The 288,358-nt window shown below is 39.5% G+C and overlaps 2 protein-coding genes across 3 annotated transcripts in view; both read left to right on the top strand.

The window, feature by feature from the left end:
- The window catches only part of LOC127432107 (neuropilin and tolloid-like protein 1), a 182,068-nt gene extending 181,114 nt beyond the window's left edge, over positions 1 to 954 (top strand). Inside the window, exon 11 of the mRNA XM_051682920.1 lies at positions 136 to 954. The gene's annotated coding sequence lies outside the window, so the exon portion shown is untranslated. The remainder of the gene's footprint in view (positions 1 to 135) is intronic.
- A 68,065-nt stretch (positions 955 to 69,019) lies between these two features.
- On the top strand, positions 69,020 to 274,839 carry LOC127432102 (semaphorin-5A-like). 2 transcript variants are annotated; one of them, XR_007895695.1, is made up of 23 exons: positions 69,020 to 69,718; positions 127,932 to 128,159; positions 139,919 to 140,018; positions 148,241 to 148,286; positions 166,478 to 166,540; positions 169,078 to 169,176; positions 172,451 to 172,664; positions 174,651 to 174,936; positions 175,696 to 175,831; positions 185,443 to 185,647; positions 190,905 to 191,112; positions 194,504 to 194,621; positions 198,149 to 198,330; positions 199,088 to 199,231; positions 208,972 to 209,119; positions 221,563 to 221,788; positions 235,011 to 235,220; positions 250,863 to 251,033; positions 253,638 to 253,793; positions 254,952 to 254,996; positions 267,427 to 267,638; positions 271,353 to 271,529; positions 273,398 to 273,529. XR_007895695.1 is itself a non-coding variant. In XM_051682907.1 (22 exons), exons 2-22 carry the CDS (start codon positions 128,003 to 128,005, stop codon positions 273,515 to 273,517), a joined length of 3,246 nt encoding a protein of 1,081 aa, XP_051538867.1. In that variant the 5' UTR covers positions 69,022 to 69,718; positions 127,932 to 128,002; the 3' UTR covers positions 273,518 to 274,839. The 2 variants fall into 2 exon arrangements, 1 of the variants encoding a protein (XP_051538867.1); XM_051682907.1 differs by lacking the exon at positions 271,353 to 271,529 and having other exon boundaries at positions 69,022 to 69,718; positions 273,398 to 274,839.
- The last annotated feature ends 13,519 nt before the right edge of the window (positions 274,840 to 288,358 follow it).

Here is a 288,358-nt window from a genome sequence, read left to right as displayed (position 1 = left end):
AATTTCAGTGGCTAGTTAATGCAGCCTATTCTTTTAAATCTTAATTTGCTGTTACAATGAGCCTATTTATTGTGGAAGCAATGTATGCCAATTTCGATTTGAAGTTTACCTAATAATTTGTTCTTTTCTTTACAGTCTGTTACATCATACACACCACACCCAAGATTGACATCTTATGAGACCACCTTGTGGAAACAGCCTCAAACTACAATGTTTTCAGTTCTGCATTTTTGTCCATTTTTAGCCAATTTGATGGGCAATATATTTGCACCATCTTCTATGGTCTGAAAGTAGATCAAACTATCAAGCTCTTGGGGACTATTCATTTACAGACACTGTACTGAAACTGAATTTTCAAACTGATGTACATTTTTCATTCAGTGGAATTTGAATCCGACATGTTTTTTTTTTTCTCTGATTTGACTTCCAAGACTGTATTGTAATGCTCAGATTATTTTTCAATACAAATTGTAATGTCCTGAGTAAGTATTTGTACTTTGCAAAATGCATAGCTGAAGACCTTTAAAAAATTCTAAGATCATAAAATGCGATACTTGACCAACTGATAAACAGGTGTAGTTTGTATTCCTCCTCATCCAGGGGTGATTGTACTGTGATTAGTTCTCTAATCCTGTAACTTTTAGTTAGAGATGTTGAGATATCTGACTACTATCTCAGAAGATTAAACAAAAACGTGTTCTCCTTTTAAACACCATCAGTAAATGAAACCCAAAGTCAGCTGGTCTTGCCTATGCATACAGCAAAGTGTGCTCATAATATTTTTAACATCAAGTTACTAATTAATAAGAAAGGGGTGGAGCACATGTCAGTATTTTCTGCCACATACAATCTGACAAACCAAGTAATTTGACAAAAAGTATTTAGTTCATAATACATTTGCTTGATGCTGGACAGTGTGTTTTAAATAAAGTGTAACCTGATTATTCAGCTGGACTCCCTGAAATGTTGTTGTGTGTGATTGAAACATATTAAAATAGATTAGTTGACATGTTAGAAGTAATGTTTTGAAAGAAAAAAAATATGTACAATTTTATTTTACCTTGTCAAAACCTTTTAAGTTCCCCTTCTGTCACTCACTCGTCGTTGTTTCAATGTAGTGACACTAGGGGTCGCCCTTAGGAGCCCCAAACACATCTTTGAGAAAAGGCCAATGAGACTTTGCATGCCACTCCCCTGGACATACGGGTATAAAAGGAGCTGGCTCGCAACCACTCATTCAGATTTTTTCTTCAGAGCTGAGCGGTTGTGTGTCAGCGAGCTGAATTCCACTGCTGGTCCATTCACCTCAGTTAGAAGCGTACGCTGTTGGATATATGGCGCATTCCAGCGGCTTTCTCTCCTTCTGCATGCTTAGTGCAGACTACGCCCCTGGGCGCTTCGACAGCGCTACTAAGAGAGTATATATCTCTGCAAAGTGTATATTTTCCTCTATTAGAGCAGCACATCGATGTGAACGTCTTTTTAAAGACGCGTCTTTTCCGACACTCTCGTCGCATGTCGCAACTCGCCCACCATCTCCTACTCTGGAGTCAGCAGCGGCTGAGGTCGCTGCGGGCCACTCATATCCCGGGCAGCCTCAACGCCACAGCAGATGCACTGTCACGGCAGGCGACACTCAGCGGAGAGTGGAGACTCCACACCCAGGTGGTCCAGCTGATTTGGAGTAGACCTGTTCGCTTCCCCGGGATCCCCCCTCGGAACAGATGCGCTGGCACACAGCTGGCCCCAGGGGTTGTGCAAATTTGCATTCCCCCCAGTGAGCCTACTTGCACAGACCCTGTGCAAGGTCAGGCAGGATGAGGAACAGGTCACCCTCGTGGCGCCGTACTGGCCCACTCAGACTTGGTTCTCGGATCTCACGCTCCTCACGACAGCCCCTCCCTGGCAGATGCCCGTGAGGAAGGACCTCCTCTCTCAGGGATCGGGCATCATCTGGCAACCACACCCAGACCTCTGGAACCTCCACGTCTGGCCCTTGGATGGGACGTGGAAGACCTAAGTGGCCTACCACCAGCAGTGGTAGACATGATCACTCAGGCCAGGGCTCCCTCTACGAGGCAGCTTTATGCCCTGAAGTAGTGTTTGTTCGCGAGTTGGTGTTCTTCCTGAGGTGAAGACCCCCAGAGATGTGCAGTCAGGCCAGTGCTTTCCTTCCTGCAGGAGAGGCTGGAGGGGTGGCTGTCCCCCTCCACCCTGAAGGTGTATGTGGCACCTAGCGGCACACCATGACGCAGTGGATGGTAAGTCCATAGGGAAGCACAACCTGATCATCAGCTTCCTGAGAGGTGCCCGGAGGCTGAATCCTCCTAGGCCATGCCTCTTTCCCTCATGGTACCTCTCCGTGGTCCTCCTGGGCCTTCGGAGAGCCCCGTTTGAGCCACTAGAGTCAGTCAAGCTGAAAGCCCTCTCTTTGAAGACAGCCCTCCTGATTGCGCTCACCTCCATCAAGAGGGTTGGGGACCTGCAGGCGTTCTCTGTCAGCGATACCTGCCTGGAGTTCAGTCCGGTAGACTCTCACCTGGTCCTGAGACCCCGGCTGGGCTATGTGCCCAAGGTTACCACGACCCCCTTCAGGGATCAGGTGGTGAGCCTGCAAGCACTGCCCCAAGAGGAGGCAGACTCAGCCCTGTCGTTGCTGTGTCCGGTGCGTGCTTTGTGCATCTACTTGGATCGCACGCAGAGCTTTAGACACTCTGAGCAGCTTTTTGTCTGCTTCGGTGGACAGCATAAAGGGAACACTGTCTCCAAACAGAGGCTTGCCCACTGGATCGTGGATGCCATCGCTCTGGCATACCAAGCCCAGGCAGTGCTGACCCCTTTGGGAATGCGAGCACACTCTACAAGGAGTCTGGCATTCTTGTGGGCAATAGCCAATGGCGCCTCAAGCAGCGGGTTGGGTAACACCCAATACCTTTGCGAGATTTTACAATCTCCGGGTTGAGCCGGTTTCGTCCCGTGTTTTGTCAGGTATGAACAGGTAAGTTTGGTAATATGGAACAGCTGGCCAGGTGTATCGCTTGCGTATAGTGCCTTTCCCCTCCGTGAGGCAAAGATGTGCACTTCTTTTCCCATGCGAGTTCATGAACCGTGAACCCTGGATGTCCTTCCTCCCTAGCCCTGGGGCTCGCAAATTCGGTGGAGGAATTTGCAGCTGGATCCACTACGGGTACTAATATGCCCTGTACTGGGATAGGTGCTCCACAGGTGCTGGTTACTCTGGTAACACCCTGTGATGTATTTTCTGCGGTACGGTCTCCCTGTCGGCAGACCCGCGTCTCCCTTGGGTGGAGCCCTCTCTGCCCCCGGTTGCTGTGTTTGTAGAGCTCCTCCCCTTCCAGGCAGGACCTACCACCGTGCCTCTTCCATGTGCAGCTGGTGAGCCCACGTGACGTATTGCCACGTTACCTCCCCTCCGGGCAGGATGTGGTCTCAGCGGGGTCTTTTTCCCCCTGAAAGAATAGGAAAGGAAAAGAACACCTTCCCCGGTGCTTGTAATAGCGATGGCCCCAGCCAAATCTAATACTCTGTGGAGAGAAAACATAGAGAGAAAAGACCGCAGCTGGTGTGGCCTGCTCCCATGCTAGTTACGTCGCTTCCCCCCCTCTGGGATGTGGGGAACTACATGATGTCTTGTGGGGCATTGGGGGAGGTTACGTACGGACTGATGCACCTGCTATTACACACGCAGCAGCTTGCTTTCACCTGCATCGTGAGGTGTGTCCCTCTTGCCACAATGTGGTACTATCCACTGAAATGGCCGGGACCTTGTCTCGGCTCCTCAGCACAAAATCTGAATTAGTGGTTGTGAGCCAGCTCCTTTTATACCCGTATATCTGGGGGAGTGGCATGCAAATTCCACTCGCCAATTCTCATTGGCCTTTTCTCAAAGATTAGAGGTGTTTGGGGCTCCCAAGGGCGACCCCTAGTGTCACTACATCGACACAACATCTCGTTCCCTCCATCAGGGAATGGAGGTTACAACAGTAACCGAGACGTTCTATTTATAGTTGTCACATTCATTATGGAGGACCAGGACTGCCAAAATACTAAATAAATAAATATCTCTTTTAAAAAAAATGAAAAATAAAATAAAAAGTATAGATATAAATAAATGTTAAAATCTGAAATACTGTAAATGAGTATTTATACTTTTATTTCCTTATTTATGCATTATTGTCTTTTTTCCATATTAATGTATTTCCACATTTATTTATTTCCTCATTTATTTATTTCTACATGTATTTATTTATACATGTATTTATTTATACATGTGTATATGTCCATATCAATTTATTTCCAAATTGATGTATTTCCACATTTATTTATTTATCCATTTATTTATTTCCACATTTATTTATTTCTACATTTCTGTGTCGGTATGGTAATGAGGTGCTTCCCACTTCAGGCACAGCAATCGAGCTTGTCATGCCAGAGTCAGAGCCACCCCTGCTTCAATATCACAGTGTGATTGACGTTCGGACCACTGATGGGGCGCCCCAAACACAATGTTAAATTTTTGTCTTTTAATTTTTCTTGTTCTTAAGTAATTTTAAAATGGACTTTTTTTTTATTTTCTTTGTCATTTCTAAAGCACTTAGAATGACAACTAATGTGCTAAATTAGATTTGATAAGCAGCCACATTTACTATAGTAACATGAATTGGTGTGACTTTGCAATAATGCCTACAAATTTTTTTTTAAATGTGCCTATTGTGTAGATAAACTGATGACTGTATAGAACATTCAGTGAAGCTAAGCATGTATCAGTTATGTCTGTATATACACTACCGGTCAAAAGTTTTGAAACACTTACTCATTCTTTATTATAATTTTTTTCTCACATTTTAGAATAATAGTAAAGTCATCAAAACCATGGTATAACATAAATGGATCTATGGGAATTATGTTGTGACTAAACAAAATCCAAAATAAATAAAAAAATGTGTTATATTTTAGCATCTTCAAAGTAGTCACCCTTTGCCTAGAATTTGCAGACATGTACTCTTGACATTTTCTCTCCCAACGCTGGGATGCTTTTTAAACAGTACTGAAGGAGTTCCTATCAATGTTTCTTTATTATTTGGTCCAAGTCATCAATTTCAAAAATGTTTTTTTTATTTTATTTTTTTTTTATTACATTTTAGTTTTATAATGAAATAAATTAATATGGTGGCACAATTATATATTTGTCTACAAAACTAATTTCAAACATTTAAGCATACGCCTTCAGATCAAAATATTTTTAAGATCATGAGAAACATTTCAGTCAAGTGTTTCAAAACTTTTGACAGGTAGTGTATACAGTATATAGAGTTTAAACAAACTCTATTTAAACCAGAGGCCTTGCCTTTTTGACACACACACACACATACACACACAGTTATGATGTACAGAAAACAGAACACACTGAGCTCAAAATTACTGTCCAAATGTTGTTGTAATTTTTGATAATACAAGTATATCTGTACCTACAATGTATGAGAGGTTGTATTGTGTTTCACTGTGTAATGTACGGTATTTAGAAGACAGGTGCATGCATGAGATCTGTTTGAATGAGAGATGCTCTTTATTAATTAGTAGCCCATCCTTCAGTATCCAAGAGGAGTATCTTGAAAAATGCAAATATGCGTTATAATTGTTAAGCATTTAAATTGTCACACTCAGTTCTGCCTCCTGTCACCTTATCCAATAAAAAATGAAAGGGCAACCCTCTGTAACTTCGTGCCATGTAAAATGCCCTGAACGGTGTGTTGCCACAGGTGCGGATCTGAGTGGGTGCATTGCGCATCTTGTTTAATATCAACTGTGCGCAACTTTACAGCGTGCAATCCTGTGTAAATATATTGATGATCTTTCTCATCATCGTGCATTTACATGATGATTTCTTTGACTGTATTATATGGAAAGCAATCATAGACAATACACACTTGCTGTAGGCCTACAAATTACAGAATTGTGGGCATTGAGTGGATTTCTTCAACACCAATGGACATGTACTGCAGAGTGGAAGGAGAGTAGACCGAAGGAGAGAAGTTTGGTTAGAAATAGGTTAATAACGTGTTGATCTGACAGTGATAAGGACGAGCATTTGGTCTGTCAGATGAAAACAACAACTGTAGTTTTGTTAGCTGTGTTCATATTGTGACATTGGACTTGGTAGCTGTGTTAGCCAGGATATTTTGCTGCACTTCTGTGACAATTAAGGTAAATATTTGACTATTATTGAATATATTAGGGCAATCCAGCTGAAGTTTCAGGCATTTGACACTTTTTGACTTTGAGTTGCTAATTTGTGGGCTGGATTCAGCATTTATTTGAGATAAGGCCCATTACCTAGCAGGACAAACATTCATCTGTCAGAAGAAAACAACAACTGTTTGTTAGCTGTGTTCCAAGCAAGTGTCAATCACTTCTCTCCTCTTTTTCCACCAGCGTTTCTAGTGCTAAAATGGATTATTACTAGAATAAAATCAGGAACATTTCAGATTCACATAATCTATTTTCAACTTTCTCATCTCTTCTCTATTCTCCTCCACCACATCCTACTTCTTCTCTGACTGCTGATGACTTTGCCACATTTTTTACTGACAAATTAGCAGGCATCAGCAGCCAGTTCTCTACACCTAACACCTACAGCCACTCTCTTCCAACATCCCATCCTCTGTTTTCCTCTTTCTCCCCTCCCCCCGAGACTGAGGTCTCCAAAGTGCTTCTTTTTAACAGTACTACCACCTGTCTACTTGACCCTATCCCCTCACATCTTAAGCTTAATTGTCATGTATTCCCTGTTTTTGTCTAGACTTTTATGTTGAAATTCTTGTTTAGTTCCCCGTTCTTGTTTCCTGTGTTAGTTTCGTAGTCCTTTGTAGTTTTATTTCATGATTGGTTCACCCTGATTGTTTCCCCAGGTGTTCCTTGTTTTCCCTTGTGTATTTAAGCCCTTGTTTCCCCTGGTTAGTAGTCATGTTCTGTACCTGGGTCCCCTTTTTTTGTTTTCATTTTATTCTGAGCTACCTTGTTCATCTTTTGTTAACATTAAAAGCCGCATATAGATCCTCTATTCTCGCCTGCCTCGTTACACTAATGATCTTGAATGTATAGGTTTAAACATGATTCTATCACCTCAGATGTCACACTTAGTCATTTATCAACCACGAGAAGGTATTATGTCAATGTGATTTTAAGAAAGAAGTCATTGTTAGGGGTGATTTTTACTTATACTGGGAAGACAAGTCTTCAAGGAAAAAGCTTAAGCAAATTACTGATGGATTTAATCTGTCTCAAATGGTTAAAGGCTCAACACGAATAACAAACAGCACCAGTACCCAGATTTACCTAGCATTTAGTAATAGACCCGAAAGAATTACAAAGTCACATAATATGATAACTGTGCTGTCAGGCCATAATATGGTGCTCATATCTAGAAAATTAACTTAAGTTAATGCAAACCACAGGAAGGGTCTGTGTCGAGGTTAAATTAAGTGATTTACTACACATGCTGGTAATAAATAATTCTATGGCATCCCAAAAAATAAGCAAGAGGATTTAAAAGTAGCCATAAAAAACATAAACTGGGAAGATGTACTATCTGAAAATGATCTAAAAATAGTAAGTCAAACCTTTACAGAAAAAATTACTACTTACAATCAGTGAATTTTCAAACAAGATGAAATGTAAGAAAAAGAAACAGTCTCTCCCCTGGGTGAACGATAATATAAAAAAAATGAATGAAGGAACAGGACAATGTTTTTAAAATAGCAACAAAATCAAAGAAGTCCCATGATAGGAATACATTTGTAATGTTAAGAAATATCATGGTTACTTGTGTAACCTCCATTCCCTGATGGAGGGAATGAGACATTGTGTCGATGTAGTGACACTAGGAGTCACTCTTGGGAGCCCGAAACACCTCTGGTCTTTGATAAAAGGCCAATGAAAATTGGTGAGTGGTATTTGCATGCCACTCCCCCGGACATACAGGTATAAAAGGAGCTGGTATGCAACCACTCATTCAAGTTTTATGCTGAGGAGCCGAGACAAGGTCCGGCCATTTCAGCAGGTAGTTCAGCGTTGTGGCAGGAGGGACACAACGTCTCATTCCCTCCATCAGGAAACGGAGGTTACGCAAGTAACCAGGACGTTCCCTGTCTGTCACTCACTCGACATTGTGTCGATGTAGTGACACTAGGGGTCCCTATACAAAATGCTGCAACTGGCTGAACTGTGTTACGTGAACTGGCGGTGTGTGACGGGCAGACCACTGTGTGCCTCGTAGCCAGCGCACCAGGCCGACACGTAACCTCCCCCAACATAGTTATGAGTGTCGAATGGCCCTTTGGGGACAAGTCGACTACCCAAAAGATAGAGACAGGCTAAACCAGTCGTGGCCTCTTTTCCCCTTCTTTTTTTCCACTCCCTAAAAAACAAGGGGGATTATCCGACTGGGCCACCAGGTCTAGTCGGGGGCTGTCCCTCCCAAGGGGAGGACACCACGGAGACCACACCTCACCCAAAGAGAGTGGGGGATATTTAAGTGGAAAATATGTCACATGGCCTTTCCGACCATGTGGACAGTCTCATGGCAGATCCTACCCAATGGGGGAGGAGTTGCTACAAACATGGAGACTGTGGCAGAGGGGGCTCTGCCCAAGGAAGATGCAGTTTGCCAACAGGGAAACAAATTAGCGGAAGATATACATCGCATGGGGTTACCTTACAGGGAACCACGTGCGGAGCACCTACCCCAGAACAGGGCTCTTAGTTAGCACGTGTACTGGGCCGGCAGTGAGTCTCTCCGAAAACTCGACTGCCACAGGGCTCGGAGGAAGTCAACCAGGGAACATAGTTTGTGAACACTACTGGGAATTAATGGTGCATGTCTTCAGCTCAGAGGAGGTGAAAGGCACTATGTGCAAACGATACACCTGGCTGGCAATCCTGGGCTTATCCACTTGTATTATGTGCCACTACCTGGGTTCCACCCGGAGGTTGTAGAACTTGCAAAATTATTGGGTGTTGCCCAGCCTGCTGCTCTGCAAATGTCTGTTAGAGAGGCACCCCTGGTCAGGGTCCAGGAGGCCGCCACACCCCTGGTAGAATGGGCTCGTAGAACTACCGGAGGTGGCATGTCAAGGGCGTGATATGTCATAGCTATGGCGTCAATGAGCCAGTGGGTGATCCTCTGCTTGGAGACAGTGCTTCCTTTCCGCTGGGCACCATAGCAGACAAAGAGCTGCTCAGAGATCCTAAAGCTCTGTGTGTGATCCAAATAGATGCGTAAAGCGCGCACCGGACACAGCAACGACAGGGCTGGGTCTGCTTCCTCCTGGGGCGGCACTCACAGGTTCACCACCTGGTCCCTAAAAGGGGTCGTGGGCACCTTCGGCACATAGCCCGGTCGGGGTCTAAGGATCACATGAGAGTAGCCCAGACCGAACTCCAGGCAGAATTTGCTGACAGAGAACGCTTGCAGGTCTCCTACCCTCTTGATGGAAGTGAGTGCATTCAGGAGGACAGTCTTCAAGGAGAGTGCAAATGCTCAAAGGGGGCTCTCTGTAGACCCTGAAGAACTACAGAGAGGTCCCATGAGGCAACGAGGTGCTGTCTGGAGGGATTCAGCCTCCTGGTGCCTCTCAGGAACCTGATGATCAGGTCGTGCTTCCCTAAGGACTTACTGTCCACTGTGTCGTGGTGTGCTGCTATAGCAGCTACATACACCTTCAAGGTGGAAGAGGACAGCCACCCTTCCAACCTCTCCTGCAGGAAGGAAAGCACCGATCTGACTGCGCATCTCCAGGGGTCTTCCCGTCGGGGAGAACACCACTTAGCGAAGAGACGCCACTTAAAGGCATACAGGCGCCTCGTAGAGGGGGCCCTAGCCTGAGTGATCATGTCTACCACCATGTCTGGGTGGGCCAGTAGGGTGCTACCAGGATGACCTGCTCCTCGTCCTCCCTGACCTTGCACAGAGTCTGTGCAAGTAGGCTCAATGGGGGAAACGCGTATTTGCATAGGCCAGGAGGCCAGTTGTGTGCCAGCGTGTCTATGCCGAGGGGTGCCTCGGTCAGGGTGTACCAGAGCGGGTAGTGGGAGGATTCTTGGGAGGCGAACAGGTCTACCTGTGCTGACTCCAAATCAGCTGGACCACCTGAGGGTGGAGTCTCCACTCTCCCCTGAGGGTAACCTGCCATGACAGCGCGTCCACTGTAGTGTTGAGGTCACCCGAGATGTGAGTGGCTCGCAGCAACTTGAAGTGCTGCTGACTCCAGAGGAGGAGACAGCGGGCAAGTTGTGACTTACAACAAGAACACAGACCGCCTTGGCGGTTGACATATGTTACCATTGCCGTGTTGTCTTTCCGAACTAACACGTGCTTGCCCTGGATCAATGGCCGGAACCTCCGCAGGGCGAGCAGAATTGCCAACAATTCAAGGCAGTCCTTAAGCCGGCGGCTGCGTGCCCATTGCAAACAGCACCCAGCCCGTTTTGGAGGCATCTGTCGTGACCACGACGTGCCTGGAGACTTGCTCTAGGGGAACGCCTGCCTGTAGAAACGAGAGGTCGGTCCAAGGGCTGAAAAGACGGTGACAGACCGGCGTGATGACCATGCAATTTGTCCCGTGGCGCCATGCCCATCTCAGGACTGGAGTCTGAAGCCAGTGCTGAAGCGGTCGCATATGCATCAACCCGAGCAGGGTGGCCACCGCTGAGGATGCCATGTGCCCCAGGAGCCTCTGAAAGTGTTTCAGTGGAACCGCTGTTTTCTGTTTGAACGCCTTCAAACAGGCCAGCACTGACTGTGTGCGCTCGTTCATGAGGCGTGCTGTCAAAGAGACTGAGTCCAACTCCAAACCAAGGAAAGAGATGCTCTGAACTGGGAGGAGCTTGCTCATTTCCCAGTTGACCCAAAGCCCTAGTTGGCTGAGGTGTGAGAGTACCAAGTCCCTGTGTGCACACAACATGTCCCGAGAGTGAGCTAGGATTAGCCAATCATCGAGATAGTTGAGAATGCGAATGCCCACTTCCCTTAACGGGGCAAGGGCTGCCTCTGCGACCTTCATGAAGACGTGAGGGGACAAGGACAGGCCGAAAGGGAGGACCTTGTCCTGATACTCCTGACCCTCGAATGCAAACCACAGGAAGGGTCTGTGTCGAGGTAGAATCGAGACGTGGAAGTACGCGTCCTTCATGTCTACCGCCGTGAACCAATCTTGATGCCGGATGCTCGCCAGAATGTGTTTTTGCGTCAGCATCTTGAACGGGAGTCTGTGTAAAGCCCAATTCAGTACTCGCAGGTCCAAGATTGGCCGCAACCCACCGCCTTTTTTCAGTACGATGAAGTAGGGGCTGTAAAACCCCTTCTTCATCTCAGCCGGAGGGACAGGTTCTATTGCACCCTTCCGTAGGAGGGTAGCAATCTCCGCGTTCAAGATAGCAGTGTTTTCATCCTTCACCAAGGTGAAGTGGATACCGCTGAACCTGGGCAGACGCCTGGCGAACCGAATCATGTAGCCGAGTCGGACGGTACAGACCAGCCATCGCAACGGATTGGAAAGTGCAAGCCACGCATCCAAGTTCCGTGCAAGGGGGAACAAAGGGACAATGTCGTCGGACTTACCGGCAGGTGGGGCCTCGCGGCAGGACAGAGCTCGAGGTGCCACACCATGTCGTGGCCGTGCTGAGTCTAGGGACATCGAAGCACTTACCTGGCTCCTTGTGACAACCCCCGGAACAGCCTGGGACAGGGGAGGAAGAGGCCTGTCCTTGTAACCCCTGGAGACCCACAGCTGGGCGTGCAGGGGCAGGGAGACCGCCGCTGGAGCGCCAATCCTGCAAGGAAAAACCTGTGGACGGTGGTCGTGACGACGACCGTGCACATTGGGCAGAGGCGGCTTGTCCAGCAGCTTGGGAGGTCTGCGGGGGGATATCCGACGGAGGCGATCCCATTGGAGTCCCCAAATCGTCCCCAGTGCTAGCCGCACTGGCCTCAAACCCGTAGGTAGAAGGACCGAGGTGGGGAGCCGCTGGGGTAGGGTCGTGACCACAACTTTCCATGGTCATGTTCTCGCAGTGAGAACATGAACCATCCACAAATGCTGCCTCCATGTGGGTTGCACCCAGACACGAAAGACAGCGATCTTGACCGTCTGAATTTGAGAGGTAATGACCGCAACCAGGAATAACACACAATCGGAAAGGCATCTTTAAAAAGACACATCTTTAAAAAGACGTTCCGTGTGTGCCGCTCTTTTAGAGAAATATACTCTTTCAGAAAAATACACTCTTTTTCTGCCGAAGCGCCCAGGGGTGTTCTCTGCAGTGCACCAGTGCAGAGGAGGGAGAAGCTGCTGAAATGCGCCGTCAGATCCAGCAGAGGTGAATGAACAGTCGTGAGAATTCAGATCAATGAAAATGACCGTTTGGCTCCAAAGAGAATATCTGAATGAGTGGTTGCATACCAGCTCCTTTTATACCCGTATGTCCGGGGAAGTGGCATGCAGATACCACTCGCCAATTTTCATTGGCCTTTTATCAAAGACCAGAGGTGTTTCAGGCTCCCAAGTGTGACCCCCCCAGTGTCACTACATCGACACAATGTTGAGTGAGTGACAGATAGGGAACAAGGTAATAAGAGTACTAAGAAAAGCAAAGGCGGACTTTGTCATCACAATCATTGAAAAATCTCATAGTAATTCAAAAACTATATGGAGTCAGATTAAAAAACTGACTGGTCAAAATAATATTATAACTAAGCCAATTGAATTAAAGATTAGTGACACAATCTTACAGAGTCCGACTGATGTGGCACAGGCCCTCAATCACTATTTTGTTGAGTCAGTGGCTACTATAGCCCAAAGTTTCACAGTACAACAAAGTAATGCATGTATTGTCAATAATAGTGTGACAACACTAGTACTAAGACCAGTAACTGAGACAGAGGTTGAAAAAGTAGTTGTATCTCTCAAGTCTTCAAGGGCCAAGGATGTCTATGGCATGGACACATTCATGCTGAAAGAGATCAACTCCTCAATAGTTAATTCATTACTGCACATTATTAATATCTCATTGAGTCAAGGGAGATTCCCTAATTCATGGAAGCCTGCGGTTGTGGCTCCTATATTTAAAGGCGGCTACCTTCTTCTGATCTCCTATTACAGGCCCATTAGTATCTTGCCCATAGTACCAAAGGTATTTGAAAAACTGATTGTCAAATAAATCACTGATCATCTTAACAATAGCTCCTTTCCATTACATCCAATGCAATTTGGATATAGGGCAAATCACTCGACAGAAAGGGTCAATAATAAGGTAAAATTCAGTTTGGCAAATTTCAGGTATATTAGAAACTCTTTATCAAGTGAGGCAGCAAAGATATACTTTCACTCGATGATTCTTTCCCACATCACCTGTTGTTTGATAAGTTGGTCTTATACACATTCTATAGTCTTAAAACCACTGAAATCATTACACAAACAAGCACTTACAATTCTAGATAAGAAACCAATTAGTTTTCATCACTGTCACATTTTAAATAAGTACAATCTGTTTAGCTAGGAAAATCTCATAAAGTACAACATTTTTTGTTTAGTTTATAAGATTATGCATGGTATAGCTCCTCCTCTTCTGGCTGGCTTTATCAATTTTAAATCTATAGTAAACAGAGCAACTAGAGATGCAGTTAGGGGGAACTGTACAATCACACGTTGGAAAACTTCATTTAGTCAGGCTTTTTTTTTCCTTCAGAGCATCACATCAGTGGAATTCAATACCACAATCAATTAGAGAATCCCCATCTTATTATTCATTCAAGAACAATTTCATGAAATGGCTCCTTGATAATCAAAAATGTCGACCTACAGGAACTGTTCGGCCCTTCAGTTGCTCTAAAGACGCTGGACAACAACCAACTCTTCAGACCAAAGGGGGGAATGTTGGGCCTCATGAACTCAGATAAGAGACAAAAGCAGGCCTACATATAGTCATAAAGCCAGACTGCAGCCTGTAGGAACACTAAGCTTTGCTTCCAGCGACAGTTCATGCCACGTCTAGTTGAAGCCCTGCTGCTCCCAGGTGTAGCCTCATTGCCCAAGGAAGTAATGTATGTACCTGAACTTTGGCCATACAATCTTCATCTTGCTGGATGAGCTGAAATTTCTCTGTGTTCCACCGAGTACGCTAACGTATCCGAAGGAGACCGCTGAGAAATCCATGTTTCACCCATTTGCCTGCAGAAGTGAAGAAGATATCTCTTCCTTCTTCAACTGAGTTGACTTCGCTGATATCTCCACCAACCCGCCGAGAATCAGCCACCATACCGCCCGATGACAGAGTGAGGAAACGGCCTCCCGTCATCACCCGAGTTTTGAGGAACCGAGTCGGAGTCAAACGATGGACAAACACACATTCTACCCGCATCCCCACATGACTCAAGTAAGAGGTTTATGTCTGGGCAGAGATAGATTATTATAGTATGTTATTCTTGTGTATCAAGGTTATTTCTTATACAGTTTACAATACAATTCCGCTCATTGCTGCTAATAATACACAAGGTATTAATATAATTTACTGTTACCATGAATGAGATTTGCTGTGTTGCCTTCTCTCCCACGATTGCTAAAACCAGCTTCTGGCATTACCCTGTTCTCTCTCTCTCTCATACTAACCGCACACACACACGACCCTCCACAAACATACCTGCACACACATTTGGCAAACAGATAACTTGCCGGTAGAGCCCAGCTTTGTCCCTAAGTTATCGTACCAGCGGAGACAAACGTTAAATGGGCAGACGCCATTAACCAGTATCTCTGCCCACATTTGTGGCCACATTCTCTGGCTGGAAACATTGTGTGACTCTCCATGAGAGCCACATCCACCATTTTGTGCACTCCTCTCCTTACACACACACACACACACACATACACACATTCACATACACACACACCTCATGTAGTATAGGCTTATCTGTTACCATATCTAATCAGTTACTGTTTAATTTGTAGTTGGAACTTTATTGACTGCATTGTATTGATTATCAATTGATATTACTGCATCAATAAACTTTGTTATACTTTAAAGAGAAGAGTTTTAGTATTGTTCTGCATGCACCTGTGCCAAGGGCTGGCAGGGGATGTCGGTGCTCAGATTCAAGCCTTCATTGTTTACCTTTTGAATGTCAATGTTCTCCAGATGTCGACTTTCCTAAGAGAACAATCCTGTATTGAGACTGCTATACTGTCTGGTTATTATTCCCTGATTCCAGGGTGGTGCCCCAGCAATATCAATTCTTATTAATATTCTATTGATTTTGAAAATTGATAGTTATCTTTGATGATTGGTGATTTGAAGGATTAATAAGCTAATGTTGATTCTAATCAATGTTCTATTGATTTTAATAATTAATGGTTGTCTTTGATAATTAATATTCTGTTGATTTTGATCATTGATAGTTGTCTTTGATGATTGTTGATTTGAAGGATTAATAAGCTAATGCTGATTCTAATCAATGTTCTACTAATTGTAATAATTAATAGTTATCTTTGATAATTATTAATTATTGCTAATAACCAAACCACTCCTGAACGAAGCGCCTGTAGGATATTAGATGCAGAAGAATTGAACAATTGCTAGCAATATGACTTGAATCTAGAAAAACCCAACCTTTTAATCCTGGAATTCCTCAATGTCATAAATTAAAGGACTAGGCACCAATAAGCCTAGTGGAGGCCTGCCTTTGGACAATAAAATGGTCAAAGAGACTGAAACGGCATGATTTAAAGCAAAAAAGGTCATTTGTCAGAGAGGCCCCTCAGCATGACCTTCTGAACTTCCACACAGAGTTAAAACAAGCTTCCCTTGTGAGATCCTCCTGAATTACAATGAACAAACCAAGCCAATTCTATGACTCTTTATTCTGGATGATAATTAGTCATGAGATCCTCATTTTGCAAACAGCAGCTAAAAGGGAATGAATGAACATTTCACATAAAGTCCCAGTACTTGTGATTTAACCCTCTAAAATGTACAGAATGCATTTGGACCCAAATATATATACCATACCTAGCTTTGCTAGATAATTCTGAAAATGACTTTATGACCTGTGATAACTTTTATAACTGACAAATTAATGATTATAGCCGATGTACCTTTTAAAATATGTGTAGTGATTTGTAATCACTTCTAACTAACAAATCGATGATTATATTCTTTAATCTTGTATTATTCAACCAGTATGATTTGTAATCAGGGATTTTCATGTTTGTTACTTGCATGTATAATATTTATGAAAGTATGTCATATTTAGTATGTAAACACTTGCTTGTTTACGTAGAGAATGCTAATGACAACAAATGTCATGTCTCTTGCACTGTTTTCAAGATATAAAAGTTCATGATTAAACATGCACTATTGTTGAGCGGGAAGTGTAAGAATCCTCCACACAAAGGATTGTAAATCAACTTTGAAAAGGACAGACCAGTTGACCATGTGTCTCTGAAAAGCCACTTCTGATTGGCTCAGGACACCTTTGGGGTGTGGTCAATTTCAGTTCAAATGTTTCCAAAACAGGAAGAACTCTCTCTTAGAACTCGTCTCTTGGAACTGGCTCAGTGGTTCTCTTCTCTTGGTCGGCTCTCTTGCTTTTCACTCCTCCATGCCATGTAGAGTCCAAGGAACCTTGGGACCCGAAGTCCCGAGGAAGCCTTTCAATCTCTGCTCTACGGTTCACACACCCAACGGGAGTCACAAGTCTTCCTTGCGGAAGGCCTCACTTCAAAGCCCACCTCATCAGGTTCTTAAGGCTTTGTCTACAGACTCCATAAAGTTCATTTTCTCTGTATTGATCATTTATTTCACTTTCTGTCACTACTCACCAACCTGTTTCATGTTGTATGTGTTAGATTAGTTTTATGTTTAGGATAGCAATAAAGTTTGTTTGTATTCAAAGATAATTTGACTGTGGTATATTTTGATAAATAACCTCATCCCTGTTTTTAAAAGATTTCGCTTCAAAGCTATACCTAAATATGTGATATTATTTTCAATAAGCCATGAGAATAATATTACACCAATAAGTGAATTAATCATAATTCCCTTATTAAAGCTAATTCCTTACAATAGAAATTGTGAGTGGATACAACGAGACTTTGTATTACAATTTTAATGGTGGAGAATTTTATTCAGACAAATAATCTAGTTATTTGTCATTTATCTTGCTTATAATGGTTGTCGAACACGACTAATTCTATTATAAATTTCCTTACATAATAATGATGTAGAATAAGGACAGTATAAACTAATTCCTAGATCACACATACTGTTTCATACATGCCCAACATTAATGGTGCCTGGTATGAGGCATCCTATATGGCAGTTTTGTCACAGTGTGTATGCATAAGAATCCAAAGTAATAACTTGAATAATTAGTTCAAAGTTTGGTTCTGTTTGACGATTGACTTCTCTCACGACTTGCCAAGCATAAGCCAGTGTGGTGTGAAAGTGCTCTTAGAGTGGATTAGGGGTTGGTAAATTTACGATAGTCTGCTCCAAGCCTGCTGTTGTTGTTATTTAACTCCTAACGCTTTCGCCTAGATGTTACAGAGAGTTGTCAGGTCACATAATTAACGTCCATCAAGGAGAGGTCGTAATGAAATTCGCACATTGCATAACAGTTACCCGTAAGCCACAGGTCAAAGCCCCTCACCTGTGCGTTCATGTCCGCATTATAGTGTAGGGCTTTACTGGTTGTTTAGATCAGTGTTACTATCAGAAATAATTAATAATTATTTCTCTAGTTATTAATATTTAAATTAATTAATTGAATCTAACTCATTAAAACCTCATGTGGGGCTCCAGTAAATGTAGTGCGCTACGTTTAGGAGCGGGTTTGGTTATTAGCAATAATTAATAATTATCAAAGACAATTATTAATTATTAAAATCAATAGAACATTGATGAAAATCAATGTTAGCTTTTTCTAATTCTTTAAATCAACAATTATCAAAGATAATCATTAATTGTTAACATCGATGAAACATTAATTAAAATCAACACTAGCTTATTGATCATTCAAATTCAACAATCATCAAAGATAATTATCAATTATCAAAAATCAACAGAATATTAATAAGGATTAACATTGACGGGGCACCACCCTGGAATCAGGGACTAATAACCAGATAGTATAACAGTCTCAGTATTTTTGCAAAACAAACCAAAACACTTCTCTTTGTAATATAAACAAAGTTTATTTATGCAGTAATATCAATTAATAATTAATACAATGCAGTCAATAAACTTCCAGCTTCCAACTACAAACTAAACAGTGATATGATTTGATATGGAAATCAAAATAATCCTATAACACATGAGGGTGTGTGTTTGTGTGAGAGCGAGTGTGTGTGTGTGTGTGTGTGTGTGTGTGTGTGTGTGTGTGTGTGTGTGTGTGTGTGTGTGTGTAAGGAGGGATGCGCACAAAATGGCGGACGTGACTCTCGTGGAGAGTATGTCACACGAGACTTCCGGCCAGGGAATATGGCCGCAAATGTGGGCGGAGAGAAACCAGTCAATGGCGTCTACCAGTTACTGCGTGTATCCTCTTGTACGATAGCTTAGGGACAAAGCTGAGCTTTATCACGAAGCTACCTACGAGCCAAAAATGTGTGCCAGAATGTTTGTGAGGGGTCGCGTGTGTGTGTGTGTGTGTGTGTGTGTGTGTGTGTGTGTGTGTGGTTAGTAAGAGAGAGAGAGAGAGAATTAAGTGACGGCCCCAAAGCTGATTTCGCGATCGTGGGAGAGAAAGCAGCTGTTAGTTTATCACTCAGAGACGCAATGGATGGCTCGTAAACAGTCCCGCGTTCTTTGATTCTTTAATGTATAAACTCAGTTTGCCGGTCTCACCCGCGATGGTGGAAACGCACAATAGTCCAATGAGGTTGGACCACAATACAGCAAATCAAATTCATGATAATTAATACCCTGAGTATTAATAATGAGCGGACATGACAGTCCGTAAACTGTACAAGCAAAAAACCTTGGTACACAAGAATAACACACTATAATATTCTATCTCTGCCCAGATGTAAACCTCGCATGAGGATGCAGGTGGAATGTGTGTCGTCCGTCCTTTAACTCAGACTCGGTTCCTCGAGGCTTGGGTGATGACGGGAGGCCGTTTCCTCGCTCTGTCAGCGGGCGGTACGGCTGCTGAATCTCGGCGGGCTGGCGGAGAAATCAGAAACGTCGACTTGATTGAAGATGGAAGAGAAATCTCTTCCATCTTTAATCTCTTCACTTCTGCAGGCAAACGGATGAAGATGCGGATTGCTCGGCGGTCTCCTTCGGATCCGTTAGAGTGTTCGGTTGAACACAGAGTAATCTCAACTCGTCCAGTGAGATGGAGATTGTATGGCCACAGTTTCAAGTCGTTGAAACGACGTTGGAAGACGTTACTTCCTTGTGCCACGAGACTGCACCTGAGAGCAGCGATGAGCTGCGTCTATACATGGCGAGTAAAGTTGCTGGAAGCAAATCCCGGAAGCATTTCAAAGGTATTTCTACTCCTGATGATGTCATGGTTGAGGTGCGTTCTGTCGTGTGCCTCATCCAATAGGAGTTGAGAGTTCGATCCATTGGTGAACAAAGGCTTTATGGGATTTGTAGTCTGTTTTGGACTCCCTTTGTTTGATTTTGGCGTGATTTTTATGAGTATAATTTTGACTTATGTGGGGGCCTGAGTTAGGTTTTACGACTGTGTTAGGCCTGCCTTTGTCTTCTATCTGACTACATGAGGCCCAACAATAGCAACTGTCGCAAGCATTTTTATTGCCCCAGTAAAATGAGTCGCAGTTGCCCCACGTGGCAGGAGCTGAAGCTCCTTAGAGGCCAGATGACCCAGCACTGCAAGATCTGGTCGCTGCTGTCCTCCAACTCTACGTAGAGGAGAGATAACTTCAACGGCTACAGTGTTAGTCATTGTGATGAAGCATTGCAGGAACTAGTTGATTATGTCACCAACCCAGTCGGGAAGCCAGAGCGCACAATACTGGACCTTGTGGGCCAAACTTCCCTTCTTCATCACCGCAGAACCCAACTGCAAACCGCAGAGCACCAGGCCCAGCTCACCCAGCTTCAGAACAGCTACCAAGCAGTGCAGAGAGAAAATCTCAGCCTGCACCAAGAAGTTAGGTGCACCCAAGCTGAGAGAGTCCAGCCACAGGAAGATAATGCCTGGATGCAGGAGGTAAATGAAACACTGTGCAGGCAGCTCAAAGCTGCCCAGCTAAGAGCAGAGTCAGATCAGGTAAGTGCAGCTGCTGAGCTGGCCACCCAGGAAATGCACAGCACAACATCTGACATAGAAGAGGGCTCCCTCTTTAGCACAACCAGTAGAAATGTGCCCCTAGGAAACCCAGGGACACACACTGGGAGCCAAGCTGCCCCTAGTGGTACAGTCTCTGACCTCGTCCTCCTAGATGCCTTTCAAGCTCCTCCAGCGGCCCGCTGGTTGGATGCAGGTGAAGTAGGAAAATTACTTCCAAGCCCAGAATGGTGTAAGCGGCTCGAGGGCCCCATTAGCCAGGGAGCTGTATGCAACACGGGGCCCACCCCCACATGTCGACAGGACTCCATCCCCACCACGAATCGGAAGAAGTCGTCCTCATCATAATTGTGATCTGAGTGACTATGGTGCTTCAGATGACACGGACGACCCACGGTCATACCGACACCAAGGCTTACGCACTCGACAACTCGAGTCCCTTGCAAGGGACATAGAGCGCTTTGACCCAAGTAGTCAAGATTTAAAATGAGTCACGGTTCAAATGGTAACCCAAACAAGAAGGTGAGTGGAAAGACAAGGTTTCAAACCCCTCTAGAGGACAAGGTTTGAGATGAGAAATGGAGGGTATAATCAGAATATGCCTGATGGAGGTAGTAATGCAGCTTGATGTGCTCCGTCGTTCACCGGGGCCACCGAACTCCTCAAAGGACTAGATTATGTACCCCCTCCTGTTAACGCCAAAGTTTACTTTGTAGGTTGGGAAAGGGGAACTGGGGAGGACAAGTTGCTCCCCAAAACAGTCACTCCTAACACACCACACCCTCCTTTTCTGACCTTCTTGGGCGATCTGTACCGTATGGGCAATGCCCAATGCATATACACATCAGTAGTGGTAGGGGGGTGCATCAGCTTCCACGCACTACTCGACATTGGTTCCAAAATAAGTCTGATGGGTTCCAGCACCTTCGCAGATGTGGCTAGATCAATGCTATCCCTTGGAAAGCCGTTACCAATCGAGGCCTGCAACATAAGCATCACAAGCTACATGCAAGATAGGTCGTCTATCACAAAACGCTCATGGACTGACATTACCTTTCAAGGGATAACACTGGTACACCCCATTTACATACACTATATTGCCAAAAGTATTCGCTCATCTGCCTTTAGACGCATATGAACTTAAGTGACATCCCATTCTTAATCCATAGGGTTTAATATGACGTCGGCCCACCCTTTGCAGCTATAACAGCTTCAACTCTTCTGGGAAGGCTTTCCACAAAGTTTAGGAGTGTGTTTATGGGAATTTTTGACCATTCTTCCAGAAGCACATTTGTGAGGTCAGACACTGATGTTGGACGAGAAGGCCTGGCTCACAGTCTTCGCTCTAATTCATCCCAAAGGTGCTCTATCGGGTTGAGGTCAGGACTCTGTGCAGGCCAGTCAAGTTCTTCCACACCAAACTCGCTCATCCATGTCTTTATGGACCTTGCTTTGTGCACTGGTGCGCAGTCATGTTGGAACAGGAAGGGGCCATCCCCAAACTGTTCCCACAAAGTTGGGAGCATGGAATTGTCCAAAATCTCTTGGTATGCTGAAGCATTCAGAGTTCCTTTCACTGGAACTAAGGGGCCAAGCCCAGCTCCTGAAAAACAACCCCACACCATAATCCCCCCTCAACCAAACTTCACAGTTGGCACAATGCAGTCACACAAGTACCGTTCTCCTGGCAACCGCCAAACCCAGACTCGTCCGTCAGATTGCCAGATGGAGAAGCGTGATTCGTCACTCCAGAGAACGCGTCTCCACTGCTCTAGAGTCCAGTGGCAGTGTGCTTTACACTACTGCATCCGACGCTTTGCATTGCACTTGGTGATGTATGGCTTGGGTGCAGCTGCTCGGCCATGGAAACCCATTCCATGAAGCTCTCTACGCACTGTTCTTGAGCTAATCTGAAGGCCACATGAACTTTGGAGGTCTGTAGCGATTGACTCTGCAGAAAGTTGGCGACCTCTGCGCACTATGCGCCTCAGCATCCGCTGACCCCGCTCTGTCATTTTACGTGGCCTACCACTTCGTGGCTGAGTTGCTGTCATTCCCAATCGCTTCCACTTTGTTATAATACCACTGACAGTTGACTGTGGAATATTTAGTAGCGAGGAAATTTCACGACTGGACTTGTTGCACAGGTGGCATCCTATCACAGTACCACGCTGGAATTCACTGAGCTCCTGAGAGCGGCCCATTCTTTCACAAATGTTTGTAGAAGCAGTCTGCATGCCTAGGTGCTTCATTTTATACACCTGTGGCCATGGAAGTGATGGGAACACCTGAATTCAATTATTTGGATGGGTGAGCGAATACTTTTGGCAATATAGTGTATGTCCCATTAATACAGAACCACTGTTAATTGGCCAGGATGTACTGGGCTGACTGGCTCCGCTCATTGAATGCCATCAGTTTGACACATAGAGGCCACTTGGTCCAGAAAACAGTTTGCCATCTTCAGATGGACAAGTCGCCATCATCCAGGAGTCCAGAGGACCTCTACCAATGATCATGCCTCTTCCAGAGTCTGACCCTGGCTCTGATCCTTCTATGCCACCTGTGAGCCTATATCCACAGGTTGATAGTCAAAACTAATTTCATGACAACAAGTTTTTCCTTTGTTCACTGAAGAACACAAACTTAACCATGTACAGCCCCACATAGCGGGAGGCATGCACATCAACAGTATAGTGACACCAGAAGCACTTGTAACGATCTGGTCAGAAAAGACTGCTATGAGCAGAACCTATATGATGACTTGTTTCGACACAGTCTCTGTTCTTCACACCACGAAGTCACCGCATCCTTTCGGCAGGGTCACCACAAAGTCTCCTCAAAGCGACTGGGGTATGCGCCCTTTCCGTATGGATTGGGAAAAGGCAGGTCATGCATTTTATGAGTGTAGTCCCTCAACTCCAAACCCCATTCTTTGTGGGGGCGGACCTTCTGGTCAGACTAGGTGCTCAGCTGGACAGGTTCTGTGGTCCCAAGCCCGAAAGGCATTCTCTGGCAATTGAGGTATAACACATGATATCCAGCCAGACCATTCCCCAGGCATGCCAGGTTACTAGAGAGGTAGATATGACTATCCCCATGCAAACAGCAGGCATTCACATCCGCCTGGTGAGCTCTAAAGGACAGAAGATACCTGGCCCACAGGCATTCTTCCAACCCTTTCCCCATTTCTGGGAAGTCAATCTGACCGTCTGTGTCATGCCCCTGCTTGAGTTAAGCCACCAATCAACCTACTTATTGGTTCAGAACCTGATGCATGTCCCGATTCAGGTGACGGTGTGGTGACCGCAAGGGAAGTTGGTCAATAATTTGTTTCATGATTTCGAACTGACACTGCCAGTGTTAGGAGAATTACCTCCATCACTAGCCAGGGACGACAGTCTGGACGGTGTCCTGTCCACTTACCCAACCAAAATGATCATGGTGGCCCGCCACGAAGTTCTATAAGGCAAACCAATCTGCAGCGCTACCCTGGGCACCAGAGGTGACATGGTCATATACTCTCTTGTGACTCAACCCGGAGACACTACCCCTGGTGATGACAGAACCTGTTCCTCACCAGAGGAACCCTATGTTGGCTTTGAGATCAATGAGCAGCTTTCCAAAGCAGATGCTTTAACAACAGAGGATCAGAGAAATGCGATTCGGAAACTCTCTCATGATTTCCAGCCTATCTTCTCGAGAGATTCCGATGACTGTGGGGTCACCAACCTCCACACCATTCGCATTCCCACTGATCCAAATGCGCCACCCATATTTGTACACCAGTACAAAATCCCCCTGGCTGCCTATAAGTCGATCCAAGGGATCCTTGACAAGCTTTTGCAAAAGCAAATAATTCGGGAATGCAACTCAACCTACAACTCGCCTATCTGGCCAGGGTTAAAGCCGACCGGCAAGTGCCATCTCACTGTTGACTGTCGCCCTCTGAATAAGCAGGTACCACTTTCCCACTGGCCCATGATCAATTTGGACCAAGAACTGGCCAAGGTCAAAGGGGCCCGCTTCTTCTCTACTGTGGATGTGGCCAACGGCTTCTGGACAATGAGAGTCGACCCAGCTGACCAGTACAAGCTGGCTTTCTCTTTTGATAACTGCCAGTACACCTGGAACCATTGTCCATTTGTATATTCGAACTCCCCAGCAGAGTTCAATATCTTCCTCCATAAGGCCATGAGTGACGCTGCTGCCCACGGTAACCTCATCTACGTGGACAACATTCTCATGAGGAACCAGACCTTTGAGGAACACTTGACCAAGATCCGACATATACTTAACCAACTCTCCACCGCTGGCGCCAAACTTGCACTAGCAAAGGGCCAGTGGTGCCACACCAAGGTTGAGTATGTGGGTCTAACAGTGAGTGCAGATGTCATCAAACCCCAAGATGGGAGAGTTTGAGCCATCCACGACATCAAAGCTCCGACAGGTCTGTCAGAACTCAGAAGCTTCCTAGGTATCTGCAACTACTCCTGACAGTTCATCGAGGACTATGTAGAGATAGCCAGGCCCCTCACGGAACTACTCCGTAAAGACAAAACATTCGAGTGGGGAGAACCCCAGGAACAGTCTTTCTGCCAGATGAAAGACAAGCTCAGCTCTGCGCCCTGTCTGGCCTACCCAGATAAGGATAAAGAGTTCCATCTCGAGGCAAACTTCTCGTCCCACTGTCTCAGTGCCACTCTGACACAGAAGCAAGACACAGACAAATGTGTCATCGCCTACACGAGCCGACCTCAGTGTTGTTGAGATGAAGATCTCTGACTGCAAGAAGGCCCTCCTGGCCACTGTATGGGCTGTGGAACACTTCCGTAGCTACATTGGGGGTCAGAAGACAGTCATTGAGACTTGCTACCAAACTGTCACATTCCTGAACAGCCAACAGCTGAGGGAGGGGTGGGTATCCAACAGCCGCATTGCCACTTGAATGATGGCACTGAAAGACTAATACATTGAGGTCAAGTACACCCAGAACCTGACTCCAGTCAGGCTTCCTAAGCAACCAATTGGCCCGGTTGCTAGGGTGGGTAGAGTCACGTTGCGTTAACCTCCTCGTGGTCACCATAATGTGGTTCTCGCTCTCGGTGGGGCACGTGGTGAGTCTGTGCGTGGATGCCATGGAGAATAGCGTGAACCCTCCACGCACGTTAGGTCTCCGCGGTAATGCGCTCAACAAGCCTTGTGATAAGATGCATGGATTGACGGTCTTAGATGTGGAGGCAACTGAGATTTGTCCTCTGCCACCCGGATTGAGGCGAGTCACTACGCCACCACGAGGACTTAGAGCGCATTGGGAATTGAGCATTCCAAATTGGGGAGAAAAGGGGAGAGAAAAAAAAGTATGCTCAGAACAATAAAATACTTGTCACCACCGCAGAGATTGCAGCAGTGCTCATCATGCTCCAGCAATCTGCCAAGTTGACTGTTGAGCAACTGATGATCTGTTTTACTCAAACTATGCTCATCATAGTTTTATCTCTCACTTTCCCACATTGAAAGAAAATGGCAAATAACGCGAGAAACAAGGAAGTCAAGCACTCGAAACTCTTTCTGGCTTGCGGCAGACTTGTGACCAACTTGGGAATGACAGTGTACTGGAAAAAGTTCAAAGGTCATTCCGAAACCTCTGGTCCTGACAAAGACGGTGATGACAAAGCCGACTGCCTAGACAAGCTAGGCGCAGAACAGGGCACGGCCTGGGAGTTCTGAGACGAGTGGCTTCCAATTACCCAAAACTGTGCAGTAAATGCAATCAACTGTCAGCAGGAAAAAGAAAGACGAGAAGACCTGCAGACCTGCCCACAGACTCTGCACCTGGGACGGAGACCCAACAGTGCAGATCTGATCACCATGCAGGAGCAAGACCTGGCCATCCAAACAGTCCGGCAGTGGTAGCAAACCCTGCAACACAAGGGGCCTCTCAAACCCCACCGTGTGTCGGAGATACATGCTCTCCTTCGTGACCAGCCATGTCTTAAACTGGAGAAAGGATTGTTGGTCTATACCCAAACCAACCTGGGACCAGCTCGCTGGGTTGGCCCAACCAATCATAATGGGGTGATGCTAGCCCACACTCACGACTCTGTTGAAGGCCACTGGGGTTACAAGGCCACCCTCTAGACCCTCCAGCAAGTCACTTGGCCATCAATGGCCTGCAACAACCTTTCCTATGTCAAAGGATGCCTGGTCACCTTTGCATGGGCCCAGAAGAACTTGGAAGCCAGCGTCAAGGGATCCAAAGTGTACTATGACAGGAAAGCATCTCACCGTGAGTACCAAGTAGGTGACAAGGTACTCTATTTCAGGTTAACCAAACCGGCGGGAATCTTTCAAAAGTTCCTACCAAGTTGGTCAGGACCCTTTGAGTGCACCTCATCAGGGTCTCAAAACCAATACAAACATCGGCATACAAATGGGTCCATTCGAATCAGATTAAGCTCTTCAAGCCATTTTCACTCCAAAGGGGAGAAGACGCACCACAGTAGCACCATAAGGATAGCTGCATGCCTCAACCCATCCTGTCGGCATGCTCTAACTCCTAGCACCACTCCATTTTCATACAGAAATCCAACAGAGACTCCTCCTCCAACAAGAACAATTACAGGGCCTGGGTAAAACCCTTCAGGGTACTATAGTCACTGTAAATTTGCACTCTGCCCTTTTCAATAACACTTTGCATGCTTTAGGGACTTTGTCAGAGGTTGTCAGAGAAGACATAACTTATGTGCGTATCATTAGAGATCTACTGCAGGACCTCATCAGGGAAATTAGCTCCTCAGTCAACAGTCTGAGTGGTGGAAGGATTCCAGCTTACCTGGTCTCTCTAGACCTTGTCGAACAAATCCTTAGATCTGCTACTACCTCCATTGTGCAATCTTCACAGATAAACCTGGCATATAGTCTTGGCAGTGCAATTCCAATCTATGTAAATCCTCAGAACCTCGGAATAGGATTCATCCTAAATCTAACCATCATAGAAAGGCAGAATATATACCGACTAAAGTTTGTATTGAATGTTGGTTTTCGGAGAGGTAACACACACATTCACCTCAAAACACCGTCAACACTCGCCTACCACAATGAGGACACCTTGCTCTACCTTATCCCTAACCTAAGCATGTGTAACAAGACAAAGAACATTCATTGGATTTGTCCAAGCAACCGCTTTGTTAGAGAGGCGACTAACTACCTCTGTGGCCTAAGAGCTGAATCCCCTGAACAAAAGTGCCAAGATAGCATGTCTGTCAAAGATGAAGGAACAAAGACAAAGGTAGAGTGAGCAAGCAATCACTGGCTCATTAACACACAAGCCACCGAAGTTCTAATGTCATACGACCACCATGATACAGCCACTAAACTAATGCTACCAGACGGTGTTCTTAACGGTTCCCCAAGGAGCCACCATGCATATTGACAATATTGTCCTCCATCATCTCAGCATCGACAAATATGACACGGAAATTTATATTATGGACGCATTTAAAGGTCACAACCTCACCATCGATGACACCCTTCAACAGTAACTTCAGGCTGAAGGGATGAAATTAGTGAAGTTCAGTCTCAAACCGACTGGCTTGACCACTATATTTCCTAGTCACATAAGCAGATCATCATCTTATCATGAACACCTATCAGTATAGTCGCCCTCAGGCTCATCCTTAGTGGTTGGATCATCATGGCAAGTATTACACACACCATGTACAGGTACATTCAAAACCTACAGGCCAGACTGAACTCCCTTCTTCTCGTACAGCCACATTTTAAACACCAGTCTGAGCCCATGCCGCAGGTTAATCCCAATCATTTCCAAGGATAAGCCTTTTAATCTCTAACCCTCCTTTCCTTTCCTCTAACGTTTTGGTCCTAGTATCCATTGTCAGGTTCTACTATGATTTTGTGTTATGAACAAAGAACAGCAAAGGACTGTGTTATGGTTAATGATGTGCCTACCTATAACTTGGAATGTTTGTCTTTATGTGTGATGAATGTAGTTTTAGACTTAGCTAGAATTTCTATGCCCAGATGTGCTTCAGTCTCTGCCCAGACGATAAAGCCTCTGTGAACTCTATGAACTATATGGACTGTGCAACCATTTTCTTTTCTATCATTAAGACATGGATGGCATAACCCACAGGTTACTGTGAACCTGCAAGAACTGTTCGGCCCTTCAGTTGCTCTAAAGATGTTGGACAACAACCAACTCTTCAGACCAAAGAGGGGAATGTTGGGCCTCATGTACTCAGATAGGAGACAAAAGCAGGCCTACATACAGTTATAAAGCCTGACTGCGGCCTGTAGGAACACTAAAAGCCTGATAACACAAACGGCACCAAAATCAAACAAAGGGAGTCCAAAACATACTACAGATCCCATAAAGCCTTGCTCGCTTTACACCTAGATGTGAAATTCTGAAGGATCAAACTCTCAATTCCTGTTGGATGAAATGCATGACAGAACTCGTCCCTCAACCATGACATCATCCAGCATATAAATCCTTGGAGATCCTTCTAAGCTTTGCTTCCAGTTGCAGCACTGCTGCTCCCAGGTGTAGCCTCATTGCCCAAGGAATACAATCTCCATCTCGCTGGATGAACTGAGATTTCTCTGTGTGCCACCGAGCATGCTAACGGCTCTGAAGGAGACCGCTGAGCAATCCGCGTCTCACCCATTTGCCTGCAGAAGTGAAGAAAGAAGATTTCTCTTCTTTTTTTTTTTTTTTTTTCCTTTTCTTCCAATTTGGAATGCCCAATTCCCAATGTGCATCTTATCACGTGGCTTGTTGAGCGCGTTGCCACAGAGACATAGCACGTGTGGAGGCTTCACGCCATTCACCGCGGCAACCATGCTCAACTCACCACATGCTCCACTGAGAACGAACCACATTATAGCGACCACGAGGAGGTTACCCCATATGATTCTACCCTAACTAGTGAACTAGCGAACTCCAGGGGTGGTAGCCAGCGTCTTTACCACTGAGCTACCCAGGCCCCCCAATTTCTCTTCCTTCTTCAACCGAGTCGACTTTGCTGATATCTCCACCAACCTGCCGAGAATCAGCCGCCGTACCGCCCGCCAACAGGGCGAGGAAATGGCCTCCCGTCATCACCCAAGCTTTGAGGAACCGAGTCGGATTCAAACGACGGACGAACACACATTCTACCCACATCCCCATGTGACTCAAGTAAGAGGAAGAGATAAATTATTATAGTGTGTTATTCTTGTGTATCAAGGTTATTGCTTGTACAGTTTACGGACTGCCGAGTCCACTCATTGCTGCTAATAATACTCAAGGTATGAATGTAATTTACTGTTACCATGAATGAGATTTGCTGTGTTGTTGACCAACCATGTTGGGCTGTTTGTGCATTTCTGCCATCGATGGTGAGATCGGCACACTGAGTTTATCCATTAAAAAACCAATGACTGCGGTGGACGGATTATGAACCGTTCACTGCATTTCTGAGTGACAAAACTAATGGTTGCCTTCTCTCCCATGATTGCTAAAACCGGCTTTGGTGCCGTTACCCAGTTCTCTCTCTCTCATATTAACTGCACACGCACACAGTGTAAATCATTCATTCAATACAGATAATTCATTTCCTGTCTGACTTTCTCTACTACAGGTACATTTTACAATTTCTTGATGCACGTACACACCTATCTGTGCATTTCATTTGGTCAACCACGAGATGTCACTGTGGCCTCTAAGCTTCACTCTGGAGCACTCGGAGCTCGATCGCTGTGCCTGAAGTGGAAAGTACGCCCCCTCATTACCATATGGACACAGAAATATAGAAATAAATAAATGTAGAATTAAATGAATTTGGAAATATATAAATTCGGAAATGAATAAATATGGACATATATACATTTATAAATAAATAAATGTAGAAATAAATACATGTAAAAATAAATCAATGTAGAAAAAATAATGAGGAAATAAATTCATGTGGAAATACATTAATATGGAAAAAATAAATACAATAATACATAAATAAGGAAATAAAAGTATAAATATTTATGTCAGATTTTTATATTTATGTATACATTAGTATTTATTCATTTCTTTAAAGATATTTTTATTTATTTATCCACAATCTGGATTAATCAAACTTGGATTTGTAATGCTTGTATTTTGTTGTTTTGACTATCCCATGGTTATGTAGCATAATCTGTGAAGGAAATTAAATATCAACTAAACTTTCAGACATGGTGGTGCTACTGAGCATCTTGTGTATTTGTGGTATTAAACTCATTGATTTCTGAAAAAAAGTTCAAGCATAGAATTAATTTAGAAAAATTCTAAATTATTTTTTTCAAATACTAATTGTAATACTGGTTAATAAAGGTGTTTGATTCCAAATGATCTGTGTGTTTTTCTCTATGTCTTGGAATTGCCTGAAAGTGTAGATTAAGTATCCAATGCAAAGTAAATTCATATATATTTATATTTATATAATTTAAATTTATATAATTTAAAGTGATACTGTCATCTGTATGTTTTGTTGAAAATAAGTAAAAGCAAGATTCTCAAAAGAATGCTTGCTTTGATTACCAAATGAGAAAATACCCATGGACGGGACTGCTAAGTAACAAATGTTTGATGTCCAACAAGTTTAACCTTGGATTCAAGTCATTAGTATAGTAACTTTACTTAAAGACCTTGTTCAGAGAAGCACCATTTTCACTTTTTGACAGGAACGAAAACAAGGCTGTGAGGGATAGACTTACAGTCTCTGCAATGGCATCCGTTGCATGTAAAAAGATGTAAAAAGCTTGTAATCACATCGAATTGTCCACAACTCATGTTATCTGGAGTTTTTTGTCTACTGCAATTTCTTGGAAAGATATTTTTCGATGTTTTGTCAGCGGAACAATCCAAAAAACATTTTAAACAACTGTACGTCTATTCTTCAGCCTCATACTGTCATTCCTGTCAAAAATCAAAGATAGTGCTGCTGTGAAAAAGATCTATGGTATGCACTGTATCAAGCTGTATAAAGGTTTTTGGTCACATCTTATTTTTACAACTCTGTTTTTTTTTGTCTTCTGAAATGTTTGGAATTATGTTTTTCTGATCGTTTGGATGTTCTACACCAATTTAAACAGTATACAACCCATTGAAAAAACTGGAAGTGTATCCCTCACAGCCTCATTTTCATTCCCATCAAAATTAAAGGGATAGTTCAACCAAAAATGAAAATTCTGTCATCATTCACTCACCCTCATGCCATCCTGGATGTGTGTGACTTTCTTTCTTCTGCAAAACGCAAACAAAGATTTTTAAAAGAATATCTCAGCTCTGTAGATCATCATAATGCAAGTGAATGGTGACCAGAACTTTATGGAAGAAGGACCCGAAAGCACATAAAGGCAGCATAAAATTAATCCATATAACTCCGGTGGTTTAATCCAAGAACAGACAAATATGTAACTCCTTTTTCAATGTACATCTTGCCATTGCAGACATTATACTTCCTAGCACTTGATGCATGTAATAATGATTGCCAAGGAGACTGCTGAAGTCAAGATTTATAGTGAAAAAGAAGTTATATTTTGGTCTGTTCTAACAGAAAAAAGGATTTGATTGCTGCAGAAGGCATGGATTACTTTTATGCTGCCTTCATGTGGTTTTTGGAGCTTCAAAGTTTTGGTCACCATTTACTTGGTGAACATCAGGGATGACATGAGGGTGAGTAAATGATGAAAGAATTTTCATTTTTTGTTGAACTATTCCTTAAAGGTGCACTCAGTAAATTTGGTCTTTGTGTCATCTTGGACTTACACTGACACCTAGCGGCTTGGATGCAGCATAATTTAAAATCAATAGTTTTCAGTTTCAGATGCCATTGTAGACATTTAGGATTCACAGTCAGCCATGAATACTTTAATCAGTGAGTGAAAGTGTCAAATAACAGGAAGGTGACTGAGATTAAGCGAGTAGTATTCATGTGGTCATGTGATTCTAAAATGGCAACCCCCATGTGAGGCCCCTCTCCATGTAGAATAAAACAGCTTTTATAAGGTTACTGATATGACTAGAGTCTTCATTTTCATGTGAGTGGTCATGATTTCCTACATATATTGCAAAATTACAATTTATGTCTTTAGGAGTTAAACTTTTTTAATGAGGGAAAAATTATTGAGGGCACCTTTAAATCTTTTGATATGGCGCTACTCTGAATAATATCTATTGTGCCCGTTAGGTGGCGTTTTATAATGTTTGTGTACACCTTGAAAAATATGATCGTCCCATACAAATACAGCTGGAGGTACAGCAACTTTAAGGCTGGAACGTTGATTTAAAAAATGGCTTCGAAGCATATATATACAATTTTAATTGTATATCTGAGATAAACATAAACTACATTTAAATAACCTCAGTAAAATCATAATTTACTTGATGAAGCAAAGGACTTTTAATATGAAGGGTTTCTCCCATCATGCCACGGAACTACAGACGCCTTTCAAGACAACAGAAGAACTATAACAAAACCCATCCGTTTGCTTATGGAAAAACACAGCAACGGAGCTTTTCTCGGAAGCATTTGAGACTTTTAAGTATTTACGTTTACTAAAAGAGCAGGCATACTAGGCCAACAACCAAACAGTGACGCCGAGTTTTTCGAAAAATTATACCTAGCGCTCCCTGTTTTTATTTTTTGAAGGTGAATGTATTTTCTTACCCGTTAGCGAAGCTACTTCCTCTGCTGTCTATGAGGAACAGATGTGATAGTTCTCTAAACTGGATTATAACGATACTTAAATCGCTTTTAAAAGGTAAAGTCTGTTTTAAAGACACCAATGACTGTTTTGTTAAAATTGTTATGTATTTAAATTATGAAAACAAAATAAGGAGTGTATTTAAAGGGATAATTGTTTTCAGGAGCACTGTAATGTTTATATAAATAAACCAAGCGTGTGGTTGTGCTGGAGTTTGTTTTCAGTATTCTGTTGCAATGTTGTAAGAAAGTTACCCAACCCTGAATATTACAGTTTATTGTAAATAAACCAATTGTAGTCGGTTTTCAATGTTTATGATGGGAATATAAGAACTGGTTTTAAGATTAATCAGTTGACATTATGAGTGACTATTCATGTGTGGGTTGTATGCTGCCTGTAATCTGTAATGTGTCAGTCAAGATTGCATAAATGTAAGTGACATTTCCTTTTGCTAATTTATTGGATTTTTTTTTTTATTTTTTTATTTTTTATTTTTTTTGACAGCTTGGAAGCTGATTATGATAATTGATACCAACTGGTGAGAAGCATGGAGCTGTACTGGTACATGTAAGTTATAGGGAGGGTGCTTTCTTAATACTTTTGGTGGTTTATGTAATAACAGTTGTGTTAGGTTGCCTAATTTTTGTTTCAACATTGAATCAGTTATCTTGTGAAATGGTCTTACCATGAATATGTGCAACACTACAAAATTCTAAGGATTGTATTTGCTGAAGATCTTCCACTATCTTTGTGCAATGTGTAGAAAACGTAACAATGTAATCAGAGTAACTTTTGTCTGCCATGCATCTTTAAAAGAGACGAGTTGAACTTCATCTTCATTTTGTTTTAGAGTCGTCATAATATTTATTATGATTAAGATCTTCTTCTACATCTGCTGGTACCGCTCAAGGCAAAGACAGCTCGCTGCATACCTCAGCAATCCCCGCAGTGCACAGATAGTCATTGTAGGCGGAAGAGCATACTTGCACCAGATCTGTGAAAGGCAAAATGTAAGTAAACTACAGGTGCCATCCATTTAAATGCTGTACACTTTTGTTTCAGGGTGTGGCCATAATGGCTTTATGTCATTAGCTGCTGATATTATCACTTTTTTAAAAGCATGAAATACTTTAGTTTCATGTGTAATACAGTGTGATAGATTCTCTTAAATTTAGTCTACAGTTAGTCGTATGAAAACAAGATTATATGTGAATTTTATGGTAGTTTATTTTTATTTTTTTTCTCTGTATGTCAGAATGTCAAAGGTGAATACATTATGTTGTGGATGTGGAAGTTCACAGAAAATATATAATTAATGATAGATAAATCTCTTTTCTTCTGCTGTTAAGTTGTGATAAAGCACTAAAATTTGTTCAGATCAAATCTGGAAAACTATCACACCTCAATCAGTCTAGATGCAGATAGAATGTTTTAAAATGTATGCTGGTTTGTCTTATTCTGTTTTTCTCCTTTTTAATGTTAATTAGTTGATATTTCATTAAATATAGACAAACGTGTCAATGACGTGATGCTCTTTTATATATATATATATATATATATATATATATATATATATATATATATAAAATTATCTTCCCTGAGGTCCACTTGTAATGCTAGTAAAGCTTGGCTTTTAGCTCTCTGGCACTTTAAGGCTTCAGTGTAAATGCCCACTGTTATAGTTGGCTAACATTGTGCAGCCCTTCCAAAACTGTCAAAAAGTCATGACACATGAAATATTCATGAAATAAATTGTTAACTTACGGTTTTGTGGTCTAATAGTGAAAACATGGCACACATCTGCAGATACGCATCAAAATGATCAAAGACGGCCATCTAGTGCATGTTTACAAAAGACCAACAATTAAAAATAGCACAGAAGGGTGCAAAAACAGTCCATGATGCCTTTAAAACAGCGCAACAGCAAACAGCAAGATGAAAAAGAATGGCAGTCTCCTTTTTAGAATTATAACTTGACATGTGTCTTTTAAAAGCGGCGCAAGATGCATGATAACAGTGAAAGCCATTCGTCTAGTCCATGTGTATGTAGAAAGCACTTAAATCCAGATAGGCACATGAATGTGTCTTGTTTAAAGGGTGTTGCACACCGGATGCGTCTGGCACATTTTATATATATATATAGTTTTATTAGTTTCCCTGAGGTCCACTGATAATGTTAGTAAAGTTTGTTTGCACCAAAACAGTCATAATTTAGTAATATATGATCCATTTTCAGTTTGAGTAGCCTACATGTTCTAGGTTGAGATGTCTGTGTCATTTACTTACACAGGTCAGAAACCATTTCAAAACAGTTTTGGTACACTTCCACTTTTACTGTTTTACAACACCATTTTTTACCTTGGTGCTGTGTCTTTTTTTAGACTCTTTTTAGAAAAATTTCAATCTCTGAGCTCAGAGCGACAACACAGATCTGTTTGACCAATCTAAGAGCAGGAGTATGGGTCTCAGTTCCGTGTGATTTGCACAGGCCTCTAAGTGTGTGAGTTCTTCTGTTTAAGAGAATCGTTGCACTTGTTGGTGCACAGCACTTGTCAAATCTAACTGGTGCCTGTGAAGAAGCCTTAAGGAGCCAGGAGAAGCAGACTAGATGGAACAAAAGTGGGGCCCAGAGCGATGGGCTGTGACAGTGCTCACAACATACTTTTAAGGAATGTTATTGTGTTTTTTTAGCAGTTTGACTAAAGCATATTCACTAGTACAGTCAGGCTATTGTGTCTTTATTATATTTTCTCTTTAGGAGTCTGAAGTGTTCAATGCATTCTGTCTTCAGCTATAGACTGTTGTTGAAGACTATATTAAGGAAAGGAGTTTTGCCATTCAAACAGTTTCTGTTTCAAAATGTTGTGGTGTACTGGATAAAAATAGACTAACATATGTTTTAAATATAGCGTTAATGTTTTCCATTCAAATCATAACTAATATACTGTGTAATATTTTTTTTTTTTCTTTTTCAACTATATTTTTATAGGCTATGTTCTAGATTATGTGAGAACTTCACTGCAGTTGTTGTTTTTTTACTTATGAAGTGCAGAGAACAATATATTTTTAGAAACTCAGACTGCCTCTAACCATCTACACAGGAAATGTCCCCAATTTAACAACAAACAGTTCAAACAGATGATAAACTTTTGGGTAGCTTGCATGATCTCATTTCAGTCGTTGTTTATCTTCTGTACAGTAGTTTTATTATGTGGTTTGCTTTATGAAGTCATTTGATAGATTGATTTTAAATGTGGTGACAGGGTTACAGATTGGGAATCTGTTTTATGCAAAACAAACCTCTTTTTTAGGAGTACTCTAAACAATAAATTACATTTTAAAATGTTCATGGGAGTTAGCAAATGCTATGATGAGTCAAACAATGAAAATAACTATTAAGATCTAACCCATAAGAGGAATCTGTCTTGAAGCAAATTTTATTATTAGTCACATTCTCTTACAAAGCAGCATATGAACTTAAAAGACAATAAAGAAGTGCCAAAAAAAGGAGATGTGTGAGTTTACCAGTCAATAAGACAATTCGGTCTTGTAAATAGTAAGCACATATGCCCAGGCAAAGCATTGCACAATTCTGGCATACACAAGCTCTGGTTACACTGCCACATGTATTTAAAGTTTTCTTTAACAGAAGTAAACCTCAGGTGCTTCCTGTTGGTTTTCAGTGACCTATTTATGCTGGTGAAAATATGTTTGATTCATTCTGATTGTAAGTGTTTAACTACTGTTGCTTTGCTTTACAGACATCAATCTGGCCCAGTTGGTATGGCGTTCAGGATGACGGTTCAGTGGGCGAACCCTCTGCCTCTCTACCACCATCCTCCTCGTTGTCTCATCTGGACATGCCACCTCCATATGAGGATGTGTCTGGAGGTAAGACTGATTCACCATGATGAAACCCATGTCTACACTGGGAAGAGAATAGCTTATTTTAGGATTATTAAGAAACTGATAATCAAAACATTTTCTGGACCAGTTCAATGGGTATATAAACCAGGATGAAATAAATATAATCTGATGTAGTTTAATGCCAACTATAAATAAACCATGTGTAGGTTAATTTCCTTAAAGTGTAAACACTTAATGGTGCTATCAAAACATTGTTCTGATTTTTTTGAGCATCCCAACCTGCCTGACAAAACAAAATTTACTCAATCAATGCCATCAGTTTGGGGCAGGACTATCTGTTTGTTCAACGAATGGAAGACAGAGTGAGCATTCGTGAAAGCTGTTTTAATCACAGGCTTCTGCTTTAAGAAGGCATTTTTATTTGTTTGCTATGTAGGCATGAATTAGTTTTTGTTCAGGGGAGTGTTTTACAAAAAGTATAACTATAAACCATAACTATAACTAAAAACTATAAACTACAACGTTGGTATTGGTCTAATTTTCTAGTTGCACATGATTTGTGTATGAAGAATGGGTTTAGTGAAATTTTAACCTGTTTTTTAACTCTCCATATGCCAAATTTAAACCCAGTTTTGTTTTAGGCTACATGTAGACCATGGCACACTTAAAATCAGCTCTGAAAGTACTTTTCCAAATGATGGCTTGCAGCATAGTGGGAATGTAAATGATTAAACGTTTGTTGAACTATGAGCTTGTGCACTAACATTTCTATGAGTTGCGCGAAGTGTCCTGATCTAAGGGGGAGAGATTGGAACTGCACTCGGCTGATGCACACACTGTTGTGGGGACACTTATCCTTCGAGCGCACGATAATCGAATATTCGAATAGTCGAATGATCGTTCTAATAATCATTAGATTAATCGATTATCAAAATAATCGTTAGTTGCAGCCCTACCAAGAACACATTTGTGCGACAGAAAACAGATAAGTTGACTTGTCAAACAGTAAAGACTTTGTGTCTGTTCTATTCACATTGCCTCTCTAGTGAAAGTGGAGTCTTATGTTTTTACTCAGTCTGCTGTATGCTCTGTAAATGGTTAACCGGGACAATTGTTTGACAAGAGGGAACAACAGTTGGAGAGTGGGCCTGCAGACATCAAGCCATCCCAAATTAAACCAGTGTCTCTGAATTGGCAGGTTTAGTAACTGGCATACTGGGAAGGACATTTATGCACACAAGCTGCCAGATATTGACATTAGGAAGTAGAAAAGACTGATTTGGCAATCGGAGCTCTGTGTGTTGGGTTTACTTCAAGTCAGCTGTCTGTGGTGAAACTGATTGTTCATTCAGCAATAGAAAAGGAAGTTGGCAGCAAACGGCACATTCAGACTCGAATTGCTGTTCTTTTGTATCATATTTTATCACATTAGTTTGGAGAGGTGTTCTCATTGCACTCGAGATTAATTGCTCCGCCCAAATTGCTTCATCACGTACACCTGGATGGGAATCTTTGGGCCCTTTAAAGTTGGGGTATCGGACTGCTCCAAGGTGGGCTGTGTGTTCTATGTTAAACCTTTTCTTTGTTGTTTTCTTTTGTGCATTCACAACATCTCCACAGCACATTACATTTTCTTACACTACTTTACTGATTTTACTGACAATGACGTCCGACATTCTTTTGTTTTGTTAAATACTTACATTTTTGTTAATGAATCCTTGTTTAATTTTGTACTCGTATGTCCCTCTTTTTTGTTGCGTCCCTTGAGCTACGGGTCGTAGCAAAATGGGGGCTCGTCTTTTTGAATTTGCAGGGATGTTATTTTTCCATATAAATACAGATTTCTGTATTTTCTGACATTGGTGGGATGACCTGTGTAAATTGCATACATCCGAGTTGACTATTAAACTGCTAAAAAAACTAAAATTGCCAATCAGAATTGAGTAATTACAATGGCTCGTATATTGTGTGGCCAAATGTGAAATATTTATTTCAGAAAAATAGTTGCTTATAGGATTTAGCCTCCATCCTGATGTTGACTTATGACTTAAAACAGATTTAACATTTTATTATTAACATTAGAGACTTTGTGTCACTGGTGTTGCGGCCTTCCTTCTTTTTTGTCCTTGCCTGATCACATGCCTGAATTTGCTTAGTTAAGCATTCGTGCTTATTGTTTTTCGATTTGGCGTCCTTTGGTTTGTTTAGTTAACTATGTTAATTAACTTTTTGTCCTCCTGTAATACTTTGAAATGTTTCTTAAAACAATCCTCTACAAGAAAGCACCAGCTCAAACAATTCCCTTGTTTGAGTTTCTTGGAGCCACAGAATAAACTTAGCATTGATTTAATTGTTTACTTAGTTTTCTTTCTTACTTTCGTCATTCAGAACAGCTGATTGAGGCCCTGTAGTACAGTCAGTAGGGAAAAAAGTGTGCCCTTGACCTTCAAATTGCTGCAGACTTCATGGAAAGTGGAATTATGTTTCACCTAGAACAGTGGCCTATTACCAGCCTAAATTAGCGTGATTCTACAGTTCTGTTGGCAATCTTTGAACTGCATGAGCACAATGTGTTTTCAGCCTTTGCTTTATACAAATCAAGCTTTGCTTTTATTTGATTTCACGCCACTTCACTTGAGAGGAAAAACATGTTTTCGTTGAAGTTCTTGGTAGCTTTACTTTCCCGAAGCAACCTACACAACAAGTGCCAAAGAACTGCACATATTCCCTAAGTGGCAATCACCAAAACAAGAAGATGAGACAAAAGTCAAGTGCTAAAGTGATGATGAAGACATGGAGGATGCTACAACATGTGCAAGTATAACGTCTATACCTTTGGACTTCCTTTGACACAGTTGAGTGAAAGATAAAATCTCTAGAGCAGGATGTGGTATTTGTGGTATGACCTTCAGTGAGCATTGATGACAACATCCGCCACATCATTCAGCATTTCCACCATTTCTTGATATTTGATGTATACCTACAGTGGAAACCCCCCTTTTCTCAGAATCCCCTTCCGTTTTTGTAGTTCATGTCCTCTGTACATGCTGAAACAGTCAACTGTTCCATGAAAATGTTTGGCTGTGCTTGCTTTTGTTTGCTGTTAAAGCCAAAATTGGGCATTGGTCCATGTGGCAGATCATTTGCAGTGGCCTGCAGGATGAAAACAGGAAGTTATGTAATTTTATAAGAATGACCTTGTTACTTTCAATGCATATTGCATTGTTGGGTGATTTCAAGGTATGATTTGTGCAGAGTTTGCAGCTAGCATGTGTTACCTCAGCATTCAAAAATTAATACATTGTAATAAAGCAGTAAGCCATGAGATACTGTGCATTACAGTGATTTTACCATGGGTAAGGTGTGTAAAACCTGAGTAGCTTATTGCTTTTATAAAACTGTGGCAACAGCACCGTGATAAAAGACACCAGATGTTCAATGAACCGTTAAATGTGTTATTAATAATTAGCAGAATAAACAATTCTTCTAGGAAATAGTATAGTTCATTATCTTTAGACTTTTTGTGGTTGCCAAGCAATGTAGCAACTTGGCACATTATTATAGAATGTGTGGTCACAATTATTATTTTATGATTACTTTACAACAGCTTCAAACATGGCTCATCCAATCAGAATTGATAGTTTAGAGTCAGAACTACTACACTGCTCAAAAAAATTTAGGGAACACGTAATCATCACAGTATAACAACAAGTCAGTTAAACTTCAGGGATATCAATCTGCCCAGTTAGGAAGCCTAAGCGATTGTGAATCAGTGTCACCTGTTTTGGTGCAAATGAAAGTGACAACAGGTGCACTAGAGAGGCAAAAGCAAGACAAACCCCAAAAATGGAATGGTTTTGCAGGTGGTGGCCACAGACAATTGCACTCTCCTTATCCTTCCTCACTGATTCTTCTCTAGTTTTGCATTTTGCTAGTGTCCTTGTCACTACTGGTAGCATGAGGCGGTACCTGCAGCCCATTCAGGTTGCACAGGTAGTCCAGCTCCTCCGGGATGGCACATCCATTCGTGCCGTCGCAAGAAGGTTTGCAGTGTCTCCCAGTACAGTCTCAAGAGCATGGAGGAGATACCAAGAGACCAGCCGTTACACAAGGAGAGCTGGACAGGGCTGTAGAAGGGCATCAACCCAACAGCAGGACCGGTATCTGCTCCTTTGTGTGGGGAGGAACAGGAGGAGCACTGCCAGAGCCCTACAAAATGACATCCAGCGGGCTACTGGTGTGCATGTTTCTGAGCAAACTGTCAGAAACAGACTCCATGAGGGTGGCATGAGGGCCCGACATCCTCTAGTGGGACCTGTGCTCACAGCCCAGCACCGTGCAGCTCAATTGGCATTCGCCAGAGAACACCATAATTGGCAGGTCCGCCATTGGCGCACCGTTCACTTTACAGATGAGAGCAGGTTCACACTGAGCACATGTGACAGACGTGAAAGTGTCTGGAGACGCTGTGATGAATGTTATGCTGCCTGCAACATCATCCAGCATGACCGGTTTGGCGGTGGGTCAGAGATGGTCTGGGGAGGCTTATCCTTGGAGGGTCGCACAGACCTCCATGTACTAGCCAACGGTACCCTGACTGCTGTTATGTACCGGGATGAAATCCTCAGACCCATCGTCAGACCTTATGCTGGTGCAGTGGGCCCTGGGTTCCTCCTGGTGCAAGACAAAGCCCGGCCTCATGTGGCCAGAGTGTGTAGGCAGTTCCTGGATGACGAAGGCATTGATGCCATTGACTGGCCCTCACGTTCCCCAGACCTGAATCCAATTGAGAACCTTTGGGACGTTGTGTATCGGTGCAGCCCAGTAGTGCCACAGACTGTCCAGGAGCTTTCTAATGCCCTGATCCAGGTCTGGGAGGAGATCCCCCAGGACACCATCTGCCATCTCATCAGGAGCATGCCCAGACGTTGTTGGGAGTGCATACAGGCACGTGGGGGCCATACACACTACTGAGTCACATTATGAGTTGCCGTAATGAAATTCACACAAGTTGGAACAGCCTGTGATTTCAATTGTTTACTTTGATTTTTGGTGTGAGTTAGAATCCAGCCCTCAGTCGGTTGGTCATTTTGGTTTCCATTGACCATTGTTATGTCATTTTGTTCTCAGCGAATTACACAATGTACAGTAAAGATTTTGATCTTCAATATGTTTCGTTCATCAAGATCCGATCTGTGATTTAAGTGTTGCCTTAATTTATTTGAGCAGTATATTTTTATCATCATTGTTTTTCAGTGGGTTTTGTTGTAACTTCAAAACTTTTTGCATAATCATTGCAATTTGATCTTCTTTTTGTTTTATGCAGCAAATGACCTGAAGCCTCCACCATACAGTGAGTACGCTGAAAATGATGACACCGATGTAGCTCTTAGTATCACCATCCCAGACGCCAATGATTCCAGTGCAATCAGCGATGCCCCTCCTCCTTACACGCCCAGTGCCACCTCTCCAGACAATCAGCAAGTGGACAGCCACAGCCAATCGCAATCAGAGGGAAGGTCAAGTTAGACTTTTCACCAGTGTAAAAACACAACAAGGGCTAAGCAACAGCTTTAGCCCCCAATGTTTTTTTTTTTTTTCTTCTTCTTCCATCTGGACTTAATTTCTTCTCAAACCACTTGAAATTATCAGCAAATTATACAAAGGTTAAACATTGCTGGTGGTTTTACAAGGATCTTTCTTACTGATTCTCTTATGAAATGAGAGAATTTGGATAGTGCACAATATGCAGTATAAAGAATCAGACTGGCCTGATGTCATCTTCTGGCAGAGTGAAGCACTGCTCTGCCCACGCTGGTTTACCCGGGGCTTTCAGTTCACCCATGCCTTATGCTCATTTCTTTCAGCACCGACAGGGCTTAGCCAAATGACAGACACCACTTATCCAGTCATTTCAGTAGTTTAATATATGAAAAATTTCGAGGAGTCCTGGGGAATAGAGGGATGTTCATCCAAAAATTTGCATTCTGTCATAATTTACTCATTTTGTTCAAACCCTTATGACTTTCTTCTGTGGAACACAAAAGGAGCCTCAGTTACCATTCACTTACATTGCATCTTTTTCCATACAATGGAAGTGAATATTGACTGAGTCATTCTGCCTAACATCTCTTTTTGTGTTTCTCAGAAGAAAGTCATACAGGAACAACATGAGGGTGAGTAAATGAGGACAGAATTTTCATTTTTGTGAACTATTTCTTGAATGCCATGAGCTTCAGCACAGTGTAAAGGAAGTTATATCATGTATATATATAGGCTAGTGGGTTGATTAGTGCCAAGTGGTAAGTGTGTTCTGCTTAGACAACATTGTTGACACATTTCTTCCTTTTCTTTCTGAAGTCCCAAAGGGAGAGGTTAAAGTATAGAGGTCTAGCCTCAGGTTTATTTATAATCTCAGTTTATATGTGATGACAATAAAAAATAAATAAATAAATAAGCCCTCTGAAACACTTTTAATGTGTTGTAATTGCCTTAATTCTGTTGGAGAGTGTCCAATATTCATGAATCAGCCAGAGCCAGTGTGGATAGTGTGGTTAATGGTTATGACTTGTGTAAATGTGCAGCAGTCCTAATCTGTGTTGTATCGCTAATCAAGTTAACTGTAATACACTGATGCATTCAAGATCACAGTGCCCTTATTAACAATCTCCGCTAACTGAAATAGAATTTTCCTGTGTGTGTTAGTATGCGTGCGTGTTAAGGCATACGTTAAGTGTGTGATCAATTCAAACTGAACTTCCTGGTAAAAATGTTGATGTGCTTTGGTTAGCACATGAAATAATATCTGTGCAATTGTCAATATACTGTATCAGGTTCACATAATGGGATCAATAATTTTGTTTTGTATAAAAAAAAAAAAGTCCACATGAACGGATGTGATCTAAGTGTGCTTTTAGAATATATGTGTATAGTTCAGTTTTCCCCCTGGTCACCCCAGTCCTTCCCACCTTCACTTTATAATTTCATTTAATCATAATTTTATTTAACTTGCTAATCTTGCAACATGTACGTATTATCTCATTTAAACTGATGTACTGTATATGCTATTTTTGTATTTATGGAAAAACCCTTTGAATCTCTTTCAAAAATAAAGATGGTTGAAATATGTGTATTGTTTGACAACAATTAACTCAACAGAATTTTTTACTTCATTGTTTGCGATGACAATGATTTACACCTGTGACCTCAAATAAAGCAACATGTTTTTGTGCTTACGATGTTATAGGATGAAGTCATCAAACATGGGCTATAATGTCCAAAATGTCCATACAGCTCACTGCACAGTACATACTGTTTACTTCCTACTACTGAAAAAAAGATATATACATTTACTGAGTACTTTATTAGAAACACCTGTACACCTACTTATTCATGTGATTATCTAAACAGCCAATCGTGTGGCAGCAGCGCAATGCATAACATCAAGCAGATACAGGTCAGGAGCTTCAGTTAATGTTCACATCAACCATCAGAACTGGGGGAAAAAAATGATCTCAGTGATTTTGACTGTGGCATGATTGTTGGTCCAGACAGGCTGGTTTGAGTATTTCTATAACTGCTGATCTCCTGGGATTTTCATGCACAACAGTCTAGAGTTTACTCAGAATGGTGTAAAAAATAAAAAAAACATACAGTGACCGGCAGTTCTGCAGCCGGAAATGCCTTGTTGATGAGAGAGGTCAACGGAGAATGGCCAGACAAGTTTGAACTGACAGAAAGGCTGGGGTAACTCTGATAACCTCTGCATTCAATTGTAGTAAGCAGAATATCTCAGAATGCACAACACGTCAAACCTGAGGCGGATGTGCTACAACAGCAGAAGACCACGTCTGACACTTTATTAGGACCATAGTGTTCATAATAAAGTGCTCAGTGAGTGTAGATGCTGTGTGCAAAATGGTACGCAATATGCAACACTAAATGTATATTTTTTGTCACATGGCCTTATCACATGCATGTTTAAAGGAATATTCCGGGTTCAATACAAGTTGAGGTCATTCGACAGCATTTGTGGCATAATATATATATATATATATATATATATATATATATATATATATATATAATTTGTGCTGCCTGGTGTAAATGTCGAGAACAAAGTGTTAAAAATCATGGCAGATACTGTTTATGGTTCATTTGTTGTTAAATACATTTTCTTGAAATGGAAGGTCAAGTACATTAGTCTGTAAACCAGTGTAGAATGGTATTTGGAATACTACACATGTAGTATGTCATTTAGGTATTCCAGGCAAATATGCATACTATGCACATTATATACACTATACTTATGAAATAGAGTATGCTATTCCAAACATAACTATAGTTGGAGTTTAGCCGCTGCTTTCTCTGACACCACAAGGGGGCAGTAGTACATTAAGGTTGAAGCCTGTCACACTGTTTTCTTTTGTTCTTTGTAACTTTAGAAGTTGGTTTTCTGCTTTGTGCTTTTAACAGCCTGCTGTGTATTACATATTTTCATATTAATAACCCTGCAGAGCCAATGCCCCCTATGCTTTGTTCTCTCATGAGTGGGATGATATAATCTCAGTCAAATCAGAAGGGTGGGTGGCTCTTGGCATTCATTGCAGCTTATGACTGAAGAATGCGGCTTTGCTCTGCATGATATTTTAAAATATTTGTACTATGATAGATCTATCACTGCAGTACATGTAAATCAAACTCTGCTGGAATACCCTTTTTAGCATTTCGGCCCTAGATGTAGTCTGTATAAAGAATTTCTCCTGACTTTTTCAACCACTTGCAAACACAACATAAAACATTTTTTGGGGGTGACGTGGTCTTTTGCTGTTGTAGTCCATCTGCCTCAAGGTTTAATGTGTTGTGCATTCTGAGATGCTATTCTGCTCACTACAATTGAATGCAGAGGTTATCAGAGTTACCATAGCCTTTCTGTCAGTTCGAACTTGTCTGGCCATTCTCCGTTGACCTCTCTCATCAACAAGGCATTTCCGGCTGCAGAACTGCCGGTCACTGGATGTGTTTTTTTTTTTTTTTTTGTTTTTTGTTTTTTGTTTTTTACACCATTCTGAGTAAACTCTAGACTGTTGTGCATGAAAATCCCAGGAGATCAGCAGTTATAGAAATACTCAAACCAGCCTGTCTGGCATCAACGATCATGCCACAGTCAAAATCACTGAGATCAAATTCCTGTGAAATATTTCTCCAAGATTTTACTTAGTGTTTATAATCAGAAATTTCAGTACTTTATTTTAAATGTTTGATTTTGAGCAGTCAAAATACAGTATGTTGGGCTAGTTTTATTGTGGTTTTACGTATACTGTATGTCTAATGATAAAGTGAGCACATGTATTTCTGGTAATTGCATTGGTTATGCATTTACAATTACAGACCCTGAGGTTTTTTAACTTTGAACCAGAACACATTGCAGCCACAGGTAAGGATTGTTATCAGTCTTTCCAGAATAAGAAATGTAGAAAAAAGACAAGTTTCTTTGTTAATAAAGTTAACAACATTACATTTAAACTTAATGTTTCTTAAATTCTCAACAGGACTTTCCTCAGACATTAAATTTATTATAACTGTAATGTTTAATGTGCACATTCTCTTCCAGAGCCCACAAGCTACAGCGCAGACAGACTTTTTCCAGGGGTAAGTGACATTGTTTTTGTCCACCCTGTAGGCACACTGGAGGTGTTGCCCTGAGCTTGTTAGTCACGTGCATCTGTGTGAGAAACAAATAAAAACATACAACCCCAATTCTAAAAAAGATGTACAATAACTTCAAATCAGATGACTGCAACATGCTCCAAAAAGGTTGAGACGGGGCAATTTAGGACAATAACAATTTGATGAGTTGAAATCACAAGCTGATGTGAAACAGGAGATGTTAAACAGGTGAGGCAATCGTGTCATAGTATATAGGGAGCCTCCAAAAACAGCCTAGTTCTTCAAGAGGATCATTCGAGACTTGTCAATTTGTCAACAGATGCTTCAGCAAATAATCCAGCACTTTGAAAACAATGTTCCCCAAAGACAAATTGGAAGGATTTGGGGCATTTCACCCTCTACAGTGCACAATAAAGTTAAAAGATTCAAGGAATCTGGTCAAATCTCAGTGTGTAAAGGGCAAGACAAAACCATTTCTGAATGCATGTAATCTTTGATTCCTCAGACATCACTGTTTTAAAAATCTGCATTAATCTGTAGTGGATATCATGAAAATGGGATTGGGATAACTTTAGTAAACCTTTGTTAGTCAACACCACTCGCCGCTGCATCCATAGATAAAAGTTAAGACTTTACTATGCAAAGCAGAAGCCCTACATCAACACTGTCCAGAAGTGCTGCCGACTTCTCTGGGCTCTGTCTCATTTTAGATGGAAAGTAGAACAGTGGAACTGTGAGTCCACATTTCAAAATGTTTTTGAAAAACAAAGCCATTGTGTTATCCGGACCAAAGAGGAAAAGGACCATCTAAGCTGTTATTAGCGTCAGGTCCAAAATCCAGTGTCTGTATGGGCCAGGGGTGTGTCAGTGCCCATGGCATGAGTAACTCGCACATCTATGAGAACACCATGAATGCAGACAGATATGTACAAATTTTGGAGCAACATATACTGCCATCCAGCACCGTCTTTTCCAGGGACGTTCCTGCATTTTCCAGCAGGACAACTTCAAACCACATACTGCCCGGATTTCAAGTGCATGGCTGTGTAAGCAGAGAGTGTGGGTGCTAGATTGGCCTACCTGCAGTCCTGACCTGTCTCCAATTGAGAATGTGTGGCGCATTATGAAGCACACCAAACGGCAACGAAGACCCTGTACAATTGTGCAGCTAAAGACCTACATAATGGATGAAAGGGGGAAAATTCCACTTTATAAACTTAACAAACTTGTGTCTTCAGTGTCCAAATGCTTAATAAGTGTTATTAGAAAAAATGGTGATGTTTCACAGTGGTAAACACTCAACTGCCCCAACTTGTTTTGGATCATGTTGCAATCATCTGATTTGGAATTACTGTACAGTTTAAAAAAAAAACAATGAAATTCACAAGGAAATACATCATATAATGTGTAGTTGTAGTGCTGTCAATATAGCAAAGGGTGAATATAATTTACAAATCACTTCTTTTTGTTTTTATTAGCATTTTTCATACTATCCCAACTTTTTCGGAAATGGGGTTGTACATTGGACATAAGAAATTAGTCAGCAAATGTCAATACTCCAAGAACACTGGAGTTGAAAAAGCTTCCTCACATACACACTGACTGATTTTCACACACTGAAAATTTTAATTGACACTCACAACCTATTTTACTTGCATTTACAGGTGAAATAGGATATTTAACAAGTTACAAGTGTAGGGCGGGACTTGATTTTATCCATTGGGAATTGATTGTATTTTGCAAAGTGGTGACAGGTGATCTGACAAGTATTTTTTGAAAAATAAGAGATCCTGGTGACATCAGGCAATAAAGGAAAGTAGAGGCGGAGAATGTTATTACACTTTGATGATGGATTAGGAATTATTGCATCTCATTAAAAACTTAATAGAACGAGATGGCGAAAGCATAAGAAATCGTACGAGTTGATGTTATTACAAGTTTTTCTAAGTTTAACCCCTAATCCAAACCAAAACCTAACCTTAAATGTAACCCCTTACCCCTAAACAGATCCATGATTTAAATAGGAAAATAACTTTTGTGTACCACAGAATTTTGTATTGTATTTATTTTGTATTGTATCGATTTGGAATTATGTTTGTTGCTTTGTTGGTCTCTGTGGGAATAAAAGCAATAAAAGTGTCTCAGAGCTCATGCAACTCGATCACATTAAACCTGTGTCCAATTTTGAGAACAACTGTCCATGAGCACCAGAACATGGCTGATATGGCTGCACGCCTAAGTTGGCCAAGGTAGCACATCCATCCTTGTTAATGTGTGGAGCACTGTAAGCCCTGTGTGGCAGTTATGCTTATGAATGCAGGAAGTTGTGGTGTCACATTTTAGACAGGAGCATCAGTTAGGCTGTATTAGTTGTGCCAGTGATGGTGAATGATCTGATGTCACAGCTCGTCCTGTGTATTTGGCTTTAGCACTGCCATCTTTATATGTCAGAACGTGATGTGTGCGTGCTCACCCACTGCATAACCTGTCATTTAACCACAGTTTATGCATAACAGCATAATCATAAAAATAAGATATGATCTTATCATTGATTTCGTTGAAGAGAAATACCCCCACCTTCCTTTATGCCATCATCATTAGCATGCAAAGAAAAAGCTGCTTTGTCTTAATGTTTTTGTTGCTGTGCAGCTACATCCTTCAAGAGATTCTCTGTAGTTTTTAATTATAAATCATTCCAAGCAAGATGTGCTGTGGGCGAGCACTCCGTTTATGAAGACCCCTAGGTTTACGAAGAGAGAGGGGGAATTTTTCAGGCTTAATATTTTGATGCAATAAATCTGGTGCTACATTGTGTTTCAAGCAGAAAGAGACATAGTGTCATTACCATCAACGATTCTTTTATTGATAACAAAATAACTTATAGAGGAGATTTGTTATAGGATTACAGGCATGGACTCAGTGGTTGTACAGTACTTACTGAAGCAGCCCAGACTCTGCTCTTTGTACAGTAAATATGAAAAGCTTTGTGCCAAAGATGCTCCAAAACTGCTGGCTCACTGTTGTCTTTCGCCTCCTGCCTGCCAAGTTTAATTCATACTTATACACAATTAGTCTTTTTTAATCATACTTTCAAAACAGGACAACAAAGTCATTCAAGGTCAGGGGCATCAACTCCCTGCTGTGCAGTGTGAATGTATTAGACACTTTTTTTAAAAAGTGAACTTATTAGACACTTCATGGAAGAGGCAGTATTTGCCTGCTGCAGTGATTTATAGTCATGTGTTGAGTCAATATTTTATGGGGAAGGCTTTCCAAATGGACAATTTTCACCTCAGCAGGAGAATTTCTAACTTCTGACAGGGATAATGATGACATCACACTCTTTTGAATTATCTCTCCCAATAAGTTGCTCCATAGACTCTTCTCATGTTTGCTATTTCAGATGCAGGACGTAAAACCACAAATGCAACACAGATCTTATGAGTCAGTTGTTATGACTCAACAGTGACTGTCAAATATGGAATGACTTTCGGAGTAATAAATGAAAAGAAAGATGGACAAATAAACTCTAATCTGCAACACATTATTTACTTGTTTGTTGGCTGGTTGGTTGGTTTTTATTTTTGACGTTTATTTATGGAGAAAGCTGGATACACGCTCTAACCTGCAGCACACTAAATACTTGTTTGTTTGTTGGTTGATGGTTTTTTGTAATTTTTATTTATTTATTTTGGAGAAAGCTGGACATAAGCTCTAACCTGCCACACACTATATACTTGTTTGTTTGTTGGTTGATTGGTTTGCATTTTTTGTTTTGTTTTGTTTTTTACTTTGTTTTGTGGAGAAAGCTGGCCACATAAGCTCTAAGCTGTGGCACACATCTTAGGCTTTATCAGTTGATTTGTTTCAAATGATTGTAAACATTTTAGGGCTGCTTGGCACTTGAGCTCATAACTGTGTGTGAATGTGCGTGTCTATCTTTGTGTCTGCGAATGTGTGTCATGTTAATCCATTGTGTGGCTCATGAACACAGCTTCAGATAATCAGTTTCTTGTTACCGCCAGAAAATCCTTTGTTCCACCACATTAATTGAACAAGATTTCCATTTTAATTGAACTGCAATACCCATCTGCCTGTACTTAAAGGTGCCAGGTGTGAGAAGCTAAAAGCTCATTCTCAGAGTATGGCAGAGGTTGTGCAGTCAGATGGACTCCCATTAGCCATGTTGAGAAGAAATTGTTATGGCTAGTACTGTTTCTTTGGAGAATTCAGTTTCTGCCTCCAGGCTGTATATATGGTCTGCTCCATTGCAAAAAACATCTGTGAAATGGGTGTTATCCCAGTTCATTTAAACACACTCTTCTTCTTCGACTGAGCTATTAGAAGTGTTTGATCCGCCCCTTGGGATTTATGCTGAGGAGAGAAAGCTATAATGATACTGTACTCCAATGCAAGTGAATGCTATGTATATACATACATACATACAAACATTTACATTTAAACATATACATATAGTGACAAAGAAAAAACAAAAAACAAATCAATTAAAACAATATGATATAACAGATAAAAAAAAGAAATACAATAGTGCAATAATGTTGTTAGAATATTTTATATACAGATATACAGTTATGTGCAGGTGATTTAATGTATTGAAGAAGAGGTAGGATATGTTAAAGAATATAATTTTGTGGTGTATTTTGTTTTTTGGCATATTCTGAAAACTCCTTTTGTGTCCCATGGCAAACAAAAATAAAAATTAAATGATTAAACAATTACAGAGTTTTTATTCATTTTAACATTTTAAAGTTTAGTATTGGTTAAAGTGATATAATCCTTTAAAATGTTTTATAGGGCAGCAGAAATCACACAGAACTGAATGAAACTGTTAAAATGTCATATTATAATGTCAACTGTGTTAAATATAATGGCATTTAACTAATCTCACTGATTATAAATTAATTCTATGAATTATTCAATATTAATCAGTTCAAACAGTCACAAACATTTGTACGTTTCTATAGGTGTTAATACGTAAAATGATGACATTTACATGTTGTCAATACGTCAGTATTGTATGTTTCGGTGTCTATGCAAACGTAAGAGAATGTACGTTTGCTAGAACCAAATTTTACGTAAGAGTACATATGGATTCTCATGAGATCATGTTGGTACTCATACCTAAAATGCTTGACACTGAACTTATTCGTTTTCGGAATTATAACTTCCTGTTCACTGGTTTTAGTAATAGGATAAAAAACGTATGAGGATGCTCTGTTTTTGGCTGGCAGACTCACATGCTGAGTTCTCTTAGCTGTCTGTGCTCTGCAAGAGTGTTTGAGAAATGCATAATTTTTCCTATTATTAATGGCTAAGGGCAATGAAAATCTGTCCTGGCTTTTCCAGTAATCGCTCTCAGCGGTCAGCAGCTCCCATTGTTTCTCTCATTATCTTTAATACTTCAGTCCCCTTTAGAGCTTTTGCTTTGCACCAGTGATGTTCTCTACAGGTGTTTCTCACATTACATGTCTTGTGATTAAAAATTACGTTGTGCTCATAAGTTTATATACCTCTTTCAGAATCTCAGGAGGCAACACACAAATTTTACAAACCAATGGGATGGTATGTAAACTTTTGAACTGGATAATTTGTGTAGTTTCAGTTATAATTTTGTCTTTTTTTTTTTTTTTTTTTTTTTTTTTTTAGTACTGCTCTGAAGAAACTGCAGATATGTCTATTCCACAGTTTCTTCAGAGCAGTACTAGATAAAATTAAAAAAACTGAAAGTGGTATGTGAATCTATGGGAAAAGCGGTGTGTCAACTGTTTAAGATAAACTTGAATAGCACAAAGGAACAATTTTGTTCTATGCTGTAACCATTATTTCCAATGTGACTCCTTTTCATAATATCCATTATAACTGTCAGCTTTCTTAATGTCACTTGCAAAACAAAGGCTTCAAATGAGTGGTCTACGAAAATGAGAATGTGACATCAACCCCCATAAAAACAAATGAGACTGTAGCCTGTTGTCATTTTGAAAGATGCTGTTTTTGCTCTTGAAGTCATTGTGGCATGGCTGATAGAAATTAAGTAATAATGTGGTTCTGTTCATTCAACAGCATGCAGAAAATGAGAGCAAATATGTGCGAGTGAAGGAAAGAAAAATGGACTCCAAAGATTATGTAGGCGTTTAATTAAAATTTCTGATGGAGTTAGAAAAGGTCCTGAGAAACAAGTCAGGTTCGACTAGCAACTGCAGAAGAGTCCTTCATTAATGTGAAGGCCAAATAATGGCCAAAACTTTCTTTAAAAATTTTTTTTTTCTTGATTCTGTTTATCCCTGTATCGCAAAAGAACATTATGACTTAACCGTTAACAAAAAAACTGAACTCGAAACAATGCTCTCTCAAATCTTAGAGAAAACCAAACAAAAGCGGAAAGATGGAAAGTTTTCTCTTTTGAAAATCACTTTGTGGAACAGATTTGTGTTGCATGAAAAGGCAACATTATCACTCTTATCTCTCTCACTGGAGTGAGACAATATGCTTCATTCCATTACAAGCTAAATTCAATCCCATGCTTCACAGCAGACAGGCACAGGGCACAGGAAAGAATTGCGGTGTGGCTTGCAGTGTTGACACAAATCCTCCAATCCTAGATATTAGTCATGATTTGGGAAAACCTGTTCTTTCACCTGAAACCGATCTCAGCAGTAGCAGTGCTAGACGTAATGTTGCTTTAGTTTTTCTCCTAGTAATTGTAATAGCAGTGTGAATGTTTCTGTACCAAAATATATATTCATATATACACTCAGTTATAACTTTATTAGGAACACCTGTACACCTACTTATTCATGTAATAATCTAATCAGCCAATCATGTGGCAGCAGTGCAATGCATAAAATCATGCAGATACGGGTTTTAATGTTCATGTCAACCATCAGAATGGGGAAAAAATTTGATCTCACTGAATTCGACTGTGACATGATTGTTGGTGCAAGATGGGCTGCTTTGAGTATTCCTGTAACTGCTGATCACCTGGGATTTTCATGCACAACAGTCTCTAGAGCAGCAGTATTCAATTAAAGTTTCAAGAGGTCCGGTCTCTACATTTCCTTCCCAGCAAAGGTCCGGACAATAGCTTACATGGTGTCAGTTGTCAGTATACTGTAGCTATGAAATGACATAAGGAATGCTTAAACAATTTTATGAAATAATTATTATAAATTTACAAGCTGGCAGCAATAGTACTTTGTAAATGAAAAAATAAAAAATTATGAAGTCAAAACAGTCTCTTCAAAATTAGGCAAGGATTATGATATTGGGATCCCAGAAACAAAGCCAAAGTAGTGGGGTTTGGGGAATATTCTACCAAACAATTAAAATATTTCAATTAGTTCATCAACCGAGTGCACTTTGAAATGAATATTAAAAGATAAAATCAACTGTTTGTTTTTAAGCTGAATGACAGCAGTCCAGTATTTGCGTTTGAATATTTTTAGATACCTAAGGGGCATAGCAGGCCTTGAGACTAAAGAAAGATACATTATGGGGGTTCAGGGGTACCCCCCGAAAGAAAATGTGGAAAAATGTAAAAGTCTGAATGGAACGTTTTTATATTTTCCTTAAAGTGAAAATCTATGCAATCTATGCCATAGATGATAACATCTTTGATTAATTTTCACAAAAATAATTTGTTTGTGAAAGACTTTAAACATGCTGATCATAATAAAGGCAATTTTAGCCAGAAAAAAAAAAGGAAATTGTTTAAACGTGCTCTGGAAGCACATTGTCCTGTCACAAACCTGGTTTTGCTGAACGGTCGGATTCATTTCAGACACATGAAGTTCACGTTGCTTCATTCTTGTTTTCTGCAGTGTGTTTTAGCGAAAGATGACAGTATCTATATTGCTGCTCACTGTATTTTTCTGCTACGGCCTAATGCACACGATTGGATAGGACACAGACTCGTCACGAGAATAATTTGCATCAATGCACGTGATTGGATAGGCCTGGCTGTGTCTCATTTCAAAGGCAGCATCCTCCGGAGGTAGCATTTGTCGGCCGCATACGTCATCGAGGCCATCTGGTTTCAGAAAAGCGAGTAGGACACTCCGAATGCAGCTTTCGAATGCGACCTTCTTTCATGGGAATTCGGAGGATGCATGAGGCGTATCCTTCGTGGGCACTCACAACCTACAATTCTTTGCTTCAACGGAAATTAACCTCAGTAGATGGGTGCAGAGTATATAATATGTATAATTATTGTAATATATAATTAAAATAAAGTATTAAAGACTTAAAGTACACCTGTAAATCTATTTTTATTTCTCTATATATCATTATAACTCTCCTAAAATTTACCTCATACATTCCCTACTTTGTTCCCTTGTCACTTAAAGTGCTCGCATTTGTTAAAGAGTGGCGTGCTGTTATAGCAACCATGTTACGTTCCGTTTCCGTTTGTCCTACGAAGGCCGTCTCATTTAAACTAGGCTTGTTTAAAGGAGGATGCTCGGTATACTGCAGCCTTCAAAGGCCTGCTTAGCACACAGCCTTCGAAATGAGACACAGCTAGAGAGAGGCTGCGCTGCACATGGTAAACTGCGCCCAGTCGATCATGTTTGAAAGTGGTCTGAAATTTATTTAATGACTTTGATATAATTAAGTTTGGTGCTGTTCGGTCTGTATTGACCCTTTGCTGGGTCCGGACATGTACGCCATTTGAGCATGACTGCACTAGAGTTTACTCCGAATGGTGCCAAAAAAAAAAAAAAAGCATCCAGTGAGCGGCAGTTTTGCCGACAGAAATGCCTTGTTGATGAGAGAGGTCAACAGAGAATAGAAGGGCTGGTTCGAGAAACAGATGACAGAAAGAAAGGCTACGGTAACTCATATAACCACTCTGTACAATTGTAGTGAGCAGAACAGCATCTCAGAATGTACAACACATCGAGCCTTGAGGCAGATGGGCTACAATAGCAGAAGACCACATCGGGTTCCTAATAAATTGCTCAGTGAGTGTATATATGAATTTAAAGGAATAGTTAATCTGTCATAATTTACTTACCGTCATATTGTTCCAGAGCCAAATGATCATGTTTCTTATGTAGAACACAAAAAGAGGTATTTTTAAGTGAATATCTCTGTCGGTCTTTTCAATACAATGGCAGTTGATAGTGACTTTAAAGCTTAAAATGGACCCAAAAGTATCATAAAAATAGTGCATGAAACTTGTACGTCATATTCCAAGTCTTTTGAAGAAATACGGTAGGTTTTGTTTAAAAATAACCAAATAAGTTTGTCATTTTTTTAGTGAAGTTCTTGACGTAAATGAAGTAAATGAGACTCGTAGAGGCTACCAAGGTTTACCAAATGTTCTGGTATCCTGACATTGATCTCATTCTGCCAAGTTACTAACAAGTGACATGTCCCGTTAGACATTTTGGCATCAATTCAAAATGTGTTTACCTTTTTCTGTGGTGCTACTGATAGTGTGTTGCGTCAAGCAGCCTCAGAGACATGGGTTTTTTGTCCCATGGAAACCAGGAAGTAATCACGTTCACCTAATCAATGCTAAGCATGATTCAGAGGTTGTATTTTCCTTCTAAGACTTAACTACATTTTTACTCCATTGACCATGCTGAAAAGACCATCTTAACCAGCATGCAATTCCCATGCTGGTCTAGGCTGGTATATGCTGGTTTGGTGCTGGTTTAGTTGGTTGTACAGCATAGCCATGCTTTTCACCAGCTAAACCTTGCTGTTGAAGCTTGTTGATCAGCATGGTCTTTCTGATGAAGCTGATTAAGCTAGTCTAAAATCCTGGTGGGGACACCAGCACACCAACATCCCATGCTGGGGGACCAGAACCCAAAATACAGCATAAGCTGGTGACTAGCAATACTGGTCTTTTCAGCAGGGGATGGTTAGGTTTCGGGTTGGGGTTTGGCTTAGGGCACATGGTTAATAAAATATGTATTCCTATTGACTGTATTACATCATTTACAACTAAAAACAACTCACTTTTGATGCCACTCTGTCATCATTTCATCCGGAAACTGGAGCTTACATTTGCACATATGTTCAACAACACTTCCATCTTCAGCCACTGGGGGCAGTGGTTTGAATTTCAGTAAGCACAGACTGATTTCAGCTGAAGAACTTTTAACCTATTGTCGCTGCATTCACTGTGTGTTCACAGTGGTTTGCATGGCAGTGATGCTTGTGTCTGGAATATGTCAGATTATGAAAGTGAAAAGCATTGTTTGACTTCAATATACCTGCCATTATTGTTCATCCTAATGTAAAGGTGTCCTTTCGGTTTGTCTGTCTGAGGCTCAGATTTTACTGAAATGTCAGAAACCCTTGTCTGTATATTCTATCACTCCTCTTTTGCTATTTCACTGCACCACACAAAATTACGCTCAATGCTGAGACTGACTCGCCATATCTTGTGAGCAATCCAATTTCCAGAAAGTAAGTAGACCATATAAGCAATTATAATGATCTCTCTGGCCTAACAAAGGGTTGTATATCATTAATTTTTACATAGTGTTGGATTCTCCTCTGTTTCTTGTATTTAAAGAACAATTATTCCAATTTGCTTTTCTGCTATGGTCTTAGGACGCTAGAAGCCTTATGATTTTATGTTGTTGGTATTTCAGTGTACTCAAATTAGAGACAAATCAGAACACACTCAGTCAATATTATGACAAGCTCCAACAAGCGAATGTTAATTGTGATGCAGACACTGACAGATTAGTAGTGGCAACAATCTGCCCTCTTGTCTCAGCAAAGTTTGCCTTTTCTTCTCAGAGAGCAACTCATGACAAACTAAACTTTTAACCACCCCAAGTCTGCTCCTGTTGCCTGACCTCTGCCATTCACAGTAAATAATTAAAATTAATTAACTTGTCTGGTGTGCTAAAACCAATTACCCCAGTGTAAACTTGCTTGTCAACAAAGTGTTTTCATGTGCAGGTTTTTGGACAGCTTGTTAAGATGCAGTGGCCTCTGCTGGGGAGTGAGAGATGATGGATGTTTACCTGTGCTGATGGTGGGCGAGTCTCAATTTGAAGTTCAAATTAATTGTAACATTTCGGTTAGCGAAGACTGCAACAGTATGATCAAAGACACTGAAATGATCATTATGAATGTGTTGGTTTAGGAAGGAGTCACTGAGGGTATCTGGAAATTAATTGTAAGGTAAGTTAAAGAAAAAGTCTTCACTGAATATAACAATTTACATGCTGTTGAACAAAAAAATATTGAAGTTTCTTCAACTATGCACAAACTTTCTTAAATCACACTTTTAAACAAGTTTAGTCAATTTGTCCACTAACAACATCCAACATGCATCACAAGAGAATTTTGGTAACACTTTACAATAAGCTATCCATTAACACTGGTAAATGCTTTAGGTAACATGAACTAACAATGTGCAATAATTATTTAATTTCTTGGTTAATGTTAATTTATAATTTTACTATTGCTCCTTTTTAGTGTTAGTGCATAATACACTGACTAATGTTAACTTGTACATCTTTTAATGTTAAAAATATTTAAGCAATATGGTACGAGAGGCCATGCTATTGTGAATATTGGCTATTGGAATACAGCTGAAAAGCACTGTAATGCACTACACAAAGTGAAGTGCATGCAACCCCTTCAGCCGTGACTATATTCAAAGTGCCTTGAGTGCCTTGTTGCCTTTATAAAACGGTTACCACATAATAAAATATTAAGGACACAAATGTTCATTAAAACATATTGTTTTTTATTTAAATCATTAAATACCATCCTTCCGCTAGAAGAAATAGTCCCTGACAGTAAAGAGTAAACAGAACGTTCTGTGAAGAGGTCAAAGCTGTGTTTTTTTATGAATAAAGCACAGCTGTTGACCAGTCAACATTGAGGACCAGAACTACCTGTTTTATAAATGAGTATACAGTATATTAACCAAGATCAATAAATGCTGTAAAAGTATTTTTCTTTAAAGTATTGGTCTATTGTGTAAAAAACAACAACAACAACAACAACAACAACAACAAAAAACATATACAACTTTATTGTAAAGTATTACCATAATTTTTGTCATTTTTCTGAAATGGCATAAACATCACCACAGTGTAATTTCCACCACATCTCAAATTATGCACACTGGTGGCCAAAAATTTGGAATAATGTACAGATTTTGCTCTTATGGACAGAAATTGGTACTTTTATTCACCAAAGTGTCATTCAGCTGATCTGTATAGTCACTAATTAATAATATGAAAAATTACTATTACAATTTGAAAAAAAAATTTTTTACTTAAACTACTTCAAAGAGTTCTCATCAAAAAATCCTCCACGTGCAGCAATGACAGCTTTGCAGATGCTTGGCATTCTAGCGATCAGTTTGTCCAGATACTCAGATGACATTTCACCCCACACTTCCTGTAGCACTTGCCATAGATGTGGCTGTCTTGTCGGGCACTTCTCACACACCTTACAGTCTAGCTGATCCCACAAAAGCTCAATGGGGTTAAGATCCATAACGCTCTTTTCCAATTATCTGTTGTCCAATGTCTGTTTCTTTGCCCACTCTAACTGTGTGTTTTTGTTTTTCTGTTTCAAAAGTGGCTTTTTCTTTGCAATTCTTCCCATAAGGCCTGCACCCCTGAGCCTTCTCTTTACTGGTGTACATGAAACTGGTGTTGAGCGGGTAGAATTCAATGAAGCTGTCAGCTGAGGTCATGTGAGGTGTCTATTTCTCAAACTAGAGATTCTGATGTACTTATCCTCTTGTTTAGTTGTACATCTGGCCTTCCACATCTCTTTCTGTCCTTGTTAGAGCCAGTTGTCCTTTGTCTTTGAAGACTGTAGTGTACACCTTTGTATTAAATCATTTTTTATTTTTATTTATTTTATTTTTTTTGGCCTTCATCCCTCAAAACAATGATTGACTGACAGGTTTCTAGAGAAATCTGTTTCTTTTTTGCCATTTTTGACCTAATATTGACCTTAAGACATGCCAGTCTATTGCATACTGTGGCAACTCAAAAACAAACACAAAGACAATGTTAAGCTTCATTTAACGAACCAAATAGCTTTCAGCTGTGTTTGATATAATGGCAAGTGATTTTCTAGTACCAGATTAGCAATTTAGCATGATTACTCAAGGATAAGGTGTTGGAGTGATGGCTGCTGGAAATGGGGCCTGTCTTGATTTGATAAAAAATTGACTTTTTTCAAATAGTGATGGTGCTGTTATTACATCAGTAATGTCCTGACTATACTTTGTGATCAGTTGAATGCTACTTTGGTGAATTAAAGTACCAATTTCCTTCCGAAACAGCTAAATCTGTACATTATTCCAAACTTCTGGCCGTCAGTGTATTATGTTTGATAGTGTTCTGTGGTTGAAATGATAGTGACGGGAATTACATTTTAACCTGTTCCCACTGCCCCCATCACAACAACATTCTGCAGTCAATATGGCCAATTTATATATATATATATATATATATATATATTAGTAAGTAGTCTAACTAAAGAGATTCAAATCTGCTTCCACGCTGAAACAGAGAGAGACTGGTTATACGCTTGTTATTATATTCACAGTTCACACATATCTTTGACGAGGCAGCTTTCTTCAGTTTCGGATACTTCACTGTTGGTTCAACTGCGTGTTCATGTGTATCGGTCCCTCTTTTGTATGTGTCTATTAAATTGTTTGACAGTCATTTTATTGTTTGTGCTGCATTTAACAATGTTACACAAGAACATTATGCCCTGTGTTTTATACCGTTTATAAAGCAGCATATTACATTCGACATTGTGTGACTTGAGGTAAGGGTTAAAGTTATTTCCTCATCCCCAATAACAGGATACAGAGCAATATTTGTTTATTATCCTACTTTGTCTAATTCTGCTGACTTTATGACTGATCCTCAATATCAATCTTGTCTTACTGTGAATTAAGTCAAATTTCCCTCTTGAAAGAAGAATAACACGAAACCCACATAGGTTTTAAAACACCGTTATTTTACTTGATAAGCTTGATAACACTGTGCAAACAGTGTATGGTCATTCTATGACTATCATATAAGTCATATAATGCAAGTTATAACTACTTACCTAAACATCTGGACTTGTGTATAACGGAACATCTCCTTATGGTTCAACACACGTCTACAAACAACATAGAAGGGCAGTGACAACCAGCGTGCCCTCATCCACTTTCATTAATTTCTTTCTTGTTTTATTCAGGTTCCAGGGATTTTGTAGATCAGTGGTTAGATGGATTGATCAGATGTCTGCATTTTTTCACTTTTCTTGGTGCAAAGGGCAAAATGGCATGTTTACCTATTTAAACGAATATCAGATGCTAAAACTACATAGAATTATAGTCCTTACCAGGAATATACTTTAACGTCTGTTGTTGTTTATGCTTGAGGACTTGCTATTGGCTGTTGTCATTTAATAATTAATGAGGTACATATGTGCAGGTTTTGGGGACTGTTATTGGGGTGTATAGTTATGTTTTAAATTTAATTTAATGTTAATTTTTTCGTTTTATGCTATGACTTTTTTACCATGGGTGAGATTAGTGTTTCATTGAGTTAGATGTGATGCTGTTTGATGAATTAACGTATTATACAATACTTTTAGGACTTCTAAATCAGTTGATTCAATAAATATGTATCAAAGAAGTGCTCCTACTGCAACACACTGGCGATACCTGCTGCTGGTAATATCATGACTTGACCAGTGTGATGTACGCCAGTGGCGATATTAGGGGCCACCCCTGAAATCTCATTGGCCACCCTGTGGCCACCCCAGAACTGATTGGTAGTTCATCATGTTCATCAACACAAGAACGAAGAACCAATAGAAACACTTGTCAATCAAAGATGACATCTCAGGTCATTTGTTGATTTAGAGCCACACTGACCCAGGGTCAGTTTTATATTTCTGACCATTATAGTAGTGGTGGGACTGAAGCTGTGTGAGCTGATCTTTGATCAGTGGGGCGAGGGGCAGGCCGCGGGCGCAGCGGGCGCCAGGTCTGGAGTATAATGGTCATTCAGAAGCACGAAGCTGATACGAGCTAGCGTCTACCTCCAACTTCCAATGAGTTGACGACGTCGATTTGTGGTAAAAAAGAAAGCTGTTATTTGAGAGGTATGTTCATCTAATCTAACATTTAATTTATCCCGAATTTCCATGTGAAAACATTTTTTCATTGTTACAGTAGCTAGGTTAAAGAGTAAGCTAGACCCTACACCACATTCAGCATTTTATCTTTATATTGACATAAAATATGAAATGCCATGTTTTCTGATTTAATGACGGAGGTGTGTAAAGCGTTTTACAGATGTATATGTTCAATAGCTAAAGTTACATATATGGCTAACCTGTGTGTGAAATGGAAGGGTTTGTGCTGTGACTGTACTTTAAATCTTTACATGAGTTATTTATGAGCTCTTTATGTGTATTATTGGTCAGTCAGACCAATAAAATCTTCAAAGTTTTTATACCTTATTTGACATTTTAAATATGCAGAAGCAGGGCAAATTGCACTTAAATGCCGCAAAGGATTTGACTAACTATTTTATTTGGTAATATTCAAAGTAATTGAAGCTATCAGAACATGTGGAAAATAAACCTGAGTAGACACTGTAAATAGAGTTTTGCTTTTTACTGTATTCAGAGCTCAATCTGCAGTTTTGGGGTTTCCAGACAGACACCTATAAGCCCTCATAGCCAATTTCACACACTGATTTGTACCCAATTTAACAATATTTCTGCTGGACAGTGCAGTTATAGCTAATAAACGAATGCATAATTGATTGAATGATTGACTGAATTGCGCCTCAATCAGTTATCACCTGTACTTGTATCTTTTTATGATTATACATTATATCTGATGTTATACGCAGATTAATTCTCTACAATGAGAATAGCTCTTAAAATTGTGGAACTGACTTTTCCTAAACAATTACTGATTTAAAAATGGATGTTATGTTAAAATAACCAGAGATTCCCAGAAACTGTAATAGGTTGAAATAGAACAGGAATAGAAAACTGTCAAATGTCAAAACAACAGTCTGATATTGAATACAAACAATTCAGTGAATGCTAACATGAGTTCAAGAATACATTTATTCTACATGTGTAGATGTTGAAGCAAAGCAATGCGATATTTACACATTTTGATCATGTGCCATTCATAAAGTTTCTCCCGGTATTGCCACCCCACACTAGGTCTGTGCCCCATCTTGGCCACCCCAGTAAAAATGTCCTGGATACGCCACTGATGTACGCTTAGAAGCAGTGGGTTGAAACAGATTGCTAATAAAAGTTTTAGAGCTTTATGAAGTGTTTCCTGACTGCCATCACACAAGTTTGCTGAAGCCTGACCTTTTGATTGCTTGATCGAGACATCAGTTTGATCATTATTTTCTATCAAGAATGGGAAAGCACCTAGTAATCACTTCTTTTCAGTCAATTCCAGTGCTATACTACTATTAATGCCTGCGCCAGAAGTACGCATATGTCAGCTGAAATTCCTTTGAGGTGTAGGCAAAAAGTGGGGGGCCCCCGCGCCTCTGATTGACAGCATTCCAACACTCACCTTTGTTGTTGCAACAAATGCCTTTCTTAGAAACAAGTATATTTGGTGATCTTACATGGATTCTTTTAACAGTTTCCATCATAAAATACAGTAAGAAAGGGTAACCGTGACGAGTCAGAGGCAGACACAGAGTGAAGATCCATGTGCAGAGTTTAATAGCAATAGTAGTTAAACAGGCAGAGGTCAAAACCAGGTAAGCAGTCCAAACAAAGTAAACAAATCAAAGATGGTAAACAAAGGGGTAATCCAAGGGACTGGCAATAATCAACACAGGTAGGCAGTAGATAAAGATAACGCTCAGAAATGCAAGTCAACAGGTGAATTGGCAAGACTTCACAGTGAAGTGAATTTTGAGCGGGGATTATATACACAGGGAGTTGATGAATGAATGGTAATCAGGTGTGAGAGTCAATGGCGGGAAGAAGGGGATTCTGGGAAATGTAGTCCAGTTATGGGTTAATACTCAGGGGAAGGAGATATTGTGTGAACAGATCAGGAGGATGTGACAGTAACAGGTACATACAATGGCAAAGGACAGCATGCTAGCATTAGCTTAGCTCCATGTCAGTAGAGTGTAAACAGTACAAATTAAACATAACATACTGCATTTGTCTTGCTTTCAATTATCATTGAGTGGTTATAACAGCTTCTTTTACTGATCTCATGTGGATCCCATTCATACAATAATGCAGAAAGCATAATATTTATAGAATGTGCAGCCAATAGCAAATAACACGCTCATTGACAGATGCAGAATTCTTCAAGTACAAAGACATCAAACCAACAAAAATGCCAGTGATTGCTTGAAAAATATAGCCAAACCATATATTTTCATAATCGTCTATTTATTCACGACACATTTCATCTGTCTAAATGTTATTATTACGATTTACACAGAGTTTTTCCTACTATGGTAAGGGATGAGGACACCTGTCATGTGATCTCTGATGTGATAACCTCTTCTTCTACAGTCCATATATGGATCATATCTGGAGCTTTCCACCTTATTTTGCAACACGGAAATAAGCAGCAGCTGCATTTCTGGCGAATGTGGCAAAGTTCCGCTGGCATTGACCGTAGTGTAAATAACTAGAAGGTTATAATACCAGAATCTAGTGATATGGGCTTATAAACTATCACACAACCACAGGATGTACAGCAGAATTATGTGCCAATGTCAGATAATTTTCTAACATCAGCATTTATAGTAAAAGAGTTAGTAAATCATTCACTTGTTGCTGTGTTGTTGTGTTGAAGAGATGGTAATAAAATCTGCTTATTTCATTACCGAGATCATAATGATGCAGTCTTTCTTGTCTCCATGTAAACCTCCGTTCATATGTGCATAACCTCCGATGATGCCTTTATTTATTTCCAAAGGCGATGTTTCATAAGCCATTCTGAATGTGAGATCTGCGTGTCTGTTTACTATGCACCGCTAAGAGAATGCTTTCTGACAAGAACGAAGAGAATAATGCATTTATTATTTTGTCAAGATGAAACAAGATGCAGTTTTGGTGCAAAGAAAGTTGAAGCAGCATTTTCCTGGCAGATTTCTCCTCTCTGCTGGTTGTGCAAAGTTTATGGAGGCTTGTCAGACAGCGCAGAGGACTGTCCTGTCAGTGCTTGATTTCATTCATCCTGCCTGTGCAACTGCGTGTGATAAAATGATGGCAAAATGCGATAAATGGTAAAACTATATGCGCATAAAATCAACGAGTTTATGAAAATCATAATTAATGATAATAATATGTCAACATGTATTGCCAGCCTGTAATATAAAGCAGCATAATGTAGTATATTTGTATAGCTAAAATAGCTGGAAGTGGCTTATACCGGAAGTGTTCCACATTCAAGGTTGATAATGGCAGCGCCCGTGTTTCACTGAAAAACAAGGTGGATAGTGACCTCTGTCTTCCTGATTTAATAGAAAACACACTATTTGAGAAGATTAGAGTGCTGTAGTGCTTCAGATTGCATAAATTGTTAGAAAATTGACATGAATTACGTTTCTGTCAAAAGAAAAATGAAGTAAACTTCCATCATGATTTCTACAGTTTTGCACACTTTTGGACTAAAGGATCTACTGGAGTTTGTTTAGTGAAGCCATCAAATGACAAGTATACTGGACCTTACATAATTGTATTATTTATTTATTTATTTTTTTTAAGAATTATTTCATTATATGGGATGTATGATACAAATGTTTTGATGTTTACTCTTTACATAAATTATGTAATTATGTTTGTTATAACATATTGATCATGACACAGCTTTCGGTCATCAAAGCATGAGATTTAGAGCTTTCAAACGATGTGTTGGTCTTAAAGATTATATAATAAATTACCATTTAATCATGTAGTTAATTTAAGCACTCAGGTGGGTCTGTAGAGACCCACCAGAGGTTAACGGAACCACTGTTGGAATAAAATGGCAGACTATTTTATCTTGCTTTGGCTAATTTAATAGCTACATAGTTAAAGAAACACCATGTCTTCTCTAAAATATGTTAGTTTGCCTTTATTTAATTAGTTTGTTTAACCCATAATTGTTTAATATGCCAAATATAGAATGCAGAAAGCAGTTTTGTACACATAACTCTGACTTCCTAAGTTGTCATTATCTTAAAGTGCATAGTGCACAAGTGAGTGACCTATAATTCCCATAATGGCAAGCTTTAGTCAGTCTGGGTTTGAGGTGAGAAGGTTGTGACTGTGGACTGTGATATTATAACATTTACTGAAAGGCCTCAGTGTGCCATGGAGCAGCATGGAAGTTCCCCTGAAACATGAGATCTCCACATCTCCCAGCCTCTACATGGGGGAAAAATAGCAACTTATTGAAACAGAAATTCAGTTAATCTATTATATTGCCTCTTCTGCCTGCAGTGTTCCTCTATGTAACCTATTGATCATTTGTTTTATGGCCCACAGTGAGGTAAACATAATTTAATCATTGTTAATATCCTCAGAAATATGAGTCTCCAGTTTATTTCTGTGTGCAATATCCATACATTCAAAAACAGATTTTTAAAGGTGCATTTTTTTTTTTTTCTCATTAAAAAGTTTTACTCCATAAAAATTATTTTTTGGTGTAAGAAACAGATCAATATTTAAATCCTTTTTTTTTTTTTTTTTTTTTTTTACTATCAATCTCCACTTTCACTTTCAAATTTTTTCTTCTTTTGTTTTTGGCGATTCGTATTCTTCATGCATATCGCCACCTACTGGGCAGGGAGGAGATTTTGTGGTAAAACTGACTTAACTATTGATCTGTTTCTCTACCCACACCTATCATATCCCTTCTGTAGACATTGATTTCACCACTGGAGTCTTATTGATTACTTTATGCTGCGTTTAGGTGCATTTTGGAGCTTCAAAATGTTGGTTCCCATTGACTTACATTGTGAGGACCTACAGAAATATTCATCTAAAAATCTTTGTGTTCAGCAGAAGAAAGAAAGTCATACACATCTGGTATGGCATGAGGGTGAGTAAATGATGAGATTATTTTCAATTTTGGCTGAACTATCGCTTTAAATAGATGATATTCATTCCATGTACCTAAACTCATTTTAAAGCTGAAGGTGAACTTGACTCGGTGTTTCTCAAATTACATCTCTGGGACATAACTTCCCAGTCATACTCTTAAAATAAGAAATGGTTCTTATCCTATCCATCATGTTTGAAACTGGTTGGACAATGACAAATTCAGTCTCCATACTTGCCAAAACGAAAAACAAAGAGGAGAGTAGGGTGCTATAGATAGAAAAGACAGAGAGGAAGAGAAAAAGAGAGAAACAGATCCCCAAGTACATTTCATTATATCTCTTCATCCATTTTGTCCTTTGAGCTTGAAACCCACTCTATCAAGAACTCTCTCCTCATACAGGGGTCAATGGTTCTAATACAGCCAGCTCACTTCCAACCTGCGTGCAAGAGAAAAGCCTGGAAAATCACCTAGCTGAGGGACCATTCACTACGCCCCAGTGAGCCACGTTCAGGTGGAAAGAGGTGAATGATGTCTGATGGACTTCATAGTTGGGCTGCCTGACATCCTCCTTCATGGTACCCTGCGTGGCCCCAGGGACCCCTGTCAGTTATGATGGACTCACTGCTGATGTAGTTGTTTAGCTGTATGCTTCCTTTTTGTTTTAATGCTCCCATTGAAGGACATACTTTGCAAACGGTTCTTTGGAGATGGATGGAGGGTTTGGTAGCACAAAGCTAGTAGAAATAGTCCTGTTAAAAAAGTGTGTACCAGCTAGGGCAAGGTGGCTGACATTTTATGCTCCACGTCCATAAGAATAGTTTATAACTCTTCTCAATACATGTTCACAGCATAAATTAAAAAAAAAAAAAAGGACCAGGTGAAGGGGTCTTAACTTTGGCAGACAGTTGCCTGGCAACTTAGTCATTCGACTGTCTTCAAAGCTTTTAACAGGAGTATGAAATTATGTATTGTTAAACACAGTTGTTTAGGAATACAGGATTCTCTTTGATTTTTGAGTTCTCAAAACCCTCTATATCCTTTTTATGGGTGCAATAAAAGCAGATCATCACACATAGCCTTCTGTCTGACAAAGATTTTATTACCCTATGCTTCTGGCTTATGAAGTCAGCAAGTAAGATTGTCGCAGGATTAAAGTTTTAATCCACATTTGAATCTGATAACAACTTTATTCTCCTTGTGTTCCAAGATCACTGCAATAAATGTAAAGATTTTATTGACACTCATTTGAACTCTGGTTTTTGAGTTGTCACAATATGGCATTCATGTAATTTAATACTCTACTTTCATGTAGGCAGTTGCACATAATTTTGGAACAGCCATTCTTTTTTAACTCTTTCCTCGGCTGCAAATTTCTATTACAAGTAAGGCTTTATATTATACACAAGTATTTTCTGGTATTGAAAAACCAAAGCAATTGCATTACAGTGATTAAAATAAGATCTATTACTCTTTATAGTAAATAATAAAACTGATGAAGAAAAGTCTTTTGAAATGTTAATATCTGGATTTACATTTCAAATGTAAAGATCGCTTTTCAGGGTGGAAATTTATTAGAATACTTATGTTGATGTGGTATATTTATATAATGTACAATGTAGACTAACACAAGAGGATTACCCACTTATTACCTGTATGTGTGAGGCATTGATAGGTTCCACTTAATCACCAGTTTTTTATGCCAAAGTTACAACACAAATTAAAAAGATCCTTCAGAGAAAAAGATGCATTTAGGGTAGTAAAATAAAGATCTAATATGGTATTCTTTTTTATCACCATAGTTTTTTATCAACTATTCAAAATACTTTTTATTTCTCCTGTTAACTAATTCAAGCAATAACCTACATTATATTAAACTTGCTTTAACTGTTTTATTCATCCTCTAAGTTTTTTTTTCTTTTTTTTTTTTTGCCACAGATGAATTGTATGTAAAATTATTACTGATGCTAAATACAGATAAGATGACACTTAACATTAAATTGTATGAGCTATACAAATTACTTGCGATAATATAACACAACACATATTTTTGTTGTATTACTCAGTAATACCATATGTAATAATAATGTAATATGGGCACTGTTATTTAAATATAGCCACATGGTATCTTGAGTCAATGAGAATTTCACCAACGAGTCTATGGGCATTCACACCGAAAGTGATCTCGCGCTAAAAAGGTAGACGCAGCGCAACGAATAGAACAGGACTATGTGTCTATAGACGCGTTTTCAAAAGTTTACGTTCTTTTTAACCTGACACGGCGTCTAAAAACACGGCGCTTCTGCGCGAGACGCAGCGCAACGGTCAAAGACGTCCGTTTAGGGCATTTTTGCATAGGACAACAACTGAAAAACAGCGCAGAGGAACGCCAAACGCGTTCGGTGTGAACGGCCCCTTACATGTGTGGCAAACTTTCCGGGTTAAAAACAAAAATATTAAACGCATCCTTTTCATTCATACCCATTTAATTAAAACTATGCTCGTGTAAGATAGCGACGGGACAAATTAGAGCGCCCTCATTATAATCAACAAAGCAGTCCACACGCTTGCTTGTGTTGCGGACAGCTTCATTGATTACAACTGGAGCGCTCCAGTCTTGTAGCGTCGCGTCGCTAGCAGCGTAGACACGGGGGCGCTGGCAGCGCCTTTCACATTCAGTCAATCTCTGACCGGAGAGCTTCACACAAACTGCCCGAGTCTTTTCCTGCCCAGTGAGTTGGTCTTCGCGGGTCTTGTCTGCGTCACTGGGAAAGTAGTGGAAGTCATTGTTAAGAGTGGGTCGCTGTTTCAATAGTCTCTCCCAGTGCGGGTCCAGCAGACTCCAGAGGGACGTTGATTTCATACAGAAACCTGCGCTCATCCGGACTAATTCCACTGCCGTTGCGGACTGTCGAGAGATTGGGATTACTACACGCGTACCATTCCTGTTACATATTTCATACAGCTCATTGACTGACTCTTCGGATCTTATCTAGATGAACAGGAATACTGTGGGACTTCTTTTGGTAAGTTACCCCTTTTATATGCTTTTCTCGTTTACGCGACACTTGGCAATGTAAACACGAGAAAATGTTCAAATAAGCAAGGAAGAAAATTATTTTCCAATAATAATAATAAAAAAAAATCTTTTGCTTGTTACGTGATGCACTGTAGCTAGAAATAACCGACAATAAATTATATTTAATTTTATTTGTAATATGTGTATTTATATTCTTTGTTAATGTATACATTTGCAAGAACAAATATATAGACTATTTGCCCACGTTGAATTTTCAAGCATAATTTCTGCTCAGCAAAGGCATTTAAATACCCCAACTCTGTTTAAGTATGTATTTAGTTTTTCCTTCATAAGTCGAAATCAATTTTATTTTTGACATCTGATTTTTACGTCTGTTTTGCGGAACTTTTAATAATGATAATGAAAGCCTGTTTACCGCATGGTGGTGCTGCATCAGAGTGCATTTACAGTCTGTCACTGACATTTGACAGCACACTAAAACAGTTTCATGTCTTTCTTCAGTATCAGTAAATGTTGCATTTGATATGCTTAAGAGTATACATTTTATTTTGATGCGGGTTTAAAAACTAACCTCCTCAAGAGAAATTATAGGGCCTTTTTTTTTTTTTCAGCCCTTATTTTTATTAATTTGCTATATGAATGCAGTTGAAACGTATTCCATTATTTGTTGAAACGGTGCATTGAAATATATATGTTTTGTTATTATTATTTAAATAGCCACCATGAACTATAGACCACAGATCAAGTTCATTAATTTTACCAATGACCCTGTACAATATAAACTTTTTTTTACATTTGATTTTCCAGCATTGTGACCTTTGCAATTTGTCCAAACTTTGTTACCACACTGCTGATATCATCAAACATATCCAATATCTCATTTAATGCAAAAGAATGTGTCAGATCATTAGGTATAATAGCATCAACCCTGGACATTCATTCAAATATTCACTGAAACGCATGCAACAATTGTAAAATATGATATATTTTAGTCATTTGCTGTATGTAACAGAGGGGAAATTTATCAGAAAAAGGAAATGACCATTTAAAGTAGTTTGGACAGCAAATGCATTTGCTTAATGACTCTGAACACTTTTGGCATTCCTGAAAACAATAGCTCACCTGTAGAGCTGTGTATTTCGGAAGGGGTTCATACAGATCACTCCAGACGGTAACATTAGGCATTTTATCCATGCATAAAAAACACAATGTTCAACTGAATATAGAGTATTATGACATTCAGGTACTGGAAGTTTTCCAAGTTCCTTTCAGTCAGAGGGAATCATAGATTTTCTTTCTTTAGTTGCTTAAAGGTATTTGCACATCTAGCAGAGAATGCTTTTTTAAGACTAAGCTGTGTATATAGTGCACGTGTATAACATATAACCAGCAGGCTTCTGAAAAATATGTGACCCTGGTCCAGATGGTTAAATTACTTTTAGATCATAGCAGTGCAAGTCCTCCGAGTTCATTCCTCTGCAACAGCGCGGTCGTTAAAGCCCCAAAGGACAAAGCAACTTGAGAATGAAAAAAAAAAAGTGCTGAATTCTGAAAGAGTTGATGATACCCTTAGGCAGTGAGAATGGTTCAAATTACAGCGCAGATTCAACACTGAATCTCAATGGATGTGTAGAAACAATCCCATGCAAAAAAAAAAAAAAAAAAAAAAAAACAAGCCTCTGGGTAACTGATTTTACCCATAAACTCCATCTTTAATTTTGTCGACATGAGAGTGGGAGATCATTGAATTTAAAGTTGTCATTTACACCGATATATTCCAACACTGTTCCATGAAATAACAAGCAACCATTGCTCCATGCATTGAAAACCACATTCATTTTTGAATGCCCTGTGGTTGCTTTAGTAATATGAAGACATACAGGGGAATACCGTTGTATCTTCACTTGTAACCCAAGTTCAGTTTGTTTGCTTCAATTTTAAGCAGTCACTGGCCTACATGTGTTACCAATGCATCACCAGTCACTGTAAAGTTTTTAGTAAGCTTTCACTATAATTACGTATACAACTTTTAATGGTAAAATACAGTACATTAGTATATTTATAAATTAACATTATCCAAGTTTAATAAAAGCTGTAAAGTATTATTCATTGTTAGTATTCAGCTATTGTTTATTTAGGCAAGTTTATTTATACAGTATAGCACATTTCATACACAATGGCAATTCAAAGTGCTTCACTTAAAAATGATAAAGAAAATACATGATATATATATATAAATGTAAAGCCAATTAAGAACAAGAAATGAGAAAAAGTACTATATTTGGCTTTCCTGTCCCTCTTGTCTAAATATAGACTCAGCTTGCCATATCTCCTTTTGGGGGTGGTGCCACAGTACTAATCAGAAAACAGTTATGACAGTCTAGAGAGGAGAATGGGGCACTGGCTGTTGCTTTATGACCCTTGTAGTGTATGTCAGGCTTGAGGAACAGCTGGTCTGAAGAGCGAGGCTATTGATGCGCTAACTTATTCAAGTGTGTGAGGTACTATCTACCACATTCGTTTGGGACTAGAGGGTTTCTGTGGCTACATAACACACAACCTTGATGGCAGATTAGAGATGTCCATCAGACAACAATAGAAGTCACAGAGGATTGAGTGTAACATGAGATACAATTGTCACCCATAAAGGTTTATTGACGTTGCCAGAGCTACTGATAGATAACCATGATGTGCAAAAACATGAGCTATTGTATCAGGACATGGTATTACATCTGCCGGGCTTTCAGCTGTTCAGAGAGGATTGCATCGTGGATTTAACGGGGAAAACAAGAGGCGGTGGAACATGCTTTTACATCAGTGAAAGTTGGTGTACAGATGTAACAACGTTAAAGAGGATGTGCTGTCCTAATTTGGAAGCGCTCTTTATTAACTGTAAGCTGTTCTACTCGCCGCGGGAGTTTTCCTCGCTTATTCTGGTGAGTGTGTATATCGCGCCAAACACGTGTGTGAACACAGGGCTGCAACAGCTGACTGATCAAATCACAGACACAGAACAACAATACCTGGACTCAGTTATTATTATTCTTGGGGATTTTAACAAAGCAAATCTCACACGTGAACAGCCCAAATACAAACAGCACATTACATGCCCCACCAGAGACAGGAACATACTGGATCATTGCTACACAACGATAAAGAATGCATATCGCTCTGTCCCTAGAGCAGCTTTGGGACTCTCTGATCACTGTCTGGTTCATCTTCTTCCAACCTACAGGCAAAAATTAAAATCAACCAAGCCAGTAGTAAGGACTGTAAAGAGATGGACCAATGAAGCAGAGCAGGAACTACAATCCTGCTTCGATTGCAGGGATTGGAGTGTTTTTGAGGCTGCAGACACCAATCTGGACGAGCTCACAGATACTGTTACATCATATATCAGTTTCTGTGAGGATATGTGCATTCCTACTTGGACTTATTTAAAGTTCAACAACAACAAACCGTGGTTTACAGCAGAGCTCAGGCAGCTTCGTCAGGCCAAAGAGGGTGCTTACAGGGGTGGGGATAAAGTCTTGTACAATCAGGCCAGGAACACACTGAACAAGGAAATCAGAGTGGTTAAAAGAAGATACTCTGATGACCCTGCATCAGTCTGGAGTGGCATGAAACAACTCACAAATTACAGGACTCCTACCCCAAACCCTGTGGTGGACCAACAACTGGCTGATGACCTGAATGTGTTCTACTGCAGATTTGAAAGGCCCAATCTCACACCCCACACCCACTCTGACCTTCACTTTCTGACGGACAGGCAGCAGCTTGTGAGACAGGGGAAACACACTTCCAGCACCTGTACAATCAGCACTGGTGCCCCCCAGGGATGTGTGCTCTCCCCACTTCTTCTCCCTCTACACCAATGACTGCATCACCAAGAACCCCTCTGTCAAGCTCCTGTCACCACTGTCCTTGGCCTCATCCGAGATGACGATGAGTCTGCATACAGAAGGGAGGTTGAATAGCTGGCTATCTGGTGAAGTCAAAACAACCTTGAGCTGAACATGCTCAAAACGGTTGAGATGATTGTGGACTTTAGGAGGAACACCCCAACACTGACCCCCCTCACCATTCTAAACAGCACTGTGGCAGCAGTGGAGTCATTCAGGTTCCTGGGCACTACCATCTCACAGGACCTGAAGTGGGAGACACACATTGACTTCATTGTGAAAAAGGCCCAGCAGAGGTTGTACTTCCTTCGCCAGCTGAGGAAGTTCAACCTGCCACAGGCGCTGCTGATACAGTTCTACTCAGCCGTCATTGAGTCTGTCCTCTGCACTTCAATAACTGTCTGATTTGGTTCAGCTACGAAATCAGACATCAGAAGACTACAAAGGACAGTTCAGATTGCTGAGAGGATTATTGGTTACCCCCTGCCCCCCTTTCAAGAATTATACACTTCCAGAGCGAGGAAAAAGGCTGGAAATTTTTTTTTTAACTGTTGCCTTCTGGCCGACGCTTCAGAGCTCTGAGCACCAGAACCGTCAGGCACAGGAACAGTTTTTTCCTCAGGCTGTCCATCTCATGATCAGTTAAATTGCCCCATTGAGCATTAACTATACGCAATACACAGTTTAGTCTTTTTTATATTTATCCAACACATCCAACCTCTTCTGCCATTTCATTCCTCTGAAAAGAAACAAAAAACAAACATAAACAAAACAAAAACCATTTGCAATGTACATAACAGACTGTATTTGCACTGTACATAACAAATAACAGGTTGTATTAGATTTGCACTACGTATGTGTGTGTATGTATGTATGTGTGTGTCTGTGTGTGTATGTACGTATGTGTATAATTATTTTGTATTTTTTGTTATTATCTGTGTCTTGCTGCTGTTTTTGTATTGTTTTTGTATTGTTGTACACTGGAAGCTCCTGTCACCAAGACAAATTCCTTGTATGTGTAAGCATACTTGGCAATAAAGCTGATTCTGATTCTGATACACTCTGTCTACACCGGACATGTCAAAAGCTTATCTTTCCCATTCTTATCAATGACTCTGTCTACACTGGAAGCGACTGTTGTGGTGTATAGCCGCGACAGTAAACAGATGGCCCATTCTATTGCTGACGCACTGCAGAGCTACTCCAGCCACTTTATTACTCGAGGTCACAACTGATTGTTCCATGCTGTTTGCACGTCATTTAGAATGTTCACTTCAATGTTTCAGTGTAGACCACCTCAAGCCATTGCATTGCATGGCGTCACATCAACAGACGCATTCGGTTGGGTTTAACCTTAGAAACTGACTCTGGGAGAAAATTTTGCTCATTTTAGCACCACACAGTGGACATTTCACCTCGGAACTATGTTATATAATTTTGCAAATTATTATTTAAGTCTGATCTTTGAACAGTGTGTGTGGCACATTTCAGAATGGATTGTTTTGTGAACCTGTCGCAATGTAATCCAGGCTTTGCTTAGACTGTTGAAAGGAGTTAAAATTATATTGGAAACGGCAGCCAGCTTTTTTCAAGCTGGGTTTTTGGCACACAAAAAACCTCACTAACATTATAAATGGACATTAGGAAAAAAATTATAAGATATAAAAAAAGGTATGATTTGATCCCTTTAAAAGCTTTCTATAGTATTGTCCTGGCCACCACACCAGTGTGAATGTACAGTCTGAGAGAATACTTTATATTCATGCTTAAACACTTCGATCCTCAGTGTTGCCAGATTGGAGCTGGACTAGAGCAATAGGGACTGTGCTTTGAACTGCCTCTGTTCTGCAGGTGGAGGCCAATGCTTTCCAAAGGAATTGTGTGTGTATGTGTGTGTGTGTGTGTGTTTGGTTCTCTTTAATATTCTGTGCTTCAGCCGAATCAAAGATATGTCCACATGTCAGTGTGGATTAGCACCATCTCTCCATGCTGACTTATATGTTTACTTAGTTCTAAAACCGCAAAACCTCATTAGCCTTCTTTCACAGTCATTTAAACCACAATACTGATATTTTCCCCTGACTCACTGAATATAAAACTTCACTGACAAATCCCCATGGCCTCTGTGTATCCTCTGTTCTTGTTAAACCTTGTCTCTTTTTGCAAATTTAAATAAGGGCTAATAGAGGTTCAGATTATAACCCTGTCAGAGCTTCATGCCATATTTAAGCAAGAATTGAAGAGTTTATCCACCTTATTTTGCAACCTGGAAGTAAGCAGCGGCTGCATTTCCAGTTAATGTGACCAAGTTTAGCTGGAATTGACCGCTGTGTAAATAACTAGAAGGTTATAATACCAGAATTTAGTGATATGGGTTTATGAACTTTCACACAACCACAGGATGTACAGCAGAATTATGTGCCAATGTCAGATAATTTTCTAACATCAGCATTTATAGTCAAAGAGTAAGTAAATCATTCACTTGTTGCTGTGTTGCTGTATTGAAGAGATGGTAATAAAATCTGTTTCTTTCTTTACAGAGATCGTGATGTTGTAGTCTTTCTTGTCTGCTTGTAAACCTCCGTTCATATGAGCATAACCTCCGATGATGCCTTTATTTACTTCCAAAGGCGATTGTTTCATAAGCCATTCTAAATGTGAGATTTGCATGTCTGTTTACTATGCACCCATAAGAAAGTAAGAATGCTCTCTGACAATTGTGCGTTTATTATTTTGCCAATATGAAACAAGATGCAGTTTTGGTGCAAAGAAAGTTGAAGCAGCATTTTCCTGGCAGATTTCTCCTCTCTGCTGGTTGTGTAAAGTATGTGGAGGCTTGTCAGACAGCGCAGAGGACTGTCCTGTCAGTGCTTGATTTCATTCATTCTGCCTGTGCAACTGTGTGTGATAAAATTATGACAAAATGCGATAAAAGGTAAAACTAAATGCACACAAAACCAATGAGTTTATGAAAATTGTAATTAATGATAATAATATGTCACCATTTATTGCCAGCCTGTGATATAAAGCAGTGGCCGGAAGTGGTCCACACTCAATGTTGATAATGGCGGCGCCCTAGTTTCACTGAAAAATAAGGTGGATACAGTATTTTAAACACTGGACTTAAACACTGGAGAGTGAGAGAACCATGGAGGTATAAGAAAACAACATTTGGAGATATTTTTCTTTTCTAGTTTATTAATGTCATGCCACACTAGCAGAGGTTCCTTGGTCTGAATCATGGGCTGTCAGTGTTCGTGAAAATGCTTTCCCATAGTTTCTAGGCTCAGTTTAACTGTCTCATAATTTTTTATGTGAGTGAATGCCATTATAGTATCAGTGAAAGGGTCATGTGATGAGCGAGTCATCTACTGGATTTCTGCATATGTTTCAGAGTTTTCCAGTCAGGGGGGATTATAGGACACTAAATTGCTCTGAATATTCCTGAAGACCTTTAATCAAATCACTGACTTGTAAAAGAGGATGGCTGTTGTTGACATTCATTTTAAAAATGTATGGACAGATTTATTTTTGTGGTACATTTATGTGAGGCTATTGAGGAATAGTTGTACCACCACTATTAGGACCTTGTACTTGATGTATGAATTTTATATATGTGGTCTGTTGAACTATGGCATAATGAATTTAATGGGGTTATAAATGAATAGCCAGCCAGATTAGGGTAGTTCATCCTTTCTAATATAAACATCAGCCATTGTTTTCAGTTTTGAATGAGGTAATAATAAAACAGAAAAATGTTATGCTAAATGATAAGTGGTAATTTAAAAATGTGTGTTACATGGATATATTGTCCATGTTAATAAACTGGCTGATATTTGCATATTTTGAGATTGTCTGCATTTGCTAGCTTGGCTTAACAGATGTGTTGGAACCCCCATTATGACAGATCAAAAATCTACCAATAGCATAGTCAATGGATAATGTGGATTTTATTTTTTATTTTTTTATTTTACCATTATTATTAATTTTGAGGATTTTAATATTGTGTAAAATTAATTTTCTTTTAATATTATTGATTACAGTTGAAGTCATAAGTTTACATACACCTTAGCCAAATATATGTAAACTCAGTTTTTCACAAGTCCTGACATTTAATCGTAGAAAACATTGCCTGTCTTAGGTCAGTTAGGATCACTACTTTATTTTAAGAATGTGAAATGCCAGGATAATAGTAGAGAGAATTATTTATTTCAGCTTTTATTTCTTTCATCACATTCCCAGTGGGTCAGAAGTTTACATACACTATGTTAGTATTTGGTAGCATTGCTTTTAAATTGTTTAACTTGGGCAAACGTTTTGGGTAGCCTTCCACAAGCTTCTCACAATAAGTTGCTGGAATTTTGGCCCATTCCTCCAGACAGAACTGGTGTAACTGAGTCTGGGTTTTTAGGCCTCCTTGCTCGCACATGCTTTTTCAGTTCAGCCCACAAATTTTCTATCAGATTGAGGTCAGGGCTTTGTGATGTCCACTCTAATAGCTTGACTTTGTTGTCCTTAAGCCATTTTGCCACAACTTTGGAGGTATGCTTGGGGTCATTGTCCATTTGGAAGATCCATTTGTGACCGAGCTTTAACTTCATGGCTGAGATGTTGCTTCAATATATCCACATGATGCCACCTATTTTGTGAAGTGCATCAGTCCCTCCTGTAGCAAAGCACACCCACAACATGATGCTGCCACCCCCATACTTCACAGTTGGGATGGTGTTCTTTGGCTTGCAAGCCTCACCCTTATTCCTCCAAGCATAATGATGGTTATTATGGCCAAAAAGCAGCCTTTCAGGTTATGTCGATATAGGACTCGTTTTACTGTGGATATAGATACATGTCTACCTGTTTCCTCCAGCATCTTCACAAGGTCCTTTGCTGTTGTTCTGGGATTGATTTGCACTTTTTGCACCAAACTACGTTCATCTCTAGGAGACAGAATGCGTCTCCTTCCTGTGCGGTATGATGACTGCGTGTTCCCATGGTGTTTATACTTATGTACTATTGTTTGTACAGATGAATGTGGTATCTTCAGGCGTTTGGAAATCACTCCCAAATTGTTTGGATGAACCAGACTTGTGAAGGTCCACAATTTTTTTCTGAGGTCTTGGCTGATTTCTTTTGATTTTTCCATGATGTCAAACAAAGAGGCACTGAGTTTGAAGGTAGGCTTTAAAATACATCCACAGATACACCTCCAACTGACTCCAATTAGCCAATTAGCCTATCAGAAGCTAATTTGCTAATTGCCTAAAGGCTTGACATAATTTTCTGGAATTTTCAAGCGCTTAAAGGCACAGTTAACTTAGTGAATGTAAACTTCTGACCACTGGAATTGTGATATAGTAAATTAAAAGTGAAACAATCTGTCTGTAAACAATTGTTGGAAAAATTACTTGTGTAATGCAAAAAGTAGATGTCCTAAACGACTTGCCAAAACGTCATGGTTACTGGTGTAACCTCCGTTCCCTGATGGAGGGAACGAGACGTTGGTGTCGATGTAGTGACACTAGGGGTCACTCTTGGGAGCCCGAGACACCTCTGGTCTTTGATAAAAGGCCAATGAAAATTGGCGAGTGGTATTTGCATGCCACTCCCCCGAACATACGGGTATAAAAGGAGCTGGTATGCAACCACTCATTCAGGTTTTACGCTGAGGAGCCGATATAAGGTCCGGCCATTTCAGCGGGTAGTTCAGCGTTGTGGCAGGAGGGACCAACGTCTCGTTCCCTCCATCAGGGAACGGAGGTTACACCAGTAACCATGACGTTCCCTATCTGTCACTCACTCGACGTTGGTGTCGATGTAGTGACACTAGGGGTCCCTATACAAAACGCCACAAGGCTGAACTGTGTTACGTGAACTGGCGGTGTGTGGTGGGCAGACTTGCTGTGTGCCTCATAGCCAGCGCACCAGGTCGACACGTAACCTCCCCCAACACAGTTATGAGTGTCGAACGGCCCTACTTGGGGACAAGTCGACTACCCAAAGATAGAGACGGGCTTAACCCAGTCGTGGCCTCTAGTCGGGGGGTGTCCCTCCCAAGGGGAGGACACTGCGGAGACCACACCTCGCCCCAAGAGGGGGGGATATTTAAGTGGAAGAATACATCACATGGTCTTTCCAACCATGTGGAGAGCCTTCAAGGTAGATCCTGCCCAATGGGGGAGGAGGTACTACAACATGGAGACTGGGGCAGAGGGGCTCTGCCCAAGGAAGATGCCGTTTGCCAGCAGGGAAATGAGCTAGCGGAAGATATAGATCGCATGGGGTTAGCCTTACAGGGAACCGCCACATGCGGAGCACCTACCCCAGCACCGGGCTCTTAGATAGCACGTGTACTGGGCCGGCAGTGAGTCTCTCCGAAGACTCGACTGCCACAGGGCTCGGAGGAAATCAACCAGGGAACAACTTTTGTGAACACTACTGGGAATTAACAGCGCATGTCTTCAGCTCAAAAGGAGGTGGGAGGCGCTATGTGCAAGCGATACACCCGGCCGGCTATCCCGGGCTTATCCGCTTGTGTTGCGTGCCACTACCTGGGACGAAACCGGTTCCACCCGGAGGTTGTAGAACCTTGCAAAGGTGTTGGGTGTTGCCCAGCCCACTGCTCTACAAATGTCTGTTAGAGAGGCACCTCTGGCCAGAGCCCAAGAAGCCACTACACCCCTGGTAGAATGGGCCCGTAGCCCTACCAGGGGCGGCATGTCTTGGGCGAGATATGCCATAGATATGGCATCAACAAGCCAGTGGGCGATCCTCTGCTTGGAGACAGCGCTTCCTTTCCGCTGTGCACCGAAGCAGACAAAGAGCTGCTCAGAGAGTCTAAAGCTCTGCGTGCGATCCAAATAGATGCGCAAAGCACGCACCGGACACAGCAACGCCAGGGCTGGGTCTGCCTCCTCCTGGGGCAGCGCTTGCAGGTTCACCACCTGGTCCCTAAAAGGAGTGGTGGGAACCTTGGGCACATAGCCCGGTCGGGGTCTCAGGATCACGTGAGAATAACCCGGACCGAACTCTAGGCACGTTTCGCTGATAGAGAACGCTTGCAGGTCACCTACCCTCTTGATGGAAGTGAGCGCAGTCAGGAGGGCAGTCTTCAGGGAGAGTGCCTTCAGCTCGACTGACTGCAAAGGCTCAAAGGGGGCTCTCTGTAGGCCCTGAAGAACTACGGAGAGGTCCCATGAGGGAACGAAGAGCGGTCTGGAGGGATTCAGCCTCCTAGCGCCTCTTAGGAACCTGATGATCAGATCGTGCTTCCCTAAGGACTTACCCTCAACTGCGTCGTGGTGTGCTGCTATGGCAGCAACGTACACCTTCAAGGTGGAAGGGGACAGCCTCCCTTCCAACCTCTCCTGCAGGAAGGAAAGCACTGATCCGACTGCGCATCTCTGGGGGTCTTCGTGTCGAGAAGAACACCACTTAGCGAACAGAGACCACTTCAAGGCATACAGGCGCCTCGTAGAGGGGGCCCTAGCCTGAGTGATCGTGTCTACCACCGCGGGTGGTAGGCCACCCAGGTCTTCCACGTCCCGTCCAGGGGCCAGACATGGAGATTCCAGAGGTCTGGGCGCGGGTGCCAGAGGGTGCCCCGTCCCTGAGAAAGAAGGTCCTTCCTCAGGGGAATTTGCCAGGGGGGAGCTGTCGCGAGGAGCGTGAGGTCCGAGAACCATGTCTGGGTGGGCCAGTAGGGCGCTACCAGGATGACCTGCTCTTCGTCCTCCCTGACCTTGCACAGTGTCTGTGCAAGTAGGCTCACTGGGGGAAATGTGTATTTGCGAATGCCAGGGGGCCAGCTGTGTGCCAATGCGTCTATGCCGAGAGGAGCCTCGGTGAGGGCGTACCAGAGCGGGCAGTGGGAGGATTCTTGGGAGGCGAACAGGTCCACCTGAGCCCGACCGAATCGACTCCAAATCAGCTGGACCACCTGGGGGTGGAGTCTCCACTCTCCCCTGCGGGGAACCTGCCGTGACAGCGCGTCCGCTGTAACGTAGAGGTTGCCCGGGATATGAGTGGCTCGCAGCGACTTGAGGTGCTGCTGACTCCGGAGGAGGAGACGGCGGGCGAGTTGTGACATACAGCGGGAGCGCAGACCGCCTTGGCGGTTGACATATGCTACCACTGCCGTGCTGTCTGTCCGAACTAGCACGTGCTTGCCCTGGATCAACGGCCGGAACCTCCGCAGGGCGAGCAGAATTGCCAGTAACTTGAGGCAGTTGATGTGCCAACGCAGCCGCGGACCCGTCCAGAGGCCGGTGGCTGCGTGCCCGTTGCAAACAGCGCCCCAGCCCGTCTTGGAGGCGTCTGTCGTGACCACGATGCACCTGGAGACCAGTTCTAGAGGAACACCTGCTCGTAGAAACGAGAGGTCGGTCCAAGGGCTGAAAAGACGGTGACAGACCAGTGTAATGGCCACGCGGTGTGTCCCGTGGCGCCATGCCCGTCTCGGGACTCGAGTCTGGAGCCAGTGCTGAAGCGGCCTCATATGCATCAACCCGAGCGGGGTGGCCACCGCCGAGGATGCCATATGCCCCAGGAGCCTCTGAAAAGTTTCAGTGGAACTGCTGTTTTCTGTTTGAACGCCTTCAAACAGGCCAGCACCGACTGGGCGCGCTCGTTCGTAAGGCGCGCCATCAGAGAGACTGAGTCCAACTCCAAACCGAGAAAAGAGATGCTCTGAACCGGGAGGAGCTTGCTCTTTTCCCAGTTGACCCGAAGCCCTAGTCGGCTGAGGTGCGAGAGCACCAGGTCCCTGTGTGCGCATAACACGTCTCGAGAGTGAGCTAAGATTAGCCAGTCGTCGAGATAATTGAGAATGCGAATGCCTACCTCCCTTAACGGGGCAAGGGCAGCCTCTGCGATCTTCGTAAAGATGCGAGGAGACAGGGACAGGCCGAAAGGGAGGACTTTGTACTGATACGCCCGACCCTCGAACGCGAACCGCAGGAAGGGTCTGTGTCGAGGAAGGATCGAGACGTGAAAGTACGCGTCCTTCAGGTCTACCGCCGCGAACGAATCCTGATGCCGGACGCTCGCTAAAATGCGTCTTTGCATCAGCATCTTGAACGGGAGTCTGTGTAAAGCCCGGTTCAGTACTCGCAGGTCCAAGATTGGCCGCAACCCACCGCCTTTCTTCGGTACGATGAAGTAGGGGCTGTAAAACACTTTCTTCACCTCGGCTGGAGGGACAGGTTCTATCGCGCCCTTTTGTAGGAGGGTAGCGATTTCCGCGCGCAGAGTAACAGCGTTTTCGCCCTTGACGAAGGTGAAGTGAGTACCGCTGAACCTGGGCGGGCGCCTGGCGAACTGAATCGCGTAGCCGAGTCGGACGGTCCGGATCAACCACCGCGACGGATTGGGAAGTGCAAGCCATGCGTCCAAATTCCGTGCGAGGGGAACCAAGGGGACAACGTCGTCGGACGTACCGGCAGGTGGGGCCTCGCGGCGGGGTGGAGCGCGAGGTGCCACAGTACGTCGTGGCCGTGCTGAGTCTAGGGACATCGAAGCACTTACCTGGCTCCTTGTGACCACCCCCGGAACAGCCTGGGACGGGGGAGGAAGAGGCCTGTCCTCGCGACCCGTGGAGGCTGTCACATCGGGGGTGGATTTGTGCCACAGCTGGGCGCTCAGGTGCGAAAAGGGCACCGCTGGAGCGCCAATCCTGCAAGATAAAGCCCGTGGACGGTAGTCGTGGTGACGACCGTACACAACGGGTATGTGACCCAGGGAGGAAGGAAGCCGCTCTTTTGTTGAACTGTTGGGTACCGCAGCCACTTGGGCGTACGGCGAAATCAAACGAAAAGGCAACAAAAGATTTTCCACCCGGCCCTCCACCGGGGGATGGAGTGGTCTTTCTACCAGCTCCAGGTGAGTGGGTTCCCTCGTCCCTGGGTTGTCCGTCTCAGGGGCGCCTCGAAGACCTCCGTGGGTTCTTCGGTGCCGGCTGAGAGACGGGTGGCGTCGGCTTCCTGCGGTGGGCTCCACGCCGGGGCCGGGCCGGAGGGGCGGGCTGCGGCGGAGCCGGTGCAGTCACCGCAGGGGGACGCCCTTGGCGACGAGCAGACGGGGTGCGGGGTCTTGAGCCGCGCCGGGGCAGGATGTGCCGGATTGCCTCCGTCTGCTGCTTTACCGTCGAGAACTGCTGGGCAAAGTCCTCAACGATGTCGCCAAATAGGCCCGCCTGGGAAATGGGGGCAGCAATGAACCGTGTCTTGTCGGCCTCGCCCATCTCGACCAGGTTGAGCCACAGGTGGCGCTCCTGGACCACTAGTGTGGCCATCGTCCGCCCAAGAGACCGCGCTGTGACCTTCGTCGCCCGGAGGGCGAGGTCGGTCGCCGAGCGCAGTTCCTGCATCAAATCTGGGGCGGAACTACCCTCGTGCAGTTCTTTCAGTGCCTTGGCTTGGTGGACCTGCAGGAGAGCCATGGCGTGCAGGGCAGAGGCGGCTTGTCCAGCAGCGCTGTAGGCCTTGGCCGTCAGGGACGACGTGAGCCTACAGGGCTTGGAGGGGAGCTTAGGGCGTCCACGCCAGGTGGCGGCGCTCTGCGGGCATAAGTGCACTGCGAGCGCCTTATCCACCGGGGGAATCGCCGTATAGCCCCTGGCCGCCCCGACATCGAGGGTAGTGAGAGCGGGGGAACTGCGGAGCCGGGTTCGGGCAGTAAAAGGTGCCTCCCACGACTTCGTCAGCTCCTCATGCACCTCCGGGAAGAATGGCACTGGAGCGGGGCGCGGCCAGTCTGAGCGGCGCCGCGAGCCCAGAAACCAATCATCAAGCCGCGAGGGTTCAGGGGAGAGCGGAGGGTTCCACTCTAGCCCGACGCTCGCGGCCGCCTGGGAAAGCATGTCCGTCATTTCGGCGTCGGCCTGTAACTGGGCGACCGTCCCCGAAGGGGGAAGCCCAGCTGAGGCTTCTGCGTCCGACTGGACAAGCCCGCTCTCCGACGCTGCGCTCGAAAGCTCATCATCTTCGCGGGCCTCGAACGAGAAGCCAGACTCGCCGTGCGACGAGCCGGCGAACTCATCCGGAAGCCCGATTGGGGCAGACGAGTGTGCTGGGGAATGGGAGGTCCGCGGGGGGAACCCGGCGGAGGCGATCCCATTGAGGTCCCCAAATCGCCCCCAGCGCCAGCCGCGCTGACCTCAAACCCGTAGGTAGGAGGACCAAGGCGGGGAGCCGCTGGGGTGGCTTGCTTTCTTACAAAAGCAAGCCGCGACCGCAACGTTGCCATGGTCATGTTCTCGCAGTGAGAACATGAGCCATTCATAAACGCTGCCTCCGTGTGGGTCGCGCCCAGACACGAAAGACAGCGATCATGACCATCCGAAGTTGAGAGAAATCGACCGCAACCAGGAATAACACACGAACGGAAAGGCATCTTTAAAAAGACGCGTCTTTAAAAAGACGTTCCGTGTGTGCGCTCTTTTAGAGAAATATATACTCTTTTAGAGGGGAAAAATGCTCTTTCAGAAAATATACTCTCTAGTTTTTCTGCCGAAGCGCCCAGGGGCGTTCTCTGCAGTGCACCAGTGCAGAGGAGGGAGAAGCCGCTGAAATGCGCCGTCAGATCCAGCAGAGGTGAATGAACAGTGCTATTCAGCTCGATGAGCATGACCGTTCGGCTCCGAAGAGAAAATCTGAATGATTGGTTGCATACCAGCTCCTTTTATACCCGTATGTTCGGGGGAGTGGCATGCAAATACCACTCGCCAATTTTCATTGGCCTTTTATCAAAGACCAGAGGTGTCTCGGGCTCCCAAGAGTGACCCCTAGTGTCACTACATCGACACCAACGTCGAGTGAGTGACAGATAGGGAACTATAGTTTGCTAATATGAAATCTGTGGAGTGGTTAAAAAATGAGTTTTATTGACTTCAACCTAAGTGTATGTAAACTTCTGACTTCAACTGTATGTGTCTCATTTGATGCAACTAATTTGGATATCACATAAATACAGTAAATTGACATACTGGCCATCAGCCTCCCTAGATTACTACATATAATGGCACTGGTCATTGAAAAACCCATATCAGTTGACCACTACTAAAAATCATTTACAAGTAAACTTTTTACGAAGTCAAATTGTTTATATGTTTTCTGCAGAGTAGCTTTAGCTATGGTTCTAATGCAATGCAAGTGGGCCTGATGGATTCTAACAGCATTGTGACCATAGACCATATGGAGAGACTGATGCGGACAGCGAGAAAGCACTTAATATGTATTTAGGGCTTTTTCAGATTGAGCTGTGGTTTACCTCTTCCCCTGCTGCTCTGAAAGCTTGTGTCAGGCTGTGAACAGCATCCATCTCTGTCTGGGGCCTTACTTGTGAAAATGCGGAGTAGGAGATGGGGGAGTGTAGATTGATTCCTGAAGCAGGGAGTTTGCTTCAGGGTGAAGAAGGTCTGTGTCTAAAAGAAACTTTAATGAGCTGCCTTGGAAGGTGGTCTACATGGCTGCGCTCCACAGCTTTTGTTTTAACACTAAGAGATTCTCAAGTTTTCTTGCCTGTTCTTTCTGTTGGCTGCAGAGTGAGACAGGGTGCTTATGATTCTGTGTCAGTTCTGTCTTCTACTTTTTGCCCAGATAGTTTCTTTATTCTGAAGGTTTAAACTGTTGATGAAGCTCTGACATACAAGCTAAGACTTGCACAAAATCAAATGCGTTACTTGGTTTTGTGATCAGCAGCTTCTTAATCACAGTAAGTATGCTCAATATCCCTAAAATATTACCATTGTTATTTTAACTTTCTTTAATAAAACAGTACTGCATCATCTGTGTCATACACTATTAAAAGTGGATACTGTTTGTGCAGTTGCTATCTTAAGGAGTTAAGTCATAAAAATGACTTTAGTTGGTGTAACCTGAAAAAGTCAGGTTGAGTTAGTCATATTAAATAATATTGCCAGAGCTTTTTGCACTATGTGTAAATAGCAAAAATCATCTTCTTTGCACGTAAGTGCACATAGTGGCAGATATTCACTCCTAATTAAATACTAACATACAGTATATGGGCATTACTGCAGCATGTTTATTGTGTTTATTTAGAGTCCCACAGACACCCTAGACCATCCCCTACCCCTAAACATAACCCTACCTTACCAAAATTAACCATGGTTTTACTACAGCAATCATAGTAAACACAAAATTAAACATGGTTGCTATATTAACACCATATTACTGTAGTAACACCATGGTTAATTGCATCAAAACTTGCTTCTGGCAAAAAACATGGTTAATATTACTATAGTAAAAACATGGTTAATTTTACCCACCTTTCTCTAAACTACCCGACCGTCACTGTGACCAAATCACTGAGAGGCAACCAACCTTTATATACATTTTTATTTAGTATTATAAGTTGTATTAAAGGAAATATTAAAAGAGTGGAAACAGGAAACAGGATGGGGAATGAAATCCGGGTCGTCCACAAGATAAAAGCACATTCACACCATCTCTACACACTACACCATTGCAGTGACCATTATAGTCACTCTGAATAATATGTTTACATTAATAAAGCCAGTTAAATTAGATGTTACCCCAAAGAGCAATTATTTAAGTTACTGACAATTTATGTTTTGATTTATTTTTGGCCTTTAGTAGATAGTAAAGAGACGACAGGAATTATTTATATTTTCATTATTTATTTATTTTTATATTCATTCTTTTAGACAGGTACATTGTGTCAATTGTGATTGACCCAGTGTCTGCATTTTTTTATATTTACATTAATTACTGTCATGATGTTTACCTGTGTTATTTATGGCTTTTGTAAGAATAGAAAGGGGCTTGCACACAGACATTTTTTGATTCACTCCTGTATACTATTGCATGAACAGAACAATTTCAGAGTCATACATGTTAGTAAATACGGTTGTCAATCCCAAACAGTGTGAATGTTTTTTGAAGAGAGAGAGAATGACTCAAACTCTGCATTTTGCTGTCTTGGCATCTGATATTTGTGATGTGTCTTTGGTGTGCCTCTGTGCATCAAGGGACTTGACATACCCCCCGACAGGTGAGGTGTCCGCAGGCTCAAGAGAGGCTGTGGTGTCAGGCAGAATGTGACAGAACAGAGGAAAATGTAGCTGCTCTCCTCTACTCAATATAAAACACCTAAAAGGGAGTATTTGACAGCTATGAGGAGCCTTTCATTGTTTTTTTAAATGGGCTGTCAATGGATAAAAATTTTATCAAATTAATTACATTAATCAATACTGACTGAGGAACCCCCCTCAGAAATAATTAGTAATTTGTAGTGGATTACTACTTTTAAGTAACTTACCCAACACTAATTGTGGCAGACAAGTTAAATGTGGCTTTTAGGACACCATATCTTGTTAGTTATATTCCTATATCATTTAACAAGTCAATCACTGGCCTACAGTCCATGGCAATCCAAATTACAATCGAGTTTGTCAGACGGTTTGAGATAGACTGAAGGGCCATTCACACAGAATGGGTTTGCGTATACAGTCTGCTCTATGTCTTAATTGTTAGTCTATGTACACATGCATTACACAAACATATTTGGCTGAAAATAATCCTTTACTACATATTGACGTATAGGTCAGTGTGCATAAATTGATAATTTGCATTAATTTTAGGTGTGCATTATTTTTTGCATAATTAATTGTAATAATGCATTAAATTGACAGGCTTCTACACATGTGCTGTGAAACCTGTTAGTCTTGGACTTTAAATACATTTTCAAATAGCAAAAAAAATGCCTCTGATGTAACAAACAAAGCCACAAGGCCACTATAAAAGTGGAGGCCCACAAAAAAAATCCCGGCCTTGTCGGGGCTTGATTTTATGAAGACAGGGCTTTGGCTAATCAATACAAAGCCTTCTAAGTCCTGTTTAAAGCATTGAGCATCTACCCGAGAGCCCATACCACACAGCTCTCCACCGACAGAACAGGCCAAGCCAGTGCGTGCAAGGCACTTTAAATGTGTCAACTGACTTGTCTGAAATGGATGATTGTTCATGCAGACTATATTGAGGGATCAGTAGGGGGTTTGCTCTTAATAGAGGAGGGTGTCATTTATATGTAACATTATAAAATTGTTTTGAAGTTATCTGTTTCCAGACATATGATGTCTCAGTGAATCAAAGCCCCCAGAATGAGTTAAGAAAGGGAGAGGGAGACAGACAAACATTCACAGCTTGAAGTGGGTGTAATCCCCCTATAGCAGACACTGACAACTTCCTGCCTCCAAAGAGAAGCCCAGTGAAAGTAGACAAATCAGAGAATATATTTATTCTGTCCGTCCGTCTGTCTGTCCGTCTGAAATTCAAATAAAACAAATTGTAGTTCAGTATTCCTAAAATCTACTGATGTGATTTTTTCTCTTACTTAAGATGTATTTAATACATTCAAAACATTAGTCAATATTAACTGAAAAGCTTTTCACTGACCTACATAACAAGTGTTTTGGTTTCAACACAGAAGGAAAGTTCCATCTAGTTTGGATTTAACAAGTAGTATTAGTGGTAACTTGAAATAGACCACTTCATTTCTCAGTGTACAACTTTATATGAATTGCAGATCACAATTTATTTTTATTTTTTTTCTGGCCTTTACCTGGGAGCCTTACACTGAAATGTGGTGAGAGTTCAAAGGCACTCTTTCATTTGTATTCACCTTGGATAAATGCCACTGGAGGAGGGCTAGTTAGCTGGCAAATTAGCCTACCTGTAGTCCTGCATTTCCTGCAGTGGAACAGTCAACACACTGTTACTTCCTCTTTCTTTCTCATTTCTGTTTTTGTTTCTGGTCAACTCTCTAGTCCTTTCTAAAAAGACAAAGTGCTTGGAATTGAATACTGAGTTAGAAAAACAAAATAATAATAATAAAAAAAATCACCTGTCGTTTTTAAAATGTCCAATTTTGCCTGCTGGGCTACATGCCTACTTGAATATAATATCAACAGGATTCTTTTCTATAGTGTTGAATGAGACTAAATGAATAATGGTGAGCAGAAACCTGCAGTGCCATAACAGTTTCCCTCCTAGTAAAGAACAAATGCCTGTTGTGCAATGAACAAAGAAACATTTTATTAAGGTAAATTTCCACCTACTCTACAGCACTGCTTAAGGGGTTTGCCCTCACCACCGCACCCTTCCTTTCTACCCACCCCACACACTGGCAAATCATTGGAGCAAAATGGTTTTAGGTGTTAAGTGGACAGAAATTATAGTGCCCTTGAGCAATTATTCAGAGCCATAAAAAGTCCCACTTGTTCCCTGACACTCTCCCGTTTCTCATTGACCCTGCTGAGGTCTGCCGTCTCCGCACTCCTTCATTTCACCTGCGGACCTTTTGATGGGTCTCATCACAGTTTTCATTCATTCATTCTCTTCTGACAGCGCTAAACCATGAGCCCGGCCCTGAACTTCCTGAAAGCTGCCCTTCAAACTGCACAAACCAAACACAATTGATAGTTAAAAATGGTCTTTACAGAAGCCACTGGTGCTGGCACATCCATTTTTAACTTCCTTCTTTCTTTTTGCATATTACCACTCTCTAATTTTATGAGAACAAAGAGCATAACATATAATTAGTCTACCACATGTTGCATTGTGTTTTTGATTGCAAAGTTGTGCTCTGTTCTCTGTTTGGTAATTATCATCACTGGTTTATTAAAGCTTTCAAAGGTGCTGATACAAACTGAAAGAGTTTTTCAACCATTGCAGTCACCTTAGAAAAATTAGAGGTAAATGCTAAAAGGCCTGAAACCACACATATTAAAAGGTCACATTAAAACTAACTTCAATGTAAACACTAATACGTTAGCAGCACTCAAAAGATTTTAGGCAACCAGTTACATCAAATTGTTTAAGTTAATAGAACTTTCAGATTTTGATTTTATTCTACACATGCATGTTACACTTAATTTTAACATTTAATCTCCCTGTCGAGTGCCATGCAAAGCATGCTTGGAAATAGAAATCCCCTGCTCAGTTTCATTTAAATTTAAGTTTCTGTAAATTTAAAGAGAAAAGTTAATTAAACTCAAAACAATAAAAGAATTCAGGTTACTTAAAATGTGTCAGTTTCATGAACTCAAAATAAAGAGAAAGTTTCTAAATACTGATCAAGGTCCATTTATTTGAACTAAATTGTATGATTTAACTTTTCCCTACTCAAAACTATTAATTATTTTGAGCATTATGGTTTACAGAGTTGTAAATATTTTAAAAATCATTTATTTTTGGTACTTTTCAAATGCCTTTTGTGTATACATATTATAAACATAAACCATTTAAATATTTATTGTGTGAAAATTATTTCTATCAATCTTCCAAGAACTGCGACTGCCCCACACAGTTGTGGCATCATTTCCACTACACCAAGCAAATTTGCCCCTAATAAAGTTTTTTTATTTATTTATTTATTTTTATTTAAATAAGTATACTTGTTAACCAATTAACAAAAGTGTCAGTGAAGAGCATGCTTGAGATGAAAAAATTGACAAGTGATGCTCGAAGAAAACAAAGAAAAATCAAGGTAACTATCACTTGTGAGCAGAATATTTTTTATTAATTTCCAATTAATCTGTAATTTTGCCAAATTATGCAAAAAGTGTGAAAATTGTATTTAATTGTGTGGATGTAGGATACATAAAATGCTAGCTATGAAAGTAGCCTTAGCAAGGCAAAGGATGTCATTTCTAACACTGTCATTTGCACAACAGAATTCAATTTAACAGTACAGAATTTTAGATGTGGTTGAAAATGGCAACGTGGTGGGAATTTTCACGACTTTTAGAAAAAAAATGACAAAAATGACATAAATCTCCTGTGATGCATGTACATACACTGTTGGACATTATTAGTAAATAAAAAATAAATAAATAGTGAGAGTGTGAAAATGTTTTAACAAGATTTTACTTTCCAGAATTTTACAGTGCTAAAAAAAGGGCCCCAAATTGAAGAAACACCCTTAAAAGAGATGTTTTTGTACATTTTCTCGCAAACATGACCACACAATTCATCAAATGATGATGAATGAATGACAGAGAAGGGGCATGTATATCCAAGAGGCAGATATACAGTACAGTATATTTCCATTTTAACTGGGTACATATACATGTTTCCGAATGTGCTATGCAGTCATGAGCACTTTTGCCATTTTTTTTCAACAAGTGATATATTGTCTACTCAGCCATTTATACTGAAGCAGTCTCAAATGAGTGCTTATTGTTTGAGTTTGAGCTTTTAAGCACACTGTTTGCCACTCTTCCTCGGTGATATCCAACTGCAGATCAGGTCTCCATGCTTGAAGTCTGTCATGAAATGATTCTCTTGATTTGGCCACAAACTGTTTATATAACAGATATTTGACCCCTACCTTTCAAATAGTTAAGTGTAACATTTTCTAAGGTAGAGAGAGGGGGCTCAGCCAGATTATGGCCTTGTCTTGATTGAATGAAACTGCGTAATTGCAAATATTTGAAAAAATGTTTTTGGGGAATTCCAAACTTTGTTCTAATTTCTTCAAAGGACATAAATCCTCGCTCACTATAAAGATCAGAAACTTTACTAATACCTTGACTTGGATCAGCTCTACCGGGATGAAAATTATCATTACCAAAAATTGGTGAGAAATGCAAAAGTTGTGCTAATTCACCTAAATGTGCAAGGGCCTCAAACCAAACCACTAGAGTATTCCTGGTATATGAATTTTTAGTGCATTTAATTAACTTTTTAGAATCTGCTGAATACAGATATAAATTCAAAGGAATTGAAATAGAATGAGACTCTATAGATGCCCAGTAGTACCATTTTAGGTTTGGCAGGTTTAGATCCCCTCTATCATAAGGCAGGTAGAGTAGGGGAAACGAGTCGAGGACTCTTATTGTTCTAAATGAAGTTTGTAAAAGCTTTTTTCATCAGGGTAAAAAAAAAGAAGGGTGTGGAGGGAGGGGGATGGATTGGAAGAGATATAACAATTTGGGTAGGATTGACATTTTTAGTATATTAACACGACCAATTATTGAAATAGGGAGTTTTGTCCACCTGTTCAGCAAATCAATTACAGAATCTGATATAGGTCTATAATCAGCAGATATAATTTCATTAACATTAGTTGTAATTTTAATCCCAAGATATGTAAACCCCTCTTGTGAAACTGCAAAGGGAGTCTGAACTGGTGGTAGAAGCCTTTCTGCTTTATGAAGGAAAAGCAACATAGATTTAGAATTGTTGATTTTATACCCTGAAAATTCTACAAACGTTTCAATCAAATTAAGCAATGCTGGGATAGATTGTCTTAGATTGGAAGAGAATATAATTATATCATCTGCATATAATGAAATATGGTGTTCTGAGGAACCAATTGTAATACCTGAGATATGTGTATGTTTACGGATTGCCATAGCCAATGGCTCAATCGCTATTGTAAAGAGCAAGGGAGAAAGCGGGCAGCCCTGACGTGTTCCTCTATAGAGTCTGAAAGTAGCAGATATCATTCCATTTGTCAGTATCTCAGCTGAAGGCTTAGGATATAGGATCCGTACCCATTTCATAAACTTCTCCCCAAATCCCATCCTTTCCATAGTTTGGAACACGTATTGCCACTCAATCCTGTCAAATGCTTTTTCAGTGTCTAATGATAGGAGTGCATTATCACAAGTATTGGATATCTCATACAGTATATTAAGTACTCTACGGATATTATGCAGACCCTGTCTCCCCCATACGAAGCTGTTTTGGTCTGTATGCACAAGTTGGAGCAAAGCTAATTCTAATCTCTTTGCTAACACCTTACAAAGTATCTTTAAATCATTGTTCAGAAGAGAAATTGGTCTGTATGAACTGCATTCATTTGGCGGTTTGCCAGGTTTTAACAATAGTGTAATCACTGCCATGTTTAGAGAGGAGGGCAGAACCCCATTTTTCAATGATTCCTGGTACATCTCTAATAGAGGGTAAATTAATTTATGATGAAAAATGTTATATATTTCTATCGGTATGCCATCCGGCCCTGGAGTCTTACCTCCTTTCATACTAATAATGGCCTTAGACAGCTCCTCAAACTTTAGATCATCTTCAAGGGATGTCCCTGATTCCAAATCCATAGACTCAAAATCCAAAACATCCAGGAATTTTTTGTCTCTCTGCTGCGCTCTCTAAATATTCCGAACTATAAAGAGCTTGATAATAGTTCCTAAACACCTTATTTATCTCAACTTGATCAAATGTTATCTCGCCCTCCTCTGTCTGAATGGAATTTATGGCTCTTTCAGCTTGTAACTGCTTAATATGCCAAGCTAATAACTTTCCCGCCTTCTCCCCTCCCTCGTAATAAGTCTAAGTCTCATCAGACTTTTCTTTGCATGTTCTATTGAAAGCTAGTTATATTTAATTTTCAATTTGTGTAATTCCAAATGAAGATCAGGGGTAATTTTCTGGTATGCTTCAGATTCAATTTCCTTTATTTTATTTTCAAGATTTACCATTTCTAATTGAGATTTATAATTTGTATAGCCAATCATTCTTCCTCTTAAAAAAGCTTTAAATGCTTCCCACCTGACTGATGCGGATGTCTGATTCGTATTTATTTAAAAAAGTAATCTATCTGTTTATTGATAAATTCCAAAAACTCAGAATCTCTCAACCAAGTTATATGTAAGCACCATCTCGGGGGTCTGCATAAAAAATTAGGAGGCTTTAGTGTGAATGAGACTGCTGCATGATCTGAGATTAATATTCTGTTGTACCAGCATTTCTTAACTTTGGAAATTAGATCAGCAGATAATAGAAAGTAATCAATATGAGAAAGTGTTTTATAAGTACTAGAGTAACATGAGTAAAACAAACTATCTGGGTATCTGTTCCTCCATATGTCTATTAAATTGAAGTCTTGCATATACTGTTTCAAATCTATTCTAGTTTGTAGATGAGAGAGATCTGATTTAGTTGATCTATCTAATTCTGGTTTTAGAGTACAATTAAAATCTCCCCCTATAACAAAATCTCCTGGCATTTCAGCCAATGCTAAAAATAAATTCCTGTAAAAAGTAGGATTATCCACATTGGGCCTGTAAACATTCACTAAATTTAGTCTAACAGAAAGGATCTTGCCTTGAATAATTATATATCTCCCCAGTCTGTCACAAATTGTGTTAATTATTTGTAAGGGTATGGATTTATGTATAAGGGTGAGAACCCCCCTAGAATGAGAATTAAAAGAGGCCGAAAACACTTGCCCCGGCCATCTCTTCCTCACCATAGCCACATCCCCTGGAACTAAGTGAGTTTCCTGAAGAAACGCTATTTTAGCTTTCATTTGTCTAATTCTGTTTATCACTTGCTTTAACTTTACAATCTTGTTTAGACCTCTCATGTTCCAGGAAGAAAATTGAATATCAGATAGGGAAACCATTATTACAATATATACATATTACCAGTCTCACAGAGATGATTAATACCAAAGAAGACATATAGATATATATTCTTCTTGTGAAGGAGAAAAAAGAAAAGGAAAACCCATAGTATAGACACATAACAGCCGAACAGAACAGTCGGCCAACTAACAGGTATTTCCCCAAACAAAATACCATCACCCCTCTTCCCTTCCCCAGCTAAACACTTCCCACGGACTTCTCGAAAGAGCTTGATTATGGAACTTTGCTGGTTCACCCCCGAACTCTTCGCGGTGAGGAACAGCTTGCCTGATCGCCAGAATCGAGTCCCGCAGCGGTCAAAAATGTCGACCCAACATCAAGAACAATAAATTATAACACATAACTTATCAGTAACAAAGCCAGTGAATTGCTTACGGTCCTGAAACTGGTCCCAAAGAAGAAAAGCTTCATTTGAATCCTATTAGGCTATTCAGATCTTGCAAAAACCTCTGCGCATCTGAAGGATTGTTGAACATATGGCGCTTTCCATTGTATGTTACACACAAAGTAGCTGGATGTAAGATGCCATAACGGAGATCAGGGATATTGAGATCACGAAGATTTTTCTTTACCACGTCAAATCGTTTTCACTTCTTGTGCAGTTCAACTGAGACATCAGAGAAAAACATAAACTTTTTTTTTGTCCAACATCACTGTACCTTTTGCTCTTGCTGCTTTCAAGATGCGGATTTTGTTGCCGTAGTTTAGGAATTTCATTATCAAAGCTCTTGGAGGAGCATCAGAGCGATCTTCGATGACTCTGCTGATTCGGTTAGCCCTTTCGATTACGAGGGGACCTGGAAGATTTTCCGGGCCAAGGATCTCAGGAAGCCATTTCTCCAAAAAGCGCACATATCCTTCTCCTCTTTTTATTCGGTAAGACCTACTAGTCATAGATTCAATCGTTGACTGCAATTTTACAGGTCATCGACTTTTGAAGAGAGAGATTCAGTAGTAGTTTTCAATTTCGCGTTTTGAGTTTGCAGCTCTGTGACGTTGTCTTCTTGTTTGCTTATCCGATCTTCGGCTTCTGTTACCCGTGATGTAAGGGCTTTGAGGTCGCACTGCACTCCATTGATCGCCTGGAGCAATCCATCTAATCGCACAGCAAAGTCCAATTTCAGAGAGTGAATAGCCAAAAAATTGCAGAGGATGATTCTTGAGTAATGCCTGTCACACCCTCTTCGGTATTAGCCCCTGTAGGTTTAGCATCCGCCTCAGTTCCTAATGTCAATTTAAGTTGTTTTTGTGACGTTTTGATTGGTTTTTGTGGCATCTTGACATGCTATAGTGCTCCAGAGTTTAGCCTGGAATCAGTTTATCAACATTTATTGGGTCAAAGACTGAGATTTAAATGTGTGTTTGTTGCGGGGCTCCGATGTGTGTCTGCTCAGCACCGCGCCATAACCGGAAGTCTCCACTTTTGTCATTTTAAATAATAATAAGTTTAATTTGTATAGCGCCTTTCCAGAGCTCAAGGACACTTCATATTAAAGACAAAGAAGTGAATAAAGTAGATGGTTTGCAGTGGTTGAGCGATACTGTGCAGTCCTAACAAATAAGGATATGCCAGATTGCGGCAGTCTGCTGCTCCATCTTCCACAACCCAGAACCATCCCATAAGATCAGGAAATGCACCTTGGAAATTGCACTCAGCACTGATTTTTGGTCTTGTTTTCGGTGTTACCTGATTTAAATAATTCCTTTAGTAAATTTAGCGCTAAAACAACACAGACAGCACATGCAAATAAAACTTTATTCTTTATTCTATTTTTAACACCAGACACTTGTTAGCTGTGCCATCAAACCTGGTCCATATGGACCATTTTGACACAGCTAAGTTTCTTTTCATTAAGATTGGAGAGAGGGATAATGAGGATTGGGCATACAAAGACTTCTCCCTCATGCTTATAATGGTTTAATGTTCTTTTAAATCAATTATGGGAACACATCCTGTTATTCCTGCCCTCAGATTCAGGTTCAGTTTACCATGACTGCTCACCACACACATTTCTGTCTGACATGAGAGTTGGGGGAAGGGAAAGAAAGAGAAAGAGAGAGAGAATGTGAAGGTAATCAATGGAGGTGAGAAGCAAAACTTGAGGAGTAAGAAAGAGAACTAGAAGGCATGTTCAACAGTAGTCCTGGGTGATTTAGGAATTCTGGGTGTTTGGAATACTTTCGTGTTGGTAGACTCCATCTGACTGGCCCACCTGGAGGCCACATGTGGCGGCTCCAGAGAACAGCAGACTGGAAAAGCTACAGTCATCATTAAAGTGAAGGGTGAGGGGGCTCATTAAAACATTATTTATGTTACCTGTGATATTTTATCACCACCATAAGGTTTTACAGAGCCCTGCAAGGACACGTTCCCCAGTACAGAGAAGAATAACTTATTGTTTGGCTTCCTGAGATGCCCATCATTAATAAGAGGTGTTGGAGACTGTGTAGCTCTCCGATGCAAAATTCGGCATCTTGTTAGCACCTGTTTCTATTTGTGTTTGTTTATGAAATGTACAGGAAATTTACTTGACTTGCTCTTAAATTTAAATGTTGATGTGTTATGGGAACTCACTGTGGAAGGTTTACGAATGTTCTGCCTCAGTGTTTTTTGTTTATCTGACTGAATGACGTAAAAATTATGTAATTAATGCAGTATCAGTTTTTAATACTTCCTAAAACTTCACTAATGTTTTTCCCCACTTCCTGTGGCAAGAATTGCCATATATAAATTTCCAGGAGGTACATACTCAACTCGACTGCACATCCTAGCACAGATACTGATTGTGTGGGGCAGTGCATGCTTATTCATTACGCGCGACACATGTCCAGGGCATAATAAACACAGGAGCGGATTAAATGTATGTAAAATGGAGACTTCACCAACAAGCAGTGAGCCAGGTGTGGGAGAGATACGGGCAAGCTGCCGTATCTCTTTGTATCATCCGAAAACACTCTCTCACTGTCATCTTAACCAGTGTCAAAAGCAAAACCGCGTGAGAGAGACCCAGCATATGCACAATAGAAACTGGACAGCAACCAGAGAAAATAATAGTTCAGCTTCAGCATTCAGTTTGTGAAATATTGGTATATATAGTGTCTACTGATGCCTTAGCAATACAATATACAATAAAGATAGTTACAGTATGAATTGAATCTGTCCATTTGATTCCATTATTAAAAATGTCCACTGAAAAATGCCCATCTTTTAATTACAGCATGTCCACTGATTTTATGGCATGTATACTGTACATATGCTTTTCATACTGGTAAAAATGTGCCCAATTAACTCTATCTGCAAAAAAGCTGAATATTTTAACATGTGCATATTTAAATTAGGGCTGTCAATGGATTACAAATTTTAATTGAATTACTTACATGACATGCCGATTAATTCATCAAATTAATCACAATTACTCACACACATCATTATTTGCTGAGAAATGCCCCCAAATAAAGATAATTCATATAAATAATGCATAATAATTCAAATATATATCAATATAATATGTAGGGCCTATAATAAATATATAATACAGACAGGGTTGGGGAGTAACGAAATACATGTAACAGGATTACGTATTTAAAATACAAAATATAAGTAACTGTATTCCACTACAGTTACTATTTAAATCATTGGTAATTAGAATACAGTTACATTCAAAAAGTGTTTTGATTACTGAAGAGATTACTTTGCATTTTATTGTCATTTGTTTCATTTAATATTTAGTCATTTCAGATGGAAAAACATTTATACATATAAATGATGTGATTCAAAGTGCATTTGAATAGCGGTGAAACACTTTCTTATGATGTGTTACATTCATACGAGCAGACAGAGAAGTACGAGAAATAGAAATAAACCTTGTGTAAATTGTCAGCTTTACGCTAAGCTAAAATGCTATTTCTAGCCATTTTACATCCACATGTTACTAGGCACAATCATATTTTTTTATCAAGAAAATTCAGATTGGATCACAATTGCTTATTTCTAGTAAGACCTTTGATATTAGGGCAAAAATCGTATTCTTGATAATAATTTTTGTATTGTTTTCCTGTAAAAATATCAAAAAATCCTTAAAACAAGATCAATTTGATTGATCTTGTTTTAGAAACAACACTGCATAAGATATTTAGGTTTTTCAGAGAATGTATTTTTAACATGTGTATTTTGTCTTACTGTACTGGCAGAGTTTTTATAGTCAAAACAAGTGAAAAAATCTACCAGTGCTGAAGAAGTAATCCAAAGTATTTAGAATACGTTACTGACCTTACGTAATCTAACTGAATATGTTACAAATTACAATTTACAGCATGTATTCTGTAATCTGTAGTGGAATACATTTTAAAAGTAACCCTCCCAACCCTGAATACGGATTAAAATTTAGTTTAAAATAATTTAATTATTGTGGCAGATGAATAGAGCATTGATTAGACAATACAAAAAGTGGCTCAAAACTCAATATATTGTTAGTTTTATTATCATATCATTGAAAAAGCCTACAGTTTACAGCAATCTCTTTTGCACTGTGTTCATCAATGTGTCCAGTTCTCACAATACGCGTTCTTGTGTTCCATCTGCACTTTTTTTAATTGTCGCTCTATTTACATGTGCGTGCCTTAGACGGACACATTTGGAGCATCTCACTGGTATTCAGCGTCATAAACGCTGTATTTTTAGGATGCTGTGTCAAGTTTAAAGTAGTGGAAACTTTAAAAATCACGCCTCAAGATTCCTGTATTCTGTTGTGTTTTGCCCACCTGTTGTGCTTCCTCTCATTCTGTGGCTGCACTGCTTGTGAGGTTTGTTGAGGCATGCTGCCACCTATTCACATGGCTCGTAAAACAGATACTTCAAGCTTGAAAAAGTCAGTGATTTCGCTTGCTGACCTCACCTCTACAACTGTCTTACCTACGTATTGAACATGGGAAGATCTCTGCTCCCTCGTGCAGCTTGTATGATGAGAAAATCCGTACTTTTATTATACATGTCAGGGACCGCATGATTAATTGCATTAATATTTTATATTATTTTCTATATAATTAATCACACTAAATGAATGTGTTAAATCAACAGCCCTCATTAAATAATTAAAATAATGATGACTAACCAATTTCTTGCAAATTATTTGAGACAGAGTATAATGTAATATATTTACGATTATATTATAATGTTAGTTTTAATATACCATGATTAATTGTGATTAATCACAGAAAACTGTGCAATTAATTAGTTAAAAATAAATTTTATTCACAGCCCTACTATAAACATTCTGGTTGAATAGAACTAAAATGTTTTCATAATTGTAACCAATTAATTAATAATTGATTATTTAATAGTGCAGAATTTATTATGAGAAAAACTGCAAATATGTGGATATGGTAGGATTCAAAAGTATGAGACTACTTTGAAAATCTAGGATTCAAAATCTAATTTAAACCTGGAACTAGGGTTTATGAAAAATTTAAAAGAAAGTAACATTATGATGTAAAATGAAGAAGAAATATTTAAGATTCTCCACTATTTCTAGATCACTAATCAAATTTCCTTACATCCATTAAAACACTCTTTGAAACGTTCTGAAATCATGCTGGGATCAAATCAATCATCAGGTTTTACACAAACCTAAGCTTGAGTGTATTTCAAACTTTGGAACTCCACTGTAATTGTACTCTGTGGAGTCATTAATACTTTGGTTTCATTGATTTAGGTTAATAATTAATCAATCCATTTGGATTTGATAATCACTTGCTTGGTGAGTTGCACATGGAATTGCAAGACTTCCTCTCCCCAGTTAGTCTAGTAATATTTGCTTATCCAGCTGCACCCACCCGCTTGCCTTTCACTTCCAAAGAGCTGTTTTCTTCTCTGATTCACTTACCATTGTGGAAAAAAAGGGGGCCACACTGGTGTGGTTGTGCGGAGGGCTATATGTGGTGGTCCCAGGTGCTCTCCATCCTGCTTCTGTTGGGGTGAGAGGAGAAAAAGTCATAGTGACTCTAAAGAAGCAGATGGTGAGGGTTAGGTACAGGGTCGAGTCATGGTTGCCATTATTCCAGAATATTTAAAAATAACATATTCTATATGAGTCAGACCTCTCTTTCTCTCTATAAACCTACTAAATAAAACTGATGGGAAACAGCCTGATAAGTGATAAGCCTCACTTAGATTTACTAGGCAGTTTTACAGGCCTTAATCACCTGTATGCTCCTGGTAGCATTAAAATGACCCAGTGGTATCATCCAATAATACAGAGCCCTTATAAAGAGATGTTTGATGTCACCCACAATCAATTTTTTATTAGTTGGACAACTGTGTTAACATTTACTGTGTATGTATGTAAAATATAAAAGTACCATCTGCCAGTCATAATTGTAAAATAGAAATAATAACATTAATAAATATAATGACCGGCTGACTATACATAATATTATATAAATGGACAATTATTGATTTGAGTTTAAATTATGATATAATGTAAGAAGAAAAAGTGCGAAAAGAGTGCTACCAGAGACATTACACTAGCGTAGGAGATTGTTTGTCAGGGACAACAGTCACATATATAGTGTAAATGTCATTATACAAAAATATTTACAGTGTATCTTTCATTATAAAAACATATTTGACTGCCTCGATTGACCAACCACAATAAAGAATTCCAGAGAACTGTGCAAACACATTATATTATATACTAAATATTATTATACTCTATATACATGTTGTGATTTGTTAAATACAAAGATACATCATGCATGTCATCTGATATATACTGTATGCTCCAAACATTTAAGAGATTTCCCAGTTGTACTAAATCGATAGGTAAGGGCTTTGTTTAAACACTAAATAACACAGTTATTCTACACGCAAGTACAGTTAGTATAACTCAGTTAGTTCTTTGAAGATCAGAATGTGACCCAGCGTAACACGACTTGAGTGCAATAACGCAGCTGCTCAAACCAAAGCAAGCTTTCCTCCGGTACTTATGCGACTGCTATAGGCCCTCACCGCAAACAAACACATGAAGAGTGATGCTCTCTATGGTACCCTAGACATCTGCTTTGGATAAGAAACTGCTCACAGAAGGACCGCCATGTTTGTCTACTCTAGGTAGTAGGTTTGACATCAAACAAATGCTAAGAGCACTGTGCAGGAATTTAGAGGTCAGCAAGTAAGATCAGGGCCTTGTATTTATATTGTTGAACTCTGAGCATGTTACTGTCAATTTAAAGTCTCAAATAGGTGCATTATTTTAATCACGGATTGTGATAATGATACTCTCTTCGTAATGTATACTTAATTGAAATATAACAGACTGTTGTGGCAGTGCAGGAAAAAATCTGACCATTCCATGCCCATATATGGAACAGAAACAATTAGGCGGAAATAGTAAAAGGAAGGTAAAGATGGAGAAAAGGGAGAGTGGAGGGGATCTAGGAAAAAGAGAGGTGCACGGATTACCTGAGGGTGTACGAGATCAGTTCCTGAGCTAGAGTGGGATGCACGCTGTGTTTGGCCGGTGTTAGCGCCGGAGTGAAGGGGTTACGCGCCGCACTTCCTTATGCCGGCTGTAGAGTGTTGTCGTCTTCTAATGCTGAAGAGCGTTCACAAGTAACCAGTTTAGGTATTCGACTTGTGTCTGCTTCTCTGAAACCTCAAGCTCCCCTGGAATAGTTCTCCCTGCCATCCATGGTCAGTGATATATATATACACACACACACACACACACACAAACACACCTATTTGCATACATGCACAGCCCCACATTCGCGCCTCACTCACAACTGGGAGATTTCCTTTTAAATTAATTAACATTTTTGTGCAGATCTAATTAACCCTTCATTATTTCTTTCCTCCCTGTTGTTTTTTTTTTTTTTTTTGTTATTTTTTTGTTGTCTATAATTTTATATTTTTGATTTTGTTGAACATTGTGCTTATGATTATGTTATGGATGGGGTAAAAATATATCATATTGAACTGCATTCAGTTGTTTGTGGTGTTTGATTTTTGTTTGGTATATGTAACTGGTGGTTTTTGTGAGCTATTCATTAGGGTTTAAATTCTACCAGATGACAGGCTTGGACCTGTCTGGCGCCCAAATTATTTTGTAATTATTTAAATTTCAACGTTTATTCTGGTTTTTGGGCCCGCCACCTTTACACTGTATTGTACTCTGTTGTAAAACGGGATGTTTTAGTAGAAATTAAACTCCTTGTTGGTTTAATTACCCATTGTCAACAACTGTTCTATAACAGTCCATAAATCATTATGGCTAATTCTGAAACAATAAGCAACCACTGCAAGCAGTATAATTAGCTTCCCAAAATTCTGCTCAAACTTTTAATGAGCAAACTACAAAATATCCTGCAGACCATTAACAAACCAGACAGGAAGAACAGATTTTGAAAGATTATGTGGATTTTAGAAATTCACTTGACACTGTTTAAAATCACTGTAACAGGGGTAGGATAGGCAAGAGGAGGCATCAAAGTAATATTTTAATGAAAATTTAAACAAAAAACACAAACATAAACACACACACACACGGCAGCTGCATATGGCTCTCTCCCGAACTGCCGCATCCAGCTCGGCCTTATCCCTCTCCTCAGCTGATTAACCCAATTGGGGGCCGGCCGTGCACACTCATGACCCAACCCCGCCCTCCTCCTCATCACATTCCTCCCTCCTTTGCCTCAGGCCGGGGAACCCCTGGCATGACGTACATCCCCCACCCTCCTTTCCAAGGGGGGCGGCATTGCTCTTCCAGCCACGCCTGCCGGCAGGCTTTCCCCACCTTTCGAGACCAGGAAGGGAGACAAGGGGAGGGAAAAGAGGAGAGATAAAGGGCAAGGTGGAGCGACAGTGAGAGAGAGAGAGAGAGAGGAGAGAGAAAAAAAGAATTGCTCGCCGGTTCCCAGACACGCTGTCGCCTGGTTCTCGACCACTCCTCCACCCTCTGGCGGACGACAGCCGCTCCTCATTCTGGCGGAATGGAGCGAGTCCTCCGACCCCTGGCAGATGGAACGCCCCTCCGCATTCTGGCGGCCGGTAGCAAGCCCCTCTGCCCCTGGCAGTGGCTTCACCACTCCAGGTGGCCGGCAGTGAGCCCCTCTTCCCCTCGCAGATGGCAGCCGTTCCTTCACGTCCAGGCGGCTGGCAGCAACTCTGGGCGGACTCCACGACAGCGCATCCCTCCTCCTTCCCGGGTATCGGCACCAATGTAACAAGGTAAAGGACGGGCAAGGAGGAGGTGGAAACCGGACGAAGCATCAAAGTAATATTTTAATGAAAACTTAAACAAAAAACACAAACATAAACACACATATACGGCAGCTGCATATGGCTCTCTCTTTCCCGAACTGCCGCATCTGGCTCGGCCTTATCCCTCTCCTCGGCTGATTAGCCCGATTGGGGGCTGATCGTGCGCACTCACGGCCCGGCTCCGCCCTCCTCCTCATCACATTCACCTCTGAAGACTGTTAGCCCAAGGTAATAGAAAGTTGTTTGTCCAAGTCATAGTCTATATCCCAATTTGCATACTTCTATTAGGCACTAAAAGTATGTACTTCACTGTTGATGGAAAGTACATACTTTTGATATATATACTTTTTATGCAAATAGTATGCCAGTATTTGGACAAAGGCTGCTAAAACATCATAAATTTAGACACTGTACTGTTTGCGTTTACATGTGAGCTAAATTCATTACCTTAAAGTTAATTATTACTTAACTTGAAGGTTCATACTTTTAAAAGCTGCTGGGGTAGCTAGTTGGCTAATGGCAGCTTGCTTGCAACCATAATGAGCCCGTTTACATGCACACCAAAATGCTGATTACTCTCTAAAATCAGCTAATTTAAAAAAATCTGACAAGGCAAGAAATCCATGTTTACATAACATTTGAAATAATTGCATTATTCTCTACTTTTGACGTTAAACCATAAAGAGGCATGCGCACAACACGTGTCCACATTAAACACGTGTTTACATGACACATGAAATCAGCTGTCAATCAGGTTATTCACAAGCCTTGTATGGCCTTTATGCCGATAAAGGAACACAGTTTATTGTGTTTACATGTCCGCATGCATTGTTGGCTTAGTAAGCATAATCGGTGTAAGAACGTGCATGTAAACACGCTCAGTGTTGGGCTTCACCAGCTTCTAACCAAGCAGATGAAGAAATCCAGACCAGGGATGTTAAAAAATTATTTGTGGTGAACCCTACCAATGTCTAACAAGGTTAGACTTTCAAAATGTATAACTTGTTCACTTATTTAAAAACCTTGGTAAGGGGACATTTGTTATACTGATTTTAACATATTATGATTTGGGAGACTTATCCTAATTGGGATGCAGCCATACTGAAACTGTAGCCAACAAAGTATAGCAAGAAACAAGCAATCTTTACTTGCATTACCTCCTTCAACCTCTTGTGGATTGTTTCATCTCATCACTGGATTTGACTGCTCATATACTATCTAATTAACCTGCTGGGGTGCCATATTTCAATAGCTGTAACGAGGCCTCCAGGAAAAAGCATAGATCCCTAGTTAAACTTTATTGTTTAAACGTCACTGTCTATTGTCCAGACGGTAGCACTTGGAATATTGCCTCCTGCAATTCTCAGCCCACTGAGTGAGTGGAAGAAAGTGAGAGTGGCTTCTTTTTGCAGTTACATTCCTGTCTCCAAAGAGTGCAGTTCCAAGCAAGAATGGCCAGCAAAACTGATGATTTAAAAATACAGGCTTTATTCCAGCCTGTATTCTTTTTTCTCAACACTATAATCTACAGTATTATAGTGTAAAGAGTGGTGAGAAATCTTGCAGACACTGTATTATTTTTGCATTAATAGGTTTGTATATCAGTTGCCCCAAAATGTATATAAACTCAACTTTTTAGACTTAAGCCACACTTAAAAATGTATGAATCCCACTGCATTAGATAACAAAACATAAAACCAAGTGGCATTTGTTTAGGAAAAAATATAAATAGCACAAGCAAATCATTTCACAAAAAGACGTATAAGTAAATTATAAAACAATAGATATACTGTTCAAAACTAAGAAAAACTGTATTTGGACACTCTCTGGGTTTCAAACTTAAAGGGACATGTCCATTGTTGAAGTGATGAACTACACCTGTGGTTATATATTCTTTTAAGACACCTGTGTAAACTTGAGAGGAAATGACTTCACACATCCACTAAAATGACCTTGGAACCAGATGGTTTAATGTAATTGCAAAAATGGCTGAAGTTGGTTTTGAATCATTATTTGTTTCCAAATGCCACTTAGTTGTCTAATACAATGACATTTGTGTATTTTTAAGTGATTTATGTCTCCAAATACTTTTTTGATCCACTGTATTTCTTCTTTATGATTGCTTGAAGAGGTTGTTGCCTTTCATTCCTGTCTGTTTGCTCAGCTTTGAGAACTTTATGAAATGAATCAGTCTGACATAAATTGAAGCAACTGACTGCAACCTGATTGGAAAATCTAAATAACATCTCCAATAATTTCTCCTCTGTTAAGTTTTGGACAAATCCTACATAAATATGGGTTAAATATGATAGACATTTAGAGATACCATTACTTATAAACAGGGGTGTAAAGCAACAAATTACAAATACTCTCTTTATTGCAAAAAATATTTTTTTCAATAATTGTACTTATAAATGGTTTATAAATGGTTTACTTTTATGTAAATGCATTTTAAGTGCTATAACTGTACTTTTACGTCGCTATTTTCCCTCCATCTGTGTTCGCTACAATCCTGTCAATGTGATTGGCTAGGGAGAGAATAATCAGTCTTGTAACTCACGTCAATTCAAATCGTGCATAAAAAACTTAAATGGCAATGATAGACCTCAATCTAACTGCTATTAATCATGGAGGGGGGCAGGGAAGTGTAATGTTGAGGATGCCTCAAGCAGCAGTACAATGCCTGGATGGCCCCACCTGAAAGGGCTTTTCACAATGAAAATGAAAAAAGGTAATTGCATGATTGTGTCAAGTAAGCTTTGCTTGGCAAAGCCAGTTGAGAATCGATATATTTAATTCTTGAAGCATTCAAGAATACTACATCCAATTTAAAGAGACATGTTGAGGTTATTTTAGATTTCTGCTCTTTAGATTATCTATATTGTAGCCTGCAAGTTAGCTATCCCTGATAATACTGGTGAGATAGGCAGTGTTAGTACTCAATATTATGGAATTGCGTTGTAATTAGAGTTAGCTTGCTATCTCTGCTTATATATCAGTGTATTAGGTGAGGTTAACCCTCTTTATAGCATTTTAATATATAATTTTTTTTTTTTGTTTTTTTGTTTTTTTTTTAAAAGAGAGATTTAAAGGACAGAGGTGCCAGAAGGGCCTTTGTTATTTAAGAATTGGCAGTCAGAAAACTGTTGGAGGAAACCTATATTTTTTATTCTCTCTGACAAACAGGCATGAAATGGAATATGAATTGCAGTGTACAGAGTTTATTATCAGGATAGCATTAGCAACTAAACACTCACTTCTCGGTTCTCTTGAGTACCTTTAAATGAGCTGCTTTTTTAATCTGACTTAAGGAGTTTTAGGACAGGTAGCCTACTTTTACTCTACTCAAACCACATTTTTTGGGAAGTAACAGTACTTCTACATGAGTATGAATTTTCAGTACTCTTTCCACCCCTGCTTATATAAGCTTATCCTACATTTTCAGCTATCAATAAAGAAAAATTCAGTTCAGTTCAAGTGAAAGCAATGCTGCTTTTTCCAACAGACCTCTTGGTCGATATGCCACAGCTTCTGGGTCAGAGAGAAGACCTGTTGCTAAGTCTATCTGTGTTTGTGGCAGATCTGGGTCACTGAGTCCTGAGATGAAGCTCTGAACTTCCTGCTTCATCTAAAAGGCTTTGGCTTTTCCTCACTAATAATCATTGGCTGTAATCATCACTATACTTAAAAGTCCACTGCTGACTTTAAGCAACAACATATACAGCCTACAGTATATAATTTCAAATGGATTGTTATAAAACCGATAGTTCAGACCAGAGCTTGAAATGGGGTGGTACGCAGCGGGACGCAGTACCTGCACTTCTATAATTTACTCTACAGTTTACTGGCAGTTTTTCTTGCGTACCACCACTTCTCAGAGTCTCCCGGTACGATGTAATGTCTTTATTTAATGTAAGTCAGTGATTCAATGAGGCCAGCCAATCACTTTTATCTGAACTTCTAAATGTTTTTGATAAAATCGTGGCGGTAAACATCCGATCCCTCTCTGCGCAAATCTCAGCAGTGAGTTTAACAACACTCAGCACGTGCAACAACAGCATCGGTGGTCATCAAGCTATCCATGGTTCAGTTCCGGACCGGATCACGCATGTTTAAGCTTGTCTGGGCATAGTTCAGTTACACTCTTTTCCAAAACATGAACCAGCTACTTTTAGGTGAGAACATTTTATCGCGTCTTACTCAATCAGATGTATTTATGCAAATTGTTTAGCTGCTGGGTGCAGTCAAAACTACAGATAAAAATAAATAAATGTCAAAGCTGTTACAAAAGTGATGTCAGCTCATATGTACAACCTTTTATCACAAAAGATAAATCGATGATGAAAACCGAAGCTTCAAAGAAAATACTCAAGAAAATGTGCATTTTATTCTAAATTATTTTCTGTAGTGCTCGTATAAAAAACTGTGAAGTGTCACTGAACCTACCTATGCATAAATCCTGACAGTGTTTAGTTCTACATACAGATGTGTGTCAGCGTTCACAGTCCTGACCTGAACATCATCAAATCAGTTTGTACATCGTTTCTTATGATTATTTAGTATCTGCACAAGTATCTGGCTCCTGTGTGCAAATTCATGTGTGCAGGACAAGAAAAGGCTAATTGTCCCCTCATTGAAAGGGATGATAATAATAATAATAATAATAATAATAATAATTAAAGGAAAAGGAAAAACAGACATTATGCTCTTTTTTCTTTTTTTTTTTTTTTTTTTTTTTTTTTTTTTTAGTTTTATGCTTTTTTGTGTAAAAAGAGAGTTCTACATTAGATTGCCATTGTTCTCTTATGTAGGTTGATATTGGCAAAGATACAGACAGGTCTAAATATTCTTCCTCAGATTTCATAAATAATAACCCTACATTGTATGTTTTTATTTTCAAAGTTAATCAAAACCTATTTTTTAGTTGAGGGTGTGAGGTCATGTTTGTTCATCAGCCAGATATTAAGAAGGAATTTACAGCCAGACTCAAATGTTAATTAAATACTTCTTTTAATGTAATTACATATTATTTTAATGTAAATAAATGCATAATAGTAAGAGATTTATGTTTCATGTTAACATGTTAGTTACAATAAGTTAAATCTGGAAAAAAAGTTTGCAATTATTCAGTCTCCTTAATACCTTAATTGGTTTAGATCTATATTAAAACTCATGTTTAATAATTTGCTGTATTTTAATGTGGCATAAATCATCAGATGTTTTTTTCTTTGCCTCTAAGATGTTAATAAGCTTATTAGAGGATGTTTTAATGGAAAATGCAACTCATCAGAGAAAAAAAAAATGCTTTCTCTCTCACATTTTTCTTGACTTTGCCCCCATGTGTCTCTAGAGACAATGGAATACAGCCCATTAGGTATTTGGCACATCAATATGAACACCAGTTCATCATTCAAGTCTACAAATGTCCAAAAAAAAAAAAAAAAAAAGCTTTCAAATGAAGACTTGGTCACTTATGGGTTGTCTTAATCTGCTCTTTAGTTCAGAAGTAAGCCATTTCTAGGGCTGTTCCATTGTCAAAATCGTTCACAAAATCAATAAGTGCACTGAAACATCCGCTCCCTAGAAATTCCTAGAATGCACTGTAAAAGCCAGTGGGAACTGGCTGCTCACTATATTCACTTAGTCATGTCATCATGTCTTCTTCAGTCTCTCAAGTCATCATAGGACGAGCATGGAAAAGAAAAACAAAAACAGACTCTTTTTTTTTTTTTTTTTTTTTTTTTTGGCTTTTCTGTCTCTGAGATTTTGTTTGTAATTATCTTTCATCCTTAATGTTCATGAAAGGGAAACAATCTTGCATTCTTTTAAAGCTGAAGTATGTAATTTCTGTGATATTTGCGCCGCCGAATGGAATTGCAAAAATAAACAATGTTTTCAAAATAGCTTTTTGAATACGCCCCTCATCTGCAGTGTTTCAAACAGTTAGATAGTCCTGCCTACAACTCACATCACTGGTAGAGTAATGTTTTCAGGGTGGGTCTAAGAGGGTCGCTCAGAACAAACACAGGAATGTTTATAGTGCCACAGAGACACAGTGTTTACAGTTTATGAGGAAAATTAACCTATTAATGGCTTACTTAAAGTTATCTCTGCACATTAAATTGTTATAGAAGAATGTATTTTAACACTGAAAAAGTTACATACTTCACCTTTAAGTATAATACAGGAAGTGTGATTTGTTTTAGTGAATCATGGTTAATTTAGTAAATCTTTCATTTGGACAATTAATATAAATAAGTGATTCACTGATCAAACTAATGATTCACTGATTCATTTGAATTCTTGGACAGAATTCCCTGGGTCTTTTTTTTCTTCTTGATATATTACGTTTAATGTTGCTGTTCATCTCTGTGCTTTCTAGCTATATATATTAGTATGTTTTCTTGTTTTATTAGTTGTATTTATTGTAAATGTACCTTTTGAATTGAAAATACTGTCACCCTAATTGAGATCCTCATTGTTTTTGTGTCAGATAAATACTGATTGCAGAAATAACTATTATCATCTGAAATAAAGCTTTTTCCTTTTAAATGGCTTTAATGTAATCATCTACTTTTTGTGAGTAGTGTAGCAAACTACTTTTTAAAGAGTAGCCAGTGTGTAGTTGATGTATTTTAAATTGTGAGTAGCTTGTAGCTTTGGAAACCACAATTTTAAAAGAGCTTTCCCAACATTGAATGAGACAGCCTTAGACAATTCATTATTATCTTCCAGTTACATGTTGATATCTGTCTTCACATAGGTGGTAAAATTAGATCTGCAAATTGCTTGGACGATGACAAGAATTGGTGTTTCTTTGCGCTGTCAACACTGTGATTGTTTAATTGTTCTTGATGGAACGTGAAGAGTCTAGAAAGAGGAAAGGGCTGTAATCTGCCCAACTCCAGCTAATTCAGATATGCCTGCAGCTGTGTAGCATGCTCTATCCTGTTAAGACATATCTTCAGTCACAGCTGGACCGCATCGCTTTGTCTTTCTTCCTCTGTCTCTCACTTATTCTCTCATTAGCTCCATCTTACTGTCAGCCCATGCGACATTGTGTCTGCCTGCCTCTCCTTTTTCTTCAAATCACACCCTACACATGTGTGTTTAATTGGTTCCACTGAAGACAAGCTATTATTTACATTACCACCCTCTGCATATATGAGGACTCAATAAAAAACATCTTGATGATAAAGAGTTAACCTTTTGCAGGATGCCGCAACAATCGTGGCGCCAGTGTCTTTTCAAAGTTGTTTTGGAATTTAATTATACAGCATTTGAAGTAGTGCTCTTGTTATTATCTTTGTGCCATGACAGCATGTACTTCTGACCTGATTTACACTCACGCACACATTGCCACTTGGACCTCTCAGTCTGGATGTGTTTGCCGAAAGTTACATTGATTACCCATCATGCCACATTTGGAAACCAGATAGATTGATCCCCCTGCTTTATGTAGCGTACCACAGTTTAAATAAGTTACAAATAAATTCAACTGTGTCTGAATGCTTTCTGACACACTGAGCTGTGGTACTGATTCTGTCTAGGGGAATTTTTTCCCAGGCTCAGTGAATATAAATGACAGCCCTGCCTCTCTCCACTTATCCTGTAAATTAAAAGTTTGAAAATACATTTCTTGGTATTTTCCTCAAAGTTCCAACATCAGTCATGTAAGGGAACCTAGAATAGACACATGACTTTCAGGTTCACTCATGACTATGCATCCTTTTTTTTTTTTTTTTTTTTGCATAAAGGTGAATCCACTCGAATGCTGAAGGATCACAATACTACAATGCTGACATGCAGCTGGGGATAGTGATAGGGTAATGTGCTGTGTGTTTCACCCAGCTCCTGGTCGCCAAAGCATGTGATTTAGCACCTAAAAATGTCAAATGTTCAGAGTGACAGGCATTATGGGCCTTATCTCTGCACATCCAGAGGTTAGTGTAATTGTGTATGCAAGGGTGTTAGATGGTATATGATGAGTTAAATAGAACTGCATGCTTTTCAATGGAGGTTTTTGTGCCAGGCACATATGTAGCAACTGGCATCAACAACAGTCAATTCATGTCAGTCAGTCTGTGTTTCCATGTGTGATTTATACAGATTTGTACAACCCAAAGAATTGTACGTCTCTTGTCATCTTATTTGAAAGCTTGTAAAGGTTTGCCTCTTAAAAAGGCTCTTGTGATGTGGGCGAGCATCACTGCCTGTGTCATGGTCTGGCATTAAAATGTCTTAAAAATCAAAACCTTGTAGATCTTTTGGAAAATATCTATTCATACTGTCAGAAAAATGGCTCAGGTTAGGGGTTAGATTTGATAAAACTTTATACCAAAATGTACTAGATAGAGTATCAACTTCATTTTCCCTATTTCAAGAGCACTAATGCTAAGCGCAGCACTATGCCAGAAGTCATACACGCAAAGTCAATGTGCATGGCCATGAAGTTATGGTATTTTCGTGTAAGCATGCATTAAGTCTAGCCACAAGTGGGTTTGGCAAATTGCATGCACAAAGCGCTAATGGGCTGGGTCAAGTGCAATTAAATTCAGAGGTTCTTCTCCAGCATTATAATATAGTCCGGCACTATAATATAGTCCATTCCCTCTCAAGCACCAGCAATATAAACAAAGACAGCACATTCATAAGAAGTTGGCAGTGTAAATGGACTGTATGCAATGAATTAGAAAAATAGAAATATGGACTTACATTATTTTGTGCATTAACTGCGTCCTTGTTGAATGTCATATTTCTATGACAGTGACATACTCCTTTTATACGCAAGGAAAATGTGGTTCTCGACAGGATTTGGATTTATGGTCCGTTAAATGATAAAGAATTTAAGTATTATTTTTAAGTATTATTAATCTTTTTTTATCTACTAACACACAAATCACAGCAACAACTCAACCAAACAAAAAGTTATTGAAATGGAATAAAATTTCAGCATTGTAAACTTTCTGTAATACCCTTAAAAAGAAAAGAAACATCTCTTTACTATCTCAGTTGTTTCTTCTATATGTTAATAGATTAAATGAAGAGCAAAATCGACAGGAAAGGCCAGCTTACACCAGCATGAATTTCTGTGGTGTCCGGCCTTCCAGACATGACAAAATACACTGATTGAAAGCCCAATGTCCTATAGGCAGTCAGATGTAGATCCAATGCAAATAGCGCTCATGAAGCTCCCATAGACTTCCAGAAATGCACAGTGTCCGGTCGGGACCCAGAATGACTTGTTTAGAGCCTCTCGTCCAATCAAAATCGATCTTTTGCGCCATTGATTAGAATTGTACAGGTATCTGCTACAGACTCCTATTGAAGCTTGGCTTCAATGAGACTCTATGGGTCTTTCATCCACTGATGGACATATTCATGTACAAAAAGGTGGATTTCATTACTTGAACAAACAGCACGATAGTGGTATGATATTTTACTCTTTAATTAGCTAAACTATTGAAATGCAAAAAGACTAATATGTAATTTATATAGAGTTTTTGAACATATATGAAACTTGTCATTGTCACATTTATTATTAAAGGGGTAATTACATGCCTTTTTTATTATTTGCATTATGTTCCTTGAAGTTCACTTACAAAATTACTTAAAGGAATAGTTCAACCAAAAATGAAAATTCGCAGATAATTTACTCACCCTCAGGCCATCCAAGATGTATCTGAGTTTCTTTATTCATCAAAACAGAATTTAAGATATTTAGAATTTCATTTCAGGCCTCCTACTTTAAACAATGCAAGTGAATGTACTCCAGTTGACAAATGAATTTCTTCTGAACCCAAACGATTGATTATTTTTAGAAACAAAACGATACTTATATAAACAACGACGCGTTTCCTGCCTCCTACTCCACGTGACGCGTGACCTTACCAACGAGATTACATCATCCCTCTCATGAGCGCGCGTCACAGAGATGTATGGAAGTGAACATTTGTAGTTGAAAAGTATAGAAGGATTGTTTTGTTTCTAAAAAGAATCAATCGTTTGGGTTCAGATGAACTTTATTTGTCAACTGGAGTGGATTATTTTCATGCACCCTAAATATGCATTTTGTACCGTCAAAATATGGAGTACATTCACTTGCATTGTTTAGAGGAGGAGGCCTGAAATGAAATCCTAAAAATCTTAAATTTTGTTTTGATGAAGAAAGAAACTCAGATACATTTTGGATGGTCTGAGGGTGAGTAAATTATCTGAAAATTTTCATTTTTGGGTGAACTATTCCTTTAAGTTCAGTTAGGACAACTCTTGGAGATAAATTAAAGATTTTTATTGATTATAATGACAGTGCAGTAAGCATAGTCTTGGCGGACTAGATCTGCTTTACGCATGCTGCTGCTGCTTCACCTGAGTCAATATACTTCTGCTGTTGGCACGAAAACATGATGCTGTTGAGACAGAAGAGACATGCTGCTGCTGCTACTGTACCAACATCAAGATAAACCCCCCATAAAGCAGATTTAGACAAGTGGTGCTGGGGAGCTGGAGGAATAATGCTACAAATACTGCACTGCTGTAGCATGAGGTGAGTAGCAGCTTTTTATATTTTGACACAAGGGAAAAGCTTCTGAATGGGTGCGTAGGACGAGTTGCATCTGTTCGACCTATCAGCTGTGCCATGTAGAGATTCCTAACTGAACTTACTTGTCATTTTTTGCACAAAAAACAGTCATATATTTGTTAAACATATTCATTGTCCACCCGCATTCTGACCTTCTGTCAGAAATGATCAGTTTTGGTAACTACTTTTCCTTTAAGACTTGACAGAAAATGCAAATATCTACCACTGTGTGACATCACAATGTGGAGAAAGTAGAGAATGAGTCTTGTTGGCAGCTTGGTTTCAACAAATGCTCTTTTTGCAGGGAGAAGGACGTTCTGAGTTCTGCAACTTTCAGGATGATTTTATAGTACAATGACCTCTTATAGGTCAAAAGATCAAGGAAAATTTGATTCCTCATGTCATAACTCCTTTAAATTCTAGGGGAAGGTGTGCTTGTTGTGTAGTCTTAAAGCAATCACCACTACTCTCATTGCATGTCAAAAACTATCTTTTTATTTAATGTAAGAAATTTTAGGAGAAATATCTGAGAAAATGTTGATACCAAAACAAGACATACAGTAACTGAGAACTCCATTAAGTCTCCTGAGCTACTAAATTGTGGGTAGGTCTACTTTTTTAAGACAGTAAGATGATTATCTTACACACTTGTAATACAAGCAGAGTGTTTGTAATGATGGGAAATGCACTTTTATTGTTGTTTAGCTTATGTGGCTCATATGATATTGGGCTTTTTACTGCAAAGGGGAGGAAGTCTGCTGTCAGATCACAGACCTTCGCAATGAGAGCTCAGTGATACTTCCTGCTGTTCAGTGCCCCCCACTCATGTTCTCTTCTGGGGATGATTCTGCAGCACAGAATGATGACTTTATCCGACAGTGATAGTTTCATGAGGAGATAAATCTAGTGTAACTGGAGATAGTAGTGTGCCTTGGGAACCTTGATCTCGGCTTGTGTGCTGTGATAGCTTTCGAAAGCTTCATATGTCGTATGCACTTCTGATTTATCTTTTTAATCATGGGGGATAGACTTTTGATCAAAAACAGATTGTAGAGAGTAAGGGTGTTGTCTGTAAAGTCCTAGTTAAAATCTTATTGCTCAGAAATATGTGCAGCTCTGTAGGTTTACTGATGGTGATCTGAAAAAAAGTCAAACTTGACCTGAGTTTGTTGTTTCAAGGTACAGGTTAAGCCCACCTTAACAAATGCCTTTTGCTTCAATGTTTATGAGCCTCAGGCTGTTTTTCATGGCTTTAGCTTTGAAAATGCTTCTGCAACACTGTTCCAATGACCTTGTATATGGTGATTACTGGCTGGACCAGCAACCACTGCTCTTGAAGAGAGCCACATAACTACAGAGCCTCGGCTTCCTTTCAGCATCAGAAAAGCTTTGTGTCAGTCTGTTCTAGGCCCAAGGATAGTCAGTGCTGGTTCCATCAGAGGGGTCATGTAGAGAAACAGGCAGTTAAAAATAACGGCTGGATACCTTAGGAGAGTTAGGGTGTAACAGGCTGAAATTGCTGGGTTTGCTGTCCCAGATTTAAATCAGACTTTGTCTGTGGCCTGCTAGCCCAAAGCTACTCTTTAACTGCTCCAAAGCTATTTCACTGAACATAACCCTCAATATGTCAGTCTTTAAGTAGTATTGTTTTTGTTACTAGCCTGCAGTTGTGGTTGCCTACCCCCAACAAGTTTAATCCATTTCTAGCCAAGCCCTCCATCAGTTTTGTCCAGATATGTTGGCTGTCAAAGCGTAGGAGAGAGGAGGGTTTTTCTCTGTATACTTCCTTTCTTTATTTGAATGAATATCAACTTTGAACAGATTCACATTTAAAGAAATACAATTTTTGTCTTGATTTACTCACTCTCATGTTATTTCAAACCTGTATGACTTTCTTTCTTGTGGAACACGAAAGGAGATGTTTTAAAATGTATCACTGTTCGTCTTTTCAGTACAGTGGCAGAGGATAGTGCCTCACTTTAAAGCTTAAAAAAAATCCAAAAGTATTATAGATATTCAGAGATATTCATTAAAACATATCATTTTCTGGTCCACATTAGAAAGTAAAATCGATAGGAACGACATGAGGGTGAGTACATTAAGACAGAATTTTCATTTTTGAGTGAACTATTCCTTTAAATTTGTAAGATCTGCTGACTGTTGTCAAAGGATGACAGATATTGTGTGGATGGTGTTGGTTTAACAGATTGAGAGAGCACTGGACCCAGAAGCAGTATTAGATTTTAGATGGAAATGGTTCTGTCTGGCTGAGAATAATATCAGTAGAGGATAAGGAGGTTGCTAGTGGAAAATTCTGTTCTTGCATTGAAAATCAGTAAATATTAGTCACTGACATATACTGGCTACACCTGGGAAGCTGCTGTGATAGTCATTTGTTCAGAACCAGCTAGACTTTAACATTGTTGTTTTTTAGTTTTTTTTTATGCTAAGCCTTGCCTCTGATTTTTCCTCAGTGTCAGTTTAGGATTACATGGAATGGGGGATCACAAATTTAGGATTCCAGATTTGGGCATGTGAGTCACAAACTACTCTTTTTTAGTAGTAGACATTTTTGTATTTTGTAAAAGCAAAATGGCTGGCTCAGGAGACACCAAATATGACAGTATTAATTTGCTTACTCTCTTTTTTTCAAACACTCTTGACAGCTTTTTCTCAGACGTATGCTGCCAGACTGCTTGTGAACAGTGCTAGGGAAACTTCTTCAAAACTGTAGCATCCCAAGCTACAAGCTACTGATAACTTAAGTAGTTAAATTACAGTCACGCTATTCTTTTAAAAAAGTAGTTAGCTTCAAGCTAACAAAACGTATAAGAATATATTTTTAGATATATAAATATTGAATAATATTCTAATTGAAATTGAATATTATTTAATTCTGCAATCAGTTCTAATTATAGAATTCAATAATATTCAATAATTTCACTTGATAATTAGTTATTTAATTATTTAATTAGGGTGACATTCCTTTACGAAAATGAACCACAGTAAACCCATAGTATCCACAGAATTAACCATGTTTACTACAAAATTACTATAATAAATGGTTAATTTACATTTTCATAAGGGTTAAACAAATAGATTGACAACATTTAATTTAACATGAATGTATACTTAATATACATTAATTAAACGGATTTGCCAGGGATATGCCAGGGTGGTCGAATAATCAAAAATGCATCCAACAACTGACTAGTTGATTAGTGTGGTTGACTACTAACATTAATATTTTTAGTGGTAGTGGTTTTAATGGTGTCTTATTTATTTCTCAAATTAATAAAGAGACACAACTTCTTGGAGAGCCTATATAGCTTGCTGTGCTTATCAGTGAATAATAGTCAGCACGGTAAAACCCTCTGCAAAAAATTTTGTCTCTTTGATGCTTTAGGTTTAGTCCTCCAGCAATCAAAGTACCAAATCAACAATACATGTCAAGACGATCACTGTCAGACATTATATCCTCTGCTGTGAGTAATACGTCCGTATTTGTGAGGTGCTGTGGAAAGATTAAGTCTTTTATTGATTCTTTCTTACACTGCATAAATAAATATAGTAAAAAAAAAAAAAAAATGTAAATGCTTAATATCATGAACTAGATATGTACCAGCAATATTATCTTTCAGTTCTGTGCTTTTGCACAGAGAGGATCATACTTTGATCATACATGGGGCAGTGGTTAAGGCTCTGGGTTACTGATCAAAAGGGTTGGGGGTTCAAGCCCCAGCACTGCCAAGATGCCACTGTTGGGCCCTTGAGCAAGGCCTTTGACCCTATCTGCTCCAGGGGCACCATATCATGGCTGACCTTGTGTTCTGACCCCAGCTTAGCTGGGATATGTGAAAAAAAGAATTTCACTGTATATGTGCTAATGTGTGATAAATAAATAAAATTATTATTATTACTGAAGCACTCAGGTTACGTTGAAGCACATCATTCTGCTTTCAGGATGCGCTTAAGCAGTTTCGTGCCGGTCTGTATTGGAGCCTTTCTTTCTTATTTTTTTACTTTTCTTACTTTGATAGTTTTGTGCAATATGATGTTATAGATATTTAGCATATTTATTTGTTAAGTATCCGTTAATTACCATGTTGAAATGCTGCGCTTAGCATCCATATATCCCTCTGAAATGTATCTGATCGGGGTCACGTGAACAAAACCTAATTATTAATTATCCTTAAAACAGACTAGACGAGTAGTCATTCAAACAACCAAATAACTAGTCGATTATGAAAACTATAGTTTTGCACATCCCTAAACTGAATCAAAATATAGCAATAAACAGCAGCAATTAACTAAATATTTTGCTTCAAAAAAGAAGGCAAAGTCCCTTTAAGGCTGCACAGGCTCAAGTAAATCAGTGAATCATTTATGTGAACTATTTTATTTACATGAACTTTCCAAATGAACCGTCTCACTAAAATGATTTGGATTTCCCAGGGCTACATATGAGAGAGGACAGTTTAGATGAGCGTGTTTTTTAATTATTCCATCAACTCTATTGCTGCGTTCGTAATACATTGTGACAAATATAGCAATTTTGGCACTGCACGTTGGAAAATGTAGCTCCTTACTGTAAAAGAAAAAAAATTCAAAAAAAAAAAACACAGTTGTGAACAATTTAAAGTTAATAGAGTTGCTACTTTTAGTGAACTACTGCCCAACATTGCTAATGAACTACCTATGCCTATTGCACACAAATACTTCTTGTTTGAGTAGGCAGTTCTTGGCAAGAATAAGCTATAATGTGTACCAGACTTGGTGCTAATAGGAAACGTCTGGCTAGAGTAGTGCATTCTCAATCAGCAGCTAAGAGTAACTTGTCAAGTCACCTGTCTGGGTGTCACAGCTTGTGAATGTAAAATTCCCACACAGACCCCTTGCGATGTCAGTTCTAACACTGATGGCCTATTAGGATATTTCTGCAGATGAAGAAGGCTTATTCACACAACTGAGCTTTGTTCAATCCTCCAGAGCTCATATGAAAATGTCCCTTTAATTATGTATTGTGTGTATTAATGTCTGGAGGCAGCCTGAGATGACCTGTGCTTTCGCTTTTCAGAGCAGATGTTTCTAATGCCCTCTCATTCCAGTTGCCTCAAGGGTTTCGGTGGAAATATCCATATTAGTGGAGACGTCAAGGAGAGCAGAGAGAGAAAAACAGAGTCTGGAGAGATTGAAATTGCTCTACAGAGGAAATAAATGCTGTCTGTGACTGTCTGCGCTAGTTTGTGTTTCTTTGCTGTTGATTTATACTAAGGGTGGGTAGACCAAAATCTTATATAATGGTATGAATAATTTATAAAATGGTAATGATGTATATCTCGATATTTTTTTTATTTTTATTTTTTAATTAAATGAAAATGATGGATTATATATAAAATAACACATTTATATATAATAAATAATACATTTATTTTATATAATAATTTAAATGAATATAAATTGACTTCAAAAATGTATTTCTAAAAATAAATACATTTATTTATATAATAAATAAATGGTAATACTTTTTTTTTTGTATGATCAAATTCATTAAATACTTTACAAATGAAAGGTACTTAATTTCCTTTGATTGTTTTCTGTTTTTATTTGGAACATGATGAATGCAAACCAAAAGATTATTAATAACAAATTAATGATATGTCTCACACTATGTAACACTTTTAAAACACATAAAAAAAAAAATAATGGATAGTTCAAACTTTAAATTCTGATTGTATGTCACATTTAAGGCTGTTGTAAGACAGTCATTATTTGCACACCTGCAATTTCCCATCAATTGAATTCTATATTAATGCACCAAGTTGCAGTGTTTCTTGGCAATTGTGAGCAACGTAAACAAAGATTTTCATTTTTCATAAACAAAGCTTTTCAGAATTTTCCTCATCTTGGCTTGTTTAGGACATGTCATGCTATGTATTTTCACATTACTCCATGTTTAGTCATTTCTTTCATATGTAAATAATTCAAAGCAGTCATGCTCATGAACACAAATATATATTGTATTTCTACCGTTGCACAGTATGTACCGTCTTACCGCCCATCCTGATCCATACAGTAGAAAACCTCTCGTTCTCTTACCATTTTCATACCTGCAAAGTAGTCACTGTTTTGATTCCAAAATACATCGATTAGCCTACACATCCATGTAAATGATTTGGTAAACTTAGCATTACGCGAACAAGATTTTTCCTCCGCCAATCATGTCCTTGATTAGAGCAGCACAATCACAGTGACTTTGAAGGACTACAAACAACAAGCTCTAATCGTGCTTCCAAACGCAGCTATAAGGTATCCTTACCCTTGCTATGGTACAGAACTGATGGTCTACATTTATGTGTTGCTTTATACAGGGGTGTGCGTGGCATAAACTAACACTTTTTGGTTTTCTTATGTTTGTGTAAATGTACTTGGGGTAGTATTTTTCTTTTTTCACATAAATTTTACACATGTCCGTTACAAATATATAGTCTTGTTCATGAATACAGCATATACTTTTTTCGGCATCTACCGGGCAAAAAAGGAAAGTGAATGTAAAGGTTCAAGGACGGGCAAGGAGGAGGCGGGAACCGGCTGAACAGTAAACATTTAGTTTAATGGTAAAACTCAACTTAAAACAACATAAACTAAAATATTATAAAATAAAAGCCATTTATTAACTTTGTCAGATATAATATAGCAATAATTGTAACACTTGACAATAAATACACAACAAAGCCACTGCATTGGCCGAAATAATGCATTTATTGATGGCACAACACACACATACACAGACACACACACGTGCACGAATAAAGGGGAATTATGTTAATTACATATCTGACTGCATTGAATAGCATATAGTTTGTACTTATAGTACTTATATGTCAGTTGTTGATGTAAAAAAATTAAATAAAAGAAAGAAACATATTTGATCAACAACTGACAGTAAAGAACATACGGGATATTCAAAGAGACAAAGTGAAAACCGTCACTCCATTTTAAAGGCAACACGTATGTGTCGCAAGCATAGCACATGGATATGTCGTAGCTTAAACCTTTATTTCCTCACAGTTTGTTATGTTTTTTGTAAAAAAAATTTGGCTTAGGGCAGGCAGGAAACACTTCAAACCTAAAAAACTTAAAATCTCACTGAATTTGTGGAGATGAAAAAACAGTATAAAGGATAATAAATTATAGATGCTCTTTCAAAAAAATGCACCAGATACAATACAGTTTTATATTTTTTTTTTGGAATGACTCATTAGGCTTACATTATTGCTTTCTGTCACATTCACAAATGCAGCAAATGAATTTAAGCACTTATGCAACATTGTTACGATTGACTGACTGTTCATGCATTTATTTGCTTAAGTGCAGCGCAAATGTAGGCCTACAATGTGTATAAAGCTAATAATATATTGTTTTATTTGTAAAAGTTTACAAAGTGCTGTCAGAAATTTATACTGAAGCAGAAAATAGACAGCACTGGAAAACACACCAACCGCAACACTTGCTCGCTGAACTGCAGTACCGACAGTACCATTGTTGCTCTTGTTATGTATAAAGTATCAATGTAAACTCATTAAAAATCCCTAAATAGAAAGAAGTTATATATGTTAACACTAAACATTTAACAAAATGTATAATTAATGTGTAAATATGAAAAAAAAAAAAAATTAACACAAAATGATACATTATAATTTTTTTTTACAGCAAATGTTATACATTTTAAAGAATTTAACAAATAAGCACCTACAGTACAACAATAATTGTAACAGTGATTGGATTAAATGATGGTTGCATTTTAGTGCTTTTAAGTGTTACTTTCACACTGTCACTCCACCCCACACGCTCACCATGCCAGTTTTTTCACCTGTGCTGAGTTTGCAGTGATTAATGTTTTTTTTTTTTTTTTTTTTTTTGTGGATAATGCCTGGTGTTTTACAGTATATGTGTCTTGTGTACATCAGAAGATCCATCCTCAAGATGGTGTGATATGTGTGTCTTCCACAAGTGGGTTTGAACTCCACAGTTAAAAGCCATCTGTGCAAATGTAATGGGAGCCAGTTGGTATGTGATAGCTGTGTGGTATGTGTAAACCTCACTCCCCTGGCCTCAAGAGGCGCACTAGCTACTGACACTAGGGGCTGTAGCCTTTATCCTCCTTGTTATTGTGCCCGCCTCCCATGCTGGAGACCCTGGTTCGAATCTCGCTCGGAGCGGGTTGAGCAGGACCAGTTACACAAACATGGAGAGGAACACAACATAGACATGTAGTAAAGACCACATACTTTGGTCTGCCGCACAGTATATTCATTTAAATTGTAAAATTATTAGCTCTCACCCTTTGGCAATGAATGATAGCTAGATTAGTGAGTCTACTTAAGGAATTTAATGACACCCAGAGTGAATTCTTTAGAATTTTGAACATCTAGTTGTTTAGATGTTAAGATGTTTAGTTGATTGGGCTTCAAACTGGATTGAATTATAGGTTCATTCATGCTTCTATTTTGTTATGGAAATTTAGTCTGATTTAATGCCTCCCCAGATTCGGTCCAAGACATAAGAGTTCTTTTTATTGCAGATGAGCATAGTCCTTTGATTCAGTGCTACATGTTTCTTCAATATTTTAATCATTTAAAGATCCGAATAGGGGACTGCGTGTATGTGAGAGAGAGAGAAAGTTTGTGGCAATGGGATACTGCATGTAGCCTGTTTCATCACTATCACATACATTGTTATTTCCTGTATGACAGACACTGGACCGTAGCAGCAATATCTCATGTTGTCATGTATGCAGCTATGATTGAAGGAAACTCAGAGCTTGTGTCTTTTATGACATCCTGACTAATGACCAACCATTATTTTTGTGCAGTGGCAATTGGTTAAGCTTACAGTTGCATTTTTTTCTCTTTTTATGGCTTTTTAAATGGAAAGTGGAAATGGGATGGGAAAATGTTGCAGGCTGGATTGAAACCCACGTCACTCAAATGAGCATCACAGCTCAATGTGTCAGAGCACAGCCAAATCCAGCCTCTCAATCATTTTTATGTGCCCCCACACCCAATTGACTTTAATGAAATTGCCTGATAAATGGGAGTGCTCGCTGCACAAAACTCAACTGCTTGATTTCAAAAGCAATAAGTGGTCAGCAATTTGTGGTCTGCAGTCCATATTCGGACTGGAGTGAGTGCTTTTTACGTTTTTTTTTTTTTTCAGGCCATAGTTCAGCTATCCTAGTTTTCCCAAACATGACCCAGCACCATTTAGGCACACATTTTTCATCATGTGTTATCCAATAAGTACATCATGTATTTATGCAATCAATATAGCTCTGGACAAATCCTCTGACATAAAAAAGAGCAACAGCAGTTGATACAGCGATACATTAGCTCATGTGCAATATGACAAGGTGGCACACTCAAAAACAGAAAAAGGTACAAAAAAGAATGGACAGCATCTTTTCAATGTGTCTCATTTCAGAAAATATAGTGCTCATAAGAAGAGATAATATGAAGCTCCACAGAACCTGCATACATCCTATGTTTGGTTTTACATCTAAAGTCAAAGTCAATTTATTTATAAAGCATGATTAAAAACAACAGACTGTTGACAAATGTGCTGTAGAATAATAAAATGAAATAAGATAAAAATAAAGACAAAGAGATAAAACAGAAAAGGAAATACAGCTGGTAACTATTAATAACAATAATAAATATCAAAACTCTGTTGGAACAAATGCCAGAGAGAAAGATGTGTTTTTAGCTGAGATTTCTGCATCTATGAGTCAGCATTTTCAATCCTGAACAACATCAAATTAAGTTTGTGCTGTGTCTACCAAAGATCAATACATTTCTACACTGGCATTTATATATATATACATAAATGTGTGTGTGTGTGTGTGTGTGTGTGTGTGTGTGTGTGTGTGTGTGTGGGCAGGTTTAAGTGGTGTTTGAGGTCTTTTTTTTTAGGTTACAAACTGGTAATTACAAGGGTATTATGCTATAAATGTGGTTTTTGAGGACATTTCTAGCATCCCCATAATTTAAATCGGTTAAAAACATACTAAACGATGTTTTATTGAAAATGAAAAAAGCAGAACGTTTTTGGCATTTTCATTATATGGACATTAGAAGATATTTTAAATGTAAACACACCATATTAAGGCTTTTTTGTTTTTCGTGTTAACAAGCAAGATCTTCAAATGAATGTGCTAAGATCTCACAATTACTCAAAAAATGTTTGTTCTCCCTCAAATTGCATTTGGATAATCTGGCCCTCGAAAAACAATAGTTGAAAAGCCCTGACAAATGCTAACTGCTAGGCCACTGCTCCATCCTTTGACATTTTTTCAAGTTGTCCCTGAGTCCTAAATTTCTGAGCTGTTCATGAACAGCTTGCTGGAAACCAGCTCCATCTCATGAGATTGAATTAGATCAGCTGACACACAACAGCTCTAATGGAGGTTTGCCCTTTTCACTATTCATCAGCTGGGTTAGATATCCACTGATGTGATTCTTATCTTTTCCTTGCTGTGTGTGTGTGTGTGTTTACATGTATGAGTGGGTGGCAGCATTAAAGCTCTGCAAAGAGCTACAGTATAAAATGTTATGCATGCAAACGTATTGGTATAATACGACATTATGACATTATGGGCCTAATATTCTGCCAATTTTTAAACAGTAAACTATAGTAAATATTTACCATTCTATAAAAGATGTAAATATGTTTGAGTGTAATACTTTGTATATTTAGTCATCAAATATCTTGGTTCTTTTGTGTGATTATGTATCTTTGGGGGTTGCATGTGTATTAGATTGCAGTGGGAATAGCCAGTAAGTGAAAATGAAAAAAATTATTCCAGTAGAAAGCCCTGGCTCCACTCTGTCCAGCATGTGCTAGCAGGATACTGCACATGCATCCGACAAGACAAGAGAACACATGGATTGGTGGTTTTCCACACACACTACAGACATGTGTCTCCAAAACCATCAGCTCCATCAGGCCATTGAAACCTGAATGACAGCGCTCTGTCAATTCCTGAAGTCTCTGTGGTCTGTGCTGATGAGAGCAACTTTGCCATAATCGAATTTTCTACTGCCCTTCTCATAGACTGACTCAATTTCATCAACTGCCATACTGCAGAGATGCCATCCTGAGGACATTAAAGATTAGGGGATTTTTGATTGACAGGCTCTGGTAATGCAGTGGTGTGAGTGTTTGGCTTTGGGCCTACAGTACTTACACTTAGTAACATCAAGCATCTTGATCGTTCGGATTGCTTTCCGATTGGATATGTACATTCCATTTACGCTTGGCCACATAAATGTGTCTCTGAAAAACAGATATGAATCCGATCTTCTATTCTCATTCTATGTGCAAATTTAATGAAGTTCCCTTTCGTGATGATGGTAATGCCAAGCAGCAAATTTTTTCTACACTTGATGTGGCTCATAACAGCTAAAAAAAGGAGGTGGCTGAACTTGCTAAAATTCCTTCTACTATTGCGATACAAAAGGCAAAGGCTTTCCATTTTGTCTTTGTGCTCCCAAACGTCTCTATGCTGACTTAGTTCATTTAGGAGGAGCAAACTTTGCATATGTGGCCTGAACAACCAGATGCATTTCAACTTTGCACGTCTTGTATGCATTTCCTGAAGTGGTTTGAGTGATTGAATTGCTATCTGTCTTAAATGCATCTTGGAGGGCATTTGCACTTTGTCTTTTCATGATTGGATAGCTATCAGTAAAATCGCATGAAACGACCAAGTGTAATTATCCCCTTAAACATGATGAGATTGAGCTGCAGACCGTCTTATAGACCTAAAATCCGATCCTGCAGAGTCATTGCTGTTCTGGTCATGAGTATAAATGTAATCTATAGCGACATATACAATGAGTGTCTCAGTTGTGCAAAACTACATTTGAGTTGTACTGCCTCTGTGTGCTCTGTGTGAGGGGCCCCTGTGGAGCTTGCATGTTCTGTGGTATGCTCTCTGATGGTGCGTGCCACTTCAGAGGAGCTAGAGTGCAGCCCTCCTGTGCTGATTAGTGGAAGTGAAGTCAAAGGTCAAAGATGAGAGTCGAGGAAGAGAGGGGAGAATGTAAAGAGCTCAACAGCTGCATTTTCTTTATCTGGCTCCTCTATGTGTCTAAAAGTCTTTGCAATATTATCTTTCAATATCTCCCTATACATGACCAGCACTCTCTCTATTCACCCTTCATTTATCACTTTAAAAAAAGTTTTTTTTCCCCCCTTTTACCAAGCTACACAGGATTAAAATACCTGTATGTAATTCTCAACATGAATCTGTAACGCTTTATAATAACTTGCATTAATAAGACTGAAGACAGAAAAATTTACAGTCACACGGTCATTGTCGCAAAATAAATCCTGACAGGAACCAGACTCAAAGTGGACAGGTCTTGAATCAACTTAAATTGATTTATTTGGCGATAATGACTGGCTGACTGTACACTATGCTGATAATTACATAGCTACATACCAAATAAATGGACATGAATCCACTTTATATTATTAATCTACTATGCACTTAAGCATTTAATACAATGTACTTATTATGTAATAAGTTGTGTTGTTGCGTTGTACTTACATTTCTAGTAACTGTATATAATTACACCTGTAGTTACACTGTTAACCATACCCCCAATCCTAACCCTAACCCTACCCCAACCCTTACCCTAACCACTACCCCTACTCCTAAATCTACCTGTACCTCAACCTCAGTAGCAGCAAATGTGAAGTTTGTGAGAATTTTGCAAAACAATATGTAGTTACACAATAAATACATTTTATTTAATATATTTTAATGTTAGTACCTAGTAGTGTAAAACTTTAAGTGGATAAATTACTTTAAATGTGTTAAATGTTAATGTTAATCATTATATAATGTAATAATGTTGGTTAATGACTTATTAATGAAGGTTGTGAAAGTTATAGTGTTACCAATGGAATCAATCTAATCTTATGACAATCATTCAATAATTCTCCCTAATTTTTTCTCCACTGCAGATTTCAGTGGCAGATGCCCAGTGCCGTATACCCCTGCCCCAGCAGTACTGAGCAGAGTCCCGTGGACCCCCATGGCTCCCCCTGTGGAGGGAACGCCCCTGGCCCGCTGCCTAGTCCTGCTGCACAGCCTGCTGTTGCTGTTCCCCAGAGGAGTGCCCTGCCGGGGGGCCACACGAGCTCTGGAGTCCCCTTGCCACAAAGCTGAACACCCACTCATCTCTCATACAGGTCAGCATCTCCGTCCTACACACAACAGCCTGATAAGGAGAACTCCATGCTTGAATATGTGTTTTTTTGTTATTGCAAACCAACAGGCTTGAGTTGCTCTAGAGCTTAAAATTTACAATAAATGTACATTTTCACCTTAACAAGATTTTAAAGGTTCTGTAAAAAAAAAAAAAAAAAAACATGCATAAAAAGTACCTTCTACCCAGAGGTGGGTATAGCCAAAATCTTTACTCAAGTTAAAGTACAATTACTTTTAAAAAATAATTACTCAAGTAGAAGTAAAAGTAGTAATGTTAAAAATTACTCGAGTAAGAGAAAGAAAGCATACAATTAAAAGAATACTCAAGTAGCTAGTAATTAGTTACTTCCACATATAACATAATGGACTTTTACACCCCAATATTCCATTACATAATACACATTTAACATGTATTACACAATAATAATACTACTAATAATAATCATTCTTATGATTATTATTATTAGTAGTAGTAGTAGTAGTAGTAGTAGTAGTACTAGTAGTAATGGAAACTGTCATCATACACCCTCATGTTGTTTCAAACCATATGACTTTCTTTCCATGGAACACAATTAAGCAGATGTTAGACAGAATGTTAGCCTTAGTGACCATTTACTTTCACTGCATGTTTTGTTTCCTCCATATTTTAAAAAGGAATGGTGACTTAGACTGTCAATGTCAAACATTCTGTCTAACATCCTTTGGGTTCCACAAAATACAGAAAGTCACACGGGTTTGGAACAACATGAGGGTGGGGAAATGATGACAGAGCATTAATTTACGCTGAACTATTACTTTAAGGACACTGTTTCCTTAAACAGTGTGTTTTGCCTTAAATCAAAGGAACCTAATTGCATTGACAAACTCAGTCACCTTCCCTGCAACTTAAATTACTAGACTCCCTTCCTAGAGAATGTGTATTATAATCAATGTAAATTTAACAGCCAATTTTCAATAAGTAATTGTGCAGCTAAATGTCAAAGCCAAAGGGGGTCTGATGGGGCTAATGGAGTGGAAAGGCAAGGTCACTTTTTTGCTTAGTGATCAGCTCTGACTGTATGTGAGCTAATGTAGAATAAAGCTGCCTGCAATCATGGTCTAATGAATAGTAACACGGACTAGTAGCTATTTAAGCCATTGATTTTCAAAATGGTATGAGTTCACCATCTGTGTTAAATAACGTGTGTGAGATGTCTAACACCTCTTCCACACAAATGCAACACACAAACCTTTTAATTAGCACCCCATTCATCAAATACTATGCAGAGAGAATGGATGCATGCCCTGCAGTGACAGGGAAGTCTGTCACATATGTGCACACAAACACACACTTTATAAACTGTTCATTCCAAACCCATATCGGTCCATTGGCACCATTTTGAAAATACAATTCTGATGTTAGCACAGATAAACCTTGTTCTCCATGTTTGACTGAGCTTTTGAATCAAAGCTTTCTGATCATTGAACAAGTCCCAGTCTACACATTTAGCAGCTGCCCTGCTATATGATCAAATACCCACACACCAGCCTTCACAAAAACTCTTTCTACAGTAAAAACATTTATTTAAACAGCACTGGGATCTGTGGGCTGGGCATTGGTCTTTTCGGGCTTTTCTCTTATGTGTTTGGTGAAGTGCTGCACTGAGAATTCTAAAATAAGCCTTGAACTCCTTATGCCCTTTATGGTCCCAGTTCTCAACTGGAGTTCAGATTATACTGCATTTTACAGTCAAACCTTGTTCTGAACAGGCTCTTGTATTACTGGAAGATAAACATAGAGGGTGAAATTCTTGAAACATGTCAAGAGCATTTTCCAGTCATGTGTCACCCCAAAATCAAAAGAAAGAAATGAGAAATTAAGTTACTTCGATAGAAAATGAAGTCTATTTTAAGGACAGTTAAGAAATTTTGCATTGTGACATTATTTTCATGACAATTATGCACATTTTCCCAGCAAAATCTCCATTTCCATGTGAAAAAGTATATATCATGGTAGTATTTGTTTTACTCCTTTAAATGTATGCTGATGTAAATAAATAAGAAAAAAATCATTGTATTAGAGTAATTTTACTGTAGAAAACAAAATCCTGTTACATTTACAGTAAAAGACTGGCAGCTATGGTTGCAAGAAATTTACCGTAAAAAAATTCATTGACTATGTTTCAGGCACTAAAGGGTGTCATTGTGGTACCTGTATAGTTTACAGTTCACTACCATTTGTCTCATTAAATGATATAATGTTAATATACAAAACTACTAGAACTACAAAAATCTGCTTTATACTTTTACATTTTCTTTAGTAAATCAGATGGTAAAACAAAAAGCCACATGATGACTTAAATTTCTTCAAAGGTTGCGTTTCTAGGAGCAATTGCCAATAAATATGTGGACAGTGCCCACTCACACAAACACAAAACAACATCAGGGTAACACATTAAAATGTGACATTAAAATAATGCAATGAACATTAAACAAAAACGTATAGTGTAAAATATAAAACACCCTAAATTGTACATAAATGATATATTGGAAAGAAAATAAGAAAAAAAAACATAAATATTTAAATTCACAGGGAATTTGGGAAATGCTAAATTATAGCTTTTCACTGTAATTTTAACAATAGTTTACATGAACTAATTTACTAATTAGAGGAAAATATTTTTAACCGTTAACTATAAGATAAATTATACTTTTTACTTCTAAAAGACATTTTTGACCCACTTTATATTAGGTGGCATTAACTACTATGTACTTAACCATTTGGTACAATGTACTTATTATGTGCATACATGTTGTTGCATTGTAACTGCATTTAAAGTACATTTTGTAGTTACACTGTTAACTTTACCCCCAACCCTTACCCCAAAACCTAACTCTAACCCCTAATTCTAATCCTTACCCTACCCTTACTTCTATACCTACCCGTACCTCAACCTCAGTAGCAGCAAATGTGGGCATTTTGCAGAACAACATGTAGTTACGTAAAGTAAATACTCCACATAGTCTTGTGTGTATTTAATGTTAGTACATAGTAGTTAAGGCCACCTAATATAAAGTGTGACATTTTTTACAATATTTTACAGTAAAATTACATGTATTGTCTTTTTAAATAAAATATAAATTTTCACTGTACATGGTAACCAGTTAATCAGTTAACAAATTGAATTGTTTTTTTTTGTTTGGTTTTTTTTTTTTTTTTACTGTAGCATTTTTTTTAATTATTTTTCTGTTAAAATTACAATTTTTTTTACAGTGTTCTTTAACTGTAATATAGTAAAAAAATAATAATAACAATAATAATAATTGTAAATTGTATAAAAAATGTATTACAGTAATGAGAGTCTAACAAGAATCACCAATCGTAAAATTGTAACGGTCCTAAAAATAGGCTTCAATTTCTTTGTTTGAAATGCTGTATTTTTATTATTATTATTTTGGTATATGTGACATCTTTTTGTTAGATTCATCCAATTATCAAATCTAGTCACAGTATCATCCCAACGAACCAGTATTTAACATAGATGAAAAGGATATAGTTTACTGAAGCTTTACATACCTAAAAACAGCTATTTAATAAATACCCCTGTACAGTATCTGTTTTGCTACAATGTCTTGCTTTGTGAAAGAGCATCCTCTGTAATAATAGCCAAATATACAGGCAGTGTTGTGCTGTTTATCTTGACAAAGGCTACATAGAGAGTGTGATTGATGGTTCTTCTTTTTTATCTAAACCTTTCAGACTTCGTCAGGCCACCCAGTAAGCCAATTTAGACAGAATTAAAGGCTGAAAGAAACATTTTGCTCTATCTTTAAATTTGCCTTTTTGAATCAAGCCTGCCGTCTGCATTTATAAAAGAGACTGTTCCAAGAAGCCTCTTTGAAAAAAAAATCAATAAAAAGGTTTGAGTCACGGACATGTGATATGTGTGTGTCTATCCCGACCAAAAGAGAAAAGCTGGGATTGAAAGATTGTGTTTTCCTAAATGGAACACCTCTGTTCTCTTCCCCAGACTGGTGCGGTGACACATTTATCCATTGACTACGTAATCCTGGTCCATATGGGATCAAAAAGTGGGAAAGACACCACTGACAGTTGGCTTGCCACTGTGTAGAAGACTATAAAAAAGATAAATATATTTCCTTGCATGTTAGAACCCCAGCTGAGCTCCCATGTTAGATCTCTGTTATAAAGATAGACACTGGTTGGCTGTAAAGAAATAATACCTGCGCCATAAAACCATAGTGCTGTGCTCATGAGTGGGTGTTTTGTGAAATAATGTTCTAGACAGATGATGTAAATCTAGATTGATGTTGTACAATCATTGTGTGTGAGGTTTGCATTCTGTTTTAGTCTAGTCTCCAGAGAGCTGTTTTTTTTTTTTTTTTTTGCTTTGTGTATGAAGGAGTGAAAACAAGGCTTTCCTTTTGTTGTAGATGACAGGTTTAGGAAGCAGATGGTTCCCTACAGGTATATTTGTCATGACCTGAGTGAGTGCTGTATGCACAGACTTGTCAGAGCTCTCTGTGTATTGCACAGCTTGATGGAAATACTAATTTGTGTCAAGGAGGAGGGCATAGCCAGGCCATGATGGAGCACGGCCGGCGCTGAATCAGCTGATCAGCGGGAGAGCGCGATAAAGGGGAGCCGGAGGCGCCAGTTCAAGAAAGAGAGAGAGAGAGACGCACGTGGCCGCACTGCATGTGTGTCTCTGTCCTTATGTTTTATGTTATTTTAAGTTCATTTATACCATTAAAGTTTATGTTGACTGTTCAGCCGGTTCCCGCCTCCTCCTTGCCCATACTTGTACTGTTACAGTGGTGCCGAAACCCTGGAGGGAGGAGGGATACGCTGTCGCAGAGTCCTCACCGCTGCCATCTGCCAGGGGAGCAGCCGCAGCCGTCTGTCTGGGGACGGAGGGGTCGCTGCCAGCCGCTGAGAGCCAGAGGAACCACTGCCATCCGCCGAAGAAGGGGAGGAGTGGTTCCATCCACCAGGGGCTGGAGGACTCACTGCCATCTGCCTGGGGAGGAGCGAGCTGGCGTCCGCCAGAAGGAGGAGAAGCAGTTGAGGAATGGGCGACAGCGCATCCGGGAGCCGGCGAGCAAGTTCTTCTCTCGCTCTCTCTCTCTCTCTCTCTCTCTCTCTCTCTCTCTCTCTCTCTCTCTCTCTCTCTGCTCACCCTTTCCCTCTCCCCATGCCTCCCCTCGTCTCTCCCCCAGGTTTACAGGAGGCGGGGTGGACCACCGGCTGACGGAACAGCCGGAAGGGCAGTGTATCCCTTCCAGAGGTGGGGGGGAGTAAGTCAGTCCGGTGGCGCCCTGGCCTGAATCGGCCGGGGAGGAGTTTGACGAGGAGGAGGGCATGGCTGGGCCGTGATGGTGCACGGCTGGCGCTGAATCAGCTGATCAGCGGGAGAGCGAGATAAAGGGGTGCCGGAGGTGCCAGATCGAGAGAGAGACGCACACGGCCGCGCTGCATATGTATCTGTGTCCTTATGTTTTATGTTGTTTTAAGTTCATTTATATCATTAAAGTTCATTAATGTTGATTGTTCAGCTGGTTCCTGCCACCTCCTTGCCCATCCTTATACTGTTACAGAATTCAACACTCAACTTCGTTTCGTTTTGTGTCTGAACTCATCACATTAATTGTAATTTAACTACGTCAGCACTGAAAATAAACACAAATATTACAACCAGTGTTAAGGACTCTTCAAATGAGAGTCAATAAGCAGACAAACAAATAGCAGGCGAAAGGTCTATTCACACTTAGAGCAGTCATTCACAGGCTTTAACACAAGGAAAAATGCATTTGACAATACACATTTCATGTGTTGCAACACAAGATACAACGCATCTGACAGTGGTAGTTGCCATGAAATACTATTGGAAAGTTGATATCCAGTGGTTATACTATATTTAAATCTACTTTAAAACAGCATTTTCCATTTATGCAAGCTTTTATGAGCTCATGTTACTTGAAAGACTACATGGAATATTTTTACTTTTTAAAAAAAAATTATTTGTACAAGACATTAAAAAGAAGAAATGTGAAAACTAGTGAAGGCAAAAAGGTGATTAAAAGTGGGGGGAAACTTAAAATATACACTTTCAAGATAAATTCTGGATGTCGCAAAAAAAGTCCATGGATATATTATGTTTTAGTACCACAATAAAGATTTCAGTCGCTTCAATGCAAAATAAAACTCATCTTACAAAACAGACTGTACTCGTTTTAAATAAAAACAAATTATACAACTTGTAAAACAATAAAAAATGAGCTCACTTTAATGCAAATTTCAAGTCTTTAATCCAGTAATGTAACACTTTAATGCAGTGATATAATGATAGCTTGATATAAGAATATATTGCGGTATAATGACAACTCAGTATGCTTTCTGAAACAAAAGTGTCATTTGCGGTGAATATTCACTCTTGGTGTGAATAGGGCACATACACGCACACACTTCAGTAACCTGTGTGTTGTTTTTTACTGATTCAGAGAAGTATGAACTCCTGTAAAAATATGTTACTATTTTAATCTATTTTTACTATGGTTAGAAAAAGACACCAAATCAGCATTTCAGTATAAACACACTCTATGTAAAGTGGTTTTGTCTCATTTTATATACACGCATGCCTTGGGCTCCTCCCGCTGTAATTTTGGTTAGAGGCATTGTTTTACAGCAACTTTATGCTAGAAGTACAAGGACCCCAAAATGTACACAGCTGTGGCTTGTCAAATTTTCCTTCCTGCACTTTAAGAATTTTAAAATCAGTAAACATATTAATGCCTATTAAAAGGAACAGTCCTTGACCGTTCAAGAAAACAGAAATTTTACAGAAAGCATACCAAGAAGTTCCTGAAGCTTTGACATGTAGTGACCTTGAAGGCTTTAAATTGCTTCCATTCTGAGGTTGGTTTTTGGAAGCTGCCATGTTGTTTTACATCTTCATGCTATTTTTCTATGATATTCATTCCTAAACTGCTTCTTTCACACCATATGACTCTTGTTCCACAAAGGTGGAAAAAGACCTGAAATAGTGTACATGAAAATACACATTACCACATTTCTTTTTTTAAATTATGACCACTTCTCTCACAATATGCAAATTGAAAATCCCTGATTAATGTTGGCAGTCATGTGGGCAGTCATGTGTTAATTTATTCAATATTTTGAAACAAGACATTTTTGCAGCTTAATTCCACTAAAAGGCCTTTTTAGACTGCATAAGGAGTTGAGTTTTTAAAGACCCCACAAAAGCTACTGTTGATGACATCTTTGCACATTACTGTGAACATTTTGCACACCACTGTACCTCTACCTCTGCATCATTTACACACTCAGAGACTTGTTTTTGCACCACGATAAACTGCACTGCCTCATACATTTATGACTAAAATATTTTGCACTATCTGGTCTACTGATTTTGTGCACCTTCATGTTAACTTTAATTGTTATTTATTGTATATTTCTATTTTACTGTGAACACTTTGCACACCATTGTACACTGAATCTACCTCTACATCTGCATCTGCATCATACTCCACCAAAAAACTTGTTTGCACTAGCAATATTCTGCAATCCCTGATTCACTATGGCAACAATATTTTGCACATCTAATCTACTCATTTCAAGCACCTTCATGCTTATTATTATTTGTTGTATATTTCTAATTTTCTTTATTCCTGTATACTGTATTTAGATACATTTCCTAGATTTTATATTTCTCAATATTTTTTTACATTTATTTCTTATCTCTACTCTCTTTTCTAAATTTATGCAACATTCAGTGAAAGAGAATAATTTCATTGTACTTGTACAATAACAATAAAGAGCTTAACTTGACTTGAAAATTGCTTGATGAGCTAAGTTTTCTTTCCTGTGTTGACATATTTTTCTATTGAAACAGGTTCCATTTTAAATAGCCAATCGTATTTATTTGACATTACAGTCATGAACTTTAATTTGAATAAGGTTAATTTTGTTAGCTTATAGTAGTATGCTAGAACAGAGGTTCCCAACCCTGTTCCTGGAGGCCACCCCAACACAACACATTTTGGATATCTCCCTAATCAAACACACCTGATTCAACTTATCAGCTCGTTAGTGGAGACTCCAAGGTAATAGACATGGGCTAAAAGCCAGAACTCTAATGTTGATTTCATGAGGTGTTAAAAGTTACAGTATGTTTTCATAGTACAACCCCAATTCCGAAAAAGTTGGGACAGTATGAAAAATGCTAATAAAAACAAAAAGAATTGATTTGTAAATATTGAAAGCACTACAACTACACATTATATGATGTTTTTCCTTGTGAATTTCATTGTTTTTTTTTTTTAAATGTACAGTAATTTCAAATCAGATGATTGCAACACGCTCCAAAAAAGTTGAGACGGGCAATTGAAGACTAATAACAATTTGACAAGTTGAAATAGCAAGATGTGAAACAGGTGAGACAATTGTGTCATAATACTGTATAAGGAGCCTCCAAAAACAGCCTCGTCCTTCAAGAGCAAGGATCGTTCAAGACTTGTCAATTTGCCAAAAGATGCATCAGCAAATAATCCAGCACTTTGAGAACAATGTTCCCCAAAGACAAATTGGAAGGATTTTGGGCATTTCACCCTCTGCAGTGCACAATATAGTTCAAAGATTCAAGGAATCTCGGTGAGTAAAGGGCAAGACGAAAACTACTTCTGAATGTGCGTGATCTCTGATCCCTCAAATATCACTGTCTTAAAAACAGCAATCATCTGTAATGGATATCATGAACATGGGCTTGGGATAACTTTAGTAAACCTTTGTTAGTCAACACCACTCGCCGCTGCATCCACAGATGCAAGTTAAGACTTTACTATGCAAAGCAGAAGACCTACATCAACACTGTCCAGAAGCGCTGCCGACTTCTCTGGGCTCTGTCTCATCTTAGATGTAAAGTAGAACAGTGCAACTGTTTTTTGGTCTGAAGAGTCCACATTTCAAAGGTTTTTGAAAAACACAGCCGTCGTGTTATCCAGATCAAAGAGGAAAAGGACCATCCAAGCTGTTATTAGCATCAGGTCCAAAAGCCAGTGTCTGTATGGGCCAGGGGTGTGTCAGTGCCCATGGCATGGGTAACTCGCACATCTGTGAGAACACCATAAATGCAGACAGGTATGTACAAATTTTGGAGCAACATATACTGCCATCCAGCACTGTTTTTTCCAGGGACATCACTGCATTTTCCAGCAGGACAACTTCAAACCACATACTGCCCAGATTACAAGTGCATGGCTGTGTAAGCAGAGAGTGTAGGTGCTAGATTGGCCTGACTGCAGTCCTGACCTGTCTCCAATTGAGAATGTGTGCCTCATTATGAAGCACACCAAACGGCAACGAAGACCCTGTACAATTGTGCAGCTAAAGACCTACATAATGGATGAATGGGGGAAAATTCCACTGTCTAAACTTTGGTGATGGTGATGTTTCGCAGTGGTAAACACTCGACTGTCCCAACTTTTTTGGAGCGTGTTGCAATCATCTGATTTGAAATGACTGTACATTTTCAAAAAAACAATGAAATTCACAAGGTAAAACATGATATGATGTGTAGTTGTAGTGCTTTCAATATTGCAAAGGGTGAATATAATTTACAAATCAGTCCTTTTTGTTTTATTAGCATTTTTCATACTGTCCCAACTTTTTCAGAATTGGGGTTGTAGATCAAACTCTTATTAAAGATCAAGAAAAAATGTATTTGTCATAAAATACAGCTTTTACATACATAAAATCGATATGATATCTTAAGAAAGTGTGGTTGATTTCCATAGTACATCCTGACAGAGGATCAAGGGATAACCAACATGAATGCCCACTATTATCTCACAAGTGTAGACTATACCCAGGTTTTAGCCTTTTAAGTCATCTTGGAGCCCCATGAGAATTATTTTAAATTGTCATGGTATTTAAATGTTTCTCAAAAAGACTGGAGAACAAAATCGAGTGTCTCCACATTCATTTAAGAGCTCTAGTGCTATCCCATAGAGACGTGCAAGATTTATGGAGGAACATTGTGGTAATTGATGTTGTGTGCTGTATCTTTGGGGAATTCTGACTTCCTTTTGCTCGAGATGCTGTTCTTCAGAAGAACAACAAACCCACAAGAGTTTCAGGAGGCTTTGTTCTCCGTTAGCTGTTAAACTGATTATTGAAAGAAAGAAAACAAATCTATTGAAGCAACACTGTGAATTATCTTTTATTTAATTTGCTGTTAGGTTTTTAATTTATTCTGTATTCATATTTGTTCACAAAGTGCAATGGAAAATAAAATAAGGAAAGAATATTTTTACTTATAATTTTATGTAATACCTGATTCACAGGCTGAACATGAATATTGACCTTTTGACTATAATGATAAAACATACAATGATCAGCCACAACATTAAAACTACCTGCCTAATATTGTGTATGTCCCCTTCGTGCCTCCAAAACAGCGTCAACCTGCATCTCAGAATAGCATTCTGAGATGCTATTCTTCTCACCACAATTGTACAGAGCGGTTATCTGAGTTACCGTAGACTTTGCCAGTTCAAACCAGTCTGGCCATTCTCTGTTGACCTCTTTCATCAACAAGGCATTTCCGTCCACAGAACTGCTGCTCACTGGATGTTTTTTTGTTTTTGGCACCATTCTGAGTAAATTCTAGAGACTTGCTGTCTCTGAAAATCCCAGGATATCAGCAGTTACAGAAATACTCAAACCAGCCCGTCTGGCACAACAATCATGCCACGGTCCAAATCACTGAGATCACATTTTTTCCCTATTCTGATGGTTGATGTGAACATTAACTGAAGCTCCTGACCCATATCTGGATGATTTTATGCACTGCAATGTTGACACATGATTGGCTAATTAGATAAGCGCATGGATGATTTTTGGTGGCAGACGGGCTGGTTTGAGTATTTCTGTAACTGCTGATCTCATGGGATTTTCATGCACAACAGTCTCTAGAATTTACTCCGAATGGTGCCAAAAACAAAAAACATCCAGTGAGTGGCAGTTCTGTGGATGGAAATGCCTTGTTGATGAGAGAGGTCAACAGAGAATGGCCAGACTGCTTCGAACTGACAAAGTCTACGGGAACTCTGTACAATTGTGGTGAGAAGAATAGCATCACGGAATGCTATTCTGAGATGCGGGTTGGCACTGTTTTGGTAGTACGAGGGGGACCTACACAATATTAGGCAGGTGGTTTTAATGTTGTGGCTGATCGGTGTACAATGCAAGCAATTTTGAATGTTCCCAGCCATCAGTGATTGCTATAGAGTCTTTGAACTGTAAAAATAATTCAACCCCTAATGTCAAACTACATCCCAGAGCTGAAAAAGGCAATGACCATTAATGTGGCTTAGCAAATTAGCATTACTAGAGCTGCTATCCGACAGCTATCCCATTACACAGAGGCAGGTAGGCAACAAAGATGTTACACATGCTATGATTGAGTTTTTGAAGTCAAGGACAGGGGTTAATATGAAAGGCGCCACAGTGAGTGTATTTGCTATGCATACTGCACACCCGCGCACAAATAAAAGCACACACTCCGGCGTCCACAAACTGACAAGAGAAAAGATTTTCCCAGAGATGCATAAAACCAGCAAGCCAACTCTCTCATACCGTTTTCAGTCTACATGTTGACTGTCTATGTGTGTGTGTTCTTAAACAAATGTGTGCTTACCTGTCTCATCTCCTCTGCTGCAGAAATCGAGCCATGGATCCATCGGTTCAGATCTGAGGGAACAGTCGATTATTCACAGCTGACCTTTGACCCTGGCCAGAACGAATTAATCGTAGGTGCCAGGTAATGGATGGTTCCTCTATCACCATGTTAAATTTAAGTAGCATGTGTCTTGGTATACAAATATACTACTTATGAGTGTTTAAGTGTCAAAGGTTCTGACAGTTTGTCTGCTGGGCCTCACTACGCTGTACTATATTTTCAGCAACACCAAATGGACACCTACTGTGAAAATGTCACACTGACACAATTTCCAAGTTTCTCATGATTAGCCCAATACTGACATATAATCTGGGTCTCTACAAAACCCCATAATGAAACCAATTGGAGCTCTTGTCTCACACAAAAAGCCACAGACCCTCCACATTGACAGACTTGAAAAAATAAATAAATAAAAAAAAGTCACACCATGAATGTGAGAATAGGAAGGGTTTCCCTGTGTCCAGCCCTAATTAATGTGTGTGCTGATTTCCACATAGACTTTCACACTGTCCCGCCTTACATCTTCAGCCAAATTAATCTCATATTCCTGATCTGTCAGCAGCCTGGAAGGTCTCCAAGCAATTATTTTGTGACAACCACAGAAATGGTTTGATATGTAGCACTATAACAGTTTGTTCACCCACAGGGCCAAGAATGGTAGAATAATCACTTTTTCTCACAAAAGTAGGGATTAACATTCACTTCACTAGTTATTCATTCTATCAATTCTATTCTATTATATATATATATATATATATATATATATATATATATATATATATATATATATATATATATATTAATTTATAATATATAATATATAATTTTTTTTTATTTTACTTTAAAATAATAAGACATAAGAAATTAACTTTTCAAAACCTGTTTTAAAGTGTGATGTGTCATTATCAAGTCTGACTTCACTGATGAAAAAACCAGCTTAGACCAGCATTTTCCAAGCTGGTTTATGGTGGTTAATGCTGGTTTACTTAATAGACCAGCATAGCCATGTTGCTTTAAAAAAAAAAAAAAAAAAAAAACCTGGTCAACCAGCACGGTCTTTCTGATGAAATAGGCTGATTTGGATAAGCTTGCTGATAAAGCTAGTTAAAGGAATTTTCCGTGTGTAATAATAGTTAAAGGTGCTATATGTAATATTTTTACTGTACTAAATCATAAAATGACCATAATATGTCATTAGAGAATTAGGAAACATGCTACGTTGAAATACTGGCTTCTCTGATAACAATGCTACAGCCAATGTATTCTACTTTGAAGTTTCCATTCCAGGCCGGAATTTCTGTTTATGTTTTGGCCTGTGTGATCCCGCCCACTGCCCACTCACCAATAGTATTTCGACACCGCCAGGTTGCCAGATTTGAACAAGTTTGCAGGCAAACAACACTGCGTGCTGCAGCCATGGAAGCCAGCAAACGAACTGGATCAGAGATAACAGATTCCACCTGACCTAAAAAGCGTCGCCATCTGTCTAAATCCACCATGACCAGAGGCATAGTAAAACAAGGATAAATATTGGAGACATTTTCAATTTAGCTCGTTCCTGTTGTGCGTGCTCATTCTGGCAACCCGCATGAGCTTCGAGTCTGGGGCGGGGCAGACAACTCTCCAATATTTTGAATTTTGACTGCAGTACCCATTTCAAACGCTTGTTGTCAATCTTACATATAGCACCTTTAAGCTCAGTCAACAGCATTTGTGGCATAATGTTGAGTACCACAAAAAATAATTTTGACTCGTCCCTCATCTATTTTATTTTATTTTTTAAGCAAAAATCGTGGTTACAGGATGGCACTTACAATGAAAATCAGGGATTTACCAGCATTGCAGTGTTTACCATATTGAAGGGTTTGCCACTGTAATGCCATCACGGCAGTGAAGTTGTAATATTGGATATAACTTTACGTAGATAAGGTTAGTAAGTGATTTTATTACGCTAAAATCGTGTTAACAAGTATAATGTTTACATCTTGGGGCTATAGTTTTGAAACAGTGTGTATTTGAATGTATATGGACTAGCAACCTTTGCTTCTATAGTAAATGCCTTACCTGTACTGTATAAAAATAAATGAGCAATTATTTTTGTGGTAATCAACATCATGCCAAAAATGCTGTTGATTGAACTTAACCTGTATTGAACCTGGAACATTCCTTTAAGAAGCCCGTTAGGGAAACCAGCATTCTAGCATCCCATTTTGGGGACCAGCATGTAAAACACAACATACTGTATACTGGTGACCTGGTCTTTTTAACAGTGTTTGCTAAAGCAATTAATTGGGATTCTTTGTTTTCTCTAAACATAAAACATGAGCTGGTTTTAAAAAGAAGTGTATATATTTGTGGTAATGGCTTAAAATACAAGACCAAATGAAGTTTAATGCTCTTTTACCCTGTTACAGCAAAAACTTGAGTTCTCTTTCATCATCTCGTGTTTGAGTTCCACATATGGGAGAGACACCCGTACCTGACCTCTGCAGAAGCATCCAATTGCACCAAGTCTGGCTTGACAGACAGGAGTGCATGTCCAATGCCGCTGTAAGGCCTCGCCCTTACCTGAGGATCTATACGCACTACTTTTCCTTTGTTGACTTTCGCTTCTCGCGACCTCTACACTTAAACTCACAGCTTGACTGTATTTTCACTTTGCTCTCACTTAACAGTCTGCAGGAGGACATATCTTTGGATCAACCTCTGCAAGGCATGACTGCCTAAGGAATGCTGGTCAGTTTACTGTTTTTATTCAGCCTGCAAGCCACCCACGCTTGCTGGCCTTCACATTTTTGGCTGCCCACGTTTTTCTTTGCCCTTTTCCCCGCATCTCAGGCTGCTGATACATTGGATTTAGAATTTAGCATTTTCCACTGCATGGCTCAGTCTAAACCCTATGACGTCTGCTAGCGCCTGACACCAGCAGTCGCTAGTATGCCCAGCCACATGTGGAACCCCGTATGGAATTAAAACAGGCAGAGGAAGCTCTGTCCCTTCCTGAGAACTGTAGCCATTGCTTCACCTTGCCAAGAGAGCTCCAGTACCATCAGCTTAAGGTAGCTGCTACCCAAAGGACTGTATTTGAGCAGGATGACTTGGACAAGGGAAATGGCAATGATGCTGCAACTCTGGGGGCCTCCCAGACTTTGCAATCTCTCAGTTGGGCCAACCAAGCAGACTTATGTCTAATCAAGGACCCTGCTCTTCCTAGCGTTTCATTGTTTGATTATGAGCTGCCCGGCTCTGGGAAAGATGATGATGCTGTGCTTAAGGGCTCGAAAGACTAGGAGGCCATCCCGTGTCCAGGCTCAACCAGTGAGCAGCTTAACTGTGTTACTGCACGCTATCCTCCTCAAAGTTTGTGAGTTGTGTTGAGCTCGGCTCAACATTGAATGGCAGGCTCTTCAAAAAATTCACTATTAGGAGAGGGATGTTTACAGTGGGAAACTACTGGCGGACGCCACCCGGCCTGGGGAAATGGTTTTTGCTCACCCTCCCTGCTTGTGTTAAGCACATGAAGCACTACTGGGGAGACCCACTCAACCCTAAGCAGTTAAGTTTCACTGGCTTGGAGATTAAGGATATGGCTGCGTAGGGTGTGGGAGGGTGACCCCTACCATCAAACCTTTGATAGCCAGACACCTCAACCCCTCACAGGGAGGCTTGCTCGCTTCCCCCAAGCCGCCCTCCCTAACCAGTTGGACTGCTTCTCTGCCTCCAGCTTTCTGCGCGAGAAGCGAATCTGCTCACTGTGGAAAAGTAGTGCCTACAGGTCCTTTATGCCCTCAGGTAAGGGCAGGGCATTACAGCGGCATTGGATACATGCTCTGTCAAGCCAGACTTGGTGCAGTTGGATGCTTTTGTAGAGGTCAGGTACGGGTGTCCGTCCCATAGATGTATCTCTCCACTCAATGTTTCAGAGAACTGGGGTTACAGAAATGGTAACCTATCGTTTTTAGAGAAGACATTCTCTGCACATCTTAAAATAAAACTCTCTTACCATTGTGTTCTGAATATTTTCCTAGAATGAGAAGGCTCAGTCAGTTTCTGCAAATGGCTCTAGCTGTCAAGAGAGGACTTTTACTTTGGCTGTTTGGTATTGGCCTTGGAGACAGCAAGCCTCACAAACAAGGCAAATAGAAACAACTGGAACATATTGATTCCAGTAATGCACTTTAAATTGAGGCTGGGAACTATACAACAATCATTTCCAGCAACTTGTTTAGATAGGGGAGGTGACCCTCATAATCAACAAGTGTCAATATTGTTTATTCTAAAGTAATGAAGTCTTAGAGGAATAGGTTCTGGCATAATTTACTCACCCTCATGTTGTTTGTATGACTTTCTTTTTACTATCAAACACAAAAGAAGTTAGACAGTATGTCAGTCTTAGTCACTGTTTAGTTCCACTGCATCATTTTTCTACAGTATACAATGAAAGTGAATGGTGACTGAGGCTGTCATTCTGCTTAACATTTCCTTTTGTGTTTCACGAAGAAAGAAAGTCATACGGGTGTGGAGCAATGTCTGGGTGAGTAAATGATGATATAATTTTCATTTTTAGGTGAACTATCTCTTTAAAACTTATTCTGAAAAATAACCATGAAATGTTATCAAACACTTGTTGATTAATGACAAAGGCAGCTGGTAGCGCATATTTTATGTGGTTAAAATGTCCACCACTATGGATCGGATGATAAAGGGATTATGGATCATTATTGTTCAAATCAAGCTGTGAGGAAGAACACTAAAATCTTGCCTATGTAGTCTCCCTGATGCTTCCAGCTCGATTGGTTATCCTTGGAGCAGATGGGATTTCCAGAGCTGCTGTCAGTGCTCAAGGCTTCCAAAATATACCCACAGTCTGGCCTAATGGGCTGTGTGAAGGTGCACCGGCTGAGCTGCTCCTATCAAGGTCACTGAGCAACAGGATTCTCATGAAGATACTTAGCAGTTCAAGAAACATTTCTGCCAGTTACCAAGACCTGACTGATCAGACCTGTCTTAAATCAGAATTATTGTAAACTGACTCATGCCTCTACCCAAGCAGATTTTTATACTAAGCATTACACTATATTATATGCAATAAAGTGATTGTTCACCCAAAATGAATATTCTGTCATCATATACTCACATTTACTCATGTTATTTCAAATCTGTATGACTTTCTTTTTTTTTTTTCGTGGAACAGAGTGTTAGACTCAGTCACCGTTTAATTTCATTTAATCTTTTTTCCATACATTAAAAGTCAGTGGTGACTCATTCTCCCTTACATGCTCCAAAAGAAAGAAAGTCATATGAGTTTGTAATAAAGGTAAGTAAATAAGACCAGAACTTTTATTTTTTGGTGAAGTATCCTTTTAATGAAATGACAAACTAATTTTAAATTTGGAAGGAGGCATGTTCCCCTTAATGTCTATGGTGGTTACAGCGCTGGTAGGAGTTAGATTAAGGTTTTCCCTTGCTTAATGGGATGGTGGGGGCAATGGGGAACAGCTGGGCCCTGTGATGATGTTATGAAGGGGGCCCTCTAAAGTCCTCTATGGTATAGCCTTCTCATTGGGCCTGGCCTTATTCTAGAACTAAATAACCTGGAATCAGCTCTGTACACTCAGAATGCTTCTATATTGATAGTGTAGCTGTATAGTCATGATACATCACAGAATTAATGGCCCAGTGGCTTGTGCAAAGGAGCCATTGATAGTGGGAAGCTCAAAAGGCTTTAGTGGTAACAGTGTTGTAGTCGAGACCAGCTCATCCGAGTCCAAGTCCAATCCGAGACCTGAGTAGTTCGAGTTCAAGTCAAGACCAAGACCAGAAGAGAGTTGAGTCTGAGTCAAGACCAAGACCGGAGAGGGCCAAGTCCGGGTCGAGATCGAGACTGAGACTAGTAGAAAGGCTGAGTCTAAGACAAGAGTTTTTATGAATGTATGAAATGGATAGTTTGAAGAACTATTGATTCTAGGCTCATATATCAAATAAACATCATTTATTATTTTCTTAAGCTTATGTTGGTTAAACAATATTACCAGTTGAGAATAAAAATTAAATAAATGACAAATAACAAATTGGTATTACAATTATGACATGTCAGTGTTAACAAAATGTCAGTGAAAATGTCAAATGAAAGGTTCAAAGTGCTTATGTGGCTTAGCATGGCAATACAAACTACCAGCTTCTGTATAGCCTACTATTCCATTCCATTTGAGTGAAGTAAATATTTTTAATTTACAAAATACAGTATTACTGTTATATAACTAAAATGGGCCTGAAAAACCAAACAATAATGTATTAAATATGAAAATGTTTGCGCAGAAAGTGAATATAAACATTAAACATTACATTAAATTTGTTAACAATTTCCTCAGTTGCACTATTATATTTCATTCATTGTAATTCAAGTAAGCATTTCTGTTTATTATTGCCTGCAAGATTTCATCTCGGGGTACGCAGAGAAACCTGCGTACCCCGAGTTTTTTTTCCCCAAGAAACCATTAAATTTTTATGACATTGAGAGAAGTATTTTTACATTTTCTTCAGTATGTGTAGCATTCATGTAACTAATGGCTAAAGCATTTCTAAAAGACTAGAGGCCTTTCAGACCAACGCAGTGCAACGAATCCAGATAACACGTACATCTCCGAGATGTCTGTTTTAGATCTTTTCAACTGAAAAGCATCTTACATCTGCTAAACATCATAATAAGATCAGATTTACAATCATTCTAAATCATAAACATCTCAAAGACATTTGCTGAATGTCTTTTTGACATCCGAGACATACTTATTGACATACGTCTAATAGACTTATTGCAGATGAGCAAACAACATAAAATAGATGTCTTCCAGATGTAAACACACATCAAATAGACATCTGGGTGTTGTACGTGTGCTATCAGGGAATAGAGTATAACACAGGTGTCTCGATACACGTTTTTAACAGTTGATGTTCTTTTTAACTTGACAAAAGAACTTAAAAAGATTTTGCCGCTCCTGTACGAGATGCCAAAAACACAGCGAAACATAATGCACCGGTTAAAGACATTTGTTTAGCATGTAGAAAAACAACTGAAAAACAGCATGGATGGAACCAAAGACATTTGGTGTGAACAGCCCCTTATTAACAAGACACAGCACAAATGGAATTTTCTTTTGTTGACTGTAGGTAAATATCCACTTTATCCAATGATTGGTTTGTTTTCCGTTTTCTAAAATATCCCCATGCTGTTTTAATGAGTGAGAAGCTGCTACAAATTATTCAGTGAGATAGCAGTCCTGAAAAGTCGAAGCTTTCACTGTGTATTTTTTTGCAAAGGGACTCAACTGGACTCGGGGTTAAGTCTGAGTCCACACATGTTCAACTTCGAGTCAAGACCAAGTCAAATTGCTCAGGAGTCCATGACAAGACCAAGACCATGAAAATATGGTCCGATCTCGAGTACTAAAACACTGAGTGGTAATGCAGTGAAACACAATCAATAGACATGTCGATACAATAAGTAGACCTTTATCACATCAACCTGATTTATCATGAAATAATACAGACTCAATTTTCAGGTTATGCTCGATATTATTTTTATCGAATATTTGTCTGCTTTTGTCTATCATATATGGACAGAAAATCATGTTAGACAGATATGTGATTTGTAGTTCTGCATGTTGAATTATGATTTAAGATTACAGTTGGCTGTTCCCACAGAGCTGTTCCTACAGTAAATTAAACTGTAAATTAAAATGGAGAAGCAAATTTAGTCTCTTTCACCCTGTGATAAAAAGCATGAGAATGAATTTAGCTTCCTAGAGTTAAAATGCAGTAAGCATTTACAGGCCTATCGTATTCTAAACAAGCCCCGTATCCTTTGGCAAGGTCCAGTATCAGCTCATTAAAGTAACAGTGGGCTACACACTTTGCATGAGAGGTTTTTTCCTCTTATATTTATTTAGCCTTCAGCCAGGTATACCAATCATACTGAAAAGGAACTGGTATGCCAGGTATACACATTAAAACTGGGTGAATATGATTTATTCAGCAGTTAATTTGGCAATTTATTAGCACCAAAATCAACTGTTATATTTATAGACTTTTTTATAAAAAAAACAAAAACAAAAAAAAAAAAAACACTCAAAACATTCCTCTCACGACACTGGCCAATTGCTTTAACACATGGATTCACCTGCAGTGTTGCAACCCATAAAATTCACCATTTATAACCGCAGTGGCTGCCCAGCCTCTGAGACAACTTCTACTCTGATCTGTCTGAAAAATCATACGTTTTTGTTTTTTCTCTCCATCTCTTTCAGAAATCATCTCTTCAGGCTACATTTAGAGGATCTTTCATTGATCCAGGTGGGTGAAAACGTCTCTGTCTGTCTTTCCCAGAATTGCTCAGACAGCGCAAACAAACAGGATGAGACTAACAGGTGTTCTTGCTGCTATGTGTGAATGTCAATTACAGTGGCTTCATAGGCTACTCTACCAATTTTAAAGTTGTACATTTATTTTGGTATAATATAAATGTGAATTTATATTGGGCTAGTGCTGTCTGTTCACGCCACATGTGAACTGTCCATAGGCTCCGTCTTGTATTCACGTGGTTTGAAACCTATTTAGTAGCTTTACTTATAGTTGTGTCTAAATCTCTGAGACCCCTAGTGGAAAATGCTTCTATTTTGCATTTATTTGATTTAATGCATACATTTAAATTATACATGATATGTAACTTATAACTACTTCAGTGATAAGTTGAATTGAAAAATGTATGTGAATTTCACAATTTGGTATGCCCCCCTTTTGCTTTAATGAGAGCATGCACTTGAGCTGGCATGGACACTGGCAGTTTTTTGCAGAACCTGATGACAATGTTATCCCAGCATGATTTTAGAATGTTCCAAAGAGCATCTTGTCTACTTCAATGGTAAAAATGGAATCTGACCTTGTGGAGTTAACACAGTCAATGTCACACATTTGCTTACATTTGATTAGTGACCTAAAAATAGTCCAGAATGTTAAATATTTCTTTTTAATTGTACTTGATTTTACAACTTTTTATATACAGTACTAGGCACATTAAATGTTTAAAAAAACAACAACAAAAAAAAACACTTGTCTTAAGATGGTTATTTTATATCTTCTGCTTTAGTGTGTCAATAGGAAATTTCAGTTTCAGATTCCAAATGGTCCTTTTGCAAATAAAATAGAATCAAAGTAGAACAAGGGGTCCTGCTACAGATGGTATGACCCCCACAGAGCCCGGATCTCAACATTATTGAGTCAGTCTGGGACTACATGAAGAGGCAGTTGAGACAGCCTAAATACAACTGTGTTAAGTTCACCTAGATGCTTGGAACAACCTATCTGCCAAAGACATTGAAAGTGTACCTAGGGGAACTGGTGCTGTTTTAAAGGCATAGAGTGGTCACACTGAATATTGAATTTAGTTTTTTTTTATGTTCACTGCACTTTGTATGAAGTTAATTCATAAAGAAAAATTTCTTCATGGCATTAGTTTTGAAAACATCCTCTATACAAAATTGTTCACAACTGCCTAAAACTTTTGCACAGTACTAATATTCACATTGATTTGGGCAATAATTTCTAACAAATAAATATGGTGAGACAATGTCCAATTTTGATTTAGAAATATTAGAATCAGGCTCCTCCAGATGTTTTACGTCAGGGTTTTTTTTATAAAGTCTTGGCCCTTCAAATCCTAATAATGAGCACAGTTTAAAAGGCAAATGAAGCTGAAAGAAGCTAGGCCTGAACATCCCCCAAATTAGACCTTTTTGAAAATTTCAAGCATAATTACCCAAGAATAACTGCCGTTCTTGCATGGCTGCAGCAAAGTGAAGGAAGTTACTTTGTCTCTCCTTTTGCGTTAAGCATCTTGTAGCCCTGCAACTAACCATGCAATCATTGACATGTTTGGAAATTTATTTAAGGCCTTTCCCAGTGTGAATAAGTGGGCTCTTTTGAGGCTTCAATTGGCCAAACACTGGCTGTTTAACAGCTTTGACATCATTGGGGTCTCCTCAATAAGGGTGACCTCCTGGGAGAAATAGCAAACAGACCAGACCTTACTTTTGAAATGCCTTTTGTTCAGACCCACTCACAGGGAACCACCATCACAAAGATGAGCCTTTCCTCCTTAATAGAATTCCTTCACTTGCCTCTCAGCATGGCATTTTGGTTGAACATTTTCTTCTTGGCCTTTATGGCCTTTGTCACTGCCACAGCTGACTTTGCTCAAGGTTTCTCTCAAAAGAGAAATGTTCTGATGAGATATTTTGTGGAGAGGTTCCCAATTTAACTTGACCTCAGGGCCAATTCCATTGTAGCATAGTTGCAGGTTGTGCTTTGAGCTAAGACCAATATTGTGTAGATTTTTTCCCTTCCCAGTTGAAAAGACTAGCATAGCTGGTCACCAGCTTTGGATGTTGATATGCCTCTTAACTAGCCTAACCAGCAAGACTTTCTCAGTCAACCAGCTTCACCAGAAAAAATATTCTGATTGACCACCATTTTTGCTGGTGAAGAGAATAGCTTTGCTGGTCCACCAGTCAGACCATTATCAAACAAGCACTAACAACTACATAAATGGAAATTCATGCTGGTCTTAGCTGGTCTTTTCTGCAGTATTTTTAGTTCTCTTGTTCTTTGTGAGGTTTTAATTTGAAAATGTTTTTTTCAGAATGTAGCATTTGTTTTAGCATTGTTCTCTCCTCATACAAAAAAAAAAAAAAAGAAAAAAAAATCTGTTCTGCCACTTTCATTTCTTCCTTCTTTTCTCGGATTGATGTCATCATAGGCAGACCACTGAGGTCACATTATGAATGATTTTGGCAATTAAAGCGCAATGAGCGAGAAGTCCTGAGACCCGAGAAGGAAACGGCTTGGAAAGTGCTGCTTTTATCCTTCATTGATCTCACAGAATAAAGCTTTCAGTAGCAATGATGCATCAGAAATGGGAAAAATAAACCCACAGACTGACCCATCATATCTCTGAAACACCTCTGCTAGTGCTGAAGAGCACAGGGTTGTGAAGCATTAAAAGGCTTTTAATGGCAGGATAAATGTGGCAGCACTGTAATAGAATTGTAAAAGTATCTTCTACTGTATAGGATATTTATACATGGACAGGACACTTTATATTTTATATTACTGTAAAAACTGTAGTTATTTATTTTTTTTATTTTTTATTTTTTATTTATATATTTGAAAGTTTGGTATTACAATATAACTTTACTTTAGTTTCCCTTACACTGCCAAAAAAAAAACATAATTTTCCTACTGAGTATTTCTCTTGTTTTCCAATAAAAAATATCTAATCATTTTTAAAACAAGATAAATTTACTTCAGAAAAAAGATTATATTTTTAGTAATGTTTATGCTTATGACAAGAAAAAAACCTATTTGCCAATAGGGTAAGAAAATAACTTGTTTCAAAGGGAAAACGTCTTGGTTACTTGCGTAACCTCCGTTCCCTGATGGAGGGAACGAGACGTTGTGTCGATGTAGTGACACAAGGGGTCACTCTTGGGAGCCTGAGACACCTCTGATCTTTGATAAAAGGCCAATGAAAACTGGCAAGTGGTATTTGCATACCACTCCCCTGGACATACAGGTATAAAAGGAGCTGGTATGCAACCACTCATTCAGGTTTTATGCTGAGGAGCCGAGACAAGGTCCTGGCCATTTCAGCGTTGTGGCAGGAGGGAAACAACGTCTCGTTCCCTCCATCAGGGAACGTAGGTCACGCAAGTAACCAGGATGTTACCTATCTGTCACTCACTCGATGTTGTGTCGAGTTAACGGCGCACGTCTTCAGCTCAGGGCAGGTGAAAGGCGCTATGTGCAAGTGATACACCTGGCCGGCTGTCCCAGACTTACCTGCTTGTGCGTGCCACTACACGGGACGAAACCGGTTCAACCCGGAGGTTGTAGAACCTTGTGAAGGTGTTGGGTGTTGCCCTGCCTGCTGCTCTGCAAATGTCTGTTAGAGAGGTGCCCCTGGTCAAGGCCCAGGATGCCGCTACACCCCTGGTAGAATGGGCTCGTAGCCCTACCGGGGGCGGCACATCCTGGGCGTGATATGCCATAATTATGGCGTCAATGAGCCAGTGGGCAATCCTCTGCTTGGAGACAGCGCTTCCTTTCCGCTGTCCACCAAAGCAGACAAAGAGCTGCTCAGAGACTCTAAAGCTCTGCATGCAATCCAAATAGATGCGTAAAGTGCGCACTGGACACAGCAATGACAGGGCTGGGTCTGCCTCCTCCTGGGGCAGTGCTCGCAGGTTCACCACCTGATCCCTAAAAGGGGTCATGGGAACCTTGGGCACATAGCCTGGTCGTGCCCCAGGATCACGTGAGAGTAGCCCAGACTGAACTCCAGGCACGTTTCGCTGACAGAGAATGCTTGCAGGTCTCCTACCCTCTTGATGGAAGTGAATGCAGTCAGGAGGGCAGTCTTCAAGGAGAGTGCCTTAAGCTCAGCTGACTGCAAAGGCTCAAAGGGGGCTCTCTGTAGACCCCGAAGAACTACAGAAAGGTCCCATGAGGGAACAAGGCGCGGTCTGAAGGGATTCAGCCTCCTGGCACCTCTCAGGAACATGATGATCAGGTCGTGCTTCCCAAAGGACTTACCGTCCACTGTGTCGTGGTGTGCCATTATAGTGGCTACATACACCTTCAAGGTGGAAGGGGACAGCCAACCTTCCAACCTCTCCTGCAGGAAGGAAAGCACCGATCTGACTGCACATCTCTGTGGGTCTTCCCGTCGGGAAGAACTCCACTTAGCGAACAGATGCCACTTAAAGGCATACAGGCGCCACGTAGAGGGGGCCCTAGCCTGAGTGATCGTGTCTACCACCACGGGTGGTAGACCGCCTAGGTCTTCTGCGTCCCGTCCAGGGGCCAGACATGGAGATTCCAGAGGCCTGGTTGCGGGTGCCAGATGGTGCCCCGTCCCTGAGAAAGGAGGTCCTTCCTCAGGGGAATTCACCGGGGGGGGGGGGGGCTGTCACAAGGAGCGTGAGGTCCGAGAACCACGTCTGGATGGGCCAGTAGGGTTCTACCAGGACGACCTGCTCCTCGTCCTCCCTGACCTTGCACAGAGTCTGTGCAAGTGTGCTCACTGGGGGAAACGCATATTTGTGCAGTCAAGGGGGCCAGTTGTGTGCCAGCGCATTTATACCGAGAGGTGCCTTGGTCAGGGTGTACCAGAGCGGGCTGTGGGAGGATTCATGGGAGGCAAACAGGTCTACCAGTGCCTGTCCGAATTGACTTCAGATCAGCTGGACCACCTGAGGGTGGAGTCTCCACTCTCCCCTGAGGGTAACCTGCCGTGACAGCACGTCCGCTGCAGTGTTGAGGTCGCCCGGGATATGAGTGGCTCACAGTGATTTGAGGTGCTGCTGACTCCAGAGGAGGAGATGACGGGCGAGTTGTGACATACAATGGGAGTGCAGACCGCCTTGATGGTTGACATATGCTACCATTGCCGTGTTGTCTGTCTGAACTAACACATGCTTGCCCTGGATCATGGCCGGAACCTCCGCAGGGCGAGCAGAATTGCCAGCAACTCGAGGCAGTTGATGTGCCAACGCAGCCGCAGGCCCATCCATAAGCCGGCGGCTGCATCTCCGTTGCATCTGTCATGACCACAACGCACCTGAAGACCTGCTCTAGGGGAACGCCTGCCCGTAGAAACGCGAGGTCGGTCCAAGGGCTGAAGAGGCAGTGACAGATCGGCGTGATGACCACGTGATTTGTCCCATGGTGCCATGCCCATCTCGGGACTCGAGCCTGAAGCCAGTGCTGAAGCGGTCTCATATGCATCAACCCGAGTGGAGTGGCCACCGCTGTATGCCCCAGGAGCCTATGAAAGAATTTTAGTGGAACCGCGGTTTTCTGTTTGAACGCCTTCAAACAGGTCAGCACCGACTGTGCATGCTCATTCATGAGGCGCGCTGTCAACGAGACTGAGTCCAACTCCAAACCCAGAAAAGAGATGCTCAGAACCGGGAGGAGCTCGCTCTTTTCCCAGTTGACCCGAAGCCCTAGTCGGCTGAGGTGTGAGAGCACCAGGTCCCTGTGTGCACACAACATATCCCGAGAGTGAGCTAGGATTAGCCAATCATCGAGATAGTTGAGAATGCAAATGCCCACCTCCCTTAACGGGGCAAGAGCTGCCTCTGCGACCTTCGTGAAGACGCAATGGGACAAGGACAGACTGAAAGGGAGGACCTTGTACTGATACGCCCGACCCTCGAATGCAAACCGCAGGAAGGGTCTGTGTCAAAGTAGAATCGAGGCGTTAAAGTACGCGTCCTTCAGGTCTACCGCCGTGAACCAATCTTGATGTTGGACGCTCGCCAGAATGCGTTTTTGCATCAGCATCTTGAACGGGAGTCTGTGTAAAGCCCAGTTCAGTACTCGCAGGTCCAAGATTGGCCACAACCCACCGCCTTTTTTTCAGTACAATGAAGTAGGGGCTGTAAAACCCCGACCAAGTCGGACGGTCCGGATCAGCCATCGCGACAGATTGGAAAGTGCAAGCCACGCATCCAAGCGAGGGGGACCAGAGGGACAATCTCGTCGGATGTACCGGCAGGTGGGGCCTCGTGGCGGGGCGGAGCCCGAGGTGCCACGCCTTGTTGTGGACGTGCTGAGTCCAGGGACATTGAAGCACTTACCTGGCTCCTTGTGACCACCCCCGGGACAGCCTGGGACGGGGGAGGAAGAGGCCTGTCCTCACAACCCGTGGAAACTGTCACATCGGGGGCGAATTTGTGCCACAGCTGGGCGCACAGGGGCGGGGAGACCGCCGCTGGAGCGCCAACCCTGCAAAGATGAAAAAGGTGGACGGTGGTCGTGATGACGGCCGTGCACACCGGTTATGTGACCCAGGGAACAAAGAAACCGCATTTTTGCTGAACTGTTGGGTACTGCAGCCACTTGGGCATGTGGCAAAATTAAATGAAAAAGCAACAAAAGATTCTCCTCCAGGCCCTCCACCAGGGGATGGAGTGGTCTGCTTTCCAGCTCCAAGGTTTTGTCGTCCCTCAGGGGTGCCTTGAAGCCTTCCGTGGGTTCTTGGCGGCCGGCCGTGAGATGGGTGGCATCTGCTTCCTGCGGTGGGCTCCACGCCGGGGCCGGGCCAATGGGGCGGGCTGTGGCGGAGCCGGTGCAGTCACCGCAGGGGGACGCCCTTGGCGATGAGCAGGTGGGAGTTCTTTTAGCACCTTGGCTTGGTGGACCTGCAGGAGAGCCATGGCGTGGGCGGAGGTGGCTTGTCCAGCGGCACTGTAGGCTTTGGCCGTCAAGGATGACGTGAACCTACAGGCCTTGGATGGGAGCTTTGGGTGTCTGCGCTAGGTGGCGGCGCTCTGCGGGCATTGGTGCACCGCTAGCGCCTTATCCACAGGGGGAATCGCCGAATAGCCCCTGGCCGCCCCACCATCGAGGGTAGTGAGGGCATGGGAGCTGAAAGATCGGGACCGGGCAGTAAAAGGTGCCTCCCACGATTTTGTCAGCTCCTCGTGCATTTCTGGGAAGAAAGGGACTGGAGCAGGACATGGCTGCTTTGAGCGGGCTCTGAACAAGAGGTCGAACTCGCCGTGAGACGAGCCGGCGGACTCATCCAGAAGCCCGATCGGGACAGACGAGTGTGCTGGAGAATGGGAGGTCCGTGGGGGGATACCCGGCAGAGGTGGTCCCATTGGGGTCCCCAAATCGTCTCCAGTGCTAGCTGCGATGGCCTCATACCCGTAGGTAGAAGGACAGAGGCAGGGAGCCACTGGGGTGGCTTGTTTTCTTACAAAAGCAAGCCGTGACCGCAACGTTGCCATGGTCATGTTCTCGCAGTGAGTACATGATCCATCCACGAACGCTGTCTCCGCATGGGTCGCACCCAGACATGAAAGACAGCGATTGTGACCGTCCGAAGTTCAGAGGTAACGACCGCAACCAGGAATAACACACAAACAGAAAGGCATTTTTAAAAAGATGCATCTTTAAAAAGATGTTCCGTGTGTGCCGCTCTTTTAGAGAAATATACTCTTTTAGAAAAATATACTCTCTTTTTTCTGCCGAAGCACCCAGGGGCATTCTCTGCAGTGCACCAATGCAGAGGAGGGAGAAGCCGATGAAATGCGCCGTCAGATCCAGCAGAGGTGAATGAACAGTCAGCTCAGTAAACATCGACCGTTCAGCTCCGAAGAGAAAATCTGAATGAGTGGTTGCATACCAGCTCCTTTTATACCCGTATGTCCGGGGGAGTGGTATGCAAATACCACTATTTATGATATTTTCATTGGCCTTTTATCAAAGACCAGAGGTGTCTCGGGCTCCCAAGAGTGACCCCTAGTGTCACTACTTCGACACAACGTCGAGTGAGTAACAGATAGGGAACAAGTTTATTTTCTTTACCCCATTGGCAAATGGTTTTTCTCATTTTAAGCATAAACCCCATTCAATTTTGTTAGATTTTTCTGAAAACAAGACTAAAGTAATTTTTTCATATTTAAAGGATGTTTATTTAAAAGAGACATTTTTTTTTTTTTTACCAGATAATAAGACAAAAATACACTATAATAAAAAAACATTTTGCAGTGCAAACCCATATGACTTTCTCTCTTATGCAAAACATCAAAGGATAATTTTTAATGAATATCCTTGTCCATCTTTTTAATACAATGGCAGTGGATAGTTAAAGCTTAAAAAAAGGACATAAAGTATAATAAAGTTGTCCAAGTCTTCTGAAGACATAAGATGGGTTTTAGTAAAAACAACAACAACAACAAAGGTAATTTTACAGTATAAATATACATTGTGCATCCAGGAGTGCTATAAGAGAAGTGCGTTCTCAGTGACACGAGGGTTAACACGAAAACTTGTGTTGTTTAGTGCTAAAAAAAGTTCTTGTAAGAAAACTGTGAATGATATTCTCTCATAATGCTCATGAACACACATTAAAATATTCTTAAAAAACGTTCCCTTTTGTGTTTCGAATAAGAAAGAAAGTCATTTGGGTTTGGAATTACATTGTGATGAGTAAATTGTGAAAGAATTGTAATTTTGGGGTGAACTATTGCTTTAATTCTCTTAGAAATCTTTGATAGAAAAAACAATTGTTCACAGAGTGATAGACACAACTGAAAAAAGGGAGTGGCTGGAACTGTCCGTACAAAGTTGCAGATTCTGTTTAGACACTGAGTTAGCATACTTGCTGATAGGTCCACGTGATGTTCCCTAATGTTCCTCCTGTGTGTGGTTGCTGTTCTGTCAAGCTCTTGTCCAAAAGAGAGGTAAGGACAGCAAGTTTTCAGAATGAATTTAACAGTGCAAACCTGCTTGTTGAAAGACAAACTGACCAGTTTTCAATTTTGTCTCAGACTCCCTGTTAGCTCCATGAAAGGAAGTCACTGTAATCAACAATGACACACATAACAATACAAAATATGAAAGAGATTAGGCATATAAATGATAAATGTACAATAAATCCTTCAGGCTCTTTGTGCTTCTGTCTCTCATTTCTTCTCCAATTCAACCCTCAAAGCAGGGTCCAAAATTAACACTTTCCAAGCATCAAATATGAATAAAAATTGTCTCTGGCAAGTTTCACCCCAATTGGTTAGTAATTTCATAAGAAACTGCAACACATTTCATAGTTTAAATGGAATTGTAAGAATTATAGTCTGACTCAAGTGACATGAACGATTCAAATCAAACTGCCTAAGAAAACATCTAGCGCAATTTGCATGTCTTCAAACGGCTTCTTTTAAGGATAACCAGAACTCAATATGGTGACATGTGGAATAGTCCTCATGTTAAAACACTAAAACAAATATTTTAGGAACAAAATCACAGTGTGTCTTCATGTTTTCCTGACAGGTGAGAGAGACCAGCTTGAGATTAGTTTGTAGACTGTATAAAATGTTGTATCAGGTTACACATCTAAGTTACAGTTTTTATTCAAGTAAAAAAAAAAAATCTGTATCAAATTTATCAATAAAGTAGGTTACACCAATGGCTGTAATTTTTATATGTTAGATCAGTAAAAAATAGATCCTTGAGGTAACAATTGCTGCTTACCACTTTTACCGTGTATATGATGCTGTAAGTGACACAATTTATGACACGCACTGTTTATCACTTCTATGCAAAAAAAAAAACAAACAAAAAAAAAACAGGTAAATAATCCCATTGACATAGGGATAATATATATATTTTTTATTTAAAAATGCAAAATACAGTCTCGCCACTGGCAGGTGTGGCAAAAAAGACTCTATTGTGTCTTATTCTCTCTTCTACCTCACTATTTTATTTCTTGTTTTATCATTCCTGGCTGTTTGAGGAGTATCTTACGAGGTGTCAACAGAATCATGAGGACCATAAAGACTGAACAATAGAGCTGCTCTCTAATTGGACACTCAACAGAGAGAAAGAGCAGCTCTGTTGTTCCTTCTTTATGCTCTCACTCCACAACAAAGCAGTTCACCTTGCTCAGCCGATTTTCCTCTGTCAAGTCTACTCTCCCTTGAGCATTTTGCATATTATACAGTAACAGCACTCCTCATTGATTAATTGCCTGAATAAATCTGCATTGTAGCCATTTCACTGTATTTCAGGCTTGACAAATGAACACCTGAGCTTGTTTCCCCAGTATGCTTCTATTTCAGGAGATTTGTCAAAGTATTTGTTGTCATGTGATGCAGTCATGTGATCCATTCAACCCAAAACAATCAATATGGCGACCCATGTTGTAGCGGCGCTATTGTGCCTGCTATTCACTTTGATAGCATTGTAAAAGATCAGTTTTACTTTGTACAACCTTCACATTGCATTCCTTCAAAGAAGAAGGGAAGTTTACTCAGAATTGCTGTCCGGAGACAGAACACGATGTCAATTGCGTTTTAGACCGTACATGAAACGCCAATTTATTTATTTATTTTGCATGCGCAGTAAGGGGATTTAAGAATTTTCAAACGTTTCGGTGTGGACAGAGAGTGTTTCGAAAACAAAAACACTGCTTTCAAATGTATTCGGATTAATGTGGGCGTAGCCTATGATTAACAGTGTCTTTAAATAATTGGGGTATTGAAGGGATAGTTCACCCAAAAATGAAAAGTCTGTCATCATTTACTCACCCTTATGTCATTTTAAATCCTTGCTCTTGTCCATATATTGAATGTGAAGCTTCAAAAGGCACCATGAACGTATCATAAAAGTGTCATAAAAGTAGTCCTTATGACTTGTGTGTTAAATTCCTAGCCTTCTGAAGCCATACAAAAATGCATGATGCACCATTTTTGTAGTTCTCATAAATTTTGTTTTTTGAAGAGTATCAGTGAATAATGACTTATATTTTGGTTTGCTTGTAACACAAATCAAGATTGCTTCAACAGACATACAATATAGCACACAAGTCATTTTGAATACTTTTATGGTGTCTTTTAAGTCATTTTGAAGCTTAACAGAGCAAGTCCCCATTCAGTTTTATTATATAGCAAAGAGCGGCCAGGATATACTTCAAAATGTTCACCTTTTATGTTCCACAGAGGAAAGTCATTCAGGTTTAAAACAACATGAGGGTAAGTAAATGATTACAAAAATTTTTTATTTAGGGGGTGAATTATTTCTTTCATTCTTAGTGAATTGGATTAGGTCTAGCTGTAATCTATAGTAGTTCACCCTTTTATCCAGTCTCAAAGGAAATCAGTAGAGGCTTTGGTGACTTCTTTCCAAAGTGGCTTGTTGACCGATTGCCTTAGGATACACCTGTATGCCCTCTCTACCACAGCGAGCCTGCTCTGTCAATAAAGCACAAATCCACTCATAATGCAGTGTAGTTCACATACTCTCTACTTAACGCATTGGTATAGCTCCTCAGCCTATGGCAGCTGTCTCATTTTAGACGTACCGGCTTGGAGCTGCCATTTACATTCACTCCCACTGCAGATATGGTAATTATTGTGATTTAAACCTGTGTTTAGCAGTTTGCTCTTAGGGGCTATGCCCATGAGCACAATTCCACTCTCTTACAGTACACATATGCTCATGTTAGCCAGTTGTGCTGATGTGATTTTGTTCCGCTTTGCCTCCTTGTTCTTTTTTTTAATTATGGATATTTGTTCATTTTATCTTGTTTGTATATGTATATGTTTTATGAAGAACAAGAGATCTCAATGTGTTTTATGCAGTGTTAACTGTTACACAATTTTGACAAAATTATCCTAAAAATGATCCTTTAGTCAATATCTCATCATGCCATATTCATTAGTTTATTTCATTGTTCTCTGACTGAAGTTTTATACTGATACAATATTAATGTTGTGGATAATTTGAGTAGCTAATTAACTTGTGAACAATTCTTTCTACATTTTCTTTCTTTCAAAAACATTGTTAGTGCATTGTAAATATCTTGCAGTGTTTTAATTAAAAAAGTTAATTAAAATAATCATGATGAAGCATCTTTTCATCTCATCTTTGTTATCGTTGACAAAATAAAAAACCCTGTCAGTGAACATTTTCATCAGTAATTTCATTGAGGAGATAAACACTATTGTTATGCAACAGCGTTTTGCTGTGATATTGACTTTGACATCATATCATTAACTTGCATTTTGTTCTCAATATTATGCACAAGTAAAAGTGTCAGATTGTCAGTCATGTGTTGTATTTACTGTAATTAACCTTTCTTACTCACTGTCACTAAAACAATTACATAAACCGATCAACAGAACACTTGTGCTAATTTATGAGGTCGCCTGCTTCGATTGTTTCCAGTAACATATGAGCTCTCCTCCAGCAGTCAATATACTGTAACTCCATCATTAGATGTCTGATTAACAAGACCAGGCTTGGACTGTGGTTCTATTAGCCAATTACAGTCTGATAATAGCTACTTAGGAACATGCTCAGTAAAAGCTACGGGGACTTTTTTCCATTTACATATATAATGAGTGGAGATGTATTAGGTTTTGATAAAAGATCACTTTTGGCTAGAATTTTATAATAGATTGCAGGGCAAGATTGTATATTTGTTGAGAAACTTTAATATTCCAGGCTTCAATGCATCATAATTATGAAAATGTAGGAATATATAGCCATATAAAATATGTAACTCTTAAAATGAGGTAGAAGTAGTACTTTGTTATCTGTGTACAGCTGCCTTGCAGAATTCATTAGTATAACAATTGGTGAAATAGGCGGAATTCATAGAATACTCAAAGCATGCCTGTGGTTGCATTCTTAAATTCAGATAATACAGTCATGCACAATAGAATGCTTGAAATTACTTATGCATGGTTGTCTTGGCAATGTATAATTGTCAATGTCTATGGTAAATTCCAAGCAGAATTCTGAGAGAGCCGTGTGGTGGGTGACTCGGCCCACACTGTGCCGACTGGGTCTCTCTGGCCCACCTGTCTTCACAATGACTGCTCAGTTATAGGGTCTGCACCAGCCCATCTGGAACAATAGATCAAGTCTATCTGTGCAGCAAAGGCTAAACAGTAGAAACATTAAAGTGTTTTCAAATAACTTTAGATCTTTTCTTTGTTCTGCAGTTCATGGTGAAAGTTATGCAACTGCTTGTTTATTCTCTCTAACCAGTTTTTACAACACTTTGATTTTTTTTTTTTTTTTTTTAAACGTAAATAGTAATGTATTGTGTTAAATAGTTTTCTATTTTGTTTTACTTACTCCTTGGTATTATTATATACTGTACGCGGTACTGGTAAACATTTACATTAAAAGCAGTAAGCCACTTCTCGTTATGCCTAATCATGGTAAAAGCACTTTAACGCACAGCCTGGGGTGGCCTTTTTATAAAATGGTGGCAACAGCAAAATGATAAAAAAACACTGATGTTCAGTAATATCAGCAACAAGGCATCCTAACACATTAATATAAAATGGCCAATAACAGGTAGAACCAGCCCATCCTATAGGCAACATAGGAGGCCACCCAGGGCCCTGAAATGCCTAGGGGGCCCACAAACAAGTGAATAGTTCATGATTATTTCATCATAATTTTAAGAAACATCAGCAACCTGAATTTTTAAATTTGCTTTGGCTCATGGTATTCCATAGCTCACACAATCAGTAAGATCACGGCATGTGGACCTCATCATTTAACATACAAATCACAATGGCGGTGATAACCAAAACAACATGATCAGCTCTGAATAATCACCAAATGACAAATAACTGAAAGTTACAACAATTACAATAATAGCAGTGTATATAAAATCGGCAAACAGTAAAGCTACAGTATAGTGCATAGTAACTTACATAATTTATTCATACCGCAATGCATTGCTGGGAACTCCAGTGCTGCTTCCTATTGCGGTTTTATTAGACACTGATCGCACACCTTGCTAAATAATGCTCACACTTCACAGAGATGCAGAAAATAAGGCTATTTGAGTTGCTGAGGCTTACTATGATTAATGGATGGCAGAAACAGCACTTGTCAAAGCATAGGGCTTGTCACATTTTCTTAACAATAACCTGGGAAGTACTTAAAACTCTGCCGACAAAAAAAAAAAAAAAAAAAAAAAAAAAAACTTGCACAAAGTGAAAATATGAGCAATTAATCTGAAAAATTACCAAACTATGCCATCTGCAAAATCTGCTCTCTAAGAGGTAGGCCTATGTGTTAATACTTTATAGATATGGGTATTTATATTTGTTTATTTTTTATATATATTTTTCCAGGAGCTGTGTTTATAGGCCCTTTTTAAAACGTGTAATTTTATTTATACATTATTTTTCCCACATTGATGTTGCTACCTAATTTTTTATGGTATTTTAACATACACTTATGTGATGTTGGTAATGAGAAGTCCATTATTTATCACTGATGATAGATTAAATATTTTAATAGGATCATTATGTTGCATAATGTTTTAGTAAACACAATGAATTTGATTACAGTATGGTGCAAGTGAAATTACAACTGCAGAAAAAGACATCAATGGGGGTTTACTGCATATATTAAACCTGCTTCCCAATATAAACCCCAAACATAAACTGCTGATTCCAGTTGCCCTTATTAGTGAGAAATAGAGGAGCATGTTTTCTTAAAAGAACTCAAATTTCTGCTGTGTTGCTGTCTACCTGCCTCGCCCCTTATTATTCACCTTTGTAATTAATTAATAATAAATTATATTTATTTATCACAAATATACATTTGCACATATACAGTGAAATTCTTTTTTTTTCACATATCCCAGCTAAGCTGGGGGTCAGAGTGCAGGGTCAGCCATGATACAGTGCCCCTGGAGCAGATAGGGTCAAGGGCCTTGCTCAAGGGCCCAACAGTGGCATCTTGGTGGTGCTGGGGCTTGAACCCCTGACCTTCTGATCAGTAACCCAGAGCCTTAACTGCTGAGCCACCACTGCCCCTTTGGAAAAATGTCTGATGTAAAAGAATTGCACAGAGCAAATAACATTCAAGTTGTTAATGGCTTAAGTTCAGCATTATTACACCATTAATTAGCTCAGCTGATAAATGATGGCTACCAAAGAATAAAACTGTATAGACTATCTGGGAAATTCATAATGCAATTTCCAAAAGCTTAATTTAACCTAATTTGTCAAGATAATGGTTTTAGCAATTGCACTTAATTTACATTTTACTCCATTTTGCTGAGCTAAACACAACACCTCAAGTGTTGACTTCTACATCTAAGCAGTTTGTGCAAGCACATACAATCCCGCAATGCACAAACCCGCAATGCACTCTGAACCATTCTGCTGATGTGCAGTTTGTATAAGTGACTGCCCTCAAAATAGCTGGTTTCTTTCCTGGGACATAAGCAGGAAGTCTGTTTTTCTGTGACTAAGGCTCCATGCTGTTTGCGAGACCTGTTCGGTAACAAAGTTCATGAGATCACTTGGGGTAGATATTTTTAAGTATTGCACTGTTTGAACTCATAACACTGTAATCCCTCCCGTATTTTTTTTTATACTGACACTGACGTGCCTTTGTGCTACGCTAATTATATTGCTCTATGATGAAGTAAAGTAGCAAGTTCAGCAGTTGTAGCGCAAAGCTCCGACCTCCAGTGAAGATGAATGAGCAACAAGTAAGAAAAATACTGCAAAATACAGTTTTAAATTGTAATATGCTATACATAAAGAATCATAATACTATTGTATTGCAAACTCAGATATCAATATAATATTATATTGCCTGGTCTCTGCAGATTCCCACCTCTCAATGTGGTGCTGGTTTGTCAGGCAGAAGGTGCTATATCAGTTGTTAATGGTTATATTGACACATTAAATCATCATTCTCCCGGATGTGAGTTTCCCTGTGCCTCTGTCCCTCAATGGGAGATAAGCCTATTTCCCCGCCTTGCAGTGGAGATTTGTCATGAATGGGCCTCTTGGGGGAACTTATTCAGCAGCATGACTGGGCAAGACAACAGATTTTCAATCCTGCATTTGCACATTCACACCCTAGCGTCTTCTAAATGTCATCGGTAAGATTCCCCATTGGCCAGAGGGAATGAAAAATCTGGATTTTTTTTTTATTTATTTTTTTTACTTAATATTAGTCTTTGTTCGCAAAGGGCCATGCATCAAGGAATGAGTGCAATATTTCCTGTTCAGCCTTAGGCCTGTGTGACATAAGAATCTCATCTCATAAAGCTGTGATAGAAGATTCTTCTGGCTGCTCCCAGAAAAGAGACAGCAGCCACAGGGGTTCTGGTGTACTCTATATCACTTCAAAATGAGATTACTGTCTAGCCAGACTTGTGCCTCCTTAGGGAATGATAATTTCAAATTAATTCAGTTCTGAAGAAGATAAAAATGGTTGTTATGCCTTTGAAACATTTTCCTTAATTGTTTTTTGATAGTTTGCTGACCGCTTTCACTTGGCAAGCTTAAAATTGAATCTGAGCCAGAGATACCATGGTCAGTAAATGCAAGGAGGTCAACCGAAATTAGAATCCATTTGGAGGCAGTTCCAAACATCAGACTTGGCATTATCCAGCAGTTCTGTGCCAGTGATGAGATGTGAATGCGGCTATAGTCTGTGCACGCAGTCATTGTCTTCAGGACGCTTCTCTCTCAGTGAAGGACGCTCCATACTGCCTCTGAAAGGACTGTTGTTGTTTCCAGAACACCAGTGAGCTGAATACAAGTGATTATCATGCGAGATCTGCCCTCTTTCCAGTGAAAATCAATAATACCTGGCTGAACAGAGAAAGGATTAGAATTTTAAAAAAGAGTTTCTTTTGCATTATATCTTACATCACACTGTTTAAGAATCAATTAAAGCACAGATCAATTGTCTGGTGTAACAAATACAGATCTGTTTTTTTTTTCTTTTCTTTTTTCCTGTTGTTAATGAATAAAACACACCATTGCCTGATCTATGACCATGTAGGGGAGGGGCTATTCTAATATTATTTATATTTTCCTTCATAACACACAGTCTATGGCAGCATCCGAAAGAGTAGGCAACTGCTTTGCTGCCTTGCTGCCTAATCAGTTAATGACTTTTAGGATAAGGTTTGGGGTAGGGTAGGGTTAGGTTTAGAGGTAAGATTAACAGTGTACCTACAGATGTAATTAAATGCAGGTACTTTAAATGTAAGTACAATGCAATGCATATGTACATAATAAGTACATTGTATTAAATTCTGAAGTACATAGTAGTTAAAGACACCAAATATAAAGTCGGTCCTATATGGTATTAACCCACGGTGTCTTAAATAAGAGCACTCCTCCAAGTAATAACATCATTGGCTTAATGTTAATATTACTAAATAGTTTTTTACCTGTATATGTTACCAGTTATTCTAGTTGGCTGGGATTATATGTGTTTAAAACAAAAGTCTATGAGATTACTTTATTGTAGTTATGTAAAATTAGTTATATTCAACTAGTCTTCAACTAGATACTTAAATGAAATACTGTAATTTCATTACATATTTCAAAGATTTTATCTTTCAGTGTAATCATACATTGTTTTTAATAACATGTGTTTCAATTGCCCCTGACCTCACAGCCAAGATAAAATACCAGCAACAGTGTGAACATCTGTTGTTCATGTAAACTTTTTTTGTATATATATATATATATATATATATATATATATATATATATATATATATATATATATATATATATATATATATATATATTGTCTTATTGTGTATTTCTGTATATACTTTATTTTCTATCCATTTTTTATTTTTATTCTATTATTATTATTATTATTATTATTATTATTATTATTATTATCTATGTCTTGTTGCTGAATTGTTTGTGCACTGGAAGCTTCTGTCACCAAGACAAATTCCTTTGATATACTTGGCAAATCTGATTCTGATTTCAACTAAAAACCTCTATATAAAGATATAAAATCAATCAGGTTTAAATTCAAAGGTATCAAAACTTCTGACAGCAGAAGAAAAATACAGGACATATAAAAAATGTCACAAAAAAAAAGTCACCCCTACTATGAATGCAAAACATGTCATTTCAGGATATATTTCTTCATTTGTCTGTTTACAGGGGGCAGAATGGCATTGTGATGAGTTTACCAAAGGAGCCTGTTTCAGTCGAGGCAAATCAGAGGTGAGTTAATTTCCACATTCTCATTCAATACCTAATATGTTGTACTTTTGGTTAAAACGAAGGTTGTTTTTATGATTAACTATGTTACCTATACTTAAGAAAGCAATCGCCCTACATCCTAAAACAGCAGACCCATTATTTATGAAACTGTTCTTGCTTATGCATTCCCACTTCCACTTTTCTGTGAAATTGTACTGGCTCCCTTGTGTTTTCTAACTGAATCAGATCAGATTTGTGCTGCAAACTGCTTCTTAAGTCACCTTAATATTTCACTTACTCTAGCTCTGTCAAACATGTGACAAAGAGCCCTCCTTTGCCTTATAGTACACTACACTAAGCTAAGCCATTCTAAGTCAAATGGGAGCAGGATAGGGACTATGTGTGAGATGGCCAGCCGTCCTTGCAGCCTCGGCCAAACCCCAAGGTGTATTTCTATTGGCCCAATGTGGTTTAAGCCAGTGCTAATGGCCCCACGAGTGTTTTTTTAATTCGCTTATGAAATGGGGTCGGAGACCCATAATAAGTTCGGCCAACATGTGATTGTAATTCAGAATTGCAGCCACCTTATCCAGGGAGGTGGCTGTCATAACTTGCTTGGAATTATGGAGCCTTTCTGTATCGACGGCACATATGGTAGCTCAGAATAGACTTGGAGGTTAAGTACATCTTTTTTGTTAAAATACTTTCTCCTGTCACAGCTTAATATTCAGAGAGTGTTGGCATAGTTACTACATTTTGCATTTGTAGGGCAGTATAATAAGCTATTGGCAGAAATAACTGAGAAGTAAGAAATCCGAAGAAATGAGTAAGAAGCAAGAAATTCACCAAAAGGTGTAAGCACTGTGGTGCTATCAGAACATTTGTCACTAATGCCGCAGAGATTACACTCTGGTCTACACCTTTAAAGTCTATAGTCATTTCTGGTTATTTTACACATCACAAAGCAAAATGCATTTTATTTTATTTTTTTCAAAACAGCCAAGTAACATATTTGAGTTATTGTCTTTTTCAACTTCTGCATCTGGTTTCCTTGAGACTGTTGCTTCGAGAACAAAGGAAAGCTTTTGACAGAGTGGATGGTGTTGTATACACTTCGCTCTCTTTATAATGCAAGCAGTGCATAACAGCTACTATATAACACTATGGAGTGTAGCCATCTGTCAGCAGTTTTCATAAACATGTCACATCTAGATGTGGTAGTCATATTAAATCTCAGTTTATTTACACATACAGCAATGCATTGCCTCCCAGGCCAAATTGCATTAGCAAATGTAAATCACGCTTTTCTTTTCGAGACTCAGCTTAGTGCAGAGAAATGAACGGCTTGATGAGGGTAAAAAGTAGACCCCTCCAGCTCTGCCTTGGAACACCCTTAAATCAACACAAAGAGAAGGGGTGACAGGGTTTCAAGTACCTGAGACAAGCGTGATTTACTGGCCTCTAAATTCTAAAAAAGCCTTGGAAAAACACTGAACTGAAGCAGTATAGTGAAAGGCAAGTCCTGCAGCTGGTTTTATATAGCTATAAATCTGATTCGAGGACAAATGTAACATTGCTCCTGGCTTTACATTTTTGGAAGCTGTCTCAGAGTCAAATATAATTTTTAGGGCTGTCAATTTAAAGCATTAGTAGTGGGATTAATTATGTATTTTTAAAATAATGCAATTAATCATTCCTCCTGACCCGTACATAAATTCCATAGTAAAAGTACGTATCCAGAGCAATTCAAGCTTGAAGTACATGTAACTTAATGTTTTCTGAGACGCGTTAGCAGGTGGCCTCGACAGAAGGCACTAGCAGAACTTCCACAGACTGAGAACTGGTGAGACAGGACTCGAGCTGGACGAAGCACAACAAAAAGCAGGGATCTGGTGACAAAATTTTCAAAGTTTAAACTACATTTAGCTTGGCTAACGATGGGTCAGTTGGTATGTCATGAAATTAATTCAATTAAAAGTTTTAAACAATTGACAGCCTTATAATTTTCCAAATTTTGCATATGCAGTGCTTAGAGTTGAAATCAAAACTTTTGCTAGCGTTTATATCAGAGACCATGTAAGAGAATGAAATGGACCATTTGTAAATTTAAAAAAAGGGAATAGAAAAAAACTGTAATGCTCAAAATGGCGGCTGAAGGAATGGGAAGTCCTGCCTTTCTGTTTAAAGAGCCAGTTACCTTTTTTTATAGCATTTGTTTACTCTAGAACGCACACTGTTTGAACATTAACTGGGCCAGCTAAATACAATTTTTAAGCATTATTTTAGCCAAAGAAGAACTAAATATTGATAACATTGTCGGATTGAATTGCATATTCAGATGTAATTTGGATGTGACATAATCTTGACAAACATGTTTGGAGATTTCTGCCTTTCCCCATTCAAGTAAATAAGAGCTTGTATGCCTCTTACCTACATACAAAACAGCTGCCCTGGTATGTTACCAGAATGGCCACCGAGTGGACTGACTTGCCTTAAACAACTTTGCTTATATGCAGTTTTCTTCTGTTTTTATTTTTTTATTTTTTATCTTTTCACAGGAAGAGTGCCAGAATTATATCCGTGTACTGCTGGTCAATGGAGACAGGCTCTTTACCTGCGGAACAAATGCATTTACTCCCATTTGCACCAATCGAACGGTAAAGTAAACACAGTAACGCACTTCATGCAGTGCAAATATAATGCAGAGGTAACATATCCTGATGTTAGAAAGACAGCTTTGTGCTTTGCTCTCTCCCACACTGACCTCTTTTGACATTTTCTTTGCTGAGTGGGTTGTGTAGCATAGCATGTGGCATTTCTACCAAAAGTCTGTGGTTTATTTCAATAACAGTTTTGTTGACAATAGTGCTTCACCTTAGAAAAAGCTTTCTTGAGGACTAGGCTAAGCTTTTCTTTTTTTTTTTTTCTTTTTTTATATAATGTGGGTGCTTGCAGTATCTGTATACTCCCGTGTTTTTTGTGGAAAGTTCACACTAAAAAAGTTTCACACTACTGTGCAAGCATTTGCACCTTATCTGTGACAAATGTATCCAATGCATGGGTTGCAGCATACTACCTATCACAATAAGTGTTACTCAGTGCAACTGATTGAAAGATAAGCATCCCTGCCAAGAACATTTACTGACATTCCCTATTATTCTCCTTCACAATCTCATACTCTTCATTCAGTCTCTTGTGCATGAATTCCTGAATTTGAATGACTGGATTACTCTTCAATCCTTTCCTCAAAACTGATAATGATGATGGCATTTGGCTCGTATAAAATGACAATCATCTCCTTGGTGGCTCTTTGATGGATGGCAGGAATTATTGACTTAAAGCTGAATCACCCTAGGGATTTACCATCACAAGTACCTCGTGCCAGCAGGAAAGGACTTAGTACTTCATCGAGCCAGGAAGGAATGAGCAAAGAGTCAGTAACACACTCCTTTGTGTCCTTGTAATGCCGCCTATAAAGCTGCATCTTAAACAAACGGCTATCAAGGTTGTAAAGTTGCTCAGTGTGTAGCGCAAACACAGCTGCCTGTGTCTTGAAGAGGCATCTTTCAACTCACTCCATTAATGTGCATTATGGGTAGCGTGTCCATATCTACAAAGGCTTCCGAATGCCATTTGTTAGAAGGTGTTCCATCAATAAACGCCTTTCATCTTTCTTTGCACCCAGAAAAGGCACATCCTTTTAAGCGTTGTCTCAGGCAGAAGTATCTCCCTGGCACTGCCGCTTCAAAAGACTGCCTCGCCTTGCCAAACATGCAAATTTGCTAGACTTCACTGCCAGCTAAATGGGCTTTAGGTCCAGAAGGAAGCCAAGAGAATTCCAGCCATTCGCAGAGGCTTTCTTAGAGCCAACATCAAGGATAATCCCCCTTTACATTGATTACACAGGGCAAGTGTTGTGGCCCATCAGCTGCTTGTAAGATAAAAGCATTCAAGTGAGGCCACACAGGATCTAAGCTGCCTTCAAGAAAGACTGATATGGTTGTAACAAAAAAAAGTGTGTCAGATTTCCTGTTATTAAAATATGATATTCTCTAAAGGTGTGACATCTCTAGCTACATAGAAACTGTGGTCCCAAAAAGAATTTTGACAATTTTGGACACTTAAGTCTCACTTGAAAATGTATAAATTTATTTGACAATAGACCATTTTTCAGAGATAATTTCACTGTTTTTTGCCGTTTTTGTTATTACTTTTAACCAATTGGTCCCAATGTGATTTTTAGTGGATGTATAGAGATAGGGTTAGGGTTAGGAGTAATGGTAACCAAAGGTGTAGTTCATCACAGTAAAAATGGACATTTGTACAGAAAGTGTACAAATACTTTTTGCCCTCATTTTAAACAATATATTCATTATTATACAATTTGAGGCGTAACTTCTTTTTGTGAAACTTTATGCTTGAAAGTGCGTTTGTGTTATCTTTCTTTAAAATAAATTCCTTTTGGTGTGGTACTTTGCTATATATACGTTGTTTAACTGCTTGTAAATTTACTGCTGCTTGAGATATATTAGGCCTGCTGAATCAGAAAGCCGTTAAGTTATTATTGTTCTACTTATTCATACCATATATATATAAAACTGGAAGGTAGGAGTACCATTGCCTTTTCTAGTTTAGTTATAACAAACTCTAATTGGATTTTTCAAATATTAGATAGGGTTAGTCTTTTTGATTGCAAGGAATTTTTATGGCAGACAACTGCTCTGTCAGCCAGCCATTTTTGCTCATGTTGTGAAATATTTTTAAATATGATGAACAGAATTTGGCTTTGCTCACAAAGGAGCCAAGCTGACTGCTCCCCAAATCTCCTCCCTTGTGAAAAAGGAAGCAATCCTCTAAACCAATGTGATTCTCTAATGACTTCTCCAGTGGTGCAAATGGATAACTGTCAGGGTTTTTCTAAGGTCAGGCTGTCTGCCTACATGAAGGAAAATGGAAATCATATTGAAAAATGTAGACCAGCATGAAAAGTTGCAACTATCTTTCTATGTACTCTACTGTTCCTGTGATGGCATATCCCTTGTGTTTAACATATACAAATGGAAATTACCTCCCTGTCATGGTAGCTTCCCTGTGCTGGCTAAATGTCACGCTAAGCAAGAATTGAGGCTTTGCCATATACTGCACCTAAGGACAGATTGGGTGTGTTGCGAACGATTAGCATTTAGCCATTGCAGCTGCAACTAACCGTGACAACCGAGTAATGAGATAAACATTTTTGCCATCTCGCAAAATAGCTCATGACATGGCTGGAAGTAGGGCGAGTGTCTCTGCTATAATAAATGATTTGAATGGTAAAATTGTTTTCACTGCCACATCAGCTCAACAAACAGCATAACATTACATCATTACTTGAAAAACATCTTGAAGATTTCCATCAATGGTAGTTTGTTATGAAAATTATGGCCAGCTTTTGGATATTTTCTCTTCCCAGACCCTAAATAAACCAATAGCTCATGCAAAATTACTGTGAGTCAGGTGAGAATTTTTGAATTCACTTATCTGTCAAAATGTATCAAACATAAATGAAAAAGAGGAGTGTATATGCAGTGTTTCTAACTTATTAAGAAAGTGATTTTTGGAAAACATATGTCTGCTCCTTTCTTTATTTGCTTTTGTCTTTTTTCCAGTAAAAATATCTAAACATCCTTAAATGAAATACATATACTGTACCTGAGAAATAAAATTGTGTCCCATTGGCAAATTAGTGTTTCTTGTTTTAAACATAAACCTCCCAAAAATGTGTTAGATTTATGGTTAAAAAATAAATAAAAATAAAATAAAAATTATTGTCTTAATATATTATGCAATTTTGCTTCTCTGTGTTTTAAGAAAATGTATATGTTTTTTTTATTATTATTATTGTGTTGAGATCTCTCTGAATTCACTTTTTATCTCTCTGCAACACCACAGCTGACCAACCTGACTGAGATCCACGATCAAATCAGTGGAATGGCGAGGTGCCCCTATAACCCTCTGCATAATTCTACCGCCCTCATCACTTCTAGTGGTGAACTTTATGCTGCCACAGCAATGGACTTTTCCGGCAGGGACCCAGCAATCTACCGCAGTCTAGGAGGACTCCCTCCTCTGCGCACTGCCCAGTACAACTCCAAATGGCTCAATGGTAAGCCTGAGCTATGGGATGAGAGATATAATTTCATTTGAATTTTGTCATTAATAGCAAAGTCATAAATAGCAGAATAATCCGGTGACTCTGAAGGGTTTTGTTCAAATAAAAAAATTTGGCCTCCTTTATTGAAAACCTTGATTTTTCCATCCAAGATCAAACTACTTCCAAAATAAAATTATTGTCTGAGTGGATGGCTTTGAAAGTGGGTTAAGCCATTATCAGAAAATATTGACAGAGAAGGATTTTACCTGATTTATTTTAAAAGAAAATTGGAAAATTGGCTTTTGCCAATTTAGTTTTTCCTCTTCACTTCATGTTGTACAAATGTGCTAAGCTCCTCAGCAGAAAAGATCAAATTATATCACTGTCAATCACATTGAATCTCATACAGTTGACCATGGCAGTTGATCTTTTTATGCTTTTTCTCATTGTGATCATTGGTTTTGAATGAAGAATGATAATTAAAGCTGAAGTCTGTAATTTATTCAGTGTTAAAATACTGCTCCCTGGGGTGCATTTCCCAAAAGCATTGTTAGCCAACCATGGTCGCAAGTTTCATCGTTCCAACGAACATTTGCAAACAGCATTGCAAAGTTGTGTGGTTGGAACTACAGCTCTTTACCTGTGGTTAGAAGCATAGTTCCTTGTTAGTTTACTGTGTGGACATTATTTTTTACTTTTTTCTCCACAATTTGGAATGCCCAATTCCCAATGCGCTCTAAGTCCTCGTGGTGGCATAGTGACTCGCCTCAATCCGGGTGGTGGAGAACAAAGCTCAGTTGCCTCCACGTCTGAGACCGTCAATCCGTGCATCTTATCACGTGGCTTGTTGAGCGCGTTACCGCAGAGAAGTAGTGCATGTGGAGGCTCACGCTATTCTCCGCGGCATCCACACACAACTCACCAACGTGCCCCACCGAGAGCGAGAACCACATTATAGTGACTACGAGGAGGTTCTGAAACATCACATAAACTCGAGTGCAGCCATTTATGGGATTAAAGACTGTTACGAGAAAGCGTTTTGTCACACACAATGTTAACGCATAAGTGACATTTATATGTTTTTGAAGAGTGCACTTGTGTGTATGTGCTCAAGTGCGTCGGGGGAAGCCCAAAGTTTGATGTAGAGGGAAACCCATCTATTGCAGTGTATGTATCTACACATTGCATGCAGCTTTCCTGTCTTCAACAGCATTCTCGCATTAAACGGCTTTCTTGTGTACGTGTCAATGAATTTTATAATTTAATATTCGCAGAAGTGATTACTCCACTCTCTGCGTAACATCAGTAATGACTATGTTGTTGAACCAATGTGGTTCAAATGATGGATGTGCCACAGTTACTACTGTTTTGGCAAACAGTCATGACAAGCTACTTAATTTCTCCAATGATGTATTGTACTTTGGTGATTAAGCAGTGAGTTACGTCATTGTATGGGAAATGCACCCCTGTTTGTTGAGAAGACTATAGCTGCAGGCATTGCTCCAAAAAGTGGCGGGAGCTCCAAACTGCCTTTAAAGATATAGAGAGCCCCCTTACCTAACCCTTTCCCTAACTTTAACCGTGAGTGGAAGTGACGCCCCCTTTTGGAGTTGGCGCAACCCCCTTTTGGAGTAACCCCACCCTCTTTTGGAGATTCTGCCCCCATTTGGAAGTCTCTGGCCTGCAGCTATGCCTACTTGTGTTTGTTTGAGCAACATTGGCTCAAGCAAAAGCAACATTATTTTTACTATTCCATTTGTTGACACTAGTGGCGCAAAAATTACAGTTCAGCTTTAAACCTGTAGACTTACTTTGATAATTTCTTGACCTAAACTCTTTCTTCACCTATGACAAATTATTTTGTCCATTACCTAATTAAAAGATTAATAAAAGCATCTATCCACTCATATAAACTATAGACCATAATTGCTGCTCTATGGCTCTATGAGTGTTCTATGTGTTATAAATCACTGCCATTCCCATTTCTCTCAAACTCAGAGCCCAACTTCGTTTCCTCCTATGACATCGGCAATTTTACCTACTTCTTCTTCCGTGAGAATGCGGTGGAGCATGATTGCGGCAGGACGGTGTTCTCTCGTGCCGCCCGAGTTTGTAAGAATGACATTGGGGGCCGTTTTCTGCTGGAGGACACCTGGACTACCTTCATGAAGGCCAGACTTAATTGTTCACGACCAGGCGAGATTCCATTCAACTATAATGAGCTGCAGGGAACATTTTTCCTGCCTGAGCTGGAGCTCCTTTATGGGATCTTCACCACAAATGTGTGAGTAAAGCACTGTTTGATCATAACATTCAAAATTGGTCAGGCAATTTGTCAGTTTTTAAGACATCTGCTGTGTAGTTCAGAGTGTTTCATACCTCAGAGGTCAGTTTATGGCTTGTTAGCTCCAGCAAGATTTAAATTCTGAAAATGTAAGGCATGCACTGTCAGCAAAGGTCTGCTATTAATTAGTGGCAGAGACAAGCATCACTATTACTATTGCTTATACTAAGGTTTATGGGTTTTCACCTGATTGATGATACAGTGGGTGAAAAATCCCACAGACTTACATTAAGGGAAGGGACCCAAGTCATATGGACCAAAATATCATATACCTCATATCAAAAGAGACTTGGGGTGGGCTCTTTTGACTTGGGCTACTAAGCAACCACCTAGCAAACACCCAGAACACCTTAGTAACTGTAAAGCAACATTCTGGCAAACACACATAACCAGTGGAACTGTGGACCTGTGGAGTGATGAACAGACAAGCACCACCGACATTTTCTTCTGAAACTTAAATAGTAGTTGCCTTGGTGTGAAATAAATGGGGACACTATGATTTTGACATCATACATTTGCCATGAGACATTTTAGCTTGTTTGGTTTTATCTCTCTGGTAATGTTACTTTTTATCACAGTCAGCAAAAGACTGATCCATTTTTCGCATTATGGCCCACTGTGCTTTAATGATTGGCAGGGTGTAAATAAAAGTGTGTATTTGTGTGTGCTGACTGTCTACCTCTTTGACTCTGTTCTTAGGAACAGCATTGCCGCATCAGCAGTGTGTGCCTTTAATCTGAGTGCTGTTACCCAAGTGTTCAGTGGGCCTTTCAAGTACCAGGAGAACTCTCGCTCCGCATGGCTGCCCTACCCCAATCCCAACCCTGACTTCCAGGTAAACACACAGTGAATGACAGCCACTTTACACTGTTAAAAATCTGAAGTTTCTCCAACTAAAAAATGATTAGTAACTGGTTGCATCATTTTTCAACATTCATTTCCTCTTGCTTATAATTGAATCTGTCCACTTATTTTCAGTAAATATAGATTTTGTGCTGAATTTTAGAGGGTGACTCTGCACAGTTGTTATGAAAGTGACAAAAATTACATAATAATTGATAAAATCCAACTTTTCCAACTTTTTATCATAACAATAACAATTTCTTATTTTACTGAACATTACTTTTACAGTGTATAGATACCATGCATTCGCTGCTTCAAATGTAGAGTTTCGGCTGGCAACACTCTGTGAACAACCATAAGAATAATTGACTTTCTTACCTGGATAACACCTATGTTTTATGCCCATGCCCAATTAAAATGAAATGGCTACTGATTGTTGCTGGTTTTATTGCCTCATGTTTTTTGCCTGGTTATTCTCATGGGGGAAAAAAAGAGAATAATATGTAAAGGGGAATTAAAAACATTTCTGAACACTGTCCAATCACCCAAAGCCCACAAACAACTAAGTCTGATATTGTCGATGATGGCAGAGGAAAGCCCAAGGTTCAAGATTATGCCTACATATCACTGTTTCTCAAGGATCTCTCATGGTCATTAATTTGCCCCCTTTTCCATGCCTTGGTAATGCTCATGAATTTATAAATAAAGTTGCCAGCTAATAATTTTTTTGGCAGGGCAATTACAGTGACAAGAGCTAAAAACATACAGTATATGCATCTACCGTGGAGTACTGCCATTTCAAATAACATCACCACATTGACAAATTTTGAAGAGCATTTACTTTTTAAACTCTCTTCAAAAATACATTCTCTTGGTCAAATTTTAGTAGTCGTTATGCTTAAACAACAACATGAACAAATGTATGGGTGTTTTAAGTGGTCACCTTAAGTGGCTGATAATTACAATTTTCAGTTAATTTAAAGCTTCAGTAGTAGGGCAGTTAAATGTGTTTTAATGTAGTGTGAGACCCATAACCCTAGGAGACTCCAAAACAGCTTGACTACCATATCTAAACCTTTAAAAAAAGGCTGATCAGTATAGCCTATTTTTCATATCTGGATATGCTGAATCAGAGCATCTCATCTGGCTTATTGAAGCTGATCTCTGTGTGACCTAATAATTATGTTTCTAAGGCACACATAAGGAAAAAATATGTCTTTGACTGCATTCTTTTTCCCTCAAAGGGAGTTGCTTTGAACCATGGGGTTTCATGGTCTACAGGAGCCCCACTTTATCTAGCTTGCTGTGACATCTTCATCAAGCATTTGTCCATGTTGTGGAGGCCAGATTTACGAGCCTCAAATTTTATGGGTTCCAACATTGATGGAAAATGGCTCGCCGTATATTCCATTCCTGAAAGACCAACATGCACCCCATTTGAGTAAAATTATGCCTTCACTCATCTCCAACTGATTAATGTTGATTATATGTGATCTAGGATAGAGTGGAGGTTTCGTTAGGCAAGCTACAGTAATTTATTTCTCTCCATGTAATCTTATCGAGGGAGGAAAACAGTAACTTAGGCCAGAAACAGTCAAAGCAAATACGGAAACACAGACATGAATGCTTGGCCAGTACACTGCAAGCATGCAACCTGTTGTACATAATTAATGTGCATTCTTGCATTAATGTGGTGGTAACAAACCCCAGTACTCAAGGGGGCGACAGAGTTACCAGTAAATGCCTGTACCATTAAACCAGTTATTATCAGGTAGGCTAGCTAACAGTTTAACTAACCTTAGCTAACTTGCTCGGCAAGAAGTCGAGAAGAAACCTTCACATTCTTGTAAATGTTTCGGGTGTTAGGAGAACTAAGCTAGTTACCTTACTGCAACTGTTTGCCACACTTCTAACTCTTTATCTATTGTTCTTTATCTGTATCATGGGTAACAGTTCAACAGAATTGTGAATCTTTATGGTGGTCTATGGTCTATGGATGGTCTATGGTCATTTGCCATATGAATCAATAGGGTATATGTAATAGCGATGAGATCAGAGATTCCCTCCTGTGGAACACAGAAGTAGACTCTGTACTTACCAATTGAAGTCTATTCTGAGACCAGAGTTCCACCCCAGACAGTTACAAATGAGTAACCAGAGTGCAATACTCTAATTTATTATATGACTGGGATGTTTGAATGATGTAGGGAAAATTGGTAAACCAGCTAAGAACCAGCTTGGCTAGGCTGGGAGACCAGCTATACCAGCTAATGCCAGCAAACCAGCTTAGGCTAGTTTAAACTTTTTGGTAACACTTTATAATAACTTTCATTAATAAATCATTTATAAACATTAAATAATGTTTAACATATCATTAGTTAATGTATATTCAGATTGTTAGAAATATGAGATAATGTGCTTGTTAATGTTTGCTAATGAATTTAACTAACATTAACTAATGATCTGTTAAGCATTATATAATGTAAATTTAAATTCTTGCAAATATTATTAAACTTTTATTCCTATATTGTTTTTGCACTTTTAACATCTATAAATTATTTTAACAAATATTACATAATGATTAACAGATCATTTGTTAATGTACATTTGAATGCTTACAAATTTAATTAAACGTTTTCATAAATGATTTATAAATGAGCTTATGCACTTTTTATATTTACAAATGTTTTCAGAAATTATTCATATTTTTTACCACTTCAAACACTATTCATGTTTAGAAATGATTCATTAATGTCCAGCTAATTAGTAACAAACATCTGCAAAAGACACACATTTACTGTTTGTTTGTTAATTTATGTAAGCATGCTTTTACAATTAAAACATTTTACAACTCATTTTTTAATTATTTGTTCATATTTTTGCAGTACCCAATCTAAAGTTGAAACTATTTATATATTGTAAATGTTTATAAAGCTTCACTAATTAGTTAGTACATTAATGGGCACTGGACTTTGAGCTACAGTAACAAAGTTTGTTTAAGGGTAGTTTGTTAAATTTAGTCGTATGCTTGATACAGACATTAATAACACATAATAATAAGAGCAGCCTACATTGATAGAAAAACTGTTTATTGCCTTAATAACAGATTTGTGGCTTTTAAAAAAGAGATTCTGACTAACAAACATTGTTTTCTGGATCTTCGAGTTGGTTCAGCAGGTCTTGCAATAAACCGGTATGGACCCTTTTCACACGTCCGCATTCGCAAAGCAGAAGTCGTCATAGTTAGCTAAACCTGAATGCCGGTGAATGGGGAACCACAGAAAATTTTATTTTTGCTTACCTGTTTGCTCCAACAGCAAAAGAAAAATAAATGATTATGCTTTCACAGCTTTGCAAAAGAAGATAAAAATATAGTTGCAAGCAGCGATGACAGGCCCAAGCATGGTGGCTTTTGGAAAACAATGCAAGGTGGATACATGCATTTGGCATTTGACATTATTCTAAACAAATTTGAAGCAATTTGGGTAAATATAAGAGGACTATTTTAAAGTCTGTTGTAAGAGCCACACTTCCTGCTACCAGGTGGTGGCGCTATGACCGTGACCCAAAATAGTCACATCCATGTGTAAATATAAGAGGACTATTTTAATGTCTGTTGTAAGAGACACATTTCCTGCTGTCAGATAGTAGCGCTATGACCGTGACCCAAAATAGTCACATCCATGTGATTAGCCCCCAACACTAAATATACATCTCAAATTTGATCTAAATCACACATTGCACACAGAAGATATGAGACACTTCCTGTTTCCCATTTTTCGCTATTAATTTAATGCCTCGCCATGGAAACACCGTTCGATATATCAAAAATATGTTCATAAATTAGCATCTTCAATGTCTTAGCATATGTCACATTTTCCCTGTTTTTTTTTGTATTGACTTTTATGTTGAAATTTTTGTTTAGTTCCCATGTTCCTGTTTCCTGTTAGTTTGTAGTCCTTTTGTAGTTTCATTTTATGATTGGTTTTCCCCTGATTGTTTCCACAGGTGTTCCTCGTTCCCTTGTTTGCCCCTGTGTATTGAAGTCCTTGTTTTTCCTGTTTCTTTTGTCAGTCTTCACATGTTTTGTCATGTTCTGTATCTGATTCCCTGTGTTTTGTTTTCATTTTTATTCTGAGTTACTTTGTTCATCTTTTGTTTCCATAAAAAGCTACACTTAGATCCTCCATCCTCGCCAGCCTCGTTACAGAAAGACTGACCAAAAAATGGATTTAGCGGCTGTCAGAATTCTGCTCCTTCAACAAGGGGACCGTCCAGTTGAGGATCATGTCCGTGAGTTTTTATGGCAAATTTAGTGCATTACCCAGACCACTCTCTGGTGGTTTTCTTCCGGGCCAGTCTGAATAGTGCACTGAGGGAACTGATGCCTCCGGCTGATCCTCATTGGACACTCGCGAATATGTGGAGAAGGCTGTGGAACTTTGTGGTTCCCTTTATAGAGTAGATTATGGTGGGAACCCCGGGCCAAAACCTGCATCTTCGGCTCCCTTGTACAAGTTGTATGATCTGCCACTAATGTCGGTGCGTAGGTCCATGAAGACCCTACCTCAAAAATTGTCTGCGCCCACACCTGCCACGGTCAACGAGCCAGCACCCACGCCTGCCACGGTCAACGAGCCAATGCACATGCCTGCCACAGCCAACGAGTTGTCAGCCTCGTCCGTCCCAGAGCCAGCGTTGCCAACTTCGGCCATCCAGAGGAGGAGGAAGAGAAGAAAAGTTTCTGTTCCCAAGTCTCTTTCTATGTTCGCGACCACGGAGGTCATTTCCCATTCATCCAGGACTCTTTGTCTTGAGCCTCCCACGGCTTTGCCTTCCATGGCTTCGCCACTCGAGTCTGCCACGGCTCCGCCTTCCACGGCTCCGCCCTCAGAGTCTTCCATGGCTCCGCCCCCAGAGACTATTCCCCCAGTGGCTCCGCCCGCTCCCCCAGAGACTCCTCCTACTGCGGCCACCTCCCAGGCCTCCTGACCCTGTCTCGGCCCTGCAGCCACCTCCCAGGACTCTTGACCCAGTCCCCACCTTGAGGTCATCTCCTTGGTCTCTTGGCCGTCCGCCTGATCTGCTCTGGTCTCCTTGGTCTCCTGGCCGTCTGCCTGATCTGCTCCGGCTCTGCCTTGGTTTTAAGCCTCCCTGACTTTGCCTTGTTCCTCGGCTCCCCTTGCCCCTTGTGCCCTCTTGAACTGCTTGTTTACCCCTTGTGCCCCCTTGAACTACCTGTTTTCCCCCACACCCCATGGATAATTATTATTATTTTATTTTTTTAATTTTTTTGGAGCATCTGGAATCCGCTCCTTAAAAGGGGGGCTCTGTAACATTTTCCCTGTTTTTTTTTTTGTATTGACTTTTATGTTGAAATTCGTGTTTAGTTCCCATGTTCCTGTTTCCTGTTAGTTTGTAGTCCTTTTGTAGTTTCATTTTATGATTGGTTTTCCCCTGATTGTTTCCACAGGTGTTCCTCGTTCCCTTGTTTGCCCCTGTGTATTTAAGCCCTTGTGTTTCTTTTGTCAGTCTTCACATGTTTTGTCATGTTCTGTACCTGGTTCCCTGTGTTTTGTTTGAGTTACTTTGTTCATCTTTTGTTTCCATAAAAAGCTGCACTTAGATCCTCCATCCTCGCCAGCCTCATTACAGCATAATGTTGCTTAAATGTGGTGAGAGTATAATGAATCCCCTAGGAGGAGTATTTAAATGTTCAGAGACTGCAGTATAAAAAAAATGTCTGACTTCCTGTTGGGTGGAGCTAATAACTATGTTTATGAAAGTCCCCCCCCCCACATGCCCATGTGTGAACTTTTGCCCAGTCCTAATGGCCGACGACTCTGATGTGTATGCAAAATTTCATGACATTTTCATGAAGTGCCTCAAAAATGCACAAATGTAGGAAGAAAGGGATAATAACAATGAATGTGTTTCCATGGCAACTGTATTTAAGATATCAAATAGTCCTTTACAATTTTACATCTGCAGTGTCTTGACATTATTCTAAAGAATTTTGAAGCAATTTATGTAAACATAAGAGAGCTATTTCAAAGTCTGTTAAAAGTGCCATACTTCCTGCTGCCAGTGGTGCTATGACCGTGACCCATAATGGCCACATCAATGTGATCAGTCCCCATTCTCAAACATACAGCTGAATTTTCATCAAAATCACACAATGTACACAGAAGATATACACTACCATTCAAAAGTTTAGGGTCACTTACTCATTAAATTTATTATTTTTTTATTATTTATTTTTTTTATTCACATTTTAGAATAATAGTAGTCATCACAACTATGGAATAATAGAAATGGAAATATGGGAATTATGTTGTGACTAAAAAAAATCCAAAATAAATCAAAACTATGTTATATTTTAGCATCTTCAAAATGGCCACCCTTTGCCTAGATTTTGCAGAAATGTACTCTTGGCATTTTTCTAAAGCAACTTCTTGAAGTATCACCCTGGGATACTTTTTAAACAGTATTGAAGGAGTTCCCATCTATATGATGGGCACTTAGTGGCTGCTTTTCTTAATTATTTGGTCCAAGTCATCATTTCAAAAACTTTTTTTTTAAATAAAATTTTAGTTTTGTTATTAAATAAATTAATATGTTGGCACAATTATATTTTTGTCTACAAAGCTAATTTCAAACATTTAAGCATATGCCTTCAGATCAAAAGGTTTTTAAGATCATGAGAAACTTTGCAGGCAAGTGACCCCAAACTTTTGAACGGTAGTGTAAGGCACTTCCTGTTTCCCATTTTTCGTCATAAATGTATTGCTTCGCCATGGCGACACTGTTCTAAATATCAAAATCCGTTTGCAATTTAGTATCTACAATGTCTTGGCATGATGTTGCACAAATTTGGTGCCAGTCACATGAATCCCCTAGGAGGAGTATTTAAAAGTTCAGAGCCTGCCATTTTCAGAAAACCCAAAATGGCTGACTTCCTGTTGGGTGGAGCTAATAACTGTATGAAAGTTGTTCGGCTTGATGAGAACTATATATGTACCGAAAACCTTGAAAAGAATAATAATAATAATAATAATTATTATTATTATTATAATTATAATCCTTAGAAGATCTATAGGGCCTCCACTCTTTCAGTGCTTGGGCCCTAATCAAAATCCTTAGAAGAACAATAGGGTCTCTGCATTTTCAGTGCTTGGGACCTAATAAAAATCCTTAGAAGAACAATAGGGTCTCTGCACTTTCAGTGCTTGGGCAACTAAATATACAGTGCTGGATAACAACAGTTCTTCAACAAGAAGAGAGAAACAAACCAAATTTTCTGTCACTCCCTCAGCAGCTGTGTTAGAAGCCTCATTTTAGGGTAATATAATACAAAGTACAGTGTTATAAATTTACACTAAATATTTGTAAAATTGGAAATATAAAAAAGTTTGCTAAATTTACATTGTTAAAAATGGAAATAACAGGTCTGTGAAAAGGGTCCATTTAAATGAATCAACAGCGGTTTAATTTCGCACATGGGAGCGGGATGTCATTCTGTGATATCTGATTGGTGGATCTATGAAGGACCTTGCTTCAGGTGGATTGTGGGTAGTGCAATACTGGTAGCCAGCCATAGCAATCGTTGACCAAATCTGAATCATCGCTTGTAATAATCAAAAAAGGATCAAACAGGAATGAATGGTCCACCACCACAGCGCAGGAGAAAAGGAAAAATTCAGAGGAGTCTAGCTCAATGACAAGTGTTTAATGTGAGAATTGGGAGGAAATCCTTAGCGATTCCCCCTCGCTGTCTGACTGAGTGTTGAATAGTACAATTGAAATCAATATTTTGGTAATTCTTACAAGAGTGAAATGTGGGTTATTTGCTTTTACACAAAGTAGAGGCTATTTTTATTTTTTTTACTATTATATATTTCATTTGATTACTAATGTAACAGTTATTTGATTAGCATAGCTTGAAAATTGTACTGTTTTCTCTTATTAATTTATGATGAAATTAATATTCTCTGTTTAAGATATATTTCTACTTGATATCTCTGACCTCCGACCATAAATGCATTCCATTGCCTTATATTTGGAAGATGACATTTAAGGAAACAAAACTGCAACACGCTTAGCAGGGGTTCGACTGTTACCAGAGTCGTCTCCTAGCAACCCAACTGATAAACAATGCTGCGGTGCTAGCAGTTGTGCTACAGGTGTACGATCGACAAAAGAGAGTTTAATTTACCATGTTTTATACACCTGTTTCTGCAGGTGTTCGTTAAACAAGTTTTAATGTCATGTAATGTGGAAACTTGAACTCATTTATCGATATTACTTAATAAAGTGAATGTTTATCACTTACTTTATTTATCTCCCTGGGTGCCGATATGTTTCTGTGATGTCACGCACCTGCATCTCTGCGAAATTGGAGTTGAAAATTTCAGCACGAGCTTCCAAGTTGGAATTCCGACTTTAAGTGGCGTTCCATTGCACCTTTCCTAGTAGAAAGTTGGAAAATATGACTTTCAGAGTTGAATGGAACATTAATCTGCTGGTTGACTGTGGCTATCTGCTTTGTTACAGCAATCATGAAGCTGCGTTCATGTTTTGCCACTTTGAACTCACCATGAAAAGTGTTTGCAAACAAACACATTTACAAAACCTATAAAATACTTTATTTCTATCACAAGTCCCATCTGGGCTTGTTTTGTACATCAAATTGCGGTAAGAGGTCCTTTCTCCATCATTTTATCACTGACAGAGAAGCACTGTCAAAGGTTATTTTATTTATCAAAATAACAACTTCCGCAGTTCTATCATAGGAGAGAGCATATCGGTCATTTAGCAGGTTACGACAGTACAGCTCATAGAATGTCTATGGGACCGCCGCGTCATGCTGTTTTATGCTAAGCTTGTAGGCTCATCTTGGTAGAAGGGCTCTGGCGCTCTGGTGTATACATCAGTGTAATGACTCCGGGCAGACACATTACAAATGTTCCGCCCTTCACACCAGTGTTTATGCTGTATTAACAATGCGTTAATTGCGATTAAGAAAAATTAACGCATTAAACTTTTTTAATTAATTGCAAGCGTTAACACGTTAATTATGACAGCTGTACTGAAAACATTTGTAAATGTAAAAAAATGCATGAGCTCATTTATAAATTATTTATGAAAATGTTTAATGACATTTTTAAGCATTCAAATGTGCATGAAGAAATAATCTATTAATCATTATGTAACGTTTGTTAAAATTGTTTATAGATGTTAAAAAGTGCAAAGCCATATATGAATGAAAGCTTAATAACATCTGTAAATATTTGAATTTACAGTAACTAATGATCTGTTAAGCATTATTCAATGTTAGTTAAATTCATTAGTTAACATTAACAAGAGCAATAACTCATATTTCTATCTATTCGAATATACATTAACTAATGATCTGTTAAGCATTATATAATGTTTGTTAATTATTTATTAATGAAAGTTATTATAAAGTGTTACCAAGTTTTTTTCTTTTCAGTAGGTATTTCATTTTAAATATGTACACATGTATTTCCCAGGCTGTTAACCCTGTTATATTTTCTTATCATTTGTATCTCTCGCTTTGTGTTTCTATTTTTTCTTTCTCAGTGTGGCACTATAGATTATGGCTCCTATGTAAATCTAACGGAGAGGAATTTGCAAGATGCTCAGAAGTTCATTCTGATGCACGAGGTTGTGCAGCCTGTCGTTCCTGTACCATACTTCATGGAAGACAATGTGCGCTTCTCCCATGTGGCAGTGGACGTAGTGCAGGGCAAAGACATGCTCTACCACATCATTTATCTAGCTACAGGTATAGTACCGCATCACATCTTTATGGAAAGAAAGGGCTGATCTTTAAGCAGTGTCATCATTAATTTACGTTTACTATAGGCTAAAATAAGCAGAGTATAAATGTAGCTTACTAAGAAACAACTACACCAACACTGAAACTGAGAGACATGGCTTCAAAGTTAATTTGTTTTAGTGTGGATTTTGAAGTTAATGCAATTTTCACACTTCGTTTTCCTTGACATTGTTGAGCCATACCCGTCTATCACAGTTTAGATCATAGTCTAAGACAGGGGTTCTCAACGGGGATGTTTAGAGCAAATTAGTAGAGAGGGGGGCATTAAGTTACAAATGGGGGGTGTTTGTCACTCATAATAAAATCTATCATCAAGTTCCTCATTGCATTAAAACGTTTATCTAGACTTGGAGTATATCAGTTGGTTCTCAATTATACGGGTTGGTACGCATTTGTAGGGGGGCATTCATCAAAAAAAAGGTTGAGAACCATTGGTCTAAGAGACCCATTTTAGTCGTAACTCAATTTTGACAAAATGTGTATAGTAGTTACTATGTTTTGCCTTTGCACAGAAGAAAAGTAGGCCTATCTTCTATGCAATTTCATTTAAGTCCATTTGTTGTGACAGAGGCTATAATGGACGTGACCACTGATATATATATATATATATATATATATATAAAACTGGATTGTTGATTCTTGCATTCCTCTAATAAAAAACATACTTTTACTCTGTGAAGTGTGCCTTCTCAAATACATCCTGTTTAAAATAATAAAACAACATAGCATCGTTTTTCTATACTTTATTATCCCTGAATTATGATTGTATGGTGAGGAAGGTCTGTTTAGATTAAGTAATTGAGATGAGCTGTACATAAAATAGTCCATAATAATTCCGTGCTGCGGGCACTGCCATTGAAACAGACTGCAGTGGAAGTTGTTTTACGTTACTAAGCGAAGCTTCCACTCTGCAAAGACGGAAGTGTGATAAAGGCCTATTGTAAACTGCCAGCAGGAGGTGAAGCCACCGGAAGTGTTCAAGCGGCCATCTTGGTATGCCCAAACTGTCATAGAGCATCAATGACTGAGAGGCGAAAAAGCCCCCGTTTCACCATCTCTGATCTCCGGATGCAACAGTTGCATTTCTCCCTCTAGTGACAATCATGTTTACTGTTTAATTTGCTCGTTCTGGATAATATTCCTTACGAGGGAGAAGATATACATGGATTGCGATGTCAGAGCATTCACCTGCCCTGGTGTTCAGTCTATCAATGCAGCACAACGATCACCAAAGGAAGTAGGAAAAGCTGTAATATCTGCTTGTTTAGGATGACAATACGTCCTTACCCCTGAACGGGACTTTAAAAAAGTCAGACCGGGATATCTAAATCACCTTAAATGCCCGGAATTTGCTTGTTTTCATACTGAAGTGCTCTCTGTAGTCATACATGGATACATGTCATAAATACGTGTTATTTTGCCATTTAAACCTAGCCTATCAGTTTAATTTGAACCACTCTCCCTCTCTGCGCACCCTATACATGCGTGAAAGAGAGAGAGCATGCGCTCTTATTCAAGTGACCACGAGAAAAAGGCACTTTTTGATGAAAACATAAAACAAGTAACTCTGAACAAACACTTTGATTATCACAATAAATAAGTCTGAAAATGTCTGTTTGTATCTTACCTCAGTTTCAGTGAACTTGTTTACATTCAGCTGATCTGTTCGCCACTCAAGTTTGTTAGAGGTGGATACTGTTTGATATAGATATACATAACTCACTCCGACTTTAAATAAATAAATAAATACATGTGTAGGACGTTTGTGTTGTAGGGATTTACATGCAGATTTCAGATATAAAATCGGATGGCTAATGTTTACTCACTGAAATTAGATGATTTCCTGTTAAGTCAGTAGGGACATTGGAATGTTTGGGCAAAGCAATATGGCGACGCAGTGGCTTCACTGATATGACGTCATGAGCAATCCAGTACTATATTATATATATCAGTAGACATGACCCAGATTTTTACATGTAGTACTTGTTGATTTGATTTGTGATCTAAGTGTAAACACAAAAATCTGGTCTTTTGAAAACTTTGGGGCTCTTTTATACATGGTCCTAGATCTGATACAGATGTATGTGTAATAATTAATTTTTCTAAATGTGCGCATATGGGTTCTTGCAAGTCAGCAGTCTGTTCACACAGATATGGGTCACTTACATACAAGAGTGTGAACAGTCCAAAGTTAAAAGAACAGATCTGAGCAACAAAAAAAAAAAAAAATAATAATAATAATAATAATAATAATAATCTGAGCATTGAAGCTTTTAATATGAAAGTAGCCCAAAAATCCCAGGTGGCCAGCTTCTCATTAAACCCACAGCCTATTAGAATGTTACTTCTACCATCAAAACTTTGTGGAGTAAAGATGTCTGCATTACCAAAAGGGGTAGCACCGGGGGAAACTGGTTTGAATAATTGGTGGTCCATTTGAATCATTGGCCTTTGAAGCAAGCAACAGTTGTTCACCAGGCTGAATAAAGTCATTAGACACATAGCAGCAATGAAACATCAAAGGCAGCATTTGCTTACATAGGGAAGAATGTACTGTAAGCTGTCATTTGTTTTCCAGATGCAAACCAGACCCTGGACAACTCCAAGCCTGTCTGTTCTGCACTGCTGAAAAACACTGTAAACGTCTAGTTACCTGTCAAATTGAGAAGATTAAATTACAGGCAGACACTTGTTGTAAAATAATTGCTTAAAATAATAAATTGTTAAAGGGAGGGAGACACTTGTTTAATTGTACTGTATCAATTAGTTATTTGGTTGGTTGGTTTGGTTGGTTGGTTGGTTGGTTGGTTTGTTTGTTTGTGTGTTTGTTAGTTTGCTTATTTGTTTGTTAGTTAGTTAGTGCAGTGTGCAGTCTTAAGAGTTTGTTCATTTGTTCGTTCATTCATTTGTTTTTGGTTAGCTCTTTCATTTACAGCAACAATCAACTGCAATACAATGTAAACACAATACAGTTTTCAAATATCCAAACTTTTATTATGTGCTTCCTTTACTACAGACATCACAGAGGGAGGAGGCATTACACAGTCTGATAGCAATGGGCAGGAAGGATCCCCAGTATTGCTACTAATAGTAACAAATATTTTTGGAATTCACCAACTGTTTTAGATTATTGTCAGGGGTCAACACCTCATGCTGATATGACAATGTTCTCATTGTTTGTCTAGTCTGTCATTCAATTAAAACAATAATTTACCTTGGATTTCAGAATGAGGACATACAACAATGATCAAAGGATTTCAGGGGCAGCATAAAATAAGTCCTCTAGCATGGCAAACACTACTCTATGTAGTTTGTTCATAGAGTTAGCCTCAATTCAATTAATGCCAGCAGTAATGGCTTAAAGTGTATGGAATGTTGCTGGAATTTCACAGTTGAATGGAATGAAATCGAACATGGAAGCTTGATTTGACTTAAATGACCAATGACTTAATCAGTGGCTTTTATTCACCTTATTCAGCCTCGCCCCTTTTCTGCGCTCCGCACTTCCGAATTTTGTCATCTAACTTCCTGTTTGTATCGAAGCTACTGAGAAAAGTCAATCCAAATGGATTATGTGTTGGAGCACAGAAAGTATTTTTCACCAAGAGTTGATGGTATGAGTCTACAGCACCCCTTTACTATGTGAAAATGCTCCTGAGGTGTTTTTTCTGTCACTCTAAATGTTCATTTTCTTCGACACTTACATGGACCTGGCAGATCACATTCAGACAGCCATGACACACTAAACTTTTTCATGATAAAAGCGTTTAATTGTTATACGTGTTATTCTGCTTAATTTTTAGGTTTCAATTTGTTGATAATTTGTGTTCAAATGTGCAGTTTTGACATGAAATTTCCAAAAGTGACAACTCTAAAAAATGTTTAGAGACTTAAATGTGATTAAAATTGCTGCAAATGGAATATAAAATGTGTGTGTGTGTGTGTGTGTGTGAGTGTGTGTATAAATATAGTTCAAAAAATCTGCTTACGCGATGAGTGAATAACATGAGAAGATGGCCAGAGGTGTTGTACAGAGGTATTTTTAATGACATTGTGTTGTCTCTTGGAGTTTCATGATCACAGATCAGTCCGTCCACAGCGTGAAGGTAGGATGTGTATTTATGAATGAATACTCTTGTTTTAAAATCTCCCCGCTCTGCTTCCAGTTGTTATGACATCCCCTGAACACTTTAAAATACTCATGATAGCTTTTGACAACTCTATAACCTGTAAATCCACTTCACTAGGTAATTACACTTTGACATCAACACCATAGATATCTACAGTGCATCCGGAAAGTATTCACAGCGCTTCACTTTTTCCACATTTTGTTATGTTACAGCCTTATTCCAAAATGGATTAAATTCATTATTTTCATCAAAATTCTACAAACAATACCCCATAATGACAATGTGAAAGAAGTTTGTTTGAAATCTCTGCAAATTTATTACAAATAAAAAACAGAAAAAATCACATTTTTAATCCATTTTGAAATAAGGCTGTAACATAACAAAATGTGGAAAAAGTGAAGCGTTGTGAATACTTTCCGGATGCACTGTATATAGAACCGCTAGAACAGAAGTTCCGAGACAAAATTTTCAATATGGCTGCACGCTAGTTTCTTTGGCGTTAAAGGTGAATATTTTCTAAAAGTTAATGGTGGCACAATGCCTCCTATAAAACTTTTGACACACCGATTTGACGAGAAGAGAAGAATAACACCAAATACTCCAAGGATAAAATAGATATCATACAGGTTATCAACCCAATCCTGTTCACTCTTTGTGACACAATGAGACCAGTGAATGCTCTCCATAGATTCGGCTGTCGCATAGACCACAGGCTCTCCAGAGGGTGCATGTAACTTTCGAAAAGGTGAATCTGCCGATAATTCTGCCCTCCTTTCAACTACACAAAAGCCACCTTCTGGAGTAGATAAGGAACCTACTCTCATGAGTATCTCACCCTGTTTGCCCTTTCTGATCCAAATAGCACATCCATATTTAACTTGACAGCCCAGGTGGCAGACTTAGCATTTTATAGAATTCTCTGCAGGTTCTCTGACATAATTTCCTTCTAATCTCACCAGGTCATCAGAGATGCCCCACCTGATCACCTAAACTGATTCCCTCACTTCCTTTCCTTCTTTCTTTCAAAGTCTAACACACTTGCTCACAAATTTCTCTCTCTTTTTGCCCACCAGATTACGGCACCATTAAGAAGGTGCTCTCTCCATTGAACCACACCAGGGGAAGCTGTTTACTGGATGAGATTGAGCTCTTTCCCCCCAAGAAGAGGCAGCCAGTCCGCAGCCTCCTCATACTTCATAGCCGCAGTGAGCTATTTGTGGGTGTCAGGGACCAGGTCATCAAAATCCCACTCATGCGCTGCAATTTCCACAAGTCCAGAGAGTGAGTACTGCATATTTTCTCAGCAAATATGCATGCAGTCTCACAGCACCTGATACTGCATGTACAGTCTTATGGGCCGTTCAGACCCAATGTGTTGTTGCGCTAAAAATATCTAGACGCAGCACAATGCACAGAATGTGGGTGCCTTTAGACATTTTAAAAGTTGCCATTTTTTTTACCTGACATAGCATCAAAAAAATGCTCCTCTGAGAGATTCTGAAAAAAAAAGCTAAATGTAGCATATCAAAGATGTCTGTCTAGCGTAAGTTTACATAAAAAAAACAATGGCAAAAATCACAAACAGACACAAAAACACTTTCGGTGTGAATGGCCCTTTACAGTTTTAAAGTAACATAACTAATAAGATAAACACTATGAAACATATGATGCGTTCACTTCATGTCGGAATTACTGTAATTATGAGATGGCAACTCAGAGGTTCTACTCGGAGCTGTTCGCGTCCTCAGACCACACAAGTTATTCGTTTCTATGGCAACACTTATAACGCCAAAATGGCTTTGTTGTTGATCATTCACCTCTATCTCTTTTTGAAAAATTTGTAAGAATAAAAAGAAATGCTCCAGGCATCAGTGGCCTAATAAAATAGCATATTATACAGAAATATGTTCACTACCTTTAACTGTTGAGGCCACTGCAATATTAGTTCTTTTCACATGACGTCACGGCAGTCAAGTCGGAGCTTTCATAGAATTCCAAGTTTACAACTTGTAATTACGAGCTCTACGAAGACGTGGATGCTTTTTGCAAGTCGGAATCTCGTAATTATGGTAATTCCAACATGATGTGAACACACCAATAACTATTTAGCTGTTTTGCTAAACTTTTATGTTGATGGGAAATGTTTAAAATCCCATTGGGATTGAGTTTATATGTATAGACAACCTAAAATAAAAATGAACCCTATTTACTTTTTTATTAAGGGCTGATTGTGTACAATTTATCCATGCTTATTATTGTAAAGAAATAACTTTTTTTTTTCGTAATTTACATCCAAAATACAGTCTTCAATATCCATTCAAATCCTGAAGGGTAAAATCAAGCCCCGCCCTACATTATTGTTTCGCAAGTAGATATGTCACATTAAGTTAAATGTGAATGCCATTTGCTAATGCAGATTCATGTTGCCTTTGATAAAACCTAAATGTAGATTATAGACAAGATAAATGATACAACTAATTTTACTAGTGCTTGCATGTCTGTAAATTCATTTACATTAAAGAAAAAATAGTAATGCCAGAAAGATCTTGTGCCAGAGGGCAACAATGAAAAAAAATCATGTTTGACAGTATGCCTCCAGGCCTTCATATCAAGTACTCTTCTCTAATCTCTGCTCATAAGGGGAGATGGCAATGTGTTCATCATCTCTCGATTTGCATACCAATGAAAAGAGCTGAGTTCTGTGAATATGAACTGAAAATTGCCAGATGAGCTCTTTCTATACTGTTAAGTTTTTAGAGATGGGAGAGGTCAACTACACACCTCTAGGCTCTTTGACACAAAAAAGGAGAGCTTATAAATTTTTTTGTACATAAGCACGCACTTGCCATAGCTTTGCCCTTTAAAAGTGACTGGTTTAGATTGCCATCATAATTCTATGTCACTGTGCTCGGTCACAGACATTGCATCATTGTACGCTTCATTTTTACGTCAGTGCTGGTGATGTCTGAAAGTCCTCAATGAGCTTGTAAAGCTGTTTGGTATGTATCAGAGTCATTCTCTATTTCTGATTCACACAACCAAGCTATTAACAAAGAAAAAGGACATTTTGATGATAATTTGGTTTCAATTTCTGCAGCTTTGCACTGGGTAGCTCCACGCAGAGTGAAATCTTGTATGTATAAAATCCCATTCAGAATAACTGTAAGCATCACATACCTTCTGGTTGGCTGTGATTGTGTCAAGTCACACAGAAGTTTGCGCTCAGTGTGGACAGACAGATTTTTTGTCTTTGGAAACTTGTGGCATCACACCTGTATGGGACACAATTTTAGAATCAAACAAGCTGTTTTTTTTTTGTTTTTTTTTTGGTTTTTTTGCTGTGCCTTTAACTTCATGAGACCCAAGCGGGATTGCTGTGTGCATTTTCCATTTCCCTTTTTGATTTGTAATTAGTAGAACCTAATAAACATGCAAAAAAAAAAAAACAACAAAAAAAAAATCCTAGAGCAAATTGTTTTCCTAAAAATTGATGGCAACCTATGTGGATAGCGGGACTATGTTGTGAAATTTTAAATAATACCAAGCTATAGAAAGTCAGATTTTTTCATCAAATTGTTTATTATGTTTCCAGGAGTGTTGGTTATACATGTTTTTGAGATGTTACAGATATTACATCAGAAATTAGCATAAATAATTCTGATTCAAAGTAATGGCCAGCATCATCCAATCACTGCCAACCATGTTAAAATAAAATAAAATTATACATTATAAATTCTGAATCTATGTACTGATTACCATTGTCCCATGTCTGTCAAACATGTTGAGTGGTCCAAACATCTTCTGCAGCCTGAAACTTAACTTTAGATAGGAAGTTTGGGTTGAATGCACTTAGCTGCATAGAGAGCTATGGGATGCTCCCTTGCTTCTTTGCTCCCTATTTAGTGAATGACTTAACCTCCAGTGTGCTATCTGTCTGCACTGGTCTCAGAACAGTTCAAAATGCACCTTATTTTCATAACTCCATATAAAGCCTCTGAAAGCAACATTTTTAGCTTTTGGATGAACCCATTGATTCTCAATGTGATAATGCACAGTAAATATAGGATTTCTAATGAAAACCTTTGTACACATTAGTGTACATTGTGTATAGCAGTGTGTGACATTACGCAGTAAATCCATAAAATTTTATAAATGGAATATTGGATGAAACTAGAGACTAATCTTTTGACTCAAAAAGGTGTCATTGTAAAAACGTACAAAACATTTTACAAAAACATTGTAAAAGGTTTCTTGCTAGATTTAGTTTTGTTGGTATTTCTCCCAAAGACAAACTACGCTGTGGTAGGTGCCATGTTATTTTGTCACATGACATTGAAAGTTTAACCCTTTACTGGCAGCACAGAGTCTCCTGAACTGAGATCAGTCAGTTTAAATTAATTGAAATTATGCATTGCGCATAGCGAAGCCAAAATACAACATCCAGGCATGTGTACGCGGGTCGCACGGGGTTAATACTTCTATGTAAACATTATTTTTACCTGTGAAATGACAAAAAAGGGCTTTTCCGCTCTCACTCGCGGTCCTCTTTATAAGTATATGCAGAGCAGCAGGTGCTGCACACAGCCAGGAACAGCACAATGTTTTCGTCTCCTGTCTTTGCTTAGTGGATACATTTTTTTAATTGAGGAGCATTCGTTTTTCTCTTTCTCAGAGCCTGTGTGGCAGCCAGGGATCCGTACTGCGGCTGGGATCTGATGCTAAAGAAATGCACCACCCTGGAAGAGAGCATCAGCATGAGCCAATGGGAGCAGAGCATCACACAGTGTCCTGTGAGTATGTAGCATACAGCTCAATCATTCACGCAGTAGATCAACCTTTCAAATCAAGTGTTTTTTCGTACCAATTCTTTTGATGTTGATCTAGTCTGCTGGTAAAAATTAAAGACTGTCATAGAAAATGTGTCTGCCTCTCCTTTAACATCAGTCCTGCAGGATAAAATTTCTCTCATAACAGCAGCCGCACTTAGAAGAGTTTAAAACAAAGTTAAAGACACATTACAGGAAAGAACAGGGTTGACAGTTGATTAACAGCAATGCAGATTTAATGTGTTGCTTTTACCATAGCACAAAAAGCCTTTTCCTATCTTTGTACTGAAAAAGTGGGTGCATAGTCTACCAATAAACACAATTGTAGGTTTGCAAAAAATTACTTTCTTTATCAGTATTTTTGTCTTGTTTTCAGTAAAAATATCTAAATGTTTTGAAATTTACTAGAGAAGCAAAATTATTAAGACTTGATTTTAAGACTTGATTTCAAAGAATATATCTTAAATTAAAAATAAAAAAATCAGTGGGGTAGTTTTTCACCCCAATTGACCAATTTGTAGCAAAGTTTTGCGAGCATTAAGCTTGCAACAAGAAAAAAACTATTTGTCAGTGGGGTAAGAAAAATAACCTTGATTTGAGATATATTTTCAAAAACAATATTATAAAATCTATGTAAATGTATCTTGTTTTATGCAAAAATCAAACAACATTTTGTAAGGATTATGCTTGAAACTAGAAAAAACTATTTAATAATTTGTAAATTAGATGTACAGTGTCTTATTTTAAGGATGTTTAGATATTTGGTAATACTTCATAGTAAGGTTCTATTTGTTAACATTAGTAAATGGTGTCAGTTATCTAATAGTGTTGTTCAGTTTAACTAATGTAGTTAACTAATGTTAATGAATACAACCTTCTTGTAAAGTGTTAACAGATATTTTCTGTAAAACAAGAAAAAAGAAAAAATCGGATTAGGAAACCAAGTGCAGCAGAATTTGCCGTCAGCCATCATTTTGTTGAGTAACATTCTCTGGAAACATGGGTTTATATTCCCATCTCCCTCATGCTGATTTGTGCCCCTGCCTGAGGCCAGCCAGCCTGTAGATCACTCCCAGAGTCCTTTGACCAATCCATCACCTCTCTTTCAATTATATCATTAGTACCACACACCCATTCTTTCTCACCTTTCACAAATCTCAGGTAGCACTAGTATAGATTTCAGTTTTGTTGCAACGAATGCACACTTTTATTTTTCTTTCCTTCGTCACACATCGTTTTTTTTAACATTGACCGGATCAAGGCACGGTCCTTAATGTGGTTTCATTTACCAAATGTTACATGCGACATAGGATGCCACAACTTTGAAAGAGCAGTGCTTATTCATGCTTACGAATACACACACACTTATAGACACACATACATTGTTTATTCTCACAGTTGATGTGGCATCCTCACGAGGTCTTTAGGTAAAAGACTTTGTAGCTTGTAGCTGACAAATTACATTTTGTGTAATAGCAAGTTGCCTCCCACGCTGCCTGAACACAGAAAAGCTGCATGAAATTGTTAAACATACACAGGGACATGTAAAAGTGTGGGAGGCTTTGGTCTTAGAGCTACTAAAATATAAGTGTTTGTATTATAATATATCCAACATATATGGAACAGAAGATTAGGTCTGGATGTCCATTTGTTGTTTGAAGCAACAAACAAAAACCTCAGTTCTGTCAAAGTTGTGCTCCAAATGCACGTGCCCCAGACAATGGGGAGACACAGGTTCGAATCCAGTCTGTGATGTAACCTGATCCTGTCCCCTTTCTCTCTCCCTGAGAATTTTCTAAATGGGCTAAAAAGAAGAATATTAATTTTAGTTAAAAAAAAAAACATGGCATTTACAACAGAACACACTTCTAATGTGACACATTTCTGAGTGAAACAGAATATTCAACAAGACAATTTAATTAAGGTTAAGTGGAATTAATTACGGCATACTTTGGCAAGATTCAGATTTCCCATGGTCATGGAAAACCTGGAGATATCAGGGAATTTTAAAATTGAGATTTCCAGGCCTGGAAAAGTCATGGAAATAGATAAAATCCTAAAAGTCATGAAAATTCCTTTAGTAAATATATTTTTTAATATATTTTTATAGTTTTCCTCTGCTCCAAAAATAAGTCATCGGCTAGATATTGCTCTTGTGTAGCCATAGTAATATCCGATTTGTGAGTTAATCTTTTTTTGAGTCAGTTCTTGTCAATAAATAGGACAAAATGGTTCACAAATCAGTCTGAATGATATATTAGTGAATAAGTCTAAATCAAAATGATCACAAATGCCTGGAAAGGTCATGGAAAAGTCATGGAATTTCATTTGGTCGAAAAGGGTGGGAAGCCTGAAGATGTTAGAAAGGCTACATTACCTACAACAGTGCAAAATATCTGTTTGGCTATATGTTAACATTTTTATTATTATTTTTATTTATTTTTTGTAATCCAAATTTGTATTGCAAATTTCAAATTATTTACATGAAAAAAAACAACAACAAAAAACACGACCTGTCTCTTAGCTGTTGGTTAACATTAACCAATAGGACGCGCAGTGTGATACCATCCAAAAAGAAAAGTCGTTTCAGAGGGGGAGCAAGTTATTACATTTTGATGAAAGATTATAATGACAAAAAACAATTTTCAATTTTTGATTTCATGTTGACTTTAACAGTAGCTGTTAAAGGTCCACTGGATTGTGTCCAGGTGTCTGATGTTGAGTGAAAGGTCTAGAATGACTTCAACATTAGAACACAGTTAGACTAGATAGAGACAAGCTTCATTCACAAAGCCCATCTGGAGGTACACTGGAACTTACACAGTATGAAAATAAACAAAGAACCACATTTGTTTTCTCTGAAAGAAAAAAAAAAACTTTAACTCACTGTATCATCCTCTCCCTTCAAACTACCAGAAACCCCATCTATACCTGGAAAGAAAGCAAGGACTTTGAAAATAGGGTTTGTTTTTACTTTTCCACTGCGTAGGAAATGTAACTCTTTTATGTGTTCTGTATACAAAGAGCAGAAACCATTTCTATCCACACAGAGGGTCATTTATTCCTCTCTATTTATAATGCATTCACAATCTTTTCCACAGAACTTGCTGTGTTTTATTCACTAGGCAGCATTACCTTTTCCATTTTTTTTTATTTATTTATTTTTTTTGCAAAATATGTTGTCCTGTATCTGATACCTCAAATGTTAAAAACCAGAATTACATATTGCTATTCATTCCGAAATTCTCATATTAAGACTCAAATGAAATTTTTTGCTCATTGTAAAGCGTGTTCATTTTCCAAACAGGAGCCTGCGCTATTTTCAGCTATTCTAAATCAAATATAAAGTACTGTATTTTGGTTTGGATTCATCTAATAACTGGCAAATGTGACCTTATCTGCCATAATCATCTCTTTGCATTTATATTTTGTTTACTTTTTCTGCACCTATTTACTATTTATGAGGGCTTTGTTTTTGTGAATGCTTCTAGGTGAGAAATGTGACTGTGGATGGTCATTTTGGCGCCTGGTCAGGATGGAAGCCTTGTAGTCATAGCGATGGGGGCAGTGTTGGCTCATGCCAGTGTAGGACGCGAGCATGTGACAGCCCAAGCCCTCAGTGTGGAGGACAACCTTGCCAAGGAATAAGCGTTGAGGTGGCAAACTGCTCGAGGTATATAACGTCCTACAAATGTACACACACAAAGAATACTGCACAAACAGGTATGGACATGTGGACACAGATTATAAACAGGCATTAGCATTTAGTTTGATCTATAGGACAGAAAAATCACAAATGTAAAATCGCGATTGTTTCTTCTAGACTGCAGTGAGGATAAATGGAGACCAAATGGAGACTTTTTCCCTTTTTTAAATATAGCCAATAGACTTAGTTATGTCATAACCATGAACCATGATTTGCTACTTTCTAGTCGGTTGCAGGTGGTATTGGGGGAGGAAGATTCTCATTCTAGAGAACATTTTATTGGACAAAAATCTGTGTAGTGCAAGATGAGTCATCAATTTATTTTGCCTGTTTTTTTCAGGAGATTTTAAATGTCTATATCTGCTAAAGGTTTATTTATTTATTTTACTTTTTGGAGTTCATTAGCTTATAGATTATTTCAAAGCTAATAGACATGAACTAAAAGCCATAAAATTCAGATTTTTCTTTAACTGAATCATAACTGAGAACACTAGGTTTCCTGAACTTTAAAAGATCAAGTTTTTCTCTGTGGCGGTTACATTCTGTAAATATGAGCTTTATTTTAGGACTAAATTATTTTATACTGTATAAGTTTCTTTTTTGCAATACAGCTTTGTGAATAAGCTTTCAGTGGTATTAACTGAGTTCCTCAGCTAACAAACTGAAGGTCAGATTATAACAGCCAGCTGGTTAGTGATTACTGTTGTGATGTGTCCGTCTACAGGAACGGGGCATGGACGCCATGGACAGCTTGGGCTCCCTGCAGCACCAGCTGTGGGATCGGATTTCAGGTTCGGCAGCGTTCCTGCAGCAACCCCACACCCCGCCACGGAGGACGTGTATGTGTGGGCCAGAACCGTGAGGAGAGGTGAGGAAAGTAGATGGCCAGGGGCGTAAATCATCATTATATTTATGGATGATTGTGGGAAATTTGAAGTATAATCGAGTATCATTGAAACTGAATATGTGTACTTATACTCTAAGAAATTTATAAGGAAAAAAATCACATGTTTTACTCCTTGCTATTTCATTTAAACCTTCAAAATACTTAACTGGTCATTAGGATGTAAATCTATCTATGCATGGGCATCAATTGTTTAAAAAAATGGTGGGAACAGTTGGGGGTAGAGGTCTGCACAGGCCTTAAAATGACCTGTACCCGAGACCACTCTACCCGGCCTGAACAATACCGTCAGATTTTAAGCCAGAACCCGAAATTGCTTACTGTCTTTATACTTTTTTCTTCTAGCATTTATTGCAACAGGCTGTATTTTTTGTTACAATCATAGGCAACATTCGTAACAGTATTGTAACTGTAAACACACACAATTTTAACAAGGCACAGCAGCCCCTCAGTACACTAGACCAGAAGGAAAAAATGACAGTGCTGAAATTTTGCCTGGTGTAAAACAATCTGGAATAATGTTAAACAATGTAACAGTCACCTCTTTGCAGCCTGAACTTATTCAGAATGTTGAATCTTCGTGACAACTGCGCTAAAACATTTTAGATGCAGCACAATGAATGAAAGAGAATGCAGGTGTCTCGACATGAGTTTTTGATCCTGCGCAAGACGCTGAAGAAAAAGGGCACGTCCAGCTTGTGTTTACATAGGAAAACAATGGTAAAACAGAGCAGATGCAAGCAAAAACGCGCAAGGTGTGAACGGCCCCTAATTCATCTCTGTGAATGAGAGCGCGTGTGCGAAGCAAGTTCAGTGGGCCTGTTTATTTTTCATTAATTACAAACCTGAACCTGAAGTCCTACTTAAAAAACGGACCCGAACCCGACCTGAAATCTGACGGTTCTCAGGTCCAGTCGGGTCTGGGTCAGTTTGCAGACCTCTAGTTAATGCGTACTGGTCGAGGAATCGCTTAAAACAGGGGTGTTAAACTCAATTTTAGCCTGGGCCACATAAGGGTGTATTTTTGCCCTCAGAGGGCCCATTAAAAATGTAGCATTAGTACCTGCTTTGGTAGCACCCAAGCAATTACCAATAATATTACATGTTATGTGCATTGAAATGCACATTTGACAGTACAGCATTGATTTTGAGGTTGGGATGCAGATGCAAATTATGATATGAACAACAGTAACATCTGTGGAAAAAATGAACGCCCAATTTTTGTGTGACTAGTTGGGTCTTCTTTACAGATTCCTTTCATCAGGCTCCTACTGATAAAACTATAGTAATTTCTTGGAATTTCTGAAGGCAAGCAAAACAACTTACATTTTCCTACAATCAGAGAGCATTACAAGAGAACACATTTTATACAGATGGAAAATTGATAGCTTGGTCCATAATAATTATGAAAATTTACCATAGTCCTTCCATAATATCCATAGTTTTAACAATGATATTTGTAATAAATACCATGATTAGTAACTATGTTTTCTATATAAAGAACTATGGCAATTTTGTTATGAAAAAACATCAGTCTAAATACATTTAGAAACATTTTCTGCCACAACTACCATAGGTAATACAGTACAGTTAGTGTTACTGCAGTAAATCCATGGTACATTTGTAAGTGTTTTGATTTTAGAATTGAAAAGCCTTCTAATTTATGATTTCTCCTGTTTTCTTTGTCTGTGACGTTTAGAATGTGGGGGCTGTTTGTTTCATCACCGAGACAGAAGAGTTTTGCTACAGACAATTCTGTACCGCATTCAAATGGGTTTCACAATCTCCGCCGTGCATCTCACTTGTTAACAAGCATATTTAAAATAGTCTGTTCAGTTGAGACCAGTCAGTGAATTACCGCACCTGTTCTACGCTCGTGCTGCTTTATCCATGATTGTGCCGTGTTGATAATTGATCCATATAGTGCTGTTTCATTCTGCTTTTGAAGTGAGCAAAATGCGCTCCAAAACATACAGATGACAGGGAAAGGCTCATTAATATTCACGAGGAAAGCGCTAACTGGTTGTTCAGTGAAACATTGCAATCCCCTGCCATCCTATGTTTCAGAAATGAGCTCGCCGGCCACATGAAATGAAATGAGTTTGACACATGTGTTATGCTTTAACATCACTGTGAGTACATGCATGTATGTGTGTGTGTGTGTGTGTGTGTGTGGTGCGGTCTCTATTGCAGTGTACAAAGCACACAGCTGACTGGGGCTGGCAAGCGTTATGTTGTGTCAAGAATATTAAATAAACCATGTGAAATCCCTGCAGCAAAATCGATATAGGGGAAACACTGCATCTGTTTGCATTTGCTTTGCAATTTAACTGGAAAACAGCATGAGCTGCGCAACAGCAGAGTGAGTATAGAGCGCGTCTGGATGCGCAAGAGAATATTACCAACTGTTGGCACTCAATGCCACTGATAACAGTTGCAACGATCCCACATCATAACATTAAAAATAACAAACTCCAGAGCCGGATCGCCACTTATTATAACACACACAAACACAACTCCTGCACAAGAACTAGAGATGTTTCTTCTGCATTAGTCATCTACTTGGCGAAAGCTATTTCAAAAAGTGGTGGGGACAAATTTGGCAAAGGTAAAAAGTGGAAGGGACTTGTTCCACCTGTCCCACCCGTAAACGACCCCTATGTATCCATGTATTAAAAAAAAATAGATTTTGTGTCTGTCTAAATTATCTCTAATTGCACACCTTTGATTTAATTAATGAATATAATTGATTTCAAAATCAAACAAAAAAGTGTATACTTTTAAATACTTACTGTAAGCACTGTACGATTAAATCTGGTAATGTTCGTACTTTCACTTGTGTGTTTTGGGAAGGATCCGTTGGCTTTTATTTTGAGTCAAGTTTTGACGCTGTACACATACAGCACATTAACTAAGAAATAGTTAAAAATTCTGTCATCTTTTATTCACCCTCATGTTTTTCCAAACCCATATGACTTTCTCTCTTCCATCAAACACAAAAGAGATGTTAGGGACTGACAGCCTCAGTAACTATTCACATGTATTGTATAGAAAAAAAGAGCAGTGTCAACATTCTTCTAAAATTTCTCCTCTTGTATACAACAGAAGAAAGTCAAATAGGTTTTGAATGACATGAGGGTGAGTAAAAGGCAGAATTTTAATTTTGTGGGTGAACTGTCCCTTTAATTATAATTTCTAAGTACTTTTTACACCCCTGTAGGCAACTTATTACACTCACATGTTGATGTCACAAAAGACATCTTGTTTATTCTTTTCATTTTCACCTGTCGCATGCAGGATTGCTGCCGTGATTGCATGGCAGTTTATGGTAATGAATAAATATATACAGCTCCTTTTATTGAGTTTTTATTACCCATCATATTATGCGATGTTCGTCTCCAGAAAGCTTGTTAGTACATAACTAGCATCACACAAACCAAATGAGAGAGGGTCTTCTTTATCTAGCCTATCATTTGTGTTATTGACATCCAATTAAAAGTAAACACACACACTTAAGCATTGTGCATATGATGCTGTGACACCTAATCATGGCAGAATCATGTTTAAACTGGCCTGTTCTGAGTATGTGTGAGGTTTCTAAGCAACAGTGCAGTGCAGCTGAAAAATTAGACCTGAAGTGGTGGGATGAAGAGAGAGGCAGCTGCTGGAAACAGTTGTGGTCCCTGGGCAGAGTCTTGGCTTCAGTGGAGGTGCCAACTTCCGCCAAAACACCAGCTCGCTGAATACACTGGCACTTGACTTGTGCTTGGGGCTTTTGTTTTTGGACCACTTTCTCATATTCTCACCTGTTAATAATTCATGATATCAATGTGTTTATTTCCTGGAATTCAGCACTCCCTCTAACAAGGCAGAAAATGAGGAGAGAAATAAAAATCATACATGAGCAATGGGATTAAATGAAGAGCAAGTGGGGGCTTTTTGTAGTTTAATTTACATTAATTTGTTTGGCACACACTTTAGTCTAAAGCAATTTACAGGTCATTTAAATTGTATCAGAATATGTGTTCCCTGGGAACTGAACTCATTACACTGGTGTTGCTAGTGCCATGCTCTACCTATTGAGCTATAGGAACACCTGTATGTTTCTCCTCTAGAGATTCAGAAGAAATCTCAACAATTTGATAAACAAAATGAGCTGAGATATGCTGTCCACATTAATTTTATAGCTGTAAACTGTTACTGTATACAGTTGAGTCAACAGTTGTCTCATTTGTGTCTATTTTTATTTCTTCCAAGGAATTTTAAGAGAAACATCTGTAAAAATGTTGACACTGAGAGCATCCATTCATTCCTGATCTAGAAGAACAACTGCTGACAGTGTATTATGTAATAAGATTACAAATGTACTTGTCATTACATTATATTCAGGGTATGAAATTAGCAACCGGCACACACCAACTGTGGGTACTTTTTGAGCAGTGGCAGTAATTTTGGTCATCTTCCCGCCACTGTTGCGGGTGGCCTGTAAAACGTCTCGGAGTGACATATGACAAGAAATGCCTTTAGACAAACAGACTCACACTTGAAGAAATACACATAATTGTATTTTAAAGACAAAAGAAAAGCCATCGATGCGCATGTCTGATTCACTGTTTGTTTCGAGGTCCACTCAGTGTTGGATGTATCTGATTACAAAGTAATTAGTTACTGTAATCAAATGACTTTTTAGTCAAAAATGTCATATAATGCATTACGTTATAAATTCTTGTAATCAGATTACAGTTATTGATTTTCAATTAAAGTAATTACTTTTAAGTACATTACTTGCGCTAAAGTTATATGTATAATACATCTAAAATATGAATTCATATGTTCATCTGTTAAAGTTTCTGTGACAGCTGAAGGGTGTGCATCAATAAATGAGGAAATATAGACATTTTGAATTTGAGTGGAAAACCAAAAACTTTTCTAGGAAAAGTGATTTAGAAAGTAACTTAAAAGCAAAATAATTTGTAATGTGATTACTTTTTAGATTAGGTAATCAGTAAAGTGATCTGATTATATTTTTAGAGAAGTTATTAGTAATTTGTTGTGGATTAATTATTTTGAGTAACTTTCCCAACACTGGGTTCAGAGACACTCTGCCGCTCACGCACATAACACGAGTGCTTCACACGGAACAATCATGTGTAAAGAGTTTTCACTTTTTCTCCTCTGTCAGTTGTCTGGAAACAGTTTGCAAGAATAGTGTCTTATACGTGAAGTTAGATGCTGCAAAATATCTCTTAAAGTTTAGTTCGCTTTATTTCCATGGAACAGTTCGTGCTGTACATGCATTGTGAACACAACTCTCAGGTTAACTCAATTATAATTCTGGGAATTAGTTTACTGATTACAGTTTTATTTGTGCAATTGGTAATTAGTGCCAGATTACATTTCAGTAGTAATTTACCCAGCACTGACCACCGAGCAATAAAATTTTCTACACGAGACAGGACGAGCATTACCGTCTTTTTGGGTTGCCACAGAAACACACAATACGGGGCTTAAGGCATGAAGAAAGCTGCAGATTGATAGTTTTTTGCAGGTACCTGTGAAGCAGAATTCTGCCTCTTCTTGCATTTTATGTCTCCTGCCCCTCGCTTACACTCTTTATCCAAAGCATCAGGGCGCTCGATGCCCAAAGGTGTCCGAGCAAGTCTGTGAATAAAGACTGTGAATAATCAGCAGAAAAGTTCAGTAGAAAGCTTTGAGTTTGGCTCAAGTCTAGCTAATCTTGAAGCCCTTGTGAGTTAACCCATCCACTATAATACAACACCTCAGCCAGCCCAGTGGTGAATAATGGCTGTGAAAACATATCCAAGGTGCATGACAGGGCTTACAGTTTTAATTTAATGTTGAAGAGAGCAGTGTTAATGGCTCATATGTGCTTTGCCAGATCCCTTAGCTGGATGCTGCATCAGACCAAAAGAAGATAGCTGCATTCCTGTTTTTGTTCATGTTTGTGGAACTTTTTATTTCATCCCTTCTCTTATCAGATATAAAAATAAGTTTGTATTCATTCGTTATTTCAAAAGGGAACTTTTTCTTTGACTCCAGTTCTGCTATTGGGCATCTGTTCAAAGGTATTCAGCTCAAATGTACAGTCACACTTTATTCCCTGTTCACCGTACTGCTACCAGATGGCAAAGTCCTCAGCAGACAGTTCTGCTGTGGGTCAGCCACCATGAGATGTCCCTAGTGCGGGTTAGAGAAAGAAAGAGAGGTTAATTCACTAAACACAAAACTTTTTTTGCAGTGTTTCAGCGAAAAAAGTTGCATCGTATTCATCTGCAATCCAGTTTAACCAGGGCAAACACGGCACCTTAATATGTAAAACACAAAGTGCAGCATTATTTACCTTACACAAAAACATTAACACATATTATTTCTTAAAAATAGATGTTTCTGTGCATTTGTATTGATCATGGTAACAGTTAATCATTAAATGATGATCAAATGATGCGGAAGTGCGTTTTAACCAGCCATATATTCAGATGTTCGGTTCAATCGAATGCATTTTGGGCATTTTAAAAGGACAGTTCACCCATCCCAGATGTGCATGACTTTCAATCTTCTGCAAGCACAAACGAAGACTTTATTTTTTTAATCTTCAAAAATCACATGAAGGCAGAACAAAAGTAATCCATAAGACTCCAGTGGTTTAATCCATATCTTCTGAAGTGATATGATAAGTGTGGGTGAGAAACAGATCAATATTTAAGTCATTTTGTTCTATAAATTTCCACCTTTGACTAGCCCTACCAAAATATGACGATATGTATGAAAAATGCAAATTGCCAAAAAACAAAACAAACGGAGGATGTGAAAACGAAAGTGAAAGTGGAGATTTATGGTAAAAAAGGACTGAAATATTTATCTGTTTTTTACCCACTTCTGAATATATGGATTTAACCACTGGAGTCTTCTGGATTACTTTTATGCTGACTTATGTGATTTTTGGAATTTCAAAGGTCTGGTCACCATTCACTTGCATTGTATGGACCTACAGAGCTGAGATATTCTTTTAAATATCTTCGTTTATTTTCAGCAAAAGAAAGAAAGTCATACACATCTAGGATGGCATGAGGGTGAGGAAACGATGAGAGTATTTTCATTGTTGTGAGAACTATTCCTTTAAGAGTCATTTCAGGTGTCTGAAACGCAGTGGGGGCATGGTGCTGTACAGTCCCAGTAAAATATGCCAGTATGTGGTAGTCTTCCTCAACCTCCACAGCCTAGCACTGAGAACTGACCTGCAAGATTGGCAATTGCACCGTGCATTTGCGTTCTGCACAAAGTTTTGGACGTGTTTGTGCCATGACCTGATTTCCTTTAATGAATCGGATGCTAAAACAGTGCAGATAGTGTATCAAATAAACCACTCTATTAGCACGCGCAATTCAGTCTTATTGAATTGCTCCTTGAGAGAAAGACACAGAGGAAGTTAGTCTTCCAAAGTCTAGCGCTCAAGATAAATCTCATTTCAGCAGTATTGTGTGTCATTAGGTCTGTCCTTCATTTCAACATTTCTAAATGTGAATGTGTCTGATTGTAAGGGATTCTGCAAGGTCCAAAGCCATATATCAAGCCCAGCACAAGCAGTGTGTGAATGCTGGGCCAGCAACTCCCATCCATTTGTGCTTAGGAACTCTCCAAAATAAGACAAAAAAAAAAAAAAAGCCTGGAGGCAAAGGAACTGTTTTTGCAACACTCCAATACTTTGTTCTCCCTGAAATCCATTTGACGAATGAATGTGTTTTTTACACGCTCCCTTTTGTCTCAAACACCCTCTCAAATGTGCTTGTGCTATTAATTACCCCTTTTTTCTTTTGACTTATATTTTCCTTCTTTCCTCCTTTTCTTCATCGGAGCAGTGCCAAACTTGGTTAAATTTCAATGCAAATTGACAATGGGTTTCCCTTGGCTATAAATCTTTTGTATATGGGTCTCTTGACTTTTTTGCATGCTACCTCACAACAAGTTGCTGTTATCAGTTGCTCTCCAGTGGTAATATGTACTACTGCCTATTTTTAAATACCTCTCCCTTTTCTCATGAATCTAATAATTTTCTCTAATTTTCTTTTTTATGCACATCATTGGAGATCTCTAAATACCGTTGGGTCTTTCATTTGACACAATACATGATGAAAGTGGTTGCACACAAATGAAAATAAAAAATGAATCTTTTTTTTCTTTTCTTTTTTTTTTTCACTTTTTCTCCCATTTGGAATGCCCAATTCCCAATCTGCTTTTAAATCCTTGTGGTCACATAGTGATTCACCTCAGTCCGGGTGGCGGAGGACGAATCCCAGTTGCTTTCGCGTCTGAGACCGTCAACCCGTGCATCTTATCATGTGGCTTGTTGAGCACGTTGCCATGGAGACATAGCACATGTGGAAGCTTCACGCCATCCACTGCGGCAACCACGGTCAACTCACCATGCACCCCACTGAGAACGAACCACATTATAGCAACCATGAGGAGGTTACCCCATGTGACTCTACCCTCTCTAGCAACCAGGCCAATTTGGTTGCTGCTGGCTGGAGTCTCTCAGCATGCCCTGGGATTTGAACTAGCGAACTAGTGAACTCCAGGGGTGATAGCCTTTTCCACTGAGCTACCCAGGCCCCCATAAAAAATGCCATTTTTAACTGTGAGTTCTACAGATATGGCGCATAAATAAGACGATTTGTGTGAAAAACTTCTGTGCTTAGACTCCTCTGGCATTGCCCTGTTGAAAAGACCAGCTTTGCTGGTCATAAGCATATGTTGCATTTCTATCCTGGTCCCCAGCATGATATGCTGGTAGGCTGGTGTCCCTACCAGGCTTCTAAATTAGCTTAACCAGCAATCCTCCCTTAGTCGGCTAGCTTAATCAGCATTTCTTTGCTGGTTAACATGGCTATGCAAGTCCACCAAGACTGAACCAGCATAAACCAGCTTGGACTAGCATGGAAATTCATGCAGGTCTAAGCTAATCTTTTCAGCAAGGTATTAAATAATCCACAACTCTCAGAACTTGTACTGATTTACACAATTTTCTTGTGTCTGATACTTAGAGTTCTTAGAGCATCTGTACTGACTATTTTTTCTAGTTCATGGTCATCGGAGGGTTTAGAAGTCTGAGGTTATTTTTTCAATAAATTTCAAAGCCTTTGTTCTCTAATTGACCAAATCTTCAAAAGGAATCGGAGTTCATGTATTATTCACTTTTCTAACAAATATCACTGATTGCAGTGAGACCACATAAGAGACTGGCTGTTTGTGTGTCCAGTCACCAGCCATTCCCATGCTTTATACCAATTACAACTACCTTTCAAATACAACTACATGTACAGTCCACATCTGGCTCTACAAGTAGACATACGGGCCCAGAGAACCCCTTCTCAGTCAGCCTGCAGACCTCATTTAGATAAGTCACTGCTCAGTCAGTGCTCATTATACTGAGGTTAACGTGGCTATTTCCTGTCCTTGGGGACATACAGAAGTGCCAGCCAGTCATTATCACAAGTTTTCATTTTCAACTTGTTGAGTTAAATGCATTTCAATGGTAAAAGTTCTATGTTTAATATTCTATTAATAAGACCCTTGTTTTATTGCATAATCATGTTGAGTGAATAACTGGGAATAAAAGATGGGTCTGTAAACAGATTTTAATTTGCATGCTAAGACTGAGAGATGTTTGTTTTAATCTTTCTTAGATACTGCAATGAGCACCTGCCCTGCCCGCCGCATATCTATTGGTCATCATGGTCTCCATGGGAACGCTGCACCGCTCTGTGTGGTGGTGGGATCCAGTCTCGGCAGCGAACGTGTGAGAATGGAAACGAATGTCCTGGATGCAGTGTAGTATGTCACTACTCACACACTCCATTGAAACTAAATTCCATTTAGCAGCCTGTTTATGTGACCTTTATGAAACCTTTTCTGAGAAAACACCTTAGAAAATGGACTGCATATGTCCAGTGTTAATATATCGTTGCCATTTCTACAATGTTACATGACCTAGGAGCATCCAAAATCTATAATTTTAAGGTACATACTGTGTTGCCTGATGCAATCCTTATACTTATTCTGAGAAGCTCTTTTAAAAAAGTAGTTACTTGCAGAATTGTCAAATGTTTTAGCACTGTCACAAGCATCTGCAATACCGAAATGCAAATCCCACTTTTGGAAAGATGGGAGGGCTGGAGTGTGTTTTAGCCTTGCTAAAGTTGCTAGATGTGATATTTTTACTCTGTCACCCACCAACATTAAAATCATCACCCACTGCCAGTTTAGAATAAGTCCAACTCACATGACCATTATTCACTTTTTACTCCATTTGGGAAGTGGTTGAGGTGGCTTATAGAAATTGAGGCAGCCCTTAAAGGGGTCATGTCATTCTCTTTTTTTATAATTTTATTATCTTCCCTGAGGTCCACTGATAATGTTAGTAAAAGTTTTTTTTTTTGCACCAAAACAGTCATAATTTAGTAATATATGATAATATATATGATGTGCTTTTTTGCACAAAACAGCAAAAGGCAGAGCAGCTTTTCAGAGTTGTAACTTGACAGTGCATCTTTCAAAGTGCCTCGAGAAACATGACAACGGTCAAAGACATCTGTGTAGTGCATGTTTATATACAAAAATAATAAAATATTGTCCAGATGGGTCCCTGTGACGAGGAGGAGAGCGGGGCCGGGCTGTGAGGACACACGGCCGGCCCTGAATCAGGCTAATCAGCCGGGAGGGGGATAAAGACGAGCCGGAGGCACCAGTTTGAGAGAGAGAGACGCATGTGGCTGCGTTGTGTGTGTCTATGTGTCTTTATGTTTTATGTTGTTTTAAGTTCATTTATATCATTATATTTACGTTGACTGTTCAGCCAGTTCCTGCCTCCTCCTTGCCTATCCTTTACCCCGTTACATTGATGCGCTGTCACAGAGTCCTCGCCGCTGCCGTCCGCCGAGAAGCGGAGGAGGGCTCACTGCCATCCACCGGGGGAGGAGCGAGCTAGTTTTTCTCTCTCTCTCCTCTCTTTCTCTCTCTGTCACTCCGCCTTGCTCTTTCCCTCTCCCCTTTCCCTCCCCTCAATCTCTCCTAGGGCTCCAGAAAGGCAGGGAAGACCTGCCAGCAGGCACGGCCAGAAGGGCAACGTCCCCCCCACCCCCCCACCCAGGAAGGGAGGGGAGTGCGTCATGCCGGGGGTTTCCCCGACCTGAGACATGCGATGGAGCAGTGTGACGAGGAGGAGGGTGGGGCCAGGCCGTGAGGACACACGGCCAGCCCTGAATCAGACTAATCAGCTGGGAGGGGGATAAAGACGAGCCGGAGGCATCAGTTCGAGAGAGAGAGACACATGCGGCCGCGTTGTGTGTGTCTGTGTGTCTTTATGTTTTATGTTGTTTTAAGTTAATTTATATCATTAACTTTACGTTAACTGTTCAGCCAGTTTCCGCCTCCTCCTTGCCCATCCCTTACCTCCCTACAGTACCCTTTGGTGTTTAGGAATACAGTAGGTAGTAGGCCACACTAGGCCTGTCTGTCCTGATCTCTCTCTCTGTTTACAACTGAGCACCAGTGGGTGGGCCATTGGTGCGATGATTTAAAGTAGGCGTTGATGTTTTTCACTCTAAATGCGGTCATGAATTAATGGGCCCCCTAGTGATGTAGGGAAGTTGTGGAAGTACAGAACGAGGCATTTTTGCAGCTTTGTTTAAAAAAATTATTTTATTGCATTGGGGATTGAGTTCTAAATGTACAGTATGTTTTTATAGTAGAATGACCTCTTATATGTCAAAATATCAAGAAAAATTTGATTCCTCATGACATGACTCCTTTAGTAGTTGTTTTTTAAAGATGAACTGAGTAATTTTTGCGCCTCTGGTGTCACCAAATGGAATTGCAAAAAATATATACACTACCGTTCAAAAGTTTAGGGTCACTTACTCATTCTTTGTTTTATTTATTTTTTCACATTTTAGAATAATAATAAAGTCATCACAACTATGGAATAATAGAAATGGAAATATAGGAATTATGTTGTGACAAAAAAAATTCTAAATAAATCAAAACTATGTTATATTTTAGCATATTCAAAGTGGTCACACTTTGCCTAGATTTTGCAGAAATGTACTCTTGACATTTTCTCAACCAACTTCTTGAGGTATCACCCTGGGATGCTTTTTAAACAGTATTGAAGGAGTTCCCATCTATGCTGGGCACTTAGTGGCTGCTTTTCTTAATTATTCAGTCCAAGTCATCAATTTAAAAAACTTTTTTTTTTTAAATAAAATTTTAGTTTTGTAATTAAATAAATTAAAATGTTGGCACAATTATATTTTTGTCGAAAAAAAAATAATAATTTCAAACATTTAAGCATACGCCTTCAGATCAAAAGGTTTTTAAGATCATGAGAAACATTTCAGGCAAGTGACCCCAAACTTTTGAATGGTAGTGTATACTCTTTTCAAACAGTTCTCCAGGACTCTCCCCCCACCTTCCATTGGTCGACAAACAGGCCTGGCCCAAACTTGTGCCATTGGCTGAGCCAATGTTGCTATTTTGGGCTGCTTTAATGTTGCTAAAGAGAGCATCTTCATACTGTAGATTTTACACTTTTCGGGGGAGTCAACATACAAATGGCTTATTTATAGTTTTTGCATATCATGCTGGTATAAGACAAATTGTTTTAGCATTGAACAAATTGCATAATGCACCTTTAAACTATGTTATTATCTGGAAAAACAAGTGTCCAATTAAGAATGCAAGGCTGTGAACAGTTTCAATCTTTGCTGGTTGATCAATGGCATTTGCAAGACAAAATGGCTTAAGAAAAAGTTCAGACGTTCCCGTGAGTCCTATTGGTAATGCTCTGTCATTTTCTTTGTGCTTTCTAAGTGTGTGTGTGTATTTTCCCACAAGGCCAGCTGCCTTATATCCATCACCATGGAGACACCAAAAACATCAACTCACCAAAGCATCCTAGGAATGCCACAAAGGCTGTGAGGGCAGCACCATCATTTCGATGTGTGTAATTATATATGTGTGTGTGTAGGTACCAGGATGGTGCGTTGCCTGATTTGGCTTTTCGTGCTATTTTTAAGCTTTGTGAGCCTTTTTCACTTATTACTCATCTGGTGATTTGATGTTTTCAAAGAAGTAATGCTTAGAACACATGATTTAATAAGCTAGCTTCGTATTATGTTCTGTAGCTGATGATTAGCACACTTTGGCCATACTTGCAAACAGCTGTCATCATTTTATGAAAAATTCCCCCTTGAAATACTAGTTGGCAATTATTTTGTCTGAAACAGTAAGAATATGGTGTGTCAAGTGCCAGTCTGGACAGAAAATTAATAATGAATACCAGGCAACCCTTAACAGGCTGTCTATATATACAGGTGCTGGTCATATAATTAGAATATCATCAAAAAGTTGATTTATTTCACTAATTCCATTCAAAAAGTGAAACTTGTATATTATATTCATTCATTACACACAGACTGATATATTTCAAATGTTTATTTCTTTTAATTTTGATGATTATAACTGACAACTAAGGAAAATCCCAAATTCAGTATCTCAGAAAATTAGAATATTGTGAAAAGGTTCAATATTGAAGACACCTTGTGCCACACTCTAATCAGCTAATTAACTCAAAACACCTGCAAAGGCCTTTAAATGGTCTCTCAGTCTAGTTCTGTACGCTACACAATCATGGGGAAGACTGCTGACTTGACAGTTGTCCAAAAGACGACCATTGACACGTTGCACAAGGAGGGCAAGACACAAAAGGTCATTGCAAAAGAGGCTGGCTGTTCACAGAGCTCTGTGTCCAAGCACATTAATAGAGAGGCGAAGGGAAGGAAAAGATGTGGTAGAAAAAAGTGTACAAGCAATAGGGATAACCGCACCCTGGAGAGGATTGTGAAACAAAACCCATTCAAAAATGTGGGGGAGATTCACAAAGAGTGGACTGCAGCTGGAGTCAGTGCTTCAAGAACCACTACGCACAGACGTATGCAAGACATGGGAACAACAGACAGCGTCTGAAGCGTCTCGCCTGGGCTAAAGACAAAAAGGACTGGACTGCTGCTGAGTGGTCCAAAGTTATGTTCTCTGATGAAAGTAAATTTTGCATTTCCTTTGGAAATCAGGGTCCCATAGTCTGGAGGAAGAGAGGTGAGGCACACAATCCACGTTGCTTGAGGTCCAGTGTAAAGTTTCCACAGTCAGTGATGGTTTGGGGTGCCATGTCATCTGCTGGTGTTGGTCCACTGTGTTTTCTGAGGTCCAAGGTCAACGCAGCCGTATACCAGGAAGTTTTAGAGCACTTCATGCTTCCTGCTGCTGACCAACTTTATGGAGATGCAGATTTCATTTTCCAACAGGTCTAGGCACCTGCAAACAGTGCCAAAGCAACCAGTATCTGGTTTAAGGACCATGGTATCCCTGTTCTTAATTGGCCAGCAAACTCGCCTGACCTTAACCCCATAGAAAATCTATGGGGTATTGTGAAGAGGAAGATGCGATATGCCAGACCCAACAATGCAGAAGAGCTGTAGGCCACTATCAGAGCAACCTGGGCTCTCATAACACCTGAGCAGTGCCACAGACTGATCGACTCCATGCCACGCCGCATTGCTGCAGTAATTCAGGCAAAAGGAGCCCCAACTAAGTATTGAGTGCTGTACATGCTCATACTTTTCATGTTCATACTTTTCAGTTGGCCAAGATTTCTAAAAATCCTTTCTTTGTATTGGTCTTAAGTAATATTCTAATTTTCTGAGATACTGAATTTGGGATTTTCCTTAGTTGTCAGTTATAATCATCAAAATTAAAAGAAAAAACATTTGAAATATATCAGTCTGTGAGCAATGAATGAATATAATATACAAGTTTCACTTTTTGAATGGAATTAGTGAAATAAATCAACTTTTTGATGATATTCTAATTATATGACCAGCACCTGTATATATATATATATATATATATATATATATATATATATATATATATATATATATATATATATATATATATATATATATAGTGTAATGATGCACTGATAATAAGACACAAGTTGAAATTACTCTCTTAAGGCAAGTGTATTTTTAGAATTACTGTGAAAAGGGGGCTTTTAAAGATTGGAATCTGTAACATGATGATCTTTTCTAGCATAAAGAAAAGACAGTATTCAATTCAGTATTAAATAAAATGTGGTGGCATTTTTTGTTTTATAGATTTCTTTCACTGACACAAATATGAAACATATTTCATGTGTTCTTAGGCAAGAATCATGTGATTGTGGCAGTAACAAAACTCAGTACTTGAGGGAGTGATAGAGTTACATTTAAATGTCTTTGCCGTTAAACCGGATGTGTTGTTATTCAAGTAGCTAGCTATAAGCATGTTGTCAATTTAACTAACTTAAGGTGTTAAACTGAAACACCTACCAAGAAACTATAATGCATTTGGAATATTGCCGGATGGCAAGAAAGCCGATTTTTATTTTTTTATTTTGGTTAAAACAAAATTCTGTGTTCGATACAAGTTAAGTTGAATCGACAGCATTTGTTGCATAATGCTTATTGCCACAAAAATGAAAAGACTCCTTCTGAGCTTAGACCTGAGCTTAGTCCTTCCTCTCCTTTTGTTTAAAAAAAGTTACAGTGAGGCACTTATAATGGAAGTGAACGGCGGCAATCCTTAAACAGATTTTTTTATTTAAATTTTTTTCGTAAAGAAAAGGAAAGACAAGTTGAAATTAATGTTTGTGATAATTAACATTGTGTCACAAATGGTGTCGATTGAGCTTAAATTGTATTGAACCAAGAATGTTCTTTTAATGTAATGTTGGTTCTTAGTTTCCATTCATAAATGTACAAGTAACATGTTCACATAAACAATGCGATTTGGAGGTTGCATTTCCACTCTAAAATGAAATTTTTACTCCACTGATGATTCGTTTTAGGGTTGGGGTTTGGGTTAGGTAAAGTTAATAAAATATGCATTCCTGTTGACTGTATTACATAATTTACAACTAAAAATACAACTCTCTTTTGGCGCCACTCTGTGGATATTACAACTAGAAATTGAAGCTCACACATTTCCCTACGTTCAACAAAAGTTCCAGCTTCAGCCACTGTGATTAACATTTCGGTGAGCACAGACCGATTTCAGCAACAAAAACCTTCAAACTTCTGTTGCCAATTTATACAGTGCGATCAGTCTTTAAGATCCTCTTGTGGCAATGCATATTCGCATTGCTTTATGAATTCTGACACATTTTTAGTGAATATCAAACTTGTGTAACTAGAAGTATTTGAATTCACATGAAATTTAATTAAAGTTAAATTCAAGGCCTCAGAAGTTTTATCTCATGTGACGGTATTTGGACAGTCTTCTTAGAGTTCTTAAATTCCCTAATTTATTTCTTGTTAATATATTTTAATCTACAACATAAAACTATCTACAGATTAACATGCACCATAAAACCCTGCATCCCATTTCTCTACCATGACTGTGCGGTATGGGTATTAATTTAACTTACGTTGAGGTCATAGAGAGAGAACTTTTCTTCAGGGAATTTGAACAGTCCCAAATGACAGCATTTTTCATCACAGTCCTGGACTGAGTGTATTGTGCTCTGGAGTCTTGCCTGACTGATTGTGCACTTTGCAGTACTAATAATTGAGACTATTTGTCTAGGTGGTCCATTGTGGAACAGGCCAGCCGGTGTCTCAAGTGAACCGCCCGTAATGAATGCAATCAGATGCACCTCGGTAATGGATTGGAGTTTGTTGTTTTCTATTAGCCTGTGTGGCTCTATGGAGTCAGGGGGCATATAGTGTCAAATATATTCTGTGTGAGGGTTTAGAATGGCCAATTACTGTAAAGACTGTCTCACACATACTTGCTGATACACTGCTTTTGTATGTGTGGGTTGATTGTTAGAATGTGAATGCATTCAGTCTGTGTGCATCAAACTCAGTGGAAGAACTCAGCCCCATAGATCTTGGTGATATAAACGGTGCAGTTGATGTAATGATGTTAGAAAGCCTCAGAGAGTGCAGGTGCGATTTCTCATTAGTCAGCATATGTCTGGTGCCTGATCAGGGACCAGTAGAGCTCTGTACAGGGCATCCCATAATCCCTGTCTCCACTACCCATAATGCATTAGTAACGGACAGGAACTTTAGCTAATACAGTACTGCTGAGAAAGAAAAATACACTTGGGGACCGAGAGTGGGAGAGGGACGTGAAAAAGATGGAGAGAGAGAGGAGGATAATGAATAGATAGTCAGTGGGAAAAACAAAAACGGAACAATAGAGAATTAGAGAAAAGGAAGACCAAGACAAAGTGAGATTGATGGAGAATTATAGAAATGAAAAATGTGAGTACAATGAGTAATGAGGAAAAGAGTGGGTAAAAGAGAGCAAACAATACGAGAAGCTGAATTATCCACACCTAACATCATTATCAACAAGAAAATATGATTGATTTAACCCGCTTTGGGTGATGTCAAATTTTTGTGGACACAAACAAATTTCAGACATCACGCAAGGCCTGGTAGACAAGTATTATGCTGTGTGCACAGCCATATCAGTTCACATTAAATCCCAATTATGTTTTGCTGCCCAAGTGCCCATATGTAGGCAGTTGCCCAGCTGTTGAGTGTTTTGGAGAATAACTGCCTTATTGAATCCAATGTAGCATCACCAGCCCACCTGACATGTTTGAATGTGTTCTGCTGTATTATAATTTTTAGTTAATCACCTCGAAAGAGATTTTACAGTGATGCTTTGGCGTAAATAACAATTTTATTAATTTTCTGATAGTATAAGATTGCATATAAGATGTTTTATTGGAAACCATAGAAAACCCATAATCCTTACAAGATATGACAGTGTGTGGCAAGCATCACATATATTATTCCTCATACTTGAAGTTAAGCTCGTCACCTTTTGAGCTACAGACATGAATGGCACCTAAAATCATGCAGCTTGTTGAGGAGAAGTATGTTATTGTATTAGTATTAGTATTATTTTCTAGCAATCAGACTTACAATTTTCTCTTGGTGGACAAAAAAAGGGCCAAAACAATCCTATCAACTTACATTGAAGTAGGGAATCGAGACATCTAGGGAACTAAATGTCATTGGAGGTAGGCTCTTTCAATCCTGTCTCATGAGTAATAATTAGTACAAGTCGTAATAATTAGTACAAGTTGCTGAAATTGTAAGAAAGCATACAAGTTGACTCATACAAAAAAATACAAATTTTAGTCCCATAAAGGAACCACCAATCAATATTATAATGATTTTTCCTAAACGTAACCCCTAACCTAAGCCTAAACTTAACCATAAAGTCAAACCCTTACCCTTACCCAAACCCTAAAACGTATACCATGATTTTAATAGGAAAATACCTTTTATACCATGGAACAAAGAAAACATTGGGGTTTGGAAAGAAACAAATTTGTTCACCAACGTTTACTTTCTCAAAAAGGTGTTGCATAGTAAACTACCTAAAATGTGATGCCTGTTTTGTATCGATTTTAAATTCTGTTTGTTGATTAGTTGGGGAAATGGGACTAAAAGTCTTACATTTTTGTACAAGTCAACTTCGTCATCTCGTTCAAATTAATACACAGTTGTCATGTGACTATGTTGAATCTTTTGTCATGGACTAGTAAACAATCACTCAGAACACCCAATCAACCACCTAGGTATGCCCTAACAACCACCCAGAACTCTCTAGCAACCACATAGCAACACAGTAAAAACCACTCAGAACACCTATAGCGACCTCATAGCAACACCCTTTTTGTGACTTTTGTGTGACTTGTCTCGTACAGTAATGAATTGAAACAAAAACTGAAACTAAAAAGCCAATCATGGACTGCTGACTTCCATCTGTTTCTAATGGGAGTGTTTACAGTACATAGCTATATAGCAGTATTATTACAGCTTGTAGTGCAGTTTGTAGTTTGTTCATTTGTGGAGGCAATAAATGGAACCTTGTAATTATTCAGTACCATGTTTTCCTTTCATGCTCTAAGAGAGCGCAGTCTACCATAAAAAATAAAATAAAAAAACACTATGCGTAGTCACACAAAGGTTTAAAAGGGGTGAAAAAGCAAAGAGTTAGCTGATGTGATTCAACCATATTGCCCTGATATTTACCATCATAAAAAATTAACAAACAGAGGTGAATATGAAACCAGAGAGCTTGAAAAGAAAAGCAGGTGGTCAAATCACACGTCAAACAATGCCGAAAATGTTTCACTTCTTTAACCTTGGGTTTCCGCTCCCCTTTCTCAGGTGAGGTTAAAGGAGACAAAAGGGGAAGACAGCTGTCCAAATGCTTGACATCAGCTCACTATCTTCATTTGACAGATTGACGGATGAACAAAAAGGACTTTTATCTTATGTTTCCAAGGTCTGGCAGTTATTCAAGGTTTATTAAGCATAAATAAATGCAGCGAGAATGGACACAGCTCCCCACTCCACCAAATGAACACATATGATTTACAGGAAATCAATAGCTCCTTGTTTCAAGACAATTTATTAAGGTGTCACGACATTAATCTGACTGCCTCAAGTGCTAGACACTGATATTAGAAGACACTTTGCATTATTATAAATTGAAGGATTGAAAGCTCATAGCTGTTGTACAGATCAAGCAGACATCGGTTTAGATGTCATATCAATTATATAAATGGAATAAGAGAATTGTGAATTTAGGGGGGCGAGATTTGCCACAAGCCTCTGCCCAACTGGGAATAAGTGTTAGAACAGGCAGCACTGCTGAAAAATCTCTCAAGATTCTCTTCGGATCACTTTTTTATTTTAACTATCCCATGCCACTGAGAATTTTCATCTTTTGTCAATCCTTTTATCTTCCTGTCAAATCAGAATGTCATTTTAGCTTGTGTGGGATGGCCATCTTTATTTCTTTATTTATTCCCTCATATTTCAAAGCCTTTTCTCCTCACGGGCAATAAATTAAACTTGATCAATGACCTTTTCTGTCTGACTTGTTTGCTACTTGCCATGTTCAGCAAAGAGTGCAATGGAAATATTTCATAGGTGTCAGCAAAATGGCAACAAGACTCCAAAAGAATATTTTCAGAATTGATGCTATACTGTCTTTGGCGAGTAAATAAAACTCACCAGTCGGCCGGTAATTTTCAGGATTGTGCAGAATATTAAAGAAAGTATTCTGGGCTGAATACTAAATATTCTATCTTAAATGTATTCAGTTCTGATACATCACATAAAAAAGTAACATATTCAGAAAACAAGAATACTTTTAGAATGCATATTTACAGTATAAAGGCAAGGCACAATTGGAAGAATTATGTGTGACATGTAAGGGATAATGAACAGTCAGCCGGTTATCGTAAAATAAACCCCGACAGGGTGATCTTGAAGGGGTGTATTGTGTGATAACAACCAAATGACTTTACATTATCCCGCTTATTACACAGCTACCAACTAAATAAATAAATAAATGGAAATAAAATATTGATATGCGCTGAAATTATGTAATTTGAGAAGAAAGAAATGGCTTAACCGCTAAAATCCACCTCAGGTTTGAGTTCTGTTGGTATATATTTTGTGAAAATTACCATCTGACTAATCATTATTCAGCCTATTACAAGTCTACTTGCCAAATGAACAAATAGATGGACATGAAAAATGTATTTGCATTGAAATTGTGTAATTATGTGAGAAGAAATAAATCGATGAACAGCTGAAATTCCACCTCCGGTTTGCCTCAGAGTTCGGTTGTTTATTTTTTAATTAATGAACGTCTCACTGCTTAATATGCATCTTATTACAAGACTACTTACCAAATAAATAAATAAATGCACATGAAACATTGATGAGTTTAAATTATTTTATTAGCTTAATTGTAGAGAACACAGAGTGATACAACATACAAGAATCAGGAAGAATGGCTCAGATACCCGGATAAGTGGTCTGAACGTCGATGTGCGGTGGTTACAGAGAAATATAAGACACTACATGGTGCCATTAACCAATCAGTGTCGTGCATTCCTGGCAGCCATGTAATAAGTAATTATTATCGTATCTGAACCGCTTTAATCGTTTAAGTTTAAACCACCAACTATCTTTGAATGAGATGTTAAATAAATGTATTTACACAACAATTTAAATCCCGGGAAACAGTGTATCATTCGCACGAATGTAATATTTGTGTAAAAATGTGGCTGTATTTATTTGTTGTGCACAGCTGACAACACGCGGTTTAAGACGACAACATTCTGGTTCGGTGGCCAGATATTTATTCATGGAATCATTATACATAAATAAGACGTTGTATATTTTTATTATCTAGTGTCTACCATCAAACATTTTGGAGACCGCGGTCCATTTTTAAAGTATCCTAAAAACCACATCCCACAATGCTATAATTTTAACCCGTTATTGTGTTTTCAAATTAGCCCAATTTGGCTTGAAATCCTGGCAACACTGCACATGTGCTGCAGCTTCACTGGGGAAGAAAGAGCGAGAGGACAAGTGTGCAGAGCACATCTGTGTGTTCATAAAAACTTTACAGAAAAATAGACACGTTTCTCACTTAATTGACAAGATTTATTTCTTTCTGACTTATATTTTGGTCATTATGACAGAAAGATTTTAACAACATTTTATAAAGTCACTGTATTCTGAATACAGGTGCTTGAAAACGTAACAGGGGCTGAATACAGTTACTTAATTTTTATATTCTATGTAACGCAATTACATGTATTTTGTTACAGTCAAGAAAAAAGAAAATAATTCAAACAAACCATCTACTAAAGAAAGCACCTGTTGCGTATCTTATAAAGACTTGTACGTCTAAAGACTTGGAAAATGTACTTTCAATAGTTGATCTATGATGATAAACTCCATGTGACAAAACATATGTGGAATATTCCTTGCATTAAGCCACCAAAATGAAAATATGAATAACAAAATCATGATGTGTCTTGACATTTTTCTGGTGCAGTTTCAAAGAGAAATTGCAACCTGAATGCAATTGATTCCTGGTTTCCATGGGACCAGAACCCGTATCTTTAAGGCTGCTAAGGCTGCCATGGGAAAAGGTTAAAACATTTGAATTGATGCAATGATGTCTGATATGAGATGGCACTTGTCAGAAACTCGGTAGAATGGGGTTGATGTCAGGGTGCTAAAACATTGGTTAGCAACATTTTGACTTCCCGTGTGATTATGTTGAGCAAAAATGTTTGGACTCTGATGATTGTTTTCGATAATGATTTTCTATAGGAATTCCAGTCCTGTAATACCCTCCCTTGTCCGGATCTAAAGAAGACAACACCCTGGACACCATGGACGCCCGTGAATATCTCGGACAATGGCGGTCATTACGAGCAGCGTTTCAGGTACACCTGTAAGGCGCGTGTCCCAGAGCCCAGCCTGCTGGAGGTGGGGAGGCAGAGGATTGAGATGCGGTACTGCTCTAGTGATGGTTCCACAGGATGCTCCACTGATGGTGAGATCTCGTTCTATATCTCTTCCAGACTGTTCTTCATGTTTTATTTGACTTTTTCGTCTTCTGTCTGCTTTTTCTCTGCTCTCATATTGCTTTTTTGGCTCTGTCTTTGATGGAGTGAGCCCATAGTGAATTTGAGGCAAGCCACTTGATCTATTTGTCTATCAGTGGAAAGACAACATGATGTGCTTTAGAGCTTCTCTCTCGCTCTGTCACTCTCTCTTTCTTTCTCATCTATGTGGGCTCACTACATCAGTTTTTTGGAGTGTCATCTTGAATTGCTCTCAGCCACATTTCGCCTCCAGCAGCAGCTGAGAAAAGAGGAACATGTTAATGAAGTCAAATCAGAGAATTAGATTTCTCTCAGTGGTTAGCGCTTCCTGTCTTGCAAAGTGCAGCACTTGTACTTAATTTGTTTACCTCCTCGCACATGTACTAATACTACTTCATCTCAGCCTCAGACAGTATGTCAACGAACCTCCCACTGTCCATTCACTGTCCTTGTGATGCATATTGTACACAAAACGTTCTTGATCTGGTAAGGTCTAATCTGAATTGCTGACACAACTTCTGGGAATAAGGCATCAGTCCACTTAGAAACAAATTTTAGTGTTTACAAGGTACCAGGATGATACAATGAGCACTTTTGAGAAGGAACTAATCTCTGGATTCGTCAGAATCTGCCAGGTTATCAGGATCAAATCTTTGAAAGCTATTCAATTAAAATAGTTTTGTTTAACCTCCTTAGAGATTGAGCGTGACTTCTTTGTGCATTTTCCATTTCCCTTTTTGATTTGTAACTTGTAGCACCTAATAAACAAGCAAAAAAAAAGAAAAATTCTAGAGCAAATCGTTTTCCTAAAAATGTATGTCCACGTATTTGTGCAGCAGGACTAAGTTGTTTTGGAACAATGTGTAGTGGGAAAAGCACAAATAAAAAACTATACATATAAAAATAATTTTACTTGATTTGACTTTTATGTTAAAATGTTTTTTTGTTTTTTTTTTCTAATTTGGTAACAAAATCTCAATGTTCTCCCTTTGCACTGTCAAACAAACAAGTGATTTTACCAATCAGACATTAGCATAATTCATTCTTATGCAAGTAATGCCCAGCATCATCCAATCACTGGCAACCATGTTAAAACAAAATTATACATTATACATTCTGAATCTATGTACTGATTACCATTGTCCCATGTCTTCCAAAAATGTTGAGTGGTTCAAACATCATCTGCAGCCTGAAACTGAACTTTTGATAGGAAGTTTGGATTTCAAAGGACACAGTATTCATAGGAAAGCTATAGGATGCCCCCTTGGTCCCTGTTTAGTGGATGACTTAACCTTCAGCATGCTGTCTGTCTGCACTGGATGCACAGTTTGAAATGCAGTATATTTTCATCCTAACTCCATATAAAGCCTTTGAAAGATATTTTTTTAACAATGTGAAAATGCACAGTAAATGTAGGATTTCTAATGAAAACCTTGTGCTATTGTACTGAACACTATAGTGTACATTGTGTTTAGCAGTGTGGCGATTTGCGATAAATCACTCAAATTTTAAAAATGGCATATCGGATGAAACTAGAGACTCTAAGCCTTCGGCTCACACAAGTTTCAATGTAAAAACATAATTAGGTTTCTTACCAGATGTAGTTTTGTTGCCGTTTCTCCCAAAGACAAACTCTGCTGTGATCGGCACCATGTTGTTTTGTCACATGACTCCGTACATTGAAAGTTTAACAATTTACTGACAGCTCAGAGTCTTCTGAACTGAGATCAGTCAGTTTAAATTAATTTAATTTATGTGTTGCGTATAGCGAAGCCAAAATACAATGTCCACATGTATACTTGAGGTTAAGGCACTTAGTAGTAAGTTATCTAGATATCTGTAAGCAGAACTGTGTGTTCCACTTTGTTTTCTGAGATATGATTTTGAAATAGTCAGAAATTTTGATCTTGGAGTCTATACACATTTTCCAGAGCTTTTTTTTTTTTTTTTCTGTACAACTGCTGTGCCATATATTTCAGTGATTCAAATATTATTTTCATAACCAGTCTATTAATGTAATAATTTTTTCAGATAGACACAGCCCCAAATGGCACATAAAAAACAAAATGAACTGTGGTTGGTTGCTTAACATCAGACATTTGTTTCCTGGGTGGTTCTTGGCCAGAATAAGCTGCAATATAGACCAAAGTTCTGGCTACGCGAGACTACACATCTGTAAACTAGTTGTAAACTACTTGTGGTTTGTAAACAACCTGTTAACTGGTGTGTAATGAGAGTACATTTAAGTGGCACCCAGATTTTAGATGGATATCCTGTATATAACAGAAATGCAATAAAACTGATGGCACCAGTTGTAACTGTAAAGTTTGTTTGTGGGTGATGTTTACAGACTCTCACAGTCTACCATCTAGCTCTGATCCCCAACACTCATTTACTGAGGTTTGATAACTTTGAAATCTCAACAAAGAGATACCACACACAAAGCTAATGGCCAGAGCTCTTTATATACAGTATGTGCCATTTTCCTTTGCTTTTCATCTTACTAATTTCCAATGTGTTTTACGGGCTAGTGAACAAAATGACAAAAACCATTTGGAGCCATATAAAGAGCAGCACAGAAATATTAATTTTGCCAGCTCGTGGAATTCTTTTTTTGCTCTTAATTGCAACTTTTCCATTTGAAGGCTGAAATAAAGGAAACAATGTGGATTCAATTTAAAACTATATTGAAATTTAACTGTGAGGTGTGAGATGTGTGCTGCTGTAAAAATAAAGTACAGCCCTGCCACAATTGATTTGGAAATTCTTTAAGTCTATGAAAAGGAGTTTTCAAACTACAACATAAATTTGTTAAAGACTGATATAGTCAGAGAGGGATGATACAATGTTGCACAGTCTTTATGAATTACATGTAATACATATACTCACATGAAAATGAATTAGATGGATAATGGATTTCTTTTTCATTTGAGAACTTACTCAAACACTACATGGTCAAAAGTATGTGTTGGTCCTCTCTTTGCTGCTATAACAGCTTCCACTCTTTTGGAAAGGCTCTCCACTAGATGTTGGAACATGGCTGCGCAGATTCAGATACAAGCATCAGTGAGGTCAGAGGTCAGGAGTTCAGTGGGCTTCAGGTCTAGGCTTTGTGGAGGCCATACCATACTAATTACAGGTGCATCTCAATAAATTAGAATGTCGTGGAAAAGTTCATTTATTTCAGTAATTCAACTCAAATTGTGAAACTCGTGTATTAAATAAATTCAGTGCACACAGACTGAAGTAGTTTAAGTCTTTGGTTCTTTTAATTGTGATGATTTTGGCTCACATTTAACAAAAACCCACCAATTCACTCTCTCAAAAAATTAGAATATGGTGACATGCCAATCAGCTAATCAACTCAAAACACCTGCAAAGTTTTCCTGAGCCTTCAAAATGGTCTCTCAGTTTGGTTCACTAGGCTACACAATCATGGGGAAGACTGCTGATCTGACAGTTGTGCAGAAGACAATCATTGACACCCTTCACAAGGAGGGTAAGCCACAAACATTCATTGCCAAAGAAGCTGGCTGTTCACAGAGTGCTGTATCCAAGCATGTTAACAGAAAGTTGAGTGGAAGGAAAAAGTGTTGAAGAAAAAGATGCACAACCAACCGAGAGAACCGCAGCCTTATGATTGTCCAGCAAAATTGGTTCAAGAATTTGGGTGAACTTCACAAGGAATGGACTGAGGCTGGGGTCAAGGCCTCAAGAGCCACCACACACAGACATGTCAAGGAATTTGGCTACAGTATTCCTCTTGTTAAGCCACTCCTGAACCACAGACAACGTCAGAGGCGTCTTACCTGGGCTAAGGAGAAGAAGAACTGGACTGTTGCCCAGTGTTCCAAAGTCCTCTTTTCAGATGAGAGCAAGTTTTGTATTTCATTTGGAAACCAAGGTCCTAGAGTCTGGAGGAAGGGTGGAGAAGCTCATAGCCCAAGTTGCTTGAAGTCCAGTGTTAAGTTTCCACAGTCTGTGATGATTTGGGTTGCAATGTCATCTGCTGGTGTTGGTCCATTGTGTTTTTTGAAAACCAAAGTCACTGCACCCGACATTTTGACATTTTGGAGCACTTTATGCTTCCTTCTGCTGACCAGCTTTTTAAAGATGCTGATTTCATTTTCCAGCAGGATTTGGCACCTGCCCACACTGCCAAAAGCACCAAAAGTTGGTTAAATGACCATGGTGTTGGTGTGCTTGACTGGCCAGCAAACTCACCAGACCTGAACCCCATAGAGAATCTATGGGGTATTGTCAAGAGGAAAATGAGAAACAAGAGACCAAAAAATGCAGATGAGCTGAAGGCCACTGTCAAAGAAACCTGGGCTTCCATACCACCTCAGCAGTGCCACAAACTGATCACCTCCATGCCACGCCGAATTGAGGCAGTAATTAAAGCAAAAGGAGCCCCTACCAAGTATTGAGTACATATACAGTAAATGAACGTACTTTCCAGAAGGCCAACAATTCACTAAAAATGTTTTTTTTATTGGTCTTATGATGTATTCTAATTTTTTGAGATAGTGAATTGGTGGGTTTTTGTTAAATGTGAGCCAAAATCATCACAATTAAAAGAAGAAAAGACTTAAACTACTTCAGTCTGTGTGCATTGAATTTATTTAATACACGAGTTTCACAATTTGAGTTGAATTACTGAAATAAATGAACTTTTCCATGACATTCTAATTTATTGAGATGCACCTGTAAACCATGTCTAAATGGACCTCTCCTTGTGAACATTGGGCATTGTCGTGCTGGAACAGATAAGGTTAGCCACATCTGACTAAATATATTTGTCTAAGGAGATTGCATAGCTGTAAGCTTGATTTTATGCACCTGTTAGTAATTGGTGTAGCTGAAGTAGCCAAGCCCATTAAACTACAAATGGTTTCCACATACCTTTGGCCAATTAGGGTATATACAATTTTAGAAGTAAGTTTGAGGTTTTAGCACTCATCTACGGTGTTACTTTTTCTATGAGGTTAGTTTTGCTGGCAATCTATATTGCTCTAACATGTCAGAGCCTCATACCAGTGCTGCATCAGTGTAATTCATAAATATAAAATACCCAGAAAAGACATGATTAATTTCTGCATTTCAACCATTATTTAGCTTGAAGCACCTATACCTTATATGCCCATCCATGACAGATGTTTCTTCTAAGGGCTTTTGGACAGTCGTTTACTTACTGCATATCATACAGGGAAGGCCTGGTCCCATAATCACCTCCACACTAAAGATGTGTGTTGATGTCGGGGAAACCACAAGGGAAGATGATTTTTAAAATGAATGGACTGCCACTTGCCCAAGATTTAGCCTCACATCTCGGCTGGCTCATATCGATTTGTATCCGTAAGCCATGCCAGTGTGCAGAAAAGGTGATAAAGCAGTGTTGCATAGCATGGAGTTTGAAATCTAGAGTTATCTAGAGAAATCTAGAGTTATGGAATGACTGTACTTTATGTGGTTGGGTGAAAGAAGCTGAAAAAAAGGGATTTTGGTTGAAAAGTAGTTTAACCATTTTTGTGTTTGCAGTCAAATATTGCTTTTAAAATACTGACATATTCAACCTCTCAACTCTGAATGTCAGTTTATGAAACCAACATGGTAAATTAATAAACTTAAATTAAGGCCAAATTATGAGATATACTGTACAGTATTTGGACACTTAAGCTACTTAAAAATGTATGAATGCCATTGCATTATATTCCAAAATATCAAACCAAGTGACATCTGCAAACAAATTATGCTAGAGGTTTTCTTAGAACTAACTTGACTTGCCTTGGCATTTTTGCAGTTATTTTTAACTAACTGGTCTCAATGTGATTTTTAGTGGGTGTATGTAGTAAGTTCCCTTCAAGTTCATGCCATCAGAATAACACAGGTGTAGTTCATCACATTAACTTTGGACATGTTCAACCAAGTTTGATAACCAGAAAAGTGGCCAAATATGTTTTGTCCTCATTTTGAACAGTATATTTGTTGTTTTATCATTTTAAACCAAACAACCTGCTTGAAAAGTTTGCTTATTCTGACTTCCTTTAAAATAAATGCAACTTGCAATGACATTTATAAATTTTTAAGTATAGCTTAACTTTTTTGGGCCACTGTAGATGGTTTAATATGTTAAAATATACTTTTTTAAAGGTCATAAAGAAGCACACTCAGCAGTCTGTAGATGAACCAAGTTTGTTGGTACAGTATATAGAATTCACCTTGGTTTTCTCAAGCAGAAGTCATGTATATGTGACTATTTTGGCATGTCTTTGAAGTCTATGCCTCTTTCTCTGCCTAATATCAACATTATGAAAGAAACAAGATCAGGAGAATCAGCACTGGCTGACATTTCCACATCGGAAATGCATTTGAAGTCAAATCTTTTATTAGCTGGATTGAAATTGCCTTTGTGCAGATAAGGTACCTTCATTTCTGGCAAATCAAAGAAAATATCTGTGGCCACAGTGGCTGGTCACTATTTACACACTGATTCAGTAGCTTTGCTTAGTGAGCTTCTAAGAATTTACCTAATTATTAAGCAGATTAACCTAATATAAAATATACATTATCAGATAAAGACAACATCACTTTTGTTAACCAAGTCTTGCTGTGTATTTGTTAAAATTTTGTCATTTGCCAGCATTTAAAAGAAAAGCTCTTTCTTCTCAGATTACTCTAAGAGGCCACTGATTGCTAAATTGAGGGAATAGTTTATAAATTTGTGTGCATGAATTGTTAAAATGAGGGAATGGTATATGAATCCATGCACACCGTTAATACATTTAGAGTACAGATTACAAAACTGTGGGCACCGATTTTCGGTTATCTGAATACAAATCTCCTTAGTGACCATAGGGGGACTTTGTAGCTTTCTTTACAATGCAATGCCATTTTTCTTTTAGAGTGCCAGTGCAAGTCTTTAGCGCTTAACCTTCAGTACAATAAAAATCAATGCATGCACCATTATGTCTATTTGTTTGCTGGAGTAATGGTGGTGGCTAAAGTGAAAATGCTGCCTAACAGTCAGGCTACTTATCTTAAAACCTTGAGTTTCTTTTGCAAAATAAGCCAGAGGCCGTAACTGATGATGGCCCAGGTTTGTAATTTGGTTATGAGTGATGCCTTCATTTATCTACGAACAATATCACATCACTTTAGCATGTGACGTTAACACTATTTTCTCATCTAAATAGCGTGCTGCAAGGACGATCTCTCTCTCTCTCTCTCTCTCTCTCTCTCTCTCTCTCTCTCTCTCTCTCTCTCTCCACTGTCTTTATTTCCTCCTCACTGTTTCCCTGAGAAGTGTCTGATATCTCCAAGGCTGTTTATTTTCAGTTCCCCATAGATATATCATCAGTTAGAAGCCCACTTAGTGTCAGATTCTGCAGACCTTACAATCTCAGCTGGCAAATTTCTGTATGGTGCATTATGCAAGTGTCCTTGTATACCAAAAATCTCACTGTCAGTGATTCTGGCCTCAGCATTCTATGGGTCTTTATTCACTTTGTCTACTATCATTGTCCATCATTGTGTTTGTCTGTCAATTTCAGGCTTATCTCATGAAAATTACGTGACTGTGGTGACATCTTTGTACATTTATATTATGTGGATCCTAACATGTATTATGGCAGTTCCGAGGTGAAATGTCCACTTAGTGGCACTAAAAGTGAGTTAAATTTCCTCCCAAACAGATGAGGTTTTTAAGGTTAATGCTCTATCGAGTTTCAAATCAACCAAACCTACCTTCCTATCTCAGTTGAGCTACCATGCAATTTTATTGTGCCCGAACAAGCTTGAAAATGTTGTTGATTATCTATGCAAACGTTAATATCAACTTACAAGTCATGCACTAAAGTAAAAGTATTTTGATGTCATAAGATAACATTGTGTGAGGAACAGGGTGAAAAATAAGTAATTCTACATAATTTGCCATTTTACTGTAATTTGTGTGAAAGGGAATAAAGGCATTGTTGTTGCACTGTATCTAGTGTTTTTTTCACCAGGAAATTACCTTGATACCTAGAACGAGTCATGTAAAAGTCATTTTACAAAAACGTAGGTATAGTTACGTGATTCTGTGAGACCAGGTTGGTCTTTTTAGTCATTTTCAGTTATTTCCACATCTAAAAAAAAAAAAAAAACATTTTTCATTTTAAATATTTTTGGAATGGACTCCTTTATCTTGATTTGGCTAATTACATTGCTAGGATTTTATCCTAAACACACACAATGAAATAATATTTTCACACATTTTACATAATTGTGCAAAATTACAGCTTAATTAGAAATGACGCATAGTAAAAAAAGTTTTGTCCACAGATTATTTTTATTTTTATTTATCCTTGATTTATTTTTACACATCACCTATTATATTTCATCACAAGTATGCTCATCATTGACACTTTTGTGTCTTTGGTAACCAGTGTTGGGTGTAATTGAATTACAATGTACTTTTAGGCACAAAAAGTAGTGTAATGCATTACATTTTACATTCTTGTAATCAGATTACAGTAAATAGTTAATTACGTTTAAGTACATTACTTGGGTTACGAATATTTCTAAAAAAATATTATTTATGTGTAATACAGTTTATATTTTTTTTAAATAATTTATATGTTCATATGTATGTCTGTTTGTGTTTCTGAGAGAGCTGAAGTGTGTGAGACAATGAACAAGGAGCAAATAGACATTATTTTGAATTTGTTGAGTGGACAAGCAAAAAAATGTTTTGTGATAAGTGTTTTAGAAAGTAATTTGTAATGTGATTACTTTTTCAATATAGTAATCAGTAAAGTACTCTGATTATAATTTTAGAGTAGTTGGTCATTTGTAGTGGATTACTTTTTTTAGTAACTTACCCAACATTGTTGGTAACCAAGTACACTAAAACTGATAAAGATTTACTATAATGGCAAAATTGTTGGTCTTGATGGAAATGGCACCACTAAAGAGGGACAGTAGAAATGTGTGAAAAATATATATAAATAATTTTCTCACAATAAATATTTAAATGGTTTATGATTATTTTACTCTTTGTTTAGGTTATCATAGTTTGTAAAGTGTAATAATTAAATAATTGGATTTTCATATTTTAAGATTGAAAGTCTAGGTAATGGACAATGGCAAAACTGTAAAATTTATATTATTGTGAAAATTTGCAAAAATAAATAATGAAGGCATGGTAAAAAAGCTTCCTAAACTGTTTTAATATGGCCTTCACATAAATCTGTAAGTTTTAATCAAAATCAACCTCTGGGGCTTAAAAGAACCCATAGTTGAAACAACACAAATATAAAAGCGCCTCACACTGTTCAGTTGACCATTTGTTTCTCAGTTACCTTTTGCTTCATTGAAACACTATATGTCACGGTATTTAAGTGCCTTTACAAAGGCATTCACCACCCACTATGTTGACCCATCAGGGAGTTGATTTTAATTACCCACCCCCTAACTTTTAATAAGCATTGGTGACTGCTAGACAGTTTATGACAGCTCCAGGGAATAGCACAAAAGCCACTATCTTAATCCACAAGTGTTTACATTTTCTTGATTGTGCAGGATATAATGTTGCCCGTCCCTCTAAGCAGACGTAGTGCTGTTGTTGTTGTGTACCATGTCACAGAATCTGGAATAGGAGAGCTAGAAATGCCTGATCATATACATCAATGCCGCCTTGCACCATATCTCAATTTCTAACTTTTATAACTGTACTCAGTTTATAACTCTGCATGTGACCTTAAAGGTAAAGAATTAAATCTGTTATTAATGACTTAAATTTCAGTCTGTTCCTCACACAAAGCTATTGTATGGCATCAGAAGACTTAATATATAGTGCAAAGGTCATATTAACTGCTTTTATGGTGTGTGTGTGTGTGTGTGTGTGTGTGTGTGTGTGTGTGGGCAGGTTTAAGTGGTTTACAAGGACTTTTTTTTTTTAGGTTACAAACTGTTAATTACAAGGGTATTATGCTATACATGTGGTTTATGAGGACATTTCTAGTGTCCCCATAAGTCAAATCGCATAAAAAACATACTAAACAATGTTTTATTGAAAATGAAAAAAAAACCCTTTTGTGAGGGTTAGGTTTAGGATTAGGGTTAGGGTATAGAATCTATTGTTCGTACAGTATAAAAATCATGATGTTTATGGATAGTCCTCATAATGATAGCTGCACCAATGTGTGTGCGTGTGTGTGTGTGTGTGTGTGTGTGTGTGTGTGTGTGTGTGTGTTCTTTTGTAGTTGTATGGAAAGAACAATGTGAAGATTCTTTAAAAAGAAATTGTGTGTGTGTGTGTTAAATGGATCATAGGCATATAGGTTTGGAATGACATGAGGATTAAACAATAACAGAATTTTCATTTTAGGTGAACTATTCATTTAACAACCAGCAAGCATTACAAGGACTTTATCCAATTCCGCTTTACAACTTCAGTAAAAATCAATGTTGCCAGTCATTCCTTGGTTAAAGTCACTGAACGCAGGGTTTGTTTACCTGCAGGTCTAAGCATGTACTGACACCTCTGGCCATTAGCCATCAGAACTGAGCACTCTGCTTTGAGGTTTGAGTAGATTATGAAGTAGTCTATTACCTTTGAGAGGTCTGTGTGCTAGGGGGTGCTGGTAAGATGGATGGTACGTAGGTCAACCCATGTAGTGCGGTCGTCTCTGCTATTGCCTGCTCAGAATGGATAAACGGTCTTGATCTGCAGGTCCTCACAATGCAATTGAATGGTGGCCAGAACTTTGAATTTCCAAAAAGCAAATAAAGGCAGCATAAATGTAATCCATATGACTCAAGTGTAAATCTACAATATATCTTCAGAAGCAATATGATTGTTGTGAGTGAGAAACAGATCAATATTTAAGTCCTTTTTTACTATAAATCTCCACTTTGGCCAGCCCTCCTGTGCATTCACAAGAGGACAGAGTTCCTCTTATTTTGTTTTTGACTATATATATAAATATGGATCTGTTTCTCACCCACACCTATTATATTGCTTCTGAAGACATGGATTTAAATACTGGAGTCTTATGGATTACTTTTATATGCTTTTTGGACCTTCAAAGCTATGGCCACAATTCACTTGCATTGTAAGGGCCTACAGAGCTGAGATATTCTTCTAAAAATCTCTGTTGTGTTCTGCAGAAGAAAGAAAATCATACACATCTGAGATGACATGAGGGTAATGAGTAAATGATGAGAGAATTTTCATTTTTGGGTGATCAATTCCTTTAACACAAATGCATAACTATATATTTGTTAATGGCATGGTTTTGATCTATGGGGTGAGAATTGAGAATCAGAACTATTTTTTGACTGTTCTAATGGTACAAATGTAAGTGTTTTACATTTGTTGAAATAATACTTTTTAATAATACTTAAAAAGCTCCCAAAAAGTTGTGACAATAAAAACCCTGACTTTGCCAAAGTCTGCTAGATTATCCTCAAGTACTACACTTCAAAATAATAATAATAATAATAATAATAATAATTCTTAGTCATACACATTTACTTGAAAAGAAAAAAAATTTAACTTAGAACAACTAGTTTTCAGAAAATACATCTTTGATTCTTTTTATTTTAAGCATAACTCTAGCAAAAAAAATATTGAGGTTTATGCTTAAAAAAAATGCCAATGGGATTTGATAATTTGACAAAAAATGTTAAATAAAATAAAATATATTAAATAAAATAAATTATCTTACACAATTTTGTGTGTCAAGTTAATTTATCTTATTTTAAAGCTGAAGTATGTTACTTTTCAGTGTTAAAATATTTGTTCTATCACAGCTTAATATGCAGAGACAACTATAAGTAAGCCATAGGTAAATGTTTTCGAAAACTGTAAACATTGTGTCTCTGTGGCGCTATAAAAATAAAACTGTTTGTTTTAAGTGACCCACTTAGACCCGCCCCAACAACTATCTGACTATTTAAACAACTGCAGGCAAGGGGCGTATTCAGAAAGCTGTTTTAAAATGTATTTTTAATTATTTTTGCAATTCCATTCGGTGGTGCTAGTGTCAAAGAAATTACATACTTCAGCTTTAAGAATGTTTAGATATTCTACTGGAAATCAAGACAAAGTTACTGTTTAAGAAAATGATTTTTGCAGCCTATATATTCTCCTGGGACCGGTTGCACCAGCTATACGTACGTTACAACTTAGCCTAGTTGTGGTGTAAATGGGCACTAAGTCACAATTTACGCACTACTAAATATTTGAGCGTTGCACCATTAAACTTAGGTAGGACGTAACTCTATGTATAAACTAAATATTTACGGAAGCCTCTGACCAGGAGTAACTGATGGAATAAAAAAGCAGACTGATATTTTATAACATCAATGAGCTCATGTTTTCCGTGATAGGCTTCAATCCTTTCGACATATATGATGGTGTTGGCATTTACACTCGTTTACATTTACGAGAGAGAAAAAAACGTACTCTTAAGCGTCTCTTCAGCATTAAACCGATCCAGTGGTGCAGTTTTCAGGATGCGTCGCCTGGTGTCAAGTGTCAACATATACGAAATATATAAGATATTAAAATGAATAAATGTCTATTTTTCCAGCCTGTTGTATTAGTATTTATTTATCACCCCTTGTTTATTTTAGATACAGTTCCTATTTATTGTTATTTACATTGGGCAAATATACTATTTATGTACTTTTATTACTTATCGTATTTTAATGGGGATTTAATTTATTACAGCTGATAGTTACGTGAGCAAACAAGGTTTGAACATCAACCGTAACTAGATAAAACTGAAATGCATGGCTTTTAAATACTTCTGTGTACAAATTTGAATGCTGCTTATTGGATCAATTAAGGTAAACGTCATATTATGTGACTACACATTACTTTACGGAGAGCTTACGACCTACTAGTTAAGTCTTGCCTTTAAGAAAAGGTGGTGCAACCAAATTAATCACTGACTTAGTTACAAACTAACTAGTAGTTACTAAACCCTTAGTGTGAACTTTACATCCTAACTAACATGAGAACTTACGCACAGCTGGTGCAACCCTACCCTGGACCTCAACATACATCAATCATAGATTGTGTTACATACGTCAAAGCATCAAATCTCATGATCCTGCAGTAAATCTATATGTCTAAGGAAGTCAGTGCTAACTGACCCTGTGTGTGTTAATTTTTTTTAGGGGATTTGCTGCGTTCTGGCCGTGTCACAGGAATAACAGTAAACGGAGGCTGGTCTGCTTGGGGCCACTGGAGCCAGTGTAGCCGGGACTGCAGCTCAGGTGTCCGGAACCGCAAACGCACATGCTCAAACCCCAAGCCCAAATATGGGGGAATCAACTGCCTCGGGCCTGCCCAGGAGTTCCAGGAGTGTAACACTACACCATGTCCAGGTAAGTGCCCTAGATTATTCAAACACACATAAAAACTCTCATATACTGAGATTAAAATCCCCTCAATGAAAAACAACTCAAATGTATGTATTCTTGTAGTTGACATGAAATGCTTTTGGGAGATTATACTATGTTATACTTTGATATGTGATTTGTTACTTGGTTGCTAGGTTAACCCCATCTTGTTGCTAAGCAGTTACCAGGGTGATGCTTATCAAGGCTCCTTGCCATCCTGAGTGAAATAAGTCAACCCTGAAATCTCTACGATGTTCTGGTGCAGAGATATGAAATTTGTTACTTGGTTGCTAGGGTAACCCCATCTTGTTGCTATGCAATTACCAGGGTGATACTTGTCAAGCCTCCTTTCAGTCCTGAGTGAAATAAGTCAACCCGGAAGTCTCTGGTGCAGAGATATGTGATTTGTTACTTGGTTGCTAGGCAGATACCATGGTGATACTTAACATGGCTCCTTGCCATCCTGAGTGAAATAAGTCAACCCGGAAGTCTCTACAATGTTCTGGTGCAGAGATGTGTGATTTGTTACTTGGTTGCTAGTGTAACTCCATCTGGTTGCTAAGCAGTTACCAGGGTGATACTTATCAAGGCTCCTTGCCATCCTGAGTGAAATAAGTCAACCCGGAAATCTCTACGATGTTCTGTTGCAGAGATATGTGATTTGTTACTTGGTTGCTAGGGTAACCCCATCTGGTTGCTAAGCAGTTACTAGGGTGATACTTATCAAGGCTCCTTGCCATCCTGAGTGAAATAAATCAACCCAGAAGCCTCTACGATTTTCTGGTGCAGAGATATGCGATTTGTTACTTCGTTGCTAGGGTAAGCCCATGTGGTTGCTAGGCAGTTGCCAGTGTGATACAAAGAAGGCTGCTTGCTGTTCTGAGTCATACAAGCCAACAATGAAGTCTCTATGACATTCTGCTCCTGAGATACCCATCTAAGCGATTTTAAATGGCAGTCAATGGGTTTTGGTTGCTAGGGTGCACTAAATAGTTGCTAGGTTGTATGCAGTTGCTAGGGTGTTAAAGTGATAGAGTGAAAGAAAGAATAAAAAGAGTGATGTAAAGATAGAAAAAGAAAGTGATGGAGTGATAGATAGAAAGTATGAGTGGTGGAGTGATAGGAAGTAGATTGAATACTCTAAAGGATTTATTACAGGGAAAATTTTCACACCTTGAATGGGAGTCAATTTAAAATCTGTCCTGTTTGGAAGTCCGATACGGGAATACCATAAATCCGATCAGTTAGAATAGAAAAAGTAATCTGAGTCTGACCAGTCTGAATGTCTGTGCCGAGTTTGGTGCATGTAGCTTAAAAGCTCTAGGAGGAGTTAGAGTCAGAAATTTTAGTCTCGGAATAATAATAATAAGTTTAAATAGAATATCAGTATGTTGGCTTTCTCAAGCCAACATAATAATTAATTAAAAGTGCATGTTTCCTTAGTGTTTCTCAATCAAGGATGCATTGCTTAAGTGTTTTAAGTAGCGCCCTGCTGAAATCTGTTTTATTCTTTACCAAATCATGTTTTCCTTTTTGTTATTATTTTCCAGAACTCCATGTTTTAGAGTTTCATTTAATTTCATCATCAAAATAGTGTCTAATCAATTCTTAAAATATAACTTTTCAACATGTCATTGCATTTTTTGCCAAACTTTTATTCAACAGCAGTCTTGCTTGTGATATATTCCTTAATTATTATTATTATTATAATTACAGTCAATATTACATTTTACTATACAGTTGTTATATATTTCTGTCACAATTTCTTCAATTTCAGGGCTCTAGCTTATATTTTGAAACGTGCTTTTATTATGACGTGTATTTTTTTGCCTGAATCTTCATTTTCCATATAAACAGTTTGCGATACAGAGACTTTTAAGTCACATCTGAAATCTCATTTCTTTACACTGGCCTTTGAGTCTGACAAATGAAATGCAGGACACAGTTTTGGAATGTTTGTATTTTGTGCTTTAGTTTACTGATGTTTGTGTATGTGAGATTAAAGTGTGAATGCTGTAATTTAATTATATAAATATATAGTTTACATGTGTTGTGTGGTTTACAGTAGATTAGTGCTCTGCTCTGTCATCTGACACAACATGTCGTGAATGATGGTGTGGAGTTTCCAGTGTATGAGCAGTCGGATTTATACATTCAAAGTACGCATCTCTTCCACACTAAGATTGCAGCCTTTAGTGGTTTAATAAATCACACTAGGACATGTCACAATTTTAATTTGATTAATTGTCCAGTTCAGTGTAAGGAGTAACAGAGCATGCGCTCAAAATGAGCATTTTAAACAGTCGTGTGTCAGTCATACTGTGTGCTGGTACCGGATTGAGTCGGTGCTCGGTACTACCAGTACTGCAGGAACACTGGTATCGTTACATCTTTTTTTATTTTAGTATCAACTTGGTACTGAAGTGCCGGTACTTTCGACAACACTATGCAGGGAATAGAAAAGAATATCAAACATCAACAAATGGCAGGGCAGAGCTCATAAACCACTTCAGGGGGCAGATTTGAAATTGAAAGCATGAAAGGCCATCTCTCCATTTTAAGGTGTGAAGACCTCAATTTGCCAGCAGAAATGGAGAGAAATCTCTGTGGCATCGTTGTGTGTAATCACATTTCAAGCTAATTATACTGGCAGCAATGGGAAAGCAGAATTCAGTCAAGCCTTGTGACAGTGTTGTACTCCCTCTCTGAAGTTGAAGGAGGAGGAGAAGCCCTCTAATTAGTGCTCATCATTATGTGGGGTGGAAATATGCTGTCTAAATGGAAATCTGCTACTTGAGTATTTTATGACATCCAACAGTGAACAAGACACAATTAGGCAATGCAGAATTTGTTTTGCAATCATAATTAATCAACAGCCTGTTTTTGGAGATGAATGTCGAGCCAAATCGTGCAGAGGTTTATGGCATCTATCACTCTCTCTTTATGATATGTTGAAAAAACTAATTGCTTCTCAGTCAAAAGGAAATCTATCTGTTTAATCAGTAATTTATCTATACCGTAATAAGTACAAAAAATGTGTGGTACCAATGCCAGTCACCAGATTCTTTTACTGGAACTGCCAGTGTGTACACAACAAAAGGTTTGTTCAAAATGTCATACTATTTTCACCATTCACTTTCATTGCACCTTTTTTTTAATACAATGAAATGGTGACTGAAGCTGTCAGTCTCTAACATTCTGCCCAACATTTCCTCTTGTGTTCCATAGAATACATAAAGTCAAATGGGTTTGGAACAACATAAAGAGGAACTGTTTCACTAACAAAGGCCGTTAGATCTTATCAGATCATGGATCCGAGGTCAAATTTTATGAAATCTGTGGATGACGAATTGTACAACAACCTATTAGAGCAGATTGTTGATCATCAGTAACTGTGCTCTGCATTTTACTAGGTCAACTCTGACCTGGTCTCCTTCCAATGAAATGGCTTAGTAGTGCTTGGATTCAATGTTTCCTTTGTACAGACTATGACAGAATAATATAGATGACTTTCATCAAGCATGCCCCAGCAGGAAGGATGGAAAAAAAACACATCAAATTGCTCTACATCCCCATAAGTGTTTCTGATTCGGAGCTTGCTTGTGACCAGTATTCTCACTGTTCCTTTTATTGGTACCATGACTTTCCCTTCTTGCAGAGCTAAATCTTTACATTTTCAAATTCAAACTTTTAAAAATGCAAGAAAGAGGTCTCACAGCTGCTGTTGTTGTGGCACTGAAATGGATGAATCTTTTCTTGTTGCAGGCTACAAGGGCGAAATGAAATGATCAGTCATATAGCGGCAGAAACGGACTGAATCATTTTGTTGCTATAGAAAAATTACAGCTACTGGGGAAAATGCAACACTTGGTTTACCCATGTCTTCTGTAGAAACATTCTTGAAATAACATAGTATGTCTCATTTCTTCAGAAATGTGAGATAAAGTCTGCTCCAGACTGACTAATCTAAATGGCATAATGACTCTTGAATCAACATTCTCCTTACATTCTATGCATTTTGAATATGCATTAAACATCTGGATGATCTACTACAAAAGCCAAAATGTGCAGTATACAACCAGAGCATACTGTGTGGAATACTTTAACCCACAATACGATGCAATCAATTTGATGTTCCATTCTCAGTGTGACCAATAAACTGAAAATATATCAATCGTTATTTTTACATTGTAACATAAAACATAATCGGTACTTTCAGTATGCGCACTGTTACACAATTTATGTTGCAATCTCCACAACAGATACTTGCAAAGTGCTCAACTTGACTTTCTATTCCCAATGTGGCAAATAAACTGCAAAACCAACCAGAATATCTGAAGTCGAGATTTATAGTATTTACATTATTTAAAATTGGATTAAAATAGCAAAATAACCATATTTTTGTTTTTTGTTGTCATAGATGATAACATGCTTAATTTAACATAAAAATAAGTGAGGTTATGTAAAAAAAAAATATATATATATATATATATATATATATATATATATATATATATATATATATATACTATCGTTTATTGTTGCATACTTCAAAGTCCCTTTAAGGCAGGTCAGGTTACTCAGTGGCCATGTTTGTAATCCAGTATATATACTGGTTCCCTATCTGTCACTCACTCGACGTTGTGTTGATGTAGTGACACTAGGGGTCACTCTTGGGAGCCCCAAACTCCTCTGCTTTTTAGAAAAAAGGCTAATGAGAATTGGCGAGTGGAATTTGCATGCCACTCCCCCGGACATACGGGTACAAAAGGAGCTGGTATGCAACCACTCATTCAGATTTTCTCTTCGGAGCTGAGCGGTTGTATTCAGTGCACTGAATTCAATTCCCTCCAAATACTCACCTCAAAACTGCTGGATTTACAGCGCATTTCAGCGGCTTCTCCCCCTCTGCACCCATGGAGTGCAGAGAATGCCCCTGGGCGCTTAGGCAGAGCGAAAATAAGAGAGTATATTCTAAAAGAGTATATTTTCATTCACAAAAAGAGCGGCACACACACGGAACGTCTTTTTAAAGATGCCTTTCCGTTTGTGTGTTATTCCTGGTTGTGGTCGTTATCTCTCCGCTTCTGACGGCCACGATCGATGTCTTACGTGTCTGGGCGCTGCCCACGCAGAGACATCATTCTTGGATGAGTCATGTCCTCATTGCGAGAACATGACCATGGCAACATTGCAGTCACGGCTTGCTTTCGTAAACCTACGGGTTTGAGGCCACGTCGGTTAGCACTGTGGGCTATTTGGGGACATCAATGGGACCACCTCTGCCGGGTATCCCCCCACGGACCTCCCATTCCCCAGCACGCTCGCTTGTCCCAATCGGGCTCTCGCACGAGACCATCGGCTCGTCTTAGCGCGAGTTCGACTTCTCGTTCGGAGCTCGGGAAGACGATGAGTTATCGAGCACAGCATAGGAGATCGGGCTCATCCAGTCTGACACAGAGGCTTCGGCTGGGCTTCCTCCTTTGGGAACGGTTGCCCAGTCTCATGCCGACGCAGAAATGATGGGCGAGTGAATGGCGAGAACGCCGCTACCTTGCATGCGGAAATCGCTACCCTTCTGCGCAAGGGCGCGATAGAGCCTGTCCCTCCAGCCAAGATGAAGAAAGGGTTCTACAACCCTAAAGGCGGTGGGTTGCGACCAATCCTGGACCTGCGAGTACTGAACCAGGCTTTGCACAGACTCCCGTCCAAGATGCTAATGCAAAAACGCACTCTAACGAGCGTCCGGCATCAAGATTGGTTCACGGCGTTAGACCTGAAGGATGCGTACTTCCACGTCTTGGTCTTACCTCGACACAGACCCTTCCTGCAGTTTGCCTTCGAAGCCCAGGTCCTCCCCTTCGGCCTGTCCTTGTCCCCTTGCGTCTTCACGAAGGTCACAGAGGCAGCCCTTGCCCCGCTAAGGGAAGTGGGCATCTGCATCCTCAACTATCTCGATGACTGGCTAATCCTAGCTCACTCTCGAGAGTTGCTGTGCGCACACAGGGACCTCGTGCTCCGGCACCTCAGCCAACTGGGGCTTCAGGTCAACTGGGAAAAGAGCAAGCTCTCCCCGGTTCAGAGCATCTCTTTTCTCGGTTTGGAGTTGGACTCAGTCTCTATGACAGCGCACCTCACGAACGCCTGAAGGCATTCAGACGGAGGACAGCAGTTCCACTGAAACTTTTTCAGAGGCTCCTGGGGCATATGGCATCCTCAGCGGTGGCCACACCGCTCGGGTTGATACATATGAGACTGCTTCAGCACTGGCTTCAGACTTGAGTCCCTAGATGGGCATGGCGCCACGGGACACATCGCGTGACCATCACACCGATCTGTCACCGCCTCTTCAGCCCTTAGACCGACCTTGCATTTCTATGGGCAGGGATTCCCCTAGAGCAGGTCTCCAGGCATGCCGTGGTTACAACAGACGCCTCCAAGACAGGCTGGAGCACCGGATGCAACGGGCACACAGCCGCCGGCTCCTGGACTGGCCCGCGGCTGTGTTGGCACATCAACTGCCTAGAGTTGTTGGCAGTACTGCTCACCCTGCAGAGGTTCCAGCCGTTGATCCAGGGCATGCACGTGTTGGTCTGGATGGACAACACAGTGACGGTAGCATACATCAACCATCAAGGCAGTCTACGCTCCCGTTGCATGTCATAACTCGCCCGCCATCTCCTCCTCTGGAGTCAGCAGCGCCTCAAGTCGCTACGAGCCACTCACATCCCGGGTGACCTCAACACCGCAGCGGACACGCTGTCATGTCAGATTACCCTCAGGGAGAGTGGAGATTCCACCCTCAGGTGGTCCAGCTGATTTGGAGTCGATTCAGTCGAGCACAGGTAGACCCGTTTGCTTCCCGGGAATCCTCCCACTGTCTGCTTTGGTACGCCCTGACTGAGGCACCCCTCGGTATAGATGCGCTGGTACACAGCTGGCCCCCTGGACTATGCAAATATGCGTTTCCCCCAGTGAGCCTACTTGCACAGACCCTGTGCAAGGTCAGGGAGGACTAGGAGCAGGTCGTCCTAGTAGCAACCTACTGGCCCACCCAGACGTGGTTCTCGGATCTCATGCTCCTCACGACATCTGCAGAGCAGCAGGTTGGGCAACATCCAACACCTTTGCGAGGTTTTACAATCTCCGGGTTGAGCCGGTCTCGTCCCGTGTATTGGCAGGCACGAGCAGGTAAGTTCCAGGACAGCTGGCCAGGTGTACTGCTTGCGCATAACGCTTTTCCCCTCCCTTGAGGTGAAGATGTGCACTCTTGACTCTCAGTCGTGTTCACAGACTGTGATCCCTGGATGACTTTCCTCCTTAGCCCTCTGGCAGTTGAGTTGTGTTCCTCTTGCCACAATGCTGAACTGCCCGCTGAAATGGCCGGGACCTGGTCTCAGCTCCTCAGCACAAAACCTGAATGAGTGGTTGCATACCAGCTCCTTTTATACCCATATGTCCGGGGGAGTGGCATGCAAATTCCACTCGCCAATTCTCATTGGCCTTTTTTCAAAAAAGCAGAGGTGTTTGGGGCTCCCAAGAGTGACCCCTAGTGTCACTACATCGACACAACGTCTCATTCCCTCCATCAGGGAACAGAGGTTACGAAAGTAACCAGGACATTTTCCACATGTTTTTCACACTACTTGAATGGGAAAGACCGAAATCTCCAAAACGTTTGGTCAAGTCAAAACATGTTTATTTGTATAGCACTTTTCAAAACACACATCATTTCAAAGCAGCTTTACAGAAAATTATGCTTTAACAGAAAATGAAGCTGTAATATCTGTGTCAGATAATATCTATGTCTTAGAGTCATCATTGTTCGGTTTGGGGGAAAAAACATGATTGTAAATAGTGCCTTAAAATAAATAATTAAATAAATAAATATGTAAATAATATTTGCATTTAGATCCCCAGTTAGCAAGCTAAAGGCGACTGTGACAAGAAACACAAAACTCCATAAGATGTTTGTTAATGGAGAAAAATAACCTTGGGGGAAACCAGGCTCACTGTGGGGGCCAGTTCCCCTCTGGCTAAACCGCATGAATATAATGCCAATATTAGTTATTTTTGTGTAGTACAAGTCGTGGTTTAAAGTTATTAAACTAAGTAAGTGTTAGGGGACAATGTTTAAGATCCTGAATTAACTGCAGAGACAGGGAAACAAATAGAATTATATTAGCGTAGATGTGATTAACAGAGTTATAGGATATGAGAAGTGTTTCCAGTTCCGGCAGACCTGACTAAGGCAGCATAACTATGAGTTTATGGATACATTAGGTGTATGCTTGGCAGAAGAGATGAGTCTTTAGTCCAACCAATATGGGATTTTTGAGACCGATACCAATTTTAGAGAGGTAAAATTCACCAATTACCAATATGGTGGCCGATATAGTTAATTTTTTAGCTGCAATGAAAACAGACCTTTTCTATGTGGATTGTGCACCGATTTTGCATCGATATGACTATGCAAAGGTACTCAGAAGGCTGCTTTCTTAAATATTTTTATTAAAGAATATGTGACATTATTATTATATATTGGCAACAAATTCTAGAAATGGACATTGAGAAAATAAAGAATAAATAAAAATACAATAAATGGCTTAATAAACATCAGTACTGTATGTTTAGTATAAGTCAATTGCTGACCATTAATATAAAGAATAAATAAAAATAAAATAAATAGCTAAATAAACATCAGTACTGTTTAGTATCAGTCAAATGCTGACCATAAAATAAAATAAATAGCTAAATAAACATCAGTACTGTTTAGTATCAGTCAAATGCTGACCATTTAAATAAAGAATAAATAAAAATAAAATAAATAGCTAAATAAACATCAGTACTGTTTAGTATCAGTCAAATGCTGACCATTAAAATAAAGAATAAATAAAAATAAAATAAATAGCTAAATAAACATCAGTACTGTTTAGTATCAGTCAAATGCTGACCATTAAAATAAAGAATAAATAAAAATAAAACAAACAGCTAAATAAACATCAGTACTGTTTAGTATCAGTCAAATGCTGACCATTAAAATAAAGAATAAATAAAAATAAAAAAATAGCTAAATAAACATCAGTATTACTGTATAGTATCAGTCAAATGCTGACCATTAAAATAAAGAATAAATAAAAATAAAATAAATAGCTAAATAAACATCAGTATTACTGTTTATTATCAGTCAAATTCTGACAATATTAATACTGCAGAGTCAAGATAAACGGCAGCAGCGGTGTTACACTGTATTTTGCTATACAAGTTCAGGGGAAACTTTCAACGGTGGAAAACCAGACTTTTAAATATTACATTTTATAAATGACATGACTGGAATTGTTCGGTTGAAGGGGGTACCAAACTGTGAATCCTGAACAAAACAGTTTGGTGAATACATGTGTACTCATTAGCTTCCACTCAGCTGACAACAATGAAAGTAGCTACGTGATTAGCTAGTTAGCTATAAGCTTGTTGTCACGGAGAGTAAAAGACGGACATTGTTTATTTTACTTTCCAGCATTGTGTCTCACCAACTAGGTAATAACATAGCGTGAAATCAACACTCAGACACAATCTATCACCGCACCGTTGTCTGCTGAGCTGCAAAAAGATGCTCTGATGTTTACCTTTCAATCTGCTACATTACTGACTGCACTGACAAACTATTGCTGGCTAACAGCAAACACATTTGATAAACATGAGTGACATGGTTGTCAGGGACAGGGTTAACGTTAAATTAGTAATATTGAAAAGGGAAAATGATGATGTCATTGTTTATTAACTTTCCAGTATGTATTTCACAAACTTACCATGAAGAAACACAGCTTAACTCCTCCCTGTCTGCAGAGCCACCGTCAGTTCAGAGTCAGCTCTGTAAACAGTGGAGTCGGAGTGCACTCTGCCGGACAAACTAAACTATGACACCAATCCTAAAGCATTGTTTTCTGCATTATTTGTTCTGAAAATAAGTTTTCATATCGCCGCATATCGGTAAACATATACACCGATACCGATATATCGGTGAAAGACTAATATCAGCCAATAATATTGGCTGACCGATATATCGGTCGGGCACTAGTCTTTAGTCTAGATTTAAACTGAGTCCCAAACAATGCTAGGAAGACTATTCCATAGTTTAGAAGCCAAATAGGAAAACGATCTACCTCCTTTTGTGGATTTTGATATTCTAGGTATTATTAACAGGTCAGAATTTTGCGATCGTAGTGAACGTGATGGATTATAGCGTGATTGAAGGTCACTTAAGTACTGTGGAGACAGACCATTCAAAGCTTTGTAAGTAGTTAATTATTTAATTTTATTATTATTATTAACAGAATTTAAAAATTAGTATGAAATTCAACAGGTAGTCAATGTAGCAATGACAAAATTGGGCTGATATGATCATATTTCTTGGTTCTAGTCAGTTGCTGCATTTTGAAACATTTGAAGTTTATTTACTGTTTGGTCAACATAGCGATTAAATAACATATGTCAAAACAGTAATAAAATTTGACAACAATGGTATTATAAATTGTACTTCTTTATCTCAGATCACACAATCAAAAAAACACTATTTTCAGCCTACCTGATTGGGAAAAGACAGAAATCTCCAAATTGGTTGGTCAAGATTGCAATTAAATAACATATTTCAAATCAGTAATACAATTTTACAACAATGACATCCTAAATTGTTCTTCTTTAGCTCAGATAACGGAGAAAAAAAAAAGAAAAAAAAAAAAGGTTGGTCCAGCTAATGTGCATGCACATCTTTTAACTGCCTCTTACAGCCGCCATATTTAGTGGTACGATTTCTCCCATTCACAAGGACTGTATACCAGTGACCTGTCTCATTGTATACTGTCTCTGATACTGCATACTGTTTCACATACTATTTTCTTTTAAATGGAATGCATTCAGTATATATTGTGTGGTATACAGTAAGCTGAACAATAGTTCTCCATGCCTAACATAGCCTAAGTCTACCCCTCATGTCAGTGACATAAGCACAGACCCCTGTTTCACTAACCTGTCAGGCTGCTAATGCTAATAATGAGACTCCATGTGCCTGTTTTCCTTTAATTAGTTAAGACAGTCAAAGTGTTTTGTGAGAGACGTCGCTGTTTCCCCAGTTTTCGCGGGTGATGACCCTGAGCTTGGCATCACTGAAGAGGGTAGGGAGTGAACTGATGGTTCATTTAGCCTCATTAATTAGAGCAGGGGTCAGGGTTAGAGCCTGAGGGAGAGGCAGGCCTCTGAAGCAGATTGTTTGAAACAGCCTCTCTCTCTCCGTCGACCCCTTATTCCCAGCCTTCTCAGCATCAGGCTTTAGCTTGTTTTGACAAACAGCACACACATGCTTTCATTTTACTTATCTTATCAGAGGTAACTAGTGTGATATCATTGATTCACATTGTTAGGTTACATTTAAAGGATTTAGATACATAAATGTGACATTTATATATCAATGTAGATTAAATGGAACAAATTGTACACTTTTTTTACTTATAATGTTAGTCAACGTTTCTTGGACCATGAACAGTCATAATTTAGTTTTACATGGCCTTTCTCATTTGAACCATTTGAATTAAAAAAGCTGTTTTTGGGGGAGTCACGTGACGTCATGCGAGTATGAATGGCGAGCTCTGCGCACTTTGCCAGTTTTTATACTTTTTATGTCATAAACCGGTGACATAACTGTTTGAGTATGTCAAAGAATTCAAAATCCTCGTGCTCTGGAGGCATTAAAAGACACTTACGTGCTCAAGCTGACGCCCCCGAGCAGGCCGCAAGCCCGGGAGCTGATCTGGCCAGAGAAGTGAGGGAAATTCGGCGAGAATTGTTGAACTTGTCGTCAATGATGACAAAGGTCATTGCTGACTTGGAGGATCTTGCTGTACGTCGACCGATCACTGCCATGGAGACGAAATTCACTGAGGTGGTAACAAGAGTGGGGGATGTCGAGAAACGGATCGATTATCTGGAGTCGTCAGAGAGGGAATTAGCTGCTAATCCGCTAGCAACCAATGTGGATTTGGAGCGTGTCTGGGAAAAGTTGGAGAACTTGGAGAACCATAACCAGTGGAATAACATCCGAATTGTTGGAATTCTTGAGGACGAAGAAGGTCGGGATATGGTGAAATTCCTGGTGAAATTCCTTTCTGAGTCGGCTCGACATAACAGGCCATAAACTGGAAATCGAGCGAGCTCACAGGGTTCCAGCTCAGCAATCTGCTGAGGGAGACAAACCTCAATAAATTCTGGTCAAATTTCTGAGATCATCCAATAAAGATCTCGTGTTACGTGAGGCGAGGAGTAAAGGAAGGCTTTCTTGGAAGAAACACAGGGATTATCTTTTTAAGATTTTGGAAATATACAGGTTTGGGAATACTTTTATTGGATGGATTAAGTTACTTTATAGACACCTGGTAGCGGCGGTACAAACAAATGGATTAATTTCAGATGATTTTACTCTGGATAGGGGCACCCAGCAGGGTTCCCCTCTTTCCCCATTATTGTTCTGTCTTGCCCTGGAACCATTATCAGCTGCGATAAGAAAGGAGGAAGATTTTCCAGGGTAGGTGATGGGAGGTATGGCGCATAAGCTTTTGCTTTACGCAGATGATATTTTATTGTTCGTCTCCGAACCCATTAGATCTATGCCTTGCCTCCACAGAATTATTAATTCCTTTTCTAAGTTCTCGGGATACAGAGTCAGTTGGTCTAAATCTGAGACTTTGGCTCTGACATCATACTGCCCAGCAACGGCTTTTCAGCCGGGCATCTGCCAGTGGCCCAAACAGGGCATTAAGTATTTGGGCATTTTATTCCCAGCAAATTTGTGTGATTTAGTTAGAGTTAATTTTGACCCCTTAATAAAAGGGTTTTCAAGCAATGTGGGCAGGTGGGCTTCATTACATCTATGATTGGGAAGGTTAATGTTATTAAAATAAATTGTATTCCAAAATTGAACTACCAGCTACAGTCTCTCCCTGTAGATGTTCCTCTCTCTTATTTCAAAAAGTTACATAGGCTGATTGACAAGGTGGGCTAGGCCTACCCAAGATTTTGTTTTACTATTATGCATTCGGTCTCAGACATTTGGCTCATTTGTCACTTCCACCTGAGAGAGCCCCTCCCTGGTTTTGTATTGAACAGGAGGTTCTTGCCCCTATTTCGCCATTGCAAAGACTTTCTATCAAACTAATCGGAGAAGTTATGTTACACCCAGTTATCTCACATTTTCACTTGGTATGGACAAAAGTGTCCAGAGTGTTGCATTCGGACATTTATTTAAATGTTGCCTCGAGCATATGGCTAAACCCAGAATTATGTATTAATAAGTCCCCTTTCTGCTGGTCAGAGTGGATTGTGAGGGAGGTTAATACGCTCGGTGACCTATATGAGAGTGGAGTGTTGAGATCCTTTGAAAATTTGGTTCAACATTTTGGGATTCCCAGATCTCAGTTCTTTAGGTATTTACAGCTGCGCCACCTGCTCTGTACTATTTTTGGGAGTCGCATACACCCCCCTAAAACAGCAGATACTCTGGGAGTGGTGATTACTGCTTTTGGAAAAGGTCATGAGGCATTAGTGTATTAATCCCTGCTAATTCAGGGTCAAGAGATTTTGGGAGAAAGATGTAAACTTGGTATTGGAGGGAGTGTGGTCTAGGATTCTAAAAAACGTAAAGTCTGTATCTAGAGATGCAAGGGTGCGCCTTATGCAATTCAAGATTTTACATAGATTCTATTGGACCCCCTCTAGATTGTACAGGTTTGGTCTTAAAGACACACCCACCTGCGATGCCAGTCAGAAGATGGAGACACAACCTATGTTTTTTGGTGGTGTTAAGATCCAAGAATTTTGCTTGACGGTTCAGAGTTTTATGTGTGACGTATTGGGCACTCAAATTTCATTTTGCCCCAGACTTTGTATTTTAGGTGATGGGGCGGTCATCAATATAGGGGATAAACACATAAAAATTGGGTCCTGACCAGTGTTATGATAGGCAGACAGATTGTTTTAAGGGGATGGAAGTCAGCTGGAGCGCCCTCAATTCGGGAGTGGTGTGCGGTGATGGGGAGGGTGGCAGCTTTAGAGGAGGTGTCATGTAGAAGGCTGGGGATCTGGGACACTTTGATGGGAAATGGGGCAGTTATGTGGCGTTTTGGGGGGACTCTCAGTGAGGGGCTGTGGAGAGAGAAGCATAGGTTTAAATGTGTTTGATTATTATATTTTCTTTTAGTTTTGTTTTGGGTTTATTTATTTATTCTTTTTTTGTGTGTGTGTGTATATACTTATGTGACCACAGGGATGTATGTTGGGGTCAGGATGGGGTTGGTGATTGGGGATGGGTAATAATGGGAGTTAAATGTTGATTCAGTGTATATATGTTTTGTTTTTCTTTGTGATCTGTATGAATCAATAAAAAATGTTAACAAAAAAAAAATAAAATAAAAAAAATAAGCTGTTTTTGGTACTATACCTTTAAGATTTCTATATGAAAATGACTTTAATTTTACCTAAACATATATCCTCAATGACTTGGAAAGAAGTGAATTTGGAGAGTATAACTAACTTCTTTCATGTATTATTTACGCTACTTTTTTTAAATTTATTTTTTATTTTTTTGCATTTGGCAGAAACTTTTAGCGATATAGAAAACTATACATTTTATCTGTTTGTGTGTTCTTTAGGAATCAAACTGTGACCTTGACATTGTTTGCGACATTGCTCAATCAGTTGACCTAGAATAACCAAATTTCAAAATATTCTTAAAACATAATTGTTATTTTTAGCATAGACTTTGTTACATTGCTGCATTTGTCATTAAATTATTCTGAAAATGTTTAAACTACACTGAAAAAACTGTCAAAAGAGTGCTTAATGTGGTAAAATCTGAATTAACTGGTTTGTGTAGCGAAGATGCCGGGGCAGTAATGTTAAGATCCATATGCAGTTTAATATAAGTATAAACAGTACAACAAAGTAGCAAATCAAAGGGTAAACAAAAAGCAGGCAAGGGTTCAGTACACAGGAAGACAATCCAAGAAAGGCAAACCAAGTAAATCTGAGAGACATTGGGGTAATCCAGTAAACAAGCAATAGGTCCAAAAACACAAGCAGACTAGGAAATACGATGAACAGGCAGGAGTCAAAAACACAGAGAAAACAGTAATGGTAAATAACACTCAGAACAGCAGACTAGGCAGAACAAGACTTGGCACTGAATATGTGTAAACAGGGAACTTAAATAGACAGAGATAATGTGAAACAGGTGGGTGAGTAATCAGTCTTAGTGGAGGGTTATGGGAAATTTAGTTTGTGAAGGAAAGGTTAGTACTCTGGAGATGGCGACCTCTGGCGGCGTTCAGGAGAGATAGCAGGCGCTGCCAGTGTAACAGTTTGATATAAGTAAAATAAAAATACCAAAACTGTCTAAATCATCCTTATTATATTAGGTTACACCAACAAAATTATTTTAAGGGTTAGATAAAAGTAGAATTAAGGTAACAATTGCAGGTTACCACTTTTTGCAGTGTAATTACAGTAATAGTAAAGCTTTGTCCTACAACAGCTCAAACACTTGATGTGATGACTTGCTTGCCCTCTTTTTTCATTTTTCAGTGGATGGGAGCTGGTCGTGCTGGTCACCTTGGTCCAAATGCTCAGTGACATGTGGAGGAGGCCACTACATGCGCACACGCAGCTGTAACAACCCTCCACCTGCCTACGGAGGTGATATCTGTCTGGGCTTGCATACTGAAGAGGCCCTATGTAACATCCAACCCTGCCCTGGTACACATTCCCACACTCACACACATTATCACGTACATTAACTCATTAACTCAAACATTAAGTTTTGAAATGCTTGACTGAAATGTTTCTCATGATCTTAATAATATTTTGATCTGAAGGTGTATGCTTAAATGTTTGAAATTAGTTTGTAGACAAAAATATAATTGTGCCAACATATTAATTTATTTTATTATAAAACTAAAAATTTAATTAAAAAAAAAAAGTTTTTGAAATTGATGACTTGGACCAAATAATAAAGAAAAGCAGCCAATAAGTGCCCAACATAGATGGGAACTCCTTCAATACTGTTTAAAAAGCATCCCAGGGTGATACCTCAAGAAGCTGGTTGAGAAAATGTCAAGAGTACATGTCTGCAAATTCTAAGCAAAGGGTGACTACTTTGTAGATGCTAAAATATAACACAGTTTTGATTTATTTTGGATTTTGTTTAGTCACAACATAATTCCCATAGTTCCATTTATGTTATTTCATAGTTTTGATGACTTTACTATTATTTTAAATGTGAAAAAAAAAATTATAATAAAGAATGAGTAAGTGTTTCAAAACTTTTGACCGGTAGTGTATGTGTGTGCACACACACACACACCAAAAGGACTCTAAAAGGAAATAACATAATTTTTTGCAAACAGGACACCTTTGTCTTGTACCTTGCTTTCCTACCTTCCCATTTAATATATAAAGCGACCTGTTGGGGGATGAAAGGGGAGGAAATCAAAATGTCACACTTCATAGAAAATCAAATGGTAAAGCTGAGCTTGCGATATGAAGATAATATGCAAAAAATGAGGGAGCAGGGAGCATGAGAGTGAAGAAAGAGATAAGACGATTGATGGCAGAGTCAAACCTTGCACATTGATCCACGAAAAGGTGAATGGGAGAGGAGAGCTTGTATTCAAATGTCAGTCCATCCATTAGCCAGAAGTCTAGTGAGGTTATGGAATGACCTTTTATTAGCTGCGTTCTGGTCTATCTGTCACACTATTCATTACACGCACACGTGTAACTGTACTGTGCAGCCAGGAAACAAGGGACAGGGGCAAAGTGAGGGGAATGCTAATCAGAAGAACCCTATGTGGAAGTTGTCATGGGTTGAACATTTTTAAATTGCATTGTAGAGTTATTTACTTTGAATTAGCTGAGTTGCTGAATTATCTTGCTGCAACATTACCAACTAACGAAATTTTAAGCTTTGTGTTGGAAGGGTTTTGAGATATTAACTGTCGCTTGTAATGTGACTGAAGGACTGTTCCATGTTCAATACAAGTTAAGCTCTATTGACAGCAGCTGTGACTTCCTGTTGATAATCACAGACAATAATTTTGCATTTACAATAATGCACTTACAGTGGAAGCCTATGAGGCAAGACATTGCACAGGGATAATACACACTGTTTTGAAAGTATAGCATGTTAAAATAGACTAGTATAATAAAATTGCTTTAAGGGGACAATGAGGCTTAATGTCTAAAGGTTGGTTTTGAGGTAATTTGATCTAATATTTAGTAATAACTTTTAAAATGTTGCAAATTTATGTAGCTGATGAGTATCCTTAAAATATCACATTTATTTTGATAAAACAAGTACTTATTTGTCATTTTCAGGTTTGTTTAAGGTGATTAAATCAAACATTTTTCAATAATTGTCCAATAAGTGAAATGATAGTATTAGGGTAAAATAGGATTTCTGTTTGTTTTTACAAAATGAGAAGGGTACTTATAGCACCTCTCAGTGCCTTAATCTTCCTATACTGTTCAGTAATTTTTGACCGAAGTAAAAAATGTTTCGATGTTATAAAAATGGTTTCCTTTATGTGAGTGGTACAAGACTTAATGACTTTTCCTCCATTTGCCTTGTGAACACACACATAAGAAATAGACTTTGATAAGTCTAAGTGGTTGGGGAAAAAAAGCGACACCTTTACTGTTCACGGTCAAAATTGACCAACCAAATGAACGGGAAAGACTAAAAAAACAGAGCAATATTTTTTTATTTGTCAAATACAATCTATAAATCAGCCACAATACAGCACAAACATAGAATGAAGGTGTGAGACTATACCCCAGTTTTTTTACATTTTGTCAAATAAAATCTATACAAATCAGCCACAATCAGCCATAAATGAGGGGGTGAGACCATGACACACCCACAGTGCAGCACACACACACACAAACACACAGAGAAATAAATGGGTAAAACACTGCCAGAGGGCAGAACACATCACACACACAGAGAGAGAGAGAGAGAGAGAGAGAGAGCAAAGCCTGAGTCTGACCCCAATGTAAGAAAGTTGACCTACTCCACTATGAGAAGGTTTACCTTTAGGTTCAGGAGTCTCACCTTCCAGTCAAAAAACTGCATCTTTCTGACACTTCCAAAAAGAAGAAAAAACAAAATTTGACAAATAATAGTTTGATAATGTCTAAATATATATCCAAATGCATAAATTTAAATATGATCAAATTTAGAGTTTCTAAACAAAAGGTGGCTGCACATAAAACACTGCAGCCATCTACTGGCTATTATTGTTATAACATGATTTTCAAGTCATATTATTTTTCTGACGTGGAGATGTTGTCCATGTATAGAGAGCTGGTCTGATTGGTCCGAATGGTCTCCGTGTGACTCGTCAGGGTCTCAGGTTCGCCTGCGGCACTGTGATGTCCTGTTCCCCACTGGCAACCAATGCTCTGGCAACAGCAGTGAAACTCGTGCTTGTCTGCCCATCTCCAACTTCATCCCAGGTGGGCACACACACATACACACACACTCAAACACTTCCCATATCGACCCTGGGACAAACACGGATCTTCCCTTATTGACAAGAAGTAATGCGAGACACACCAAACCATTGATTTCTGCACTGTAGGGATAATTAGCCTCTCATCCCCTGCCTTCTCTAAGTGGCACGATCGAACAAATGCATTACAGTGATATGTTCTGTGTAGCATTTGCATTAGAATTTCTATTCTTCTGTGAGTTGGAGTGAATCAGAACCAGGTGCAACAATTTTACAATATTTCTTTTGTTGTTATGAAATATTTAGTGTCTCTAGAAGGGATAATTCACCCCCCAAAAAAGATTCTTGCATCATTAATCGCTTCATGCTAAACCTGTATGACTTTCTTTCTTCCATGGAACACTAAAGGAGATTTTAAGCAGAATGTTTGTGACTGACAACCTCCATTTACTCCAGTCACCATTCACTTTCATTGCATTTTTATTTCCATACAATGAAAGTGATTAGTGACTGTGTCATTCCCTAACATTCTGCCTAACATCTCCTTTTGTGTTCCATCAAAGAAAGAAGGTTGAAAAGGTTAAGAACAACATAAGTGGTGAGTAATGATGACAGAATGCACATTTTTGGCCAAACTATCACTTTAAGAAGATGTGTGCCAACAGTACAGCTTTATTTTAAAACATGAGGCAGCTAACAGTAAGAAGTGAAGGAATCTTTGAATAATTTGCACTTTTTAAAAATCATGAGTTATTGTTTGACGAGATACTTTATTGACAAGGAAATTGTTTACATCTAAACATATGATCATCAGGGGAGTTATATCCTTGCTTCCACTTTCAGTGTAACAGGGAGGGAATTTTAAGACCATTCTGTAAATCTTATGTAAATTATTGTCTTCCTTGAATAGCCTTCGAGTCTTTCACAGAGTAACATTCTGTTACAGCTCATTAGAAAAATTTTATACCTCATTTAATTCCATTACTGATCATAAAAATGCATTGCAGGTGCCACGTTCCTTATTCAGCTCTTTGAATTACATGATAATAGGTTGAGTTTAAAATGTGCTTGTATAACATTCTGAAACTCCTCAAAGATCTCATTTCTCAGCCTGACGGATTCTCTCCCATCTTTCTCTCTTGATTTTTTTTTTCTTCTTCAGAAACTTCTGTTGCACGATCAAGTCAAGAAGAAAGATGGTGTGGAGGTATGTGTAATGTGCAGACTTATAAACTCCTACTAAGTAAGGGATAATGTGCAGTCATCATCGCAATATAAACCCGACAGGGTTTATTTTGCCTATTACTTGGCTACTTATCAAATATATAAATAACTGGATATGATATATTGATTTGAGTTAAAATTATTTTAAAATGTGAGAAGAAAGACAGGCCCTGATGAGACTTAAAGGGCCCTGTCCCAAATGACGTACTTCATGCAGACTTGCAGTTTTATAGGCTTTGATTGTGCCCATCCCTGAAGTTGATTTGACAGTGTGGTGTCACAGTTATCATTTTAGATTCCTAAATGGTGCTCATGAGGACTTTCGGATTACATGACGCTTCGTACGTGATGGCCGCAGATTTCTAGAGCTCCTGACATGCTCCCTCATTTATTAATATTTAACAGACAAAACATCAAAACTACACATTCTAAATATACTTTTCAACAAGATGAATACAAACAAGAAACCTGTATCCTCACCCACGAAAACTCAGACTGGAAAACGGTTGAAATTCTCAACTCACAATGAAGACCTGGCAGACGCCATTTCGCTGGCATTAACGAAGCAACAAGACACGCTGGAAGAAGTTGTCCAGTGCAGATCGCGATGAAAGACGTGACAATGCATGCAATCTTTGACTGCGGAGTTTCAATCACAAACGGCCATCGTGCACGGACTTATCGATAAAGTGGATAATGCCCAAAGTGAGACGAGAGGCCTGAAACAAGACATACTTGGCTGCAAATCAGATGTGTCAAAGCTCCAAGCAAAGATGGCAGAACTTGAGGATCAAGAAAGACACAATAACATTCAGATTGTGGGTCTTGCACCGAAGCGAGAGGGAGGTGACACGATATGCTTTCTCCAAGAAATGCTTCCAAAGTGGATCCCCTCGCTTTCGAACAGGCCGATAGAAATCGAGTGAGCCCATTGCATCTATGGCCAGCAAAGGTCTCCGGAGACGGGCCGCACTATGATTTTCAAAGTGCTGAGATACACTATATTGCCAAAAGTATTCGCTCACCTGCCTTTAGACGCATATGAACTTAAGTGACATCCCATTCTTAATCCATAGGGTTTAATATGACGTCGGCCCACCCTTTGCAGCTATAACAGCTTCAGCTCTTCTGGGAAGGCTTTCCACAAGGTTTAGGAGTGTGTTTATGGGAATTTTTGACCATTCTTCCAGAAGCGTATTTGTGAGGTCAGACACTGATGTTGGACGAGAAGGCCTGGCTTGCAGTCTTCGCTCTAATTCATCCCAAAGGTGCTCTATCGGGTTGAGGTTAGGACTCTGTGCAGGCCAGTCAAGTTCTTCCACACAAAACTCGCTCATCCATGTCTTTATGGACCTTGCTTTGTGCACTGGTGCGCAGTCACGTTGGAACAGGAAGGGGCCATCCCCAAACTGTTCCCACAAAGTTGGGAGCATGGAATTGTCCAAAATCTCTTGGTAAGCTGAAGCATTCAGAGTTCCTTTCACTGGAACTAAGGGGCCAAGCCCAGCTCCTGAAAAACAACCCCACACCATAATCCCCCCTCCACCAAACTTCACAGTTGGCACAATGCAGTCAGACAAGTACCGTTCTCCTGGCAACCACCAAACCCAGACTCGTCCATCAGATTGCCAGATGGAGAAGCGTGAGTCGTCACTCCAGAGAACGCGTCTCCACTGCTCTAGAGTCCAGTGGCGGCCTGCTTTACACCACTGCATCCGACACTTTGCATTGCACTTGGTGATGTATGGCTTGGATGCAGCTGCTCAGCCATGGAAACCCATTCCATGAAGCTCTCTACGCACTGTTCTTGAGCTAATCTGAAGGCCACATGAACTTTGGAGGTCTGTAGCGATTGACTCTACAGAAAGTTGACGACCTCTGCGCACTATGCGCCCCAGCATCCGCTGACCCCGCTCTGTCATTTTACGTGGCCTACCACTTCGTGGCTGAGTTGCTGTCATTCCCAATCGCTTCCACTTTGTTATAATACCACTGACAGTTGACTGTGGAATAATTAGTAGTGAGGAAATTTCACGACTGGACTTGTTGCACAGGTGGCATCCTATCACAGTACCACGCTGGAATTCACTGAGCTCCTGAGAGCGGCCCATTCTTTCACAAATGTTTGTAGAAGCAGTCTGCATGCCTAGGTGCTTCATTTTATACACCTGTGGCCATGGAAGTGATGGGAACACCTGAATTCAATTATTTGGATGGGTGAGCGAATACTTTTGGCAATATAGTGTATCAAGACCGTCAGGCTATTTTAGATGGGGCCAGAGAGGTGAGCAAGAGGGTACCAATCCTGGATGGCGAGAAACGGTTGAAATTTTTTGCTGACTACTGTGCCTACACATCGCAAAAACGGAGAAACTTCGCGGATATACGTAAGGAGCTGCGTGCAGTAGGAATCTAGTCCTTTTTGGTTTACCCAGCCACTCTGTGTGTTATGCACAATGGTGAGAAACTGTCTTTCTCTTCGCCACAAGAAGCAGAGGAGTTCAGGCTTCAGATCGCGGACACTTCACGGGCAAGACAGCAGCTGAACTTCGCAGATGTCAATCAATATGAGATGGACACAAGACTAATTGATAATTAACCAGCCACCATTACCGGTAGGACTTTGCTTATGCTATTCTAAATTCGTACCTGCACTCAGGTTTGCTTGCTTGTTCCAGTCATTGCTGGTTTTGAAAGTATTTAATGCAGAAATGCATACTTAATGTTGAAAGTGTAATCTATAGTTCTATTGTTCCTGTTAACTTTTGCTTGTTGATGTTCACACACTGGAGGGAGCGGGTGAGTCTCAGATCAGTGGAACGTATGATACTGTCATGGTTCCGATATACAAATTTGGATTAGATAGCGGTCCTGCCACTTATTTCTTCTTTTATGTTAACAACTAAATACCTAATCAAAGAAGCTGTGTCTAAAACAATTCTTCATGTGGTCTTTACTATAGTTAAAAGTTATGATCCTTTTGACAGTGGTTAATATTTCAGTTATATCAGCTAACATCAGAGGTTTAAACAGTCCTATAAAGAGAACAAAGTTCTTGCATAGTTTGCGCAGACATTGTGTAGATGTGGCTTTATTCCAAGAATCACATCTAAAGAAAACAGATATCGCTCGTATACAAAATACGTTTTATAAAGTCGCCGCTGTGTCCAGTGATGGAACAAAAACGAAAGGGTCTCTTATACCCATTAAATGAAACCTTCCTCTTGTTATTGAAAAGCTCAGTAATGATAAATCAGGTAGATTGAGTTATTTTTGTACAAGTGTCCAAGGCAAGAAAATAGCTTTTGTCTCTGTCTATGCCCCAGCATTTTTTGATGCAATGTTTTTTCAGTGGTTAACTAATCAGCTGCTGCTCTTAAATGAGTATGCTCTGATTATTGGAGGAGACATGAATGTGCTTGCTGACCTGGTGCTTCATAAATCCACTAGTATATTTTCTAAATCACAAGAGATAACATCAGCAAATTTTAAGACCTTTCTGCAAACATTTAATCTCATAGATATATGGCGAGTTCAAATCCCATCGGTTAGAGACTATACTTTCTACTCTTCTAGACATCAGACACATTCTAGAATAGATTACATCCTGTGTTCTCGTGAACTTAGGATATGTTTTGAGAGCATCACAACCCTTCCTGCTGTACTATCTGATCACAACCCACTGTTGACCAAGTTTACTTACTGCTCACATGAAAGATCTCCCAGATGGCAATTTAATATATCTCTTTTACAAGATACCAGGTTTTTAACAGATTTTAGAAGCAAGTTTAAAGATTTTTTGATTATAAACCTCAATAGTGTGGATAATCACATGATGGTTTGGATGGCTACAAAAGGCTTTATTCGATATTTCGTTATCTCTTTTTCATCCTATTTAAATAAAATATGAAAGTCACAAATTGAGGAGCTAGAACAAATTTGTCTCTCCCAAGAGATCTGTTGAAAATGCATTGAAGAGCTCCAGGTCCAAGCTAAATGATCTGCTTCGAAGAAAAACTGAATTTATTATGCATAGAGTTCGGCAGAATTATTATTATAACGGTCCAAGACCTAGCAAGTTACTGACATTACAACTTAGATGAAGTGAATCCAGGGCTATTATCGACACCATTCATTCTCCTACATAAGGCCTAGTAACCAATCCTAGAGAAATTAATAACACCTTCGCAGATCATTTTAAAGATCTTTATCAGTCAGAGGACAGCACGGACATGGTTGAGTGTCATACATTTTTACATGACATAGATCTACCACAATTAACACTAAGTGAATCCAAGCAAATGAGCCAACCTATAACACTCGAAGAATTGTATACAGCATTAAAAACGGTAAAGAAGGGGAAAGCACCTGGGCCAGATGGGATCCCAACAGAATTAATCCTACATCTTTGGGACATACTAGGACCAATTATGCATGCCGCGATAAATACAGCAATTCTAAAGGGAAAATTAAAAAAACAAATGAATACGGCTCCTATTTCTTTAATATCAAAAAAAGACAAGGACCATACAAAATGCCAAAATTTTAAACTAATTTTGTTGATAAATTCAGATTTAAAAATGTACACCTGGGTTTTAGCCCTACGTCTTGAAAAACATATCAGTAAATTAATTCATAGTGACCAATCTGGCTTTATTCCACATCGTATAGCTGCAGACAATATACGCCGTTTGCTACATGTAATCAGTGAATGCAAAGATAAAAATTTCCCTTGTGCAGTTTTATCCTTAGATGTGGACAAAGCTTTTGACAGATTAAATTGGGATTATTTATGGAGGGTGCTAGAAAAATTTGGGTTTGATGAGAAATTCATTCAAATGGTTTGAATTATTTATGATAATCCATCAGCAATCATAGCAACAAACGGCTTACACTCCCAACCTTTTGATATTCTGAGAGGAACAAGGCAATGATGCCCCCTTTCACCAATGTTATTTGCACTATCCCTCGAACCTCTATCGCAAAAAATAAGACAAGAACAGATCTGTTCCATTTCAATAAAAGGTAGCCAAAATGCAATATCTCTCTACACCGATGACATTTTATTGTATCTTACAGATTTCAGGTCTCAATTCAAAATATATTAGGGACATTTAAAAGTTTTGGGAAATTCTCTGGCTACAGGATCAATTGGTCCAAATCATCTCTTCTACCATTAAATAAAAAAGCGTCCTGGTTACTTTCGTAACCTCCGTTCCCTGATAGAGGGAATGAGACATTGTGTCAATGTAGTGACACTAGGGGTCACTCTTGGGAGCCCCAAACACCTCTGCTTTTTTGAAAAAAGGCCAATGAGAATTGGCAAGTGGAATCTGCATGCCACTCCCCGGACATACAGGTATAAAAGGAGCTGGTATGCAACCACTCATTCAGGTTTTGTGCTGAGGAGCCGAGACCAGGTCCCAGGCATTTCAGCAGGTAGTTCAGCGTTGTGGCAAGAGGGACACAACATCTTGTTCCCTCCATCAGGGAACGGAGGTTACGAAAGTAACCAGGACATTCCCTATCTGTCACTCACTTGACGTTGTGTCGATGTAGTGACACTAGGGGTTCCTATACAAAACGCCACAACTAGCTGAACAGTGTTGCGTGAACTGGCGGTGTGTGACGGGCAGACTGTTGTGTGCCTCGTAGCCAGCACACCAGACCATCACGTAACCTCCCCCAATGCTCTTATGAGCATCGAACGGTCCATCAGGAACAAGTCGACAGCCCAACTATAGGGAAAGGCTAGCCCAGCCGAGGCCTCTTTTCCCTCTTTTTTCTCCCCAAAAAGAGTGGAATTTGTTAACTGACTGGGAGCCATAAGTGTCTGCCTCGGGGGGTGTCCCTCCCAAGGGGAAGACACCGCGGAGACCACACCCCGCCCAAAAAGGGGTATTTTGAGTGGAATACGTCACATGACCTTACTGAGTCTTGTCGGAAGTATGTCATGTGGAGTGGTCCCATGGTCCTACCCAAAGGGGGAGGAGTTTCTACAAAGCATGGCGACTGGGGGCAGAGGGGCCTCTGCCCAAGGAAGATGCAGTTTGCCATCAGGGAAACAATTTTGCAGAAGATATCACATGGGGTCGCCTTCGGGGAACCAGCATATGTGGAGCACCTACCTCAGTACAGGGGCTCATTAGCGCATGTACTGGGCCGTTCAGTGAGTTTCTCCGCAAACTCAGCTGCCAGAGGGCTAAGGAAGAAAGTCATCCAGGGGTAACAGTCTGTGAACACGACTGGGAGTCAAGAGCGCACATCTTCACCTCAAGGGAGGGGAAAGGCGCTATGCGCAAGCGGTACACCCGGCCAGTTGTCCCGGAACTTACCTGCTCATGCCTGCCAATACACGGGACGAGTCTGGCTCAACCCAGAGATTGCAGAACCTCGCAAAGGTGTTGGGTGTTGCCCAGCCCACTGCTCTGCAGATGTCTGCCAAAGAGGCGCCACTGGCCAGGGCCCAGGAGGCCGCCACACTGGTGGAGTGGGCTCGTAACGCCACAGGGTGTGGCACGTCCTGAGCCTGATATGCCATTGTGATGGCGTCGATGACCCAGTGGGCAATCCTCTGTGTGGAGACAGCGCTTCCTTTCTGCTGTCCACCAAAGTAAACAAAGAGCTGCTCAGAGCTTCTAAGGCTCTGCGTGCGATCCAAATATATGTGTTAAGCTCGCACCGGACACAGCAACGCCAAGCATGGGTCTGCCTCCTCCTGGGGCAGCGCTTGCAGGTTCACCACCTGATCCCTAAAAGGAGTCGTGAGAACTCAGGATCATGTGAGAGTAACCCGGACCGAACTCCAGGCACGATTCGCTGACAGAGAACGCCTGCAGGTCCCCTAACCTTTTGATGGAAGTGAGCGCAGTCAGGAGGGCAGTCTTCAAAGAGAGTGCCGTAAGCTCAGCTGACACCAAGGGCTCAAAGGGAGCTCCCTGTGGACCCCGAAGGACTATGGAGAGGTCCCATGAGGGGACAAGGCGCGGTCTGGAGGGATTCAACCTCCTAGCGCCTCTCAGGAACCTGGTGATCAAGTCGTGCTTCACCAAATACTTACCATCTACTGCATTGTGATATGCCAAAATAGCGGCTACATACACCTTCAGGGTGGAGGGGGACAGCCACCCCTCCAGCCTTTCCTGCAGGAAGGAAAGCACTGATCTGACTGCGAATCTCTGGGGGTCTTCACGTCGGGAAGAACACCACTTAGCAAACAGACACCACTTCAAGGCATACAGATGCCTTGTAGAGGGAGCCCTAGACTGAGTGATCGTGTCTACCACCGTGGGTGGTAGGCCACTTAGGTCTTCCACGTCCCGTCCAGGGGCCAGACATGGAGATTCCAGAGGTCTGGTCGTGGGTGCCAGATGGTGCCCCATCCCTGAGAAAGAAGGTCCTTTATCAGGGGAATTCGCCGGGGGGGCTGTCACGAGGAGCGTGAGATCCAAGAACCACGTCTGGGTGGGCCAGTAGGGTGCTACTAGGATGACCTGCTCCTCATACTCCCTGACCTTGCACAGGGTCTGTGCAAGTAGGCTCACTGAGGGAAACGCATATTTGCGTAGTCCAGGAGGCCAGCTGTGTGCCAGCGCATCTATACTGAGGGGTGCCTCAGTCAGGGCGTACCAGAGCGGGCAGTGGGAGGATTCCTGGGAAGCAAACAGGTCTACCTGTGCTCGACCGAATCGACTCTAAATCAGCTTGACCACCTGAGGTTGGAGTCTCCACTCTCCCCTGAGGGTAACCTGACGTGACAGCGTGTCCACTGCGGTGTTGAGGTCGCCCGGGATGTGAGTGACTCGTAGCGACTTGAGGTGCTGCTGACTCCAGAGGAGGAGATGGCGGGCGAGTTGTGACATGCAATGGGAGCGTAGACCACCTTGGTGGTTGATGTACGCTACCGATGCTGTGTTGTCCGGACCAGCACGTGCTTGCCCTGGATCAACGGCCGAAACCTCTGCAGGATGAGCATTACTGCCAACAATTCTAGGCAGTTGATGTGCCAACGCAGCCGCAGGCCAGTCCAGGAGCCGGCGGTTGTGTGCCCATTGCATACGGCACCCCAGCCTGTCTTTGAGGTGTCTGTTATAACCACGACACACCTGGAGACCTGCTCTAGGGGAACCCCTGCCCGTAGAAATGCAAGGTCGGTCCACGGGCTGAAGAGGCGGCGACAGATGGGCGTGATGGCCACGCGATGTGTCCCGTGGCACCATGCCCATCTCAGGACTCGAGTCTGAAGCCAGTGCTGAAGCGGTCTCATATGCATCAACCCCGTGGCTGCCGCTGAGGATGCCATATGCCTCAGGAGCCTCTGAAAAAGTTTCAGTGGAACCGCTGCTCTCCATATGAATGCCTTCAGACAGTTCAGCACCCACTGTGCGCACTCGTTCATAAGGCACACTGTCATCAAGACTGAGTCCAACTCCGGACCAAGAAAAGAGATGCTCTGAACCAGGGAGAGCTTGCTCTTTTCCCAGTTGACCCGAAGCCCCAGTCGGCTGAGGTGCTGGAGCACGAGGTCCCTGTGTGTGCACAGCAACTCTCGAGAGTGAGCTAGGAATAGCCAGTTGTCAAGATAATTGAGGATATGGACACCCACTTCCCTTAGCGGGGCAAAGGCAGCCTCTGCGACCTTCGTGAAGACATGAGGGGACAGGGACAGGCTGAAGGGGAGGACCTTGTACTGGTATGCCTGGCCTTTGAAGGCAAACCGCAGGAAGGGTCTGTGTAAGACCGAGATGTGAAAGTACGCGTCCTTCAGGTCTACCGCCGCAAACCAATCTTGATGCCAGATGCTCGCTTGAATTGAGTCAGATTCTTGAACGGGAGTCTGTGCAAAGCCCGGTTCAGTACTCGCAGGTCCAAGATTGGTCACAACCCACCGCCTTTCTTCGGTACAATGAAGTAAGGGCTGTAGAACCCTTTCTTCATCTCGGCTGGAGGGACAGGCTCTATCGGGCCCATGCACAGAAGGGTAGCAATCTCCGCATGCAAGATAGCGGAGTTCTCGCCCTTCACCAAGGTGAAGCGGATACCACTGAATCTGGGCGGGCACTGGCAAACTGAATCGCGTAGCCAAGTCGGACAGTCCGGATCAGCCACAGCGACGGGTTGGAAAGCGCGAGCCACGCGTCCAAACTCCGGGCAAGGGGGACCAAGGGAATGATCACGTCAGATGTTCCGGCGGGTGGGGCCTTGCGGCGGGGCGGAACTTGAGGTGCCATGTCGAGGGGGTTCGAGCCCCATGGCCATGCTGAGTCCAGGGACATCAAAGCACTTACCTGGCTCCTGCTGACCACCATAAGATTGGCCGAGGAGGGGGGAGGAGGAGTCTCGTCCCCGTAGTCCACCGGACCCAATCCCGTGTGGGTGTGTTTGTGCCACAGCTGGGCGCAAAGGGGCGGGGGGACCGCCGCTGGGGCGCCATACCTGCAAAGATGGGATGGTGGACGGTGATCGTGACGACAGCCGTGCACACCGAACATGTGACCCAGGGAACAAGAAAACCACTCTTTTGTTGAATTTTTGTGTACCGCAGTCTCCTTGACATGCAGCGAAATTAAATGAAAACTAAACAAAAGATTCTCCTCCCGGCCCTCCACCGGGGGATGGAGTGGTCTGCTCACCAGCTCCGGAGAAGTGGGTCTCCTTGCCCCTGGGTCACCCATCTCAGGGGCGCTTCGAAGCCTTCCTCGGGTTCTTGGCTGTCGGCCGTGTGACGGATGGCGTCTGCTTCCTGCGCTGTGCTCCACGCCGGGGCCGGAGCCGGTGTTGTAGTTGCAGGAGGACGCCCTTGGCGACGAGCAGATGGGGTGCGGGGTCAGGATGTGCTGTATGGCCTCCGTCTGCTGCTTCACCACCGAGAACTGCTGGGCAAAGTCCTCGAAGGTGTCGCCGAATAGGCCAACCTGGGAGATGGGGGCATTGAGGAACCGTGCCTTGTCAGCCTCGCGTTTCTCAACCAAGTTGAGCCAAAGGTGGCGCTCCTGGACTACCAGGGTGGACATCGCCTTCCCGAGAGACCACACCATGACCTTCGTCATCCGGAGAGCGAGGTCGGTCGCCAAGCGCAGTTCCTGCATCAATCCCGGGTCAGAACTACCCTCGTGCAGTTCTTTTAGCGCCTTGGCTTGGTGTACTTGCAGGAGAGCCATGGTGTGCAGGGTGGAGGCGGCTTGTCCAGCGGCATCGTTGGCTCTAGCCATCAGGGACTACGTAAACCTACAGGCCCTGGACATGAGTTTCGGGCGCCCACGCCAGGTGGTGGCGCTCTGCGGACACAGGTGCATCGCGAGCACCTTATCCACCTGGGGGATAATCGAATACCCCCTGGCTGCTCTGCCATGGAGGGTAGCGAGAGCGGGGAAGCTGAAAATCCAGGATCGGGCAGTAAAAGGTGCCTCCCACGATCTTGTCAGCTCCTCATGCACTTCTGGAAAGAAAGGAATGGGGGCAGGGTATGGCCGTGGGCGGCGCTCCGAGCCCAGGAACCAATCGTCGAGCTGCGAAAGCATGTCCTTCATTTCCACGTCGGCCTGGGACTGGGCGACCACTCCCGAAGGAGGAAGCCCAGTCGAAGCCTCTGCATCCGATTGGACAAGCCCAGTCTCCGATGCTGCGCTCAATAACTCGTCCTCTTCCCGGGCTTCGAATGAGATGTTGAACTCTCCCTGAGACGAGCCGGCGATCTCGTCCAGGCATCTGACCGGAACAAGCGAGCGTGCTGGGGAATGGGAGATCCATGGGGGGATACCCGGCGGAGGTGGTCCCATTGAGGTCCCCAAATCGCCCCCAGTGCTAACCGGCATTGCCTCATACTCATAGGTAGAAGGACCGAGGCGGGGAGCCGCTGGGGTGACTTGCTTTCTTACGAATGCAAGCCGCGACCACAACGTTGCCATGGTCATGTTCTCACAGTGAGGACAAGACCCATCCACGAACGATGTCTCCATGTGGGCAGCGCCCAGACACAAAAGACAGCTATCATGGCCGTCAGAAGCGGAGAGATATCGACCGCAGCCTGGAATAACACACAGACAGAAAGGCATCTTTAAAAAGACGTTCCGTGTGTGCCGCTCTTTTAGAAAGAAAATATACTCTTTTTTTTAATATATATACTCTTTTAGTTGTTTCTGCCGAAGCGCCCAGGGGCGTTCTCTGCAAACCACAGATGCAGAGGGGGAGAAGCCACTAAAATGCACCGTAAAATCCAGCAGAGAGAGGTGAATGAACTTGGCGGATGAATTCAGCTCACTAAATAGAACCGCTCAGCTCCGAAGAGAAAATCTGAATGAGTGGTTGCATACCAGCTCCTTTTATACCCGTATGTCCAGGGGAGTGGCATGCAAATTCCACTCGCCAATTCTCATTGGCCTTTTTAAAAAAAAGCAGAGGTGTTTGGGGCTCCCAAGAGTGACCCCTAGTGTCACTACATCGACACAACGTCGAGTGAGTGACAGATAGGGAACTCAGAGTATTTAGATACAATCAGCTATTCCAATTACAAATCGGATAACCTACCTGGGGATTGATATACAATCTTCTCTAAAAGATATTGTATATATAAACTATGAGAAAATCTTTCAAAAGCTAAAAAAAAAGACATTGATAGATGGAGGACACTTCCTATTTCGCTACAATCCAGAGTTTCGACTGTGAAAATGAATATATTACCCGGGTAAATTTTCTTAGTGCCATGATCCCTTTGCCACCCGTCTCAAAATGGTGGGAAAGACTTGACTCTTTAATCCGCACCTTCCTTTGGAATGGAAAACAACCCAAGTTAACGCGCTAAAATGGAGGGAGGTCTCTCCCTTCCAATTTTGAGTTATATCACAAAGCACTTCAACTACGTACAGCCAAGACATGGTTTGAGTCTTTGGTTTCCACACCTTGTAAAGAAACAGAAGAAGCAATTGACAGACTAATTAGACATGAGGATATACTTTTTTCTGGACTTTCTTTAAAGCATTGCAAACAATCTTTTGGCCCTGTTGTGACATACACCATCAGCACTTTCAGAGCAGTGGAGAAACTATTAGGTTACGACAAGAAATGGCACCTACAGACTCCTTTATGGTACAACAGGAATATTAAACGTGGTTCTGAACCATCAGAACAGTGGTCAAAGTGGGGAATAAGGACTCTTATTAAAAAATGCTTTTTTCGTGAACCATAAAACAAAAAGCATTTGGAATGGTTTGCCATTGTGTCTGAAAAGCATTTCCATTTTTAGCTATTGCCTATGCAGACTCGCAGGGCAATTCTGACCTAATTGAAAATAGTGTTTAATTGGCTCAGGTAATGGATAATTGATGTCCACTGGCATTGAGATCAATGCTGAGATCCACAGCCATAGTCCTTGCATAAGATCATTTAGCCATTAGCTGTTGTCCTTCTGTTGCCAGACTTCAATGTGTTCCACCTGATCGCCGTGGGCTTGAGCAGCTCCATACTGGGATGTCTGGTGACCTTACTTGTGTACACTTACTGTCAGAGATACCAGCAGCAATCCCATGATGCCACAGTTATCCACCCTATCTCTGCTGCCCCACTCAACACCAGCATCACCAACCACATCAACAAACTGGACAAGTACGACTCTGTTGAAGCTATTAAGGTCGGTATTATCCACTCTTGCTATCACTGAAATGTTGGTTACGATAGATAACAGTTGAATCCAGTATGTGGTCAGTGTGTGTATGTGTGTGTGTGTGAGTGTAACTCTGTCTTGGTAAATGCCATTGTGTCTAAGTCAGTTCATACATTCATACACTGCTTTCTCATAAGTTTTTATTAAGTTTGTATACTCAAGTGTTTTTGCGAGATTGTCTCAAATATAATGAGAAACAACTTTGCAGCTCATGCCAGTAATGTTAGGCTTTGTTCACTCTTACATAAATGATTTTTTTATTCAAATCAGATCTTTAAGACTAACTGTCCACACTGTAATTTTGCAAGTGATGAAATCTGTTCCACTTGTTCAGACAGTGTAGACCACATCTGGAAAAAATTGCACTTTGTGTGATGATACACACATCACATCCCAAATAATGAAACAATTACTTGGAAATTCGATTTACTGTTAGTGAAAAGCATGTTACATCCCAAACGACCAAAAAAACTACTTGGAAATTCAATCTACTGTAACTGAAACACATGTTACATCCTGAATGACCAAAAATCTACTTGGAAATTCGATCTACTGTAACTGAAACACACGTCATGTCCCAAAAGACAAAAAAACTACTTGGAAATTCAATCTACTGTAACTGAAAATCATGTTACATCCCGAATGACTAAAAAAACTACTTGGAAATTTGATCTGCTGTAACTGAAACACGTCACATTCCAAATAACGTAAAAATTACTTGGGAATTTGATCCACTGTAACTGAAACACGTCATGTCCCAAAAGACGAAAAAACAACTTGGAAATTGTATCTACTGTAACTGAAACACATGGTACATCCCGAACTGATCTACTGTAACTGAAACACAAGTCACGTCCCAAAAGATGAAATCCGATCTACTGATCTACTGTAACTGAAACAGATCACGTTCCGAATAACGTAAAAATGACTTGGAAATTCTATCCACTGTAACTGAAACACATGTCACGTCCCGAAAGACGAAAAAACAACTTGGAAATTTGATCTACTGTAACTGAAACACATGGTACATCCCGAATGACCAAAGATCTACTTGGAAATTCGATCTACTTTAACTGAAACACGTCATGTCCTAAATAACGTAAAAATTACTTGGGAATTTGATCCACTGTAACTGAAACACGTCATGTCCCAAAAGACGAAAAAACAACTTGGAAATTGTATCTACTGTAACTGAAACACATGGTACATCCCGAACTGATCTACTGTAACTGAAACACAAGTCACGTCCCAAAAGATGAAATCCGATCTACTGATCTACTGTAACTGAAACAGATCACGTTCCGAATAACGTAAAAATGACTTGGAAATTCTATCCACTGTAACTGAAACACATGTCACGTCCCGAAAGACGAAAAAACAACTTGGAAATTTGATCTACTGTAACTGAAACACATGGTACATCCCGAATGACCAAAGATCTACTTGGAAATTCGATCTACTTTAACTGAAACACGTCATGTCCTAAATAACGGAAAAATTACTTGGAAATTCAATCCACTGTAACTGAAACACGTCACGTCCCGAATAACGAAAAAATTACTTGGAAATTCGATCAACTGTAACTGAAACACGTCACATCTCGAAAGACGAAAAAATTACTTGGAAATTCGATTTACTGTAATTGAAACAAATGTCACATCCCGAATTACGAAAAAACGACTTGGAAATTTGATCTACTGTACTGAAACGCAATCCAAAAAATCTGATTTTAATCAAATTTCAAGACACATAAGGGTATGGTTTGGATCAGGATTGTAAACATCAGATTTTATTGGGTTTTTTGCCATCCAGACTACAATAAACTAAATGGAACTGAGTCGGATACACCAAAAAATATCAGATTTTAGTTGCCTGTCTGAACAAAACCATAATATAGGAATACTTATACAAAAAAAAAAAAAAAAAAAAAGGAATCTTCTCTTGAATTCAGTGCTTAATATGTGCTTTATTATACAGTGCTTTAAAGTTACGTAATGTATTCAGAAATTTGGACACATGGATCATTTTATCATAAGCACAGCGAAAATGAAACACCCTCATTTTTCAAATTTAGTTGAGGAACAGATAAGGGTTCATTAGACTTGAATGTTTGAGACTCATGACTAATTACAGAATGTGCTCTCCAGTTATTGCTTGTTCAGGCACTTTTGTGAAGTTGCATATTTCATCAGCAGGATGTATTGCACTAGAATCATATTACTTATCCAACATCCCAAGCTCAGAGGAGTAATATAGCAAATGACTGTGTTTTACTGTCCTTATGCTGTATAAGTTCACTAGCTCAGATTCATCTTGCCTGGCTCTGTGCCGATGACTAGAATGAATGCAAATTGATGAAGGCTACAGAATATGTGAAAATATTGTCATGCACAACAATTTACCTAATTCCCGTGTTATTTTTTCCCATCTCTTTTTTTTTTTTTTTTTGAATGCTCAGTTTGTGACTGTAAGTATGGAGGATATTATAAAGCCTGATGTCATGAAATTACTGACTGTGGAAGCATTTTTGTAAAATAACATTATGTGGTTCATTATACATACCAAAGCAGTTCCGAGGTAAAATGTCCACTTTGTGGCGCTAACAGATGAGGTTTTGAAAGTTAATTTTGTATCGAGTTTTAAATCAACAAAACCTACTTCACTACCCTAAACCTTAAACCTAACTGATAGATAAAAAGCAAATGTAAACTGAAAGACACAATTTCTGATGTAACCTTTTAATGTTTTAGTGCTTCTATGAATTTTTTGGCTCATGTGGCGACTTGCGTGATCTGCGGTACTTGTACCTCGGTCCTTCACATTGCAAATGCAACATTCTATCAGTTAATAACGTTCTATACGCTTTTAAATATAGTTGGTTTTGTAATGCAAACGTTAAAATATATTGCCTTACAAGTCATGCACTATAGTAAAAGTTTTGATGTCACAAGATTATGTGAGGAACAGAGCAAAAATGTGTATGAACTGATAATCTGCCATGTTTCTTGTGATTTGTGTGAATGAATTAAAGTCATTGTTGTCGTAGCCCCTCTAGTGTTCATTTCACCAGGAAACTGCCGCGACACATACAACAAGCCACGTAAAAATCATATTGCACAAATGTAGGTACAGGTTAATATTATTTTATACAGGATCTGTAAAGTCAACATGAAATCATGTGACCCTATTTACTTTGTTTAAACACATTACTGGTCTTATTATGCATGATTCATCAGTGCACGTTATTCCAAAACCAAATTTTTTTGTCTTCAACATGTGATAACTTTCCAAATCACCTAGTTACAATAATAATAGCAAAAAACAATAGATTTGAAAAAGAGCCATTGCAACTGGGATATGTTAAGATGCTCTTGAAGGTGAACTTCACCTTCAGCTTCCAAGTCCAGGTCAAAAAGCCTTCTTAAAAGTGGATGCCAGTGGTTTTGACTACAAACTCTGGTATGGAACACCCACTTTTCACAATCCAATCAATTGTTGATGGATAAATATGTCCCCATTATAAAAGTAAAATGGTTTGTGAATGCTATTTCATGTTGACTTTAATGCTAGCTACACAAATCGACCAGACCTTAAAAGACAGTGCAGGCCTTCTTTCCACACTGATGTAGAAAACCATCTCTTGATGCCATGAGGATGATTTTGCTCCATTCCTTTTTACAGCCTGACGTTTCCATACTCTTGCCTTTGGATGAGCACCACATTTGCCAGCCTTTGTCTTCTAACACTGGTGTAGCACGAGGCCTGGAGATTTTCTACTAACTCTTGACCGGCATAACCAACCTCTCCTCTGAATCTCAGACCTCTCTCGAATTCCCTCTCCTCCCCCATGACACACGTGTACGTGGCAGGTGTGCTCGTCCACACATTCTGTCTGCATACTGTATTTCACCAACATTCCCCATCATCCAACAGAGCAGATAATCAGGCTTGTGAGAAGGCAGTGTAATTTTGGTAAATTTTGGTGTTGTGTTTTGTAATGGTCGTGTCTGCTACCATTTTGTTGCATGAAATTTTTTCGTGTGCAACACTTTGAAAATCTCATTAATCTTTTGTTCTGAGTAATTTTTTTTTTTGCCTGTTTGTTGTTGCCACCCCACTGAGCTCGCATTTGTTTTGCAGCATTGGAACATTTTATTTAATTATTCTTCGTAATTATGCAGGAGACGGTTTCAAGGTTTAAAAAAGACTGAATACACATCTTATCACAGTCATCAGATTAACTTTTTATATTTATAAAGCTTGTCCACTTTGTAATTTTTTATTTTTTTTTGATTATCCAATCAAAACATCTGTTTTTGAAAATTGGCCTCCTCAGATTTAAAAAAAGCTTTGTTTAGTTAGCCATTTCCATCTCTCTTGATGCTGATCCTAAATTGTATATTGTGTAGATGACTGCATTATATTCTATTTATATTCTTAAAGTCAGCCATCAAGTCAAGCAGATCAACCTTTTGTTAAAACCACTTCATGGTTTGGCCATCATTCAGTTTCAAAGCAAGACTTTTGTTTCATTTTTAAAGTTAGGGATGTCCCGATACCGATACTGGTATCGGAATCTGGTCCGATACCACGCTCATTTACTTGTACTCGAGCTGGTAAAAAGCTTCCAATACCATTTGACATCTGAATGTCATTAAGTAAACATTCACTGCACAAATTAAATTATGTTTTGTCCTAGTGAGACTATTAAACCGCAAAGGCTGCAATTTAATGTGATAAATATATAGTTTGCATGTGCTGTCAGCTTCAAATGTGAGTGCTGGTACTTGTGTGGAGCCAGTGTTGTGCAGACAGGAAGACACAAAGTGCTCATACCTTTAGAGCTCCTTGGTTCATACACAGAAAACACAATCATCAGCATCACACGCTCTGTTTTTAGCAGATGACAGTGAGCAGAGTGCTAATTAATTTTGTAGCACGAGGCAAATACAGATTACATATTTATTTAATTAAATAGCAGCCTTTTGCGGTTTAATAATCACATTGGGTCACGTAGCAACCGGCTTTTTTGGAAGTGAGAAGCTACCGTCAAAACACTTACAGAAACGGAAAGTATTTCAAGCTTCCACCAAAATAAAAGCTCAGTTTAAATGGAAAAAAGTACAACAGAAATATATCACTACTGTATAGTTATGTACTATTCACTGTAATACTACTACTAATAATAATAAATATTAATAAATAATAGTAACTGTATAATATTTAAGCAAAATCTGATATCTGTGATGCTCTGTTCTGCAGCACTTTTTTTACAAAAATAACTCCAATAATGTAATTTGGATTGTGCTGTGAGGTTCTGTATAAAAACACTTCATTTGATAAAAAGATACAATATTATAAAAATAAAAAAAATTATTGTTCTATTTTCATTTGATTAAAGTTTTGATGAATACCTTCATGTAAACACCATTTTGATGATAAAATTGAAATAAATATGGAATTCAAAAAACAAAACAAAAAACAGGTATCGGCATCTGTATCAGCGGTTAATGAAAAGGAAGTAACTTGTTCTCAAAAAAATGGTATCGGGACATGCCTATTTAAAATTATTTATGATTATAGTTATTTATGTTTTCTTGTTTGCCTGGATCCACAACCCCAAGACATGAAGTCTGAAAATATGGCTTTTTTTCATCAATGCAAAAGAATTTTCAGTTTATCTTGTTATCTTTGTTACTGAAAACACCTTTTGCACTCATCCACAGGCTTTCAACAAGAACAACTTGATCCTGGAGGAAAGAAATAAATATTTCAACCCTCAGCTAGCAGGAAAAACATATACAAATGCCTACTTCACCGATGTCAACAACTACGATGACTTTTAAAAATGGATCTCTGTTTCCAGTCATCTTCACCTTGAAGAATATTTCCATATCAGCTTCAGCTCCTAGTGATTTTTATCGCTTTTTTGTTTGTGGTTTGTCCTGATAAATAAAAAACATTTTATGTGGGACCATTTTACCATCCAGTACCAATAAAGCTGTATAGAACCATTTTTCAAAGTTAACAAAGACATCATCCATTGTGTGGACATCACTAAATTGACTTGAACTTGTCCATGGTGGACAAATAAAGCAGGCTTCATAAAGAGGCAATTTGATTCAGCTATAAACTCTGTGAAAGACCTGCCACTAAAGAGATGGCACATGGACACTTTGCATGATTTTCATCTAATGTTTTCTTTTATTGTTGCTTCATTTATTTGCATGGTTGATCACATTCCAGTGTTTTTGTGGACGGGGCCTACGTCCTATATGGGTGGAGCCTTCCTGGACTGCTTTGTCTCCTGTGCCGAATCCGAAGCCCCCGTGCCTCACTGAGTACCTTCTGTGGTCCCCCAGTGCATTTGCTTGCCCTGAAAGGGGATTTGCCACAACTCACACAATATGTAGATACTGTACCAAGGTCTCTTTAAAAAAAAAAAAAAAAAAAGTTTATGTATATCTAAATATGGAGCCCTTGTTAGTAAAGCTCTTAGCAGTGGTTGAAATCTCTGTGTTTTTGTTGTACAATACACTTTTCATTAAGCATATGTCTGTGTAGCTTTTATAGATGAGACTATTCTTAAAAGTGTTAGTTTGTTTCAGAGTAACCCTATTCAGTCACCAAAAAATTAATTCTCATATTAACATTTGTCTTTATGTGATGTAAGGTCTGCAAAAAAGACAGTATGTGAAATGCAAATAGACCTTTTTATGTATTCCATTGATAATTTGAATATTATTAGCATATTTATGTTTGTTTAGTTGTTTAGTTGGTCAACGAGTTCACAAGGATGCAAGTATTATCAAGAAAAACAAGAATTGCTTTTCTCGTTTTGAAACATTTTAAAGAATTTACTAAACTTAACCACCTATTCGTTATGGATAGGTGTGTACAGTGCTTGGAATACCATTTTTTATTTCTACTAATTCCTTTTGTACTTGTAAAACTTTTGTTTGCTTGTTTTAATGTGCATAAATTAAATTTGCTTCATATAGCTCACTGTGTTCGATCTGTAAAGTGTTAGTCACAGCATTACTTTAAGACCATATGCAGCGCTCAAGTCATATCACAAGGAGCATATTCATGAGTTGAGAATGGCACCACGAATGGTACCATAAAATCGCAATTAACAATGAAAAACACTTTTGGATTTGGGGCTTGTTAATTAAAGAATTATGGCAGAAGCAAATTGGTATTGATCATAAGTTTAACTGTATAAATTGTATGTATAATTTAGTTTGTGTGCATTTTGTGTACTGTGTTCTGAACTCTTAAGTAGGAACTTCCTACGTCAGCTTGAACACAGCAATAGTGGATGGACGTGGCTGCCTTTCCAGAGAAGAGTTTCTCTCTGTCACCTTCTCCAACCTGTAGGCCATCAGTGTGAGAGGGTAATTAAATGTCATAGATTAATCTACTCCTGCGGGGCTTGCATGTGAAACACTAGAGGTGCTGTAATCACAGGTTCCCGGGTGGTTTCAGTGGTCTGAGAATCAATCACAGTTCACTCTGACTCATGATCACAGTTGTTTAGATTACTAGCCTGGTCCTGCATGCTCCCAGGGTGTTTAAATAACCATAGGTGCCATTCATTTGTTAAAGTGGCATGCCTGATCTGGCTCATTTAAGGCTTTTTCAGTCCTTTTCTAGTCTGTAAACACCCTCTACAGTGACTAATGTGGCACATGGTTCTATCTGAACAAAAGATCACCTCCTATTGACAAATTTGGTGTAGAGCCTCTTGGTTCAACAAACACCCACCCACACTCACATACACATATGCTATAGGCTATAACAATCACAAGTTAAACTCTCTTGGTGCTTTAAGATGTTTGAACATAATTTGTTACCTGACACATTCTTCAGGCTGGCTGAATTTTTCCTGCTGTATATGAACATGTGTTGACTTGATGATCTAGTGTTGATTACCTTATGAGACCTCACAGTTTCACTTTAAAGGTGAACATTTTCTTAATGTTAAAGTAGCTTCTCCTACCCCTGTATAAAATGCAGAGACAACTGTAAGTAAGCCATTTGTAGGTTGTTTCTCACAAACTTCAATCCAGTATCAAAAAATTACTCTTCTTGTGGCAGGACTATATGTTTGGTCGACCAATGGCAGCAAAATGGGGAGAGTTTTCAGAAAACCTGTTAGAAAACAGACATTATGTTGGCTTAAAAAGCTTCTGTACTTAAAGCTGACTATGGTTTTTCCAAAATCCCTACACAAAGACCAAAATTTCTTACTGAAACTCCTCTGAGAGCTTTTAAGCTGTACATTCACCAATCTGGGCACAGACCTACAGACTGTTCTGGAATAGTGTGCTATAGTTCCCTATCGATTCAGTTCACAAGACATTGCTGAACGCTTTGGTGAATTCCTTTCCTAAGACCTAGTTGAAGCCTTTGTATCATAACGGCAATCTTATGATTGGTAATGGTGTTTGAGCCCCGTCCTTTTAGGCACACATTTGCCTTATATAAATGGGCATTCACACACCATATCTTCAGAATTTTATTCCTTCAAGACCAACAAAATCTTGTCTTTACTATGCACCTGGATCAGCCCTCTCTTCACTGTCAACGGACACCCATCATCGGACGGGATTCCCTGCAGACGCATCAGGATGTTCTTCGCCTGACTCTCAGCACCTGCAGTGAGGATCACCCGCCCCCTCTAGTGTTCTGGCGAAAAAGTCTCTCCGCCTCGCAGCCGGATCGGGTTCTTCGCTCAGCGAGACATCTACCTGCATCCGGCAGGAGCTGTATCCTTTCATATATATATATATAGTAATATTCCATCCAAGTGACGTAAAAAACTGTGTAAACTTCTAAAAGCTGAAATAAATCATTCTCTCTACTATTATCCTGACATTTCACATTCATAAATAAAGAAGTGATCCTAACTGACCTCAGACAGGCAGTGTTTTCTACGATTAAATTTCAGGACTTGTGAAAAACTGAGTTTAAATGTATTTGGCTAAGGTGTATGTAAACTTCTGACTTCAACTGTGTGTCCCGGGCCATTTGAACTGCGGAGTAGACATGCTGTTGCGCCAGGGGCCCATGGCAAGGGAATGGAGGCTTCATCCTCAAATGGTTATGAGGATATGGGAACTGTTCAGCAAAGCAGAAGTCGACCTATTTGCCTCTGTAGAAACAGCCCACTGCCCTCTTTGGTACTCCATGTCCAAAAGCCGCTGGGAGTGGATGCCTTGCCCCATAAGTGGCCAATGACATGCAAATATGCGTTTCCTCCGATACGTTTCCTCCACGCTGTCATCAGCAAAGTCAGAGAGGACAAGGAAACGGTTCTGTTGGTAGTGCCGAAATGGCCCAACCAACAATGGTTTCTGGAAATGATGGAGATATTAGGCAGCCCTCCATGGGAAATACAGCTGAGGAGAGATCTGCTCTCTCAAACGCAGGGCATGATTTGGCATCCCCAGCTGGAGCTGTGGAACCTAAACGTATGGCCCCTGAAAGGAGTGCAACAAACGAGCCAGAATTGGCTCAGTCTGTAATAAACACCACTTTGCGGGCTAGAGCGCCATCTACGAAATGCCTCTATGCACTGAAATGGTGTGTGTTTGCGGATCGGTGCTCTTTACGCAGCAAAGACCCAGTGAATTGCCCCATAATGGAGATCCTTACATTCCTTCAAAAGCGGTTGGACGCAGGTCTTACTCCATCAATGCTTACTGTTTATGTAGCGACCATCTTGGCATTTCATGCCCCAGAGGCTGGCTGACACGATCTAATCATAAAGTTCCTTAGTGGAGCGAGGCCCTTGAATCCCCCTCGCCCTGCTACGGTTCCAGCATGGGGACTTGAATCTGGTGCTGAAAGCACTCACGAGCCCCCCGTTCGAACCTTTGGAATCCGTTGAGTTACATGTGCTCTCTGTAAAGATGGCACTGCTCTTGGCTCTGGCCTCAGTCAAATGGGTTGGTGATATACAGGTGCTGTCAGTTGACAGTTCATGTTTGGAATTTAGTCCCGGGCTTTCAAAAACCACCATCAAACCCAAAGAAGGCTATGAGCCTAAGGTGCTTTCCACACCCTTTAGGGCTCAGATAGTGCACCTACAAGCTTTCTCTTCTCCACCATCTAATTTGGATGAGGAGCATTTAGCGCATTTATTATGCCCCGTGCAGGCATTCCACAGGCATGTGGAGTGCACTCGCCAGTTTATACTCTCAGATCAGCTCTTTGATTGTTATGGAGGATGCACAAAAGGCATGTCCATCTCCAAACAAAGGCTATCTCACTGGATCGTTGATCGCCCTTGCTTATGAATCAAAGGGTGTGAGATGCCCTATTGGCGTGAAAGCACATTCAGCTAGAGGCATGGCCTCTTTACTGGCACAGACAAATGGTATACCCCTACAGGATATATGCTTTGCAGCAGGATGGTCTTCGCAAAACACGTTCGCAAGGTTTTATAACCTAGACATGGCGTCCATCCCTTCACGAGTCCTCTCTGTCTAGAGAACATCTTGGTTACTGATGTAACCTCTGTTCCCTGATGGAGGGAACGAGACGTTGTGTCGATGTAGTGACACTAGGGGTTCGATCTTGAGAGCCCCAATCACCTTTGCTTAAAATAGAAAAGGCCAATGAGAATTGGCGAGTGGAATTTGCATGCCACTCTCTGCCCCGGACATACAGGTATAAAAGATGATGGCGTGCACCACTCATTCAGATTTATGCTGAGGAGCCGATAGAGAGTCCCGGCCATGTCAGCTGCTGGTTCAGAGCCACGGCAGGAGGGACACAATGTCTTGTTCCTCCATCAGGAAACAGAGGTTACATCAGTAACCAAGACATTCCCTGTCTGTCACTCACTCGAAGTTGTGTCGATGTAGTGACACTAGGGGTTCCTATAGGAAACGCCGCAGGCACTGAACCGTGTCACGAGGTATGGAAGAGTGGACACGGGCAAGCTGCTGCGTGCCTCGCAGCGAGCGCTCAACCACGTTGTGACCTTCCAGCGAGTTAGGTAAGGCGTCTCCCTAGTCCCGTTAAGGGGGGAGGAGGCACTTACCCAAGGAGGCTACCGGAGGAGCCTTACCTGATTGCTTTTAAGCAATTTCCCGCCAAGCACTTTCTAGAATAACGCTGGGAAGTGCTCTTCCCTCTCCAGGAGGGGGAGCACTACGGAGACCACATCCTACTGGAGGGAGGTTAACATGTGGAGAATATCTCACATGGATTTACCAATGGGGAAGTTCACATATGGAAAGATACCACCAGAGGACCCTATCTACAGAGAGGGTACACAGCAACAGTGGCCGAGGCAGAGAAAGCTCTGGCGAAGGGAAACACAGGGTTCACCTAAGGGGAAAATTGAACAGTGGAAACTCATCATATGGGATTACCAAGGGGGAATCACCACACATGGAGCACTGAGCCCGAGCACACAGGCTCACCTGAAAAGGGGCATACCACGAGTACTGGGCCTGGTGCCGTTACTCCTCCGCCGAGTTCGTCACCAAACAGTGCTTAAGAATTAAAGAGGCGTCCGGGGTTCACCGGATACGGGGAACTGTTGTGGACAAAAAGGCCACATTATCACCTTTTGAAAAAGGGGAAAGGCGCAATGCAAGCGATACACCTAACCGGCCACCCGGTCTACCTGCTGTTACCGCGTAACACTTGGGTCAAAACCGGGTCTATGCATGGGTGGTAAAACCTCGCAAACCGCCTGTATCGCTCCACAGCTCTTCCAGATAGAACAAGCATGCTGGGGGATGGGAGGTCCGCGGGGCTGAGCCGGCGGAAATGCTCCCATGTCCACATCCAGACTGCCCGCGGTGCTTGCCGATCCGGCCGGCTGAGCATCAGCCCAGGGCGGACCAGGTTGGGGAGCAGCCGCGGTGGCTTTTTGCTTCATAAAGAAGGAAGTGAGCCATGACCGCAAAGTTCTGATGGGCATGTTCTCACAATGAGAACATGTCCCTTCCACGAAAGCTGCCTCGACATGCTGGGGCCACAAGCACTTGAGGCAGACTTCATGGCTGTCCGAGGGGAGAGATAACGGCCACATCCAGTAGCGCAAACGCGGAAGGACATCTTTAAAATGATGCCAAGAGTTTGCACGAGCTCTTTTAGAAGGAAATATACTCTTTTGAATATACTCTTTTAGCACCCGCCGAAGCGCCTAGGGGAAACACAACACCCGACCATGCGAGGGTGTCCATTGATATGCGCCGTAAAAATCCAGCAGCGTAAGCAAAAGGTGAGAGGAGGAACACAAGCATGCATTTGGCTCCAAAGAAAAAGTCTGAGTGAGTGGTGCACGCCATCTCCTTTTATACCCGTATGTCAAGGGCGGAGAATGGCATGCAAATTCCACTCGCCAGTTCTCATTGGCCTTTTCTATTTTAAGCAAAGGTGATTGGGGCGCTCAAGATCGAACCCTTAGTGTCACTACATCAACACAACGTTGAGTGAGTGACTGACAGGAAACTTACTATTCCAAGACCCGGCGGGTGAGCCCGAGCCCCTTATCACAGAAGGGCTACCTGTTATATTTTAATACAGTCGCCTATGTAGGCCGCTACCCAATTTACTCCCACTAGAAGTCACAAGCACTTCCAATAAAAATAATAAAACCTCCCTCCCTACCTCTGGCATGAAGGGGTTAAATTATACTGTGTGTATTATATGACCCATACACATCCTCAGACTAAGATTAATTTCCCGTCTGGTGTAAGGCTGGCACCAGAATGTCTACAACCAAAAGGCGCCATTTCCGGTAAAAGTCAAAGAACTCTGCGAGAATCAACATCATAGAACTCTCTCACAAAAGCTGAAATCTACACCTGAATATCACCACAGTGTGATAAATTGCAAATCACCTTGCTGCCCCCCCCCTTCTCTCTCCCCCTTCTCACCTTCATCAGCTCTAGACCAACACAAAAGACACAAGATTTATATGTAAAAATATAACAAATACCATGAAAACAAAGAATGCAACTGTATGTGTTTGATATCATTTAAGAGGTCTCTGTGCAACTGGTATAGTGGTCTCTTTCCCATGTTGATAAAACCAGTGGTAACAAAGTTATAAGGTCTTTACCAAATACTGCATAATTCTGGAGGTGTCTCCCCCTCCTTGACCTACAATTGAAATTATCTCCTGTATGTTAACAAGGTTAAACCACAGGAAGTCAAGAACCCATTCACCCCAAATCCTCATTGTTCAAAGGATAATACCATTTGGTACACAATGTTTATTCTGTCTAGATATTTAAGGAAAGTTGGCATGAAGCTCTGGGAATCTGTATGCAGATCTCCCATGCTGTACCGCTGCATGTAGTTTTGTCAGGTATGTTTCTTTGACTTGTCTTTTATTTTTAGTAATGCTTGTTTATTCTGATCATGTGAAATTTCTGTCTGATGTTTAGCATTTTACACGTTTTTCATAATTTGCCCAGTGAAATGGGTTACCTGATCAGACTCGATTTGGACGGGCACACCCCAAAGCAGGATGATTTGGTTGGCCATCACCCGTGCCACAGTGTTTGCAGTGTTATTGCGGGTGGTAATTGCTTCCACCCACTTTGAGAATTTATCAATGATCACTAAGCAATAACGATATCCCCCTTTGGCACTGGGGAGTGGACCAATGAAATCCAACTGTAAGGATTCTTCAAGGCCTGTAAGGTTGTTCGGTTGGCAGTGTCATTACAAATATACATGGCCATGCTTGGCCATTATAATATAATGCATATTATAATGTGATTATAATACAATTACATTATATTAAAAATAGTATAAATTAAAATAATTTTATTACTGGTCTCTGGAGGTTTTCTAGAATGAGACATTTGTCATCTCGCTGCTCTTTTGAGAATACATGCCTTTTGATTTGGCCCTGTATCAGATGCAGGATCATGTGCATTGTATGCACAGGTCAGGCTGAAAGCCTTTGGACATGCTGCTGTAAACACCCAGTGACTGCAGGCACATATTTACATGGGTCAAATTTCTGCTCAAGCTGCAGAGCTTTTGCGATTACAATATGAACTTGAATGCAATTTTCTCATTTTCTTGAGTTAAGATGTCATTAGGTTTATTCTCATGCAAATCTATTTGAATATGAAGAGGGGGCTGGGCAAAGTCAGAGGTGATGCAAGGCACAAAGAGTATTCTTGAATTTTAAAGGCTTAATGAAGTTCTTCAGTCTTTTTAAAGTTACTGAAGGTTAATGCTAACTGTGTAAAACTACTGAGAGTTTGATAATTGTGTAAAACTACTGAGAGTTTGGTAATTGTGTAAAATTACTGAGAGTTTGATAATTGTGTAAAATTACAGAGAGTTTGGTAATTGTGTAAAACTACTGAGAGTTTGGTAATTGTGTAAAATTACTGAGAGTTTGATAATTGTGTAAAATTACTGAGAGTTTGGTAATTGTGTAAAATTACTGAGAGTTTGGTAATTGTGTAAAACTACTGAGAGTTTGATAATTGTGTAAAATTACCAAACTCTCAGTAGTTTTACACAACTGTTAACCCTACAACCGCTGACTAAGAACGGAACTGGCTATCCATTTTCGGGAGGTTTACGTAATTTAATAACGGCCGGCGTAAGTCTCCAAAGATCAGAAGGACAATGAATAGAAGAGGATTTAGAGTAATCAATAACCTAAAAATGTTAAATTAAAAGAATGATCAGAAATTAATTAGAGCTTAAATATAAATTAGAGGTCAACTTAAAATTGGAGTCAGATTAATATAAAATTGATGTCAGATAAAATGAATAACGGAATTAAATGTGTGAATCAACAATAACTGATTTACTTAAGCGCTCAGAAAAGACAGAACAACGCAGAGACCTTCAAGGGCAATTTATTGAAGTTCTGCTCCAGAACGGACAGGCCTGTGACCTTACATACAGTACATATTCTTGTGTTTTATACCCTGGTGCATCCAAGGGTATTACGTTATGTAGCGCGGCGTGATGGGACTCTGTTCCCCAAGGCGTTCAGCAATGTCTCGTGAACTGAATCGATAGGGAATGTCTCCAGTTACTTTTGTAACCTCGGTTCCCTGAGATGAAGGGAACGAGACATTGCAAACTTGACCGCACTACTACTTCAGAGTTTTGAGGTACGAGTGATGCGTTCTTGTCCTCAGTCAGAAAATTATGATGAAATGGTGTGTGAGTACCCGCTTATATAGGGTAATTGCGTGCATAAAAGGGCGGGGATCAAACACCATTGCCAATCATAAGATCGCTGTTATGGTACAAAGGCTTCAACTAGGTCGTGGAAAAGGACCAAAGTGTTCAGCAATGTCTCGTTCCTCTGGGAACCAAATTTACAAGAGTAACCGGAGACATTTTTCTAACTAATTGGAATTACGAGGACAATCAAAACTCTGAAAAATCCCATAGACTTACATTGTAATATTACATGTAATATTCAGATGAGCAAATGGAATGCTCGTTAATTCAAATTCCAACTGTCAAAAAATTCAAATGTAAACAAACCCACACAAAGCCTTTAATCTGCTTTAACCTCCTGAAACCTGGATGAGGTTGCTGTGTGCATTTTCCATTTTGTGTTATGATATGTAACTAGTAGCACCTGATAACCATGCAAAAAAAAAAAAAAAAAGAAAAAAAAGAAATTTCTTAGAACAGCAAATACTTTGCATTAAGATCTGTGTCGTTATATGGGAACAGCAGGTCTATAATTTGATTATTTTTTTTATTTTTTTAATAATACCAAGCTATAGTAAATCAGCTTTATGTCAAGTCAAGTCATTTTTATTTGTATAGTGCCTTTCACAACACATATTGTTTCAAAGCAGCTTTACAGAAGATCAGGCATTAACAGAAGATACTGTAATATCTATAATGTCTTAGAGTCATCATTGTGTAGTTTGATCAAATACAATTGTGAATTGTGTTTAAAAATATGTAATTAAATAATAATTGTATTTATAACCCCAGTGAGCAAGACGAAGGCGACTGTGGCAAGGAACACAAAACTCCATAAGATGTTGGTTAATGGAGAAAAATAACCTTGGGAGAAACCAGACTCACTGTGGGGGCCAGATCCCCTCTGGCTAACATCATGCATATAATGCCAATATTACTTATGTATAGTGCAAGTCATGGTTTAAAATTATTAAACTAAGTAAGTGTTAAGGGTCAGTGTTTAAAACAAATATTTTGTATGAACTGTAAAATGAATGACTAATGTTTTTGAAGATTAAATGCAGAAGATTAAATTTAATTGTTTATTACAATGTTTTCTCCACTCTGGCAACTAAATCTCAATGTTCTCTTTCTGCATTGTCAAACAAACAAGTGTTAGCCAGTGCTCTAGCATTTGAAAAATCTTAAATTAGCTTCATTAGTTCTGAATTAATGTAATGGTCAACAAAGTCCAATGATTGCCACTCATGTTTTAAATCAAAATTTGCATAATCACTTCTGAATTTATGTACCGATACAATGTACTAAGTACTGGTTGACTGTACAACATAGTCCAATGACTGCCAATCATGTCAATTGGTGCAAACATAATTTGCAGCTAGGAACTAAACTCCTAACCTGAAGTCAGAGTGAATGCACTTGGGAAAAGCGATAGGAAAGTGATAGACAGCTGCCTTGCTGCCTAAAAAGTTTTTTTGCACCAAAAGAGTCACAGTTTTTGGCCCTATTTCTGAAATGCTTGGTTTTGGCCTAAGCACCTCCTTAAAACTTCAGCGTAAATGCCCACTGTTATGATTGGCTATCTTGCAGCCCCTCACATTCAGGTAACTCAATCGGAAGACAATGAACAAGCCCCTCAACATTGTAAAACAAAATTGCATGGTTTACACATAATGCACATCCAACACATTGCATCCGAATATATTAAACTGTTCATCTCAAATATTCATGAATGAAACAGTTTACTTACCTTTTTGATCTGGCCCACGTGTTTTTAACTCCCCCATCCTTCAATAACAGTTCCTTTGCAAAGTATTGAATCGTACAATACTTGAATCGTATTATGACTGTTTCACAACCAATCTACGCTTACATGAGCCGAAAAAAAAGGAACACACAAAGTACAAAGCAAGGTGAAATGACGCACACATATACTGAAGGCGCACTGAGGTGCACATTGCTGGAAACACATCGAAACGGTCAGAGACGTTCATCTATTCTTACATACACCAACAATTAAAAATAGCACAGATGGGCGAAAGAATGAGTCCATGATGCATTTGTGCTCATAACAACAAGATGCAGCAGCTGAATGAAAGAAAATTGCTTCACACTTTTAGTGTTGTAACTTGACACCGCAGTTAGACACACAAGGCCTGCTCTCTTGACTTGAACTGCGCACTAGTGGGCGGGGCCATGGGTGCGATGACGCATGTTGTGGGATGTGTAAATACAAATGAGCAATGTTTTGTGATGTCACAAACAGACAGATTTCAAAACGAGACGTTTCAGCAGGGTGGCAACTATAAATGCTTTTTTAAGACTGGGGAGGGAGTTTTGAGTTCTGAAACAGTATGTTTTTATAGTATAGTTACCACATATGTCTAAATATCAAGGAAAATTTGATTCTCTATTTCATGACCCCTTTAAAAAATAGCCATGCAATAGGCTTAAGTTTACATTGCAGCATTTGGCAAAGCCACACACACACCCATATCCCAGAGATGGTGTTCAGCCGGGGAAACTTGAAGCGATCTCAATACAGAGTCTGACCACTTTTCTACTGACTTGAAAAATGAACGATGATCTATCTGACAACATTAATCCATGACCAGCCCACAAAAAAACACAGCTTATAGCAGTCTTTGCTTATGACAAGGCTAGAACCATTGTGCAAGTCAATGCAAGCTGATGAATGAGAAACAAGTCAGTAAAAGATATATCAAGATATATACAATATATCAATGTTTTAAATCACTATACACTAAACATAAAGAATGAAGAACACTTACACGTGCTGTACATCCCAAAAAACCTAAGAAAAACAGCTGCATTAAACATGAATAAACTCCAGCATCTTTCCTCACATCCAGCTCACGCGTGCACTTTATTTTCCGAAGTGATCATCCCTATGCCCTATTCCCTTTAAAGACAATTACCCTCCATTGTGAGAGCTTCAGAGGGCTGAAAGGGGATAATGGTCATTCACAACTCACTTTTTAAGTGATTCTTATTAGTAATTCTGTATGGAATGACCCTACAGCATGAATTGTGCTTTCTTTTGAAGTGCCCTACAAAGGCATCATCAATGCGGGTTATAACACAGCCATGTGCGCTACTCAGTTCTAGGAAGAGGGTGTGTTTTCATTCTAAAAAGCATTTGATTGGACAAAGGTTCTGAACCTCTATGTGATGTCATGGATGTTCCTAAGACTGTTTAGCCAGAAGAGAAAGACTGCATATTTGAAATGCTTATATCTTCTGAAAACAAATTTTGTTATTGTTTAGAAGTACACTAGCATATAGATGACCTTAAAGCTAATAGATATGGACTAAAAGCAGCAAAACTTTCATTTTGAAATGGGGTCTTTAACCTGCAGCATTTTGTTTGTCTGTACTGGTCTCAGAACAGTTTGAAAGGCACCCTATTTTCATCCTACCTCTGTATACAGCCTCCTAAGGCAGCCATTGATTCCCAGTGGTGCCCACTGGGTTTTTCATAAATAAAATCCCAATGCCTTCGTACAAGGTCAACATGATTAACAGTGTTCTGGCATGTGATAAATGACTGAAATGTTCAAATTGACACATCAGATTAAACTACAGATATTACTCTTTTGACACAAACAGATTTCAGTGTAAAAACCTAATAAGGTTTTTTACCAGATGCACTTTTGTTTAGTCTGCTCACATAGAAGTGTTTCACTGCCACCATCTTGTTTTGTCATGTGACGTAATGCTTAAATGAATGTCTAGAGTCTTCTGATTTGAGGACAGTCAGTTTAAATTAATTGAAATTTTGTACAGGGTACAGGGAAACCAAAAGTCAAAGTCCTCATATGAGGACGCAAGGTCACAAGAGGTTAAGTTGCTATCTATCTATCTATTTATCTATCTATCTATCTATCTATCTATCTATCTATCTATCTATCTATCTATCTATCTGTCTATCTGTCTGTCTGTCTGTCTGATTTAAAAGCTTATTCATTAATTAAACTTTCAGACTTTCAAGTCAAGGCAACTGTTCTGTTGTTTGATCGGTACAGCAATAACCTTTAATATGGAGATGACAGCCAGCGATATGTTAACTTTAACAATTTATTGTGTGCTTTCCTTTAGCCCCTCCCCCTTGCAACTTCAGCCAGTATAAACGTTCCTACCCACATAACATATTGGACATAATACTACATCCCCATTTCCAAATAGAAGTCCTTTTTCTATGGGGATGCATAATAAAGCCTATTATGAAAATATGTTCCTTTTTCTCAATTATTCAAGTAACAATATTGTAAACTTTTAACAGTTTAACAAACTGCCGGTACTTCAGTCATGTGACATCCAGTCCGCATTTTCCACAGAGCAACGGGGAGGCGGAGGGAGCTGTGAGTACAATCAAAAGTCTTCTCAAGAGGTCAAGTGATCCCTACCTTGCCCTTATGGCTTACATACATAATAAAAACATTATGATACAAACTGTGGTCCATTGTCTGAGCGCACCACCTCTGGTATCCTGTGGCACGTGAAGATGGACTTGAACTGTTCTGTCACTGCCTTTGATGTCATTGATGTCAATTTGGCAACTTCAAAGTACTTGAAAAATAATCGACAATGACCAAGTACTGCTTGTTGTCTTTCTGAAACAGATCTGCTCCTACACTGAACCATGGCCTTGTCGGGAACTCCGTAGACAGCATTGTTTCTTTGTGGTTTATTCTCTCACGTGCTCGTGTCACAGTTTTGAATAATTTTTGTCAGTTCTTTGCTGACGCCTGGCCACCACACTGACTGTTTAGCTCTCTCTTTGCATTTTGTTATGCCAAGATGTCCCTCGTGCAGTTTTTTTAGTATATCAGCTTGGAGTGTTGCAGGAATTACTATTCTGCTGCCATTTAGTAATAGACCATTTTGTACAGTAAGCTCTCCTGAGAATGACAGATATGGCTGATACACCATGAATTTATCAGGTCATCCTTCCACACAGTATCTCTTCAGCTGCTGGAGTATGGCGTCATTGTCCTGGTGTTTTTGGATCTCTCTGAGTCTTTTTTCTGTAGCTGGCAGGTTTGCCATGACAGAGTCAATGTGCAAGTTGATGTCTTCCTCCTGGAGCCCCTCCTTTGTGCTGCTTATGGGAGCTCTAGACAGCATGTTGGATGTTGCAATGTTTTTACCTGCCACATGTGATATGGTGTAGGAGAACCTCATTAGTCGCATACGAAGATGCTGTATGCGTGGTGGGAGTTAATCCAATTTTTTCGTGGCCCCAGCCTCCTGGAGTCGTGACAGCGCCCTACGCAGCCTGACATCATGCTCATGCTGTGTGGCCCCCCAGCAGGGGAACCAGAGGTTTGTGATCAGTCACGATGTTGTAACATTTCCCAATGAGCAGCTCTGCAAACCTCTCACAGGCCCATGTGGAGGCCAGAGCCTCCTTCTTTATTTGGGTGTATCGCTGTTTGACATTATGATACAAACTGTGGTCCATTGTCTGAGCGCACCACCTCTGGTAT

Source organism: Myxocyprinus asiaticus, chromosome 41, assembly GCF_019703515.2.
Source record: "Myxocyprinus asiaticus isolate MX2 ecotype Aquarium Trade chromosome 41, UBuf_Myxa_2, whole genome shotgun sequence".
NCBI classification, from domain to species: domain Eukaryota; kingdom Metazoa; phylum Chordata; class Actinopteri; order Cypriniformes; family Catostomidae; genus Myxocyprinus; species Myxocyprinus asiaticus.
The sequence above is the reverse complement of the archived record's forward strand: the minus strand, read 5'-3'. Positions and strand labels throughout refer to the sequence as shown.

Excerpts from the sequence above, each read along its gene's own strand:
- LOC127432102 (XM_051682907.1), top strand. The coding sequence starts at position 128,003 with ATGGCTCCCCCTGTGGAGGGAACGCCCCTGGCCCGCTGCCTAGTCCTG. Across the intron at positions 128,160-139,918 it reads CCCACTCATCTCTCATACAG|AAATCGAGCCATGGATCCAT; the intron begins GTCAGCATCTCC and ends CCTCTGCTGCAG. Across the intron at positions 254,997-267,426 it reads AGAAGAAAGATGGTGTGGAG|ACTTCAATGTGTTCCACCTG; the intron begins GTATGTGTAATG and ends TTCTGTTGCCAG.